The 273,372-nt window shown below is 41.7% G+C and overlaps 5 protein-coding genes, 1 long non-coding RNA gene and 1 other non-coding gene across 13 annotated transcripts; 3 read left to right on the forward strand and 4 right to left on the reverse strand.

The window, feature by feature from the left end:
* Nucleotides 1–17,160: 17,160 nt before the first annotated feature.
* On the reverse strand, nt 17,161–28,774 carry LOC118563097. Its single transcript, XR_004931012.1, has 3 exons — nt 28,565–28,774; nt 22,274–22,351; nt 17,161–17,591 (listed from the first exon to the last, which is right to left on the reverse strand). It is a non-coding gene; the product is annotated as an uncharacterized LOC118563097 (long non-coding RNA).
* Nucleotides 28,775–57,753: 28,979 nt separating this feature from the next.
* On the reverse strand, nt 57,754–89,333 carry cygb2 (cytoglobin 2). The gene is made up of 3 exons (XM_012854865.3): nt 88,674–89,333; nt 63,272–63,503; nt 57,754–59,725 (listed from the first exon to the last, which is right to left on the reverse strand). Exons 1-3 carry the CDS (start codon nt 88,859–88,861, stop codon nt 59,561–59,563), a joined length of 585 nt encoding a protein of 194 aa, XP_012710319.1. The 5' UTR covers nt 88,862–89,333; the 3' UTR covers nt 57,754–59,560.
* A 24,432-nt stretch (nt 89,334–113,765) lies between these two features.
* Nucleotides 113,766–180,787, forward strand: LOC105919530 (myosin-10). 5 transcript variants are annotated; one of them, XM_021311929.2, is made up of 45 exons: nt 113,766–113,955; nt 116,100–116,483; nt 128,680–128,836; nt 141,188–141,215; nt 142,586–142,688; nt 143,268–143,297; nt 143,527–143,541; nt 145,604–145,621; nt 149,742–149,834; nt 150,743–150,806; nt 150,979–151,077; nt 152,063–152,206; nt 152,361–152,456; nt 153,379–153,497; nt 153,592–153,744; nt 153,881–154,054; nt 155,297–155,470; nt 156,960–157,074; nt 160,817–161,010; nt 161,116–161,237; nt 161,324–161,393; nt 161,468–161,628; nt 163,867–163,975; nt 164,060–164,191; nt 164,333–164,539; nt 164,626–164,763; nt 165,245–165,368; nt 165,623–165,794; nt 169,677–169,889; nt 170,058–170,202; nt 170,270–170,476; nt 170,549–170,653; nt 170,986–171,138; nt 172,420–172,668; nt 172,751–172,963; nt 173,293–173,505; nt 173,592–173,753; nt 174,862–174,990; nt 175,077–175,165; nt 175,249–175,372; nt 175,460–175,549; nt 176,821–176,939; nt 177,025–177,133; nt 177,209–177,381; nt 178,013–180,787. In XM_021311929.2, exons 2-45 carry the CDS (start codon nt 116,139–116,141, stop codon nt 178,158–178,160), a joined length of 5,997 nt encoding a protein of 1,998 aa, XP_021167604.2. In that variant the 5' UTR covers nt 113,766–113,955; nt 116,100–116,138; the 3' UTR covers nt 178,161–180,787. The 5 variants fall into 5 exon arrangements, with proteins under 5 accessions (XP_021167604.2, XP_035992663.1, XP_021167606.2 ...); XM_036136770.1 differs by lacking the exon at nt 145,604–145,621; XM_021311931.2 differs by lacking the exon at nt 143,527–143,541.
* A 2,809-nt stretch (nt 180,788–183,596) lies between these two features.
* ubn2a (ubinuclein 2a) lies at nt 183,597–219,139 on the reverse strand. 3 transcript variants are annotated; one of them, XM_036136773.1, is made up of 17 exons: nt 218,547–219,139; nt 217,790–217,897; nt 216,907–217,008; nt 214,126–214,236; nt 211,407–211,507; nt 205,002–205,554; nt 204,053–204,123; nt 203,602–203,731; nt 202,580–202,686; nt 199,577–199,687; nt 198,914–199,057; nt 197,304–197,354; nt 197,167–197,209; nt 192,839–194,305; nt 192,532–192,739; nt 191,328–191,396; nt 183,597–188,208 (listed from the first exon to the last, which is right to left on the reverse strand). In XM_036136773.1, exons 1-17 carry the CDS (start codon nt 218,847–218,849, stop codon nt 188,162–188,164), a joined length of 3,726 nt encoding a protein of 1,241 aa, XP_035992666.1. In that variant the 5' UTR covers nt 218,850–219,139; the 3' UTR covers nt 183,597–188,161. The 3 variants fall into 3 exon arrangements, with proteins under 3 accessions (XP_035992666.1, XP_012710318.3, XP_035992667.1); XM_012854864.3 differs by having other exon boundaries at nt 211,407–211,510; XM_036136774.1 differs by lacking the exon at nt 216,907–217,008 and having other exon boundaries at nt 211,407–211,510.
* A 1,347-nt stretch (nt 219,140–220,486) lies between these two features.
* ttc26 (tetratricopeptide repeat domain 26) lies at nt 220,487–242,016 on the reverse strand. Its single transcript, XM_036136775.1, has 18 exons — nt 241,728–242,016; nt 241,473–241,616; nt 239,837–239,929; nt 239,555–239,669; nt 236,101–236,150; nt 235,803–235,948; nt 234,448–234,619; nt 233,778–233,852; nt 233,575–233,677; nt 229,963–230,018; nt 228,349–228,402; nt 228,188–228,251; nt 228,021–228,109; nt 227,762–227,845; nt 227,616–227,685; nt 224,056–224,162; nt 220,929–221,062; nt 220,487–220,770 (listed from the first exon to the last, which is right to left on the reverse strand). Exons 1-18 carry the CDS (start codon nt 241,728–241,730, stop codon nt 220,656–220,658), a joined length of 1,674 nt encoding a protein of 557 aa, XP_035992668.1. The 5' UTR covers nt 241,731–242,016; the 3' UTR covers nt 220,487–220,655.
* A 457-nt stretch (nt 242,017–242,473) lies between these two features.
* trnar-ccu lies at nt 242,474–242,546 on the forward strand. Its single transcript has one exon. It is a non-coding gene; the product is annotated as a tRNA-Arg (tRNA).
* Nucleotides 242,547–254,168: 11,622 nt separating this feature from the next.
* On the forward strand, nt 254,169–254,507 carry LOC118563025 (snaclec stejaggregin-B subunit beta-1-like). Its single transcript, XM_036136603.1, has one exon. The coding sequence runs from the start codon at nt 254,169–254,171 to the stop codon at nt 254,505–254,507; it is 339 nt and encodes a 112-aa protein (XP_035992496.1).
* The last annotated feature ends 18,865 nt before the right edge of the window (nt 254,508–273,372 follow it).

The following is a 273,372-nucleotide window of genomic DNA, read 5'->3' on the forward strand; positions in this document are numbered from 1 at the left end:
GCTCACATGTGAGTTATAAAAGGCTCCTTGTGGGGAATGGAAACCAGGCCAGGTCAGGTGACTGTCAGTCCATGAATATTGTTCTCATTTCGTCCCAACCCACCTCCATTTGTTTTTTAGAAACGTGTTTATTTAGAGCTTTATATTCTTGTAAATGTGTTGTAACAGAGATGTTGCTGTTCTAATCTATGTTACATCAAATACATTTGATTTGATGACTGCAGAAATCTATGTATACAAGCATATCTTAAACTTAAACCATCTTCATCATAGTTCTCAATAGTCCTTTTAATGACGAAAACTACAGCAATATTTCATGTACATTGTCACTTATTAGTCTTGCAGATTGAACACAATGAAAGCATTTACATATGCGATACAGGCCTAATAAGGGATAAAATATTAATATAGAAAGTGATTACTAATGGCCCATGCCATTTCAGCCCAAGTTAATTATTATTAAAGTGACATTGCCAAGTTATATGCTTATAAAAAAGAACAAAAACAATTAGATCATGATTAGATAAGGTTATATACACCAAGCGTCCATCCACATAGTGTTTTGATGGTCCTCTTTGAGCCTAACTAGAACCCAGCAACAGCAGATATAAAACAGACGTGGCGCCATCTACCGGCAGCACTGCAGAACTATCAGAAAGCCAGATGGCGACTAATAAATCACTACTAAATAATGCCGGACCGAGCCTGACCCTTCAGCAATGCCTCCGGCTAAAGAAGCAGCTCATCTGGATTGAGGACCAACATCCGTCCCTGATGACTACGATGAATAAATTCTACCCTTACACCCGCTTATCTGTGCAGGGTCGGGGGGGATTTCATGCCTAGTCCAGGCGCCGGTCATTGGGTGAGAGGCGGGGTTCCTCCTGACACGTTGCCAGTCCATCACAGGGCAACACACAGGACAAACAATCATGTACACGTCTCGTGTGTGCGTGCCAATTATCACCGATTAACGTTAACAGTGTGAGGATGGAGGACATGCAAACCCCATGCAGAAGGGTCCCAGGCCAGGGGTCTCAGTTATAAAGCTTGCGTACGCACAAAACGTGGTCTGAAACGTGCGGATGTAACTTTCCATGCAAAAATTGGGATATATATATATATATATTTTTTAAACTTGACAGGAAACTGTCCCTTCCTCACAGTAACTCTGACCCATGCATACACACATTTTGGAGACAGGGGAAACTGGCGACGTAGACAGTAACGTGTCGAATTGCAGCCAAACTGCATCATGATTCCTCTCAGATGTTCAATTTCACTCCATATCACTTTAATCATAGATTGACTTTATCACATATGATTTTTTTTTATGCTGCTCTAATTCATACAGCTTTATATTTAGCCTTCTACTAGCTTTTTATATTAATTAACCAACAAAGTTATTTCTCAGCTGTTGAACTGCTTGCATGAAAAGGTGACTTTTCCTACACAGAATAGAATTTAGGCCAGGTTGTTATAATTATAAAATATAGTGGACCATATTTTATAATTATGGACCAAAACTGTTTAATGACCAAAATCTCTTCATTAAAAAATGGTGTGAAATTAAGTCACAGCTTGTGTTACTAAACGTCTCTTCATAGTTTCCTCATTAAATTCAAAGAATGAATTTCTTGAACAGCTTTATTTTGATAATATTTCATTATGTTTGTGTGTCCGGTTGAACAAAACATTCCCATTTTCTGATCGTAAAGTCAAAGTTTTGCCTGTCTTGTCAAAGCAACCAGCAGATGGCAGTCTCACCTTAACAGAAAACACTTATTAGTTGATCACAATATTTCAAACAAGATGTCCATAAAATTACTTCAAATTACTTTACTTCATGCGTCTATTTCTCTTGTGGATCATTTAGTAAATTATTCTCTTAGTGGTTTCTTGCATATACGTTGAAAAAAAACTGTTTTTCTTTACTTCACTATGTTGGTCATTGCATTGTGCCACATGTTGTTTTCTTAATGTTGAACCAACAAAGCTTTATTTTTCACTGTAGAAATACACAGCTTTAACATCTTAATTAAATGATGTATGAGATCAGCCTGTCTTGCAGTATTTTGTCGATCAGAACTAGTATTCGAGTGACCCACAAGCAAGTTTTACATATCCTGGAAAGAACATTTGTCTGAGAAATCACCGGGAAGTTCTTTGACTTCTCTGTTGAAATGAAAGTCATCGCTGCTCACTAGTCTTGCTCAAGGCGATGCTTTGTGATCAACGGAGAGGAGCAGGGGAGGAGAAGAAGGGAGGAGGTGAGCTGATATGCAGATGGGAATTATTGGTCCCAGTAAACACCTGGAGCCAGAGGGGGAATAGCATCTTATTCACATGCAAGTCAGATGCTTCTGAAATTGCTTTTTTCACCCCCATCCTCTTCACACCAAAAGAGAGGTAGGCATCTTTCCTCAGCACATTCAGGGTTCATGCTGTCTTTTTTTTTTTTTTTTTTTTTTTGGCACATGAACATATTATGTAATTTGCTGCAACGGGCGGCGAGGCCTCTGAGATACGTGCATGTTTCTTCAGCTTGAGATCATCACTTCTTGACAAAGGAGTCCTTTCAGTCAAACTGCGGGGTGCACGCTGATTTCCTAAAAGCTATTGATTGGAAGTGGTGCAGCTGAGGAACGGCAGAGGAGCCATGAATGGAGACAGTGGAATCTCATTTTTATGTTCTCCAGCTGTGAGCTCTGCTTCTCAGAGCTGAAGGAGGGGGGCAGGCCGTCCCTCCATATGCTGGCTTTCATAATGTTTAAGGGACAGCAGTATAATAGAGCTCAGACATGCAATGCTGAGAATGATAAAAAAAAAACAACAACAACCAGGTTTTCTTTATGTTGGGCTATTTGTGTCATTTTTTTTTAAACGAGTATCCTGTTTTCTCCTCTGGCGCCGTATCTTGACATTATTGACTCATAATAACTAATAATCGGCCGTTATCCGTTATTAGGGAAATTCAGGTGTCAAATCCAGTGCACGCCAGTGGAGTCGACACATTAACCTCATTACTGCTTATATAACGCAGCTCAATAATCCTGTTTGTGCCCCATCAGCACCCCACACACTGCCAGAAAACCGAGTGGGAGGAAGAAATGTCATATACCTCAGCATTTTGTCCGCATTGGCATGGAACATGACAGATTCCCCGTCTGGGTCGCTTAGCACTGACGGCTTGCAGGGAGGTTTCGCCTGTCTGCTTGACTCTCCTTCAGTTGCCCCTTAATTCTGCTCTGTTTCTCCAGATGAAGCCAACCCCCCCCCCCCCCCCAACCCCGCGCCACCCACCCCCACACGCCCCCCACACCCCCACACACTGTTTGTCAAGTCGATGGCATAATTATATAAGACTTACATAAATCTTTCTTTAGCTTGGGCAAAAAAATGAGAGTGCTCTGAAACGATACTTTGCACAGTGACAGCAGTGAGAAATCTATGTTGTGACATTTATCATTTAAAACTAATAAAGTTCTCACGGATAGGGGGGGGTGGTTCTCTGAGGCTCATATGTTTCTGTATAATGCAGCAGCGACTTGAAGCTGAACTCGGGACTGAGCTGAATTTTAAATTCCACGTGCTAACACACTCATTGTACAGAGCTTGTTTTTATTCACACCCCCTGAAGTTTTGTTATGTCACAATCGCTACGGTGGTTACGTTTTTATGGATGTTGCGTGATAAGTCGTCACAAAGTGGTGCATAGGCCTAATTGTTAAGTGGAAAGCAAAAAAAAACCTATACAATTTTCAAAAGTTCTAACAAACAGAAATCTGAAACCTATTCCTTCCATTTGTGTACTTTGAAGAAAGAGTGGCAAGAAGAAAGTCAGTGTTGAAAAAGCGGTTACCCACAAGTCATGTCGGGTACACAGCAAACAAGTGGAAGAAAATGCTCTGGTCCAATGACATCAAACCTTTCCTGCCCACATTGCCACAGGTGTACACATTTTCTTTGAATGAGCCATCCCTGCGGTGGAAGATGGTGGTAGCGGCACAGCCTTGCACTGAGTATGCAAATCCTGGAATAAAATCTGTTAGTCCACAAAAGACACGATACCAAAGAGGAGGTTCTCCTTAACACAGGAAAACAACATCTACAACATGCAGCAAAATTATAATGAAATTAGGGCTGGGCAAGTTAACGCGTTAATTTCGCGTTAATTCATTACACTATTAACGGCGATATTTATTTTATCGCGCATTAACGCATGTTGCTCACATGCTTTCAGTCAGTGTCAGTCAGCAGGCACGCTGACTGCAGCGTTGTCTCACGGCAGCACTCTCCCGCTCCCCCTCCCCTCTCGTACATGGCTCAGCGGCGCCAGCCAATCAGCACGCAGGCTCAGCCTGGCCCGCCCACTCAGCTCTCACACAAACTTAATACACAAACAGCTGAGAGAGACCGCAGCAGCGAAAAAACATGAACAGAGGAAGTAGCACCGTTTGGCTTTATTTTAATACCGTAAATGAAATCAAGCTGTATGTTTTGTAAAAAGCCGGTTCATTTAAGTGGAAACACAACAAATTTATCTAAGCATGTGAAAAAACATGAAAACGTCGAGCCCCAGAAACGGAGAGAGGAGACGAAACTTCTGTCATTGCCCCGACAGACCCACAGACTGACGTCTCTGACTGAGGCGTTTCAGTCCTCCAGGGAACATCCAGGTAGATCAGTGGATGGATGGATGGATGGATGGATGGATGGATGGATGGATGGATGGATGGATGGATGGATGGATGGATGGATGTTACTGGAGCCCACACATAACATGTAATTAAGACCTTGAAAGAACCCAGTACATATATTAAAAAGTGTTATTTAAGATAAGATAACATTAGCTAATCCTTTTTTTATCCCACGACGGGGAAATTTATAGGATTAAAGCAACAGGCAGGTGCACACAACACAGACAAAATTACATAAGGATTGAAATATATAAGAGGTGGATTAGCGAAAAAACACTAAACATAACATTATTATTATTATTATTATTATTATTATTATTATTATTATTATTATTATTATTATTATTTAATTGTAATAATAAAATAAAAACCACAAAACCCAAAAGGTCAACAGTTTCATGATACATCAAGCTTAGGGACTGGCTAATATACAGCAGGTCAAAAAAGGCCATATTTTGGCTGCAGTGCTTGCTGTTCTCTTATGAAGAAAAGATCAACTATTGCACTAAATTCAATAGATGGGTTGAAAATATCCAGTATAAAATAAGTGCTACAAATGTTACAACAATTTTGTTAATATGGCAGCAGAACATTAAAATAAAAGTGCTCTTTACACTACTTTTGAATTCATTCTTGGAGTTTGTAAATACAATGCGATTAATCGCGATTAATCGCGATTAATCAGGGCGATTAATCGCGATTAATCAGGGCGATTAATCGCGATTAAATATTTTAATCGTTGCCCAGCCCTAAATGAAATACTTCAGATCAAATCACATTCATGTGTTAGAATAGCTCAGTTATAGTCCAGACCTGACAGTCTGTCGTAAAACGTGATGTTAGCTGACATTCTGCATCCAACCTGACTAGGTTTAAGCTGTTTAACAAACAAGATTTGGCAAAGGTTTTAGTTTCTAGTATGCAAAGCAGCTGTTATTACAGCACATGGTGACTACTACCCTACTCTAGTAGTTACTCATGTTGATTAAACCATTAATGTAGCTTAATAAAAAGCTGTGAGCCAATCAAACTCGTTAAAGTTCACGCTCAAATTGAAATAAACTTCTCTGACAAGTTTTGTTATACACACACACACACACACACACACACACACACACACACACACACATATATATATATATATATATATATATATATATATATATATATATATATATATATATATATATATATATATTATCTTAAATCTAAAACAAAGTGGTGGACTATTAAAGCTATCAATAGCTTACAACTATCTTAAACACTACAGGCAATGTTATGTCAGTAAATTTGATTTGTTCATCACTAGTTAGCATTTTGACCAGACAGTACTGACCAATATTCAGCCAACAGTATGAAAACCCAACTTTTTATTACACAATGACAATCAGCTTTTAATTAAATGTTGTCTCAAAGCTGAAATATTTGTACTATATATGACCAAATTATTATTGGAATTGTGAAGGATGTGTTAAACGTTTTTAATCTGTAACTCTGTGTGAGCTCCACGCGTCTTTCAGTGGGCACCTGTTTTCCCTCAGGTTCACTTGACCTGCAGCACAACACAGGAGCAATTTTAATCCAGTTCTGACGCAGCTGCAGCCCAGCAGCTTTGGGACATCCACAGGCCTGAGTCATCCGCTGAACTGAAGTCATGCCAAGACGAGGAGACGGGGAAAAGCCCAGGCCTCCCTCTCAGCCTCGGAGGAGGGCAGGGGAATCACTTCTTGTTACATGCACATGTGGGTTCTTTTTGGGTCACCTCCATTCTCACAGTCTGGTTGATGGAGCGTGGTGGTGCAGGACTCTGGCACAGACCGATGATGCTATGTACACTGAAACGTGTCATGAAGGGTATTTTGCACAGTCTTGCGAACTGACCTGCCTGGGCTCATCAGAAGGAGTCCAACCAACTCCTACATTGCAGTGATATCCCGGTCAGTAAGAATCACCGACGTTATGGAGTGAGAACAGGGCCAGTAATGGCAAGCAGATTGAAGCCAAGTCTCTCTAGTTTCGTTTTATCTCGTCCAAACGCCATATTTCAGGTCAGCCTCAAGCTAGTGATGGGAAAATACATTTTGTTCGTCATTATAGGTTCACATTGAGTTTCAGAGACTGAAGCCAACTTCATTTTGATTGCATCAGAGGAAAGAAAGATTGATAAAAAAAGAAGGTGTTTGAGTTCAAGCAGTATGAATACATTTACGTGGCACTCTGAGCATTTTTAAGCAACCCGGATTATGACATCATGTGATTGATATGCACTCAAGAATAAAAGTTCTTTAAGATCCATAGTGTTTGCATCTTTTTCACAAGTTTCTGTCATTTGTTTGAAACTGCCCACACAGTTTCATCTCTGTCTTCTCCCGTGACTCTCTCTGTTCCCCGTACATTTCACCGGGCTCCTCTTCCTTCGCCTCCTGTACTCTCCTTTTTTTCTCTGCAACACCAAAAGAAAAAAAAAAAAATCACAATCTAAAAAGCTATTTTCTCACTTCGTTCCTCTTTGCTCTGCTTGGTCGGAGTGTCTCTCCTCCTATGCTGCACACTCTCCCCGCATCCTGTCATGCAGGGAGACGGTGGAAAAAACGAAAGCTTTCTTTCCGAGCTGAACCTGGTGGCTTGTAAAAAGAAAAGAAATGACGAAATTGATTTTCATCCACTGAAATCCAATTATTTCCAAACGATGGCTTGACTTTATGCACAACAAAAAGGGATTGTTTCATCTTTAAAAGAGGTAATAACGCCTGTTTCTCTTCTTTTCTTTTCTTTTTGGAAACTGTGCAAATAGCTCCAAACCTTAGCAGGCAACACCATCATCCGAGCATAGTCTCCAACTTGCTTTCCTCATTGTGCCTTGTTATGGTGCAGCAGTTGAAGACTCCGTAAACTGCATCTGAACTGTCATGCGTCACTTTCCCGATGTTACAATACATCAGGCTGTTAATTTGCTGACTTGATCATGGCAGCCAACGCCAGAGAGTATGATGAATGTAAACAGGCAGCATTGTTAAGCATTGAAGATGACTACAAGCTGCACGACAACACAAGATGTTGGACAACACAAGATAAGAGAGCGTGTGTTTCAGTTACAAGAAGAAGCACTGCACATAAGTAACACACGACTGTTGAGACCTCTGAGATAAAAAAAAAATTATAAATTTTAAAGGGTTTTCAGAAAAACGATATCTGGAATTCATAATTTGCATACCCAGATTAAGAAGGGGAGCTCTGGGAAGCAAAGATAAGAGCAAAAAACTGACAAATATAGTCCTAACATGTAAAGTGATAAGACTGAAGCACTAAACTGCAGGCTAGGCAAAATTATCCTCCCACCCTTTTTAAACTTTTCAACATTTTGCCACATTTACTGTACTTTAGTGGGCTTTTATCAGATTAACCAACAGTGTGTAATAGTGAAGCATAAGAAAAATGATACATGGTCTTCAAAAGTTTTTATAAATAAAAAAAACAACTGAAAAGGGTTGCTTGCATTTGTATTTAGCACCGTTTACACTGGTAACCGGTGCTAAAAGGGAAACCATTTGCTTCCAGCCACCTACCTCATAGTGTCCATCTGTATATATATTTATTATTATTTTGATTCAGCTGTTCTCTAAAGGCCTCTGAGGTTTGTTAGAGAACAGTGGTGAACAAACAGCATCATGAAGACAAAGACCAAAGCATTATGCGGTCAAAAACAATATATCTAGCTTTGAACATCTGATAGAGCGTTCAACCCATCACTGAAAAAGGAAAAGAGCATGGCAAAACCTCAATACCTCCAAAAACATAGTTTTCCATAATCAAATGGCTATCAATGAGAGTATTGATCAGATCAGCCAAGAAATCCTTCATAACGTTGGAGCAGTTTGACACTGCTGTTAGAGTAGGAAGAATAAAGTCATTGTTGAAAGGGAGCCTTGTTTTGTGCGGAAAAATAACCCCAACTAAACTTAAAATGCAATAGAAAATGAAAAGTAAGACACATTTTATGAGAGCACAGATGTGAAAATTACAGATTGTTAGGAGCCTTTAACATCCCATCATCTGCCACAGTCATTGGCTAACAGTCAAGTAACCTTGCTTGCAAATTGAATTCTCGTGGTATTTCACAAACAGACGACAATCTATCTTGTGCTGCTCCCACTCCAACCGTTTATGTCCGAACCAAAAACAGCTCGGGCCAATCGTGTTGCAGTATTGTGGTTTAAGGCGGGACATACCGGTGCGACGAAAACAAGAGCTACCGAGCCCAGAGCTGAACCAACATGAATATGGCAGCGCAGGAGGATGCATGCCTATCTGTTGTGTAAGAATCCACGATTTCTTCTTTGATGTAGAACAGCAAGAACCTTGACCAGCTTACCTCCTTGTGGTTTCTCATACTGGCTGCTGTTTACATTTTAATCTGATACCGTGATTGGCTAAAACCATCCTTTGGTGGGCGGGCACTAGGTGTTGCTTCGTCCAGTCAGCTCAGAGAGTTCTGCTGAAATTCCCTCCTTTCCCCAAACGGACACAAAAGGAGCAGACCTAGATGCATAATGTGCAGAACTAAAGTGCCATACTTTATGATTCTGGCTGGCCAGGTTAACAGTCAAGCACATCCATTCATAGTTAAACACCCCGGGGCCACAGTCTGTAGCACAAATACCGGTCTACTTTTACTCATCATTACATGAAATAAAAACTGGAGTCCCAGACCAGGAATCCAAGTAAAAGTGTCAAATCTTGATGGACTAAGTTGAATCTGAATTCTTTTATTTTTGCCACTAATAAGACTTGAGTCAGAGAAACATTCAGCCACCGACGAACATGTTCCCAAATCCTCAGAAGTAAAAGTACAGTAAATACTTTACCCCTTCAACTATTACAACATGTTGTTTTACACACTAGATTGCATATTTACATATTAGATATTGGTCAAACGTGGTGAGAAACTTCAGATTTTCTTCAGAGTTAGGTGATATTTCTGACTTAAAAACTAAGATATTTTGACATCAGAATACAAAGGGCATGCACCAGTAATTTCATTTGTCACAGTATGTGAAGAACCTAGCTGGTTCGTTTGGCATTGCTTTCATTTTCTAATGTTTTTCTTTTCTTACTAATGTAGAAAAAGTGGTCAAACTGACAAATGGTAACCTTATTGAGACATTCAACATTTACACCACCTGCATGGCCACCAGAAACATGAAACTTCCAATGATTTTGGTGATAACTTAGGATATTCTCGTCTGGTCCTGTAATAGGGCTTCATAGCACTATTTTTGCTAAAAAACTGGAAAAAGGAGCCTCGCAGTGAATTACACCAAGCTTTAGAGCACCAAACAGAGAGATATTTCTGTGGTGTGTTTAACATTAGGAAGTAAACACTCTCTGAATCTCACCATTATCTCTGAAAGAGCTGGAACAGGTTCTGCTTATAAAATGGATTAAAATTTCTCTAGGTCATATTCATGACCTTTTATATAATAAGGCAGTTATTGCCACCTGAGGAGAACCAACTTCTCATGAAATGAATAAATTCATATTTCATATAGTTTTTTCCATTTTTTATCAACTGACTTTTAGTTTTAGTTGCTTCATTTGGATTTCTAAAAAGAAGTCAGTGAGCTTCACTATGAGAAGAGGCTGTTATAAAATGCTTGAATCACCCACCTTGCATAAGTCTGTAATACTAGGCAGCAATTTCTCAACGTTGATGAGAATGAAACAGAAATCAAATTGGCGGTGTATGGATTCAAACGAATTTGGTGAGGCCCAAATTGTGACTGGGTTTAAGCGTTCCAAAATTCAAGCTTGTGTGTGTGTGTGTGTGTGGTATTTTTGACCTGCAGTGGTCAGTATCTATCAAAAGAGGTCCAAGGAAGGAACAGTGGTGAACTGGCAACAGAGCCATTGTCCTTCAAATCAATGAAAAAGCTAATGCTGGTTATGATACAAAAGAGTCTGAAAGCACAAATGTTGTGTATGAGGGCACATAGGACAGAGCACTATGGGTGAATGGGTGTGTATGTACGCCAGCGGAGGCATTGTGATGTTCTATTGGCAAACGTTTGGTACTGCCAGCACATAGATATTACTTTGGCATGTACCACCTACCTAAGGTATGTCTCTAAGTTGATGTCCATGAGCACACTTTAAAAAGAACGGTATTCCTGGATGACTGAGTTATTTGAGGAACACAGCGAGTTTTAGATGTGGGCTTTGCCCCCAAATTCTCTTGACCAGTGGGATGTACTGGAGAAACAAGTCAGATATATGGAAGTCCCACCTTGCAGTTTACAGTACGTAAAGGATCTGCTTGGCACCAGACATCAGAGCACACGTTCGGAAATAATGGACTCCACGCCTCGATGGATCACGGCTGTTTTGATGGCAGAAGATGGATCCACACGGTTTTTGGCATGTGGTTATAATGTAAAACTCTGGCCCATTGATGTGGACTGACGATGACGCATATGATGGGTTGTAGCTGCTGTACACTTGCTTAGTGCTAGGAATACGTCTGTGATGAAGTATTTGAATACTTCACCGGGAAATCATCTTACTGAGGATAACAATTAAGATTTAAAGCATCTACAGCTGCTGGGTCCTGTCCCTGATCCAAGTCATTAACAGGCTGTAGGAGTTATTTTTGGATATGATTTCTCAGAGACAATCTACTATTATGGCTTCCCATCATCTAATTTCCTCCATTATGGAGTCAACTGCAGGGTCAGTTCTAACCACGCTTAGACAACGATGAGAAAGAGGTCCTCTGTGGATTGCTGCTCATTTTCTCATGAGGCATCTTGTTGGTAATGGAGGACACCTCAGGACTCTCATAAATCCTCTTTGACACACTGAAGCCCACTGACAAAACTAAAACCCATTAAGCCATGCTGGAATAGAGAGCTGGTGGGTGTTTGCATGTAGGTGGCTGGACTAGAGTTATGGAGACAGCTGTTTCTGAGTGACATCCTCTCAGAGTTTTGCTCTGTTAGCAGGGAGTCACAGCTTGCTGCTTTACAAACCTGCTGCTTTTTAAAAAGGTCCTTTCAATGCTGGGCAGATTCCTGCAGGAGAACCTTTATTGTAGGTGTTCCGGGTAACATAAAAGCTTAAGTGTTGCTTGGATAAAAATGATAAAATGCTAAAATATTTTTTTGCAAAGAAACTGAATTTGAGAATGCAACAACTTCACTCCAGAAAACAGCCACCATGATGAATCGCTCATGTGTATATCACCATTCCTTCTCACTTTTTATAACTCAGACTTCTCGTAAAGGACTCCTGAGATGGACTTGAAGCTGAGCACAAAGAGCTAGTTGACCGCTTTGTGGCATAGTGTGGAAACAATCGTCTAATCCTGAATGTAAATATAACAACCTTGAGCATCCTCTTCAGACTGTTGTACTACACAGTTTCTCTAGTAAGGGCTTCTACAGATCAGCTTTAAGACGGACTACAGGAGATCCTTCCTGCAGCCATCACCATCTACAACAACTCTTTCAGGTAACTTGCATAATATGAGTTACATTACATATAAACAAACAGTCTGACCTTAGTGTGTGTGCGGTAAACTTTGAACATGAACAATTTCATTTTAACCTCAATTAATTGAATTTAGAATTACTTTAAAGGTCAACTGGTACAACAATGACATGCAAGAGGCTGTAGTGGTGGCAGCAGCGTGCTCAAGGGTTACTTTTATACAGATGAACCGTTTTTTTCCCTCATGTGGATGAAACTATGAGCTATGAAACACTTTCGAGTCTGCCTCATATTTATCAGTATCACAACATATCCAAACACAAAAGTTTTAGAGACTTTTAGAAGTTTCAGAACTAAATCTGAAAGAAAATCAGTGGGGGTCACTTGAAGGGGGCAGTAGGAAAGCAATCTACTCAAGCTTATAGACTGAACCTTTGCAAAGTTGCATGGGCAAATTCTACCTTCCCCCAAAAAAGACTGAGTGCTGAAATTAAAATCCTGAAGCTGTTAAAGACTAAGAACTGGACCCGATAATTCAGGCAACAAAACATGTTTATGGATTTTATTAGGACAATTGGTGTGGCCGGTGCAGGAAACTACAGGAACTGGTTCTGGCAGCTCTGCAGAGAAGAGACATATTAGTGGCTGATAATTTACTCAGGAGGGAGTGTAGTGAGTACAGATAGCCACTAACCTTAGAGGATCGATAATGGACACTGAATCCAATGTGTGTGAGCTTGATGCAGATACAGAAGTTCACTCCAGAAGCAGTCAGTCAGTGGATTGGTAATCCTGCAGCAGTCCAAGGTCATACACCAAGGCACCAGTGGGGCAATCCAACAGGCTGAGTCCAGAATCCAGCCCACGCTCAGTAATCCAAAACAATCCGATGGGCAGTAAGCACAGAAGGGCTTGGCAGAGAGGCAGAGTCAGGCGACAGGCAAAGGTCTTGTCCAGATACCAAGAACCAACTGGAGAGTCCAACAAGAGCGAGGCCAACAGGCAGTAATCCCAAAACAGGAACAGGGTCACTCCCAGGTAAGCAGGCTAGGAACCCTGGATGGTCAACTCGTCAATTCAACAATCTGGCACCAGAGGTCAGGAGCAGGCAGGCTTAAATAGCACCACACACAGGTGAAACAGAATCAGTAATCAGGCAGAAACAGGTGCCAGCAATCAGGAGAACTTTCTGGAACAATCCAGAGTGCAGAGGGGGACGTCAGCAGCCAGCAGCAGGGACAGAATCAGCAACAGTTGTGAACATGACAGAAGCTTTTTTTATTTAACCATCCATTATGTTCTATACTTGTTTATCCTTGCATGGTAGATAAGGGGATGTGCCTGTCTCCAGCAAACTTTAGGCGAACGGCGTTGTACACCCTTAAGAGTCTTGTATTCGGACAGGAGGAACCGAGATTATCTGGAGAGATCAGCAAATGCACGGAGAGAACATGCTAACTACATGCAGTAACCAGGAGCTTCTTACTGAAAGAAAACAGTGTTGACGCCTGACACAATCTGTAGCCCTTTTTATTTATTTGTTTGTCAGTTTGATTGTAAAGGATATATGTCAATTAAACATTAACAAATTACAAATTATTAACTGATGCATAGACATCAGCATATTAGCATTTATTTGATTTCAGTTTTTTTGTGAAGATGTTCATGTATAAACTATAAACTTTTATTTCAATAAGAAATAACAAGAGTTATCACCAGCACATTTCCCCTTGAAATGTGCTTTAGGTAAAATCTTTAGAGTTCGTAAGCTTCTGATGGTAAATTCACAATATTTGAGTTAATGGAAGTTCACCTGTGGATGCATTAAAAAGGAAACACCTCAGTCACATTCCTCCCACGTGTGACATCATGGACAAACGTAAAGAAAATCAACCAAGATGTCAGGAAAAGAACCGTGGATCTACAAAAGGCTGGTTTATCCATGGGAATGTTTTCCTTTTTTTTTTTTTTTTTTTTTTTTTTTTTTTTTTTTTTTTTTGTTCTCCAGTGTCCTGTCTAGCAATGTGGCAATAAGAATTGATGTCTCAATGTCAAATAGAGCTCAACAGATTTTGCTTTCACAAGTGGAGCAAACAACTTTCGCCATAGTGCTCGGCTTGATTTGTGCATGTAAATAGTTTTATTGTGATTCCTGCAGGGAGAATTTCAAATGGGAAAGTGGGAGAGTAAAGGAAGAACAAGAAGAGAAAAAAAAGAAAGAGAAGAGGTGAAAGAAAGAAGAGATAAAAGGAAGAGAACGATAAAACGTCCTCTGTCTGCTCCATCACCTGGAAAGAGACACAAAAAGAACAGCACAACCAACAGACATAAAGCAACAGATACAATCGTGTAACACCTTGATGCCATTGCTAAATCATATGTATTATTATTTAAGCTGACATGTGTAGTGTGATACCTTAAAAAAGAAAGTGAAAGAAAATAAATAAATAAATTATAGGCTTTCTGTATATAAGTGAACATTTAATACCTGGGACCCAGCACCTGTGGGAGATTGTGAGAGTGCACTAGTTTAGGTGAAGATTATCCAGAAGGAAATAGCTCGATAGTGATTGTGGAGAACCAAAGACCCACCTTCCCCGAGCACAGAGGCAGGAGTCAGGGGACCCGTAACCCCGGACTCCCAAAGGGGCCCCCAAAGCAGTGCACCCGAGAGGGGCCTTCACAGGAAATCTGCAACCCCCCCACCCCCCAAGGAAAGAGGAGAGACGACCCCGAGGAAATCCCCCAGCCACCGCAATGCCGACGCCCCCAAGAGCCGCGGGGACGAGCCCGTGGGCTCCACCGGCAGCCAGCCGCGCTGAAGTGGTCCTGGCCATGGGCCCTGGGGGCCAGAGGCCCCAGGGGCGCCCCGCCCCCGCGGCAGGGGCCCCGGCCGCCCCCCGGGAATGTTTTCCAAAGGCTTGAAGGTGCAACATCCATCCATTAAAACTATTATACGCAAGTAAAAAAGACATTGTAGTGTTCATTCACGGTACAGTTCAGGAAGGATTCGGGTTTTGTGTTCCAGAGATGGGTTTGTTTGAGTGTCACATGTGAGAATTATCTCCAGAACAAGAGTAAAACAATTTGTGAAGATGCCGCCCTCTTAAGCCTAAGGGCCTATTTTCCAAAAGAAAAAAAATGCATACTGATACTTTATAAACCATTTCTCAACTTTTACACTGCCTAAACTGCTAATGTTGTTATCAACTAACATGGAGGTCATAGAGGATGATGTGGATGTGAAAATCTGAGAGTAAATTATTCTGGACCTGAGTAAATAAGATTTAAATGGCCAAAAAAATAATTTTGCCTAAAATCAAAACAGATGTTTACATACAAAACATCTGACTTCTTACTGTAAAGAAGGAAATAAACAATAAATTGTAACTACAACATTTTGGTTACATCTGTAGCAGGTTGAGCAATTGAGAAATTATACATGTTTAGATTGAAAAACAATCCAGGCAGACCCCTGTTGTCTTTGTGCCTTTTTGGCACAGTTTTTGGTACAATTTTAGAAATTTGTAAGTTATTCTTAAAAATGTGCGATGCTATTATATATTTGGTAGATACTTTTGTAGAGGAGTCTCAGATGAAGATCTGGACGTATGATAAGTGCGTGTCGGCCTCAGTTAGTCAGCTACAAGTGCGTTATTGCTGCTAAAGCGAGATGGTTAGCTGGTCAGAGAGCAGCCCCAGCAACAGTACCAACATGGGCAGAAAGTGCATTCATAGAGGAAGAAGCCGTTACAATGAAACTACAATCGAAGTGGTTTACAATAATAAACATCATCACCCAACACTAACAAAGTGGATGTAAACTTGTAGATTTGAAATAGTCAAATATTCGTTAATAAGTCGTCTCCCTGGTTTTATAAAATGTAGATAATCCTAACAGACGTAAAACGATGAAAAGTTTAGTTTGCTGTTTCTATTTGTCACCAGTTATTTCTCTCTTTCTACAGTCTGTAAATATCTAGTTTGAACTGTATTTTCAGTGCACTCTGAATAATAACACTCACAGTGAACACTGGAATGTGACTGAAACAATTTCCTCTCTGTCTCTTGTACAAAAACACACATCCTACATGCAACAAAGAAATGCCTGCAGGCGACCTTCGCGCAATGCACGATAGCCTAAAAACGGGGCAGATTATTGATGTCTAAATGCACAACGTCTTTCCACTGCAGCAAACAGACCAACTATCAGCAGCTTTTTCCGTGTCTGGTCTCTCGGTTTTTTCTGTTACCCCTTTTTTTTTTTTTTTTTTCCCCTGCCTTGATCTCAAAGTCTATCGCAGAGATGATCAAATGTGCAGCAGAGAGAAAAGAGGACTACGTATTAGAGTCACCATCAGTGCCCTCTCTTTCTGCATCTCTCTGTGCCCATTAGGAACCGTAGCTCTGTCCCCCGTCATTAGATTAACTCCCATGGTCTGCCAGAGTGTTATTACCCGGGCTGCTGCGCTTTGCCGAGCGCACAGAAACCCCGCTCTCACCTAGTAATTTGAGTCAGACAGGCTCATCGGGGCAGGAGACAACAGTGAGACGCCAGAGTGCTGCAGCTATCGGCAGATATTTGTGTCCTCCAACGCCTTGATTACACAAGCAGATAGAGTGCATGCCTGGCAGAGCCGATGGTCCTGGGAACACATCATGCTCATTGGTTCCCTTGCCTCCTGCAGGTGGAGAGGTTTTGATACGCGGTTGTGCCGAGGACAAAGAGAAAGATACGCGTTAACGGAGCCGCTGACAGGGAGGATGCACCACACCCGGCCGTGGTTTTGTCACAAGGAAAGTTCCGTCGCCTCCTCAGAACTGACCTTTGGGCCGCTCCCTGCAGATCATCAGCGATCAGGGTCGTCTCTGAGAACGCAAACAGATCAAAAGAAACCCCCGGCATAAACTTTGATTCAGTCATTTGTTCATTCGGGCAGGAAATAGACAGAAGAAAAGGACACGGCTCATAAAATAGATGGAAAACAGCTTTATTTGGCGTAGGAGCTCAGTTGTTACTGTACACAATTTAGTCGTTACCGGATGCGGATGAGAAACGACGTCAAGGGAGAAATCTTCAGTCACACGACATAACAATCCGAGGGTCGTGTTTTAGAGGCTGCGGGGAGCGGGGGAGTGGATTTCCCCCTCAAACGGGGACGCAGCGGGCCGTGAATGGGCATCTTGTTTATTTCTGCTCTGCTAGAAGCCGTCGTTTTGTCTTAGCAGAGTTAGGTAAGGATGTCTGCGGGACCGAGATGGCTTTCCCTCCCCTGGTTCTAAACGAAAGGTTTAGCGGAGGAGATTGATGGTCTCTCCAGATCAGCTCGTTGGCAGGGCGTGAAAGCTGCCGTGGCTCAGCTGGTTCCACTTTTAGAGCGCAGGGCATTTTTGGAGAGAAGCTTTCTGGAAACAGAGGAGGATAATTCAGACTGACACTTCCCCACCAACATTACCATATGAAATGCATTATTTAAAAACACTCCTGGCAAAGCGGATGTATCATTCAGATTTCCCATATCTCAAATACCCCATATATTATCAAGTCACCTATTTTATTCCTACAGACCTGAGGGCAGTCTGCATGTAAAACCCAGCTATATGTGTGTGTGTGTTTGGGGGGGAGGGGGGGGGTTGTGAGCTGAAAAAGACAAATTATGAATTTCATCATTTACAGAGAAATATTGCAGAGTGATTTTCTTTTTGGCTGCTGCTTTGATCACAGCACGGGCAATTCTGAGCGGACGGGAGTGCTTCTCATTTTGGTTGATAAAATATTGAAGAGAGCCCAGGAAGCGCTTGACCTCACAGTACCTAGAACACACAGGAGCGTTAGGCAAAGGCTAGACACCACGGGCAGCTCGGGAACGGTGACGAGGCCTTTTTTATGTCTCAGCTGCTGCATATGTCTGTGCACCATGTGGCACGCCTTCATACTCCTTGAACCTTTTCCCATTTTGCCATGCTATAGAAAAACAATGTATTTTCATGCGTCTTTATGTGATAGACATGCGAATAGCAGAGTATCATTGTGAAATGACTGTTGTTATCAGAAGTAAGTCGTGCCCATGCTGCCACCAACTAGCAGGTGTCCTGTCGTCAGATTCTGCCATCTGAGCTGTGGGTCTCTGCAACTTCTCCAGAGTTCCCAAGAGGCTTTTTCTGTGATTACTGATGTGCTTGCCTGGTGATTATAGGTGGACGGTCACGGCAGACTGAACAGAGCTCTATCAGACGATCAAAACGTAGGCGATTGTTTTCCAACCAAGCTCGACTTGAAACCTCTGCACGACTTTCTCCCTGACATATCTGCTGTAGTCATTGGTTTTCGGGATGCTATTTGTTCACTAATGCTCTCTAACAACCCACTGAAGTCTTATAGATATATTTAAAATTGGCCTGACTTCTAAACGGAATTAGCTGCAAGGCACTGCATAAAAAGAGTTGCGAATGCACGTGTAAAATCATGTAAATTACTGTCAGAGCAAAATGGATGTGATTCCAAAGTGCTATTTGTAAGAACAGTTTGGATAATTTACAATTTTCTAAAAGCTGACGACATAATTGGAGAAGCAGAAGAAGTTAACCCTCTCTCATGCTGCCTTCACTTGTCAAGGGCAGGAATAGACTAAACTTATATTTCTTCCTCTTGAGTGTCTGGTTTTACACTTAAACATTTACTGTTTTATTATATTTAGAACATAAACATGATGTGTATAAAGTTCTCCAACAGATATTATTTAGCATTCAGAAATTTTTGAGCATAACTCAAACTGTTTACATTAGAGTAGACTTCTTTTTCTGTTATTTTCACACTGTATCACAGCATATGTTTTATAGCTTATATGAAGTAAGTTAACTACCACCCTCTTTTACAACATGTGGCTTTGCTTTAAGATAAGAATAACCTTTATTGTCCCAAATTTGGGGGAGATAGTGGCAAAAAACACATAAACAGTTACACACTTAATCAGAATTGAAAAACAAGCTAATCTACAGTCAATTTCTAAGCAGCAGAGAATAAACTTATCAGGAAAAAAAATAACAAGGCACTGCACAATTATTGATAATATGGCATCTTCAGATAAAAATGAAATGAAGATCATCCACATCTCGTACTAGATCAGATGTCACTGATCTAGTACAGGTATGCACTAGATCAGTGACATCTGATCTAGTACGAAATGGCCAAATGGCTCCAAATTGCTAACACTTTCTACACTTGACTGGAATATTTGTCATGTCATCATAGTTTTTTGCTTGTTAAATCAAACAATGAGACAGAGTAGACAGAATATGACGTGCAGTGATTTCTCGGTATATATGAACCTTTGTTTTTACACAAAGCCTTCATACAGATTACAATTACCGTCAGGTTGCGGTTGGTTTTATTCTCCAATTCTTCCTTCCCTGCTGTGAACTCTGACATTAAATCATAATATTCAAGAAACATTTTTCAGTTTAAACAGATTGGTTGTTTGTCTCTTAGACAAAGAGGTTTTCATTTTTTTTTCCTACATCAATTAATTGTTCACACACAGCAAGAGGCAGGTCTTTGCCGAGGGGCTGAGTTCTTCATTAGCTGCAACCACAGCAGGCTGTGCATGGTCACTGTTGTCAGACAGTTTTATTAGATAATTATCAAAGCTAATTAACTTTAATAATTGGTGTTATCAAAGGCAATCAGAAAAGTCTATTTTGCTCCTAAAAGGGGGACCGTACAGTGGTGCAAAAAATATTTTGCAGCCATACAGGCTTCTCCTGATATTGCTCTGTCACACCCAAATGTTTCGGACAATTAAAGCAGAAATGAAATCAAATCTGCAAATATTCACATTGCTGGAATAGCATTTAGTGAGACACTTCCACAAAACATTCAAGGGACAGATTTCTCTATCCTCAGATTTGAATAACTTGTTTTTAGCATTTTTGTTAGTAACTGTGGGCGGAGCTGCCTGATGTATAATGAGCCACGATGAGCTACAACACAACACCAAAGAACCAAGGGCATCATTACTTTCTAGTTGTTTACTGTTTGGCCATGGAAGAAGAAGCCTTCTTTGAATATGAAAAAAACCTGAATATTTTGCGTGAATACGACTACATTCAGATTTTCTGCACTTTTAGAGACTAGAAGTACTCAACAAAATGTATTAAAGGGCTAAAGAAGAGGATTTTGCAGGATATGTACCATTTGAGAGTAACAAGAAGCAAGACCATAGCCAATTATTGGATGTAATATTCAAAGCAAATATTATTTTTTTGTGTTCTGAGCTCTAAAGTAGCTAATTCAGGTACTTTTCAGTAGATCCTAAGTTAAATCAATTTGTCAAACTCTACTTTACAAAAGATATTCACCAATAATTTATGTATAAGGAGGAATAATGATTCTCTTTTTTGTTCTTGGTGCAAAAGGTTTGCTGCTTAGTGACAGAAAGTGCAACTGTGATTGATCTTCTCCACAATTACCTATTCAGTACACAGATAACACAACAGACTGTCTAAATGAGTTTGTATTGACAGCACTGGGGGAAAAAAATGCAAAGCAACAGAATTTCCATCCTGTTAAATGCAGACCACAATGTGTTCCTGTTGTTGTTTTATAAAACCTCTTCATCTGTGGGTTTGGCATCATGGTTTTCCCCCTGCTTACATGCATGGCTCCAAACCAACCTAAAAATCACAACTCCAGACTTTACCAGGCCCAAATGTCCAGAGATCCCAGCCCTTCATAAGCCCATTAATGAAGCATTATTAAGGGCCAAAAGCTGGCCTTGTACATACCTGTACATGCACAGATCCACACTTATGACATTAGATTAAGCTAAAATTTTATTTTATTTCAAACTGTGTTCTCCTGAGAACTATAAAGAAGTTATAACTGTAAAGCTTTTATAATTAAATGTTTATTTAGATACATTTAAATTTATATTCTTGAAAGTTATGATCTTTTTCTACCAGGTTAAATCTCAGTAAACTGCAACTTAATCTTTTCACCAGTGAGACTGTAACGTCTGTATCAACCTGGTTCCTGTTTTTGACTTCTCTCCTTTAAAATGTTAAAGGAACAATAAGTAATAATGACACTTAGTGGTTAAAATCGGAACAACGCATGCACAATGCCTTTCACAGAGACCAGCCATTTACTCAGCGGTCTGTTGTTGCTGAGAAACTCCACTGAATTTTTACTCACACAGGACAGGTATATAATGTTGTATTCTGTGCTATTTCTGGTCCTCTTACTGGCTTCCATGTTTGCCAGGCTGCTGCTCTTTTGCCAAGATAAAATACCAAATGTTGCGCTCTGTTTAGGGAACCCTGGGAACTCTCATATGATTGGCTCAGGAACCAGGAAGTAAACACAGGCTACACTCTGAACCGAAGTAGTTCCAGACCGTACCTCTAGATCTGAAAGGAGAAAACCTTGACTAAGACATTGTTGATGGAGAGGACTGATTGTTTATAGGGAATGTTACTTCCATCCCAGATAACATATGAGAATGATTTAGGTTAATTTCGCAGAAAATATCTTACTTATTGCTCCTTTAATAAAAAAAAGTCTAAAAGAGCAGTATATCTTTTTTGGCCTTCAGTTTGAATAAAATGCCATATGAGGCCCCATCCACACAAAGACAAACAAGTACATTCTCATAAACAATTAAATTTGATAAAGTTCATAAAGATTTGTGACTTGATAGGAAATATATGTCTTCTCAAATGAAAAGGTTTGGCAATCACCAATCATCGTTCTTATTCATTACACAAATAAATGAAAATTAATGAATAGATGGATGGAAACAGACTTCAATAATGGGATGGTAAATAAAATGGGAAATGCAAATAGTTTTCTTTTCAATACCTCTCTAGTGAAATTATTTACCGTAAATCAAATTTCATATTCTTCCTGACATTTCCAGACAGCTTAGGAGCCATGCAGGGGCCAGTCTGCAGAGTTACAGTAATAACCCAGTTGTCTCTCCAGATGACCAACAACCTTATAAGTCAGTGTAGTTTAGACAAGCACCGAATACAGAGTGCGCTACTGAAATCATCACTGGATCATGAAGGAATCTGCAACACTATGTTACCTGGTGATGCCGTTTCATTTGTCAGGATCTTGGCTCTGCACTGCAGGTGTATCTTTTCCATCCAAGTTTGTCGGAAAGCTTAAAAACAGGAGATAAAGGGGCAAACTTGGTTAAAAAGACAATGTGAAATGCCCAGTAAGCCAACAGATGTATAATAAAAGTAAAACACTTGCAGTTTGCAGAATATAACATTGGTTTTCAGTAGATTGTTGACTTTATAATTTCCTTCCAGGTTGACATACAGAAAGATAACTATAAAGTATTGTGCGTTTATATCCTGAGAATCATTGTGTGAGGTAAGTAGAACTTTCAGTCTGAAATTTGGACTGTTATTGATGAACCACTTCCTTCTCACATATTCCAGATGTCCAACCCTTTGAATGAAAAGCATAAACTCTGTTCATACCTTGCTCTCTTTCACCTTTGCCTTCATTAAGGCAGCTCGTTTGGTTAGCAAGGGAAACCCAACAACGTTTCTGCTGGGTTCAAAGGCTTGGGTAAGGAGCATTGCTGCTGTCCAAGAAGCCATTGCAAGCTCTGGTTCCTTGAAAAGCTAAAAATAAATCTTATCAAGGTCTGCTTGACAGTCCGCTTTCACCAGCAACACAAGCCTGGATTACATTCACTAAAACAACTCCAGTTATGATTGAGCTTGGGAAACAGAGAGAAAATTAATGTAATCTTGATGTTAACGTGTACTCTTCAGGTACACATATGACCATGTTCCTTCTTCAAATAACATAAAGAAGCAAACCAAGGATGATCTCTGGACAAAGGAATGTTGTCTCATACTGTATTTTCCCTTTATTAGTTAAATGCACCAGAAGAGGAGTACATCCTCCAGACTAGTGAAAAAACTAAATGGGCATAGCATAACAAAAGCGTTAAGCACAATTGTGAGACTTAAACGCGCATTAAGCATCCTGATCCTCACATATTTTTGCCTTAATTTATTTCAAATGTTTGTGATCTGTACGGTAACTTTGTTGAGGGGTAAAAGACCCTGCTTGACATAGCGTGGTTACATTGGTCACATTCTGACATTTGTGACTAGCTCTCAAAAGAGATTATATTATTCCCTCTTCCAAAGATCCATCATCCTCTATTCCAGGGTGTTGCAACACCAGCTAGCACAGACCACATGATCTAACATGCAACATGAGGTGCAACCACTGAGCTATATAATACACTGGAGTGCTAATCACCATCTGTTTGAACGAGTCGCTTTGAAGCCACCAGCCGCCATATTGGTACTCCCTATTTCCCCCCAGTAACTAGGGAATATGTGCGCTACAGCATCGAATAACGACGATTTTCTCATGTTCAGGGGGGGCTTAAAACTTTTAAAATGTCAAATGCCATATAGTTTTATGTTATGTTCTAAAAATATCAAGTACTGAGAAAGTCATGTGCTGAAATATTTTGCATTTTATTCATTTAAATATATATGTTTAACATTTATAAATATATAAATAACAATATACAAAAACATATATTTACATATGTGTATACATATATACATATATACATATACACATACTTATATATACATATATATATATTTAATATGAATAACATGTAAAATATTTCAGCACCTAATTTCCTAGTAGTTGATAGTGTTAGTACATCCACTGACTGTAGAATGACCTGTGAAACGTTTTCACTTAGCCAGAAAACTGCTTGTTGTTGCAACCAAATCCTATGGGATTCTGTGAGAGTAGGGAGTAGCAAGATGGCGGCCAGTGACTTCAGTTTTTCGGCAAAATCAGCACTCCAGTGTATTATATAGCTCAGTGGGTGCAACACATCCACCATCTTGAAAAGTTCTTCTCTTTTGTAGCATTCAGACTGCATATGCTGAGAAGATCCTTTGCAACCTAACATCTCAATACACATGTCTATTCAGCACAGTGTAAAGCAGTAAAGCAACAATGGTTTTAATCATTGTTGCATTACTGTAACAACGGTAGTACTTTTAAAAAATGGGTTTTCATTATTTATGTATTTGTGCTGTATTTGTGTTATACCAGCTGGCTGAAAACCTTTTGAAATGAAACCTTCAGTTTAGTAAAATAAATCAGTAAATTAACTATTTATTCATTTACTGAATTCCCATAACTGACTAAAGTTTATTTTTCATAAACCGGAAGAGCCTGATAAAAGTCATTATGAAAACTGTTCTGCTCATATGTTGAATAGAGCAGAACAAAGCATCAACAAGGCAACTATCAAAGTGTTGTTCACTGCAGTGCCTAGCATTGAAAGCCATTAAACATGTGAACCTCACATTAGCAATCTGAGTCCATAATTCTCACTGCAGCTCCAGGCAGAAAGACTGTGACATTTGTATTTAATGTTTGCCACCTTTTAGTTGGCTAACAATAGCATTATGTTCTCCAAGACCCCTTCAGCGATCAAACTCTCAGTATGAGGCATCCAAAACATTTCACAGAAATCTAGGTTTGTTTCACAACACACAGTCATTTTGGATCCAATTCAAGTCCTAAACTGGGGTATTTTTCACACCTCATAATTGCTTTGTTGCTCCAAAGATGTAATGAGCTAAATGTCCAAGGTCAGACATTGCCTGGGGGGAGGGGGAGGGGGGGGGGGGTGTTGAATCAGGGTGTGTACTGAGTATGTGAGGTAAGACGAACTCTTAGAAAATGACTCATGCCGTTATCTCATCATGCTCTGAAATAAACACGGCTCTCCAGCTAAGGCGCCACACCTCATTACACACGCTGCCGATAAAGTATGTGACCACCTGAGGATGACCACATCTAAAGCCACAGATTCTAAAAAGCCAGAGCTCAACAGATTGTTAATGAAAGTTAAACCACTTTATTGTACTCATTAAAGAGCTAAAGCTTTTAGTTTCTCTCTGTTCAAACTGAATGGAAAGTATGTTATGTATACATTTGCTGCTGAACAGACATGTCAAAATGCTTTACAGCTGTAAAGCATGCCAGAAAAAATAAGGCTTTATCAGTGGTGGACAAAGTACTCAGCTTCACTACTTGAGTCAAAGTACAGATCCGACTGGTCAAATATTGCTCCAATAAATGAAAATATAGCTCTGTCAAATTATTAGTTAAGTTAAAATACTGCAATAAGTGCTTCCACAAATACTTAAAGGTAGAGTGGCCGTTTTTTCCAGAAATGTAGGTAAGTAACGCCCAAGTCCCTTTCTGAAACAACTGCACATGCGCTCTTCCGCTCCTCAGGGGGATAGCGTAAAAAAATATACGGTGAGAGCAGCAGAGCTACAATGAACGGCTGAAACCGAAGCTAACTGGATGCATAGACATTAGAAGGTGCGCTGCAAGGGGAAACAAGCAAGAAAAATGCATGCACATTGGCATTACAAGAGTGCTCTTGTATATGTAAGGTTTGTCCATAAGATTGGACAAGTTGATTGGATCCACTCTCCCAGCGTCACTACCGATGCAGGGGGTACAAATTTGCCATGACAGCAAAACCGCCCCCCAAAACATCCCCCTCCCTCCATGCACGCACTCCGAAAAATGAACATAATCTCACGCTGAACTGTCCATAGAAGTTGACAGGTCTGATCAAACATCAACAAGCAAATTCCTGTCTCTGTCTCTCTTCGAGGTCGGTCGTGTTTTTTCTCTCCTCTCCTGCTTCTGAGGCTATGTCTTGTCTTTCTGAGCACTGTCTTCATATCACCCGAACTCTGAAAACCATTGATCTGGTAAGCTGGTCTCTCAATACTATTGATCAAATTTAGGTAGGCAGCATAAAGGGGACCCGTCCGGTCCTGATTGACTTATTTTTTGGGATACACCCTACATTCTTGGATGGAAAACGGTGTGTCTTTTGACTTTGTCAGTCCTGGACGTTGAAACGTTTGCATGTTTAGATTCAGCATACTTGGATTTCTACTTATTGGATTTGGTGGATTTTTGATGTATCAGCAAATACAGCGGATGTCGGTAGCCATTTGGCCTTGATCAGGCTACCGGCTGTATATGACGCGCTCACTAAGGCGTTGAACAAACAGATCTGGAAGGTGGAGGAGCAGAGCCGTAAGCTGGCTGCGCTGGAATGCGGACTGGTTTCAGTGGTTGAACTCAAGGGGAGATGGGATAAAATCTTGATATGAAAGGCAGAAAAGCCCAACAATTTGGAATATTGGATTCACCATTTGGAGCCAGCAAAAGACTTAAAGCTGACAGGAAAGTCAGAGCACCTTGTCTCATAACAAACAACGTATTTGGATTATGCCTTCCCTATCTCTACTCCTAGATTGTTATGAGGAACGAGCTCAGAACTCTCCCCTGCTCCCTCCTCCCCCGCTGACATCTGCAGATGCTTTCTGAACTGTTGGCCGGCTGATAACATCAAGGACAATGGCCTCTGAAGAGCATTTCGTGGAAATATAAAAAACTTTCACCCAAACACACACTCATAGCTGACGCCCACAAAAAAAACATATGAACTTACACACGACTAGTCTCCAATGTTTACCATCTACTAGATGTGTCTCGTTGTATTTGTGCTTCTCGTGCATGAGTTTTTTTTTCCGGATATCTCACACTGTACCTTGAGAGGATAGGGTATGAGACATCTGTTTTTTTTTCCTCTCCTTAAACTATCGTGGCCACTATCTTTCCACATATTCAATGGCAGCGCCCTGTGAGCACCGTGTAAGGTGGTGTCCTTGGCAGCATGGCCTCAGTAAATCGTCTCCCCCTGAAATGTTTGTGATGTATGTGATGGCGGTTGTACTGAAACAGTAATTTCCCTCTGGGATTATTAAAGTATTTCTGATTCTGATTCTGATTTTGCAAGATCTACCCTTCTTTTGTCCTCTGGAGCAATCCCTGTCCTGCTTTCTCTTTTTGGCCTCCTCAGACATAGTTTTCCTCTTTATGCTTTCCTCTGCCTTGCCAAACTTTTACTCGAGGATGAGAAAAGTAGAAGCACTTAAGCTTAGCTCTGAGGGGAGCTCACACTGCTGTAAAACAATGCTCTAGGTCACATGACCTCTAGGTCACATGGCCTATTCAGCAACGGATCCGAACCTCTCAAGTTACATAGGCAAGTTATTGAGAAGGGCAGCCCACACGGGGCACAGATATGCGCCAAGATCTGTATAGACCTGAAACACAATTCAAGGTATCACTAATTTAGCTAATACTTGGGTCAAAACCTATATGGTGCTGCTTTAAAAATGAAAAACTATCCCTGTTGCTTTATTAGACAGAGAATTTTTTGTGACTTCCTCTCTTTATGATGGGAGTGCCTGATGAGCTGATTGTGGAATCATGCCCAAAGTGGGCTCAAGCCATTTTACACGATAAAGATAAGCCCCAATTACAGAGTTAATTTACTTTGCTGTTGTGTTCATTAACCTCTGGATGTGAGCCGCTATCTGTTGCAAAATTTTAAAACATGATGTTCTCACTCAGATTATACAATAGTAATATGAGAGTGTTATGCACTGTTTTGAAATTTCATACAGCAACATCAGGCAGAAGGAATAATTACTGGAAGGAAATGTGAATTACTGTGTTCGCTTTTAGTTCAATTATTTGTGATTAGGATATTTTATTTATCTTGCTTTTACTAAATGGACAGAGGAATGTTTCTTCAATTGCATGTGTTTTGTGAGTAAAATACCTTGCACTGTATTGATTTGTATGAATTGTGCTGTGAAAATAGATTCTTTTTGTCAAGAAAGTGCTCAGTTTGTTGATTTTCTTTTATGTTTCCTTTGTGTTGCTTTCAAATTTTAGTGTTTATTATCAACTTTCAGAACAGGGAAATATTTCACACCATGTATGGTAAATGGCCTGTACTTGTAGAGTGTTTTATCAAGTCCAGAGGACTCCAAAGCGCTTTACATTCTATTCACTCACATATTCCTACCCTGACAGTGGTGAGCTACATTTGTAGCGTCGCATGCCATTTAACCGCTGTTCATGTTGCAAGACTGTGCAAGGAAACATGTAATATCACATGAAAATATCATTGATCCCTTATTAAGATTTTAAAAAGTTGACATTTGTGGGAATGTTATTTTAGTTATTGTAGAAAACAAATGTAATGTTAACAACTTTAAACAAGTGGCAAGTTTGGATTCCTGTTTAAGTGAAAGTGTCCATTGAAGAGGATGTAGCTCAACAGCATTTTAAGGTGAGATTTGATAAAATGGAAAACCAACTAATGTACTTATTGGATATAAGATAAGAGCATCAAATTTAGCATGGACTGCCTAAAAGATAAAGGTTAGAGGTAAAACAAAATACAAGAGTAACTTACGTTTTGCTTCCCCTGAAGAGATGTTGGCGCAGTAAAAATGCCAGAGTGGAGAGAACCATGATGGTGGTGCACATGGTTTTCAAACCTTCAACCCTTCAGCAATCAAAAAGACAGCAGGTTCAACGTCAACAATCCATGGTTCAAATAATCACAACTGCAGAGAGGACTTTTGTTCCTATCAGCAGGTGTTTGTCTTTCACGCTGTCCTGGTGCATGGATCAGGAACACTGGAGGATTAGCCTGTGGCAGATTATACAAGATGTAATGCAGCCTAAGACATGTTGTGGTGTGTGAGCATTCATCATTCACAGTTTACATGTTTATTGCCACGTCTCTAATCAACATCATCACCTATATTCTTGCAGCTGATTAATGAGCTGACTACAGCGCTGGTCCACATGCAGCCCAGTCAACCCACACGTTCACCTTCTTTGTTTCATTCCTCCTGATTCCCTGTTTTACAGCAGTTCTTCTGACAAGGATTTTTAGACCTTTTGGGAAGATGTAGTGCAGAAAGTGCTATTGATGGGAATGAATACTTAAACAAAGTAACAACGTGCAACTCAAAGCCCCAAACATTGCATAAATTCATATGATGGTCATACAATGTTTGATTTTGAATGGAAATTCAAAGTTTGGTGACATAATAGCAATTATCTGGTATTTTAAGTAAATGCCATGCCATGGACTCAGAGTACACACTGCCTGGCCAAAAAAAATAAGTCGTCACCAAAAGAATTGTCACACTCTACTATTTTCTTGGACTGCTTTAGCTTTGATTATGGGATGCATTCACTGTGGCATTGTTTTGATAAGCTTCTACAATGTCACAAGATTTATTTCCACCTAGTTTTGCATTCATTTTTCACCAATATCTTGCATTGATTATGGTAGTGTCTGCCTCCTGCACAAAGCCTTCTCCAGCACATCCCAAAGACTCTCAACGGGGCTCTGGACTCTGTGTTGGCAAAATCCATGTGTGAAAATGTCTCATGCTCCCAGAACTACTCTGTCACAATTTAAGCCTGATGAATCCTGGCACTGTCATCTTGGAATATGCCCGTAGTATCAGAGAATAAAAAATCCATTGATGGAGTAACCTGGTCATTCAGTGTATTCAGGTAGTCAGCTGACCTACGACCCATGTAACAGATTAGACTCCGACCTTTGCCGCATGTCTCTCCCCTCTCTCGTACCCCTTTCCTGTTAGCCCACTATATGAAAAATGAGCCACTACTGCCGTAAAAACTTCAAAAATAAAAAATCAATCCACAAACTATCGCCATTATTATTCCCCATTGTTAATGTTTATTTACTCTGAATTCACGTTTGATCTTGAGAGGATTCGCAAGATTTCCCGTCTTCCATCTGAATGATCTTAAGCGAAATCTGTTTGTGTGTGGTGTGTTGAGCTTGCCATCTGACCGGACATTTTCCACGACCACAGGATGTGTCGTTCGACATGGTTGTTTAAGAAATGAGAAGCAACTCATTGCACCAGTTGGGGTTAAACAACACTGAATCTGAAGTGTGTGATTTGAATTTGTATTCAGCCCCCTTTAGTCTGTTCTCCCTAAAACCGGCCGTACACTGTATGAGTTTTTGCCCTTTTCGGACCGATTCTTCAGTCGTGCGAGAATTATTTGGATCGGGGTGAGTTTCAGCTTGATACAGGCGGTAACAAGTGGCGAATAGCCTCTCATGACCACCTCCCAATCAGGAATCGGACGCTCGGATGAAAATCAAACATGTTTGAAATTCAGACGGCCCTTGTGAGTGATCATGAGCGATCGTGAGAACGTCCTGCTGTTGAAACGGAGTTATGACCGTCTACGAGCCGATTTCCCCCAACCTCGTGCACTGCACACGCGCAAACAAGGAAATTCTTCTTCGTCTTCTCAAACAAAAACATAGGAGCGGAGAGAAGCATGGCCGCAGTACGTGTGACATGGAGTCAAACTACGGCGGAGCAACTCGTAGAATTGCCAAGGCAGCGCATTTCGTTCTAGTGAGCCTCATATTTAACAGTGAGCATTGACACTTTTTCTTCTTCTACTGTTTACATTGGGCTTCCGGGTAGACGAGTCCAAGTAGCGCCATCTCTCTACGCTGAGTCCGACGTGTGGTTTTTGAACGCACAGTGTGAGCTGTCGGATCGCATCAGAGCGTCGGGCCACACAGTGTAAGAACAGATATCATGAGCGGTGAACTTTTAAACCCTGTGGTTTCGTCGTACAGTTTGAGCTGTATATGACTACCATGATTGAAAATATTGTGCAGTGTATGCCCGGCTTAAATAAAATTCAGTGTAATCAGTTGTCTTCAGAAATCACTAGTAAATAGATTTCTCTTGTTTGACATTTCATCTATGAACAAATCCAACTGTTCATAGATTAACAAGCCTCTGAGGTTTGTTAGAGAGGATTAGAGAACAAACAGCATTTTGAAGACCAGAGAACACAGCAGAGGCCACAAATAAAGTTGTAGAGATGTGAAAAGCAGGGTTTGGTAAATTAAAAGAATACCCCAAGCTTTGAATCTCCCATGTAGTTCTGTTTTATTTTTCAGCTAAAAATGGAAATAGTATGGCCAAATTGTAAACCTCCCAGCCTCCAACCTCTTGTCCACCGAAACAAACAGGCTATGCAAGGAAAGCATCATTCAAAGAAGCAGCCACGAATCACATGGTCACTCTGGAGGAGCTGCAGAGATCCACACCTCAGGTGGGATAATCAGGACAATCCTGAAAAAATTAATAACTTTTTAGAGTCTGCAAAATACTTGACACTAAACACAGCCTACAGCTCTAAATAGTCATGCTACAGTGCTCCAATCCAAGTTCAGATTTAAATCCGATCAAGAATCTTTGGTAAGACTTGAAACTTGCCCTCCATCCAATCCGACTGAGCTGCGAAAAATGGGTAAAAATGTCAAGATGTGCACATATGGTAGAGATACCGCCCTGAATTGGCGCACAGGTGTTTTAAGGTTGGCTACTTCCACATCATCACCATCAATCATTTTCTTTTTACTCCAACATCAGGTGCTACTTTGTGTTGGTCTGTCATATAAATCACTATAAGATACATTGGAGCTTGTTGCTGTGACACGAGCACTCAAAAGTTTGATGAACATGAATACTTTTGAAAGGAGCCATATGTCTACACACAGTGCAGATGTGCCTGTAAAAGGCGGTTATAATGCTTTATTGATTAAAGGAGTCAAGCACCTAAGCTGATCCCTTTTAATTTGTGAGCAGAGGACATATAACTTAAGCACAGAGGAGAAACAGAGGACTTCTGTAACTGACTTGGAAATGTACTCAGCTCCACTTCTATGTATTGTTTTAGGATCGACATAACACAGGCCATCAGTAGCATCTGTTAGTAAGACGCCAAACATCCCTTAGCAGACTCATTTCAATGTGTTTCCATGCAGAAACAGAACACATTCTGTTTTCCAGTGGTATGAAACTTTAGGTGTAGCAAAAGAAACAATCTCCAGAGCAGCTTATTGCTTTTGTTTCCCAAATTTGCTGTCAGTCTTTTCTCATTTTCATGATGTTACTCAGTAAAGTAGTTAGAATTTCGAGCATTTTGCTTCACTTCCATATCCTGTTTGATAATCGCTGTGAAAGGGAACAAACACCCTGACAGCATAATTAAGAAGGCTCCATGATACAGACGGGCTATAAATACCCCCATAAACCCAGACACATCAGATCTTTAGCCTCCCAATTACCCATTATGTTTGACTAGGGTTATATTTCTTTTGGGTAGTTAGACGTGGATTTTCTGGTATCCGTAACGGCGTGAGTCAGTGCCTCGGCTCTGGTGCGTGCACAGCACACAGATAGACACTCGCATGGAGGGCTTTAGGGAATGTCAAGTTGCAGCATGTGGCTGTGCATCTCATCTGCAGCTTAAGGTCAAACTCATGCCCACCTAATTGAGAAAATCTCCAATTAATCAAACTTTGTGTCAATGGAGAGGTGCAGGCACCAACCGATTCCAGAAAATTAGGGTTTAAGTTTCACCAAGCTGGTATTTGTGTTAACACCAATGATTTAAGGTACGTTTGTTTTGTTCAAAGCAATAAGTGAGTAATTCTAAGAGTTTTATCACAGAAAAAGATTACTGATTTCTTTGGTTTTTACAGAAAAGTGTCAAATAAAACAACTTTAAATTTCAGCACAGGTAACCTGAGCAAATACAAAGGGCAGTATTCGAATAATAGTTCAATTTATTATTTAAAAAAATCAACCTGCCCCCATGTCAAAAAGTAAACTGTGATTAAACTAATTATTTAGCAAATTTTCATTAAACATACCCAGGTCCTAGGTACTGCCAGAACTGTATAGCCAAGGAATATTTTGGTTATCCAAAGACATTTAAAAGCAGGTTACTAACAAAGTCATTGACATCTATAAATCTGGAACGTGTTTCTCCAATATATCACAGTGAGAGCCAACAGCCACAAATGGAGAGAACATGGAACAAAATCAGTCCGAGAACGCAAATGTATGAGGGAATATCCCAAACAACATCTTGTTATGATCCTGACCGGTCTACCGTCTGCATCCTGCCACACATCCTCTACCTGCTGTCATCAAGCCTGTTGTGAGTCTGTTGCTCAACTACTGCAATCAAGCTCATCTCACACCTGTTTCCTGCCCTACATAAGCCCACTGTGGACAGTCAGACAGTGCCAGATTAAGATGTAAGATAAGCTTTATTGATCTCACAGTGGAGAAATTCACTTGTCCCATCGGCTCAATAGTCAAAAGTCAGAAGAAGGTGTCAAAGTAGGTAAGTAGAATCAGTTAGATACAGTTATACAGCTATATACAATATACAATTCTGTACACTCCTATGTATAAATATGTTATTGCACATATGTTATTATACAGTTTATACAGGACTATTGCACAGGCTTATTGCACAGTTTATACAGTTTATACAGGATTATTGCACAGGCTTAATGCACGGATTGTAGCACCTTGTTTAAATAGCTTATTGCACATAAGTTATTACAGTTATTGTTGCAGCTATGGTGCGTGGTTGCAGTCGTTACTCTAATAGTTACACTTATAAAGCTATGATCAGGTAGCAGCAGGAATGAGTGACCTTTATAACATAAAAATATAACACCATAATATAACACCATAATAATAATAATAATAATAATAATAATAATAATAATAATAATAATAATAATAATAATAATAAACACAGCACATTATTGCACGTAGTTACTGCAAAACACTTGTTACAGTAATTGTAACTGTTATACAGTTATATGTATAGTCCAGAGATTAAATTTACATGAGTTGCATATTATTGTACATTAGTTATTGCATATTACTAATAACGGTTATGGTCACAGTTACAGTGCAGCATTGTATAATCTGGTTGCAGCAGGGATGAATGACCTACGGTAGCGCTCCTTTTTACAGACAGGGTGTTTTAGTCTGGCACTAAAGGAGCTGCTCAGCTCCTCTACAGTCTGGTGCAGGGGGTGGAAGGTGTTGTCCATGATGGATGTGAACTTGGACAACACCTTCCTCTCAGCTACTTCCTCCACAGAGTCCAGAGTGCAGCCCAGGACAGAAGTGGCCTTCCTCACCAGCTTGTTCAGTCTCTTTCTGTCCCGCTCTGCACTGCCAGGAGCCCAGCAGACGACAGCATAGAGGAGGGCTGAGGCCACCACAGAGTCATAAAAAGTTTTTAGCAGAGGCCTGCTCACTCCAAAGGACCTCAGCCTCCTCAGGAGGTGGAGGCGGCTATGGCCCTTCTTATACAGGGCGTCGGTGTTATGAGTCCAGTCCAGCTTATTGTTGACGTGAACACCCAGGTATTTGAAACTCTCCACAGTTTCTATGTCCTGCCCCTGGATGTTCACAGGTGAGTGAGGTGGGGGTCTTCTCCTGAAGTCGATCACCATCTCCTTGGTCTTGCTGGTGTTTAAACACAAATAGTTCTTCTCACACCAGTCCACAAAGTCCATGATGACCGACCGGTACTCCAGCTCGTTCCCCTCAGACACACAGCCCACAATGGCCGAGTCATCAGAGAACTTCTGAAGGTGGCAGCTGTCCGTGTTATAAGTAAAGTCCGAGGTGTAAAGGGTGAAAAGAAACGGAGACAGAACGGTGCCCTGGGGGGCCCCGGTGCTGCAGAGTGCCACCTCTGACTGACAGCCGTGCAGCCGCACGTACTGAGGGCGGTCAGTGAGGTAGTCCATGGTCCAGTCAGCTAGGTGTTTGTCCACCCCAGTGTCCTCCAGCTTCCCCCTCAGCAGCACCGGTCTGATGGTGTTGAAAGCGCTGGAGAAGTCAAAGAACATGACTCTCACAGCGCTCCCGGTGGTCTCCAGGTGGGTGAGCGCCCGCTGCAGCAGGTAGATGATGGCGTCCTCTACTCCGATGTTGGGCTGGTAGGCAAACTGCAGTGGGTCCAGGGTGGGGCTCACCACGGTGCGAAGGTGAGCTAGGATGAGGCGCTCCATGGTCTTCATCAGGTGGGAGGTCAGGGTGACTGGTCTGAAGTGGGCCGGTTCCCTGGCGTGCGGCGTTTTGGGAACCGGCACCACACAGGAGGTCTTCCACAGGGTGGGCACCACCCCCAGGCTGAGGCTCAGGTTGTAGATGTAGCTGAGGACCTCGCAGAGCTCATCTGCACAGGCCCTCAGCAGCCTGGGGGGGATGCCGTCCGGTCCTGAGGCTTTCCTTTGTTTCAGCCTCGTCAGCTGTCCTCTCACCTGCATTGGTGTGACTGTGAGGGGGGAGGAAGGTAGGGCTGAAGGTGTGGATGGCTCTGGTGTTGGTGATGGTGACAGCAGGGGGGAGGGTAGGTCTCTGGATGGCTGGTCGTTGGAGTCGTGTGGAGAGTTTAGGGCAGGGAGGGGTCCGGTGTTAGGGGACTCGAAACGGGTGAAGAACCTGTTAAGTTCATCTGCAGACTTGGTGTCACCGTCTGCAGCCCTGCTGGTCTTCTGCCCAAAGCCAGACATGTTCTTCAGACCTCTCCACACATCTCTGACGTTGTTCTGTGCCAGCTGCTCCTCCATCTTTTTCCCATAATCCTTTTTTGCCTCCCTGATCCTCCACTGGAGCTCCCGCTGGACTCTACGCTGCTCCTCTCTGTCCCCTGAGTGGAAAGCCCTCTTCTTCTGGTTCAGGAGGACTTTCAGCTCAGGGGTCACCCAGGGGTGGTTGTTGTCAAAGCACCGTAGCCGTCGTGTAGGCACAATGCTCTCCACACAGAAGTTCATGTAGTCGGTGATACATTCGGTCAGGCTGTTGATGTCATCACCATGAGAGCTCTGGAACATGCTCCAGTCTGTGGTTCTGAAACAATCTCTAAGTCTCTCAGTGGCCTCATCTGACCAGATTTTCACCGACTTCTTCTGTGCTAATGTCCTTCTCACCAGTGGAGTGTAATGGGGGAGCAGGGAGATAAGATTGTGATCCGAGCGACCGAGTGGGGGGAGGGGGGCGGAGGTGTAGGCGTCCTTAACGGAAGCTTTAGCAAGGAGATGTATAGTACAGCTTTCCTTTCATGCATGATCACCACATCTTGACCACGATCTTGTCTTCTGGATTTCCCAGCCTTGCCTTGCCCTTGTGGGATTATAAATGGCTTTTGATCTCTGGACCTCAGCCTTGATTCTGCATCATGACTAGGAGCCTTGCCTAGCCCGTGGATTTTTCTGCCCTGTTATGTCTGCTGTGTATGACCCAAGCCTGTCTTCCAAACTTTGACCAGGCCTAAGCCCTCCTGCTTAGGAAGTTTGTTCTGCAGTTGCTGGTTCGACCCCCCACTCCGACTGTCTCAGTCATAAGGCCCGTTTACACTACACCTAAAAACCGAGCCATGCCAAGACCGGTCCGAGCTTGGTCCAGTTAACTGAGATAAATGCAGCCGTTTACACACAAGAGTTATCCCGGTTTTTTGTTCCTTGGTTGCTCCTCGCCCCCTAGTGGCGATCTGCGGTACTACCGCTCTTTGGGATCGAAGGCGGGACCGAGCAAATCAAAATGGCGGCACCCGTAATATTCAGGATGTTATTGTTAGACATAGAGTCGGCTTTTGGGACGTGGATAAGACAAATGAACGTCTAATAAGGATTTACAGACGCAGGAAACAACAACAGACACTGAGGTTCATAAGCAGAGTCATCACTGGAAACCGTGTGGCACGGTAAGGAAGCTAGTATTATTATGAATGTCTGAAATTTGTCTGAATGGAGTGTGAATCGGGACGTGCAGCCAGACACGCCGGGAAACCCGCGGACAGTCAGCTGACTGTAAGGGGATGACGCGGTCTGCTCATGCGCCCCTCGTTATCAGGGAACCGGGCTAAAAAAACCAGTCCGAGACCTGGTGGGGAACTGGTCTGCAGTTAGCGCGGTCCGGTTATCGTTAGCGCGGTCTGGTTCAGTCTGCTGACCGTTTACACACAAGAGTTATCTCGGTTACCGAGCTCGGACTGGTCTCGGCTCGGTTAAAAAAGTGTAGTGTAAACGGGCCTATTGTGTCCTTGGGCGAGACACTTTACCCGCATTGCCTGCTGTTGGTGGTCAGAGGGTCCGGTGGCACCGTTGTAGGGCAGCCTTTTTTTTTTTCAACTGCTTTTTCCTACTTGCTTTTTTTAACTTGCAGTTATTCAGATGCAATCAATAATATGAAGAAGAGCGACGAGTGGGGGGATTCCATCTGGTATATAGCTGAACCAGTGACCGGTGACATACTGCTGCTATACTGGGAGCATTTGAGTCCATGTCGTATGCATCCAGGTCATGTGTGCACATTTCTACCAAGAGGGTGAAAACAGACTGCTTCAGTAATTAAGCATCAGTGTGGGTTTGTTCTGACATGTAGGTGTGGTGAGTTAGTGGGCGCTGACATAGCCTCAGAAGGACTGAAAAAAGGATTTCTAAGATTGACATCTACACTAAGATTTGCTTGTTTTTCCAGCCTTTCAGTCCATGTGTCTGAAACCGACTCTATCACTTATACAAAGAAATGGTTGTTGGAATAGCTGTAATAGCGGTAAGGAATTCAAATAATTACACGGTGATCTACACGGTCATCCATTTCTGGTCAGGACATGACACTCTCCTCTTCTGCCACCAGTCTTGGTATATGGTTTAGCATTCACTTCTCTTTTGACACCCACATAAAAAGATCTTTGCCAAACTTCATTTTTCTCATCTGACAAAGGCTGCTGCCCTTTGTCTATCCCTTGGTCACTCAGATACTAAAATCTCTTCCTTTATCTCTTCCAGACTGGACCACTGCATCTCCCTCCTGTTTGGTATTTCTAGTAAAAACCTGCAAAAGCTACAGTCTATCAAAAACACTGCTGCTACACTGCTCACACAAACAAAAAACATGACCATATCACTCCAAGTCTGTGCTCTCTTCACTGGCTTCCCGTCTCAAACATTTCTGGTTTCCATTTTTTTTCATTGATATTTTAACTTTAGCTTTTATCATTTATTATTGTCATCTTTGCTAATGTTTTTTGTGCCAATTTAAGATTTTATACGTAAAGTGCATTTCTTTCGCAATTGTAAATAACAAGGAATCCTCTTCCTTTTCCACTTCAAACATTTTGTTTGACTCCTCCTCTTCCTTCATCAGTTTGAAAACTTCCCTCTCAGTCATAGTGGCACTGTGTTCAATTTAAATATTTAAATACTTTTAATTTTTCCACAACCATCTTCCTAGCCTCTCTACTGTATTCCTTGCTCTTCGTGATGCTGTTTGATTTCTGATGTTCTCTAACAAGCCACCAAGGCCTTAATAGCACACCTTGATGTCATTAAATTAAATGACACCGTCAACCCCGTTGACTTCTGAAATAATTGCATTGGATTTGCACAGTAGTACACTGGAAGTTAATATAAATTTTTAATATCTGTTTTATCATCTTAAATAGCAATATCCAACAACTCGCATCGGAACAAAGACATTTTTTATGGAACCCTAATGAAAACAAGAGCTTTGGGAATCCTGCTTTTGATAATTTAAAAACATCCCAAAGGTAACAACCTAATATTAAAAAAACAACAACTTCAATCTATGCATTATAAATATGCAATGTATATTCTTTGATAAAACTATGTGTATTGAACATTGGTGTCTGGTAATCTCCTTGTTATGTTCCACTGGTGTTTGGGTTTTGGTTTTTATGTTTAGGCTGTGTTTTGATCGTTTCCTTGTTACGCTCTAAAGATCCTATCATATTTAGCAATTTTTGCCATTGGAGTTTGGTTGGGTTATTCCTTTCAGTTTAGTTTCTTGGTTTATTCTTATGTTCTGTTAGTTCTACACTTGGACTTTTTTCCCTTTAAAACCCCTTTTAGTACACTGGATCCATTTGGACCGTTCTGTTGGTGTATAGGCCACCCTGTCAGAAACGCATAGCATACTGGTAGTTGTTTTTTATATCTCCATCTGTCACTTTAGGTGGACAAGAGGTTGGAGGCTGGAAGGTTTACAATTTGGCCATACTCTTTCCATTTTAAGCTGAAGAATAAAACAGAACTACATGGGAGATTCAAAACTTGGGGTATTCTTTTAATTTACCAAACCCTGCTTTTAACATCTCTACAACTTTATTTGTGGCCTCTGCTGTGTTCTCTGGTCTTCGTAATGCTGTTTGTTCTCTAATCCTCTCTAACAAAACAGCATGCATTTGTGAAGCGGTATGTTGATGCTGCTTGCTAGAAAGTATAATTTATGAAGGGGTATGCTGTTTTGTCAGATTTTGATACGTTTGATCTCGATCAATTTGGGGGAAGGTGCTAAACGCTAATAACTTGATCCAACACCAGAGTGAATAAGGATGATACCATCAGGATGTCCAGTTATAGCTCGCTGCTTTTGTGAAATAACTTGCAAATCGACAAATTAAATTAATGGGTTTGTGGTTTTGAAATGGTCTGTATTACTTAAAAATAGAGTTCTTGGTGAGGTATCAGCTAATTTCTTTTCGATTTGAAGATAAAGATTATCTGAATATGCTTGAAAGCTTGTGAAACACTTGATGTGTAACATATTCAGTTCAGGGGATAAAACTGGTTGGCAATTTCAGACTGTGTTTTGTTTACTCCATTAGTTTTGCTTCTGCTTATTCAGTGTCTGACTGAGGTTTACATTGGTCACAGTAAACTGGCAGCATGGGGTGCTTTGGGAGTGAGATAGAAACCTGCGTGTTTGAACACCAAGCCTGTAAAGAGGAACAGAAAAACATTAGGAGATGGAATAAACAAAATGTTTACCAAAGAACTGCAGGAAAATAGAAATAATGTTTTCTCTGGATTTTACTTAATTTCGCACAGCTTTGAGAACCTCACTAATAACTATAAATATAGATTACATGTATGATTAGTCTTCAAGCTAGTTCAAGCTTCCGGACAAATTGGAATAAATGGGCTGAGATATGCAGATGTGATTTATAATCATTTGCGTCAGATTACATTTTGAGTGAGTCCCAAAAAATTCAACACCTGCTCTAAGGCCAGCTAGTGGGTGAAATTAATCATCATTGTTTAATGAAACATTCATGAACAATCAATCTTGCAAATATATTTTTTTGCATTTTTATGTGTGAGACCAGTACATAGCAGTTTATATTGTGACATGGAAATAAAAATGTGAAAAGTACAACATAAATTCACTTACTCTTTCTCTGCTGAAGTCTTTTCTGATCTGACCCATAAAATACTCAGTTATAAGTAAAAGAGTCTAAAGACCTATTCATTAATAAACAAATTATTTATAAAATCGATTCCCGGTGGCACTCTCCGAAAATCTAAAACTGTTAACTAGCAACAATATTATTTGTTTCACTTTTATTAGCCTATATGAGTGTCACAATGGTGATGACTAACACGACACACAAACAAGGATGGGAGAGGTGTAACAGTTCAAAAAGGTAGGATGGGGCAACACAGTGGAGGGGTTGGAAAACAATATTGACTGAGTTAAAAGTGCTGTGTTTTGTACCCTCCTGAACTGTGCAATCCAAGAACTACTAACCCCTCTATAATGAGCATTGCATTAATCAAGGTAGGGGTGACAAAGGCATGAGCAGGGAAAACATGGTTGGACTTGATCCCAGAACATTCTTGCTGCAAGGCAACAGCACCACCCACTGCGCCACTGTGCAGCCCTCAAGACTAATTCAATTCTATTTAAATATTCACGATACATGTCATCACAAGGCACTTTACAAAGTCAAATTCAATCAAATCATACACTTTGGTCAAAAGGTTTTCTATCTAAGGAAACCCAGCAGATTGCATCAAGTCTCTCCAAGCAGCATTCACTCCTCGTGAAAGAGCGTAGAGCCACAGTGGACAGTCGTCTGCATTGTTGATGGCTTTGCAGCAATCCTTTATACTGAGCATGCATGAAGCGACAGTGGAGACGAAAACTCCCCTTTAACAGGGATTCATCCCTGTTTGGATTCGTCAGGATTTGTAGATAAATATAGCTGAGTGTGATCAGCATATGAGTGGAAATCAATCCCATGCTGTCTGATGATTTTACCAATCAGAAGCATATATATATATATATAATAAAGAGTAGTGGTCCAAGGACTGAAACCTTTGGTACTCCACAAGTTACCGTAGTACGTTAAAAGAATACCGAACAGGAAGGACACGACCACCCAAATTAAAACAGGACACGTCAAATGGAAAACTCAGCAACTAAAGTTTACAATTCCTAATACATAAGAAAATTAATAACATAAAGAGAATACACACAAAGTCCACCATTTCCTGCCTAAAATATGTTCATGTATATCCATGTGTATCTCCGTCCCCTTTACAGTAATGCACTACTTAATGTTAATCTATTGTATCTACATTCACTTCCCTCCCTGAATGTACTGAAGTTTGTGAAACATTTCATGATGTATGAATACTTTAACACAAGGTAGTGCGCTTCCCTCTAGCCTCTGTTTGTATCTTCAGGACAGTGTAGCTGTTTGACCTTCTTCAGGTGTGTTTGTGCCTCGTGCCCACGGGATGTGCTGAGCCCAGGTTAGCACACCTCCCTGAAAACGACAATAAGTTGCAGCGAGAAAAAGTGTCTCCATGGTGACACGTCGTGTCAACCACATCGTGCATTATAGATGCACTCGTGGGAGCGCGTCTATTTTCTGAACATCATGATGTTGTTTACCTGTTTCACCTGGTTTCTAACATCACACCAGGAGCTGAAGAGGTTACGGTTATAGATTAATTTCATGGTTGCTTTCATTCGCAACAGGTGGAGGCATTTTTTAACCCAACTACAACAGATCACTTAAAACGTGTTTTCTTTTTTTTTTTTCTTTTTTGTCAGAACTCCAAACCTCGTCCCTACACTAACAAAACAGACTAAACCAAGTGTTTCTCCAGCGCTTGATATTAAACTGTTTGAATAAATTACTGTGTGTCTTCCTCCCTGCATGAACCTCCCACCGGAGCCCCAGAAAAAGTATCGCCTGAAGCGTCAAACGGCGAACAGGCAACCATTAATCATTGATTAAGAACATTTACATCTTGTTCCTTTTAATTATTTCTTCTGGAGTCAGTGGGGCTGCTAAACAGTGTCTCTCGGCAGAGCAGAAGCAGGCTGAAGACTTGCTGCGCTGGGTTATCTGGGTCAAGTTCCCGTTTGGCTGAGGAAATGAGCTTTAAAGAGCAGTTTGTGACTAGAAAGATAGAACAAATATGGCTTGTAGTCAGAGAGCAGAATCCTTTTAACATCAAGAGATGAGAAAAAAATAAAAGCCAGTGTGTTGTGTGTGTGTCATTAGAGCAAAGCAGAACACATAAGCCAACGTTTACAGGTCTGTGCTGCAGCTTCACAGGAGGCAAAGCATTGATTTTGAAACGCTTGTGGTTTATCAAAGGCTGGCTGGCTCAGGGTAAAATCCCATTTTTGATCTCCTGCGATGTTCTGAGCTGCTCAGCCGACCATGACAAAGCAGCCATGTATCTAAAAGTTCTTCTAAATCAAGATCTAAAACTTTCTTCTGTATTTTTACATTTCCACTTTTTCCTTTGGACCCTATTTACCCTCTTTTAGTGTATTCAGTGAAAAAGGCTGAAAAAGGATATTATTATTATTATTGTTGTTGTTGACAAAGACCGAGCACTGATCTTAAGCAGCTAAGGAATTAGAAATGTTATTTAGGAAGAACAGTTTGATTGTTGAAGCAAATGTTTTAAGTTTTACCTAATTACCACAACATTTTACAGTAATATGTCTGTTTTCAGCAATATAATTTATTATTGTTTTTACCTCAGCCTTTGTTACTAGGTTCAACATCATTCTATCATTTGCACTCGTGTTAATGGTAACTTACTGTGTGGGAAGTTAAGAATTAACACAAAAACTGGGTTTTTGGGGATAGCATTCATATTTGGATAACATCTTTGCAGAGATGAGCTGTGTACACACTGTGCGGAGGATAGAAAAGGATTGCCTCGCTCTGACAGGATTTCGTATCTTGTTTTCACCATCTCTGAAACTCAGTTGCAATCTGAAGTTTACATGCATTCATTATGGACATTCAGTTGAAGCCAGAGGTTTAAATACCCGACACAGAAAGATGTCTGACAATAAGTCACACAGAACTTTTCCCGTTTTATTCTCAAATTGACTTCTATTTGCTCAGAAACATGAGAGATATTTTTGGCCGTATATTTTTCGAATATCTTCAATTTCTATCCTAGAATTGCTTTTTAATCTGTAAAATATGGGTCAAAGGTTGCTGTCATTGTTCTACAGGCTTTTCATAATAGTTTGGAGTTTTGGCCCATTTCTCTGGACACAACTGGTGTAACAGAGTTAGGTTTGTACGCTGACTTTCTCACACACACCTTTTCAGCTCTGCATTATCTAGGAGACTGCGAACGGGACTTTGTGATAATCACTCCAAAACACTGACTTTAAGCAACAGTGTAACCATAGGATTAGGGTCACTGTCCAACTGGAAGACTCTTTTTGTGGCCATGCTTTCCTGGTTTGTCTTAAGATGTTGTTGCTTCAATATTTCCACAGAGTGTTCTTCCCTCGTGATGCCATCTGTTTTCAGAAGTGCACCAGTCCACGGCCGCAGAAAACCCACAAAACATGATGACCCTGCCCCCATACTTGACGGCTAGGAGGGTGTTCTTTGGCTTGCAAACTGTTTCATTCTTCCTCCAAATGTAACCAATGGCCATTATGTTGCTTTTGAAGTAATGGACTCCTGCTCTCTTACTGACCTTTAAGCCCAGAACCTCTTCAGCTGTGGGTAATGACTCTCATACCAGCTTTATATTGCCATCTTAACAAGGTCTTTAGCTTTTGTTCATCTCTGGGATATTGAATCTGCCTCTTTCCTGAAGGATGTGTTGCTTGGCCCTTCCCTTGCTTCGGTAACATGTCCAGATGCCCACATAGACAAGCCAATTGCCTTCTAGAGAAAGGTTTTATGGTTCGATCTAGACAAAGCTGGAGACATTTGGATACAATAACAAAATGTGTTAGGGATAGGTGGTAATTGCACGAAGTGGTGAAGAATTAGGGCTAAATCCAACAGCTTGGTGGCTCTGGAATGGATAGAGAAAGCAAACATTACCTTCTGGATCTAACCTGACCTAGAACCTATGCACAGTAAATGAGAGGAAAGGTCGGCATCTGCTGGTAAATCTTACAATCTAAAGCTTTTGCAATTCTGATTAAGAGAGTCATTAAAAATCCAGCCAGAATTATACCAGAAGTGTGATAATTATGAAGTATTTGGTCAGCACTGCATGAAAAGTTGTATGTTCTTCAGTTGTTGGCACATAAAATTGCCCTGGAACTTGAGCTGAACAACTGTAGTGTGAGTTTTCGGTTAGCGCTGAAAACTTTCGGGAATTGACGTTGGCTTTGTTAGTGTTGCCCCCATCGACCCCCAAGGAGTCAAGTAGTCACCCTTAGTCTCGTATGACTACCTTTCTGTAACCTCATGCTTACATTGTAGCAATGATTTGTTGATGCAAGTGACAACAAAAATTGTGACCAAAGTAACATATATTGAAGTAAGGTATTTTATATGACTACACATGAAATACGATACAGAGGAAACATTGGACCAAGATTAGATTTACGAGAAATTGTTCCTATTTATGTTGTATTATAACATTTTACAACTTACAAGTTTTTACCATGAGATACTTGCAGCGAGGTATACATCAGTGTGGGTTATTAAGGTAAATCATCCACACGTGTAATCAGTAGGTACACTGCCCCATACATTATCTAAATCTCCTAGATCTTGATCTATGTGCAGAGTGGCATAACAACAGACCTTTTCTACTGAAGCGTGGAATGCCCTGCTCCTGTCTCTCCATATGGCCGACTCTGTTGAATCCTTTAAAACGCAACTGAAGACACTTTTATTTAGACATTTAAGTGTTTACCTAAATGTGCGTATTTTTTATGTTATCCTTGTAAACTGTTCATGTGATATTTCTATTTAACTCTGTAAAGCGCTCGTGATTCTTATCTGTGAAAGGTGCTATATAAATAAAGTTTACTTACTTACTGTTTTACTTAAATGGATAGTGGATTCTTGCAGTGTATACAAATTTGTGTGCACTATATCCTGTCCCAATGCAAATATACTAACCCGCAAAGTGCACATGTAGATATCTGCCACATTGTTCTTCCTCTGCAAATAGTTGTATTATTCCTATATGTTCTATTATTATTACACTACTTGCATTTGTTTTTATTCCATATTATATATTTTGTTTGTTTGTCTCTGTGTAACACCTTATCACCAAAGCAAATGCATGTAAAATACTACTTGGCAATAAAGTTCTTTCTGATTTTGATTCTAAGGTGACTGATAATTGGCAATGTCTTTTATTTCATCCTATGACTGAGGGTTTATTTATACCAGGGAACGTCCTTTGGTGTGTTTGTTTGGACTGAAAGCAAACTTTTTTTCTCGTTTGTGGCTGTTTACTTTCACATTGTACTTCTTGCAAGTGAACTATAACTTGTAACAAAGCCACACAAGTCACAATAGTTACTCCCACTGGACAGAAATGACTACCATGGTAGGAAAACTACCATCAAAATCCTGCCTGCACCACGTCTGTTTCACATATTTGTGCTTTTATTACCGAAATATTTGTGAGTGACAGTAGCAGATCATTCAACACTGGTTTCAAGGCATTTTATTTCATATTTTAGAACAAGAATGCATCCTGCAAAGCCAAAGGAGTCCCACAGCCTGCTGGAAGCAGCGTTGCTAAGCAACAGGTCTCATTTCAGCACTACGTTCAGTCTGCTACGGTGGCTTGTGAAGTCCAAACAGATGTATATTTTCTGTAATTGGTTCAGATCAAGGCCATTTTGCATTCATACCTGAAGCAAACCGCACTAGAGTCAATTTGGAAGCAGACTGAGACCACCTCAAACAGTGGGTCTTGGTCCAGTTGATTGGGGTAGACAAGGGTTCGCTTGAGTGTTTTCACACCTGCACAAATGACATACAAGTTGGGAAATTTACTCTGGTGCATTTAAAGTGGACCAAATGTGGCTTGTATGAATACACTCCGTGAAACCATGTTGATCTGCTGCTGCTGCTTTTCATATGGTAAGTAGAGTCATTAACACCTCCCGCCAGCACCCCCGTTGTGTATGTCATATTCTTGCCCACATCGACTGCATGTACTTCTTGTCCGCACTGTAAATTATAGTCCTGGCCCACAGGCTCTCCAGTTGGGCCTTTTTAACTTGGCAAAAGTACATTTAGTACCTTTTAATTATTTTTAAAATGCATTATATACTTAATTTCCCCAAAGGCATCCCTGTTCATTTGCTTTTTCTGTTTCATTTTTAGATTCATTATGGAACTGGGGTAAACTGAACCCTCAGGAATGAAGCATCCTGAGACTGTCCCCTGAAGAATAACATGAGACAAAAACATTGTGCATTCTCAAAAATATACTCTCTGTTTCATGTTTTCGCATAATCCACAATCCCAATGCCTTCTATGTGAGATAAACAAGACATAACAGGTAGTCCATCTCATATATGCAGACTGAATTGTTATGATTCAACCTGTTCACATGAAAAGGTTTCCCTTTTATGTGTTTTTATTGCTGCAAATGATTACTGGAACCATGAGGTTGAAGAAAAAAAAAAAAGCTTTTCAGTTTAAGTTCATGCAAATCTTAAACAGCTGGTTCAACATTTGGCTTTTTTTCCATAGGGAAAATAGTTAGACTTTTGGTATAGTTTAAATTGCCAAAACTTCTTACTATTGCCGCAAAACCTAATTAACTTTATCCAATGGAAATGCAGCTCCATATAGCCAGGATGAGCAGTTAAAATCCTTACAATGAGCAAATCTACAATTTACAGACATGCAATGCTGTTTTTGCCCCAGTGGGTGTTATGTGAGGGCAATAATCATGTGTGCTTTTTAAACTGGTGGTTCAGGTTAAGAGATGAACTCCTGGGCTGAGCCTGATTGGAGCAGCTTTTCTTGTTTTTCCAATCAAGAACTGTACTTCAATTAACACTTGCACACACTGTATTGTTCGAGTCCAATCTACAACAGCACATGCAGCTATGCGCTGGAAAAAGTAGCGAGTAAAAAGGAATGTTGAACAACCTGACTTGCACAGAAACACTTACTATTTCAGTCCAATCTGGTCATTCTTAGTATAAAAGCTGAAAGAAGACCTTTTCACACCCCTTAAAAGTGTTAATTTTATTACAGCCACAAACAATGCATTTTATTTATTTACTTAATCACAAAGTGAAAAAGAGAAATTTTTAGAATTGATGAAAAGATATTTAAAAAGAGGGGGAGTGTGTGTGTGTGTGTGTGTGTGTGGGGGGGGGGGGGGGGGGTTGTATAAACAACCAGCAAGAGCAACTAATCTTCAACATTTCAAAAACGTCAGAAAGTCAGTGCTGATGGTGTTTTTCACAGTAATTATGAAGCCAGTACAACAACAGAAGGATAATTAAGATAACTCAATATCTTTAAAATAAAACAATTTCTATTTGACTCTTGCTACTTTGAACATAGGTCGTATGCAGCTGCGGGATTCATGTCTAAAATATAGTCTGACTTTATGGAGGAATCTCAGGAGACATGACAGCTTTATCAATCTGTTACTATGCAGATATTATTTCTGAGGCGAATTATTTTTAGACAGATAATAGTTGGGGTCAAGTGTTATTTAGGATTAAGGCATCAGAACGAAGGGCTTGTTTTAACCTTATTCATGTTTTAATAGCTTATATGGTTGTTTTATTTGAGGTTTGGACTATTGGACAAAATGTTTTCAAACCAGCTAGTACATTGAGAAAATAGTGAGCCAGCTGATTCTTTATTAAATGAATATTAACAGATTTCGACACAAAAAACAACAGATGGTTATAAAATTCAATTCAATTCAATTTTATTTATATAGCGCCAATTCATGATACATATCGTCTCAAGGCACTTTCCAAAGTCAAATTCAGTCAGATTATACAGATTGGTCAAAAAAAATGCCTAAATGTCTATATGTCTAGATGTTAATTTCCAATCAACCTGATTTAGTTTGACGTGATTCTGTTGCTACTATCTGCCAGTTGTCACTGACTATTTCCTAAAAACTAATGTCAGCTTGTTGTTTTGTCAGGTCAAAAGTCCCGTAATAGAGTTGGGCACGGTAATGATATGCGGCTACAACCATATTTGGAAAACCGGTTCAACACAGTCCCACACCCCTTCCCCCCCTCCATCCACATCTCTCTTCCTCTCCCCACAACACTCAGTCTCAAATCTATACTATGGTATTATGGCTGGGGAAGTATTTGTGTTGCAGGATGTTGGACAGATGAGGCCGAGCTGACCAAAGGTTTTAATCTGGCGACGCAGTCAGGGGTGCCGTTATTAATTTTGGGCCCCATGAAAAAATATCTAAATCATCCCAAAAGCTCATATGTATGTATAAAAGTTCTCTGTTTTAGGGCCCCTGTCAGTCAGGGACCCTTGTTCCAACTTTTCTCCCCTATACGGCGCCCCTGGGCACAATTCACCTCATTGGGACCGAAATACAAAACCAATAGACCGTGGTGCAGCGGGGAGCTCACTGCCTTCACGGCAGTGAGCCTTCACGGCTGTACTTACACTCAGCTCTGGCCCCCTGCAGTGGGGGACTGGCTGCCGGCTTCGGTGCACCCTGGAGGCTGGCTCTCCGGGGCTGCGGCGAACTGAGCCCCTTAAACAAGTTCTTTGGTACACACTTTTGAAATTCACACGGCCTCATCAGTGCACAACAGACCATATTATACCCCCCAAAACCACAGAAAAATGAAATGTATTATGGCCCCTTTAATTGTTAAAAAGGAAGTTCTCTGTTGTTGCTTCACTCTGCCTACTTTTCAGCCAACATGTTTTACATATAGAAACTTGTTTCTTTTTCATCTCCTTGTAAATTGTGCTAACGCATGAAATGACGTAGTCTACAGCTATTCTCTATTTGGTGCTCAGTAGCATCTCTTGTTTTTCTGAAGCCCCCACTACAAAACACTTCAGGAAGGGATTAAGGCACATATTCCCATCTCCATGTGTTTTGTGAAAGCTGTGCCTCCCAATGCACTAATAATATTAATAATCACTACAATAATCACTACAATAATTTGTCACTACAAAATACATTACAATGAAAGGCATTTAACCCATACCTTGTAGGGATTTGAACTGAGAGCTTGCGGCCTTTCCAGGGTGCATGGGCCCTCCTCTGACCCCTTAGACCACCTCTCCCCTAGCCGGTGTACAAGTCAGCCCACAGTAGTCACAGTGCATCGGCTGACTTCTATAAGGGCAAAGCGGCTTTGGGCTTTCAGGGAGAGATGTACAGGGGTTGGACAATGAAACTGAAACACCTGGTTTTAGACCACCATAATTTATTAGTATGGTGTAGGGCCTCCTTTTGCAGCCAATACAGCGTCAATTCATCTTGGGAATGACATGTACAAGTCCTGCACAGTGGTCAGAGGGATTTTAAGCCATTCTTCTTGCAGGATAGTGGCCAGGTCACGACGTGATGCTGGTGGACGAAAATGTTTCCTGACTCGCTCCTCCAAAACACCCCTAAGTGGCTCAATAATATTTAGATCTGGTGACTGTGCAGGCCATGGGAGATGTTCAACTTCACTTTCATGTTCATCAAACCAATCTTTCACCAGTCTTGCTGTGTGTATTGGTGCATTGTCATCCTGATACACGGCACTTCCTTCAGGATACAATGTTTGAACCATTGGATGCTCATGGTCCTCCAGAATGGTTCGGTAGTCCTTGGTAGTGACGCACCCATCTAGCACAAGTATGGGGCCAAGGGAATGCCATGATATGGCAGCCCAAACCATCACTGATCCACCCCCATGCTTCACTCTGGGCATGCAACAGTCTGGGTGGTACGCTTCTTTGGGGCTTTGCCACACCGTAACTCTCCTGGATGTGGGGAAAACAGTAAAGGTGGACTCATCAGAGAACAATACATGTTTCAAATTGTCCACAGCCCAAGATTTGCGCTCCTTGCACCATTGAAACCGACGTTTGGCATTGGCACGAGTGACCAAAGGTTTGGCAATAGCAGCTCGGCCGTGTATATTGACCCTGTGGAGCTCCCGACGGACAGTTTTGGTGGAAACAGGAGAGTTGAGGTGCACATTTAATTCTGCCATGATTTGTGGAGCCGTGGTTTTATGTTTTTTGGATACAATCTGGGTTAGCACCCGAACATCCCTTTCAGACAGCTTCCTCTTGCGTCCACAGGTAATCCTGTTGGATGTGGTTCGTCCTTCTTGGTGGTATGCTGACATTACCCTGGATATCGTGGCTCTTGATACATCAAAAAGACTTGCTGTCTTGGTCACAGATGCGCCAGCAAGACGTGCACCAACAATTTGTCCTCTTTTGAACTCTGGTATGTCACCCATAATGTTGTGTGCATTGCAATATTTTGAGCAAATCTGTGCTCTTACCCTGCTAATTGGACCTTCACACTCTGCTCTTATTGGTTCAATGTGCAATTATTGAAGATTGGCCACCAGGCTGGTCCAATTTAGCCATGAAACCTCCCACACTAAAATGAGAGGTGTTTCAGTTTCATTGTCCAACCCCTGTAGTGATGGTGTATGCTCTGTGTGACCAGTCAGCTGCAGGATTTAAATGCATCAACAAGACTCAAAAGTCATTTTTGCTAATCAGTTTTTATGACGTCGACGTTGATGCTGCACATGTTCTCCTGTAAAGAAGATCGCCACATCCACTTGTGAATTATGAATGGCCAATTGAGATGCAGAATAGGTTACATATTTCACTGTATGTGATTAAGGTATGCACATACTGTGTAAATGTAAAGGTCACCGTTTAAACTAATGGCTACTGCACAATTAATGCAACAGTGCATAACGATTTCAGACTAAACCGAGGAATGGGTGAAGAGGTGGGTTTGTGCGTTTTGAGAGAAACCCAGAGCAAGTAACGGGCCTAAGGGTAGAGTATATTCAGTGTCAGGCTGCCTATAAAGGATGTGTGCTTAACAGTGTGTCATAGAAAGCTCATCACTTCATTGTAATCACTCAGTTTCTTTCTAACATGTGTACATTTCTTCTAGAGGCTGATGGCCCTGGTATCTGATGAACATCATCATAAAAGTGTTAATGTGGCTAAGGCAGGCCATATCATAAGATGGTGTGCTGGGACATAGACCTTGTGTTGACTAAGACATTTCTTGATTAGCTAGCACTGAGCTGCAGAACTGTTCAGGCATGTTGCAGTATGGGAGAATGTCAGGTTTCCAAATAAACAGATGGTGGAAAATACGTAGTTCAAGGCCAATGTCCAGGTTACCATCTTGCACTTCCCTACATACTCTCCATTCTTCAGCCCAACTGATTCATTTCTTTAATTGTTAAAAGAGAAGTGCAAAGCTTCGGACATAATTCAACCATGCTTTAAACCTCTCCAGATGTTCTCTACACAGCACTTTGAATCGTCTTTATACAGAAAAGTGCTATATCAATAAACTTTCCAAGCCTTTAAACCTTTGAGGCCTTCACCGAAATATTTATTCTGAGATTGCACTGAAAAGAGTTCACTTTATTTAATAATTAGGTGGCTTCTGAAGTAAATCAATTACACTAGATGTTATCTATGGGCATCTACAAATTCATGCCCAACTTAACATATTTTAGTAGTATAAAAGGACTGCAAACCATAAATTATTTTCCATCCAGTTTATAATTGTATGCTATTTGTGTTAAAATCCCAATGAAAAATATTTAAGCTTTTAGTTGCAACGTGTTAGAATACTTTTGCACTTCATATGTGCATTTTGAATAAGAAAATATCAACAATCAAACCTACTGTTGTCGTTGAAAGAGAGAACAAGACAAGTTTTACAACCAGGTTTATTGATGGAACATGGGTCACGTGTGTGAAGGTACAAGTCTGTGCAAACATGCTCAAACACTACAAAGCCGCCGCAGTCGCGTCCACTGACAGCGCAGAATACATTAACATAAACAATATTTAAATACATAGAACCCTTCAAAGAGATATATCTATAAAAAATAGAAAGTTCTGACTTTTCAACTGATGAACATTGCACAACAAAAACACAGTTCTACACATGCGGCGATGCCTCCAAGTAGCTGAAAAATAAAATACATTGTGAAAGGAATTCATCAGCAAATGAAACACATTTTCAACTTAAAAATGTCTGACTGCATGTGTGTGAGCTGGCTCCGAGGTACTGTGGTAAAGTTGGCTTGACGACTGCACTCCCCCTCCCCCCCCTCCAAGGTCGGAGGTCCCCAGCAACCCCCACCCTCCCCGAAGAACCCTCTCATCAGTGGCATCTTTGCTGCTTCTGGACGTATTGAAGCTGAAGCTGGAGTAGTTGATTCTGAGCTTGGTCGTGTGTATTTCTATTCACCTGCCTGACTCGTCGCTGTATGCCTTCGGCTTGCAAGTCCCGAATTAAGTAGAATGTCTTGTTTAATGTGAGGATTCAATTAACATCTGCAAGCAAACACTGTGGTTTTTATTATTGTTCTAATCTTATCTCCTCAGCTGTTGGTAAAAATCTGTTTTCAGTGGTTCCCAGGACAAGAGATATTAGTTCCTAATAGAATAGATATCAAAAAGCGGAATTTTGTTCCTTTTCCTGACTATTATTTGGCTGTTTAGCAATGCTTAAAATGGTAAAACGGGTTAAAACGGGCCATGATGAAGAGCAGAATTTAGATACTGCTCCTTCCTTCTGCTTTCAGTGTGCTCTTCCAATCTAGAGAGCAACATATTTTAATACAGTGAAGATATCAAAAGACAAGGTCTAGGAGAGAAGGAAGTTTGAAGACATCAAAACATTGAGATGTCACTTCTGAGGTTAGATCATCCCTAAAGATCAGGCTGTGCTGAGTTTGGTGAGACAGAACAGTTGGGGGCCCAGAATGGTAGTTAGGTACTTAGTAGATGGTACAATGCATCTTGCATCATTACTACACACAGAGATTTACCCAGCAGTTAAACTGTGGATTATATATATTATGAACAGCATGTTGTAAAACTGATTGACAACGTCTGTTTATCAGGATCTGACTGAAAATAGAGCCTTTAAGAATAATCAACCACCAAGGGTTATCCATGGTTACCAGGGAGATTGCTGCCTTTCAGAAGAACATTAATATTGGTCCTGGAAATCCCTTTTACACACCTACTAGAGTTGGTATTCTTGGGTTAAGGTTGACTTAATTTGGGTGCTGGTTGTTTTCCCTTATCGCTATTTTAAACCTTTGTACATCAGTCATTTCATGTGGACCATTCGTCAAATCCTACCCATCTAAGAGCTGTGTAGACACTTTAAAAGATGTTTATTTGGTTACTTTTCAAACATTTTTGTCTCTAGTGGCCTTTACTCACAGTAATCTGATCATAAAAAGGGAAGAGAGAGAGAGAGAAGGGTGAAGACATGCTACAAGTTGTCCATGGATCAGGAGAACCACATGTGTGTAAGCTACCACTGAGCCACATGGTGTCCACGATTTAAATTCCATAAAATCTAAAGATTGGTCATTGAAGCACGTCTAGTGAAGTGGCACCAAGGAATAACATCCACCAGCAGGAGAATTATTATTTTGAATAATATATTAAATAAATATAATTATTTTCATTATTAGTTTGATCTGGTCAGGGATGTGTCAAATTTCATAACGGGCTAAACCTTCAGACAGGGATCAGAACTAAAATTACACAAAGAAGGGTGTAATAAAGCAACTACAAAAACTTAGAAACTACAAGACTAAGATATCAGATTTGAGTATATTCGGTGCATGGATTTTAAATTGTTTACTTATGATTATGAAATGGAGGTAGAAAATAAAGAAATAAGCAAAACAGCAAAGCGTTGGGTAGAAATTAAGGAACAAATGCGTTCACAGGCAAATGACAGGGAGCCATCTGCACTTGATATATTATTTTTCTGGGTTTGCAATATCAGTGGGAAAGCTGACAAGATGAAATCAGGCAGGAATTCCCATGTTTGCAGGTGACTTTGTGATCTGTAATGAGAATAGGGAGTAGATAGAAGACAGCCTATCAAGGTAGAGGTATCATCCAGAGTAAAGACGAAAGACAGTGAGTAGACAGAAAGCATAGTACGTGTGTTTGAAGGAGAGAGCGATAGATTATACAGTGAAGCTGCAAGGAGAAGAGGTACCGGAAGTGGACAACTCTGAGTACCTGTGGTCAACAATCCAAGAAGATGGGCTGTGAAAAAGTGAGGTGAAGAACGTGGAGCAGGGTGGGCTGGATGGAGGAGAGAGACAGGGGGTCTTTGACAGAAGAATAGCCCAAAGAGAGGAAAGGATTACCAGAGGATAGTGAGACCTCCTGGGGTAACGTAACAAAAAGAGTAGGAAGAGCTGCAGGTGTTTGGATTTCCATTGCAGGTTAGCTAAACTCATAGAATTAGAAATGAGTATATCACAGTGACAACTAAGGCTGGAAACAAAGTTAGTAAGCATGAGGTGGTTTGCATTGAGAAGAGAAGTGACCAAAAAATATTGGACAAATTATGTTAAACACGCAGCTCTTATGTAGGAAGAAAAGAGGATATGGTGAGAGGGTTGGTAAGAAGGAGTAGAAAAATGTGAATGGGGGTGAGATGGAGAAATGATCCACGATGGTAACCTGTGAATTAAGCTGCCAGAAGGGTAAAAAAAGAGGGATTACATGATGGCTTATTTTCTTTTAGGTCTCTAGTTTTGCTATTATTATTATTATTATTATTATTATTATTATTATTATTAATAATAATAATTTATTGAACTATTGAAAAACTAATATTTGAGTCAACGTGTTTGCCGTTTATTCTGGGTTTATGTTTAGTTATGTCAAATTCCCAACAATACCCGTTTTTTGTTGATTTTGGCTTTAACAGTGATCTGACCTTAATACTATAATCAGTGCTGCAGACCAGTATAGTTCCACATTTAGATGAGAAGAGTATCTGGTTATGTCTTGGGATGCAGCTCTACTCAGAGGTCATCAACAGGAGAAACAACACATTGCCTGCTTTATTTTAAATTGAATATTTCTCTATGCGCCAGCTATGCAGATATAAATGGGTATTTACAACTGTTAATGTTTCACCAGATAGTAATGGAGGAAGTGCTCTGAGACTGGGGGAAGTCATTTCCATGTCCCATTTTCAAGTCATTCTAACGCATGACCAGGAAAAAAAAAAAGACACAAACCATTTGGCCAATCTACTCTGTCGTTTCATGGGATTTGAACTGCATTACATTTACTGCTGGAGTGGAGCAATTGCTGATGTTATTGGTTGCAATTGTGCTCTTTTCCCCTTGCAATTTAAATGTCCCACTCGGCCGTGAAAATGCTGCTTGAATTTGATTTGATTTCTTCTATTAAGTTATATGAAGATTTATTCAGACCATGATGTGCATAAAGAAGGCAGAGATTTAAAGGAAAGAAATAGAAATAACCAGGAAAAACTATGAAACATATCAGACGTTTTCTAAGGTCTGGAAAATTATTTGTAGTTTTAAAGGTTATGTCCTGATCCACTGGCTACATGTTGAATCCATCCACCCATCTGATTTTTTGTCTGCCAATCCATCTATTTTTAGACAGTCACTTTGGATGTCAACAGGATTCTTTTGTTTAGTTGAGTTTGTTTGTTTTCAGTAACTATTTTTAAAGAAAATTATTAGAAGTTTTTGATAAACCAAGTGGTACTGAAGTCATTTTCAGCTTAATAAACACCTTTTCTACAGATTCCACGTGAATGGCTGACATTGTGTGGCGGGTCTAAAACCATCTGTCCAGCCATAATTGTTTTTACCCTCAGCCACGCAGTCCCAGCAGAGACAGTAGGAAGTTACAGGAGATAAATGACCCACCGAGGAAGAGAGGAGGCTCATTAGCTCCTCATTAATGCCAGATGCTGATGCTGACAGGGGTCAGATGGGAGATGTGGGACGTCACCAGAGCAGATGCAAACGGGAGATTGGATCAAATGTCCATCCTAAGCAGATTTGCTCGCTATGTTCAGGAATTGAGTTGGGCATGATTCACGGATGGTTACTGACACAGAGCAGGTTAAGGTAAACTAAGGTAAAGGAGGTTAGGAAAGACAACTTGCACATTTTCATGTATTTGTATATCACTTTATGAGATAAACTAGCCAGATATCTCAAGTTACACGTTGATGTTAAGCTTGTTTTACATGGACCTCTTAAGTGGACTTCTAAAACTTAATATAGACTTTAAAGCCAAATGTGCTATCCAGGCGGTAAACTATCTGACTGCAACATAAATATTAACACTGGAGAAAGCCTACAGAGAACACGTATCTGAATATGCGTGATTTCTTCCTATCTGTTCTTTCCCACTATCACAATCTAGGCAATCGTATTATAAAGTGTTAAGTGAGACAAAAAAGGTCTGTTTCTGATGAAAATGCTCGTTGAAGCTAAGCACAGCCTTCTCCAACACGACAGTATGTCTGCATGTCAGGGAGCTGTAAACAAAGCCAGGAGAGTACCCGCATGTGCCCACTGTATACATTTACAAAGAACACTTCAGCAAAGTTAAACAAGACATTTAATAGAGAAAGAGAAAGAGTGTAAGTCCCCTTAACACGAGGATAGACTGCAGTTGGAGACAATTAACAGTCAGCAAGTCCATGGTCCCGTAGCTGGGGCTTCAACCACTAACAGCCCACTAGTGTAGCTTAAAAGTCTAAAGATGTCTTCTGTTTCTGTGAGACTTATTGATATATGTCACCTCAAAGATGCTTATCACAGGTTTCCCCAGAAATAAGCTCAGCACTTAGCAAGGTTGGGCAACACTTATACAGAAACATCTATTTCTAGTCTAGTTAGCGTAGTTCAACACAACATTAGCGCAGCAACTATAACCACAGGCCATTTAAAGTGGTAGTCTGGATTTTTGGTGATGTTCTAAGCCAGTGGTCTCAAACCGATGGACTGACTGAAACATGAGCTCATGAGCAGAGCTCTGTAGATTCTGACTGCATGCTAGTGAGGCAGTTTTGTCAATCGATTCAGGTGTAGGCATAGATGCACATCTACAAGGTGCACAATCCCCGCCCTTTGAGACCACTGTTCTAAGATCAGTGACAGTCACCTTGCCTGTAGTAGACAGATTTCATGTTGCAGTAAGTTTGTAGGAAAGTTAGTAAAACCTAGAAGCAGTAGAGGGTTAACCGTAAGCCTGCTTTAGCCATTTTTAGCAATTTAAAAAACCTCTGTCACTGTTCACATTAACTTGGTGTTAATGTTTGTGTGTTTTGTTTTCTGCTCCGTTTGCATATCCTGATGACAAAACCTTTTACTCAAGCTTTTTCAAAGACTCTGTTTGCGGCGCAAACATGTGGACTAAATATCCAAATATTCTTAAGAACAACATCGGACTCTGCATGGACAGCGATGGAGAAGGTGCTTAAAGGCTTTTAATAACCGGCGGTAAATATAGGCCAAATAAAGTAAAGGTAAAAATGACATACTCATTCAGTTTGCACATATATAGTGTGTCTTTCTGTGCTAGAAACCACAATAGTGAAGCTGGTTTTTTTTGGGGTTTTTTACCCGTTATTACGCCTTTGTTCTGACTTCATTCATATTTAAATGTGAGCTGAATAGGTTATAGGTATTAACAGAAAGAGCGGAGTAAACAACGTATTACAGCTTTTTTTTTATTAGGATCCAAGCGGCTATGTTGACATTTTTTAAATGAGAGGAGGAAAGTATATGTTTAAAAACAGATTAGGTGTAACAGGGACCTCAGACTCTGAGGGTGACAGCACCATCGCCAGGGGTGTTTGATAACTTTGATAGCTTTCTTAGCCAAATAAAATTGTTGATTGATTGAGGGAGTCGATTGCATCGGTCCGTAATCAACTCCATCTCGTCAATCCGCTCTAAGCCTGCAAGATAAGGAATAAACGTTTGGATATTTCCGACAGGCCGTCAATTGTACAGCGGCATTAGAGAGATTTCCAGATGTTTGGAAATGATGTCGGCTGACTGAAAGGGTAAAGCTGATCAGGCAGGTTGAGACAGTCTCAACAAACATAACATTACATAGCAACACGGATATTGTTCCGCTGGAAAAACGGCGAAAAACTTAACAACTGTCGTCTGTGAAAGTGTAGATATTTATATTTCCACTAATATAGTACTGCACGCCATGGATAAAAAACATTTTCAGTTTGAGTTGTTTTCTGGTGCTAACATCACCTAAAATGAGGTCCATCTGATTGATTGTTAGTCTTCCCTTCCTCTGAAGATCTCTTTCTTCTTCTACAAACTCACTTCGTTATGTCATGTTTCTACTACAGGCAAGGGAGCAATTACCAATAAAAAAAAACTTCACACAGCCTATCTTTGATTCCAGCTTTCTTCACAAGAGATTTTTCTATTTCTTTTGTTAAAAAGGTCCTCATAAACATTGCATTGATTCAGGAAATGTTTCCATCCACATCAAAATTTCTCTTCCTCTCCTCCAAATAGTATCAAGCAGGAGTCCAATAGTCGCCTAGCCTAGTATACAAAACGTGTGAGTTTACCTCGATGTGTGGATTAACAGACCACTTCACCCCTCGGATTGCTACCAAGAATAAAGAACAAGACATCGAGATTTGCCAAAGGTTACTGTCACGAAAAAAACAGGATTGAATTGAAAGATTTTTCATCTTGAAGTTTTACTTGAACAAATGAAATTGATATACCACAATGCCAAAATGTCATTATAAACTCTGACCATTTAGTTTTAACCTTATTTGAGACGATAAGTCTGCCAAAAGTGAAAGCCCTGCCTCAGCTCATAAAGATCAAATATATTTCTTAAGTTGTACCTCTGTTTTTACGTTTAACCACGTGTGTTCTCAGCTAAAGCTTAACAGACCTTGAGCTACAGCTACGACTGACCACCACAGAAATAAATGAAATTGGAAAGCTCTCAGAGTTGCTTGCCTAAACATGTGGCAGTTCTTTAATGAGAAAGCACTCATGCTACACATGGAGTGATGGTTTATGTGATTCTGAAGCCACGGGAATTACCTGTAGAAGAACAGGCTTGTAAGTACTAAAAACAACAGCCTTTTTTTTTTCTTTTTTTTGTTGTTGCTAGAACGCATGTACCAAAACACCACTGACATAAGCTAAGAAGATTTAGGTGATGTCTAGTTACATCGCTTGGTGTCCAACTGACCTCTGCAGCACAGCAACAAAAGCTCAGCACCAAAATGCAACCAAAGTGTGGAAGAATGTTGCACGGATTACTGTGTTAATCTGATCCATGTCTGTGAAACCAAACTTCCATTCGTTCACACATGCAGCTATTTATTTCTCCAACAAAAACTGCTACCATCTTCTTTGCTGATTTTTCACACTGCGGAGCTGGAGACCTGGAGCCAGCCCACCTCAGTGTAGGCCCCCGTCACGTGCCAGTACAGCGCCCCCATCAGTTTGGTCCACACCAACTGCACGTCCGCTGTGAAGAAATCTGGGAAGTCTTCAGACAGCACCTCCAGGATCACTCCGCTCAGGATCTGGGTAAAAAGAGAATGAGCTCACCTTTATAGAGTGTTTACAGAAAAAGCAGCCTACGGGATGTTGCGATTCTCCAAATCTTTGATAAAGATAAAATACGTCCACTGCAATTCAGTTTTATTTATATAGCGCCAATTCCCAACACATGTTATCTCAAGGCACTTTACAAAGTCAAATTCAATCAAATCGCCCAAACAGATCGGTCAAAAAGTTTCCTATCTACGTTCACGGTGCTGGGAATTGCGACACAAATCCAATCTTTTTGCCCATATGCAACCCATATCTGTTTTTTGAGCCTCAAGACCTGCAGTGTGAACATAGCCTAAGGAAACCCAGCAGATTGCATCTAGTCTTCACAAGCAGCATTCACTCCTCCTGAAAGAGCATAGAGCCACAGGGAGAGTCGTCTGCATTATCCATGGCTTTGCAGCAATCCCTCATACTGAGCATGCATGAAGCGACAGTGGAGAGGAAAACTCCCTATTAACGGGAAGGAAAAACCTCCAGCAGAACCAGGCTCAGTGTGATCGGTCATCTGCTGTGACTGACTGAGAGTTTGAGAAGAAAGAGCAGAGACACAAAAGAGCACAGATCCAGAATCTGCTTAATTCTAACATTTTATAAATATCGACTTTCTTAATTAGCTTTAAAACTGGGCAAAAACCAGAAGTCTAATGATATTAAAACACTATGACAAAGTCCATGTCGGTTCCAAATAGGAATGCCCAGGTGCTGTCAGGTTGTTACTTTGTCGTCACAATTTTGTGCAATGAAATTACAATAAAATATCCTCTGCATTTAATGTATACCTTAGGGAGCAGTGGGCTGCCACTGTTTGGCCCCCAGGGAGCATTGTGGGGCTAAGGGTCTTGCTCAAGGACCCGGAGTGGCAATCTGTGGGATTCGAGCCAGGGAACTTGCAGCCTTTCCAGGATGCAACACTCTGCCCAACCTCCATCAATGGCTGGGCTTCAGCGGAGTATGTCTAGGTATAAACTCTCCTTTGGTAAAGCATGTTTGGCATAATTCCAGCAGCCTATACTATCTCAGCAGTGAGAAAGGAAGTGGCTTGAGAGTTACCCTGCTGTATCTTACAACCCTCGGTTTCATCATTATTGTAGAACCCGTTCCCATTTTTAAATCACTTATGTAGTGGTGTTTTAAGCAGTAGTAAAACAAACAGGATGCAAACTCTGTGAGATCACTGCAGCTGAGTAACACTTGGCCACTCATGACACTTCATAGCTTCCTAAACTAAGACTAATATTAAATAAAGTGGCTATAGAACAATTTGGTTGAACAGCTAAAATAGACTGTGCAAATCTGATCATTGTTTTAAAAATAAAAAAGTTTGGGATTCATGAAACATGTGCTTTGGCATTAGGACCTCTAGCATTGATCCTCCAAAATATGGACTGTTCAGAGCTGGACTGGGATATTCTGCAATGATTACCAATTCATTAAAACAGTTAATAATTCCTGAAAACTTTAAGGGCAATCCAGAAAAGTTGAATCTGGCACACTGGTGATCCTTCACGATGGGGTGCCCAGCAACACTAACCAAATCTATTCTAGTTGCAAGGCCCAACTCTTCCGATAAAACTCTTCCCAGATGAAATCCAGTAATCTTTACCTTCTCGACACACTTCAGCATACGTGTTCAGGGTGGCCACTGATGCGCTGCGCTGCTACTCATGTCTGTTACCCTTTTACACCATTTATTTAAACCAAAAAAGGGACTGTCCCATTGTTTTCCCCAACATTTTGCCAAAATCGTCTCCTCACATGAACCTGACATCGGTTGTCATCTTGTCTTGTGAGCTGAATGTGTCGTTCTGCTCCTAGTAAATACTATATCAAATGTACAAGGACACCTAAACTTCTCAACTCTGTGATTGTATACTTGACAGAAACTGTATGGCAGAGCACAAAAGCACTGAATACACATTTTTAGTAACTACTTTTTGTGTTCAATGTCAGATTTCCTATGGTTTCATTATGGTGTGGACTCAAGCACGGTGAAGTCCTAAAGAAAAATATAACAATCCAAAATATAACACTGGCAAACCTTCTGTAACATGCATCTCTCTGTAGAGGGGGAGGGTTATGCATTGCTTAAAACATTCAATGGTGATTTGGCTTCTGTCCATGTTTTTCTGATTCTTCCACAGTCCCAAAACCTCCCGTTTGGCTAATCTGAGATTCTGCCCTGACCTTTGGAGTGATCGTTAGCATGCAGGTTGTGTGCCACTGTGATGGACTGCATTGGCCCGTCGAAGATGTTCTCAGTCTGTTCCCCTGTGGCAGCAGACGTACACACACGCCCCCATCCTGATAATTTATTACGTCTACTTCAATAATAAAAACCTCAGATTTCTGATGTGCAGTGTATTCAACTATGTCCACATTTTAGCCCGCCAGTATCTCACCACGATAACGGAATAGACTGAAATCATCATTTTGAAGGAGTGATTTTTGTATGCAGCATGGTGGACAATAACAGAAATTCATGAACACTTTGGACCATTGTTATGTTTCTGATCATTATTTCTAACTCTCTGTGGTCATGCTAATGCCTCGACACGGTTTTCTAACCTTTGTACAGAACACAAAAGCCCTGATAATCTTCGTGAGTTATGTGGCATCCCAGATATTGCAAACAGAATTTGTACTAGAATTTATTCATGAGTCGGACAATGCAACTTTAACAAATTTTAAAAAGCAGTCAGAAGTCAAAAAAAACAAAAAAAACGAATGCTCTAATTGCAGCTGTATTCATATCTGCAGACAAAATCATCTCCAGCTCTTAGTGTACCTCTTTCATCAGGAGAAGAAAGCATAATAGATTTCATTTTGACAACGATAAAACCACACGATCTAGATGAAATATTAGGTCTTACATATTTTAATCCAATCCACTTTATTTATAAAGCATATGATAAAAAACATGAGCTTTAGAAAGTATTTGCTGATTAACTCTTTAAATCTCCATAATCAACATTTCATTCCTGATAAAAGCATCATTTTAAAATTCTCTTGTACTTTACTAAACAACTCCGTGTCTAGAAGGTGTACATTATATTACTGCACTCAGTCCCAGCCACTTTATCATAATTGTCCAATCTCTGTTCAACTGGAGGCTCTTACATGACTGCATAATAACACCGTAGCCTGTAAGAAAAACTCTTCAAAGAACATTTAATTTTGCAACAAACTTCTGGGAAGCGGCCGTGATCCTCGTTTCCGCTGACCTCCAGAATCATTTACTGTGCTGCCGTAATGCAGCACTGTAATACAGAATACAGAAGAGGGAAAAAGAGTCTGATTTAAGCCATTTTTTTCCCATTACACCTCTACAAATTCTTTCAATTCTTTATGTATTTCTCATAACTGAGTCTAGCAGGCTAAAAATTAGACTAGTGGCCAATGAAGCTACCTACCAATCTATAATTGGTGAACTCAATGGAGAAAAAGGGTTAAAACATAAATGTTTGACCATTGTAAATTAGTAAAAAGAAAGGCTCTTTATTTATTTATTTATTCACCTTAAAGTATATGGGTTCCACTTTGTGTTTCATGGCATGGGCCTTTCCCACCAGGGCCAGCACTGAGGACACCTTCTCCGGGTCATTGAGGTTCTCCACCACGGTGTTAATGGCGTTCATCACCCTGCAAGCGTGCTGCCTCAGTTGGCTGCTTTGCTCCATCTCCTCAGGGTCCTCCATGTCCTGGAACTGGCTGAAATACTGCTTTGCAGATGGGAAGTTGACAAAAAACCTGTAGGAACACAGATGTTTTCTAAAATAAGAAAATGCCAAATTAATAGATTTTGAACTTTTATAATAAAGGGGACACATCATGCTTTTCAGTTTTTCTTTTTGACATTGAAATCATTCATTTGTGGTCTGTATAAAGTGGAACTGCAATGCTGTGGTCTGTATTCCTCCTTAATTCACCCCACATTCCCCCTTTCCCCTCCTGTTCTGAGACACGTCTGAGCAACTCGTTTTAGTGTTGTCTCTTTAAATCTGAAATGGAGGCACCGCACTTTACACCCCGCTCTTCCCCCAGTCACAGAGCGTTCCACTCCATCACCTTCAGCCATTTTTGTAGTATGCTGAGGCACGGCGTAATGAACAACCGATGACCTATCCACTTGTAGCTTCAAAATCATTCAGCTTGGACTACAAGATCATGCAGAGAAATAAAAGTGACGGATTTGCAAAATTGGTACGCTAGAAGTCCATGACCTTGTTTAGCAGCTCTGTAGTAAATTGTCATGATTTGGAGGTGTCTTGGTATGGGTTTGATTCAGATTCATGATACCTTGCCATATTCAGTTATTAGTTTTGCCTTCAGGGTTTTGCCATAAGGTTCACTTCTTCATGTTTTAGATTTGTTAGATGTTTTTCCTTGCTACTGCATTTCTTTACTTTTTGTCATCTAGTTAATTCTTACATTCATTTTTACTTGGATTCTTGTGTTAGAGCCTGGGTCAGATCATTTCCTTGTGTTTCTATTCAGCTCCATTCATGTTTATTTCAGTCTGCACCCTCTACCATAGCCCCAGCCAGTTTATCTCATTCAATCCACCTGCGCTGTGCTCATTCTCCAGCATCTGTCTCACCTGGGACTCTGCCTTTATATACCTGTCACTGCAGTCATTCTCTGCCAGATCACCAGAAAGCCATGGAAGTAACCTTCCAGCATTCCTTGTCTGCCTGTTTTTGATCTTGATTAAGTTTTAGGATTTTCCTTGTTTGCCTTACCTTCCTGGACACCTCATCATGCTCTCTGATTCTGGACATGACCTTGGACTGTTTTGACCATAATTCCAGACTCGTCCTTTGTTCTTCTTTGCCTAATACCTTTCTTTAAAGTAAACCTTTTTAGAGCGCAACTCCATGTCTGGCTTGAATATCGGACTCTCTGCTCTGCTGCACATAACAGTAAATAATGTGACGTAATTGTTCAATAAATGTAATATTGAAACAGAGAAAACTACCACCGTCACAGTGCCACATCATGGCCTAGAATAAGGAATATAATGTTTTGGCGATAAGAGAAATTTTGATGTGGATGGAAACATTTCCTGAACCAATGCAATGTTTATGAGGACCTTTTTAACAAAAGAAATAGAAAAATCCCTTGTGAAGAAAGCTGGAATCAAAGATAGGCTGTGTGAAGTTTTTTTTTTTTTTATTGGTAATTGCTCCCTTGCCTGTAGTAGAAACATGACATAACGAAGTGAGTTTGTAGAACAGCTTGAATAATGTGACCCAAAGCCAATATAAAGACTTATCTACGCAGCACCTGGACAGACTACTTTGAACTTTTCTGCATTCCTAGAGGCTACTACTACAACACAAAATTTATTTAAGCTGTAAAAAAAAAATGGATTTTACACAATATGTCCCCTGGGGAGTCAGCAAACTTCTTAATTTAAAATCATTTACAAGTCAAGCAAAGTGCAGAAGTTTTACTTCTGCAGAAAACCTTTTGAACAACCACTGAAGCCACATCCTTTTAAAAACTCAGAACCTTTTTGGAACAGGTAGAGCACTATCCACATGGGTGCCCCAGTCCAGTCCTCCCGAGCTAAAGTGCCTCGAGATGACATGTTTCATGAATTGGCGCTTTATAAATAAAATTGAATTGAATTGAATACTGGTTAGTAGTTAGTGAGGATGGGACCTGGGCACCGCCGTCTGAGAGCATCAGGGGAGGAAATGTCCTCTAAAGCAGTAAAGACGTTGTGAAAAGGTGTGAAAGACCTCGTAAAGTTTGAGCAGCTGACTCGTCCCTGCTGAGGAAAAGCTTTCCTGCAACATGATGACTGGACCATCATGTTTCACGGTAGGGGCATCATGTTCAGGGTTGATGTACAGTGTTAGTTTTCCCCCCATATTGATTTGCATCTAGACCAACTAGTTAAACTTTGTTCTCAGCTGGCCAGTGACTTGTTTACAGGGTCTGTATTTTTTATCTTTTTGTCAGGTTGCCAAGTTCTGCTTTTAAACAACACTATTTAGCAAGGAAAGCTATGCTCTCATTTTTTCCTTTCTCCTTTAACATTTTAATGGTCTGTGCGCTTCCACCAGGCCGGCAACTTCAGTTTCTTCAGATGTGCACTGAATTTACTGCTACATTGCAAATCATCCCAAATCTCAAATCTGGTAAAAAAAAAAAAAAAAATGTTAGAAGACGAATACAATTATCATACTGAATAGAAAAAAACTCAACCCAAACGTTTGTGCTATATATGAACAGCTACTGAGTCTATGCAGCGACGTTCTAGGTCAGATCCTAGAGGCAGTTTTAACAAACAAATACAGCCTGTGAGAACAATAAAGGCCCTGATAATGGCAGGATGTGCTCCAGATGATTAATACAAACCTTTTAAACTCTGGACTCTAATAGGTAAAGAGTGATTTTCCCTCGAGTTTCTAAAACCCTAGGCTTGAAAGATAACACAAATGTTTGAATTATAAATTAAAAGAACAACACATTAAGGTATTGACTGAAGGAACAAATTGCAGGAAGCTAAAACCTTTGATTATAATTAAATGCTACACAGTCCACAAAAGATAATTCTGAAGCGTTTAACCGCTCTGTATGCCATAAATGAAAATCAACGTTTCCTCCCCCTTATCTCAGAGTGCAGCTCAGTAACTTACAAGAGTTTCTTTTCTCTCGTTCTCTTTCCCTCTCTCTCTCTCTCTGTGAGTGTGTAATTTGGCTTTGCCCCATCAGTTCGGCAGGAAGTTCCCAGCAGAGACATTTAAAGTGCAGAAGTGCTGATGAGACGGCGTAGTTAAGATTGATAAGACGCTCGCGGAGTAATTGGATGCAGGTGTGCAGAAAGTGGCGTCTAATTTTCGTGGAGTTCCAGTGTAAGGGTGTGCGAGTGCGCCAAACAGAATGGCACCTATCCAAGATATACTAGGTGAGACAATAAGGCATGGAGGATGTGTGTTTTTACCGTTGCTGGAAGGATGAATGGATGAGTTGGGGAAGGAAATGAATTGAAAGGTAAAGAACAACTGCTGGTCATTTTTCTATGATTGTTGTGTCAGGACTTAAACTATTAAGACCTGTAAATCAGAGCAAATGTCTCAATGAGACCACCTATATAAATAAAGGTATGATAAATAAACACCCAGTGCAATTACTTGCATCCATTGTAAAGATGTGTAAAAAGCTTTAAAATAAATTCATCTTTTATAGCAATTGCATAATCTTGTAATGTTTTTTAGGTCATTTGATCTCAGCCCTTGTTTTTAGAAGATTGAAGTTATTTTTTTTTTACCAATGAATGCCAATACTTTTGGATAACCTGACTAAAATAACTGTAACATCTCCAAATCTTATTTTGGGAGAGAGTTGCAGCAAAGAGGGGCTTCTTAGCCCTCCAGTTAGCCCTCCATAGTAACCATTTGATGGTATCCACATGGCAACTGGCTGTTTGGGCGCCATGCCAGAGGAAAAAGCCTTCTCTGTCCTAAATGTGTGAAGTTTGGTAAACACAATCGCCACTTCAACTGGAGCCTGCTGCTTTGGGTGCGGTCAGGTAAGGCTGTGCTCACACTGCAGGTCTCCATGTCCCAACTTTCTTTGCTGAGATCCGATTGTTCTGCATGGTTGTTTGCATTATAGCTTAAACGCGACCACCATCAGACTCCGCTGGCAGCAGTCTGTGCCCCTGAAGTGACCCACATGTGCAGAGGAAGACGTGAGCATACACACTGCACGCCGTTACGGTGGAAGTAAACTAGAACGCTCCCCATGTCAGTGTTGCTGCATCCTGAAATTTCAAAGCCGCTAAATTATGAATGATTCCATCAACAGTGTCTGCCATGCCTGTTTGTCTGTTGAAATTGATTTTTATCTTACTGCTTCCTGTCGCCTGTTGCATTTTAGTGGAGTAAAAGTTGGATAAAATGCAATACAACCAGGCTGAGGTTGCTCAAAGAACATCAGATCTGATTTAGACCCATATATGAATATTTTCCATCTTTGAGCTAGGGGAAAAGAATATAATAAAATTGTTTGAGCTGTTCAGACCATTAAAAAATTCAGATAAAGGTCATGTATGTGAGAATCTTGTCATATCCACTGTTAAGCGCTGTGGAGTATGTGTGATGCTGCAGGCCTGTTTTGACTACACAAACTCTGGAAACCTTGTTACAGTGAACAACATCATGAGCTCTGAAATACCGGGAGTTGTTCAAATAGAACCAAGAGGGGATGGTCACTGGTCTTCCAGCAGGATAAAAGTACAAAATATTTAACCAAATCAATACAGAAGCGATTCACCAGACAAAGTCAACGTTCCTACACGGTCAACTTAGTCCCCAGACTTACATCCCATAGGAAGCTATGGGGCGAAATGAAGAGAGCAAATTCTAAGCGAAGACCCAGAACTTAATCTAGAGAGATATTAAAGCAGGAAAGTTTCCTGTATGCTTCAAAAAGCATGAGTTTAACATTTCAGCATGATGTGCACGGGGGTTTTCCTGAGGATGAGAAGATTGTAACCTTACTCTCGCCAAATGGATTTCATTCAGCCGAGCTCCACTCGTGTGGAGCTCGGCGGAACTACATCCATCTGGCAAGAGTCAGGTTAAGAAGATTGAGGATTTAAAAAAAAGTTTTTATAATGCATCCAAGCCCTGCACTGATAACCTAACACCGTCAGAACCTCACAACAACACAACATGTACAGTCACACTACGAAACAGCGTTTATTGCATCTATTATGGAACCAGCAGAAGAAAAAGGTAGCTGAACATTCCACAGCCTGGGAAATTAAGCTGATGAAATCGCAAATATTTAGTGTCTTCCTCCTTCAAGCCATCAAACTCACATGCTTCAAAATATTAACAATCAAACAAAATAAATGTTGTGTCCTGCCTGAAACAACTACTATCCTGCAGCACTTACTACCATAATGATGAAATGTTTGGAGTGATTTGTTAAACCACACATTGCCACCAGTTTGGGTTTCTCTGCTAGATCCATAACAAGCTGTTCCATGTAGGAGGGGAGATCCACCATATTGTGAAAAGTAGTTTTCCAGCGAGACAGAAATTATAAAATGTAAGCTCAGGGTTTGAAGCCATAATTCCTCAAAGACTAATAGAAAAGCCTGCTCTATAGGCAGGTTGAACATTGCAACTTTTTCAGCTTCTCCATTATGAATCCACAGTCAGACCAAACTGGGAAAAGCCTCTCCAGCTCCATCATGTTGAGCACCGGTAGCCCTCAAGGTTGTGAGCTCAGTCCACTTCTGTTTACACTGTCCACGCTGTTTTATACACAAAGGTGCATTTACATTTAAGGAAAAACTGATCAATGAATTTGTGAATGATCCCACGGAAGAGGGACTCATTCATGCACATTGATTGAACCAATGTGCAGAAAGAAGGTCAGAGAGTGGCCCGGTGTAGAGGAGACAACCAGGTGCTCAGCACTGACCAAGGGAATGAGACAATTGTAAATTTTAGGATAGCATAACACAAGCATGCACCTCTCAGCTCCAGAAACTGTTCCATAGAGAGACTGGATAGCATTAAATTCCTTATAGTAACAATCTGTGATGATCTTGCCAGACTGAAGAACACCTCAGAAACTGTGATATGGGCACAGAGGAGACTGTGCTTTCTGAGGCAACTGAAATGATAATCAATCCTTACCAGCATCCCAGCATCATTCTACGCTATACTCCATCTCAGCGTACAGTGTAGTGCATGAACACATTAATAACAGTTTGGACTGAAAACTCTCATTTGCACTGACAGGATGGTAATAAGAGTGTAACAACTGACCACAGTTACAAACCAAGTCTAAATGGACAGTTAAAATCTAATTTTGTTTTATTTAAAAAGATGAAAGATAAAAGCATACAAAAAAACATTAATGCCAGATGCTGTGTTGGGAATTTGGCCATTATCCTGTATAGTTTATGTGAGCAAAGACAAAAGGACAACATTAAGCAGATTTAAGATAGCGACAGAATCAGTGTGCCAATTGGTGAAGTAGGACTGTGCATAAAAATCAATACAAAGATTAATATTTTTTTAAAAAAAACAACGATTTAATACTGTTATTCTGGCTTTGAATATCGATATACCTCCCAACCCCTAGGGGGCACTATTACAGCGCGTCATTACTGTTCACAGCGAGGAAGTGCAAGTGAGACGAATTTACGGAATGGCCAACAGGATTTTAGAAGCGCCTTCTTCCCTAAAATCGTGTTTGGGCAAGTTTTTGGTTTTTGTGATACGTCAAATGCATTGAAACAAATACACTTTGTTTTCCTGTTAATGTATCAGTGTTCAATAAATTGAACATTAATATAATATTTGGCTGGTTTTGTTGATTGAATTACTTTGAGCATTAATTTGAAAGTATTAAATATCGATATTGGAGTCAAATCAAATCAAGCTGAGCTATATCGAGAATCGTATTGTATCGTGAGCTATGTATCGAAAATCGTATTGAATCAGCTCATCCTAGATGATACCCAGCCCTATGGTGAAGAATGTCATGACCAACATATCTATTGTTAAACCTTATTTCAGAAAAATCCTACAAATGAATGAGAACTAGTTCATGTTCATTAAAGTGGTGAACTGTAAACAAGAATACATCAAGTTTAATCAGCCTGAACTGAATTTAGAACCAGTTCTTTTTAAATTTAAATTGCCAAATTAGCGTCAGCGGGTTATTCCAGCAGCAGTTCAGAGAAGAAGAAGAACCCAAGTGCAGAATGTGATGATGCTTAAATTGAAAAATAAACTTGTCACAGACCAGAAACTGAATGAAGCAGGCATGGTGAAAGAAGGTGACAGGGGGCATGAATCCAGAAGGAAAAACAGACAAACCAGCATGGAGTAGAAAGAACCAGGGCGTATTTATATAGAGGGAGAGTGGAGAGATGAGGCAGAAGACAGGTGGAAGTAATTTATACAATGGAACCACCAGAGTGATGTGCAGCTTTCAGTTGTAAAATGTTAAAATGTCCCAAACTATTCAAACTTGCCTCAGACTTAAAATGATGTAAAGAAGAGTAAAAAGAAAGAAAGCCAAGCAGCTTTTAATATGTTGGCTCTTTTTTATGGGTTTTTTATGTTTGCTTTGTGGACGACGTCTGACAACAAGGTTTAATGTGTGGTGAAAGCCCAGGGAACTGATGAAGTGGCTGGCTCGCCAAATGTGGGGAACAATGATAACTGATTCCCCAGTTGCTTATTGAATAAAAGGAAACGGTGATTCTATGAAGTTCCAGCACTTTATTAAGACCCAGAGCAGAGACAAAGTAATCACACCCCTGGCTAGGCCACAGCCTACATTTGGTAGGAACATTTGTGCAAACTCATTGGCCCAACCTTTTAAAGCAACCAAACACCTTATGTAGCCTTGGGCACTGTCACTCACCCTCCTTGGTATTAACATATCTGGACTCTGTTTGAAGTCTAGCTGGCTCTTATAAAATACTTAATGTGCACATGTAGTGAATTCCACTCTTGAACCACCCGGGTGGATGGAAGTGGAGATATAAACAAGGTTTAGATGGTCATGTTTGGTTGGACTTCAAATATTTGATTTGATCTGGGCTTTTAAAGTGTTCGCTGCAGATGTCCCTGCATACACAGCAGCGTAGTATGCAGCAATGGTTAACGTTAAAGAGTCAAGGGAATTTCCACAAGCCGTCTGGCAACACTCAGTGGGAAGCCCAGCTGATAAACTACCTCAGAATTACACCGACAATTTAAAGTCAAGTTGTTATTCAGCTCAGCTTAAGAATTTTGTGAGTTGTCCAGGAAAGCAGAACTGGTAGTACAGATATTTTCCTGTTGGAATGTGGCCCACAGCAGGCCTGCTTCACTACATCTGCATCCCTGGATCCTAGGTCACTCCAGGCTTCTAAATGTTGGCTTGCCTGCGGTGCTTTTAACTCTGCTCTTTCAGCTGTCACATCACAAGCCTACTGTATTCCTCTGTGACAAAAATAAATTGAGATAATGGAGTACTTCTTGTCCTGTTAAGGCTAACATGAACATTACCGTCGAGCACTTAACAAAGAGGGCTTCCTTGAGGTTTAGAGTGAAGAAAGTCTTGTTTCTTGTGTGAAGAGTGCTTCATTTCATGTGGCCAGGACATTGTTCAGAATACATTAAGGGGAAAAAATACCAGATTGTGACATTGAAAAGTATTGAGCAGAGAAAAATGACTGCATCAGTGTTAGGATATTGTGTATCTTAAAGTTGAAATGCTTCATCAGAACTAAATGAAGGAAAAATGCTGCTGCTGTGCTTGGAATTGGACTGGGATGTCTCAGACTAATGCAATACACTGGTTTAAAGCTGAAGTCTTACTTTAAAGTCTCTCAAAAGCAGAACTGCACAGCAGGCTTTATCTTTTCTATCAACAATCTGAGTTCTAAATTAATTACTGAGATGTGTCAAACACCCCTTGGATTTCTGTTGTATTACAACAAAAAACTTCAGTGTATTCTACATATTTAGTTGTTGCTTGGTTGTTGTGTGGATTTGTTTTTGTTTTTTTATTTGCCTTTGTGTGTGTGTGACTGATCAGCATAAAGTGTTAGTTGATTATGAAGTAGAGAGGAAAAAAACATGCATGGTTTTCAGATTCCTTCACAACTACTCTCTGAAGAGCGTGTCATGCGTTAGTACTCAGACCCTCTGAGTTAATACTAGATGTGGAACCACATTTGCTGCATTTACAGCTGCAAGGCATTTGGGTATGTCCAGTTTTTCCAGCTTGGCTGAGTTTCCATACAATTGGGCTTCTTTTGAACACGTTAGGCTAGGAAAAATAAAATAGCTTTCTGCGGGTTGTTAAAATTTTGGCTCCTTCTCTAAGTTTCTTGTAAGTTTTTAGGACGTATCCATCCATCCATCCATTTTCTACACCTGCTTATCCATGCAGGTTCGCGGGCAGGGGGGCTGGTGCCTAACTCCAGGGGTCAATGGGCAACATGCGGGGTACACTCTGGACAGGTCGGCAGTCCACCACAGAGAAACACAGAGACATACAGAACAACCAACAACAGATACTTGCACCTAAGGGCAATTTAGAGAGACCGATTAACCTAACAGTCCTGTTGGACTGTGGATGGAAGCTGGAGTACCTGGGGAGAGGCTACGCAGGCACAGGGAGAACATGCAAACTGCATAATACAGAAAGACCCCAGGGTTCAAACCCAGTACCTTCCTGCTGCATGATGGTCCATAAATGCTTTTTTACAGGAAGTATATATGATGTCATGTTAAATGATTAGCATGTATTGGTTAATCAAGTGTCACTATGATATAGTATTGGTCAATGTCAATAGCAAACATCCCTTATTATGTGTGTAATGTAATAAATCTATACTATTAACATGAGTACAAGAAGGGTTAAGATTTGGGTGTGTTTTTTTTGTTGTTGTTGTTTTTTAGTTTGGTGGTTTTAAGTTGGTTTTGGGCAGGAAACTGTCAGATCTGGCAACTCTGGTGATGACTCTACCAGCTTGCTGAGACAGAAACTTTTATCTAGAACTCAGGCTCAGATTTACTTAAAAGTGCCACAGCCGGGCGTACACTGTACGAGTTTTTCCCCTTTTCGGGCCGATTCTTCAGTCGTGCGAGCATTTTTTGAATCGGGCCGAATTTCAGCTTGATCGTAGAGGGGGGGAGGAGGGGGGACTGGCTTCTCACGACTACCTCCCGATCAGGAATCGGACGATCGTGAAAATCAAACATGTTTGAAATTCAGTCGGCTGTCGTGAGGTTTTCGTGAGCGCATCCTGCTGTTCAAGCAGAGCTACGAGGGGGCGCCCTTCCCTCCTCTCCATCCCCGCCAGTGGAGGGAGGGAAGCGGCCGTCCCTGAAGCAACCTTCGGCCGGTGTTGGGGAGGGCGAGCCGTCCGGTCCGCGCAACGCGCTGGCCGCCTGTTTCGGCACTCCTCCGCTTGCTGGGGGGGGGGGGGGGGGGGGGGGTTGAGGGCCAGGCGACCTGCCGCGCGGCCGCCGATGCCGATGCGTCTCGTCCCTCCTCTCTCCCCTCCGTTCCCCCGATGCCCGGTGCCTCCTGCGGGCCTCGCCAGAGCTGGGCTCGAACCCCTGCTCTGGGTCCCTGTCACCTACCGTCGCTCCCCTGCCTCTGCCACCACAGTGAGCGGTCCCAGAGGGGACACGACGTACAGTGTGAGCAGTCCGGTCTCGTCCGAGCGTCGCGCCGCACAGATCGTGAGCGGTGAACTTTTTAAACCCCGCGGTTCCGTCGCACAGTTTGAGATGTATATAAGTTCCACGACTGAAAAACTCGTACAGTGTACGCCCGGCTTAAGGAAACCCAGCAGATTGTGTCACGTCTTGACAAGCAGCATTCACTACTCCTGAAAGGGCGTAGAGCCACAGGGAGAGTCGTCTGCATTGTTCATGGTTCTGCAGCAATCCGTCATACTGAGCAAGCATGAAGCGACAGTGGAGAGGAAAACTCCCCTTTAACGGGAAGGAAAAATCTCCAGCAGAACCAGAACCGGGCTCAGTATGAACGGTCATCTGCCTCAACTGACTGGGGGTTACAGAAGACAGAGCAGAGACACAACAAGACAGACAAAAAAGCACAGAAGCACACATTGATCCAGGAATCCTTTCTATGTTATATGGTAATAGCAGATGATCTGCCTCCCCTGGATGATGTCACAGCTAACAGAACGCCAGACCAGATGTACCTACTATGAATATAAAATTGACAGAGAACAAAATGTTAAAAGTTGAAATAACAACAAACAATACAAATTAGAGAGCAGTAGAACTCGCCCAAGGACTGCTGGCTATAGCCACCGGGTCCCTGCTGTCCAGCAAGGATAACAGACAATGGATGAACAAATGGACAAAGGGATGAATGGATGAATGGACGAACGGATATAAAAGTATTTCTGAATGACAACTTTTTGTGTGTTTGCAGAGCTGTATTGCATAAACAAAGGTATCGCTGACACTGATGATGCTGATATGAAAGATTACCTAATGAGCATGAGCATTGCTTAGCTTTTATAAAGTGCTATTTTGTTTCTGGCTCATCATCAATCTTACATCCATTGCTTATTATAAAATCTCATGGTTTGGACAAAGCCCCTTTTATTTCTGACCTTGGCACCCTCACCCACAACAAGTTGGACACAGTCGTATTCACAAAATGAGACACACAAAACCATTATATGCTACATGCACATGTGTGCTCCTGTTTTTTATTGTTTAGTGCATCAAGTCTTACACATTTTCAGTTAGTGATGGTACTCTATTACATAATCACTTTCTTCTTCCTTGTATCATTAAACAAAGGTACACACATGCAAATGATCAACTTACGTTTTAGTTGTTTGACGCTTTACTAAACTCCTTCTGTAAGGTTGCTGAGATCCATTTTTTTGTGCTTCAACATCTGAATTTATATATCTGTTTACGCTGATATTTCTCTAAACCAGAATGCTTTTACTGACAGATTCAGTGTTGCTTTAGGTCCAGGGAGGGAGCACCACCAACCTCAGAATGTGTTCTATCATAGCTGATGCTGTGTTATGTCAGCATCGGGTCACACACACATTAAAAGCTCTCTCCCAGCCGCAAGTTCTTCTTTAACAGCGCCCTGAGAATATCAAAGCTTTAAACGGTTCTTACATAGATAAGTTAATTAATACACAAAGTGGGGTAATCAACCCTTCATTTCATGTTGGGCCTTGGGACATTAAAAGCTTTTGGTGCGTCGACCTCACCAGGGTTCCAGATGAAGTATGAAGACCATTTAGAACGTGAAGAAAAAAATCTTAGAAACAAAATCTGCTGCTGAGAAGAAATCTGTTGATTTACATTTAAAAAAAAATTGAGCGATATGATCATTTTTGTTCCTGTGAAAAGATGAGCAGTTAGATTCTGTGTCAACACAGAGTTATGTTATCTATGTCATGAATTGAATCAACCTGTGCATGTTGAAAGGAAAACATAAAGAACTGTTCTCAAATGGAAACAAATAGGACATGGCTGAAATGGGGCAAATTAAAGTGTCTGTCCAAATATTGAATTCATAAATTAAAAAAACTATACTATTGTGTCTGAGCTCCAAAATGCTGATGCACTGTTGGAGTCTGAGGAAAAAGTGATTCAAATGCTCAGTTTACAGAATTCATGATAGACAACCAATCTGTGTAAGTTCTTCCAGTTGTTGTCGACAGGTTGCATTCTTTGCATACCACAACCAATTACTTTAAGATGCTAACCATATCTAAACATGACCATAAAAGTACTACAATTTGACATTGGCTAGGTTGTCTGATTTTGGCCTTGATGTTTCAGAGAGGAGAGTAAAATTAATTTTAGTATTTTTACTGCATTCGCCAAAATATAGAGAATTTTACAAACAAAAATATGCAGTGGCTTGCAAAGGAAAACTTAACACAAGATTTTAGTAACAGTAAATTGCCCACCTAAATTAAACTTTTGGGCCTACATGCAAAACATAACCTGCGTTGGAAACTAGCGTCAAAGTTAACACGTCACACCTACAGTGAAATACGGGAGTGGCAGCATCATGCTGAGATGATGTTTTTCTCAGTAGAGACAGGCAACCTTGCAGCACCTAATCAGAAAATGAATGGATCTAAACAAAGAAAAGTGCTGGAGGGAAATCTGCAGAAAGCCTTAAAAGTCTTGGGGCTAGGGTGGAAATTTACCTCGTAGCAGGGGAAGAATCGTAAACATACAAAGTTACAATAGAAGATTCGGATTAAAGCATGTGTTAGAATGAACCAGTCCAGATCCAAACCGAAATTCTGTCGAGGATATCGCAGGGCATGAAAACTGGTCTTCACATATGCTCTCTATCCAATCAGACTGAGCCTAGGCAAGGCAAGTTTATTATATAGAAAACTTTTTGACCAATCTGTCATGAGGATTTGGTTGAATTTGACTTTGTAAAGTGCCTGGAGATGACGTGTTGTGAATTGGCGCTATATATCGTAAATTTAATCAAATTTAATTACTCCCAATTATACTAGTTTAATATGAAGCTATATGAATTGTAGATGCAGTATTTCAATTAAACCTTCTTTTTAAAAGGATTTTTCCTACAGTCAAGTTATAAAACAATTTTATTTTACCAAGGTAAAAAAAAAAAAGAGGAGAACAGATAATGAACCAATAGACTAAATTAAAATAATAGATCAAATTCAAAGGATTAAAAGTGAGAGAAAATCAATCGGTTATGGAGGATGAGGAACTGTGGAAAACACAATCATGTAAGTTAGGAAGGAAACACTGGAGATCTATGTATAGTTTGAAATGAGAAAAATGAAATGAATGATTACAATCAATAAAAGCACTAAAGATAATGTCACACAAAGTATGAATACAAAACATAAATAGTACAGGTTGTAAATATCAGTATGAACACCTCATCAATTCAGAAATGGACTTGTAACCAATGCAGATGTAAAAATGTGTGCGATATGAGCAGCTCAGTCATGAAGCAGCTCTATGAATACTTGGACTAAAAGAGGAAGATGCTCTGGAGAGAAGAAATTTAAGAGGCATAGCTAATGGTATTCAAATATTTGCATCTTTTAATAAATAATGCAACTGAGATAATTGAGTTTTCCAATGCAACCTGTCTGCCAGTCTTTTACCACATTATGTGCACAGTTGTTGTTTTTTCTTTTCTTTTTCTATACCAGTATGCAAACCAGTTTCAAGTCCTGTATTGGGTACAGTCCTTCGTTTATTTGATATAATTGATTGAGTGATAATGGTGTCTAAACGAGATTTTAATTAACAATGATGTCACATTTTCATTAAGGTATAAATAGCCGGGGGAAAAGAAAAAAAATACTTTGAATGGAGAAACACAGGAGCCAACGGATAAAGACGCATGAAAGAAGGCGCTGAAGTAGCAACGCCTGTTGCTGTCATACACAGATAAGAGCGCAACACTCACACACACACACACACACACACACACACACACACACACACACACACACACACACACACACACACACACACACACAGACGCAAACGATGCTCTCTGCCCGATCTATTCACTCACTCAGGGATTCTCATCAACTCAGACTGAAAATCAGTTTGCCTCAGTACAATTGGTCTCCTTGGCGACGACTCGTTGTCCATTTTAACAGGTCCTTTGGGCCTTGATTATTGTGACACTGCAATAGTTCAGCTGAGGACAGTCAAACTGTTTAATTTGTATTATTATTATTATATATAAAGCCAAAAGGAAACACACTGTATAAAGCGACACAAACTGTACTGTGAAATGTATTCACTTACACACAGCACTGACATCAACAAAAATTAACAATTAATGAGTGAGTGAGTGAGTGAGTGAGTGAGTGAGTGAGTGAGTGAGTGAGTGAGTGAGTGAGTGAGTGAGTGAGTGAGTGAGTGAGTGATGCTACAAAATGTGAATTACACTTTGAAATGAAACCTGTCTTTTTTTTTGTGTTTGTCTGTTGGGACTTCTCACAACTTTAACTGAAACTTAGAAGTGTTAAGTAAATAATATTACATTTCTTATTGATTTTGTACATTTTCAGAAGTTCCAGAAACAGCTAATAGTAATTAGGTTACACAGCATCCAAGCAAGATTTTAGAAAAAAATAAGACATTTCAGTGTGTAACCTTTTAGTGGAGAAAGACACATTTAAATATCTTAAGACAAAAAAAGCAAACTTTACTGCAAAAACAGAGATGGTTACAACTGTTGCTGCAAAATTATACAAGTTAATTTTACCTTTTTTTTTTACTTCGTACTGAAAACTTAATTTAAATCTTATGGGTCTTACATCTTATAAGATTACTGTACAGCACTGTAGAGCTGCACATGTGCAAAGAGCTCTTGTGATGGTTTGTGTTCCAGCTTTTCACAAAATCAGACTGGTCTGAATGTGGAGCTCAACCAATGTCGGAATATATATATAAAAAAATAACATTAAACATTTTAATTATGGTATAACAACTCAATTTTAAAGGGATAGCATACCTAAAACATAATAATGATAATTATAAAAAGTTATTTGAAATTAATATTTAACTTAATAACAATTTATGTAATTAATTTCTGCAACGGGTTAATTTTAATTTCAAATATAAATATTGCTCAACACAGTCATTAATTAACTTAATTAATTAATGATTGTGAGAAATCCTTATATTTTTATGACCTTAGACAAATCTCGCACTATCATGAAAGGGAAGTTAACATAAGTCAGTAAAGCGGTAAACTTGTACAATAACTGTGAGTTTGAAAATGGAGAAGTTTTTCATTCAGCCAGCGACTCCTGTCCGTCATGTAGCAACTGCTAATTTACCGCAATGAAAAAGGTTCTGGCGCAGTCAATGTGTAAATGGTAACAGATCAGTGTGAAAGTGCGTCGTGGACATTATATGTCAACACTTTTACTTATCTTGATCTTTTTAATATTCTGTATATGGTGTTACATATTAAAATAAATAAATAATTGGAAAGCATGAATAGGTGGAGAGATGCTTGGATCCAGATTTCTTGGGTTCTTTTTGGGTCCTCGTATCTGAATTTGCCTATACAGAAAGGTATAGGCAAACGCTTACTATGCTATACCTATGTCAAATAATATAAACATAATGAATACATAATAAATGTAATGATGGCTGATTATCCCTGTGACACTAAAAGGTAGATACTAAGGGAAAGTTAAAATAATCTGGCAAACCTGACAAGCACTTGTATTAATACACACAAAACATATTTGCCTGTGGAACGATCGGTGCCTCAGACCTATACCCTATCCAATATTTACATCAGCATCCTGTCCAATATCAATATTGGCTCAAATCAGTCACAAGTCAGAAGAAAGCCTTTACAGAAAGCATAGAGAGAGAAAAAACAAAGACCACGTCTTTAATCTATTTTAACAAATATTGAAGGGTTATGTTTTTTTTCTGGGGGATGGGTGGTTGGGGGGGGGGCGCGACAACAGGATTTCCTGATTTACTTGAGCCACTGACATACTGACATCTCTTACCTATAATGTGCACCAGGCTCAGTTATCTGAGGAATTGTACGACGTAGGTAAAAAGGAATCAAAAATAAGGGTTGATTCTGGGGAGAATGGAGGACATTCAAGCTGCTACTGATAACATTTATCAGCCAGCACCTCATTTTGTGGGGTAGCAAGTGGCAAAAAGGAATTTAGAGGGGATTTCAAGGATTAGTGGAAGCAAGATTTCTTGTGGCTGTCCGTTTTTCATGCCATCTTATCCATGCATGGGAGCTGGTGCCTATCTCCAGCAGCCAGTAGGTGCGGGGCGAGATACACCCTGGACAGGTCGACAGCCTCTCTTAGGAAAACACAAAGACATATGAGCAAACAACTGCATGCACAGGCACCCACTTCTAAAGGTTATTTAGAGAGCAGGCCAGGCTACCCAGAGAGAATCCAAACATGCAAACTCCAGACAACATCAGAAATAACACGATGCAACTTGGAAAGAGGTATATAGAAACGATGGAGCGCCAACAATACAGCCACCCTAAAAAGATGAGACGATATGGAGATCAAGATAATGAGGAGAAACCAGAAAACTATGAATCCTCTTTATTGCTTTGTTTTGTTTTTTCTTTAACAAATGGAGTAAAATGTTTTAAAGGTATACAGTACTATGCAACTGGGGTTGATTTTCCAGCGAGGCTCCCCCCAGAGGGCGAAAGTAAAAGTGCACTGTCGTAAAGATGCTCAGCTGTTCTGGTTTCTCCGTCAAGCCAGGTGCGGTTGTTTTGAGCTTAGCAGACAGGCGAACGCAACGAAAAGTCGAAAAAACGGCAGTACAAACAATGACTAACACAGTGAAGGTATGAACATCAGGGTTCCTGCAGCGCTATCTTGGAGAGGCGGCCGCCTCACCAAACTCACGCTACTGCCTCGCCAACATTAAAATATATATATATATATATATATATATATATATATATATATATTTATATATATATATATATATTAATAAAAAAATAAAAAACTCGATATGCTTGCATGTTTATTTGACGTTAACACGCGGTTCTTTGTTGTTGCTTTCGCGCGTGCATATAGTGAATGGCAGGGCAAAAACACATGGAGTTCTCGCCGTAAAGTGAGACTTCTGTGGGTGCGGGCCGTGAGCTCTTGCAATTGCAAGTGCGGTATTTCCCCCACAGACCACCAGGGCGGCCGAGAAAACCTTTGTTCGACCTGAAATGACTCATTTAATCATCAAAAACAGTATGGAACACATTAATTAACTGAAAAATGTTGCATAGTATGCCTTTAAAAATCACAAGCTTATTTATTGAATCTTCATCCACGGTAGAATATTACTGTCCATATTTCACAAGTCTTTTTCCACCTTATTCCTGGAGGTGATCCCGGTCAGGAATAGTTGATTATGTCAGCAACTTTCAGGAGAATAGCGGCGGCTACAGCAAAGTGGTTTGCTTGGTACCTATGTTTGAAGTAGGGCATTTGCACTTTGGTTAATTTTTTAAAAATTCTTACGTTTTTGCCAGTTGTGATCACACACAGCTATGGGCTTGTCCTTCATTTGGACGATGTTGAACCTGTGGATGCATGATAAACATGGACTCAACGGAAACCCGGACTGTTCCTGCAATCAGTAGAACATTTTCTGTTCATTTCAAATAAGGATCCGGCACAAATAAAAGATCAGGTATGACTTAGATTTCAGAAACAACAAGTAACGTAGTTAGGTCCTTCTAGGACTGGTAACAATTAAATAGTGCCCAGGCTTTCCTGTTCTGCCCACATTCACAGGATGTTGTCTCTTAATGATAATCAAATACACAACTATGTGCTCCCAGTGATTTTAAAGCTTAAATCATGAATTTATTCATTCAAAACCTGACTGTACTGAGTTTAGAACTAGTTTCTTATTTCTTATTAAATAATTAACTAACTTGTGTTGCTTTTTACTATTTTACTTTTCACTATTACCATTTATGAACTCTGTGGGTGTGATTAATGGTTAAAAGGAACATCTTAGGCAATTCATCAATCCTTTATTGTCTTTGTTTTCATGTACTACATTTTCCTTCATAGCTGCTCAATTAATATGAGCCGTTACATTTTTTTCTTCTTTTTTTTTCAACAGCTGTTTTTGCATTGCATTGCTGTCCAGTTTTTATTCCCCTTTTTTCATTCCTCGTTTTTCTTTTTTTTATCCCTTACTATGAAATGCATAAATATTCTGGTTAAATTCCATAACCTTTTATTCAATAGTTTACAGAGCAACCTGGTTCTGCAACGATGATAACTTCTTTTCATTCAGCACCATCTCTGTAACAGACCTTGCTCTTTGAGAAGGTTTGACACTGCTGTACACAGATGTTTCACAAATCATCCAGATTTACAAAAATCCCAGGAGGGTTGTAACATTGCCGTACGGGGCATTGTGCTGGAATGATTGAAACTCACTTGATTTGCTCCATAGGCTTGCCCTAAGCGGACCAATGGCTCTGTTCCTCTGTGGTTCGGTCAGCCGTGTCATTGTGCAGGCAGGCTGCAGAATTAATTTAATTCTGTGGACCAGCTATTTCTATTGTAGCGGTCAACTGGTTTACAGACTCAAGAAGAGATTAAACAACAACTTTAGTTTTGGACAGTAGGGGAACGAGTGAGAGTGGATGTTATGGGTAGGGTGTGTGTGTGTGTGTGGGGGGGGGGGCTATGTTAAATAGCTGTTTGTAACAAAGTCTACTTGAGTAATTTTTGTAATTAATACTTTCCTATTTTAAGTGTTGAGAAGCTCATGATTACCATCTATGACTTTTTATTTCCCATGGTGTAAGACTTGGCACAGAGGTCCATTTCTTTAAGACGCTGTTCAAAATGGGAAAGACAAAATAATGGCTCATTCAAGTAAGGCAGATGTTTGGTGATGGTAATATCTCAGAATAGACAGAAAATTGCTACCTGGTTAAACTTGTCAATGTCAACTGTTAGAGCAATAATCTGCGAGGAGCATAGCGAGGAATGTGAGGAAAAAAAAGCTCCCCTTTTAGAGAAATTCATAAAAGAGTCGCATCTGGTGGTTACAAAGTCTCCATAACAACCATTTATTTAAGACTTGAGAGAGTCTGCAGGTTCAGGGTGCTCTGTGTACCATTCAATTATTCATCACAGAACTTACTTTGAAAATACCATACTTACATTTAAATTATTTAATAAGGTCTACCTTTGGTTGGTATTTGTGCAGATATTAGGACTTTTTACAACAGTTTACAAATCTATTGTTCCCAAATTTGAATTAAAAGGCAAAGGTGAAATGCTTTTCTACTTAAAGGATTATTGTGCAAGTTCCTGAGCTTTTGCAGAAGTTTGCCCCCTCTGGCAACAAGTTTAAATGAAACCAGTGTTGTGTAAACGCATGGGAGAAGCAGAAAACTGCTACTGTGACTGTGCAGGTCTGTTATTTAGAGGCATAATATCTTCTGAGGTAATAATGTAATAAATATTGAAGTTAGACCAATTACGCCGGAGACTTAAAGTAGCGCGAGTAATGCAAGCGCAATACGTCACACCCACATGCACGGCGAGCGAACACAACTTAAAGGTATACTATGCAACCGGGGTTGATTTTCCAGCGAGGCTCCCCCCAGAGGGCGAAAGTAAAAGTGCACTGTCGTAAAGATGCTCAGCTGTTCTGGTTTCTCCGACAAGCCAGGCGCGGTTGTTTTGAGCTTAGCAGACAGGCGAACGCAACGAAAAGTGGAAAAAAACGGCAGTACAAACAATGACTAACACAGTGAAGGTATTAACATCAAGCTTCCCGCAGCGCTATCTTGGCGAGGCGGCCGCCGCCGCCTCGCCAGTTTTATTATTATTATTATTAGTTTTATTTATTATTTTATTATTAGTTTTATTTATTATTTTTTATGTTGGCGAGACGGTAGCGTCTCGCCAACATAAAAAAATAAAAAAAAATAAAATAATAATAATAATAATAATAAAAAAACTCGATATGCTTGCATGTTTATTTGACGTTAACACGTGGTTCTTTGTGGTTGCTTTCGCGCGTGCATATAGTGAATGGCAGGGCAAAAACACATGGAGTTCTTGCCGTAAAGAGAGACTTCTGTGTGTGCGGGCCGTGAGCTCTTGCAATTGCAAGTGCGGTATTTCCCCCACAGACCCCAGGGCGGCCGAGAAAACCTTTGTTCGACCTGAAATGACTCATTTAATCATCCAAAACGGTATGGAACACATTAATTAACTGAAAAATGTTGCATAGTATGCCTTTAAATCACTCTTTCCTAAACTGACTATTGATGCAAATGGAGGCAACCGTGGTAAATAGAGGAAAACTCTTTTTACACATCTGGAAATTGTAAGGGCACGTATGGGAAAGAAAGAAAATACTTTTAAACTTGCACAATGCTCCTTTAAGTATACACAACAACAATTAAACCATTTTCACAGCAATGATCAGATCGTTTTGTTCTCATTTTTCTGTAAAAGAGGTCTCCTCTTTTACAGGACATTTTTGACCAATCTGTATAATCTGACCCTATCTGTATAATATCATTGAACTTGACTTTGTAAAGTCCCTTGAGATGACATGTTTCATGATTTGGCGCTATATAAATAAAATTGAATTGAATTGAATTGAATCCTCTGGCTGAATGAAGCCTAAATTACAGTAGCTATGCTCCTCCCCATAGAAGAAGGCTACAGCTTTTTTCTCATGCTTAGAGAAAATAACAAGTCACCTGTATAGAAAGATTCTGAAACTTAAAGAGTGCTATCCATCAATACTGTTAGGTTACTTGAACAGTACAGGTTGGAAGTTATTCAAGTCATCATTTTCCAATCATTCTCTTCCAACATCAGGTGGTGGGAGCAACAGGTCCAGTAGTGAGACCCAGCCATCCCTCTCCACAGGGATGGAGACTCTCCAGCTCATTCTGGGACACCCCAAGGCTGTAATGTCAGGTTTCTGAGCTCACCACAGTACTGAGACCACCCTTTTCAAGGTGTTTAATGACATCCATATAAATGCAGACTGTGGAAGAACCACAGTACTAGAATTATAGGACCTTAGTGCAACATTTTATACTGTTGATCACTCCATTCTGTTAGAGTGTTTGGAAAGCTGGGTCAGCTTTTGTGGTACAGCACTCAGCTAGTTCACATCCTACTTAAAGGACAGGGACTTTTTTGTATCAGTAGGTAACTTTACATCCCAGATGGCAAAAATCACATGTGGGGTTCCCCAAGGATCCATCCTGGGTCCCCTCCTGTTCAATATCTACATGGTCCCTCTAGCTCAGATCATAAAACAACAACATCAGCTACCATAACTATGCAGACGACACACAGCTCTACATCAACATGTCACCAGGTGACTATGAACTCATTCAAGCACTGAGTAAATGCCTAGAAGAAATCAATGCATGGATGTGCCAAAATTGTCTTCAATTGATTAAAAACAAAACTGAAGTAATACTTTTTGGACCAATAGAGGAGAAATCAAAAGTTAGGAACCACTGATCAGGCCCGAATCCTGGGAGTAGTGATGGACTCAGACCTGAACCTTCAAAAGCATCTAAAGACAATTACAAGGTCGGCTTTCTATCCCCTGAGGAACATTTCCAGGATTAAAGGACAAATGTCTCTGCAGGATCCTGAAAAACCAATCCATGTGTTTATTTTTAGTTGAATTGATTACAGTGTTTTCACAGCTCTGTCAAAAAAAAACAATCCATGTGTTTATTTTTAGTTGAATTGATTACAGTGTTTTCACAGCTCTGTCAAAAAAAAAGAGGATCAGACAACTGCAGCTGATCCAGAACGCTGCTGCCCGCGTCCTCACTAAGACTAAGAAAGAAGAGCACATAACCCCTTGTTCTAAAGTCCTTACACTGGCTCCCTGTATCTCAGAGAATAGACTTTAAAATACTTCTGTTAGTCTTGCCTAACAGTCCAGAAGGGAAATGTGGTCCTACCTGCAGGTTTAGTGTCTGCCTTGATGACTAGAGGGATGAGCCAGGAAACATCTCCAAAGGGACACACCCCACAAGGCACTCTGATCAGATGACCAAACCACCTAAACTGACTAATCAATACAGAGGAGCAGCACCTCTACTCTCAACCCCACCAGAGGGTCGTACTCCTCCTCCTAACTCTAAGGCTGGGCCAAGCCAACCATCCAGAGGATTCTTATCTGGGCTGCTTTCTTCCAGTCATGTTGGTTATCAGCCATCAGTAGATCTGTCAGTATGACATCACAGGTTTTTATAGGATGTCTATAAAAGCCTGTGTGTTTCTCTAAAGTACTAGGACAACCAGATACCTAATTTCAAATTATCACTACACAAATATTTTATTTGTACAAACAAAATCAAAAAGAGAATATGTTTTGGAGGTTTCTTTAAAAGGTAATGATAAAATATTTATTTTCCAGAATAAATTAGGGCAACTGAAATCCCACTCAGACCTAATATTCAGGTGCAGAATATTTCAACATTACTCAGCACTGTGAAGGACGTTTGTGCTGTTTAAACCTCACCACTCGCTGGGTGTGCTCCTGACTGTTGAAGTGAGAGTGAACACCATGGTGAGATCCAAAGAGCTGCCTAACCCGTCGTTCACACATACTCCTTCATCCATGCGTTCTTCACAACACAAATAAATGCCATTCCAGTCAATGGGGCATTTCCCAGCAGCACAGTGGTGCTACGGCATGACAAGGAACCCTCCTCCGCTGTCCCTCCAAAATACGGATGGAGTCTATTTGTGACGGATGACAGAGCAAAATGAGTCAATTTCTGAAAACCAGATGAGCCAGACAGGAAGTCAGAGGAAGAAAGTGCAAATCGGATCCGGTAGTATTTCAAAATAAAGGAGGGAGGGGGCGGGGCTGTATGGATGCATGAACGGATCCAGTTTGGATTCATGCATGGCACATTTTGCAATGAACGGATGGAGCACACGAGGAACGTAGTAAGTGTGAAGGCGGCATGAGGCTTTCAGAAAGACATTTGTAGCAGTTTATGAGTTTGCTAAGGGTTTAGAACAGACGTCAAAATAATTTCAAATCAGCTATTTCACTGTAGCCAGAGAAAATAGTAAATTCAAGCAAGTTCACCCTTAGAGCAGACAACAAGATGCTAAAAAGAGTCTTTGAAATTCCTAAAATGTCATGATTTGTGTTTTGTTTTTGGACTATTCATTCATTCCCCACTCTGTTCAGTCACCTCCCAGCCACCACTCAACACCATTATCAGATCCACCTGCTGCCACTAGTTTACCCTCAAGTCATTCTTCTGCCTACGTATACCTGCCTCACTCAGCCACTCCCTAACAGAACCAGTCGTCTCGTCCTGCTGCCTGCTTGCGTTTGGTCCCCAGTGTCTTCTCGGCACTCTGCCTGATTATTCCTTGACCTGCTCACGCCCTGCCCTCTCTTGTTTGTGTAACTAGTGCTTGTTTGCACTACCTGGAAATGGTCTTTCCTGGATCCTTCATGCTTAGCTCTGCATCACCGGAAACTCATCTGAATTCTGCTTTAGTCTGCTACAGCTGGTGAAGTTTGGTTCTGTCTGCAACGCGTTGTCTGCATCTGGTCACCTGCCTGTCTCCTCTACCGTCTTCACCATCATCACCTGTCATCTCCTGCCTGTCATCTACTCCATTCAACTCAATAAACCTTTAAACGTACTCTGTACTATCGGCTTGAATATCAGGTTCCCAGATCCTATCATCACATAAAACGTCGTCACAGGACCTAAAGCAGGCTCTTGCTCCTGTTCAGATGAAAGTGGATGCCTGTACAGTCAGGAGACCACACAAGTTTAATTTTCATGTGAGGTGCCTCAACAGGAAATCTGCGTTTAGTATGAAAAACATAAATACAGATGTATTTATGTATTTAATGTAATCTATTCAGAAATGTAACAATTCAGAACAGGGGGCGACGTTTGGCATAAATCAAACACAGCATACCGAGGACAAAGCTAATTGCAACTGCAAAGCATGGAGGTGGGGATGCCATGGTTTGGATGTTTTGCTGCAGAAAGACCAAACCTGCTTCCTATTCCAGAAGCCCACATAAATCCTCCTGGGATTTTTACACCAGAGGACGCTTAAGGAAAAAGTGAGATTATTATTGACTCCCACAATGATTGGCGATTGAGAGTGAAGATACAGAAAGTTCTGGGGCGAGTTAAAGCCCAGATGTTGATCTCACTGAGATGCTGAGATGTAACTTGAAACTGTCTGCACGTGCAGGAAACCTCTCACACATCTCAAGGCTGACAAATAGATGAACAAAACTTCCTTCAGTCAATGACATGTCAGTGGCTGGCAGATAGGAAAAAAGAAGGAAGGGGGTTAACGCTAGATGGCAGTGAGGAGAAGGACTTTACTTTTTCCATAGTTTTTTTCTTGATGTGTTTTATGGATTGAGTAAAATAAGGCCAATCTCTGGGATTTATCGTCAATTAATCATCTTTTCTAGAGAAGCAAAATTGGCTTCAACATATGTAAATCTCTTAGTAAAGACGTGAATATTAATCGGGTTGTCCTAATTTTTTCACATAACTATCACTTCATTTTTCTAAACATAGAGGAATTATCAGCTTGTTAATATCTGAATTTGACTGCAGATTACTGTAAGTCCGGCCATCCTATTCCTGTTGGAGGCTAAATAGGAAGGGCTCATATGCAGCTTATACTCACAAGCTCAATCAGCACAACGCCTAAAGTACTCCACTAAAGTCGTAAATGAGTTTAAAACTACAGCATCTCTATCCTCAAAAAGTGGTCCACACATGTTTTTATCTTTATTTCCATTAAAACACATTTAGAATTTCCTTACAAAGCCATCAGCCACTCACCGGATGAGCACAGACACCCCCACATCTTCACAGTTCTTGTAGACATGCCCCCACGTGTCCTGGATGATCTCCCTTTCAGAGTCGGAAAGGGGCTCCGTTCGCTCCGGACGGTCCTCGCAGTCCCCCCCTTGGCCCCCCAGCAGCTGTGGAGGTGGCGGAGGCGGCGGCGGAGACTCCCTCCGAGACATCCTCCTGCGGCGCAGCAGCCCGGAGTCTCCAAGCAGCGCCCGGGGGAGGTAGGGAGCCAGGGAGGGGGGGAGGGAGATGGAGAGCTGAGACCCCACGGCGGGAGCTGGGAGGAGAGTCGGGGTGAGAAGAAGGAGCAGAGGAGATGAAGAGAAGGAGGAGGAGGAGAAAAAGGAGGAGAAAGGAGCCAGAGAGAGCTCACAGCCAAGAACTGAAAGGAGAAAAAGAAGCTCCTGATCTCCCAGCTGCCACCCAAGCAGCTCTGACTCCCAACTCTCCTTCACTGCTCGTCTCTCCAACTAACTTAATTCTTCCACTTATCTCAGAAGCCCTCTTCTCCCCACCTCTCTTTCCTGTCTCCCTGCATCCCTCAGTGAGGGAGATGCTTGTCAGTGGTGCTGATGTTGCTCTCCCGTCACTTCTCCTCTGCCCCCCTCTCTCCGGCTGAAGGAGGCTGTGGTGTGTTTGTTGGAAGGACCTGATGGAATGAGATCAGGGTCGGGAGGAAAACGGAGAGAGACAGAGGGGTGGAGAGAACTGGTGATGAAAAAAAAAAAGAAGGCGAGGGAGAGCATTGAGGGTCCCTGGCAACACTCTGCTCTGCTCCCCCAGAGCACACAGTCATGGAACATGCACACATATTGACATATCAACCACTGAGGATCCAGCTCTTTGTACGCGTCTAGCTCTTTCAAAGACGTGAAATCGGATGCAAATAAATGTTTGAGTCACATTCGCGTTAGGATGTGCTAGCTTTATAATTTGTGCAAACAAGAGAAAATTAGAAGCGTATGTTTTATCGACTCACTGGGAGAATGTGAGAAATTACGGCTACCAATGCTCTGCAAAATACAAACAATTTTGCATTATGTCATTATGTTAAAATTTCAAAATTCAATAGGTTTTTTTGGCCTTTTAGGTCATGTAATTTTGTCTATACTTGCGCAGTGTAATTTAATCAATACATGATTTTCTTTTTTTGTCTTTTTTTTTTTTTACATGCAAACGTCTGAAAGTTTGCCACCCACTTGCATTTAACCTTCCTGACTTTATTCTTAGCAGAACTATCGTTTAATACAATTACAGCTCCTATCTATGTCTCTGCCGGTTTTGCACACCATGAGACTGAAATGCTGGCCCATTGTTCTTTGCACAACAGCTCGTGGTCAGATATGATGGAAAGTGACCGTGAACATCAATTTCCAAGTCTTAGCACCGAATCCCAAATCCCAATCTAGATGTAGATTTTGATCAGGCGTTTTTGACACATGAACATGCTTTCATCTAAACCAGTGATGTCCAGTATCACTAAGCTGAAACAACTCAAGGGCCAGAATTTGTTTTCCAATTAAAAACACAGAAAAATGCAAGATACTTTTCTTTTCACCCGCTTGTCAAAAAATTTAAAGTGGAAAAAGGACATATAAATGTAGGTCTGAAAAGGGCCTCAGATGCTTCCTTTTATAAAAGAGTTTTCTAACTTTTTGGATCAATTTTGTTTCTAAATTGTTGGCCAAGAAAACGTTTTTAGTTCATCCTCAGCAACATAAATGGGACCTTTCTTCTAAAACATTCGCCAAGTTTAAGGATTGAATGTGCCCAAGTCTATTTTTGAGTAAAACGTTGCTAGATGTTTGTGCCTCTACCTGCTAATGTTGACGTAAAAGAAAACATGGCTAATTAAAGACAAATATCATTTAAAAGGATATGCATTTTTAATATAATTAAAAATCTTATCCTAAAAGTGCAAAAAAAAGTCCCTTTATGCATCACCTCCATTTGCTGGAGAGCCTAACTTGTACTTCTTGATTGATTCATTACATTTCTACTTGCCCAGCCTGTAGGTTCACATCAACAACCATGTCCCGGCTTCAAGTTTGTCTATCACATCAGGTCATAGGTAAATACATTCAAGTTTTTGAGTGTTTATGACAAAGTGAAAAAAATAAAGGTAAAACATTTGCAAAGCAATGCATTTTACCATCTCTTGCTAAGAAGTGTTATCATTATTACGCTCTTTTCATGAGGAGTGAATGTTGCTTGTCAAGACTTGATGCAATCTGCTGGGTTTCCTTAGATAGGACACTTTTTGACCAATCTGGATGATTTGACTGAATTTGACTTTGTAAAGTACCTTGAGAGGACCTGTGTTATGAAATGATGCTATATAAATAAAACTGATCAGTTATTTTGGCTACTTGACACACAGGGAACCCGATGTGCAGGCACCAGTATTCAGATTCTGGGTTAACTGTGCAGCTACATACTCACAGTCCAGTCCAGTAGATGACAATAAAGCCTGAGTGCTGACTTAGTGCTGACTCCTACTCCAATAACAGCATTGTAAATATGTCTTGAGCCCCCCTTTGGTACCATAACGCTGACGATTGGTTGTCAGGCTGATGGTCCTCTTTTGCACGTGATCAACCAGTTTTGATCGTCACCGTTAGCCGTGTTGAGCCTCTATGCAAAGGTGCTGCCTGTAAGGCTGAGTTTAACTACTTCTCCACAGACTTTGCCAGTCTGTGGAGAAGAGACAAAACGTTTCAACAGAGAAGAACCCGTCCAGAGGACCTATTCAACTATTTTTCTTTCTTTCTACCTGGATTACTGAGATGCATCAGCACAAAAAAGGTATGGAAATGTCATGTCTGTTGTCTTATGCTATCTGTGTACACCCTGTCTGTCTGAAAAACTTTCACCACGGTAAAACATCGTGACAATAAAGATTCTTGATTCTTGACACAACGCTGGAGATAGGCACCAGCAACCACGGCGACACCATGAGGGAATTAGCGGGTCAAAAAATAGATGGATGGATGGATGGATTCTTGACACTGACTATCGAATTTGTCCACTGTTCTTTCATAGGAAAATAAGTTTAACTTATTACTCGACAGGAATTGTGCTACATTCCTGAAACCTGGATCTTAGAATCATGTTCCTGGTCAGGATCAGCAAATTGTTTTGCCTAACTATGCCAACCATTATTAGCAATACACACAACAGACAATATACATAAATCACTCCAGAATCTAAATTTAAACAGCACAACGTTTGCATCTGATTTAATTAGATATGAATTTAAACAAAGTTCAGGCAACCTGCAGAGATACATGCGGCAGAACATGTAGGATTTTCACTTTTGGGCTGTTTAGGTTAGAATTTACTATCTAACCATGTTCTGGCTCCATTTTAGAAAAAAGGGAACTAGTATTTTCAATCTACTGGCTAACAGTGTATTTTTCACTATTTTGTGCATATAAAACAGGTTTTATTGTAACCAAAACTGGAGAACCTGTAATTTTCAAATAGTGTCATGATTCTTCCCTGTTTTCTCCATGAATCTGAATCAGGTACCTTTGGCAGCTTGTTACCCTCATCCCTTCCACTGACGCTGCTGCCTTCATATTCAGGGCTCCCATGTTGGCGGATCATTTAAAAGCCTTAGCTGTGAGTAGTTTGTCCAGAGTTCTTTGTCTGCTCTGCCTGTTTTCCCTGTCTCGCCTTGCCCTCGCTCAGACACCTCGTTTGCATCTGTTCTTTGGACACGACCTGGACTGCTTTTTGACCACAATCCTTGGCCAGCCCATTGGACCTATCAGCCATCTCCTGTCTGTCTTCTCAGTGTATGACCCAAGCCCAGCTCTCAGACCTTGTCTCCAGACTCAACACTCTCTGTCTTGCCAGACTTCTGCGGAGGACTGTCTGCTATTCAGACCAGTCCCCGGCCTGCCTTAATCATGTCATCTACTGCTGTGCGCAATCTGCTGTCGCCATTGTCTGGCTCCTGCCTTTTCCTGGACTTTTGCCTGCCAGCACCAAGGTTGGTTTTTTTTTTCATGGCAACAAACCCAACATTATCCACCGAATCGGCATAAAGAGGCAAGACTTGATTGCCAGTTAAAGCATGGCAGCATGCTTTAACTGGGTTGTATTGATATGGATGATTTAAGGCATGGAGGCACGGGACATTTTATGACAGGATTTATTGTACAGGTGGTGTCCAGAACATGGTACCACAATGAAATTCACTGAGCTCAAAGAACATATCTTTGATACATGTTCGTGGCAGTCTGCATGCCCAGGTGCTGGATTTTCTGCACGTGGCCTCTGAGGTTGTTGAAAAAGCTGAATTCAGTGATTTAAAGGGTTGACCCGATACATCTGGGAATATGGTGAATCTGACTGTTGATGACAGAATTCCTATTTCATGAAGCCTTTCTGTTTGTTTCTTTTGAAAATGTTAAATTCTGACAAATGCGACACAAAATTAGATTTTTCACAGTGGAGTAATTAAAAATAGAATAGTCCATTTTCTATTTGAAGCGATGAAGGAACAAACTGCAAACCACGTCATAAAGCTGGATGTTTGAGTGTTTAGATACGTTAGAGTGTAGGGGGAGGAAAAACAAACTCACCAGAGCACATTGGAAAATCTTACCCTGGCCAGTTCCTAGAAACCTCTGTGAAAAACAACTAGAATAGTGTGGCTCTGCAAAGGAGAAACAGGCTGCGTAGATCTGTGCAGTAATACATTAAATCACATTTTAAACCTTTGGAATTAAAGCTACTTCGCCTTTAGGTTTTATTGTCTTACGCTTCTTTAAAGCCATAGATGTGACAACCAAACATGCATTACATGTGCCACACAAACTAAGCATAATCACCTTTAGAATACAAACGAGTATCACGTTTTAAAATAAAGTCTTTAAAGGGGAAGTCCAGGGAAGGAAAAAATCAGGCGATCATTAGCTATACCTAAAACTAATACGTTTGTGGTTATTTAATGAATTTAGGGTTAATCAATAAGAAAATAAAAGCACAAATTGTCGTCTGGATCACTGTGTATGTGGTGGCCATTATTGCCCAAATATGGGCAATAATGGCCGCCTAACATCACATCCTGTGACGTAGAATCGCGGAGATCCAACAGCATTTCTCCGCGCTTTACAAGCAAACTCAATAGGAGCTGTTGTACACAGCTGCGAACAGAAACAATTATTTTGGATTTCGAGAGGACTTCCCCATTGAAATTCACGAGAGCTATTGTTGAAGCAACAATGCTCACGTGCATGGCAGTTTGATGTTCCAATACATCGGGTAAAAGTGGAAAAAACATTAGTTTTTTCACCTTTCCGATCATCCACCATGGGCTGTTTTGCTGGATTACCACCGTGAAGAGGGAGGATTTGCCATCAAACTTCTGGCCAGAGAGAAAACACGTCGTCTGTAGCCAACATTTGGATAAAGGATGTCTTCAAGATGACATGAGAGCGAGGATTTTTGGTAGGTTTTTCTTTTTTTTATGATGTAGAATTTGCCGTAGCATTTGTTAACCTGATCAGAGCGGCGGAGGGATATGACGAACTTGGAAAGAGTGCTCACTTTTGCGAAACCCACTTATTTTTATACCACTTTGGTTTTATTTTTTCTAAAGTCGCTTGTAAATTTCATGAGTTGTGGGTGTCAGTTTTTTTGGGCTTGTTTCTGAAAGTGAAGTTGATTGTTTGGGGTCTAAACTAAGTGATGCCGAAATATCCTATCATGAATAGTCTAAATAGTCTATCGTGACAGCTGGAGCAGAGTAAACTCGGAATGAGCCGATCTATTTTCTGGAGTTTACGGTTGCAATAACTGATGATAACTGCTGAAAGTAGACGAGGTAGTACAGATCACCATTTTGAGCAGAGATTGGTTCTAAAGATAAGTTTTATACTCATCTTACAACATTGCAGAACCCAACCCATAAACCGTACTTTAATGCTTATTTGTTGTCTTTTTATGTCTCTAGAATGTTAAATTAGTATTAATTTAAATTGAAATGCTTCATGCCATGTCTATATTTGTTTAAGTGGTTAAAAAAAATATTTCGGCATGAAAACGGATATTTATTTACAAGGGGGCAGATAGGGCATTGGGACTTGCTTTACAGTCGATACCGCGACCTGAAGTCACAAACTGGGAGGGGGCAGTACTGTTATTCACCAAGATGGCTGCCCCCAGAAAAGGACCTTCAAATGAAAATTACTCTTAATTAAAAAAGCTTATCATTTATTGAACAGTATGTAATAATTTTATATTTAAAGTACTTCCAGCAGTTTGAATTCTGATTTTGACCGGACTTCTCCTTTAAACCAGGTTCTGGTAATTTTTCGGTCTATCCTACATTGCTGTAGGGTGGCAATTCCGGTGTAATAGAAGCTGGTTGACTCTTCTTGTCATAAAAATGTAATATTCCTGCTAATCCAGTTTGGCTTCAAAACAGCCACCTCACATCTCTTCTTTGGTGCTCTGAGATCCAGCAAAATCTCTGAGCCGTTCCACAGACTGATTTGAGGCATTAGATCCTCTGAACCAGAACTGATCCAAAGATGTCTGACTTACAGGATGTACATCTGATGAAAAAATGGCAGCTAAAAGTGTGTGTGTGTGTGTGTGTGTGTGTGCGTGTGTGTGTGTGTGTGTGTGTGTGTGTGTGTGTGTGTGTGTGTGTGTGTGTGTGTGTGTGTGTTTTTCTCCCCAAATTTCATGTTCATGTTCTGTGTTTTACGGTTTCTTTCGTAAAATATGTTAGACTCATCACGGTCACAAAGGAAGTTTGTAATGGAAAAGTAAAAATCCTCTCACCTTTTGAGCTTTTATGTGGTTTTATTCTCTTGCAATGTATCCTTCTGTGATTTTTGATGTGCTCCCTGTTCTTCGCCCTACAATGGGTACAATGGGTAAATCAAGGCCTATTTAATAACCCCCCCCCCCCCACACCACAAAAAATAATAAAAATAAATAAATAAAATTATTTAAATTCAAACTAAATAAGGGGTGCCTCAGTGTGTCTTCATCCATTTCCAGGACTAGGTCCAAACTGTGCTGAACAATCAGGTCTGCAAAGAGGATCCTTGGGACTGACATTCCCTCCATCCTGGACTTGCACAGGATGGCAACAAACCCATCAGTCCAACCATGTCTTTCCCTTTCCCTACATACTTACAAAAAATACTTCTGTTGTATAATGTACTTAAAATGTCCTCATGTACCCTACCAGGCAAAAGTTTAGATTCACCTTTTCATTCAATAGTTTGTCTGTCTTTTTATTCCCACCTCTGGGAACTCCTTAAAGACAGCTGGAAAACCATTTCAGGGGACTAACCCCATGAAGCTCACCAAGAAAAGACCAAGAGTCACCAAAGCAGTAAAGTGAGGGGGGGGGGGGGGGGGGGGGGGGGGACATTTGGAAAAATCAAAAATATAGAAGATGGTTTGAGTTATTTCACAATTTTGTGGTTGATACATAACTCTATATACATTTGAGTCATAGTTTTGACCTCTTCGCCATGTATCTGCAATATAGAAAGTCATAATAATAACGAAAAGCCATTGAATGACAAGGGTGAGTTTAAACTTTTGACTGGAAGTGTAGAGCAAAATGGAACTGAAATCATATTCCTTGTTTTTATGCACAAAGCCGGCTCGCCTCGTCGGCTTTAAACTGGCTCCCTATGCCGAGAGAATAACGCCTCTCTCTCAGCACATTGCCTTCAGACTCCCGCTGGCTTCCAGCTGACCGGACGGTCGAGGCTCAACGTGCCAGGAGAGAACGCCGTTCTCCTGGCACATTGCTTTTCAACTCCGGCTGACTTTCTGTAAAAAAAATAAAATATTCAGATATCTAATGTCACAGTGTGGTTAGTTTATTGTTATTATTATTATTATTATTATTATTATTATTATATTCTTATTATTATTATTCTCTACAAATAAACTGATTTCAGCTTTGCTCATAAAGTTATAGTGTTAGTGTTAAAGTTGGAAAATTTTTTACTAATGAATTTTGATTGGTGGTATATTTCAACATAAAATTAAAGATTTGGCTGATTAATTAATGAAAATACAATATAAGATGATAAAGCAACATTTTAAATAAAAGATTGTGAACCATAATGAATATGTAAAGGTGAAAATAAAAGCCCTACACTCTTATTCACAGTGGAGATAACGGGATTAACCTTTGGGATCCATTTGTTTGGCTTCACAGCAGCTTCACGCTGCCTCGGTTGCTAAGCAACAGGAGTAACACTAAGGTAAGGGCGTGGACAGCCGGGGACGGCTAGATCGTCCCAATCTCAAGCCGATCTCTTCTGGTCTTCTCTTTTTCACGGTCCACGAAGGACCTGGCCCACGTAGATCGGGTCCTTCCAAGGGTGCAGCCCCTGAATTGGGACAGACCCTTAGTTTACAGAATGATTTGATGCCATAATTCTTAATTAGCAATGTTATGAAGAAGAGGAGAATTCTATTAAAGGAGTCAAGGAGGACTGTCCAGAGCTAAATTAAACACTGAATGTTTTTTTTCATGTTGCAGAGACGTTGCCAACTCAGGTGAAGTTCTGTGGACTTAAAAATCGGTAGAACTGATGCTTTAATGAGTCTGTCTTTCTCCCATTGTGTTGGTTGAACCAAGGTCCGCCTTGTGAGTCAGAGAGGACATAGGTGAGTGGTGTTCTAAACCAGGAAGTTGACAGAATATTGAAAGGTTACACAAGTGGAGGCGGGAGAAAGGTATTTCAAGAGCATAAGGACGCAGAGTAAGAATTACCCAAACACTGAAATCATAACTTGTCATGTTTACATTTTCCATTGTTGACCCAGAAGCAACAAACATGGAAATGTCAGTCAGTGAAATACATTTTATTGTAAGAAGTGTTAGGCTCAGAACCGGTGGACCCAGAATTCAAGGCAGACAAACCGTTCAAGTTTAACAGTTTATTTAGATCAGGTGCGGAGCGGGAGGCGTCAGCGTCTACAGCGGGATCCTCTGCAGAAGGAGACGGCAGGTTAGTGACCACACTTGTCTGAAAGTGTTTGCGCACCAACGTGTCGGTCACTAACCTGGTCTTAATGTTCAGTTCAGTCCCAGTGGGTCCCAGCAGGCGGGTCGTCAATTCGCTGCGGCGGTTGCCGCTCATGAAGTCCCAGCAGCGGGTGTTTCGGTGGTCAGAGGACAGGCAGGAGATCAGAACCGTGAGAGCAAACGTCAGCAGGATGAGCCGTAGAGCGAAGCCGAAGTCGGGGACGTGGTCGAAGGTCGGAGCCAGGAGATCAGAGAGCCAGTGAGGTACCGAAGGATAATCCAGGACGGAGTCAGGTCACGGTTCCAGGTTCGGTACACGGGGCAGAGATCCAGCGGGTAGTCAGGACAGGCAGAGGTCAGATCGGGCAAACAGAATCAGACAGGAGTAAGCAGGCTCGGAGGTCGAAAGGCAAAACAGGTCAGGATCAGGAGTCAGAATAATAAACGCTGGAATAAGTCTCACACTAGGATTGAAATAAACTGGCACTGTTGCCTGGCCTTAGAGCTGGTTATATACTAGTGCGAGCAGGTGGAACAGATCTGAAGTGATGAGGAACGGGCGGAGCTAGAACAGGTGTGTGACATGAGAGATCAGACCAGGCAACAGTGCCGAAATCATGACAGAACCCCCCCCCCCCCCCCCTAAGGGCGGATACCAGACGCCCTTTTGGGCTGCTCGGGATGGGCCTTATGAAAGGCTGTAATAAGAGTCTTGTCCAAAATGAACCTGGCAGGGATCCAAGATCTCTCCTCTGGACCATACCCTTCCCAATCAACCAAGTATTGCAGCCCCCTGCCTCTTCTTCTGGACCTCAGAATCCGGTTGACGGTGTACACAGGACCACCGTCGATGAGTCGGGTGGGAGGCGGGGGTCTGGAGGCGGGCACAAATCTAGAAGTGTTAACAGGTTTGACCCGGGACACATGAAAAGTGGGATGCATCTTCATGGAGCGAGGAAGCTGGAGGCGGACAGCCACCGGGTTCACCATCTTAGAAATAGGGAACGGCCCGATAAACCGAGGTGCCAGCTTCTTACTCTCTACCAGTTGCAAAAATTTGATCAATAGCGTTGAGAGACCAGCGGACGAGATCCATAATTTCCTTAGCTTCACTTCCAAGCTTTCTGTTGCTATAAAGCAATTGCACAAAGACACAAAACGAAGCAAATAGCAGGAGAGAGGGGGGGGGCAGGGCAAAGCTGATAACGAGCTCTGGAGAGAGCTGAAAAACACGACCGACCTCGAAGAGAGACAGAACAGAATTATTATTATTATCGATTGTTACAAAAGAAGATGTTTTTATTGTCCTAAACTGCATATTAAAACTATAATTGGGAAACTGCATATTAAAACTATAATTGGGATGTCAGAAATGCATTTATGCGAACTGTATTTGAAAATTTCAGATTTTTTTTAAACATAAAAAAGCTATTTAGCGAATACTGCAAGCTTGGAACAAGAAAAATGCTTCACATATTAAAACTGCATTATTCAAAATTCAGGTTATAAAAGGCATCTTTAACACTTTGCATTTTTGTAGCTTTGTACATAATTATTCTATTGAGTTGCTGAGTAAGTCTTTGCTCTTTATGATCACTTCTAACAGACTGCAAAAACACAGGTAAAAGTTATTTAAAAATCATGAAATAACACTTATAGACCCCCTTTTTTTTTTTTAAAACAAACAATGCCAACTCAATGATGAGTTTCATGACAGAAATAAATATACCATTTGGATGTCGACTGACACAGTGAGATGGTTGCAAAAGAGCATCCAAAAATATATATACATATTGCCAGGAAACCGGATAGAAGACACAGAATGGATCTGTGTAAATTCAGTCTGGCACTGGAGTTTTGAAAATCTAAATAAAGAGCAAAAAAGATTGAGACATTTGAGAAATTGCTGTCTTGCCAAAAGTACAAGAGACGAGTGGAGGATGCTGCTGCTGCTGCTGCTGACAGGTCTATTATGCCCCAGAGGCAACAGGAAAAGCCAACAACTGAGAGAGGGGGCTGTCACAGCATTTACAAAATGGCAGATTTCTACACAACACCAAAGGGTGTCACTCTGTCACTCCTCAAGACAACTTGAAAAAAGTAAATTTCATATCTCCCATCTGTCACAAGCAATGCTAGTCTTACACATGTACAATCGAATGAAGTTTTGAAATGTATACCTATAACTGTGTCATGTTTTATGACAGCCAAGTCTGCAGAAAGTCCCCGACTGATTTAATTGAAACCCAGCAGGCAAAATATGACAGAGTGGCACCACAGAAACTCTGAAAGACTCTCAGGCACACCAAGGATGGCATGGGGGGGGGGGGGGGGGGGGGGGGGGGAGAGTTACTGTACCTGCACTGTACTGGGGAACAGAACAATAACACATGTACCATGTTTCGTGTGTTGTTGTTATTGTTATGGGGTTTTCCATCTTCTCTAAGCTGTTGCCATATTAGTTCTTTCCTTTGTATTTAATTTCGTAGTGTATTGTCTTATGTTTTTTGTACATTTGGAATTATTTCAGTTAGATCTTCTTTAGATAGTTTGAGAGTTTCTTTGTGATTTATCTCAGCTCCATTCATGTTAATTAGTCTCCCTCCCTCATTCTCCTTGCTTACCATATAACCAGAAAGAGTTCTTGCGCTCTGAGAAGGATGCAAGTACCCGGTTTGATCCCCACTGCCTGCACTCTGGGTCCCTCAGCAAGACCCTTAACCCCTCATTGTTCCCCAAGCACCGCACAGCGGCAGCCCACTGCTCCCCAAGGGGATGGGTTAAGATGCAGAAGTGAATTTCTCCATTGTGAGATCAGTGATGTTATTTGTTATTTTATGTACCGTTGAGATGCTATGATGTCTAAAAATGTAATTTAAACTTTTTTTATTATCAAATGTTGGTACAGTCCTCTTAAAAAATGTCAAATGTCAACAGTGACCATTTCAAGTGTTTATATAATATTGTTATAGAGTCTATCTATACGGGTATTGGCTTTGGTACTTTATTAACTGAAAAAAAAACAACCACATCTTCAGTCAGTTCTATATTTTCCACTTTTTACGACATAATAAAATCAAAATAATTTCAGCAATGGAAAAAATTGTTTTTCCTCTAATCAAAGTAAAAACTAAAATTATGTATTCTAAATAGGGTTTCACGATACTAAATTTTCTCACTCAATATTGATACTAAGAAAGAAAAATACTCAATACCATTTTGATGCTGCTGCAAAAAAAAATTGCAAACTTTTTTTGTACAAATGACAAACTTAACTTTAATTTTCTTGATTAGGGCAAGATCAGTAACTAGGAGAACAATTCCCTGGAGGACTGAAAGTGATAGAAATAAAATGAAAGCAGAAATATGTAAATGCCCAATAAATGTATCACTACAAGGTTATTCTTAGTGATTACAACTGCTTAGATAAATATGCAAGAAATAAATAGAGAAAGAAAATCAGAATCAAAAACACTTTAATGATCCCAGAGGGAAATTATTGAATTTCATGTGAAGAGAGAGACATGTGAAGATTATAAAACCTGTGGTAAAATAAATAAATGGGATAATTTTTAACATCTAAAATTACATAAAGTTATTGCCATTTTTAAATTAATTAGTATTGGTTTATTTATTGGTCGATTTACATATTTTTGGTTTTATCTTCAATTCTGTTTGGTGCTTCATACTATTCAGCCCCCCATTAGAAACACTATAATAAGGACTAATAATTTAAGTGCCTCTTCCCTGTTTGGTAAAACAGTAGACCAGATAACTCTAATAGTACAAGTGTTCATATCTTATATAGATGTTATGTGTCTGTGATTTAGTCATACAATTGTCTATTTTTATTATAATTGTTGATCTTTGATCAAGAAGCTTTATTGCCATTATGTGTTAGCATAGTCAAATATTGATGAGGCAGACACTGGTTCAGAATGCACTTAAATACAAATAACTCGCAGACACAACAAGACATAACGTTTATTTTTTCTTCTTCTTTTTAACTGCTGACTGTGCTGGCCAACAAAAACACTCCCTGAAGGCATAAGCGTGCTTTTATAGTCCTAACAACTAATGGGCTTATTTTCAAGTCACAGTCTACAATACCGTGTAATGAATTTTACAGTGGCAGGAGTTAGGGAGTTTATCCTGCAGTTGGTGGGTTGCTGGTTCGATCCTCTGCTTTGACTGTCTCAGTTGTTGTGTGCTTGGGAAAGACACTTCAACCGAACCACCTACTGGTGTTGGTCAGAGGGTCCGGTGGTGCCGTTGTATGGCCTCTGGGCAGCTGTGGCTACTAACATAGCTGCTAGATTGTACCATCAGCAAATTGACAGGCACATTTAAGCACAGAGTGGCACATTTCCACCTGCCACCTGGTAAAGATGGGGCCCATCTTATTGGCCATGCACAGCACAGTTTTTTTTTTTTTTTTTTTTTTTTTTTTTTTTTTTTTTTTTTTTTTTTTTTTTTTTTTTTTTTTTCCCCCGTGTCCTGTCTAGCAATATGGCAATAGGAATTGATATCTCAATGCCAGGTAGAGCTCGGCAGATTTTGCTTTTACAAGTGGGGCAAACAGCTTTCGCCATAGTGCTCCACTTGATTTATGCTTGTAAATAGCTTTTTTATGATTCCTGCAAGGAGAATTTCAAATTATATGGACATGACAATGGGAGAGTAAAGGAAGAACAAAAAGTGAAAGAAAAGAAAAAAAAGAGTAGAGGTGAAAGAAAGAGGAGATAAAAGGAAGAGAATGATAAAATGTCCTCTGTCTGCTCCATCACCTGGAAAGAGACACAAAAAGAACAGCACAACCAACAGACATAAAGCAACAGATACACTCGAATAACACCTAGATGCCATTGCTAAATCATATATATTATTATGTAAGCTGACATGTGTAATGTGATATTTGAAAAAAGAAAGTGAAAAAACATAAATAAATAAATAAATTATAAGATTACTGTATATAAGTGAACACTTAATACCTGGGACCCAGCACCTGTGGGAGATGTGAGAGTGCACTAGTTTAGGTGAAGATTATCCAGAAATAGCTTGATAGTGATTGTGGAGAACCGAAGACCCACCTTCCCCGAGCACAGAGGCAGGCGTCAGGGGACCCGTAACCCCGGACTCCCAAAGGGGTCCCTAAAGCAGGTCGCCCAGGAGGGGCCGACACAGGATATCTGCAACCCCCCCCCCCAAGGAAGGAGCAGAGACGACCCCGAGGAAATCCCCCAGCCACCGCAATGCCGACGCCCTCAAGAGCCGCGGAGACGAGCCCGTGGGCTCCGCCGGCAGCTAGCCCCGCTGAAGTGGTCCCGGCCATGGGCCCTGAGGGCCAGAGGCTCCAGGGGCGCCCCGCCCCCGCGACGAGGGCCCCGGCCGCCCCCCGGGGGGCCAGGCCCCGCGAAGAGGCCGCCGGGAGTGGGCCGGCGCACGCCCGGGAAAGCGCCCCAAACCCGAAGCCAACCAATGCGCCAGGGGGCCAAGGCGCCCGCCAACGAAGTGAAGGAGGGCAGGACGTGGGGGGATGGACTCCGCACCTAGCGGAGACCTGAGATGTTCTTGGGAGAGGGAGCGGACCACACCCATACCTGGAAAAAAAAAAAAAAAAAAACTCATTCACCCCATCCCTCCCTTGTGCCCCACTCACCACACACAGAAAAAAAAAAAAAAAAAAAAAAAAAAAAAAAAGACGCTGTACACACATTCCCACATAACACTCACATCCAACACTGACCAAAGGGGGGGGGGGGTCACCCCAAATCGACTATACGACTGCCTGTGCCCGACCCCGGGCCCCGGCCCCAGACCAGACGCCCCCCGGACCGGGCCCCCCCCAAGAGGGCGGGCCAACACGACCCGCACGAGCCACCCGGCCAGAGCCCCCCCTCCCCCTAAATACCTAATAAACCCACTCCCTCCCCCCACCTTACCCTTGCCATCCCTGCCCCCCTGGGGGGAGCAGAGGCATCAGCCCCAGACCTGGCAAGCCGCTGACTGCACACCGCAGCCCCCCGCCAAGACCCCGGACACAGTGGCCCGCACCTCCTCCAGGCCCCAGACTCCTTGCCTCCATCGGAGAACGGGGGTGTGCAGAAGACCCCGACCCTCCCTACGCCTGCTCAAATGTTGTGTTGTTGCATGTTGTTCTCAAGTGCGTTTAAAAACTGGGAGCGCCGAAGGGGATGCACGGCACAGCCCACCCCCCTTCCGGAAGGTAGCTGTTGCCAGCGCACAGCACAGTTAAACACCGTCAGGGTGTGAATGGGTGAATGACTGTAGTGTAAAGCGCTTTGGGGTCATCAGACTTGAAAAAGCGCTGTACAAGTACAAGAAGCTGTTTTTAAGTCTAGCTTTTGATTTAATGTTTCTAAATCGTTTCCCTAATGGAAGCGGGACAAACAGTACATTGCCCGGGTGGGTGGGATCTATGGCAGGATCTGGCCTTTTTTCTGGACTCGTGCGGCATAGATCATGTATTCAGCTTTTGAGATGTTAATCAGCTGCTTGGCGCTTTATGGACAGTGGTGTTCATTCTTTAAAATTTAAAGCATTATATTTGATCTTTTGCCTCAGTCATGGCGGGGAGAACACTTTAACAGCTTAAAAGATTTTTAACTGCAGTGATATTATTTTTTTTCTGTTTCATTTTGTGCTCACTACCAGGCTGTGGGTTGCTCTGTCAGCCGAGTGTGTCATGCTTTGGCTGAGCTGCACCCCCCGGGTTCTCTGAGTCTTGTTACAGAAAGACGGACTGGTGGAAACCCGCTGCCTTGTACCACCTGAGGTGGATGGATGGAGATCTCAGAGATAAAACTTAACAGCTTTCAGTGTAAAATGAGAGAAAGCCTTGATAAATCCACAGATCTGATAAAGCACATCTGAGTATAGAAAGCTGAAGTGTCCCTTTTCTTTTTTTTTTCCCCCTTCAGGCATGGTTCGTGGTTTGTAAATAATACATTTGTAGTAAACCCACTCTGTTCATAATGGTCCCTAATATTAATGTGTCGCTCTTCAGTTTTTCTGGACTTCCTCTGAGAAAACCTTCTCATTTCTCCTCTCCTGTCGGCCAATCATTGGAAAGAGGTGTGTTTACTCAAAACTCATCTCGAGTCAGCTCGTTTTGGCCTTACTGCTCAGCAGACCCAGAGGAACCCGGGCTGGCCCTGAAAAAACTGCTCCTGAAACACTCAACAGTGTTTCACGCACCACACAGGAGCTGTGTGGTGCGTGGCCACTAAGAGCCGGTGGAACTGGGCCTCATCTTTTACCAGGTGGGAATGAAAATGTGCCACTCTGTGCTTTAATTCACCTGTCGGTTTGCTGATGGTACAAACATATTTCACTAAATAATCATACCATACCAAAAACAATCTGGCACATATCAAATATATATATTTTAAAGTGTAACTAAGGATCTGGTTATTTAGCAGCAACCCTGTATAAGTTTTGCCTTTCTGGTCATTTTCCATTATAATTTCTTTGGTGATTAACTATAGCAGTTCATTGTTACGGGGTCCTACTTTTTGCTGCTGTAATTGTTAGTCTTAGTCTGGCTTCACCGTAACCTGTATAATCACAGGTGTGATTACACCTGTGTAATCACACGTTACCGTGGAGCCATATTCACCTCCTGTGCCTTTACAACAAAACAGAGGATCAATACAGGGAGGTGCACTGGTTTGTTTTGTTACTTGACTGTTTATTAGCTGACTGAGCTGGTTGATATTTTCCTGCATTGAGTTGTGCAAAGGAGCATTGTGTGGTGCAGCACTGCACAGCTCTGAGGGGGAGCTCAGACCGACAGAACCATTTACATTGTATACATAGACGCCTTATTACATGCTGGAGCGCTCTGAGGGTCACCAACGTTTTGGATGGGTCTCTCCTACTCTAAGCTAGCATAAGAGCCGACAAGAGTAAACACAGAGGGAGCAACTATGCCCGTATTTTATGCAGCTTATGGTTGCAATGACCGGCACACTACTGAAAGTAGATCACATGGTACAGATCACTATTTAATTTATGCTTCGATGGGTTCAGAAGATGTGTTTTTACTCGGTGAGCACATTGCAGAAACCCAATTCGGAATTAAGAACCATAATTTCATGTGTACGTCATTTATTATCTATTTATTTTTCAAGGGCTCTAAACTCTAACCCCAGTTGCAAGAAGGTTAGCATAAGACATTGGAATGATCTGGAAATTTTAAAGATCACTTTTCCAGGCCTTTAAAAAGAATGTGTGCATGTGCATGCACTTCAAACAAAAATATGAAGAAATTATTGTTTCTTTATTTGAATGAAAAGATGTATTCATTCAAACTTCATTAAAATCTCTTTGTACAACAATTCAGGAAAATAAATCAAAACTTACTAGACTTGGAAAAAAAGCTTACATCCCAAAGCTGTGAAGGCTATCGTCCCCTGCTGAACATTAAATAAACCACCAGCCCAGTTCATAGTCAGTAGATATTTAAAGGGATCCACGATTAGCTGTAACAATAGAGTTTATTCAAGAGATATCTATTTTAGATAAACAATACAGTGAAAATACTGTAAACTGTTTTGTAAATGTTATTTATTTATTTATTGTGTGATCCTGGCAAGTAGTGCTCCGTGTCAGGTTCAGTAACACTTGCTTAAGATGTGATTGGTCCAGTCTTCGGTCTGTTAACACCTGTTTAGGGTCTGGTCTTCAGACCGGTGTCGGGTCAGTGATTTCATATATGTTATCGTGGCAGTGGCAGTAGCAGTAGCTCCGTTATTTAAAAGAGCTTCTGGTGTTAACTGTCTCTGATGTTTCACACAGCGCCTTTTGCCCGCGTTCTTCCAACAACTTTTTCCCATTGCACGTTTCTTCATTTTTCATGTGGAAAGCAATGAAGACTCACCTCTCTTTTTCCATTGTTTTGAAATTACCCGCAACAGGGACACAGTGTGGCATTGTCTAAATTTATACCAGTCAAACGCAATACGATGAAACAACTCGGGTAATGAGCCTTACATTAACTCTGTAGGTTTCAATCCAGTAGGACCTAACAACTTCATTAACCCAGCATGCATTGTGCAGGTAAAAAAACGGCAACCACGATGGGTGAACAATATAACAAAGAATGTATGTAATTGTGAGTTTTTACGTATCACAAACAGCGATTTTTAAGTTAACTGGAAAATTACAACATATTGAGGCCAACAAGTTGAAGTGATCGTGGATCCCTTTAAAAACATGCTGCTGGCTCCACAGGTTCTTGAGTCAATCCAGAATTATTTATACTGTTTCTCACATGCTAATGTCTATTTCCACACTTTTAGCTTCCCATCGAGTGCTTGTTTGGACATCCCTGCAAATTACACATTTTTTAAACTTGAACATTTCAATTTTTGTTGATGACTATTTGCACTCTTTTTAACTTATGGAGGACAATTTGTCTGATACATCCAGGCAATTGTACAGTATTCTGCATCATCCTGTATTTTCTCTTGAACAGCAATTAACTTGAACATTTCTAGTTTGCTAATGTCTGTTTGCACACTTTATCCAAGACTGTTCGCCTGATACATTCATGCAATTTCACAGTCTGTTACATCCACATATAAAGTGACTGCTAGATGTCTTTTTGAATTGAACGTTTAAATCTTATCAGATGCTAAAGACTATTTCCACGCTCTTTAGCTTCTCAGGAGGTGTTGCAGGTGCATTCAACATGAACAATATGTCTTGACTTTTGTCTCTGTGTTGCATGTGAATTCTGAGCAAGATTTCATTATGATTACATAATGACAATAAAGACTCTTGATTATTGATGCCATACCATGTGCCTGTCTTTGTTAAAGGGCATAAAACAAAGTATCCCAGCGTAAAAGCACATAATTTTAATATGTCACAGCATCCTGTATCATAACTACATCTGTGCGGTTTGCAATAAAGCAAACAGTGTAAAAAACAGGTACTTTCCTCTATAATGTTTTATTTTCTTGTATTCTGTTCATGTAATTGTCTTGTTACTGAAATGTGTCACATAAATAAATGTATCTAAAAATTCAGGGAGTTATGATTATTTTAGTGGAGCATGCAGGGATTGAACCGGGTATTTGCAGCCTTCTCAGAAAAACAAGCGTGCTGCCCTAAAAACTAGACCACCAGTTCCCAACATAGCAAAGCAAACGGAGTGACATGTGGTGCAGGACTGCTCAGCTCGAAGGGGAGCTCAAACAAACCTCCCATTGGGCTTCTTGTCTCCTTCAGGCTAATAACAGCTAGCATTAGCTTATGTTGTCTGAAAGGTTCACTACTTTAGTGCCGCAGATACAGGAACTTTACCGACCATTTTATTTTGCTCTCGAACATCCGTGTCGTACTGTTGGCTTAGCACCATTCAGCATTTTTTTTTTGTCTGTCTGTCTGGGAAAGTTCTTATGAAAATCATATATTTTCTTTTGGCTGTGCGCCACATGTCAGCAGACTTTAAGACTCCCAGCAGCAGCTCATGATTTGGGTCAGGTGTGCGGCTGCACGGAGGAGACGAGAGTGTCTGGTTGGTGCTGCCAGAAAAAGTGCAACAGTTTGGGCAGATGTGAACGGCTCCTTTTATATTGATTTTTCACACAAACCTAGATCTTTTCAAATGAATTTTGTTTTGCATGGATTATATCGAGGCATTGAGTACTATATCAAATCTAGAACCAAATCTACTATATAACATCTTTGGCATCACTGTGTGTAAAAAATTTATACATATAAACAAACAATGCTTTGCCTGCCAGGCAACCAGGCCTATAACACAGTGGGGAGAATCCTGCTATGTTCTTTTTTTTCCCCTTGATTGAGGCATGCAGAAAATGTACCAGATCATTATTTTTTCCGTACCTTTACACCCCAAGTAGTTATAAATACTAATGGCAAAAGACTGTGTGGGTTAATGGAGAACAAAACCAAATGAGCAACAGCTTATGTTCAAAAGTCTCCTTTATTCTTGTAATGTTTGAATTAAAGATAGGGTTCACAAGAGAATCCCAAGAAAATATCCGCTTTCGCCTAAAACATTTTGTCAGGGAACGTGTTGAAATCTGATGAGTGCTGCATATCAGCAATACAACACCACATTTCACCCACCATGAGATGTTATAGGTGGCAGTGTGATCATCTTGGGTTTCTTTTCTTTCTTGTCATGGTGGATGAAATTATAATGAGTTCCAAACACCAGTAAGGTGAATATGAAGGAGGATTTCAAGTTGCATGACAGGCATTCCAAGCATACATCCAAATCAGCAATAGTGTAATGACTACACTAGAAGAAAGGGAAAGTTTTGGCTTGTGTTACCCAGAGTCCAGAACTGGACCTAACAGGTTGTCTGTGGGGTCTCCAGAAGAAGCTTGAAGAAACAAACAAACCTCATCTAAACTGTTTAACGGGAACATTGGATCATTTAATCAGGTAATTTTACAGTAAAGACCAGATCATATAACATATTTTCAATCACCATGACAACTGATCTGAGAATGTTTGGACTTGATTAAGAATGATTCTCTTGCTCCATCTTGTGGCCAACTACAGAGAATGCCACACAAGGAATTATGCTTCAGGGCTTTATTTTTCTATTCTAGTTCCAGGTTTCATCAGATATAGATAATCTGATGTTTAATTAGTGGGTGCTACTTCCAGACAATAACACCTATATGTTATTTGTGGAGTTTATTTTTCATGAATAAATTCCACTGTATGAGATGTTAAAAAGACAGAAAACAAAAACCTGAGAATATTAAAAAGAACAATTTGGTAATGACATAATAACATTATTCTGCAATTATTCATGTATATTTATTTATTTTTGTTCACACCACACTAAACGGACACTGCATTAGGGTATTACTGCAAACCTCCCTTTTTCCTTTGATGTTATTGGGATTTTATGGATACACCAAGACTGTCCATTATCAAGCACCGAAAAGAGGCTTAAAGTGATATATGAGCACGGTATTTGACTTTGGTTATCATTCAAATGCCTTGTCAGCTTAGTTAATAAAGCTAATTGTCAATTCAGGTTCTGATTGTGACGTGGAAAGACATTTAAACATGCTTTCATTATATATTTATTTATTTTACAAAGACATGTAAATTCTGCCATGCATTTCTTTTCTACCCCATTACTCTGATACTCCTAATTTAATCTTAGCAAGAATCCAACTGTCCTGTGAGGGCCTCTGAGGTTTGTCAGAGTACATTACATAGAAGGTTTTTTTTTTTTTATTCACAGAATTTAAACGTCTCACAGAGCTCTGGTAAATCTGTCTCTCAAAAAAGGGAAGAGTATGGCATAGCTGCAATCCCACCCAGATATGGCCATCCATGTAAAAGCATGAAAAACTGCGGCCCGAGGTATTTTTGGAAGAGCTGCAGAGATGCACAGCTAAGTATGGAACGGTGGAAGGCTGCCATTGATGAGTGAAAGTCCCTTTTAAAGCTCGCCACTAGCCATGTGGGGGACAGCAAGAAGCTTTGGTGATCATATTAGACCAAAATGGAGCTTTTTCACCTACATGGAACTGCATCTGGAGGAAGGCTAACACCCTGAACACACAATCCCCACTGTGGAAACATGGCTGTGGCAGCATGATAATACGGAATTTGCTTTTCTTCAGCAGGAACAGGGAGGCTTGTCAGAGTTGATGAGAAGATGGATTAAGCAAATATAGTACAATCCATGAAGAAAACCTGTTACAGGCTGGTAGAGATTTGAATTTAGGGTGCAGGTTCAGGCCCGTTCAGACTGTGTTGGGAAAAAGTTTTGTACAGAAACCATCATTTACATTCCATTTCTTTCTCTTGCTCTATTATAGCGAATATACCAATAACACACAATGGAGTTTGTGGCTGCAACATGCCAAAATGCAGAAATGTTAAAGGGGTATGAATACTTCTTTAAGATACAGTGGCTGTCTTCTTTTGGGCTAGTGATAGATACATTTGTTTGCTTAATGGTGTGCTCTGATTGGAGAATCTAAATGAAGCAGAAAGACCTGACCCTGACCGTTTTGGAGCAAAGCAACAAAGCTGACTGCACCTGAGCGGGTCCTTTGGTTGTCACTTTAGACATTCACACGGCCTCAGCGGTGTCCAGCAGCTCATATTATACCCCCAATAACTCAGAAAAAATTTAATTTGTTGTCATGGCCCCTTTCACAAGCTACTGGCACAATTTTGGCTTGATATTTGACCCCTTTTCAAAGTTAGCAGAGTTTGTTTAAACTGGCGGGCGTCTTGGAATGACCATTGCTGCATTTTCAGTAGTATTGACGTGAGAGCAATTATAATGATCATCATTGCATTAAAACATCCAGCTGTGTCCAAGTTTCAAGCATCTGACTCAAACTATGAACCTTAGATTAATAACAGTTGGTCAGGGCATTTAAGAATGATGCAGAGACCACCATGTTTAAATCAAATATTAAACAGATGCTGGACCACCAGTTTCATGGTCTACGACGAAGCCAGTTTATCAACGTTGTGTGCTGAGAGAGGGCCAACTGAGAAAAAACAGCCAGCTCCAAAATGCACACATTGAAGGACTTAGGCAACCCTCACAGGCAGACAGCATCTAATCAGATACTGCTTAGGTAGAAGGTATAGAGGTTTCCTCTGTAAACACAACCATAAAAACACATTTGTTCATCCCATTAGTTACGCTCATTAATAAGCACTCAGTACAAGAGGGACAGACAGCGAGAAAACCTGCAAAATCAGGTATGATACATTCTTTATTAACCAGCTTGGTTCTGCGATCGTGCATGCAAGCGTGTAAGAGGAACGTGGGTTGTTTTAGTTCTCTTTGAAACAGGAGGATGCTATTTTTGGCTCTGTATTTTTACTGTTCTGAATTCACCTTTTTGAAATGCTAAATTTTGTTAGTGTTTTTTGTTTTTGTTTTCTGCATTTTCTCAAGGAATGGTTTCATCTATTTATTCATCTATGTGAAGGAGGGCAATGCAGTAAAACTCTCTGTCAAAAGCAAATTTTGCCCAAGGGAGACAAATAAAGCTACTTTTATTTAAAAGCTTAACTAAATTTGCAGCTGCCCAAACGGACAAGTCAAAGAGAAAGATTGAACTAATATGAGTGAGTGGATGGGTCAGAATTTCCTTTCCAGCATAATGCAGAAAGGACAGAAGTTATTGTTCTCGCTCTCAAAAATGCAAGAATAGATGAGTGCATAACTACACTCAATGGGGCTAAAGAGCAAACATCATGCAATCTGTTACTAGCTTCCTGTCAAAGCAACGCCTACATGCATGAAACTTGGACACGACTTGATGTTCCAGAACACATAATCCCAAAGCAACATCAAAGCTAGTTTTAGATGGAATGAAACAGGCAAACATTTCCATAAAACTATTACGCTGTATAAGAAAGTTTAAAATTGGTAGCTTAACACTAGTGTTATTATATACAATTACACTAGTGTTTTTTAAAAAGTAGCTCAACCAACTTCAACTTTCAGACTTTGCAATAGTGGTCAAATATGCAAACAGAATTACCTCAGAAGCTTGTTGATGGCTACTAAAAGTGTGTGGTTTCTCTGCAACTTTGCTATACAATAACCGGTGTTTGATACAAATGTACCTATGCTTTCCACGTCTCTGAGCCTGTATGTATAATTTGGAGACTGTGTGGATTAGAGACAATCTTCAATTAATCTACACTTAGCCACCAAATTTAATCGTAACAAAAACAAAGTTGTGTAATTAATAACTAGAGGCACAGCACAAAATTCTTGGCCTTAAGTATAAATAGTCTAAATGGGCCCACAAGCTTTAATATCCTACAAATCATTTACATGTTCTATGACAATATGATACATACACATGACTTTAATTACACCTTTATATTGAGAAAGTCCCTCATCACCATCCTTGCTCAGCCTCTGACTCTTTTCAGCATCCTCCTCTCTACCTTCAGAACAACCTTCACCTTCCTTCTTCACCTTACCTACATTGTTCGTTCTCACCCTCTCACTCTATGCAACGCGGATGGCAGACCCTATACAGACAAAAAGGATGCAGCATTATTGTAACCTTCTTATAGCCTGACTTTTAATAAAAAGCTGCTACCAATAATTGTTGCTAAAATGCTTTCAGTTCAGTAAGCTGTAGATAGTTTCTTATGAAGAAACGCCATCTCAATCAAGAATCATTCTTGAATTTCAGTTGGAGGCTTCACAAAATGAGTCCAGGGTCCAGGGGCCCCCGGGCCACACACTGGACTCCCGGGTCCTAGGCCTTTTGAGGGGCGCCTCCATGCAGGCAGGGTAAAACACACCAAGCAAACAAAGATTTTTATGTCCACGATGTATAAATAAACTTTTTGCTGGTGCGGTACTTTGACGGACGAGGTTTTGTCCACACAAACTTGATGTAGGACTTATAAATCAACTCCAGGTTCTTTTGTTTTTGTTTTTTAACATGTCTTCAGTCAACCCAGAAGATTGTAGGCCCATGACTGAAGCTCTGCATCTATACTTAGCACAAAGTAGTATACTTTAAATTAAATTTATCTTAACTCTTAATATTAATGTACTTAGTCTTAGACTTCTGTTTATATTTTTCAGTATAAGTCAGGTATACTTCACATTACTATACAATGTATATCAAATATAGCTTATATAAAGTAAACTTCAAGTATAATGCCTCATTTTAAGTAAGTAAGTAAGTAAGTTTTGCCAAGGGTAGTCTACAAGTTCAAATTGAGCAGTAGTGGCATCGTTACGCAACGGACAGGGGGCACTGTTAGAAAAAAATAATCCAGTTAAAATATAAAGCAAAAGCAGATGAAATAGAATATAAACGTTTTTGCTATAACTGCCCATTTTAAGGAAACATCTGCCTGCAGTCGGGCAGCAGGTGTCGTCATCGCGGTCAGCGACTGCTAAGTTTTAAGACGCGACTCCAGTATTTCCGTGGGTCCAATCCCGACAAAGCATCAGACTTTGACAGCCAATCAACACGTAGATCGGCGTCGGGGGCGTTTCCTTGTCAAAGGAATGCAGTGCGGCGCTGCGGCGCATCCTCCCGGGCCGGTTAGAGTTCGGTTGAGAAGGTGCTGGATGGTGTGGGAGTACCACTGATGAGAGAGCGGCCGAAGGAGGGGAACGCTTCAGGACGCGCCAAAGGAACAGCAGGTTTATTCACTGGAAACTGAGCAGCGACGCCAGGGCAGAGTAAATCCATCTTCTGCGTGTGGTGAGTGGAGGAGGGAAGCCCGGGGCCGGCGGCGGCTGTTTTCTGGGATGTAGCAGCTAGCAACAGCCTCCGTTGCCGTTAGCTAGCGGATTATTGTGCCATGACTTTTTAATGATGGAGGACCTTCGGCTTTGCTAATGTTAGCTGGCAACGCGACGCCAGCGGGCTGTTTCTAGCTGTCTGAGCGGGGTCAAAGCTATGGCGTGGGTTTAAACAAGAAGGTTGTTCTCCAGGAGGCGGCGTGGAAACGACGCGGTCATTGTCCTGCTTTTATCCCGAGCCAGACGTCTTTGGGCCACCCACACCCATGATGGGATTGGCCAGAGGAGGCTCAACAATCCATCCTAGAACTCATATTTTTTTCCCCTACCATATTGAACCTCATGGTCTTTTTTTATTTATTGGAAGCAGAATTAAAGCGACAGCCACCACAGCGGGACCGCGCGGCTGCGTTTAGCGGGCGGGCGGCGGAGTTGTGGCCGGCATCCTTCGGAGCGGCTGGGATCCGAGGCGCAGCCAACTTTGAGCTAACGCTAGCGAGCTAAATTAGCCGCTGCAGCTGTCTGGCCTGTCCGGAGGGCAGATCGGGCCGGCGGGGGATTTCTTCATAGCCAGAAGCTCTCATATTGCTAGACGAGCTCCCGTTTAAACCTTTTATTTTTCCCTTTGGCGGCTGATAAACGGTGCACGTCGGAAGCAGAAGAGATGAGATGATGCTGGGAGGAAATAACCAAGAGCCAAACTGATCCTCCATCCTGTGACCTGACCCAGATTAATGTCTGCCCACCGCCTCGTTTAAACCTGGGATCAGACAGCAGGGGGGGGAAATATCTCTGCTGACAGCCCCCTGTGTGCAGCTGGCGTTGTGGAGGCATATCGTTGCAATCAGTGCTGTATGTGGATCCTTTTTTTCCATGGATGAATGGAAAAAATGAAAGTAGCCAGCCATCGGTGCGTCCGGTTCTAGTCACTGCTGATGAATGTGTTTGATAGATGCACCAATCACAGATTTTTTGTGGCCGTTTAAAACCGATTGGTGATTTTGGAAAGCTCTGGCCTGCCAGTTCCGTTTCTCTCCAAGAACTATAGAGAACAACAAAACACAGCACTTTGAATCACTGCACACTGAAAACTGCTATATAGATAAAGTTGCCTCGCCTTGCTAGAATAAAACACTATGTTCTCAAAAACAGCTCAAAGTTACAGGGCTGCTGTCGTTCTCTGCATCACAAAAGAAATCTACGAATGCAGTCAGAACCTCCAGGTTATGGGGCAGAGTTGAAACACTCTGGGTTTGTGTTTAGCCAATTTTTAAAGCATTAGTATAAAACCTGCCATGAACTTATGGGATGTATTCACTGCAAAAACGGAACTAAAAATAAGTAAAATGTTCTTAAAATTTGTGTATTTTTCCTTGATTTGAGCAGGTAAATAAGATGATCTGCCAATAGAATTGAGATTTTTGCACTTAAAATAGGAACAATTCATCTCCATCATCTTATTTCAAGTGCAGTATATCTAATTATCTTATTTTAGGGGTCAAAATACCCATTCCGTTGGCAGATAATCTTATTTACCTGCTCAAACCAAGGACAAAAACACTAATTTTAAGAACATTTTACTTATGTTTAGATCCGTTTTTGCAGTGTTCCTGCTGTTGATGGGCTTTAAATGTAAAACCTGCAACAACAAAAAAACAGAGACTCTAGCGAAGTAGATAGATGAATGGATTATTTACAGGTAACTGGGGGGATGGTGGACAAACAGATTGATAGATGAATGGATACTAATGGATACTAATAAGAGAATAAATGAATTATAGACAACCGAACAGATGGGTGGATGAATAGATGGATAATAAATAAATGGTTGGATAGATCAACTGCTGAGTACAGCTTGTAGATGCAATGAAAATTCAAATAATTAAACTTTTCCCTATGTAGTCAGAGCTGAAATGAAATGTAAAGGAGTTTCCGACTTTCCCAGACTACATAGGAGCCCCGTTTTGTTCTCTGAGAAGCCAATATTCAGCTTTTAAAGATGACCTCTTAAACTGATCTTTGGCACATTTGCCCTAAATCAAAGTTGCGTCCTCTTTAGCCTGAATGGTTAACCGGAGAGGGTTCTTTTCTTCTTCCCCGCAGGCGCCCCAGATTGCCGTGCTTCTGGTTTTCCCAGCAGCCATGCCACAGAGGAGCGGGCAGGATGACCCGGAGCGGTACCTCTTCGTGGACCGTGCCGTTGTGTACAACCCGGCGGCGCAGGCCGACTGGACCGCCAAGAGGCTGGTGTGGATCCCCTCGGAGCGCCACGGCTTCGAGGCGGCGAGCATCCGCGAGGAGCGCGGGGACGAGGTGGTGGTGGAGCTCGCCGAGAACGGAAAGAAGGCGGTGGTCAACAAGGACGACATCCAGAAAATGAACCCGCCCAAGTTTACCAAGGTGGAGGACATGGCTGAGCTCACCTGCTTGAACGAGGCGTCGGTGCTTCACAATCTCAAGGACCGATACTACTCGGGGCTCATCTATGTAAGTAGAACGCGTGCAAAATAAATAAAGACCTAAATGGAGTCTTCAGTGGAGCGTTTCATGTATTCAGTGCAAGCCATGGTGCCACACTTAGATAATTTCAGTTAGTCTCTGAGCTAGTATTGCTTCCAGCTATCGCTGCAGATAAAGTAGATATACATTAAAAATGGATGGATTGTTTTTCTAAAGGCTTATGTAACAAGCTGTCAGCTTCCTTATAGGGAGGCTTCCTGGACGCCTCTCTTTAGAAGTTTACAAAGACTGCTCTGGTAGACTGAGGCCTGGGGGGGGGGGGGGGGGGGGGGGGTTGCATCTCCCATCATTCCTTGGGACTGCAGCAAAGGGGGAAATGGTCTAAAAGTAGATAGAGGGTCAGGACTGAGGCTGGGCAATATATCGACATTTTAGAAATATCACGATTTTGATAAAAAGAGCTACAAGATGAGACGATACTGTTTATATCAAAATGGTCTATGTTGCGTTATAATTATATTTTTATGTATTCCAGTAGGTTATTTTTCAGCCGTTTCTCATATTTATCTACAGTGGTTTATTAAAAATGTGCCTGTGAGACATTTTGGATAAAGCTTTGATTCAGAGATGCCTTTTTCTAATTACTTTATGAAAAGAAAAACACATCAAGATGAATATCGTATATCGGCATTTAGCCTGAAAATATCGAGATTTTATTTTTGGTCAATATCATCCAGCCCTAGTCCAGGATATGTTTGCGTCCACTAGGACTGGGCCTTTATCATATAGTTTTTATCGTTGTCATGAAAAATTTCTTGTAATAAGAATTTGGGTTTATCCTGACGATGTGAAATTCCAATTAGTGATGTCTGAAAACCCCAAAAACTGCCAGTATTGTCAGGATTGTTGTTTTGGCTATTTTCTCCACTGTTGGTTTCTTCGGAGCATCAATAAATGTCAATAAATTAAAACTATAATTACATGTCGTTACTGTGTGCCGTTTAGTGATTAAAAAATGCAGTTTCTTTATTAAATGTGTTTTTTTAAGGACAGTATTTGTATTTATGGGGCTATAATTGACATGAAGTCACAGCCAGTTACCTAAAAAAACTTCATGAAGCCGGTAATAGTCTTATAACTTTTATCGTTATCACAATAATATCATAATATATCGTGGTAGAACTGAATGTCCATATCGCCCACCTCTAGCTTCCACATCGTACGACATGCGTCTCTGCTCCTGTTTGCTGCTCCACAACCAAATTGCATTAAATATTTGGATTAAGAGCAGATGGATTTGCTTGGGGAAGAGTTTGACAAATGTAGTTCTGTACCCCACAACAACAGCACATTTGTGATTTTTGGAGATGCATTAACTTGTTTGTCTACTGAAGCTTTTTTTGGAGGTTACCTCTTTTAGCTGACTTCACAGGGGATTTATACTACACTCATCAGGGCTCAGTAAGAGAGTGAAATAATGCGCGGTTTTCCAAAAGTATTTTTTGCTAATTTGATCTCTTTGGAATGGTTTTTCCGGTCAACAGTTTGTCTGAGAACAAAGTAAATAAGAATGTGACAATCAGCTAAATCAAGGCAGAGCCACTGGAATGTGGACTCAGAGGGAAATGTGATGTTTTCTTGTGTTTTATAACATCACTCGAACAAAATGAACTGAACCAGTGAAATGTTTATCTGAGTTCTTTATTTTGCTACTGAGTTGGGTGATGGAGTCAGTACCTGATTTGCTGTATTCAGTAAAAACGTTTTTTTTTAGGAGTTTTCTGATATTCAGCTGAGGTAGAAAAAAGAGGAGCACCTCCAGTTAGAAGTAGAACTTTCTTTCTTTTTATACTTTTATTACATAAGTTAAAAGGATCCACCCCCACCCCCCCATCCTTAGGACATGACAGTATCAGGAAAGTATGCGATGGTGATGCCACGGCTGAAAATTGCAATTTTGATTATGATTGAGCCACATTTTAAGGCTGAAGTATCTCAGCTACCAAAAAATACATCAGATGTATTAATAAAGGGCAGCTAGTGTTTATCCAGCTGGCCCAGTGCATAGGCATGGCACGTGAAATATAGTATACCACCAAATGTTGCATCCAAGTGTTTCCTTACAGTTGTGATTAAGTAATGTTGCTACGATGATGTCTCAAGCCACTTTAAAACAGTTCAGATGTATTTTCAGTTCTACAGTCGCTCATGTCCATCCACATGGACTGACTTAAAGTCAGCTGTGTACATCCCAGTTCGACTCTGCTTGTAAAACACGGAAGTGAAGTTTATTATTTATTTATTACAGGTAAAAGGTTTTCTGTCTTAGCAAATCCCACTGATTGCACCGAGTCACTGTCTGTACAGCAATCCCTCCTGATCGAGCATGTGGCGACAGTGGGCGATAGTTGCTTAACGATCTTGGTTAATCACGGTCAGCTCCTGCAGAACGCATAACTCTGTCTGCTTAGCTATTGATATGAAGCTGTCACGTCCCACATAATCTGCTGATTTCCCCTGTGATCAGGACCAACAAAATGCTTTCCTGCAATTGCCAACGGCCTGGACAGCAAGCTTGTGTGTAAATTTTCAGGTTGGACTCTAAATGCTTTTTGCTGTACTTGTAAAACAACTTTATATTCTAAAGAGGTTATTGCTTAAGGGTTTTTGTTTGCAGCCTAAGGCCACTTCTGTCATGACACTTACCCCACATTACATGAATACTGACAAATAAAACCTTTTCCAGTTCCAGACCATTTAATGTTTAATGATCAACTCTCGGCCTGTTAGGTATTGTCTGGTGAACATCAGCCCAAACACCTGATAATAGGACAATAGTTGAAAGGGTGATTCGAGCACTGCCGTTCTTTTAACAGTAAACTCTGCACACACATAGAATAAAGGAGTGACAACTTCTCATCAAGTTCAATAATTTATTAACAGAAATAAAATTAACATCCAGAGAACATCACTATAGAATGCTGTTTATCTGAATTAACACTAGGGCTGGGCAATATAGAAAAAAAAAAACAAATCGATAAAATAGAAATCATACTGATCGATATTGATAATTATCAACAAATTCAAAACATATATTTTAAGTGCAGCCCTGGCCATCTTATACTGTTGCTTAGCAACTTACTTTTAGATAAAGAACACACAAACACTGAATTCAAACTCAGCCCTTTATACAACTAACGTTTTACCAAAACTGCGAGTTGTTAAAGAAGAATAAAGTACGCATGCTCTCTGAACTCTTTGAAGGGGTGGAGCTTGGTTCCCCGGTCTATTTGGGATGTAATGACTGTAATATATGTAACAAAGCTAGAATGTAACATTACTGTTATTCTATTGAACTTTTTATTGACCTTTTTTTTTTCTATCGTCGATATATGTCTGTCGATCGATATATATTGTTATTGAATTATCGTCCAGCCCTAATTAACACTATATTTCAATCAACAAGTCCTCTCTACGAGGCTAGTGAAACTTAACGAAAACTACTTAACGAAAGCAAAATGAAGATAAAAAGAAGCTAAGGAACAATGTGCACACAAAATAACAAAAGGACAAATAAAGATAGTTGAAAATCATCATCAGAATGATTCAGCGAATCGTGCTTCACTGTAGATCCAAGTCAGAGAACCAAAGTTAATCTTAAAGAACGTGGAGTGAGATCAAATTAGCTTGACTAATTTAGAACATTTGGTGTTTCAACCAATTCACAAAGCAAATCCTGAGTTAAACAATATTATTTGATAAAATAACATTTTAAAGAAAGATTTGCTAAGTAGTAATCAATAACCTTTAGGACACTTGATTTCTATTAATGTAATTATTTCTCCAGGAAATAATTAAAACTTGAATTGGTAACTTAGGAAGCTAGAGGGCGCTGTAAGCGGACAATCGACTGTAAATGACGTGTGTCAGAGCGTATCCAGGTTGTGTTTACATTACCTTGAGTTAATCCTAAAGTTACACAAACACCGTTAAATCAACATTAATGTTCCCTATTAGTGCTGTACTAACGCTCATAGCACTATTGGACGATGGTGGAGCGAAATGAGAACAAGCATTATGTTTAAAACGTCGTAGTTATGTTTAACTAGGGTAGTAGCAGTAAGTTATTAAGAAGCTAATAGCCCTAATGCTAGTAGGAGCTCGCCGCTCACTTAGAAAGACTTTTAAGCTATATTTTGTCATAATGAGCGGACCAGAACACACAAACAAAAATATTCCATCGGTCTAGAAAAACTCTTATGGAAATAAAGTTTGTTATAACCGTAAAACACACCCAAACATATCTGCAAAGCTTTGTGTCAAGAATGCTAGCGGGCGGTTAAGCCTGTTAGCTGTTAGCAACGTGTTGTGGGCACCGTCCAGCCACGGGGGGCGAATCTGCCTCGTGTAGTCTTGGCTTAGTTTCCGGCAAAAACTGAGAGAACAAAATCACAAAAGCTGGTTTCTGTAGAGGTTGCTTATCGTCTGAATACGCTGAACACAGACTTAGCTTTTATCCAGGCTGTATATGTGCCGGGTCTCTGAACTCCATTCGGTTCCCCCGCAGAGGAAGATGAGATGCCTCCCCTATCCTGCTAAAGCAGCGGGTGAGAGAAGGCCATTTGTAGAGTGGCCAGGGGCTTTATACAGCGTCCCCCTGCTGTGAGAACAGTCACTTGGGGGGGGGGGGGGGGGGGGGGGGGGGGGGCTGCAGCAGTCCCTTACATTTATTGTGGCCTTAGATCAGCCTTAGAGTCTGATCTTATGTCATTTTCCTGTTGGCTGATTTCACAACAGTTAATAGCTGTAGCTAATAACTGATCGAGTTATTCGTTTGGCAGGGAAATTACAGATATTTCAATGTTTCTGCTGATGTGTTGTGAGCAGAGATCATAATTAAAACATTGGCATATGGATGCATTACCAGAAACGGAAAAGCGTTTCTTCTTTTAATGGCTCGTTGCACACAACTACTAAGGTTTTCACAAACTAGTGTCTTGCTTCTCCCGGTCACGTTAGCCAGTGTTGGGGTAGTAACAGGTTCCAGTTTGCTCTCTTCTCTCTGTTTTATAGATCACGTGTGTCTTTGATCTGATTCCTCAGGCTGCCGTGTGTCCTTGCAGCGTCGGTCCGTTGCGTGCTGGCGAAACGTACAGGAAGGTTGTTCTGGTAATACACAGAAACGGTTGGGATCTCGTGCTCCAGGCGTAGCATTTTTTCTGTGTGACCTCTACGCCGCGGCTGCTCCTGTGGGGGAGAAGTGAGCCCTGCCTAGAATGATCACATCACACAGGCAGGGAACCGCAGCGGGGGGAAACACGACGGAGAGTTTTCGCTCGTCAACGTCATGAACTCTTTTTTTCGATTATTTTCCACACTTCACAGAGCGTAAAGTCTGTATTCTCTCCCTCCGTGCACCTATCAACAAATTACCAAAAAGTTTTTTTTGTAATTCTACAGGCGATAACGTTCCTGTGACGCCGAGTAACGCAAGACGAAACGAGTGGATCAAGAGATTTAAGTAGACTGTAGCGTGAACCTTGTCTGGTCACAAAGCCTGCTCATCAACACGTTTGTTTTCAGAGCACAACTGTAGCAGGCAGTAAGAGCCGACCCCGGCCACATGTCTTGGCGCGGGGAGGCCACTGCTGAGTCACATGGTAAACTGAAGCGCCATAACAGAGCTCTTTGTGTTCACTGATAAGCAACATCTGTCTCCTCAAGTAACTGAATTTTCCTCCAGTCCTGGTGTCAAAAAAAAAACTACAGAAAAAAAACTCCAAAAAACATGATTAACAAGTTGATTGGTTTCAGCTTCTAAGTGTTTTTTATCGTTCTGTACCGGCACAAACGTGCCTTTCTTCTGACACAAGGCGTTCGTTGCTACTTTGGTCCATTTCAGTAGATTCATCATTTTCTCCTGGTCCCTAAGCCCACTGTCCCCTAGGGTTTAGTTTTAATTAGAGGCATGCAGACATGCGTTGGTCAGCTGATGAAGTATTCCTGCATGTTGTCATGTGACATCTGAGCATTAAAATTGGACAAATATTACATAACTCTGACCTGACTTTACAGTTGACCCTGGAGCGCTTATCTTTCCAGCATTTTGGCATCAGAAAAAAAAAGGAGCGAATGAATAGAAAATGTGAAGGTAATGCTTTGGTTGATAGAATAACATCCCTCTCACTGATTTACAAAAAAGGCAGCCATTATAGTCATAGCATCTCTTTGATCTGTTGTTTTATGCTCAGTCTGAGGAATCAGACGGGCTCAGATTGCAGGGAGCTGAGATGGCAGCTCCACCTGACTGTAGCTGTTTCTGCTAATGTCTGGTTTTTCTAAGGCTGCAGCTGTCAGCTTTTTTACTGAGACATGTTAGACACACCTAAGTAATTAATGAGTCAAATAGTTTTATTTTACTAAAGAGAGCTCGTCGTAATGAACTGTTCTATATGCTGACTGTTCTTTTTCTCCCTGATCCCTGATTGGCATTTAGGAATGGGCATTGGCTATATCTGCATCCAATACTTTATTACATCTCAGAAAATCCTTACCGTCCATGTTGGTGCTGTCACCAACCGTTTTTCTCCAAATTAATTTATTGGCAAGTGTTTTGATTAAAGGTATTGTTAAAATATTAACTTTTGGGTCTTTACTGCTTCCAGAAATAGTCCAAGCCCTAAAAACAAACATCCAGCTGTTTTTTTTTGTTTTTTGGCAATAACTAAATGTTTTGTTGGTGTCCATAAACGAGCCGTTTCAAAATCCTCCCGATTATTGCGTTGCAATCAGCAAGGGCACTGCACCTCAGCTAGCAACCAAAGCGCAGCTCCTCCCATTTCACTTTTAGAAGAGGAGCACGTCTACCGGTGTACGTGTTGCACAGTGGAAGGGACAGATGTTGTTGTTGGCTGCAATGAACATGTGTCCGTGCGTGCACATCCTCCCAGTCACAGAGAACAGAAATGCATGGCTTCATTTTCTTTTTGATGGCCTTGTCCCAGCCAGGGGACAGCTCAGGTATGAGGACAGCTGAGCACACTGCAGATCAGGCCCTGCAACAGCCACTGCTGTCCCTGTTTCACTGTGAACAGCATCGTAAAAGCGGGAAAACACGTCGATTCTTATGGAAAACCAAGATTTATTCACCAACAACACAATTTGCACCTCCTAATATACCATTTAATAAGCTGTGCACGCTACAACAGGCAGTCATTGCTAAACATAGGCCGTCCGAACCAGACAGCATGGCTGGCTGGGGGTGCAGTCAGACAGTTGAGTTTCATCAGGGACTCTGATACCAAACAATCAAAAGTAGCTTGATCAGGATCCTGATCCAGTCCCAAGTATCAGCTGGACATCCATGGCTGAACTTCAGGCCACTTTTATTACCTTCCTGAAAGATATCCGTACGCTTGTTCCAGCAGATCCTGCCGCCTCCTACCGCTGCTGTTCTTCTGAAAGCAAAATGACGACGCGACAGAATGAATGGGAGCGTAAGAAGGTTGTTGGAGTGTACATGCGGCGAGATAATTGTAAAAGCAGCAGCCGTGTCATTCATACCTGCGCTTGTTACACTGACTTCTGAGAAAATGCCAGCTTAACAGCAGCAACGGCACCAGAAGGCATTGTGGGGGAAATTTTAGATTTTAGAAATTTAGTTTTAGAGCAAACTTAACGGCCCAGTTTCAGCGTCTCAGCTTTACTTTTACACATGTTTTAGGTAATGCGTCATACCTAGTTGTTTTACACACTTTAGAGTTTCTTCAGCCGTACACACACCTGTTTGCAGGTCATCTCCTCCTGCTGGTCTCTCTGCTCTACAAGATCATTTTATTTATTTTTTCATTATACTTATACGGATATTGTTACTATTTCCATATGCTTGAGATGAATCATCGCAGTAAATCTCTTACTGTGCTTCTTTTGGTTTGCACATCTATTTGCTTTATTTCTTAAATATTTCTTAAATCTGTTTTTTATTTTTTGTCCTGCTTCCGTTCGAGTGGATTATTTGATGAGTGTGTGATTGTCTTTAATTTTTCCTTTGTGTGTCCTTCCGGAACCTTTTATTCTAAATAAATTGAATGCAACAGACATGGGATTTTGTAGAACTGAACAGTGAACAATTTAGCTTTAAACTAATTCAGTTTTACAGCAGAAAATATTTCTCTTTGTTCAAAGTTTTCCAAAATGTTTTCCTTTTCTTTTTTCGTATCATTAAAGTATCTTTTGGTGTCGTGTAAATGATAATAACTGTAGTAGTTACACGTTCAAGTAATGAGACAAACTCAACAGTAAATCATTTTAGCCAAAGCAGTTTTTTAAGTCCATAACAGAAATCTAAACAGAAGTACATGGGTTCTCTCTACTGAAGGTCTGCATGTCAGAAAGTAAATAACAGGATTGTCTTTGTTTCCATATTGGTAGGTAGTGCAAAGCCTGCTAAGCTGGAGCTACTAATCTTCACCTGCTTTGTTTACCGGTCCCTAAAGGCACAGCAACACCAGTGGAAGACATCGTGTTATTTAAATCGCTATCGGGCTGCTTGATTTTAAAACCAAAATTGTTAATATTATCATTATGGTCAATATTTCAATCAGAATCGTCTTTGTTGAGCTTGGAGACGCACTCCACTAGAGTATATTTGGAAAGCAGAAGGAGTCCAAACCATTTTATTGGTGATAATTTCTTGTTGATAACTGTCTTTTTTGACTATTTGGGATCAGAATTCAAATTGAAATGCACATTTGAATCATTGCACATCTCAGGTTCATTTCATCTATAGTTTTTTTTCCTGTATTCTTTTATGTGTTTTTATAATCATCAATATTCCTATTCGTTGATATTCCTTTGGATTTAGCGTGGGAATGTCCAACGCTTTTTGTCCCAGACACGGGTCGCAGTCATTTAATAAGAGCAGATACTTGTAGACATTTGTGGCCCGTTTCTGGATGTTTGGTTCTTATGCAGAAAACATTATACAGATTTTGGCTGATTCAGATTTGTGTTTGAGAAATGAAAACAGTGTTCCAACTGTGCTGAGAAATAGGGTCTTTACCCTTTCATGTTCAACCCCCTTCATAGGAAGTCTTGCTGCTATCATCTGAATTTGGTCAAATGACCAAAATGATAAAAGCACAAAATGGCAAATGATTTAAATGATTATTAACTACCTTCTCTGACCTCATTTTTAAACACCTCACTAATACTGAACAGGACTGCCACTGTAGTTCAGTGGGTAGAATAGTCATCTTGCAATCCAAAAGTTGTGGGTTTGATTCCAGCTTCCTCCTATCACCTGTGGGTGTGCCCCTAGGCAAGGCATTCAACGCCGTTGAATGCTAGTGAGTGCGATTGGCTCTAGTGTAAAGCTGTTTGAGAGGTCCATATGACCAGACAAGTGCGATGAAGTCTATTCGATATTTACCTAGCGGAGTCTTCTTCTCTCAGTGACAACTTTCACTCTGAAGAGCGTTGCACTGAAAATGAATAGTAGAGCCTCAACATTGGCTTACATTCCCCACAAAAAGCTTCTCCTTGGTTGTTTTTTTTACTCCTTAGGCTAACTCAGAAAGCGTCCACCCGTATTAGCGGTCAGACTTGCTCAAATTATAATTGCTTCCTTTTTCAAAAGCCTTTATTAAGCTGAAAAAAACCACAGCAATCCAAACAGTGGTAACATGTTTGTCAATTTAATCACGTCCAAAGTAAGAGCTCCCTTAAGATTTTGGGCCGGAATTATTCTACGTCTGGGCATGAAAACAATCTTTAAATATGTTGCTACATACGTCAGCTGGTAATTTCCTTTAAAACCAGGTTGATCTTGTTAAATCAGAATAAAATGCACTCAGTCATAGCAGAATCACTTGGAAACATTGCTTGTTTTCCCACTGAGGGTGGATCCCCCTGGCTCGACTTCACAGATTTTTAATCAGATTTGTCTAGAGAAACATGAATCAGTGCTAAAAATGTGGGCTGCTGATATTATTAAACCTGCTGGTAGAGGAGAGATGGCCTCTTTGAATCCTGCAAACTACAAGCAGGGAGATTGTTTTAATGGCTGCTGACTGGTGCCTTGTTTTTCCTGGTGTAGACGGCCACCCCCCCCTTTACCTTCACAGACCAGCTAATCCTTCCAAATACGCCCCGGGGTCCAAAGTTAAGGACAGCCAGCTGAGTCATCCCCCTCCCCTCCTCCTGTGGTTCACACCAGTTCAGTAGCACAGATCCGTCTGCTTGGCATTGCGCCCGCCGTGGGGAGCGCTCAGGAGGGGTTAGAATGGGACCATAAATCCCACCCTGAAATCTCTAATGGATGCATTCAGTCAGTCATAGTCAGCAGGATGGACGGGTCTGCAGCAGGAAGACCAGAAAGCAGCGGAGGGGTGAAGTTTACTTGGCAGATTCTGTGGGAGGTTTCAGAATAACAAACCTGTATGAGCGGACAGCTGTACACAGCTAAGCATCCATGCCCACAGAAGAAGGGGGGGGGGGGGGGGTCGATGGCCATCTGGGAACCTCACCCCACCCTTTAAAAATATGAGCTTTAGCCCAGCGAGAACATTCTTATTGATGTCCTTTTATTTACATCTATTTAGTTTCTTTTCATTAGTTTCATTTAGATATCTAATGTTCCATCAGATTGTTATGTTTTAACCTCATCAATGTTTTTGTTTCACTGCTCGGTAATATTTCATTGTGAGGCCTGGTGACAGCTGAAATTTGTAAAACATCTTTTTTTTTTGTTTTTACAATTTTCCTGGGTCATGCTTTATTTGAGTCAGAAATGTCCAGATGGGTTTATAGGCCCCTGGGCTTCCCAAGCTGTCTGACTGCCACGGACAAGATTAGTCAGGGAATGCGTCTTTGTAGCCAAGCCAAGCACACACATCAGAAACGTAGAAAAACGGGCGACCGTCTTGTGGAAAGAAAGAGTCTCAAGGTCAGAGACGAAAAAGCGTGCGCATCAGAACCACTTTTCTTTGGAGTTGCTTACTTTTAAAACGGAGAGAGCCCACAGAGAAAAGGACAAAGCAGATGTGTGGTCGCCTTACGGTCTTCAAGTTGCCTCGATTATGCGTCAAAAGCAATGTGTGAGCATCTGGGGCAGTGTGGGTTGGACTGTGAACCCCGTGAGCTGTCTCAAATTAACGTTTAAACACCAGCAGGGTGTTTAAACGGGATTAACCCCATCCTGTTCTTTTGGCTGCTACTTTGTTTGCACTACACAGCTGAAGGACACATTTACCCCACTGTATAAAAAAAAAATCTCAATCCGCTGCGTTCTGTTTTCATTGTCAAAGGTCAAACTGGCTTCAGTTTAATACAGTTAAACATTAGTACCTTAAATAAGCCAGACTAGTTGGAGGAGTTCAGATTAAATTGCTGCATACAAACAGCAGCACATCAGAATTTCTTTGAGGTCCTACAGGAATATTTAACCTAATAATCAACAGTCGTGTACATGCTCTGTGAAAGCTAAGAAATGTGGACATTTCCATGCTGGAACGTCACGTACCAGGAAAAAAAACAGGATTCAGTAGGTTCATCTGTTTTATGGGACTCTGAAGTCTCTTCTGCTTCTTTTAAAAACAAGATTTATGTAAACCTGTAAAACACTCCCCAAGTTCTCAGTGGTACTAGTAGCAGAGGTGGTGTTTGGACTTCATTCAGTAGTTCTCAGAAGAAATTAGGTTTTTAATATTTTTGCAAGGCAAATAGCAGAGTTGTTTGCACTTAGCTTTTTTTTTTTGGGGTCTGTAAGGGCCAAGTCCTAGTCAAGTTCCAGGTTTTTTTTAGGGTTTAGTTCCAGTCAAATCCCAAGTCTTTAAGGGTAAATGGTAAATGGCTTGTACTTGTAGAGCACCCCTTCAGTTCATGGGGGTTCATTATATTCAGTCATTCGCCCACTTATAACTGACAGTGGTGAGCTACAGTGTAGCCACCGACAGCAGACAAAGCAGGTCTTGCCAAAGTGTTATTCTGTAATTGTCCGTTGTTTTCCGCAATCCACGCCGTGTCCTTGAAAGCTCTTATGGGACATTGTTCCTATGGACATATAAATAAATGATCCTGGGGTCTCTTTATGCTTAGTCTCTCTGGCCAGTTGCTCTTTAATGGAATCGATTCACATGAATATTAACCCAATGAGAACTATTAACTGTGACGATAAACCTACTCTGTGATCAATTAACAGTCTATCCTCTTACCTTTTCCCTAGACCTACTCTGGCCTCTTCTGTGTGGTCATCAATCCCTACAAAAACCTGCCCATCTACTCGGAGAACATCATAGAGATGTATCGCGGCAAAAAGAGGCACGAAATGCCCCCTCACATATACGCCATCTCGGAGTCCGCATACAGGTGCATGCTTCAAGGTAAGTCTGACTTCACCTATCTCAGTCCACCAGGCGCACAGGGGTCTCCATTTTAATGCGAGGTAAATGTCGTTGAATGTCAGGCGTTTTCAAAGGTTTGCAAAGTTAAAGATAAGTTTTCAGAACCATGTTTTCATCTCAGGTTTGGGCTTATGTGGATCATCGGGATTTTTTTTTTTGACATTCAAAATGTAAAAAAAAAGCATCCAATTTGCCCATCTGATATTAACGCCACGGTGTAGTTTTTCAACTGCTTGATTGATGTTTTGTTAGTAATGTCAGGAATGTGTGTTGCTGGGCCCCAGTTGTAGGGAGCTTAATTTACAGGATCCTTGGGATGAAGAACTACAAATATTTTTTTCAGCATCTCTTTGAACTTAAAAAGTGATTGCGTTGTCCAAATGATGAAGCCTTTGTTTAAATTGCCAGTGAAAGAAAGTCTAACGCGAGGGCAATCCAGGCTGAAGGATGTTTTCTAAGATCTTGGGCTGGCAGCTGGCAGCTGGCAGGGTTCCAGGCTCTATAAGCAGCGACTGACTAGGATCAGACCAGCAGGAACAGAGAGGGTGACCCCATTGTGCTCCACAATAGATCTTTTGTATGATTGTGAGGGCTTACCAGTGGGGGTGGAGACAAACTGGACAGTCCTGTCAGTCCTTTAAGGCTGTCTTTGCTTCATGTTGGTGTGCAGTAAAAGATTTTGGAAGTCTTGCTGTTGTAGTTTGATTGCATGTTTGCCAGCTGTAGCCACCTGAGATTATTTATCTATGACTTGTGGTGCAGTGATTTCTTTTATTTATTTTTTGGCTGACTGTAGATCTCTGGTTTTTGTGCAACTTTAATCTGCCAAAGCAGATATTGAGTTGACTTTTTAAACTGTCTTTTGCGTTTTACGTTAGCGATTAGCAGGATTAGCGTAGTTAGCATCATTAAATGTAAACAGCAGTTCCCAGGGAATCTAGACCCGTACCTTATCTTTACACTAGGCGGCCAACCTTCACCAGAACGACAAAATCTTCTCATGGCAGATTTGAATTTGATGTCCTGTGACTTCATTTTTTAACTTCTCACTGATACTGAGAGTAGCTGAATTCAGTCCTGTTAACACAGCAGCCATTTTAGTGAAAACAGAAAATATTTGTTGCATTTTTACTGTTCATCTGCATCACAATTGCGTATATCTTCTCTAATAATGGCTGAATTTGAAAGCTGTTACCATTATCGTAACGTTAATATACAATTATAACGTATCCGGTTCTCTGTTTTTTTTGAGTACACAGGAAAAAACTGGATCTGCCTGTAAGGAAAAGCCCTGGCACATGGACACTATGCAGGGTTTCCCCCAGAAAACTTCGTTTTTTTAAACTAAGTTTCAAAGAGTTTACCACCTACTAGTGTGGCAGGGAAGAATTATGACCACCTTTTTTTTGGTGGCACTAGTAGCCTTTATTTCATATTATGCTGACAGGAAATAGGGTTGAGAGAGGAGGAAAATGTGCGGGAAAGGTCCACGGGCCAGGACCCGGGCCCAGATCTGGGATGGCCACGTCAAGGACTGAAGCCTTGGTGCGTGGGTTACGTACACATGGGCCACCACCCGGTCTCCAAGATTACACTGTTCTAACGTTTCTACTAGTGTCATGTTCACGGACATAGTAATTAAATCGCCGTTTAATGGATCGATGCCGTGTGAAAAGGGCCTTTGAGACTTCCTTTTTCAATACCAACATCCACATTGATGAGTATTGATGCATACCTGCTTGCACTTTGATGTTTTTGTCTTTTACTGATTGGAAAAAGGCTTTCCAACTTGTCTGGGCCAGTTAAGCAGAAAATAGTCTGAATTGGCTTGGGCTAACCAATGAAACAATAACAATATATATCACCATACACATGTGATCAATAGCGATAGAAAATACGTCTTATAGAATGGTCCATAATTTCACCGAACAAACCAGAACCTCACGGCATTCTGGGGGATGTAGGCCCAGCTAATCACAGTTGGTGGCATCAAGGAACTCATTCACTCTGCAAAGCTAGCAACAACTTGAGTCGGATGCGCAGTAACAGTTTCATGTTTAACCACCGTACCTCATAACTGCTTAGAAATCAAAAAGAACGATGGAGAAATGAGTGCAACAGCTCAAGAGCAAACTGTGGATAAAAGAGAAAATGTCACGTCACCACTTTGGCGTTATTTTGGATATTTTAAATGGATATAGTCATGTTATATGCTTAAGAAAGACCAAAAACCATTTGATCATGATAAAATAAGGTTATGTACACCAAGCATCCATCCTGTTGGTGTTTTTATTGTCCTTTTTGAGCCTAAATATAGCCCCACAATGGGCGCGATGAACAGATATAAACAGAAGTGGCGACATCTACTGGCAGTATCGCAGAACTATCATAATGCCGCTTTCCTTAATTAATACATCACTTGTAAATAATACTGGACCCAGCCAGACCCTCTGGAATGCCTCACAGTAAAGCAGCAGCTCAGCGTGATCGAAGACCAACTTTTTTTAATTTAAGACACCGATCTACAGAAACTTTAAGAGCCTCATATCAGAACATTTACTCACGTCAATCAACTCTGCGGTCACATCTGAGCAATCAGCAGGTTTAGCTTCATCGTCAGTGAACACCAACGTTTATACTGTATTTCCAGTGACATTCCAGTCTTTTCCCTCTTTTTTTTTTTTCACTGGATCTTGGACCATTCTTTATTGTTTCGCTGGGAGATACTAATAGTCGTTAGCTGCTTCCTTGTTTTAACCCCTGCTGCACATGCTCAGTGTGCTCAGTGTACACAATAGGCTTTATTCACTAACAATTTTGCAAAAATAAAGCGTAAAACACCAAAAGATCAACTAATATGCCAGCAGGATGTGATAATCTTTCATAAAAACTTTGTTTGCCACCAGGGTGAGCTACTGACGTATAAACTATGTAAGGTTGTTGTACCTACCAACTCTGGCAATACAACAAATTTATTTGTCAAACAGCCGTTGACATCTGGCAGTGAAACAATACACAAGCGACAACAAACAACTATGGAGAGGTACTCTGCAGCAGAGCCGTACGACAACACATCCAAACCTTATTAAGAAATGAAAGACGCAGTGGCATCTCATTTATGGTAAATGGCTTGTACTTGTATAGCGCTTTAACTAGTCTTGATGACGTCCAAAGCGCTTCACACTACAGTTCAGTCATTCACACATTCACACCCTGACGGTGGTGAGCTATGTTAGTAGCTACAGCTGCCCTGGGGCAGACTGACAGAGGCGAGGCTGCCATACGCCGACGCCACCAGGACCTCTGACCACCACCAGCAGGCAATGTGGGTGAAGTATCTTGCCCAAGGACACGACGGAGACAGTCAGAGGGGGGTGGGGGTCAAACTGGCAACCTGCCAATTGCAGGAAAAACTCCCTAACCTCTACGCCACTGTCGCCCCGCTCAGCACAGCTGAGAAGTCCGAATACCAGAATCATATTCACGTGCTTCACTGTCAAAAGCACTTTTCCTAGACGGCTGTTCCTAAGCTTTAACCAGTGGGCAGCAAATCTTTTTGAAGGTTGAAGGTCATGTCTAAAATTAAAGCATAGAGTTTTTTAAATTAAGTATTTAAATTCAGCCTAATCAATAATGATGGATATCAACTCATTTATTGAGCCGTATTGCCCAGCCTTAGCGTCCGCTCACCAGCCAGTTCTGTGTGCATTTCTACTTTTGGCCTTTTATGTAGACCTCTGTAGCTTTTCTGAGACTTCACTGAACTTTAATTTAATTGTTATTTAACATTTTTTTAGAGGCCCGCTTTAATCTGCGTGCTGCGTCTATTAGTGCATGACACAACATATTTTTGTCGGTTATTTCAGTACACAGTCTAAGTGCATTAAGTGAACGTCTCTGAGTAAACCCCACGACTTGACTTGTCATTTTTAATACTTTTTCATCCTCTTTCTGCCTGTGGCAGAATTAACAGATGTGGTTTAAAAGGAGGTTTTTAGGTTAGAGATTAATGGAGGCCAGCTGCGTTCAGCTGCGGCCCTGAGCCTTTCATCAGCCTGGTTAATAAAGGAGGATCTCCCGCTGTATGGATGAGCGTTGAGGGATTTTTGTTTTACCCGTTTTCCATACTGACAATCAAGTCATTGAAAAGTTTCCTTTGACAGTTTCTGGGTTCCTGCTAGGAGTTGGAGATATCACTGTTGGTCATTTTTTTACCTCAGTATAGGCCGAATGCTGTACACTAGATTATATAGAAACTAGTAAGGCAGCAGGATATTAGAAAACTCTGCTGCTAAATGTTACGATGGCAATATCAGCTGTAATGTACGGATGTTATCCTCTTTCCTCTCTTTCTCGTCTGGGCTTCATTCTGACCTTTAGCATTTTGGGCAGTGTCCTTTGTATCCGCTGTGAACATCCGCTGCCGCCAGACTCTGTCCGACTGGCTGAATATTACATTAGCATGGAAAATGCAAGCTTTAATTTACCGCACCCTAAGCAGTCCTTTGCAATATGAATGTTGCACACGCTGATATTGCATTAACAATACAGTAAATATAGCTTTGTCATTCATATTTTTAAAGTAAATATATCAAACATACCGTGGTCTTTCTGTTATCACAGGCAGCTTAAACTATCAGACAAAGCCACTGCTGGTTAACCCTTTTTCACCTTATTGCATGGCTGATACGTTCATTACATTGCACACCTCATGAGAAAGCTTTAACAGAGTCAGTTTGTTGCTGAACCTTTATTTACTGAGTTGCGGGGCTAAAATCAGAGTAACAGAAGGGTGACTAAAGCTTGCAGGGATCTTATAATTACTGCAGCATTACAGAGACGCCTTCACTGCTCTGAGAGTTAAACAAGGTGTTGCCTAACAGAGATGTGGTGTTCAAGGAGACCTCTAGAGCTCACAAGACGTCTGTTATTGATTTTAGTTCCTGATACGGTTACATAATTACCCTCAGTTTAGGGCTGATTTAATTGATTCATTTGAATTTACTATTTTTTAAGATTTGATTTTTGGGAAGTCGGGATTTGATTTTGCCAATGGACTCATTGGGCTTCCATGAAGAGAACAGCATGCAATGCTGAATATATGTTTAGGAAAAAATATTGTTAAAATATTGTATAGAGGAAACTTTTTACCATAAAGACGAGGCACTTCAGTCTATTAATTTACTTCTTTTTTTAAAGTTAGCTTAAGTTACCTAGTGAAGTGAAGCCTGTTGTTTTCTCATTGCATAACACAACTAGCTGCAAACATTTATATTTTCATTGTTTACACCGGCAGGGCCGCCATCTTGTTCTAAAGCTCGTTTCACTGCTTGAATTTAGTTGCACTTTGAATTCAGGTCAACTCCCAGATGAACTGTTTAACATGAAAGAAAGTTTTTATAATTATTTTATTTTTGTGAAAAGAAAAGGAAGAAAAAAAATCGATTAATCAGATTTGGTAAAATAAAATCAGAGATTTTATTTTAATTTTTTCGGCACTAGTGGCTCATTTTTTGTACAGTGGGCTGACAGGAAAGAGGGTAGAAGACAGGGGGAGAGACATGCGGCAAATGAGCACAGGTTGGATTCAAACCTGAGTCGGCCACGTCGAGGACTAAGGACTAAGCATTTTATTTTTAAGCCATATCGCCAAGTCCTACCTCAGAGTGCCAACACTTTTCCTCTTTGGTGTATGGAAAGCGGACATTATAATTATTAAAATTGTAAGCAAATAGTTGCTGTAGGTTTGCATCAAAAGGAGGGTCGTAGGAGTTTTCTATCCGAAGGGTGGAAATGCTCCAGCACCGCTTAATTGTCCCAGGTGGACTTTCTTTGTCTGGGTGAATGTGGAGTTGGCCTCCTTCTTCACAAGTTCCCCTGATGATCAGTCGGGGCATGAGGTCAAGGCCGCATGGATTCATCTTGGTTCCGTAAGATCTTCTCCAAAGGAGAGATTTTTTTAATGAAGAAATGAACAGAGAAAGTTGGCATTAACTACACAACGTCTTTCATATGTTTGCAATTTCTGAGTGTTTCCAGCACACTAACAAATCTGGGCATAAACAGCCTCTGTGATGTTTAAATCGTGCAGGTTACACAACCTCACCTAACACATGGCAATCATTTACATCTGTTTGTAGGCAATTCAACTAAAGTTTAATAAAGCTCCCCTTTCAGCTCAAATCACCTGCGTGATCAATACAGGAATTACAAAAGTTATTAGCTGCTGGTCTCCTTAAGAAGTGATGCTGAACATTTAAGGTAATGGTCTACTGCAACACCTGCAAGTCACTATTGTTTTCCTGATGTTTATTAGCAAACCTGGGGATCTTTCCACCTGGCTGAGGAACCGATCTGAAATAGTAAATGTAGGGCGCACAGATAGAAAGTGGGGTTCTCCGCAGAAAATCGATCATGTTAGTGGAGAGCAGAATCGCTGCCACGTCCAGCCAGCTCTGCTTCTGTTCTTCAGAAGTCCATCTAACAGCTAAACTAACGTTTGAAGAACTTTGAAAGGTTGTCAAAGCTGTCTTATTTTCCCTTTTGCTTTCAACAATTTACGGTTTTGTTCCTTCCACCATTTCTATTGTTGGCTGTGGTTCTGCTGATGTATTTGGCACCTAACAAGATTTTCTGTCCAAACTGCCTGAATAAAATCAGAACTTCATGTTCAATGATTTTGCCATCAGAATAAATTACAGTCCTTCTCAAACCGACTGTATATTGGAGCTTTGAGAGTTGGGCTTCAAGTTTTCTTTTCTAAATTATTGGATTAGAAGTCAGACATGGTAATCATAGCTTGCACTATGTTAGTCCTTTTTTTTTATATAAAAGATATCAAAGGAGCCACTTATATCTGTAGTTTAATGGAAAGTCAAATGTATTCAGCCATTTCTAAATGCCTTTTTTTTTATTCTAGGGTACAGACAGGCAGCGGACATATAGTGTGGTCTGTGCCACTGAAAGCAAACTAATAATCCTTTAACAGGCTGTAAAATCCTTCTGGTACTTTATCATAAGTATACCCGCTCTCAGGGGTTAAACTAATGAGCAGTCACAAGCCCCATTTCTGGCTCACAGGATCCCTTTTAAAGCCAGAAAATACCTTCCTTGCCCAAAGTTCCTTAACGTCAGCAATACTTCATGTAACTAGGCCGGGGATTTCATAGTTCACTTGTTGTGGCAATTCCTGCTTCTTTCCAAATGACTTTTTTTTTAAATTGGAAAATTAAATATTTGTGGCTATCTGTGCATGGCAACACATCATGATGATTGCAGATTATTAGTCAAAGATGTGAGGTGGCCTTGGTAAAGAAACCAGCGTTGTAATAAAATGAAACTTTACGGAAGTGAATAGTTCCATGAACTTTATTTAGTTTGTAATAGAAAAAAACAGACTGGTAATAGTGGCTCAGATTCCCGTTCACACCTTTGGTCATGGCATTAAATTGTATAGACATGGTACAGGTATTACCCCGGGCTCACATTGAATGCGGTGCAGTTATGGTTGCAGCGCCTCAGGGAACCCAGATGATTAAAAATGAATGTGTCCTCTCACATTAGTTTCATACAGTTGCGGGTTCGGTTACCGAGGCGGTGCGGCGCTGCGAAAAATTCTGACAGAAGGAAGTTTGACCGGACGGCACAGTGGTTACCGGATAAAGCTCCTGGATTTCACAAACTAAACGGGAAACGTCGGGCGCTAGACAGGATAAGGTTCCTGTGCATTTCAGGATAAAATCATTGGGCGACAGTGGCGTAGAGGTTAGGGAGTTCGTCCTGCAATTGGCGGGTTGCCGGTTCAGTCCCCCATCTCAGTCGTTGTGTCCTTGGGCAAGACACTATCATGGTTTCACCCGCATTGCCTGCTGGCGGTGGTCAGAGGGTCTGGTGGTGCTGATGTAGGGCAGCCTCGCCTCTGTCAGTCTGCCCCAGGGCAGCTGTAGCTACTAACATAGCTCACCACCGTCACGGTGTGAATGACTGACTGTAGTGTGAAGCCCTAGTGAGAATAATTGTTAATAATAATAATAATAATAATAATAATTGTTACTTTGTTGTCTTAAATCAATCAAAGCAATCAGTTCAAGTTTTTGTATGCATTTAATTTTGAAACCTTGGTGTTAAGACTGCGAAACTGGACACTGAGGAAGCTTTGTTTGGTACATTCAACTTGGACATTTTATTCTTTCTCTGAATATGCCTTATTATCTATCAACAATTGCACAGTTTTTTTCCCCTTCTGATAAGTCTTTCTCTTCTGCTGTACAGCTTAATGAAAAGAACACGCTATATTTAAAGTTGTGTGTTTTGTACTTTTGAGGGTCTTCTCTGTGAATGCTCATCCTTGTCTGTGGGTTATTTGTGAATTCTGAGCCGGTGTCTCACGAAAATGTCATTATGCAAGCATAATGACAATAAAGACTCTTGATTCTTGATTTTTGAACTGTGTGATTTTTACTTAAACCTATCATATTCTGAAAATCTGATCTGGGCCCATGCCTTCTGCACAATAAGCTTTTAAATCTTGTGTACAACAAGGAGTTAGTGAGTTAGATTACATTGGAGATGTTAAATGTAAACTCTACAAAGATTTTAAATTGTTGACCAAATTGAGCTGAACGATATGGCCAAAACTTATATGACGATATATTTCTTAATTTTGGTCGGTACGATATATATACAATATCGATATAAACAACATAAAGCCTCAGAAAGACTGCCAAAAATGCCCACACCAGATGCCTGTACAAACCTATGTCAATTATTTTGCCATGTTTATAAAACTCCTCTAATATAACATTTTAGAAATATTTGCTTTAGAAAATAAAACACACAAAGGTACATAAAAGCTGGAACGTCAGTCCTTGACAAATGCTGTAAGCGTAGACTGTAATGTACATTGAAATATTGGAAATGTCATACAGCCGTTATTGAATAAAGTTATACTGCGATATCTATATTGATATTGAATTATTGTCCACCCCTAAGACCAGAACATGTTTCTACTCCCATTGGAGAAACAATTTTCTCTGATTTGTATGGTTCATTATCGTGGTTTCCTGTTTTTCTTATCTAACATTCGTAGACCTATGGATTTAAAGATCTTTTTAAACCTTTTCTTATTTTTGCAATGTTTTTTCTTCCTCTCAGTATTAAATAGTCATAACTTGTTCAGTCCCCCGCTTTAACTTTGGCTAATAATAGTATAAGCAGAGCGAAATGTTCCCTGCCTTCCTACTCCATAGTCATGTGAAGCTGGCAACAGCAATACCAATAAGAAGAAACCCACAAAACTCTTCTTATGACCTCTGACTAATGCCACTGAAATACCAGCTTTGGTTGCACAGACCATCAGTCTTTCAGTAGTCAGCCGCAGCGCCTGGATCATACCTTTCCACCATGTCTGGTAAAGAAGACAGCAGCTGTCTAAGGTTGGGAGGCCTAATGCTTGTATCAAACTTAAACAGGGAGGTCATTGTAGGAGGAGACTTGATGCAAAACTTCGGGTGAAATGTAACTAAGCGTGTGCTAGGCCCTTTCAAATATTGTATATGGTTGAAGATCCCATAATCAAGCTTCCAAACAGCCAGGATGACGCAGTATCTGAAATGATACAATGCAGCACTGTTCACAGTAATATTGCCTGCAGGTAGTACAGTCTGCTGGCTCACCTCTGTCATAGTTTCACCGGAAACCTCTGGTCATGAGAGCAGGAAGCCTGTGTGATTCCTAATGAGTCATCCAGCTGTGTCCACTGTCCAACATCTGTCCATCGGTTCGCCCCAAAGGAACACAGTCAGCGATTTAGAGGACATCGTCCCTGGCAGAACAGTGCAGCCTTGGACAGGACAAAAACGACTGAACATATTTACAGCGCAGGTTGTTCAGCTGATCTGCCACAATGCCTAAAGGACCTGTGAGCGCTACGGTTAAACTTTGTTTTTCCTTCCCTTTCTTTGTTGCATTGACAAAAATGTCTAAAAGGCTTTCCGTGCCGTTTGGTTTACACAGCCAGCATCCGTCAACACTTTGCAGAAGCATCGTCGCTATTATTTGTTATAAACAGTTTGTGGTGTGTGTACAGTACGTAGAGCTAGCTTCCACTGCAGTGACAGATGAGATTTTTGGGAACTGCAACCTTCAAGTCTCACCGTGAAGTCTCAATGGGATCTAGGCCTGGCCTGTTGAGGGTCATTTCTCCAGCAGATCTTACCTAGTTTCTGGAAGAAGCATCTAACAGCTTGTCTTCCACAGTTGCACCGTTTTAGCTTCATCTACAGGGTCCTCACCAGGATTGTTCAGCTTGAAGGAGGCTGTTCGTCAGCTAATGTGGTTCAGTCTGCGTTGATGCACGTTCACGAGCTTTATTGACTCGGCTCATTATGAGCGTAACGGTCTCATTTCAGCGTAACGGTCCATTATGCTAAAATGCGCTGGAGAGAACCCTGATCTATGTTTTCATCAGCGCTGACCAGCTTCCCTGCCAGTGACAGAGTAAAGCGTTCCCACAGCATGATGCTGCCACTGCCAAATTTGCCTGTGGAAACAATGTGTTCAGGGTGCAGTGACTGATTTCTGTCAAACGCCATTTGCAAGTAGGTTAAAAAGTTCAACTTTGGACCTGTCGTCTATGCCAGTGGTGCTCAACCCCCGGGCTGCAGACCTGTGTCGGTCCATAGGTCATCTGTTAGCACCAAAGAGGCGTTGAACCACCGCTCCACATGACACGTGGCAAACTGCAAACCATGAGTTCGTAACAACGGCTTTAAGTCTTCACCTAACCCTGTTTTAAAGGTCTCTGTGATTGTATCTCTGAGCTGTCTGCTGTGTTCCTGTCATCATGCTGACGTTCTCCAACAACCCCTCTGAGACCTGCACAGAACAGAACACCTCCATTTGTTCTGAGATTCAGATGCACACAGGCTGACTCTCATTTACCAAAGAAATGATGTCTGCAGGCAGCTGGATTTTATTCAGGAGTGTCAGAGTAAAGGGGCTAAATACAAGTGCATGTAACACTTTTTCTGGTTTTAATTTGTAAAAACTGTTCAAAGCCATGCATAATTTTCTTTTGCCTTCATGGTTATACACTAAATCCCAATAGTTTACATTGATGGTCGTAGCTCTAGAGTGACCAAATGTGACAAAGTTCAAGCTCACTGTAGCTTTTTTGGAAACCAACGGCAACACACTCATCTGTAATATTCTTTTAGTAAATGCATTTTAAAGTGTCTGATCTCTGCCGTGGTTGCTACAGAGGGAAAGGGAAAAGAAAAACATTTGAAATGTTCTTAGAGACTCCTTCAGACTGCTGTGAACATGTATGCTCTTTAATCCTATTGTGACCATGGCTGAATTCAGGGGGATGCCTACATTTCTCCTAATGCTGCCTAAATAAGCCACATATGTGGCAGCCTCCACTGGGCCAGTTTGTGCTGCCGTTTGCAGCCATCAGTGAGGAACTCCCCCTGCTGACAAAGTACAGACTTCAGTTTAATCAGGAGATTCCCGGGTTAAGCCCACTGGAACAGGGCAACCTTGGATAGTGAAAAAAGTCTGGAGTAAATTGCAGTGACAAGCCGTCGCTCATAATCTGGCAAATCAGCGTGTCAGTACAGACTTTCAGAAAATCCTTCTATTTATAGTAAATAGTTGGTGATTAAATAGTGGTGATTTCCACTGGGAAAGTGTAAACTTGATAGCCTTGGTCCCAGTTTTATATTAAATCTTGTGCAACCACTGTTAGTGATTATCTCTGATGGGGGAAAAGGAAAACAAATGAGTTAATTGAAGAAACTCGTCTTTTTTCCCCCCCGGCCTTTGACTTCCTGCTAAGCCGACCATGTGACGGGACAGCAGCCGCCTGTCCCTGTAGGAGCATTGATAATAAGCCAACACACAGTTTTCCCATGATAAAATCACCGTTCATTTTCCCGTTCAGTTCACTGCAGACATGAATCTGACTCATGCGCTGGGGCCCAATGTAAACCTGTGCTGTCATCTTCTTCACTAATGGTTGGAAAAGAAGAGCTGGATGATGTTTTCAGATCTAAGCACAAACACCCAGTTCCAGTCTGACGCTCCTGTTCTTTGACCTGGGAAGCTGTTCTTTGTTCGTACTTTGTGGGTTTTTTGTCTCATTAATATTGTCGTCTGTTTGGGCCAGGAGATGGTTAGAAAACAGAACTTTACTTCACTGCTTGCTTAGATAGTTCAAATTTAGCTAGTTTAGCATTTATGCATGACTTATAAATGTGTCATATATAAAATGGAGTTGGTAAATAGCTTTTCTGTTATTCATTTCTCTTCCTTTTTTGTCACACACAGATCGAGAGGACCAGTCCATTCTTTGCACGTGAGTAAACAGTCAGCATAAACTTCTTATCATCATTAATAATAGTTTTAAATGAATGCATTTATTGACTAATAGTTACGTCCCCAGGGCTTATGTGATACATTTTTGTGAATTTGAGTTGATTTTATTCGGTTTCACAGTCTATACCCTGTGAAATGATCCCAGGTTTATGGCTTGAACACCTGGTTTTGGTCCCGTCCACAGCTGTGTCTCCTCATCCCTCTCCTCACAGGTGGCTGAGCACAGATCAGAACACCGCTTTGGTGAAATCCCTTTAAACTTCGTGAAGTTTGTATTGACTTTATACAAGTCATAACTGCAGTCAAATACTCAGTTCTATGTTAAAAACAGCTCAAATATTTTTAGTTATTCCCCTTTTAGTGTTTGACATGTAATTTATACTTTTGAGCCATAGTTTTGACGTCTTCACAATGAATCTGCAATGTAGAAAGTCATAAAAATAAGGAAAAGTCACTGAAGGACGAAGGTGAGTCCTAACTTTTAACAGGTAGTGCAGACACTTGTGGTTTTTCTCCACAGTTTTATAGACTAATATCAATCCCCCAATTCCTTACAGATCCAAAGTCTAATAACTTTTTAAAAATAAATTAGAGATTTGCGTACACACTTTACAGGGTATAAGACATTATCATGTACATCATGTACACAGCAGAGTTAAATTTAAAACAAAAGCACAGAGATGAAGACTTCCCCGCCAACATATAGAACCTGATACCAAGCATTAGCCTCAGAGACTGAGAGCCGTTCAGCACTACTGCTTTTGGAGGCAACAAAGACTTTAGAAATGTAACAGTGAATATAGCACGGATGAGATCCTCCTATGATTACCCTCTCCTCTCACTGGCTAGCGGGACTCGCACCTCTCACACTCCCGCTTTGGCCACCTCACGCGTGCCAAGTGAGTCCAGCTCATATTTGCCGTATGCAGATGTGCACTGTCTGTAAAACCTCAGATATGCTGTAAGTCTAAGCTGTGGTGCCAAAGATCTGGGATTTGAAGACCTCGGGAAAAAAAAAAAAAGTCTGTAGCCTTTTTCCTAAGCCAGTGGCAAAGCAGTAAGAAGCATGCGAGGAACCACAGCTGCATCCCTGGAAAATGCAGCAAACATATTGGCGTTAAAGACAGATGATCGCTGAGATCACTTCCCTGCTCCTGCTCTTTAAGGGAGGACAACGTGATGAACCATGAAGCCAGAGCTGTACACCTGAAACTGGAAAGAGCTGCAGTGATTTACCGCTGTGGTGTGTGATTGTTCACATCTGTCCATGTGAAGAGTTCGGTGTGCTGGAGATGCCTGAGTTTCCTTTTGTTTTCTTTGTTTTATCTCTTCTCCTCATGTGCCTTGCAGAGGCGAGTCAGGAGCTGGTAAGACCGAAAACACAAAGAAGGTCATCCAGTACCTGGCGCACGTTGCTTCCTCCCACAAAGGAAGACGAGACCACAACATTCCTGTGAGTAGTCCAACGAAGCTGCTAAGCCTCCGCCACTTTGAGTTTTACTGCAACCAGTTTAATCCTAAAGCTGAGACTGCATGAAAAATGAGACGTTATCGTCACATTACGTCAGTGTTGAACGGAGGAGCAGTGTTCTGACTGAAGATAACTCTGTAAATGATGTTTGAGGCTCTCATGATATAACATTACACTGCAAAAAGGGAACTAAAAGTAAGCAAAATTTGCTTACAATTTTTATATTTCTACTTGATTTGAGCAGCTAAATAAGACTATTTGCCAATTGAATGAGAATTTCTACCCCTAAAACAAGATAATTAGACATCCAGCCCTTAAAATAAGATGATGGAGATGAATTGTTCTTATTTTAAGTGCAAAAATCTTATTCCATTGGCAAATAGTCTGATTTACAAGCCCAAAGCAATGAAAAATGCACTAATTTCAAGAGGATTTATCCACTTTTAGTTCCCTTTTTGCAGTGTAGAGATGGATAAAGGGGTACGCTCATCTGCTTTGTGTTCTGGATGTCTGTGCGCTTCATTTAACTATTTATATTCTTTGTTTATTTGCAAAAAACAGCCTGAATCCCCCAAACCAGTGAAACTACAGGCAAGTTTCTGTTTTCTTTCTTACAAACCCTGTTCATGTGCATGCTGGCCCGACGCTGTCCTTCCAAATAATACGAATTGCTCCCTAACCTGGACTCCTTGAAAATCTCTTTGTATTTTGTTCACTAGTGAACTTCACGAATTAAGACTGATTCCATTTTCCTGATGGTTTTAAATACTTGGAGTAAAATCTGAAGTTTCTTAGAATCTCTTCTGTGTGTCTTTGTCAGGCCCAAAATGCAGTTGTAAGTAAACGTTTAAAGTGGCATGATCGCTCTTGCTATTAGGCTGTGTCCTCCTGTGCTGTGCTAATGTGTCGCTTGCCATCTGTGTCGTGTGCTGCAAAATGATGTGCATGCCTTAGTTTGGGTCGATAGGCACGTGGAAAGCCTCGGCTCTCGTCTTGTGCTTTGGTGTTGCGGTTAAACCTGTATTCATGTATTTGTTTGTATCCGTTGGACACGCCAAGCTAGATTTAAGCACTGCTTGAAGTTGCCACTTATGTCTGTGCCCCTGGTAAACTAGTAAAAAGTCTGTAAGTAATTACAGTTTCTTTTATTGCTGCAGCATGATCTCACACTGAAAAACTTTCATTTGAGTGAAGCAATTCTGTGTCTAGTGTTTTTTGGCCACATTTGGGTCGTCATCCGGTTGAGAGACTCAAAAACTTCCCGTTTTCAGCTAAACAGAAGAGTCTACCTGATTTTATTATCAATCTCCTGGTGTTTCCAAGAGTTCATGATGACATGCGCTTTAAAAAACTGAATATTAACTCCGCCGTACTGCGCAATGGGTAACAATAGATATGATTACATGCTCACAATTTCAACATTAAACTGAAATGTATTCAGATTAAAGAACAATAAATTATCGGATTGTACCGTTTAAATGGAAACACAATCAGTTAATCCCATCATGATGTGTGTTTATATGCACCTGGCTTTGGTCAGACTAGAACCACTCTGACATGCGCACACAAAAAAACACAGAAGATGTTCTGTCTTTGCAAAAAGGGCAAACAATATATCACATAATAATTTTGAGCTCTTTTAATGTTTCAAACGGTTGTATCGGGAGCAGAGAAGGTTTTGCTCCCCAACGTAAACGTCACGTATTTGCCACAATCAGAATAACTTGATCCTGACAAGCGTTTACACACACGCTGATCGGATTATCAATCATCATACCCCCCCCCCCCCCCCCCCCCCCATTCTGATTACAATTTAGTTCCGATTGAGCTTAATACAACCACAATATTACGATTGGCTTGTTTACATGATGCATTTTTATTCTGATCGGCCCGATTATCTTTGTCCACGTAAAGGTAGCTAGTTTTTCAGTATCTCCATCCTTCGTTTCACACCAAACTTCACCAAGAGTGTTTTTCTTGCTACAAAAAAGCTCAACCTTAGTGTCGTCTGGCCTAAGCCCGCAGTTCCTGCCAATCATCACAGACCAGATTTGTTTCCCGCCATCGCTCTGGGGTAACATGTTGACCTGTGGATTTTGTCTGATTGTTGTGGAAACTGACCCCAGGATGGCACCCTGTGCTGCAGCTCTCTGACGGAGCTGTGGGGTTTTACCTTTACCATCCTGCTCCCTGTGCACAGTGGCTAGATAAGTACAGGTCCTCCTCCCGCCCAGCCTCTAGTTGCTGAAAGAAATCAACATTTGTATCAGAGTTTTACACCAGAGTTTTAAAGATGTCGTGCATTTCTCATTGAAAACCTTGAAACCCTCATCAACCTAAAAAAGGAAAAGTGTGTCTGTGCATATATTTAAAAAGATTTTTAGGAAGACCACTCTTCAGCGATATTATTGAAAACATACGTTCTTAATGTTGGCAACGTTTATTTTACTTACTGAATAAATGGATTTTTCTTACATTTTCAGTGTGAGATTAAGCTTCTGTTATGAATGTTGAAATGACTTAAGGCTTTAACACATCTTTGCCAGAGGCACTCTAGCTGTAGTCTTTAATAATGAGCGTCTCAGCAGAGACTGACTTACAGTGAATGTGAGAGCCAGGGTACCATGCCCTAGCTTCTGAGCCAGAACATGGTACCAGCTTCTAACTCCTGCACCAGGCAGCCTTCAGGTGTCACGGACCAGAATAACACGGCGCTTAGGTGTTCTCACTAAACCTGCTGCTAATGCCATTCCTAGACGGCTGTAGGTTGTGCATAGATGTTAATCTGTCATCAGAAACGTGCTGCTCTCTGACCACGGATTCACCGACGCCCACAGCATAAATACATTTCTCCATTTTTTGTTGTTTTAACAACTGAATCTTCTCATACCCTACAGAGTGGACCCCTGTTTTATGTGAGTAATACTTAGTTTTTCAGCTCTGTTAGAACATATCAAAGGGGTGCTTTCCTCACCCTGCTCCTGCCTGCTTGATTAAAAGATTCTTTATCAATTGTTAGAAAATACTTTAAGGCTGGATGACACTTTCTAGCCACTCTACCTTCATCCACCTGCTGTGCATGCATTGCTTAAATCTTCCTTTTCCCATCACTGGGGTGTCTTCCCTTCTAGAAACAAGCACAGAAGGGATTTTCTTTTGCTATTTTCTTCTAGGTTTTCTTTGACCTTTTCATTTACTATTGATCGTTTGGTCAAAGTAAGGATCACCATCTCATCCAGCATGATCACAAACTCTTTTGCTTCTTCCTGAATACAATCTTACAGTTTTCTTCAGTAGTATTGTAGCATTTCTCACCCATTCGTTTACTAAACCTCCTTAACCCGGTTAGGGTCACTGGATCCCAGCTGTCCTGTACTAACACAGACCCAGGTCTAAACAGCCACAGAGACACTTACAGCAGCTCAGTCATCAATTCAGCAACACACTTGTCTTTGGGCTGCTGAGGAAAGCCGGGAAATACAGACACAGATTTGGACCAGCAACTTTCTTACTGTGAAGAAACAGCACCAAGATCTGCCCGAAGGCAATTTAACAAACATCTTTTTGGCTATTTTGACAAATTACAAAGTAAATGATCAAGTTAAGTGGTGAAATTATCTGCCGCTTGGTCAATTGTTTATTTAGGGCAGGCTCAACAATGAAACCATAAACCATATTGGCTTTACCAGGAGACAAAATATTGGTGGTATTTTGGGGAATTTATGAATACCAATATTCCTTTTTTTTTTTTTTTTTTTTTTACACATTGACTAATGGGACAACTCTACTCTGTAATAAGTGTAGAGTAATTTGATCTAGGATTAAAAATTGCCTTTTTTGTTTTCACAAATAAATTAAAGGTTTGAAAAATCTCAAACAGTTGTTAAAAAATCTCTGTTCAGCTTCAATCTGTTTTAGTTTTTTAGAAATTAAACTAGGAAAAGTCAATGCCGCTCATTCAGACTCTCTGAATGAGCGGCAATGAAAAAGTAAAAAGCATCTTTAGCGGCTAACAGTTAGCCAATGGGGGTAGTCTCACATTGCTTATGAGTAATTTGCTTGTTGTCTGTCACTCTATTACTGTTTATTTTTGTTTTATACCAAGTGCCAAAAATTACAAAGTGATGAAGGCTTTTTTTTTTTTTAAACCAAGCTTTATCGCTCAGCCCAACTAGATGTTTCTATCCGTTAGCTTGGTCAGCGCAGCTTACAGCACACACCATCTTATCCAGGTCTAATTTTAATAGTTAGCTCTTTGCAGGACAGACTTCCTGCTATACATGGATATGTGCTTTTTTAAAACGTACCTTTTGAAAAAAGTGGTTTTCTTTTTCATTTCTTCATAAATGTTTTGTAGCATGCACTGATGTTAAGGTAAGAGGTTCACTGGTTCTCACTTCAGCCCATTTTAATCACTCAACCAGCTAGCCCAAGCAGAACCTCTTTGGACTTCTCCTCCGCCTAAGAAGCTGCCCTAAATGAGTTTTCCACATGGCCAAGTTTCTGTCCGCTGTTCTTATTTTCCTTGCCTATGGAAAAAAAGGAAAACTTGGAATATTTGTCGGGCCTGCGACTTTTGAAGCAGATGTTGAGCAGGGCAAAAGCAAACCCAACTGGGCCCTTGCTCAGAAGATTTACTGCGACAGTAAATTGTGACTGATCCTCTTGGAGTCTCCTAAATCTGTCCCAAAGTCCTTCCGCGCAGGCTGCCAAACAGCCGGCTTTTTAAAAAGAGCTCCACTTGTAGCAGTCCGGGGGAAAAAAAATGCATAAACTAGAAAGAAATGACAAGGCGTCTTATTTAGAGTGAATGTTTTTGTCATATTGACAGTTAAATGCGATTTCCTCGTGAAATTCGGCCCAACTCACGATGCTACCTGTGGAGACCCACTAGTGTTTTAAATGTGCCCTTTGTTTGGTCCAAACAGACGCACAGAGGTTTCCAGGGAAGGCTTTTAACCACCAGGCTGAACCACAGGCCTGTGTTTATGTAAAAACCGAGTCCTTTGGCTTGAATTATCTGTCCCCTGTGGGCTGCACAGCTGCTCCAGTGGAGCGCTGCTACATTCCAGCTGCGCAAGATTTCACCCAAAAGCAGCCCGTCACACTCATCGGCCAAAAATGGCATTAAATATCGCACATCCCAAGTGAGATGCTGAGTCCTGATTCCCCCCCCTTCATGGAAAACGGCTTACTCAACCCTTAAATGCGTGGAGGTATTTCAGTCGGAATGGGAAAATGCTTCTTTTGCCACAAGAAGAGAAATAATCTCACAGATGAAACTTTTTTTTTTTTTTTTTTTTTTTTCTCAGCCGTTTTGGATTCTCAGGCCATGATTAAGTCCGCAGCGAGGCTTGGATGGAAACGCAGAGGAAACACCTATCAAAACATCGCCTTTAAAACATTATTTATCTTCTCAGCTTTTTTTTTAAGTGGACCACTTCAATAAAAAACTGAACTGTGTCTGCTGCCATCTGTTTAATGTGGACTTAATCTGCTTTTATCACAGCAGATGGACTTTACATTTAGAGGTTATTTTCTTTGATTAACCACAAAACGTTGTACCGCAAGAAGGGGGAAAAATAATTTAGCCTTTTTTGATAAAATATAGTAAACATTTGTTCCCACAGTTGAGTGTATTGGTCTTAGGTAAGGATATATTTTAATTATCTTTTTTTTTTTTGTATACATGTGTTTTCCCCCAGTTTTTCTCTACAACAGATGCTGTTTTATTTGATTCAGGGACATATTTTGTCTTAAATAGATTAGTTTGCCGACATCAGGGGCATTATGTCGTTTTTTTCTTGGGAGTTCCCCAGAACATTGATAAAAAGACGGCTCACATAAAAAAATATAAGGCGTTTCATAAATTGCTATTGTTTGAAAATATTTTCTGAAAAAGAAGTGAAGCTTAGACCAGCTTTGCCTTTGTTTCTGCTAAATGTGTCTACCACTTTAAAACCTGCGTGATCCAAAGGCATGTTGATATTTTGAAAACATTTGTGGAAAATTAGGAAGAAGTATCCTTTGAACTATTAATGTCATTCTGATGAAGAAATTCTGTACAAATGTAAAACAAAAAGGAATCGAGGCCCTGCTAAAGCAAACGTTTCCTTTAGTGTTTTTTTTTTTTAAGGCTTTGCTCATTTTTACGTCATTACTGGTCAAATTCATTAAAAGCCAGGTGAAGCTTTGAAGCCTCAGACTTAGACAGATCTATAAAAACTCAGAACCGGTATGAATTCATCCTGTAGCAGCAAGGGGAGGCTGCAAGTAAGGCTTGTAAAAGTTACTTTAGACAGTTGATTTTAACCTAATCATCTATTTAATAAGTCATCCATCCTAGCAGCAAAATACATTTAGAATTTTATTTTTTATTTTAGCATATTTTGTTTCTCTTTAGTAGATCCTAACATGTCTTTTTCACGCGGTTTCTGGTTTTTGAGGGGAAAAGAGTTATTTGTGATGGAATCTGAACCTAGCTAATCTTGTTAATTCGGCTTTACGACCCACTGAACTGCAGTTTATTTAGAGAGACAGACAAACGTCTTTCCAACCTAGACAACGCAAGAAAATGCATTAAAAACAGTTTTATTATGTTTGCAGCTGTAGTTTAGTTCACATTTGTCATTCTATCTTACTAAGTTAGAAGGTTCTTTTTTTTTGTTTTAAATTTAGTTTTAAGAAATGTGCTTTTTTTTTTTAGTATATCTGTCTGCACTTTTTGTGGGAAACTGTGGGGAGGTTTTTGTCCTTCTCTGTGTAAGTTCTGGTCAGAACTGATGCTTAAAGGGTTAGAGGTATATTTCTTTGGACCTCTGTTGGTTTTTACTGAGTGTTTTTCTGCAGAAGTCTACCTGCGATGCTTGCCTCGTCGTTTTCTCCCAGGCTTTGTTCACTTCACCTACATCACCGCTGTCTCTGCATGTTTTGTTCCTGTGTGTCTTTGGAGCTCAGTTTGTCCTCCCTCTCTGTGTACGTCACGCGGCCCCTGGTGACGCCGTGTCGCTTGTGTGTGCTTTGTGTGCCTGTCAGGGTGAACTGGAACGGCAGCTTCTTCAGGCCAACCCCATCCTCGAGTCCTTTGGAAATGCAAAGACTGTGAAAAACGACAACTCGTCCCGTTTTGTGAGTTGAGCCGAGCAGAAACCGTAAAGTTTTTAATGTGATTGTCACAAGATCCACTGGTGCATGAGCGAAAGCCTCGTCTGTTGGGTTTCAGATTTATGCAGCCTGCATGTCAGTGAGGAGGCCTGCCTTTGATTTAGTGAAATAATAGTAATGCACTCACAGAAAAACCATGTTAAGCACTCAGACAGAGTGGCAGGAATGAAAGGAAAGGGCTCATGGTGCAAGGTTATTGCATAGATGACTAAATGGGATCAAATAATGGCCTTAGCACAACACTGACGGTAGCTAAAAGAAGTTTACTGGGATGCAGATACCAGCAGTTTAATGAGGAGTCGAGTCAGGCAGCTACATCTGCAACTGACCCTCATGAGATCAAAACCGAGTCTGAATTGTTTTTCCAATCATCATCAATGATGACTTAAACTTTCCATCCCTTAACAACTTCAGCAGGGTTGGACCTCTTTATTAGGCTTGTGTGGTTAAACAGACCCTGTAGTATCATGTTTATTCCTGCACTGCCCACGCCTGCTGAGAGCATGGCCAGAGCAAACAGGACATGATTGGTCCCTGTCAATCAAATCAAGTCGCTTGTTTTGCTTCGTTCCCAAAATATCTCCAAACTGGAACAATTCTTTTGAGGACATTTTTGCATAAGCTTTTCGTCTGTAAATATATGTATGTGTTTTAATACATTTTTGTGGCTGAAATCTTGAACAAAAGCAAATGTATTCATTTGGTATTCTACTGGATAGGATTTTCTTATAGGCCTATAGATGACCTGTACCAGTAATCGTGTTCACAAAAGGTTAATGTTCAGACTCAGGATGTCGGTCACACAGGGCACATGTTTCCTGTTATTGGTGTCGTGTTCTGTTTTAACATGACTCCTGTGTTAATCTCCGCAGGGCAAATTCATTCGGATCAACTTTGACGTTGCCGGTTACATCGTGGGGGCCAACATTGAAACCTGTATCCTGTGTTGGAACCAACCACGTCTTATTTAGCGTTCTTTGTCTTGGAGTTTATATGTTTATGTCTTAATAAACAAATTAGCATAGCATGTCTGCTGGCACCTTCCAGCTGGACGTAGAGCTACTAAAGCTATTCATAAGATTCAGTTTCCCTGACTCCTTTGCGTCAGACTTGCTGGAGAAATCCAGAGCGATCCGTCAAGCCAAAGATGAGCGCACCTTCCACGTCTTTTACCAGCTGCTGGTGGGAGCTGGCGAGCACCTCAGATGTGAGTAAGAATAGATTTAAATGATTACTAAAAAATTTCAGCTACTTGGTCCTATAATGGCTCAAAGCCCTAAGCTCTTGGGATGTCTGGTCTCATAAATAATTAGTGAACACTGCAGAGTGAATCCCAGAATTCACACAAGCTGTTACATCAATTTTCATTTACATCAATCAACATTTTTTCCTTTTGAAAAAACAATATAGCTTCTGAATTCAATTTATGCGAGGTTTATTATATATTTTCTTGGCTAAACTAGTATATTTGGAAGAAAAGAGGGAAAAAGCTTTGGAGGGGCAGTCAAAGCGTGCATGCAGCTTAAATAGATATTTAAAGAGAAATTGCTAAATCCTGTTATTTTTCATACAAATAAATGGGTAAGTAATATAACAGATAGGTAACTCTATTTTAAATACTTCAAATAGGAAACAAAAAGCTCATAATATTGATAAACAAAATTAACTTAAGTAATTAAGCCCAAAGTATTGTGGGTTAGAACGTTGTTACGCATTTGTTGTACAGTCCTATTCAATAAATTAAAATATAGGCTTGTTTTTCAGATTAAAAAGGTAAAAATGTAACAGAAATAGAAGAGAGGCTTTAAAACATCATCAGTCTGTTTTAATCTATATAATGTATATCCCATAGTAAATTGAGTTAGAGAATTTTAATCAGTGCTCATCGTTGGGCGGAGGAGGCGGGGCTTAGAGGAGGTGACACTTTCAAATCTTCCTAGCTCTCCAACATTACCAACTATAGCTTAAAGTTTCCCAGAAGTCTCATTTATTTTGCCCAGATGTAAAGCTGCACAGCGCGGGACTCAGGCCAATTCTAACATTTCTAAACACAGATGTTCGCACTGGGATTTCAAGCCTAATTAATAATCATCTTTACATACTCAGGTGGTGAAAGTTAGAGAAGTCTGAAAGCCGGAGCAGAGATGGGGGTTAGGTTTAGATAGTGAACATTTCCATGTTTCTGTCCACAGCTGATCTGTTGTTGGAGGGCTTCAATAACTACAGATTCCTGTCGAATGGTAACATCCCAATTCCAGGCCAACAGGACAAGGACAACTTCCATGAAACCATGGAGGCCATGCACATCATGAGCTTCGCACATGAAGAGATTCTGGGTAATACCTCTCTCAGTTCTCTCTGACCTGTCTTTGTTCTTTTTACGCCCTGATTCCTGTTCAGGGCTAAATAATAGAACACCAGACGTTTGCCTTTTTATGGAGTTCTTATCAAATTATTTAAAGTTGTTCACCACCATTCTGATATTTGCAGCCATGTTGAGGGTGGTGTCTTCGGTGCTGCAGTTTGGCAACATCATCTTCAAGAAGGAGAGGAACACAGACCAGGCCTCCATGCCTGATAATACTGGTAGGTACTCTAAAATCACCTTCTGCTCTGTAGTTTTTATATAGGTGCAGACACTTCTCATCCGCTGGTTCAGTTTATTTCTATAAAGAAACAACAACAAATTTCTTCTTGAGGCACTTTAGTAGACCAACATGTCTACTAATTATCCAGTTATATAGAACGTAGTTCTAAGCCAAGCTGATCACATCGAGCCATTGACTTTGCAGCAATCCCTCCTGAGCAAGCATGTGGCGAGAGTGGAAAGGAATGATTTGCTTTTAACCAGATGAAAAAACCCAGTTTGAATCAGGCTCATCTGCTGCTGTTCCACTCCTTGGACAACCAACCAGCGCTTCTTCACCGTTTCAACCCTGTCAGGGTTCCCTAAATGGCTGGAAAAGCCTGGGAGAAAGATGGAGGTTGATTTTGGTACCTGACCCGATGAGAAAAAGGAAAAAGAAGAGGATGGAAAATATTTGCTTTTCCAGACTTTATTCCATATTCCATCCATCCAAACAGAGTGAAGCAGGAAGATAAAGATCTGCTGCTGATGATGCAGCAAAGCCTCATGTCAGAAGGCAGCTGGGTTTTCTTTTCAGCAGTGAAACCTCTTTGAGATCAGCTCCTGTTTTTTATACAAAACTCCACAAGCTTCAGCCATGTAAAATGCTTTTATTAATGATGTTTTATATTTGAGAAACCTTATTATAAATCAGGTAAAGCCAAGCTGTATTGCTGATCATTAATCTAAGACAAGGGAATCTGAGTTCTGCACATAAGCTCAAATATCAGTTGTTCGTTTTTCTTGCACATGTTCCTCCTGTCTGGTATGGCAAACAATCAAACAGATGTGAGCTGCTTTTTGTAGAAATCTCTGTCTTTTTATGGTATTATTTAGTAAAAACCTGCTTTATTTGTGTTTTTTCCTCTTGTTGTTTCCTAGCTGCTCAGAAGCTGTGCCATCTGCTGGGCATGAATGTGATGGAGTTTACCAGAGCCATCCTGACGCCTAGAATCAAAGTGGGCAGAGACTATGTGCAGAAAGCCCAGACCAAGGAGCAGGTCACCACAGTTCTGTCTCTTATACGTAGATTGCCCTGATCCTCCCTCGTTGCGTGGTCACGCTGCTCGCTTTTATTCCCGTGCCTCCCTTCAGGCTGACTTTGCTGTGGAGGCCCTGGCCAAGGCCACGTATGAGCGTCTGTTCCGCTGGTTGGTTCATCGTATTAATAAAGCTCTGGACAGAACCAAACGACAGGGCGCCTCCTTCATTGGCATTTTGGACATAGCTGGGTTTGAAATTTTCCAGGTTTGAATTTAATCCTTCTTTAAAATGTTTGATTGTTTATAACCCCTATACATGCTATATATGAGGATTCACATGCTTTTCTAGTGGGGATTTTTGATTGACGGTCTCTCTTTTTTTGTTTTTGTCCGTCCTGCAGCTGAACTCCTTCGAGCAGCTCTGCATCAACTACACCAACGAGAAGCTGCAGCAGCTCTTCAACCACACCATGTTCATCCTGGAGCAGGAGGAGTACCAGAGGGAGGGCATCGAGTGGAGCTTCATCGACTTCGGCTTGGACCTGCAGCCCTGCATTGACCTCATCGAGAGGCCGGTTAGTGACAAACAAAGCCTGTTATTAATAACGACAGCAGGAGCTTTAAAAGATTAAAAACAGTGTAAAATCTCTTTAAACACAGCCCCTTGCAGAAGTCTTCATACTTACCTTTAAGCTTTAGTATCTTTGATTCTGATTTTATGTGATAGACCAATACAATAGTGTATAATTATGAAGTGGAAAGAAAACTCTTGTACATTTAAATGGTGCATTTTTCGTCAGCCTGTCTGAGCCACTATTTCGTAGATCCGCTTTCATCTTGAATTGAGCAGCAAATCGTGACATCCATGCCTCTTACCTAATCTTTGATCATTCTTGTCTACAAACGTGCCCTAGCTCAGTCAGATTGGGCGGAGAGCAACTTTCGACTAGAAATTTCGATCCTTGCCCCAGATTGGTAAGTGAATTGAGGTCTGTGCTGTGACCTGGCCATGACACAGGAAGCTGGTAGGGTCTGAAGTCAGCTTGGACTTTAGATGTTTCTTGGTTCAGCACAGCTGAGTCAGATTAACGGTTCATCGGCAGGTTCCTGCATGCTGAGCGGGTAGACCAGCTGTTAAATCATCCGTGTTGGAACATCTAAAACACGCAGGACACTGGACATTGAGGACAGGAGCAGGACAACCATCGTCCACATGTTTTTGTTTTCTTTTCATGACCTGTGACAACCATCGAATGGGGCTTCTGTCGAAAATGTCTTTCTTCCTGCCCCTCTTCCCTAAAGGTCAGATCTGTGGACGACTGACAGATTCCCCCACCTGACCATGAGCCTCTTCATGGACCTCTGGGCTGGTTGTCTGATTAATGCTCCTTTTGCCATCAGTTTAGGTGGATGGCCACGTCTTGGTAGCGCTGTCGTTTTTAACCTTCTGTTTCTCTTTTCACATGATGGACTGAGCAGTGCTCTGTGTGCTTTAAATGTCTCCAAAAGCATCTCACTGACCTCTAAAATACTTGCATACTTTATTAAATTATGTTTTCCAACAAACCTCTGAGCCAATGTGTCAGATTCCTTTCACGTAACAATTACTTTCTGATTTGTGTTGGTCCATCGCATAAAATCTCAATAAAATACCCTGAAGTTTGTGGTTGTATTGTGAAAAAAAGGAGGAAAACGTGTGAATAATTTTGCAAGGCACCACACGGAAGACATACAGGAAAATAGAAATAAGGGTGAATGAAGTGCGGTGCTGAGACGGCTCCCTGTTCTGGGGTTGATGTGTTTTCTTATTGGTCCAGGCGAACCCTCCAGGAGTGTTGGCTCTGTTGGACGAGGAGTGCTGGTTCCCTAAGGCCACGGACAAGACCTTTGTAGACAAACTGATCCAGGAGCAGGGAACTCACAGCAAGTTTCAGAGACCCCGTCAGCTGAAGGACAAGGCGGACTTCTGCATCATCCACTACGCTGGCAGGGTAAGGCCTCTTTGCTGCTTGTTTCTTTTAAAGCGCCACGTATCAGAAGAATGTTTTTAGAAGCAACTTTGCTAGAAAATGAAGTTTCTATTACAGCACAGCTAAGGTTGCTAAGGTTACCGAACATCCAAACATCTGATTCTGTGTTGGACCAGCTTCCTGATCTTTTTCTGCGGACACACCTTCCTAAATGTCTCGGTTCTCCATGTTACTGAGCTGCTTTGAAGCATTGATGCAGCCTCTCTTCCTGTGGGATCTCAGGATGATACTAAGGCCCGTCTGGACAGCGGTGTTTTGCTGTAAAACCCAGCGTTGGTCCGACCCACGGACCTGCTGAGGTCCACATCTGTTCCTGTTTATGAGGCTGTGGGATTTTAACAGCATGTTTCACAACAAAGCCAAATGTTGTAAATGTTATCGGTAAAGCAATAGCAAAAAAAAAAAAGTGCAGCAGAGTTAGATTTCTGCTAAAGTCAAACTTCAGATACATATGAGGTAATGCTAAACACTTTAAGTGATGTTTTATTGAGAATATAGAGAAGATGTTGGTCAGTTCACCCCTTGGGTCCTGCTGGTGTTTGGATCATGTCTGGTGCAGAAGCCGTCTGCTTCGAGGCGTTCTGAGGAAACCACGCATCAGCTGTACGCCGCCTTTAGGAGATATTTACCTGAGAAAGATATTTTCATCAGATTATTACTAGAACTGAACAGCTTGGTTACGTGAGTCCAGTAAGTATTCTCCACCTGTGGAGATGGCTCAGAGTTGGGTCATTATCTCTGACGTTACAGCGGTAGTCCGGCCCAAATGGGGATCAGAACCACTTCCAGCTGCAATAAGGTAAATGATAGCTTCTTTCTACCAAATGGGGCGGCAAATTGGCACAGGGGTGACTTGACCCAGAGACATGTAGGAAGACATGTGGATGCCCACAATTTGGGCATCAGAGCACACCTCCAACTCATACACATACTGTGTGATTACTTTTTGCTTCTTTAAACAACAATACACTAAAACAGCTTCATTATCCTTCATCTGCCTATCTCTTTGGGAATCAGCTTATTGGTTTTCATGGTCTATCCCCGTCTGCGTTGGTTCTTTAGGAGTGCTCAGTGGGGTTAACCCGCTTCAACGGGTTAACCCCACTGAGCAGTTAACCTCTTTGAAACCACGTCCTTCACATATTTTTGCCATTTTATAGCATCCTTTACTGTCAATGTCAACATCATTTATAGAGCACTTTTAAAACAGTTGCAGCTGCACCAAAGTGCTATACAATAATCAGCAAATCTCCTTAAAGAAAAGAAATCATATGACAACTTTTAACAATTACAATGAATCACGAGGACTTAAAAGCCGTTACTCTTGAGTCTGGATCGAGGAACATCTATTAAATTCTGAGTATCACTGTATGTACTGTATATCATAATGAAATGTATAATAACTTAATTTCTTTGTGTTTTACTAAATGAAAGCCTGATTATTTTTTAGGTTGACTACAAGGCTGACGAGTGGCTAATGAAGAACATGGACCCTCTTAATGACAACGTAGCAACACTTCTTCATCAGTCAACAGACAAATTTGTGGCTGAACTGTGGAAAGATGGTAATTTGCTTCCTATATGCTCTGTAGTACTTAAATCTTAATGTAGATTAGAAAGAATCCATTTAAATACCGTGCCCTGTTGGATTCATGCGCATGTAACTTTCTGCTTACTTGCAGAACTGAGCAAAAGACCTTAAAGACTGCTCCTGTTTTTGCCTTTTGTCTCGTTCAGATGTTTGAGATTATTTATTAAATATGTTTTAATAATTGACACAAATAACCTGAGTAAATAAAAAATTTTTTTTTCAAATGATAAAAACACTATCCAAAACAACCCCTATGGAAAACATAATGGCCCTTTAAATTTAGCAACTGGCTGTACAATCTTGGGAGCTAAACTGAAATCCAGTGTTTAGTGATAAGTGGTAATGACTGACCTTCAAGAGACGTTGCTTTATCAAAAACAACAGCTAAGCCCTGTAGGTTTGGCTTGACGGCCATGTTTAAATGTCCATCAGACAACAGATTGCTCTCCGGGTCGTGGATCAGACGCTCTGTCTTCTCTGTGTTCAGGTACAGGGAGTTTTTACCCAGCGTTAAGATCTCTGAACTGTACAGCAACATATCATCTGCAGAAAAATCATGGGAGATTCTCTAAAATCATGTAACGATCTGTTCTAGGTTGCGTTTATGAGATGTTTTAGCCTAATTGTCAACAGACATGTTCTGGTTAAAGGATTTTATTTTACATTTTATTCTACACCTCGGAGCTTAATCAGTAATTCCTAATGTAACTGGGGGGGGGGGGGGGTTGCATACGAGGGCCAAGATGCCTGTGATTACCTTTTTCCCTTAGCAAATGAAATGATTATTTAAAAACCTTTTTATTTGCTTGGGTTATGTTTGCCTGGTATTAAAAATGTGTTTGATGTGAAACATTTCAGCGGGACAGAGCAGCAGAAGCAGAAAAACCTGTAAGAGGGAATTGCTATTTTCACAACTGTAGCGTCCAGACGCGTTCTTGTCTTTAACGTCTACTGAAAGACTCTGTTGTTGTTGACCTGTTGCACATTTCTGACGTCTTAAAAAGCACCTGACACTCAACACCCCCCTCCTCGTCTTCTTCTCTGTGTTGTAGAGATTCAGACCATTCAAAGGGCCTCATTCTATGACAATGTCACATGTCTGGATGAGCCGGAAGGTGAATGACTGGGTTGCACCGTAGCAGACCTGGGCCAAAATACGAAATGCTCAGCAGAACCATTGCTACATCATAATCCAGGGGCTGAACATGTGCGCTCATCAGGCCGGATCATTCGGAGCATGTTGGTGTATTTTTGCCCAGATCTGCCTGTAGCCGGTGCTGTGTTTCATTTGGTATCTGAAGCGGCTCCCATTTGCTTCCAGGCTGCATGGCTCCTTCGACCCAGCCAGAAGCAGCAGTGCCTAGTTGGGAGATAGCTCTACGCTAGTATGGTGTGCTTCCCTTAGTGAATTAGTCCATTTAATTCGTAGTTCTGTGGGCTTAAATGAAAGTCGTCCCAGATTGTTTAGAATCCTGATGAGTAAAACTGTCAGAACAAACGAAGAATATTTAATAGCATGAGCTCTCACCACAGTGGGGTCACAGAAAATGAAAACCACATGCAGCTTTTGGTTTTTCTCTTTGGCTCTGAGCACATTATTAAAGGTCAGGTGCAGAACTTCCAGCAACCTGTGACTTTTATTGTGGAGTCACCTGCTAAGGCATTCATATGTGACAACATTTCTGCTCAGCTAGCTGTGAACTGGACCGGCTCACTTTGTTGACCGTTAGTCATATATGTTCAGACAGTTTAAATGTGTTTGTTCAGATAAGTTTGACTCTCATGTCTAAAGCCTTCCATGTTACACAAGAGTATAAGGATCTCCTTCAAGAAATGTATTCCTGTTTTATTTATAGATTTTAAAAACCAGCTATGGTCAAACAGTGGATCCACCATGGGGTCCTTAGAGAAGCATAGACCCAGGAAGGTTTACCAAACTAAAACATCCTCCTTGTGTGTGCTCTTTACAACCTCCCTGGTTTTTGTGCACGAAAGGCAACTTTGTCCAAAGTTCTTGATTAAATTTTTTTTTTTAATTGGATGAAAGATAGCAATCTACAAACGTTAAATAGTTTAAACATACATGCTTTGCTTAGATCCGGCTTGTAAGCGTTTCGTCAGTCTGATATGATCAGAATCATCTTTTTTACACAGTGCCTAGAAAAAGTCTTCCTATCCCTTGAACATTTTCATATTTTACAACCACAAACTTAAAATTCTGGAAAGTGTGGCATACATTTGTATTTAGCTAGCCTGACATGGTCATACTCAATTCTAGTCAGAATTTGAGTCTGATACTGTGATTATGGGGCGTGTTTCGAACGAACCAGGAAAAAAAATTCCTCTGCACTCAATTGGATAGACCTACAACCAATAAGAGCAACGGAGTGTGTGACGTTTGTTAAGCGACGCATAGTTGTTGTCAACGGAACTCAACTGTTAGCCTAGCATAAGAAGATGAGCGTTAACGATTTTTGCCGGTGTTACAAAAAGAATGTAAGGATCCAAGGAGTCCTTCAACACACGAACCTGTCGATGTCTTCTAGAACAGACCTAATAGCAGAATATACACACCTCGACTCTCCAGCGGCAGCCATCGTTGTTGTAAACGAATTCAACCCAAGCGCGCTTTGGTGACGTGGTTGATTACGTTACTGTTGATCATCTGTCCATCATCGTATAAAGCCCGCCCTGACAATTTGATTGGCCCGCCAGATATTGGGCGAGCATACTCGCGCTACTATTGAGCAATGCCAGACCGAACTTCCCGACCTAAAACGTTGTGGGCGGGACTAAGTTCGGAATGGCACCCAGGCTAGTATTTAGGAGTACAGTTGCAAGTTATTTGTGGTACGTTTCAACTAGCTTTGATATGTAGAGATGCACAAAATTGCAAAAATATCAAAATGGCTCCAGCTCTGCCAAATCTGATTTTTGAACGGCAAATTTCATGTCCTGCCAACGACTCTGTTGGACTTTAGTCCTTGACTTTGACTGGGCCATTCTAACATGAATATAGGTTGACCTAAACCTTTCCGTTGTGGCTCTGGCTGTATGTTTAGGGCCACATCCTGCAGCAAAGTGAACCTCTGCACATCCCCAGAATTACCTTTAATTAGATCCATCCATATTCCTATCACCTTTGACCAGATTCCCTTTGCACGATTTTTGGGCACAGTTTGTAGATTTTCATACATTGTTAATTTTTCTTCCACATCGTTATTATTCCCTATCTTGCATGGGTTTATTACACACATTTTTCTAACAAAAGACTTTAAAGTTTGTGGTTATAATGTGACAAAATGTGGAAATGTTCAAGTTTTTTTGCATAGCTCTGAAATTAGCTCTCCTGCTCTTGGAAAAAGCTACGAACCAGTTTGAACAGTCGTCGTTAATAAAGCTCAGTTCCAAGCTTCGCCACTCTGAAACGTTTCCTGAACAGATGAAAACGCTGAGAGCCTTAGCCGTTAGCGGGAGCTTACTGCCAGCAGCGTTTGGGTCTGAGCGCTTGTCTCCATGCAGCAGAATCCTGAGAGGGATTCCCAGTAGATCCGGCAAACGCTTCGCCTCCATCTGCAGAAGCTCTAGCTCTAGTCTTGAATGCTGGTGTTTTTTACCTATGTGCGCCTGGCCATTTAGCCGCCTCCTGTTCCCCCAGGAAGCCCCTGTTGCATGTTGGACGCTGACCAGGCTGTCTGTCTGTGTGTCTCCACCAGTGGACCGAATCGTGGGCCTGGACCAGGTCGCAGGGATGAACGAAACGGCGTTCGGTGCCACCTACAAGACCAAGAAGGGCATGTTTCGTACAGTGGGGCAGCTCTACAAAGAGTCGCTCACCAAGCTCATGGCCACACTGAGGAACACCAACCCCAACTTCGTCCGCTGCATCATCCCCAACCATGAGAAACGAGTGAATTCACACTTTTACTCTGACAAAATGGGACATGTGTCCGTGGCTGCATTTTTCAGTTTAGTCCTTTGTTGTCTGGGAGGCTAAAAGCGTTTGCTCCCACAGGCCGGCAAACTGGAGCCACACTTGGTTCTGGACCAGCTGAGGTGTAACGGCGTCTTGGAGGGAATTCGCATCTGCAGACAGGGCTTCCCCAACCGCATCGTCTTCCAGGAGTTCAGACAGCGGTAAGGAGCTCTGGAGCTTTTTAAACTCTTTGTTTTCCACATGGAAGATTTTACTCAGGCAGACATTTGTCTCCCTTTATTTGCAGATATGAGATTCTTACGCCCAACGCCATCCCAAAGGGGTTCATGGATGGGAAACAAGCCTGTGAGAGAATGGTAACACCATCTCTGTTCTTAGTTTTGTATTTGTCTTTGAAAAGGTGTCGCTCTCATGTACTTATTTCTCTCAGATTCAAGCTCTAGAGCTGGACCCCAACCTCTTCCGTATCGGTCAGAGTAAGATCTTCTTCAGGACGGGTGTTCTGGCCCATCTGGAGGAAGAGAGGGACCTGAAGATCACCGACATCATCATCTACTTCCAGTCCGTGTGCCGGGGATACTTGGCTCGCAAGTAAGGGTTGGACTTCTGGATTTACTTTTTTTTTCCCAGGACCATATGTTGTTAGTACACGTATGTGCTGCACTCGTTACATGCTGTAATATCACACGGTCTCTTTATTTATTTTCTACGGCGTTCAGAACTTTGCCTGTGGACATCCTAGATGCAAATGATTTTAATGTCCCTGCCATTCAAACCAGCTTCAGAAGGATTTAGTGATTTTTTTTTAAAACCTAGTTTTTGACATTTTTCATGCTTAATTTGAGCAGAAAGATCCACAACTCAAAAATAATTTCCTTTTGGGTTTCTGCCCTACAATCACCATGACGATAGTGATAGTTATTTAAGACGAATGGTTGAAATCGCTGTTCATCTCCTGTGCTGAGTCAGATAGCAGGTAGGCACATTCAGTATTTCACAGTTAAATAGACCTTGTAGCATTATTCTAAAATATATACATAACCTTACCAGTGTTGTAGTACTCGAGTCTGAGACTCGAACTCGAGTCCGAGTCATTAGCTAAATTTAGAGACTCGTGACTTGACTTGGACTTGAGCACTGATGACTCGAACTTGGACTCGGACTCATACATTCAGATCATTCTGACTCAGAAATCATTAGGCTATAATTTTAATATGTCATTAGAATATTATTTGGTGTATGATTTTAATATCTAAATTATTAGTGCAATGTGTTGGAGTGTGGATTTTCTTTTAGTTTAAAAACATGTAGGCTATGCTTACTTTAGTGCGGAACTTGGACTCGACTTGGATCAATAGTGACTCAATTCGGACTTGACTCAGATTTTTTTTTAATGACTTGGACTTGACTCGGACTTGAACACTGGAGACTCGAACCTGGACTCGGACTCGAGGCATAGTGACTTGACTACAACACTGAACCATAGCTATTGGTTTGGTAATACCTTCCGTCTGTGGGATTACATCATTTTCAGAAATGAAAGTAAATGTTTTGAGAAGCCGGTTCCTTTATGTAGCTTTTTTAGATGACTGTTTTACCAGAGTAGTAATATCCTGCAGCTCCTACTGTAGTGCAACGTTTGGCTGCTCTACTCTCCTCTGCTCACTATGAAAACAGCCCAGTGTTGTGTTCAAGGCAGCCTGGTAAAGTTTATACATGGTGCATTTACTGCTTTACTCAAAGCTTCATGTGAGATTTTGCTGTCGGCTGACTCTGTAGGAGTTCTCCTGGATATTAATTCAGATTTTTACATTGTCGATCAAAGAATTTTCATTAACAGGCTATGCTGACAATATCCAGCTGTACTGTTCTGTTAAACCTACTGAATATTTGAAGTTGTCCTCCTTGATAAACTGTTTTAGTAGGATCAAACAGTGGCTAAACTATTTAAAGATAAACCCTGGTAGGACTGAAATAATAATCATTTCCCATAAGAACTGAATATATTGGTGAATGGACCTCCTTTGTCAAACCAACCATCAGAAATGTTGGTATTATTTTTCATTCTGCTAATCGTCGGAGGGCAATTCTTATGGATGAATCAGAAACCATTTTTGTCAGCTAAGAAATATTTCTAAGCTTCAAACGTTGGTGTCAAAAGCGATAATAGAGATGCTTATTTATGCTTTCATCTCATCTCCGCTTGATTATTGTAATTTTATGTGTTTGAATTCTAAAGTGATTGACCGTCTCCTGCCAGTTCAAAATGATGCTGCAATCCTCTTAACCAACACAAGAAAGATAAAGAGCATCTCTTGACATTGGCCACTCATACATTAAAGAAGTCTTTACTTTCAGGGAGCCGTGGGATCAAGCTCCAGCCTGTATCTCTGCCCGTCTAGAAGCGCTACAGCTCTTCTAGCAGCCTGAGATGTTCCTGTCAAAGGCTGATGGTGCTTCCTCCAACACTTTTTAAGACCTTTGGAGCTGTGGCCCCATGATTGCGCAATGTTTCCTGCATGTTTGCCCTGTCTTGATTCTGTAGATTCTTTTGAGAAGCAGCTGAAGACTCATTTGTTCAGACTGGCCATTAACTAGTTTTATGCTGTATGATGTTACATGTGTACTGTTTCCATCTTCTGTATTTTTATGCTTGCTCTTATCGTAAAGCGATTTCTGATCTATGAAATGTGCCATATGAATAAAATTGACTTACATATCTTGGGGGGAAAAAAAGAGGAGATTTGAAGTTTCCATCAGGTTACTGGAGGGTTTATTGGCGGATCTCCTGAAAACGTCGTCATTTGCCCTTGTGTGTTTGGTTCTTAGAGCGTTCGCTAAGAAGCAGCAGCAGCTGAGCGCGCTGAAGGTCCTCCAGAGAAACTGTGCTGCTTATCTCAAGCTGCGACACTGGCAGTGGTGGCGGCTCTTCACCAAGGTGGGACCCTAAACACCAAGGTGTGCACTTATACTGAAGAGGGTGAATGAAGCCGACTGAGCTGGATTTTTGGTGCGGCTGTAGGTGAAGCCGCTGCTTCAGGTCACCAGGCAGGAGGAGGAGCTCCAAGCCAAAGACGAGGAGCTGGTGAAGGTGAAGGAGCGACAGGTGAAGGTGGAAAATGAGCTGGTGGAGATGGAACGGAAACACCAGCAGGTAAGAGCGTCCGCTTACTGGACGGAAACAAAATGAAACAACTAAATGAAACATTTAGTTCTGTTTGAGTGAGATAATGTCGAGATCCTAAATCTACAGAAAGATCCAGCGTTTCCCAAACCGTTTGTTGTTTTCATTCAGCTCGTTGAGGAGAAGAATATTCTAGCAGAGCAGCTCCACGCAGAGACAGAACTGTTTGCCGAGGCGGAGGAGATGAGAGTTCGCCTCCTCTCCCGGAAGCAAGAACTGGAGGAGATCCTTCATGACCTGGAGTCCAGGGTGGAAGAGGAGGAGGAGAGGAACCAGAGCCTGCAGAACGAGAAGAAGAAGATGCAGTCTCACATCCAGGTTTGTGCTGTCTCTTCATGGTTTCTGGTAGACACCAGCTTGGCCCCGTCGCTTCAAGTCAGCCTGTGAGTTTTGCTCCTCCACAGGACCTGGAGGAGCAGCTGGATGAGGAGGAAGCTGCCAGACAGAAGCTGCAGCTGGATAAAGTGACGGCCGAGGCGAAGATCAAGAAGATGGAGGAGGACATTCTGCTGCTGGAAGACCAAAATTCAAAGTTTCTCAAGGTGAGGAGGAGGCTGTTCACTCAGGAAACAGGAAGTTCATCACATTACCTCATTCAGTCTGAGAGGGGGCTTAGGAAAGATTGGCAGTGTGAGCCTCTAACTAATATAGAAATATTTGTTATAGCGTCTCTGTGAGCTTTAGATGAACTAATTCACAGTCTGTAATTCTGTTTTATATGTAGTGACCCAATGTAGTCAGCAGTATCCTTTCTTTGTCCTCTTTTTCAAAGTGTGAGCAGAAATGGCAGCTTTATTAGCTTTATTTATTTGTTGCTGGGTCATTTTAACCTAAGATGAAGCTTATCCTGCTCTCTAAGTGCTTCTCTCTGTTGATTTATCGTTTCCTGTTAACTCCAACATTACAAACTGTGCCAGAAGGCCTCCCGGCTAGCTGCTATCTGCCAGGTTGTGTTGGACTTCATGATGTTTTCCAGGAACAAAATGGTAAAAGTTGTTTGTGTTCCTGGTCTGTGCGTCACAGGAGAAGAAGCTGGTGGAGGACAGGATTGCTGAGATGACCTCCCAGCTGGCGGAGGAAGAGGAGAAGGCAAAGAATCTTGGGAAAGTCAAAAACAAGCAGGAGATGATGATGGTGGATCTTGAGGGTAAATGTCCAATCACAAGGCGATTACTGTCTGCTTTTGCCGTCTAGGAGTCGGTGAAAACACAAACCAGGTTTCCAAGCACATCCGTTTGTGACAAGACAATAAACGTCGTACAGAGACAACTTTTTACAGTTTTTAAATCTGACAGGCGAGCCTCATCAGAAATGATATTCTGATTTACTCAGTATGACTATTAACATCAGTGGCGTTCGCATTTTAGTTGATTTGATGCGTAGGATTGTGACTGTCCTCAGAGCGCTTAAAAAAGGAAGAGAAAACGCGGCAGGAGCTGGAAAAGGCCAAACGCAAACTGGATGCTGAGACCACCGACCTGCAGGATCAGATCGCAGAGCTTCAGGCGCAGATCGAGGAGCTGAAGATGCAGCTGAGTAAAAAGGAAGAGGAGCTGCAGGCTCTGCTGGCCAGGTGGGTCAGCGGATCTAAAACCACAACGCGTGCCACGGCCGGAATGGAAAAGACGAAGTACGGTGGCCGGCATGTGCGAATGCACAGCTAACGACTGAACAGGCAGCAAACAGCCAAACGCAGCGCACACATTAATGATCATCATCCTGTTTTCTCTGATTGCATCGTTTTCTCTTGCATTTATGTTGTGTTGCCATCGTTCTCGTGTCTGCAGCACGTTCAGCCGGTTGCTGTGCGTTTGCTCTGTCAGCCACCGTACAGAAGGGATTATAAAAACTATATTATTATATTACTAAATTATAAAAACAATGGAGCCTCACATTGCTGATGTACAACCAGCTTTATAGACTTCAAGATTCAGTGAGTCACATTCAGTAAAGTAGGTGAGATATTTCTGTTTTATTTAATATCTCTGAAATCCCTAATCTGTATCATACATATGGGAGGGAAGTGGAGAAAAAAAGTCTCATCTTTATTTGGTTTTGTTCACACTGACATTGGACTTTTGAAAGCAGACCAAAGTGTCTGGAAAGCCTCAGCAGATGCGTTATTTTTATAACTCTAATAACTTACACACTTATTAAGTGCCACTTTGTTATAAACATTAAGTTAAACTTTACGTCTTAAACAGTTTGATTCCTAAAGGGGGAAACACAGCCAGTGCACGCAGATTTAAAACAGTTAAACAGAATCACATGCTGCTATAAACAAAGCTTACTGCTGAGTCAAAGGTAATGAGTTCATTAACCCAACGCATGGTTTGATGAATCATCCGCTTTTTGCAGTAAGTCGGTGCGTGTTTGTGTGTCAGCCACAGCAGGAGCCCAACACCTACCTGCCTGGTGGCTAAATATGAGACCGCTCAGGTGTGCTGGCTAATCCACACAGACTTGGGGATCATGTGATCACACCACAGTCTGGACAGCGCTGTAGCTGTGGGCTGTGGTCAGAAACCACACGGTTTTGGTCAAATACAGAGGTCTGTCTGCCACAACACATTAACCATTAAAGTTTATCACAATTTTCTTTACAAAAACTGAAAGCTAAACATCCCTAAGCCAGAAATCTCCCGTTCTGAACCAACCTCAACAGCAGTGTCAGTGAACCCTGAAGTGGGTCACCCAGAATTAGGAGGAGCTCTAAGTATGGTCACAGGGAGGAAGAGGAGGAGGAGGAGGAGGAGGATAACAGGAGTGGCAAGCACCTGATTGGTTGGACTCTGACAGACTCGGTGGTCGTGGAGCTTTGATTAATAATCACGCCAGAAGGTGCTTCTCACAGGGAGATAGGGAGCTGGATTTGAAAGAAAAGAGCAAAGATGAATAAATCTGTACATTCTTTGCTCCTCTGTAGTCATAAAGTCGTGTTGTAATGTGGGCTGAACAGCCAGCTTCTCAACACACCGATGAAAGAAGAGAAACTGATTTTCAAAAGATGACATGAAGGTGTTTTTTTCCAGCCCACATGCTGTTAAAAAAGACGACTGAGGGAGGCTGAGCTGCTTTTCCCAGCCTGCACTCCCCTGACCTTGCCTCGCTGACTCTAAAGTCGTGCTGCATCAGCCGCATTAGTCCCACCGTTGCTCATTTCAGCATGAAGAGCACATCCTCGCACACAGTCCACCTTCAGAGCAGGCTCACACGCTGTCTCCGTGGCAACGGCACTCCTGAGATGCAACAGTCATCCCAGAAATAGACGTCTGAAGAGTCGTAACTCTCCCTCTGACTTACTCCACAGCAATTTCCTCCAATCAGACACGCTCAGAGCTTTTATATTTAATTACAGCAAACAAATGTTGGTTGATGCTCATATTTTTGTTTTTGTTTTTTTTTTTCCACATGAAGGAACTAAGAGCTGGCTGACTAATTCGCCTAAACTTGGAGCTGCAGGGGTGGTTAGGGAAAAAAAATCAGACTTTGTTGTTTTCCACACATTTTTTCTAATTTCCATCCTGATTTTCCAAACTGTAGCAAAGAGGTTCCACATTTTCTGTCGTTTCACTTTAACATAAATGACAGATGAGATGACAGTAAGCTGTCAGGTTTTACACACCTCTACGGCTTCATCAAACTCCGTGTGCCTCCTCACCAACTTAGCGGCGTCTGTGAGAGCGATCGGCTGTCTTTGTGTGGAGAGTGGGGCGCCTCATTTCTATGGAGGTCATTATTGGCTTTAATCACATCAGCGGCATTCATGTGATCACAAAACCGGATCGTTCTGACAGTCAGTGTGTGCACCAGGGGATATTTATAAGTCAGGAATCTGACCAAAGTGCTGCAGCCTCACATCCAGCTGCAGACAGATGCACGGTCTCCGTAGGGTCAGTCCCCCTCCAGAGAGGCAGCCATTAACAGATCCCAGCACTGCCACCATGTGGTAACGTCGGCACAAAGAGAAAAAACAACATCCCTCCATATAACTTTAGCTACGGTGCCTTGGAAAAGCATTGGCTTTGCTTGAACTTTGATCCATTTCATCACAGCCCAGCCTTTCAGTCTGGGCTGTGATGGTTTAGAAAGGCCCTGAAGCCTGGAGTGGGTTTGTTTTCAGCCCCTCTGGGTCAGTTAATTTTACAGCCATCTTCACCTCAGATGGCTGCTCGTTTTTACCAGTGTTAGACGCTGAAATCTTTGTCCTTTCTTTGCAGCGTAGTGCAGGTTTGGCCTGACTGGATGCAGAGCAGCATTTAGGCGTAGACTTTGTCGTTCTGAGAAATGAATATTTATTAGAGCTCTGGCTATTGCAGCTTCTAATGCCGCGTTCACACTGAACATGAATGCAGCGACCTGAGCAGGTGATTGACATGTCCTCCCTATGCAAAAGGCGGATGTAGCGGCCCGCGCTGCGTCAGCCAATCAGGGGCTGGGAGTTAGTGTGACAGGGTGAAGGAGCACAGCGGAGACAAAGTTGTTTTTCAATCAAAATGGAAGATAGAAACATTCATGTTGACATAGACTAAAGTAAGGACCGCTCTTTAGGGGTTTGTGGGTGGCTTTGAAAAAAGCTGTTTTAGTTTAGCCCTTAAATCATTCATCATTCGTCCTCTTGCAGCTCCACAACTGGTCCTGCATGTGAGCTGACTTAGTCTGCTCTCTAACCAAAACTACCAGCATTCAAAACATTTCTGTCCTGGCATCCTGCCTTGAAACTCAGATTATTTAAATTAGCCGAGGCAACATAAATCTTTCATAAATTTTATTTAAAACTAAACTACAAATAAGTAGAATTTTTAAAATTAGTGTATCTGTCCTTGATTTGAGCACATAAATAAGATTATCTGCCAATGGAATAAGATTTTTGCACTCAAAATAGGAACAATTCATCTCCATCATCTTATATAAAGTGCAGTATGTCTAATCATCTTATTTTAGGGGTCAGAATACTCGTTCCATTGGCAGATCATCTCATTTACCTGCTCAAATCAAGGACAAATACACTCATTTTCATAAAATGTGACTTATTTTTGTTCCGTTTTTGCAGTGTAGCATCTTATTTTAGCCCGTGATGGACTGGCAGCCTGTCCAGGGTGACCCTGTGTCTCGCCCAACGACCAATAATTTAGTTTGAAGACATTTAGCCGTCCCGTTATCTTCTGAAGTCAGATTGAGATGCATTCACCCCAGGAATGACTAAATGTCCTGTTACAGATAACTTCTTTTCATTTTGAGTCTTCTCCCTTCAGTAACAACTTTTAAACCAAAGAGTTATTATAGAGATCCGGTAGCTTAGGAATGCTGCATTCACTGCTTAGAAAAATAACCTGATCGTTGCGCTTCTTACCCGCTGGTTGCCAGTGGAACTGAAAATATCTTCATGCGTAGACGTTGACGTGACAGAGGATATACGGGTAAAAACCGTGTGCGCGTGTGTTTGTAAACCCAGGAGTGACGAGGAAGCAGCCCAGAAGAACAACGCCTTAAAGCAGGTCCGTGAGCTGCAGGCACAGCTGGCCGAGCTCCAGGAGGACCTGGAATCGGAGAGAATGTGTCGGAGCAAAGCCGAGAAACTGAAGCGGGATCTGAGCGAGGAGCTGGAGGCGCTGAAGACGGAGCTGGAGGACACGCTGGACACCACGGCCGCCCAGCAGGAACTCAGGTGCAGGAGTAGGAGAGGGATGCTGGTTTATGGTTTTCTTGCCCCAAACCAAGCTAACATTCATTCCCATGCTCTCTCCTAGCCCAGTGCTTAGTATGTGACGTTAAGGTCTGCGTGGATTTCACAGACGCTGCTCCGCTCTAGTCTGTCCTCCTTCATTCCCTCCAGGTCGAAGCGAGAGCAGGAGGTGGCGGAGCTGAAGAAAGCCATCGAAGAAGAGTCCAAAAACCATGAGGCCCAGATCCAGGACATGAGACAGAGGCACGGCCAGGTGCTGGAGGAGCTGTCCGACCAGCTGGAGCAGGCCAAGAGGGTGAGTGGGTCGCCCCGGGCGGCTCCCGTGGGCCAGAGCCGTGTCTGAGAGGTGCCGTTCTGTGCAGTTCAAGGCCAACCTGGAGAAGAACAAGCAGTGTTTGGAGACGGACAACAAGGAGCTGGCCTGCGAGGTGAAGAGCCTGCAGCAGACCAAGACCGAGTCAGAGTACAAGAGGAAGAAAGTGGAGGCCCAGCTGCAGGAGTTCATGGCTAGAGCCACGGAGATGGAGCGGGCCAAAGGGGAGCTGACCGAGCGCTCCCTCAGACTGCAGGTAGGGATAGCTGCGCTGTCGGCAGGCCGCTGCAGTTAAAGCCGGCTCTCACCACATCTGCTTGTCTGACAGACGGAGCTGGACAACACCTCTGCCTTACTGGAGGAGGCCGAGAAAAAGGGCGTCAAACTGGCCAAAGAGGTGGACAACCTGAGCAGCAGACTGCAGGACTCTGAGGTTGGCTTTTTCCCCTAGATTACACACAAATAGACTCTTTTTACTCATTTGTTTACTTCTGATGGCAACTGGTTGCACAGGATTGAATTCAAGGGTAGAAGGAAAGAGAGACGACCACACAGCTCAGATTTATTATTTGTTAAAAAAGGAACAATCCTTTTTCCTCCCTCTTCACAATCATTATGAAATACGTTCAGCTTCTACATCGTTTATCATGTTAAACTATGAAGAAAATGTCACATTCATCTATCTGGTCCAAGCAATAAAGAGCTCTTAATATATTAGACACATTTTCCCTGAACCCTTCTTTCTGGTGCTGTTCCCGTGGCTAGGAGTTGCTCCAGGAGGAGACGCGTCAGAAGCTCAATCTGAGCGGCCAGATCCGCCAGCTGGAGGCGGAGAGGAGCAACCTGCTGGAGCAGCAGGAGGAGGACGAGGAGGCGCGCCGCGGTCTGGAGAAGCAGCTGCAGACGGTGCAGGCTCAGGTACAGAGACCTTTCAGCCGCCTGATTGGACGGCCAGCCTGACGCTGCCAGCTGTGAGCATCTGTTGTTGAAGGGAGACACCCGGAAGCCAGACAGGATTTGCAGCCATTCAAACGGCGACTGTAGAGAGTCTGAGGGAATCGTTAATCTGGCAGCGCTGAGATCAGAGAGCTGTGAAGAAGACAGCGGCGGCGGGGAGGAAGACACGACTTAGTGCACAGGTTTCAAACCAGCATGTTTGGTTTCATTCCTGTAGAAGACAAGTCACTAACAAACCTGGTGAATGAGCTGCTGTCGGCCTACTGACTATTTCATTTTTTTCTTTTCTACATGCGTAGAAGCTACAAAACATTTAGAAATCCACCAGATCAGCAGAAACACCACATTTGTTTCTGGGGAGGTGACTCACAAAGAGTCCTTACATTCAAGCATACGAGTCATGATAACACTAGAGGATAAAATGTTGGTTTTACTGTTGCTTTATAAAAATCATGTATTTTTTTGGTTCCCCGTAACCAATCAGAATAATTTGAGAGTGGGCATCTGATGCATTAAAGTCAACGGCATTTATTAGTTTTTAAAGCTTGCGTTTTGAACAGTAAAATAACACTTCATGTCATCAGGATGGTCCAGGTTAGAGGTGTGGTTGTGTCCACTGAACCCAGCTCTATAGCAGCTATTCTGTCCCCACAGGAGACTCTGCAGGTCATGCAGGTTAAAATAGTGGAGTTTTCTCATTTGTTTAAACCATATTTCTGTAATAGTGCATACAGCAAGTCTTCAATGAACTCCCCCGCTTACTTCTGACGTTTTTAGATTTAAAAAAAAGAAAAGTCGATCTCTGGCTTCAGAACTCCATTGATTTCTCTGGAGGTCATCACGCTTATTGACCAGCGTCTCGGCTGCTCTCTGTGAGCTTCTTCCTACATCTGAGCAAAGAGCAGGTCACCAGACAGATTGGAAGCAGACAGAAAAAATGCTATTTCACTGTTTGCTTCATTGTAAAGGGTAAGAAAAATCTGTAATCGTTATAGAAAACCTTTTTTTCCTCAGACAAACAAAATAAATAGCACAACTCGTAGTACAGCTTTGACAGCGGCACATGAAAACAGGAGGCGGAGGACCTGCTGGGGCTGCCACGGACATTGAGACATTGAGTTTTTATCAAGGCTGATCATTTATAACAGGGCGTCAGTCAGGAAGCCTGATCTGGATCTTATCAGGACATCCCTAGTTGTTGTCTGTAAGCTTTCCTAACCTGAAAATGTTCTCTCCCTGCAGCTGTTTGACACCAAGAAGAAGCTGGACGAGGATGTGGGCGTTATTGAGGGTCTGGAGGAGGCCAGGAGGAAACTCCTGAAGGACGTGGAGCTCAGCAACCAGCGCCTGGAGGAGAAGACCATGGCCTTGGACAAGATGGAGAAGACCAAGAACAGACTGCAGCAAGAGCTGGACGACCAGATAGTGGACCTGGACCACCAGAGGCAGATCGTCTCTAACCTGGAAAAGAAGCAGAAGAAGTTTGACCAGGTACAGCCCAGGAGGACGCTTGAAGCAAAGCGCTCAGGCTGCATGTGTGTCATTGACTTTTTCATTGTAACGTCTGCGTTAGTTGCTGGCTGAGGAGAAGACCATCTCGGCTCGCTATGCTGAGGAGAGGGACCGGGCCGAGGCGGAGGCCCGGGAGAAGGAGACCAAGGCTCTGTCTCTGGCCAAAGCTCTGGAGGAGGCCTTGGAGAGCAAAGAGGAGCTGGAGAGGTTTAACAAGCAGCTCCGGGCTGAGATGGAGGACCTGATGAGCTCCAAAGATGACGTGGGAAAGAACGTGAGCCACTTTTACCTGGTTCCCTCTGAGCAGGCAGCTCTTTCTCCTAGACGTCTTCAGATCTGTTAATGCCAGGGAAAGGCTGAAGTATCGCTTCCCTACAACGTTTTGACATTTTCTCTCTAATTTAAGATCTTATTTCCCTCATTTTTAAATCATGTTTAGTCAAAACCACCTGTATGTCCCCACTGACCTATATTTTCTCACAGTACTGAGGAAAAAACAGCTGAATGTGATTTTATTAGGTGTCAAAGTCAAATGAAAGCATTGATTTAGTCATCCAGCGCAGGCTTTTAGTCCCACGCTGATTGTTGCGTCTCTGCACACAGGTCCACGAGCTGGAGAAGTCCAAGCGGACCCTGGAGCAACAAGTGGCGGAGATGAGGACTCAGCTGGAGGAGCTGGAGGACGAGCTGCAGGCCACAGAGGACGCCAAGCTGCGTCTGGAGGTCAACATGCAGGCCATGAAGGCTCAGTTTGACCGGGACCTGCAGTCAAAGGACGAGCAGGGAGAGGAGATGAAGAGAGCGCTGGTCAAACAGGTAGAAAACCCCCGCATGAGATGGTTTTGAGCTGAAAACATCGGCTTGGACTCGGACATTTAGAGACGGGTGTTTTCCTCCTCCAGGTTCGGGAGATGGAGGCTGAGCTGGAGGATGAGAGGAAGCAGAGGTCTCTGGCTGTTGCTGCCAAGAAGAAGCTGGAGGTGGACCTGAATGAGCTGGAGGGTCAGATTGAAGCCGCCAACAAAGGCCGGGATGAAGCCATCAAGCAGCTCAAAAAGCTCCAGGTGATTTCTTATCTCTGTATTTCACAAACTAAGGCTGAACCACGTTTCCAAATTAACTTACAGAGTGCAGCACATGCAAGGAGCTCTGCTAAACCGTTCTTTTTCAGGGCTCTTAAGCTGCAGCCATAGTTCTAAGCAGGGTAGTGTTAGACACTGGAATGACCTGGAAACTTTAAAGAACACTTTCCCTGGCCTTTAAAACAAACACTGTTCGTGCACAGCACACAGAAATATGAAGAAATGATTGTGTGTAGAAACGAAGGATAGTACATGTGAGAGAGAGTGAAACAAATTTAAATGAACAATCCAGCCTGTTTCTTTATCAAAATATGAAATGTATTAATTTATACATTTATTGATACATTTCTCTTTGTTTAAGAGCATAAAACAAGCAGGAAAGCACATATTTATTTACATATTTAATCATATGCCATACCATGTCTGTCTTTGTTAAATAACAAACCAAACCGTGTGAAAATCAGGAAGAAACTTGGTAAGTTAAGATTTATTATAGTTGGGCAAACATCTTCATACAAATTAATGCACTGAGGGCACAAAGAGACCCAACCAAGATGGCCGCCGTGCTGCGACATCACCTCTAATATGCAGGCCAGTCCATGGGGCGTCTGCCTTTATGATGTCTGTGCTCCTAAAAGACCAACGCCAAGGAGTGGAAGAAAAAGATAAATAGTTTAAAGAAATGTAAAACTTAAGTCTGGTTTAGCTCTGGGCTTTGAGTAATTCTAACAGAAGAATATGCTTTGACCCAAAGCCATTTAATGGAGCTCTGGCTGTATGTTTAGCACTGGTGGGGACGCTGTTTGGGGGTGAAGTGAGGTGTTAAAGCACTTCATGTCATCTGATCCACATCTTTACTTTGTAAAGAAGAGTATTGAACCTGACACCTTCTTTTGGTTTTCATTGGGAAACATTAACAAATCACGGTACATTTTCTTCCACTTTACAATTATACAGCGCTTTACGTTGGCGTTGGCATAAAACGTGAGGAAACCACAGCCAGGTCTGAGGAGGATTGTTCTGAGGCACGTTGTGTGAATAAAGCTGTCGCTGAGGTAGCAACGCTTTAACTAAGCTCTGGGTCCTGCAGGCTCAGATGAAAGACTACCAGAGAGAGCTGGAGGAGGCGAGAGCCGCTAGAGACGAGATCTTCACCCAGTCCAAGGAGAACGAGAAGAAATTCAAGAACTTAGAGGCTGAGATCCTGCAGCTTCACGAGGTACGAGGCGTGTTTTCTGTTGAACAAGTGTGTGGAGGGAGGCGTAGCTGGAGAGAACTGAGCGCCCTGTGGCCGTGTGCCTGCAGGACTATGCAGCGGCAGAGAGAGCCCGGCGACACGCGGAGCAGGAGAGGGACGAGCTGGCTGATGAGATCTCCAACAGTGCTGCTGGAAAGTCAGTATCTCCACATGCTGGAAGCCCCAGGAGAAGATTTTATTCCGCTTCCAGCCTTCAGCTGCTCTGCTTGTGTGCGTCAGGTCGTCGCTGCTGGAGGAGAAGAGGCGGCTGGAGGCCCGCATTGCCCAGCTGGAGGAGGAGCTGGAGGAGGAGCAAGGCAACATGGAGCTGCTCAACGACCGCTTCAGGAAGAGCAGCACGCAGGTGAGCCATCGCAGTCACCGCCAGACGGGAGCGTCCGTCTGAAGGCGACGTGAAACGCTGCTTTACCTCCTCCTTTGTCTCCGTCAGGTGGACAGCCTGAACGCCGAGCTGGCTGCTGAACGCAGCACGGCGCAGAAGAGTGAGAACGCCCGGCAGCAGATGGAGCGGCAAAACAAGGTCCGGCTCATAATGCACTCAGACAAACACAGCCATTTAAATTCATAGAGAGCTCCTCATGGTTTTACTAAGAGCTAAAACGAGTCAAACACAACCTATGACGGGTTAGACTGTCTAGTCCAGGGGTGTCCAAACTTTTCGGTACAGGGGCCTAAATTGTCCAGTTAAAGGAACTCAAGCGCCAAAAACCCCCCACGAATATTTTTTTTAAAACCCCAAGAAATTATGTACATTTTTTTTACCTGCTCTACAAAATACCTTTTAAAAAGGTAAAAAAGGGCTTTGCTCATTTGTCATATTAAAATATGGTCGTCCAGCTTGCAAACTATTTTGAATAATTTTATTTGACTCTTATTGGTTTAGCCATAAAAGAACAATTTCTGGCTCAGTTGTTCTTTGAAAACACTTGCTGTAATTAGCCAATTTTAATAATTGAATTCAAAGTAGATTTAAGGCACCAAAGTTTGCAATTGAGTAATTAAATGTCACTGAATAGATGTTAGTATGAAATTAAAGAGAATGTCAAAAGTGTGTTTATTGAAAGATGAATACTGAACTTAACATTTTCAATTGTAGGCTTTTTACTTTTCTGTCATAATTTAGCCCTAATTAAAAACTAAAAACTTCCATCTGCATCAGCCACCTGGACCAAATCTTTCTTAAAATGCTGTTGGGGGCCACCCAGAATGAGTCCAGGGGCCACAAATGGCCCCCGGGCCGCACTTTGGACATGCCTGGTCTAGTCTGAGCGAGCTAAATGCAGAAAACACATCATGAGGACAACATGGTCCCTCTTCCTGCTTCCTGTGACTCTTCAGTCTCTAGATGAGACTATATCATTTATATTGAGATGATCTATGTTAGGTTCTAATTATATTTTAATGTATTGCAGTAGATTATTTTTCAGCCGTTTCTCATATTTATCTACAGCTGTTTGTTAAAAATGTGCCTGTGAGACATTTGGGATAAAACTTTGATTCAGAGATGCCTGTTTATAATTACTTCATGAAAATAAATGCATCGTAGATGATATAGTGTATCGGCATTTAGCCTAAAAATATTAAGATACAGGCTGCCGTCTCTGGAAAATCCAACTCTGTGACGTTGAAGCGTCTTTTGGTGGCATCAGGGACCCTAATGATCGTCCTAACAGAGATTTATACGCCTCATAAGTGTAAATGTGAAAAGAGGAACCTGCCTTCTGTCCAACAGATTGATTATTGCCGTGTTTCCTAAAATCCTTCGGCGTAAACGTCTGTTCATAAATGCAGGAGCTTAAAGCCAAGCTGGCCGAACTAGAGGGAGCGGTGAAGTCGAAGTTTAAGGCATCCATCGCTGCGCTGGAGGCCAAGATCGTGCAGCTGGAGGAGCAGCTGGAGCAGGAAGCCAAGTAAGACTCCACCTCCATCGGGGCGCAGGCTGTAGCTGTAGACCCACACGAGGTTTGTCTCACTGTCGCTGTGCTGAACGCCCAGGGAGCGAGCGGCAGCCAACAAAATCGTCAGACGCACCGAGAAGAAGCTGAAGGAGGTGATGATGCAGGTGGAGGACGAGCGTCGCCACGCCGACCAGTTCAAGGAACAGGTAAAGACGAACAAGAGGTGGAGCGGATTCAATTAGGCCGCTGGCGCACGCTGTAACGTTATTTGGTCTCGTCAGATGGAGAAGGCCAACTCTCGAATGAAGCAGCTGAAGCGTCAGCTGGAGGAGGCAGAGGAAGAGGCGACGAGAGCCAACGCCTCCCGCAGGAAGCTGCAGAGGGAGCTGGACGACGCCACCGAGGCCAGCGAGGGCCTCACCAGAGAGGTCAACTCCCTGAAGAACCGGCTCAGGTACGACGGCATGGTCAACTCCTCTGTTACAGACCGCCTCACATGTCTTTCTGCTGAATAAGGGGTCCGAGCCGGCTGAAGACCAGAACCCAGCAGAACCTGGGGACGCTGCTTTTATATTTTTAGACTCCGGCCAAAAAGAAAAAAAATTGGGAGACTTGATTTGTAACCTAGGCGAAATGCATGCAATGCTAATCGATTAGAAGATTCACCGCCACTTACCAGTAGGTGGTGCTATGGCAGAGATCGCTGAGTTACATTTTTAATGTCAGAATCGTCTGCCACATCATCAAAGTACTTTGCATCTAGTCTGGACGAGCAGCATTCCCTCCTCCTGAAAGAGCGTAGAGCCACAGTGGACAGTCGTCTGCATTGTCGATGGCTTTGCAGCAATCCCTCATACTGAGCAAGCATGAGGCGACAGTGGAGAGAAAAACTCCCCTTCAACAGGGAGGAAAACCTCCATCAGAACCAGGCTCAGTGTGAACGGTCTGAGGCTGGTCCTGGTGAGGACGGCTTGGACACATTTCATGACTGTTCTGCTAGTCTCAGCATTAATGAAGACGGTTATTTTTATAATTTTAGTTTTTTAAAGAGGGGCTTATTTGCCTTGTGTGTTTGTTCTGAGCAGGCGTGGCGGCCCGGTCAGCAGCTTCTCCTCCAACCGCTCAGGCCGCCGCAATCTCAACCTGGACGGCGCGTCCGGGGACATGTCTGACGACGACGCCGACAGCCGCTCCAACGACTTCAACGACACGCAAACTTTCAACGCCGAGTAAACACTTTTTATCCAGCCCCCCCCCCCCCACCCAGTTCTCTTCTCCAACATCCTCACCGTTCCCACAGCCCTAGTTTAAGTCTTTGAACCGTTGACCGCCCCCTGGAGCCGTTCTGGTCCACTCTGCCGTCTGATCCGCTAACACTGCAGGAGGAATCCTCTGGTCCCAGAGTCACAGGAGCAAACGGACACCTCTGCCTTACTCTGCCCCCCCGCTGGGTTGGGTCTATCAGTCACGTCATATTGTAAACCCGCCTCATCCCCTCCCATCAGGCCTGAAGTTATCGGCTCAGCTTAATGACAACGTACACATGAAGGTACAAAGTGCTTTTTTTAACAAGTTGAGCTGAGTGAGCGTTCACATCAGCTGTGGAAAACCAGGACTATAAGGATCAGATTTTCATTTCTGGTACCGGACACACCCCCCCCTCCCCCCCCAGTGCTCAGTGCTCGCCTCTCTGAGGACGCTGCTTCATGTCGGGCCGGTCCACCGTCTCGCACCGCAGGAACTTCTCGGGACTCGCAATAGAAAAACATGGAACCTGAAGTGGCGCGTATGTTACTGTGAAAAAATAAGTAGGTATTTTATTTACCTGTCGCTTCATCTCAGCGTTAGAGAAGGAAGGTGTTGCTTGGGCTTAAAGCTCGTAGCCACTGTGCAGTGTCCGCCTCCAGGGATGCCGGCCTCACGCTGGAAAAAGATGCTGGAAAAATGCACAGGACTGCACAGAACATGTGAAAGCTGCAGAAAGAAAGGCCTAACTGGAAACGCACTGCGGTGCCGCTAAATGGCTCATTAACGCTTTCTATGACGATACACATGCATTTCACTGCTTGTGCTCGGCTTCACTTCGGTTTATCATTAAATCTGAGACAAGCATGGTCTTTTCTTTGGACGCCCCACTTTACTGCTGTTCTGCAGGATGTCAGAAAAATCATCACACACTCAGTTGCAAGCTGGATTATCCGTTCCTGGTATTTTCGTTTTTAAATTAGCCTCGTTTGGATAGAAAGTCTGATCTGGATGTTTCTATTGCAACTTGTGAGGCATCTCCGCAGGCCGGAACGGGAGACGTTTGCTTTAATCCTTTCCAGACTTTATTCCTTGGTGAGTTTTCTAAACAGTAAAAAACTTCAGTGACATAGTACCCGGTCTGAATAAACGGGCATTTTATTCATTTTTTGGCCTCCTAATCGCTTCAAGTCTGGGTTTTAAGCTGGACCTGTGGTTCTGATGCTTTTGTACATTTTAACTAATAGAATAAGAGGCGCCACAGATCAGTAATTGTGCTTTAAAAAAATCTGTTAATGTTCGATAATCCAGTTCTATTTCCAAACCTGTTCAAGGTGCCGTTATTTGATGAATTCTGAAACATACAAATAATCAAACCCAACTTCTCTACAAGTTAACGTAAATGAAAATTCGGTAAAGAAAAAGGTGTCAGCGCCGTGTGCTCAGGTTTTATTTTAAATGCCCAGGTAATAAAGGACATCTTCAGTGCCTGGGTTGGTGGTCCTGCAGAAAGGTGAGGTTATTCCACCAGTAGGTGGAGCCGTAGAGTCAGGATGAAGTGGCACTGAGGGACCTCTGCAGTCTGCTCATGTAGGATTTCACCCAGAAAGAAAAGAAAGGCTGCAAAGTTAAGCAGAGTCATGGACTAAGCCTTAGGATGGCTCCAACGCAATAAACCTAAAGAACAAACTCAGATTTCTCTTCTGCTCCAGCTTGTTTCTAGAGTCTCTGCTGATTTAAGAGATGCCCTGAGAACAGCATGAATGTCTCCCTGGCTCGTTTAAACCTCAGCTTCTGTAAATTTCTAGCTCTGTGACTGGAATGTACTTGGTGCCATTATTTAGTGAGATAAATCCCCGCTCTTCAGACCTCCCACAGATCTTATCGGCCACTTAGTATTGTAGGCGTAGAGTTGTTAGTCGTCCATCCTCCAACAGACCTTTGTTTTAGCGCAGCTTTAAATACAGCATCCGCCTCCGCAGCTGAACCACTCCAGTGTAGAAAAAGCCCCCCCCCCCCCCTCCCCGGCCCCCCTGCTGGGGTCCTCCGCTCTGCTCCGTTTCCTCCGGACGCGTGGAGCAGCCGCAGAGAGTTCAGCTCCTCCTCCGCTCATTGAACAGATCACCGTATGTTTCTTTAAAAGTGCCTTAGACACTAGATAAGAACATAAACAGGCAGCGAGTTCTTTCCACACAAAAAGGATGAAAGCGTTGAGAAAATGCTAAACACAGCTCTCTTGTGTTTTTTGCTGTGCTTTGAATCATATCACGGTACCATTGTTCATTATAACCTAGTGTTGTGTCGACGCCAGTATCAACCAACACGAGAAGCGAACTCTGCCTGTTCTCGGATGTTCTCCCCCGTCGGCCCTCAGACGGAGGTTTGTTACTTCTGTCGGTCGGAGAAGCGGGACGCTGCGCAGGATTTCCTTTGGTTGGAAGCTTTAACATCCACCTGTAGTTGACTTCTTATTTCTCTTTCTATTATTATTCAGTTCATTCAACTGCAAATACTCCCATCATGTTTCTTCTTGTTCTTATCCCTATTTCTAGATGGTAATTTTGCCCCCTTTCTGTTTGGTTTTGTAAAAGGAAAATAAAGCATATTCATTGTAACTGAGTCTGTTCTGGCTTTTCTCCTACTAGCAAAGTTGGGCTTTCCCATCAGACCAGAGGATTTAGTCAACCACATAAGGGCCTGATAAATACTTATTCATCTCAAACCTTTTTTTTTTTTTTGTTGTTGTTTTATTCATCTGGGTCATTAAATAACCCTTTTATACAGAAAATAACACATTGTTGTGATTTCTTCATGGTGCTGAAAACAGAAGCGATACACTGCAAAAACGGAACTAAAAATAACTAAAATGTTCTTCAAATTAGTGTATTTGTCCTTGATTTGAGCAGGTCAATAAGATGATTTGCCAATGGAATAAGATTTTTGCACTTAAAACAGGAGCAACTCATCTCCATCGTCTTATTTCAAGTGCATTATATCTAATTATCTTATTTTAGGGGTAGAAATACTCATTCTATTGGCAGATAATTTTATTTACCTGCTCAAATTAAGGATAAACACTCTAATTTCAATAAATTTTTACTTATTTTTAGTTCTGATTTTGCAGTGTACAGGGACATAGGAATGATATCTGGGGGAAAAAAACTCCAAAGATTCAAACTTCACCAACTCCAGTTAGGCCGTAATGGCTAGTAGCAGCTAACGCCTGCTAGCATTGCTGAACACTGTAGCATCCACTGAGGGACCAATGGTAGGCCACTGCTTCATCTAACAGAGAAGCTCTTCATAGCACGTCTCCTTAGTTCAGGATTTCTGAGGTACGCTCTAAGAGCAGTGTGCGTCTTATTTGGACCAGGAAACTCTTGGCATCTGTATCAAAAGAAATCCACATTAACTGGGCCTGGAAGCTGACAGCTAGTCACTACTCTCTAAAATATGAGTGCTTTATGAGAAGACTTATGAAACTCAACACCAAATAAACCGAAATATTAACACAGAAAATGGAGGTAGGAGGTGGTACACCGCCTGTGATCTTCCTCTGAGAACAGAAAAGGGTGAACGTTCCTATTTAGAGTAACTGCCTGATGTAAGAGGCAATGTAAAAATCTCTTAACTAGCGTTCACTGAAACCTCTTTACCTTCATTTCACTAAAAGGTTCTGTCCTCAGTATGGTTCTCCAGCTAATTTCAATTTGTCCACCAACATCCACCCATTGTCCACACATGGGTATCCATGCAGGGTCACAGGTGGGCTGGTACCCATCTCCAGCAGTCATTGGGAGAAGGAAAGGTTAAAATCTAGTGGTCGCCAGGCTGATACTATTTGGAGAACAATTAACCAGTCAGGTTTCTGGACTGTGGGAGGAAACGAGTATCCAGAGAACCCACAAATGGACAGGGAGAACATGCAGAAAGAACCCAGGAGCAGTCTGCTCATGTAGACATGAAAATATCGAAAAAGTATTTAGGGGGAAACAAGTAAAAAAAAAAATAATTAATGCAAAAACGTAAAACAAAAATTGGGCATAAAAATCCCCAACTTGTTTGATTCAGTGTACCCATCTAAAAAAACAAATGGGAGAAATATATGGTGTCATCTAATGCGTGGTTGGTTTTACTGCTGCAATGCCTCTTAATAGTTTATATACTGTGATTTCCTGATAAATTTGGAGTCCTGGAAGTTTTTACTGACATCACCAATATCAACACTACTTGAACCGTTGCCTTTTTATTTAATACTTTGGCAAATAAAAGTTCGTTTTATACAGATTTGAGTTTGTTTTTAGATTTTTTTTTTCCTTTCTGCCAGTCATCTTTTCATCTCGTAAGGCAAACTGTGACCAGTGCAGAAAATATTTAGATTGTGCAACGTGTCAATGGTCGTCTTTTGGACAACTGTCAAGTCAGCAGTCTTCTCCATGATTGTGTCGCCTACAGAACTAGACTGAGACCATTTAAAGAACTTTGTGGGTGTTTTGAGTTAATTAGCTGATTAGAGTCTGGCACCAGGTGTCTTCAATATTGGACCTTTTTACAATGTTTTAATTTTCTGAGATACTGAATTTGGGGTTTTCATTAGTTGTTAGTTATAATCGTCAAAATTAAAATAAATAAACACTTGAAATATAGCAGTATGTGTGATGAATGAATATAATATAGTTAAGTTTTTGAATGAAATTACATTTACTTTTTCATGATATTCTAATTAAATGACCAGCACCTGTAAATATCAAACAAGTTCCGGATCAATGAATTTTCGGTGCAGACGTCATTACTGTGGGAAAAACCATTTCTAAAACCGTGTTTTTAAAATGGTGTATTCAAACGAAGCAATACGATTAATAAGAAAATATTTACAAGGAAGTGTATATTCCATAATATGTCTACAGTTCATTCAAGCTGTGAGAACAGACTTTGGTAGAAAACAGGAAGGCTGAAAGGAGTCCAGCAAAGGATCCATTTTATCCTGCTGAACATGCCGGGTTTAGACATTTTAGCAGCTTTTAAAAATCTCAGTTAAAGTAGGAATCTAATATTTCTAGAATAAAGTTACAAAGATGTGTTGAATGTTGTACTAGCTGCCCTAATTGCTAATAGAAGATGCTGAAAGCTGTTTAACATGTCAGCTCTACTCATTTTGTCTCTTTGTAAATGTTAGTAAAACCTCATTTTACAGAATTTTTGAAAATGAAAACATGAATTTAGGGTTAATGTGCACTAAATGCATGTTTGGTAACCACCTGAACATCCAGCGGTGCCTTTCATCCAGGGTTACTTTACGTTATCAGCTCACAATGGATGTCATGGCCTTGGATTCATCGTACGGTGTTTATCGTTTCAGATAAACACCGTAATGAAGCACTGTGGTGTGAAGACAGCTGAAAGCTTTTAATAAGAGCCCCACCGTTTCATGAAAACCATCTGTTTTAATTTCATCATAGACACACAAAAATAAGCTACAAAAGACCAAATTAAGTTACCAGATAGCCACAAAATGCTGTTCTTTTCCTCCCACTCCTCCGAAGAAAGCACAACTTAGAAGAACGTCCCCCACTGCTCCAGTCACATGACTTCACAAAGACATACTGATGGGCCGCGCTGACACTCGGGGGTTAACGTGTTGGTGCAAATGAGGGAACAGTGGCAGAAATACACTCGGACCAGCAGCACCCCATCACAAGGAGATACAACAACAATCTTTGGCGTCTTTCTTGGCGCAGCCGGTCAGACACACACACACACACACACACACACACACACAATGGCCAGGGTGGGAAAGTAGAGTTTCTGTAAACGGAGATATTGAGCTGAGGGAAGGTTTTGCTACCAGTGTTCAGAGAAAGCAAAGTGAAGTTTAACCTGTTGAGCGTCTGATGGCGGCCAGCCATCTCTGCTCGATTCAAATCAATGGACAGAAAAATGCTAATTAGACAATAAAACAAATCCATATTTTAGCTTTCAGGGTTGGCCGCTAAAGATGTGCAAGACGTTTAAAAAATTATCTTATTGCAACAGCACTGAAAATATTTGAGACCTAACCCAACATGTGCAATCAAATCAGATGGCAGAGAAAAACTCGTTTTAAGTAAATCTGTAGTGGGCGAACAATTTCTATGAAATGTAACTGGAGCCATTTTCTCCTTCCTTTAACTTCCTTTTAACTTCCTGGAAACTTGTGGAGTTTCCAGGAACTTCTCCCCGCAACTGCAAAAAGGGAACTAAAACTGAGTAAACTTTTGTTGAAATTAGTGTATTTTTCTTTGATTTCAGCAGGTAACTAAGACTATTTGCCAATGGAATAAGATCTCTGCGCTTAAAATAAGAACAAATCTTGTCCATCTGATTTCAAGTGCAGGATGTCTAATTGTCTTATTTCTAGGGGTAAAATACTCAGTCCACTAGCAAATAGTCTTATTTAGCTGCTCAAATCAAGCAAAAATATACTAATACCAAGAAAATCGTAGTGACTTTCAGTTCCCTATTTGCAGTGCGGGGTATAAACATGACGCAACACAGAGGCTCACTGTATTTCAACCACTGGTCATGAGGCTGGAGGCACAGCGACCAGGAAGATAAAGGATAAAACATCTAGAAACCTCCCTGTTGGAGAACTGCAGGAAGGAGTGGCATCTAGCAGTCATCAGGTGTCCAGAATAACCAGTAGATGCTACCTATCTACGCCAGGCTGATTGGGAGGAAGGCTTTTCAGTCAGGAAACCTCCACAGAGTGCTTGGCCTCACTTAATATTTGAAATACTAGAACCTTGTAAACAAAAATCTGGCGGACCATATAGATTCAATGGTGTCACTTGACGGGATATGCATGCAAACCAGTTGACATCCCAAAATCCACTTTGTTCCATGTGAAACTCAGTGCCCTGACCTAAATCATACAGAAACCTGTAGGGGGAGCTAGAGACACCATCAGAGAGGACTCAGGAAGATCTGGAGTGATTGTGCAAAGATGAGAGCTCCAACATCTCTCTGTAAGCTCCAACCAGGTAAGAGGTTAAACTAAATAACTCCATGGACACGACTTTTCTCACTGATTAAATGTGCTTAAATCAAAGGTTGGATTCTTCTACACTGGTCAATGTGAGATCACACTACTGTACTAAAAGATGGAGTCTTTATAAGGCTTCATGACCAGGGCTGACACTTATTGAGACTCCACTGTATTGTAAGTAGTGTTAGCCTCATGCTTGTTTCAGCCCCAACAAATAACAGTAAGTGTGTGTTGTGACAGAGTTTAGATGCTCAGTGATAACCAGCAGCGTACAGCACCCTTAGGGCTCGCTAGAGCAGCTGGACCTGCCTAATGTGGAGTTTAGCATGAAGGTCAGTGCCACTCTGGTGAGGAGGGCAGATCAGGTCTGCTTTATCCACAGTCACTGATGGTGCTTCCATCAAAAGGAACCAGAGATGAGCAGCACAGCCTGTTTTATGGAGAACTACACGCTGAGCTGCTGAAGGAAGCCAATGTTCAGTTGGGCCGTTCTCCAGCTACAATGATGGGACAATTCATTGTTCCCTTACTGAACAATGTTTCTCTGTTGTTGCCACATTTAAATGTTTCAGATCAGATACATTTCCATACCGGACAAAGTTAACATGAGTAAACACATAATCCTGTTTTCAAATTAATTTATCAGGGGAAATGGTTATCAGACCAACCTGGCTCTATAGGACAATCTGTCACACTTATCATGAAACGCTACTTTTGTTTCATAAGTTTCATTAGCCTGAGCCAGGTCTGATTACTGCCAGACCTATAATACAAAGAAACAACATAAATAAAACCGGTCTGACTACACGAAGTAGGCTACAAGACTTCAAAAAGCAACACAATGATTCAACCTACAGAACTTGAAAACCAAATGGGAAAAAGTCACTGACCTCTGGAAACAGTGGTGAACCTTTCCAGGAGTAGCCAGGCTACTATAAGTCAACCATCATCAACTCATTCAGGACGCCACTAAACACCCAGAACAACATCCAACGCTCTGCAAGCCTCACTTGTCTCAGCTAAGGTCAGCGGTCATGTTTCAACACGACACCAGGTAAAAAAGACCAAAACCACAGCTGAGCTTGGAGAACTGAAGGGCCCATCTTGATGATCCCAAAGACTTCTATGACATTCCTTTGTGGACCAACGAGACCAAATCAGAACGTCCTGAGCATTAAAAACAATAAAATCTAAAATAGTGAAACCGGTTGGTTGTAGTTTGCTGGTTTGACCTTTGCAGCTTCAGGACCTGGACAACCTTTTAATCTGTTTGGTTCTCAACCAGAGAATCCTGAAGCAGGACATCTGCTTTAAAAGACCTGCGCTTATTCAGTAGGCCAATGACCCAAAAGCCACCTGGCCCCTTCTGAGTGGCTGAAAAATAAAACGGCCGTTTGTTCTGGCGATAGTCTGGACGTCAGTCTTCTTGAGATGTTAAAGGGTGACCGTGAACTGTTGTGGTCTAATTCAGCCACAACAGTGTAAAAAGACTCATTAGGCGGTATCGCTGGTGCTGGACGGCGGGCGTCATCACTGAGGGTGGGACAAGCAGTTAGCAGGTTTAGCTTCGCACAGGGACCGCTGGGCTTGGATAGCTTTTTCCCCTAATAAATGACAACCTGCATTTTAGATTTACTCAGAGAATCTCGTCTGACATAGTGTAGTGATCTGAAACATGTATCTGTGACAAAAAGGCCTTTGCACGCTGCTAGTGTCATTACACGTATCAGCAGTGTGCATTCCAGCGAGGCTAGGAGCGCTGAGAAGTTACGTATAAAAACTTCACTTTGCTTTCCATCTGAACTCACCATGAAAAAACAAAACAAAAAAAACAAGGAGTGTGGTCGTGTTAAACAATCCCACCGCCAGAGAAGAACCAACAGGCTCAGAAGAGGTGGAAAAACAACTTGCACTTTGCGTAGAGCTTTTTTTCAGTCCTGCATAGATCTTTTTTCATACTTATTCGATACAAACTAAGGCGTTTTGTTAATATTAAGTCGGTTTGAGTAAGTAAGCAGTGAAACGTTAAAAAGAAAATATTCAAGTAGGCTACAATCCTGTCGCTTCTTCCCCCGCTCGCACAGGAGAAAGGTTTCCTCCGCTCACGAGAGGATCGCTAAACTTTTTCAATTCAAGTCTCTTTTTTTCTTCTCTTCTTTAAATATCCAGGAAAAAAAAAAGGTCCAGTGTGATTAAACAGCACCAAAAACAAGCTGAGCAAGACACGGCCGTCCAACTTATGCTTGCTCGTTATTGTGAGAGGGGGACGAGTCCTTAGAGAGTCATCTGGAAAGAACTTAACAGTATAATATGCTCTGCTATGTACATACACACATTCAAGTCAACCGCAGCACTCACTCCTGGTTTGTCCCTGTGTAAAAAATAATTTATCAGTATTAATTTAAGCTACTATTTAACAGTCATCAGTGGGAGCAGAGGTGACCCACAATAAACGTCTACAGACACGACGATTCCCACGTTTGAGACGAATAAGAGACAGAAAAACTAAACTTATATAACCATATTCTGTTTTGCCTTTTTTCCCCTCTGTTTCTATGTACTGCAATAAGAAGCAACCTTTTATACCACAGACTCTTAAATACATCTTTTATAATGGAGCGTACCGCCGCTCTCCACCGTACCGCCACCTCGCTCGCACCCATTCCACAGTGATCGAGGTCAGCCATATGTAAACATGTCGACGAAAAGAAAACCAAGCCGGACAGAAGGAAGCACTCTGCTCTTTCACGCCGTCCTGTTCTCGTACCCGGGTCGTTGTACGAAACAGGATTCAGGTAAGTCACTGCCACTTGTAGGGGGGAGAAAAGTCGAGCTCCTTCAGCTCCGTCGGAGCCCCGCCCCATTCCCTGTGACGTCACGGCAGCAGGCCAGAGCGGGGGCTTCCTATTGGTGAGCGGGTCCAGGAGGGTATGACGTCTCTCAGGGTCTCCTGCGCTCTTATTGGTCAGTGGGGCTTCCTCTTCATGTCTCCACCCTGGCTTTGGTTGGCATCTGAGAGGAAGGGACAGTGGTTTAGCCAGCCAGAAGACCCAAACATGTCCTCAGCATCAAAGAAGCAGCAACTCTTAGTGGATGTCTGGATGCAGGAAGCTAAAACCTCCAGCCTCCATAAACTCATTCACACGCTTTATGTTCAAGACCAACACACAGTAGTGGCATAAATGTGAAGTGGAAAGAAGAAGACGGACCTTATTAAACATGTTTTATAGATTAAATCACATTTTGCTGAGTCCATCTTTAACTGCAGTTACAGCTGACAGTCTTCTGGGTTGTTTCTGCACACGTACAGACTAAATGCTTTTTCAATAAGAAACCTTATACTTGGGCTACGTTCACACTGCAGGGGAATGCAACACAATTCCGATCTATTCACCGCCCCCCCAATAAGATAAAAAAAAATAAAAAATCACATTTGTGCCACTTTCAAATGTGGTACTAATTCAGATACGTATGGGATATTTATCAAAGCGTCCGCAGTCTGAACGGTCATGCCTCATTTTATCATGTGATCCACACATGGCAGCAGTTCTGCTGGACCTCCATGCCTTGGTAGATTGGTTTGCAGTGGTACCATTCTCTGTCCAAGTCCAGACGATGGGTTCAACAGAGCTCTAAAAGATGTTGTTGTATAAACTTTAAACTTCTGCACAACTTTCTCCCCGACCTGTCTGCTGTGTTCCTTGGTTTCCGTGATGCTCTTTATTACCAGGCTACATTCACACAGCAGCAAATGCAACCCAAAGCCATCGTTTTGCCCATATCCGTCTTTTTCATGGCAGTGTGAACGGCCCAGGGTTTCTTTTTTCATTCCCTGAAGGAATGCCCAGAAATGTCAACATTGAATACAAGCTTGTAACTGAGAGGACTTTACTGTGGAAACTCTGACCAAAGACACCTTTGTGACTCTACATTGTGTTGGTGGTAAGGAGCCAACACTGGATGTCCAGACCTGAAACCAGCGACTGCAGCATCTCTGCAGGTACGTTTGTTTGGCTTTTTCTCAGCAGAATGAAAACATCATACAATCCATGACATCCCTCATCAACGTGATCATAAACACACTACACACTAGGTCTGACATGGTCTATGAAATGGGGTGGTGGTCTCTGATTGTCAGCAGGGGCCCCCCACCACCACCACCACGGACATATGCAGATCTCCCTCTAATAGTTCAAAAAGCCAAATAGGGTGTTTTCAGCTGACGTCACGCTCACGTGACTACTCAGCGCGTCCGCCATATTGGGTGGCAGTCGTTTCGCACCGTTGACCTGCGTTGTATGACGCCTTAGGCAGTATTGGAAGTGAACAATGGGGAAAACGTGTTTAATGGTTGGTTGCACGGCCCGTGGAGGTAGAGATCAACGCTCTTTCTATCGCCTACCAGCCGTAATAGTGAATCAGTGTGAAAAAAAAAAAAAACAGCTGTCTGAACAACGCCGTCACCTATGGCTGACACGGATATCCAGGTCCGATTTGGACGGTGTTAAGCTGGAATACGCCAGAGTCTGCGGTGCTCACTTTGTCACAGGTAATTAACTGTTAAGTATTTAAAACATGTAAGAAGAATATATTAATAATAGGGCTTGGGCGTTATGACTTATTACTTTCCGCGGCTGTCATGTTGACTGCCTCCGCCGCCTCTACTGCCTATGACTACCGCGTACTGTACTCCCTCTCTCAGCCGTGTTTTAATTTGATTAATTTCACCTTAACTTGATTTCAACCATGGTAAACCGTTGCTGTATTGTGGGCTGTAACAGCGCAACACATGATCGCCATGGGAAAAACATAGAAACAGATTCATTTTCCACCGCTTTCCTGCCTGGAGGCGCAACCACGGAGAACAACTGTTAGCGATAACAAAGAGTCGGCTCACTTGGATCGCGGCTGTAAGTCGACCGAACATAACTTTCCACAGTATCCCGATGTCAATGAGAGTGTGTTCTAAACGTTTGAAACACATAGCAGCTAGTTAAAAGTACATTACATGCGCGAGTGGTTGTTAGCGCTAACGGTTAGCATGTGCTAACCCGTCTGAGCACAGCTTACCTTTGAACGAGTTACAGAGATAACAAAGAGATCGTCGGCTTGCTTGGATCGCGGCTGCAAGTCGACCGAACATAACTTTCCACAGTATCCCGATGTCAATGAGAGTGTGTTCTAAACGTTTGAAACACATAGCAGCAAGTTAAAAGTACATTACATGCGCGAGTGGTTGTTAGCACTGATGGTTAGCAGCTACTAAACTAGCATGTGCCAGAGCTCGTCTGAGCACAGCTTACCTTTGAACGAGTTACTGTGTTCCCACTGTTTGCTGGCTTTATGATCTGCAGCTCCTACCGGCGCCAATACGGTAAATACAAATTAATTTTGCACTGGTCATTGTTCTGCTTAAATAATTAAAGCCGCGAGCGGCGTCGATCGGCCCTGCAGCCAAGCGCCTTCGCGCACCGCCCGCCAGCCACCGCAGAAGCATGCGACACATTTGCGTCGGATTGTTTACATTTTTACCATCTTATTAAAACTCACCCGTCCACGTATGATGGCGATTTCCTTGATGTACATAACCAGATGTGAACTGGTTGTGAGCCTCTAGATCCTTGTAAGCTCTCATTTCCTCAAGAGTGTGCAGAGGGTTTTCACCGAACACCAGGTAATGCACTATGTCGCCGTGCTCTACATTTGGCCAATCATCTGGATTACGGCTAAACAAGGCACCGTGGAGGGCATACGGGTCCATATGGTCGATCACGGAACATTTCCTCAGATATACGTGCTTATCTGGTCGCTCTAGCGTGCTGGCGTACTTATCCATTCGCGATACGATAATACGTGTAAGACAACTAGAGATAAGGAAGTGTGCCACCCAATATGGCGGACCGGAAGTTGGCCAGTGACGTCAGTGAAAACCCCCTATTGTTCAAAGTGGCAAAAACAGTTTTTTTTTTCTTCAAATAGGAACATGCTGCTGTGTTCAGGCACTGAATTAAAAGTTTTGACTATCATTACTCAATTTGTGCCTTTATTGAGATATATTCAATTGTAAAACGAATGTCCAACATATGGGGACCAAAAGCAGGAGGATAAGAGGGAGGAGGCATGCAGATTACCTGAAAAAGCAAGCTGCAAGTGAGGAGGTAGGGCAGCCTGCGACCCTGACTGGAGGCTCTTATACAGATCTGAGGAGGGAAGTGAGGACAAATGAGAGGAAAGACCGCAACAAGAGCCACAACGAGTGAAAGATGAAACACATTAAACCTGAGAAGAGCAGCAACATAAAACAGTGGCTCAGAGCCAGATGCTGCTCAGGGGAGCACCTTCAAAGGGTTGACATGATCAGACAGGTAGAGAAGATAGACGCTGCAAGGGAGAGAAATGGAGCTGGCCCTTTTCTACAAAATACATCATCGCATATTCTCTAGTTCTTATAAAACAGGAACCTTCATCCCATTTATTACCAATCCTCAGTTCATTTTAGGTCATCATTAACAGCCTTTGTGCTCGTCTGAAGGTTATCTGGTTAGGAATAAAGCCTCACAGTGGGCAAAACAATGAATACAACCTAATAAAAAATAGTTTGATGCTATACTTTTAAACACGACTGAATGTGTGAACAAAGGCCGAAGCTGCATGTTGCCAACAATGGTTCTGATCTTAAACCGGTCCTTCAACCAAAACGCACGTCTCTGTTTATCTGCCTACTCAGCAGCAGCAGACCCCATCAGGAGACGGTTGTGTCTGCAGGAAGTCCAGCATCCAACATCTGGGCTGCTTGTTCAGCAACGCTAATCAGTCCCAATTATACGCCACCTTTAAATGAGAGTTATTCGCCCTCCTATCTAAAAGCAGGATGTACATATTTAGTTTCACAGCTCCATTATCAGACTAGTGTTTTTCTGACTAGATCTGCAGACCGTTTTATTCCTAAAGGATTTTTCTTGCCAATTTACCCTAAAGGCCAGACTCATGTTGTGTTTAACCAAAAACCGTCTAGTAGACAGATTGTCCCACAGGAAGTGCTCCAGGATAACCACGGGCCTCCATGATCAATGCTCTCCTTGCTCAGCTTGTTTGCTAAGGTGGAATATGTCTTGATACGTTTTAGAAGATGAACTGAACAGTAGTCTGAAAGATTTTAAAGAACCACTGATCCTACCATCCTCCCACTCTGCAGTCATGAGCCACATTGTGTTGGCCTAACACATAACATCCCAGTAAAATACAGTGAAGTTTGTGGTTGAAAGGAGGAACGTAAAAAGTTGATGGGTTGTCAGACCCGTCAGGAGAACATACTTTAGCTGAGCGTTCACTCACCCATTAGGTCGCTCTGTGCTAGCGGGTATCCTGAGTTGGAGCTGGGGCTTGAGCCCACGCTGGCTGCCCCTGCAGCTCCGCGGGCGCTGAAACTGAGTAACGGAGGAAACTGGAAGGGGAGTGAGACGGGAACCAGACCTCCTAACATCCCAAAGCCCAGAGGAAGAGCAGAGTGGTTGCTCAGCAGAGCAGAGCCTGCAGCTGATACCTGACAGGCACAGAAAGAAGGACAAGGTTTCAGCTCTAAAACTATAATGAATGCATTTTTATTTTTCATGTTAATCTTTTTACCGGTATGAAATCTGACCTGTGAGAGGTGCGACGTTGTAGCAGATGTAGCCTGAGTACCTGAAGGTGCCCAGCCATTTCCCGCCTTTGAGCCCTGAATGGCCCCGCCCACTACCCTCTGCCGCTGATTGGCTGAGACTGAAGTTGTGGAAGAGGGCGGAGTTTTCTCTAGTGAAACTCCTCCCTTATTGTTGGGGTTGCTGCTGCTGCTGCTGGGTGTGGGCTGAGCCTTCTGGACGCCTGCAAAGCTGCAGCTGCCCTGCGGCGGCTTCACTTGCCCGCTGCCCGATACGCTGAAGGGCGCCCGAAACGTTTTGGGGGTTTTGGAAGAAAACTGGTGTTGCTGTTGTTGGCCAGAGATCATCTGATGGGAGAGCTGGTGTGACGGTGAGGAGGACGGGGATGGGGAGGAGGACGGGGGCGGGGTGGGGGCAGGGGGCCGAGGGGTGAGTTTAATGATGGGGGAGGAGTTGCTGCTGTGGGAGGACTTGGTAAGGGTGGCCTGCATGGGGGTGATGAAGTTGGCCTGGTGGTGATGGTGTGTTTGGGATTTATTTTGAGAGGGGTGTGCTGTGTGCGAGGTAGGGGACGGCGAGGAGGTTGCTGGGGAAGGGGGGCAGAAGGTCTGCGGGCCGCTGTGGGAGGTAGAGTTGGAGCGGGACTGCGATGAAGGGGAAGAGGAAGGTGGGATGGGGCTGTTCAGGGCGCTGCCGTTGCTGCTGATGACGCTGGCTTTAACGACGCTCTTGGACACGACTTGAGTGGCTGCCATCGTTCCCAGCATCCCCCCCGGGCAGGTGAAACCTTTCTGATGGGGGGGCAGCAGGGGGGAAGCAGTGGGTGGAGGTCGCTGCTTGGGAGGGGAAGGGGAGGGGTGTGGACGCATCTTCCCAATCACCGAAGTTGGCCTGTGACTGGGAGTAGCCATTGTAACATGTCTCTGAGTCAGGGTTTGGCCAACAGTACTCGAGGCTTTAATCTGTCCATAGTGACCATCTGCAGTCCTAGAAGGTAAGGACAGGCCGGAGGTGTGCAGGCGAGCCATGGAGGTGACAACAGGAGAGGAAGAGGAGGTAGTGGAAAGAGTTGCTAGAGTTGTTCCTGATAGGTTCACAGCAGAGGCAGCGGCAGGAGGAGCCGCCTCCGCCTTAGACAGGGAATGTTGCTGTAATGTGGATGAAACCGAGGTCGACAGCTGAGAGGCAGCGGGGTAGTGGGGGGCGACGGGCGGAGGAGAGGAAGTGGGCATCTGAAGAGGGGGAGGTGACATGGGGCTGTCTGCGGGGCCCAGGCCCTTAGAAGCATTGCTGAGGAGGGCCAGAGCATGGGAGATGGAGTCCAGAGAGGGAGCGGTCAAATCCTCATCCAGAGAGTCCGACAGGCAGATGGGCTCCGGGGGAGAGGCCAGGGGGAGGGGCTGGCGGCTGGAGGTCAGAGTAGGTGTGGAGGTCATGGTGAGAGGCAGTTTGTTGATCCACAAACCCTCCTAAAAAGGACAGAAAACACCCCGATCAGTACATCCTGCAGCATCCAGTGAGGCGAGCAGCCATCCAGTCTTTGAACGCTTTCTTTAGTGAAAGAACAGTTCAGGATCTTTGAAGCGAAGGTAAAACCTTAGCAGCAGAAAATAACTCTCTTGGCGTTTTCAATCAGCTGGTTCTGGAGGTTCAACGTGACTGCTTATATACTGCTGAGTCTTTAGGTTTCTGTACTGAATAGGGTAGGCAAATACAAGCCTTGGCTATAGCCTATTCCTTTTTTGGTAAATGATTGGTTTATAGAATTGCGTTTCATCTGGGTTTCTTTTTGTAATGTTAAAATTTACCAAAATAATTAAATAAATCAAAAATCTAATCAAACTGCAGGAACTTCTAATCTGGACTTATTCTAAATGAAGACATCAGGACCATCGTCCCCTACAAGGTAGATATTTACTGCTTAATAATGTTTAACACAAACTCATGTTGTGCCAGTTCAGACGTGACAGAAAACGGCATCAATTCGGGACATAACGGACTGCGTTACCCATGATGCAATGTGGTCAAAATGGCCACCAACTCATGTGGTCAAAATGGCCACCAACTCCCATCACGCAACACGGCAAAATGGCCGCCGATCAAGATAAGGTTGCTATGGTGATGGCTATAAAAGCCGATCACACACGACAATCTTCCTTCTTCCCTGGCTTTTAGCCAACCCGAGAAGACACACACACACAGCTGTTTCCGTTGGGGTGATTCCACGCCACGTGTTCGAGTTCCTCGCTGGACCGAGAGTTTTCGACGCAACGGTTATTCCCTGCTTTGCATAACAGGAGGTCGACTAAAATAAGTACTTTTAAATTCCCTCTGATCAAAAGACTGAGAGACGCCGTATCTCCCAGTGATCGAAGAGGACCCCGCTTTGTCTGGCCAACAAAGCGACCGAACCCGGAGGAAGAAACGAAGGAGTTTTTTTTTCTTCCCCGTCCCGCTGCAGCCTGCGGACAACCGCGCTCGTCAAGACGCGTCCAGAAAGCCACACTCGGAGCGCTCCGGACCAGCCCCGAGGCACCTCAAAGTAACGGGGTCTCCCCTTTTATTTCTGTCTCACCAACAGGGTGTTTAGAAGTGCCTGGGCAGGCGTAGAACTTTGTAGGTGTTGGTTAATGCTTTTATTCCACGACGAAGTTGGAATTATTTTGCTGAACATTTTCTTTGTATGTGCATGCATTTTACAATTGATTTGCTGTGTTGATTTGTGATCCATCAAGAACCCCGCCGTGGGTTACTGCTTCATTTCTTTCCATCTCCTTCCCTGCTTCCCCCCTCTCTCTTTTCGCTTCTTCTTATCAATTTAATCTCTTTGTCCGAGCTCAAGTCGCGGGCTTTGCTTTAAACTCCCAGTTAGCTGCCCCCCTCTCGAAGCGAGGCATTACCCCATCAGCGTAAGCGTGGTTACGTCATTAGGACCTCCCCTCATACGTCATCGTAGCAGCCATCTTGGGAGGGTGACGTATATCTGAACTGTAGGGAGCTTAGCTGAACTAGCTTTTGTGTAAGACATCAAAGCGTCCAGTGAGATTCCCGAAGCTGTTCTGTCTGTCAATGCTGATACGTCAAATGCCGATGTTTCGAGGGCGGTGTTAAACAACTGCGAGTTAAGTTAAGATCTGCTAACCGCTCATTTTAATCCATTGTTTATTTTTGTTTTGTTCTTTTATTTCCACATATATATTTTGCATGTTTTAGTTTAGTAATGAGTAAGAATTCCAAAGTTGTTTGAATCAGAGAATTACTGTAACAGGGAATTGCTTTTGGTTCAATAAAACCAACGACTGCGGAATAGACATTGTTTTGTGTTCAATCCAATTCACAGTTGCCTGGGTATTCAGAATTCAGAGCTAACCTCCTTTGGAGTTAACATCTGATATTAATACAGAGACAATATCATTGGATGGTGATAAGGAATAAGGATTTAAACTCTAATTGCAGTTACATTGGGGTTCTCACAGCCTGCTGGATAAACCTGGTCGGTTAACAGTCCGACCTGATCATTTATTCCAGCATAAATGAGTTCATAACAGCAAGTTAACTAATGCATTAGTGGTATAAATACTTACAAGCTTATAGCCAACATCACCACCATTTGAACTATATTTGTTATAGCGGAATTTTGAGTTGAATGATTTATTATTTAAATTATAATACCAAATTATAATTAATAATAATAATAATAAGCATATTCAACCAGCTTATGGCATAACACTCACTTCAAAAAAGCTTGAACTATCACTTTATTGACCGTGTTCGTTTAAACAAATTTAGTATTAAGATCTCCAATTCGATCCGCGCAGTATAATCAGAGTATCTGGGGTTATGCCACGCCACAAATGAAGATTGTGACTTTTATACCCTTGCTTTAGGCGTTCAGGATTCACTGTTGTTCCTACCTTAAACTAAGGTTGTCTGCAGATCAGAGCTGCCTGCATTCAACAACAGAGCAGCAGGTAGCAGAGGAGGAATCTACGTAGGCAGTGCTGTCCTAGCTAACATCTATAAATAGCAACTTTGACATTACAAGTGTTACTTTTAGGCCTTTTTTAGAATTGCATGTAATATATATATTATTAATAGGAGTATGCTTGTGCGCTCCGTTAGAACAAAGACTGCCAGTACGGACTAGGTGTTACTCTTCCCTTGAGCTTTGTAACTTATACAAAAACTCTTCAGTGTACAACAGCCTTTTTTATTCTCCGAATTAGCAGGTATGGCAGGGCTTTACACCACTGAGCCATTAAAGTCCAGCATTTCTAAAATTCCTCAGGAGCGTTTCTGATACGAGGCAAACAGCAGAGTCATCGCTCACCTTGGCTTTGGCTTTGGGTCCAGGCACCACCCTCCTTCGGACTCTAAATGGGACAGAACCACCACAGAACATCTGAGAAGCCGTCACATTGTGGCTCACACCCAGTCTGAGGTAAGAGTGACTCAGTGAATACTTACAGGTTTCCTGTGAGGTGACCATGAACAGCAAGACTTTCTTTGAACAAAATTCTGGGGAGAAAAAAAACAAAATAGGAAAAATAAAGTGCAAAAGAAAATTAGTTTGACAATTAATTCATTCAAGTAAAGAACTTGATACAGGAGTTAATTTTATTAGTTAAAGGGAACTTCAATTTGCAACTAAAACAACATCAAAATAAATAACAATCAAAATAAACGACTGAAGTGAACATTTGAGGAGGGATGTTAAAATTTAAACACTTGGATTTCAGCTGTTCGTTTCGGCTGTGATTCCAACATCTAGTAATTTCATCTGGTATTCCCCACCCTTTACATTTAATTAATGTGGTGCACTGAAGCACATCAACATTAGCATTGGAATTAGAGAACTAATGTTTACAAGCTCATTTCTTTCTGCGACACATCTCTGAACTGTCGGCTAAGTGGGTGTTAGCACCCATTGTTGTCTTTTCATGCGTTATCTTAGCATACTGTTAACTTGGCAACAACCGCTATCCAAAATAGTCCTAATTATGCCTTCCAATCTTCACTCATGCAAGCATAAGGTTCATTGTGCTTTGAATGGAGAAGAACAATAACAAAGCAACTATAAGGACCAAACACTTTCTTTATAACTCATGTTTATAGTTATGTTAGAGCCCAAATAAGAGACTTCAAATTCAGAAACAAGCCCAAAAAACTGCAACCCACGATTTAAGGAATTTGCTAGTAGCTTTAGATTTAAAAAAAAAAAAAGCATAAAGTCCCTTATAATAACCGGACTAGGAACAGTGTCAAAAACCATTTCACACGATGACCGTAGCTACTAGCAGTAGCTTGGTACCAAATACACAGAGAACATACTTGTTGACATTGTCACATTTCTGATACTCTACGGCATAAGTAGTAGTTATTAAGCATTTAATGGTGAGGTCATTTGTAATTGATTTAGCGCACCAGTTAAGGAGTTTAAAGACATATCCATGGCAAAAAATTTAACTTTAATTAGTTGGACAATTCGCTAAGGGCAAATGTCTAGGCTTTATTGCTTCAGATCAATAGAGACAAATAAATGGACTACTCTTCCCACTGAGCTACATGGTGTGACTGCAACTCAATGGGAAGAGAAGTTATCTTTAAAGTTGTTGGTTCGATTCCATCTTTCTCCTATCACATGTCAATGTGCCCCTGGACAAGTGTTTTGAGTGGTTAGTATGTGTAGAAACAAATCTGTCTATTCAGCTGAAACTGGTTGAGATATCCTTCCTATGCCCTGTGACAGACTGGTGACCTGTCCAGGGTGAACCCCGCCTCTCGCCCACAGCTGGAGATAGGCACCAGCACCCCTCGCGACCCAATGAGGGAAAAGCGTGATGAAAAATGGATGGATAGATGTCCTTACTACAACTCAACATCAGTATTATTCAGCTCAGATTTAGCTAAAATAGAATAAACTATGCGGCACTAAAATCACCAGCGTTATAATTTGCGTACTTTTTAAATAATTCCTAAAAGAATCAGTAAATCAGTAGAACATTTACCTCCTTAAGGAGTTTTCTGAGTTAAAGACGCAATAAAACATTCATATTAACCAACACGGACTGACAGACCTGGTCTGCATCCAGCCCTTGGGCCACAGTGGTTTGACCTCGTTCTCCAAGAAGGCCTTGAGGTAGTCCTCCACAGACAGAGCGCACTGGTTCTCCATCTCATAGCAGCTCAGCTTCACACGCACCAGGTTACACAGCAACGTCCTGCACAAACAAAATGGTCAGATCCAGATCCAAAGTTTTAGTTTTGATGTGATTGCAGGTACAGAGCACACAGTGGCAATAAGGCCAAGGTGTCTGTGTACAAAATCAAATATAATATTAAAAGACATAAAAATGGGTCAAATTCCATCTCTTTTCCAACTTCTCTTTCTCTCACACATCCCATAATCAAAGAGTTCGGGTTTATATTGACTACGACTTTAGATCCTTAAAGTTCATTATAAGAGTTCACTAGTTGAACTTAGAATTTTAAAAAGATAAACAAGGATCAAGTGTGATCGACTGTCTTCAGAGAAGTGTTTATCATTGAATTTTTGTCTAATAAAAAAAATTATAATGTTCTTAGATTGGTTCATCAGTTCTACTTTTTTTTTTCCATCGGAGACCTGAACGATATTCACTACATGCCATCTGGATGGGAAAGAGATGCTGGATGAGAAAATGAAGAACACACAAAGCCTAAGCAGGAATATGAACCAGCAGCTGGTGTCCAGTCCCTACCTGAGCTTGTCGTCCCAGATAAACTTCTTTCTCGGTCCCATCACTCTTTTTCCAGGTTTGTCATCATCCTCCTCCTCTGAGCCGTTCTTATCTCCCTCTTCTGACTGCTGCCTATAAAACAGAGACAGGACCGATTCTTAGCACGTTGGTTTCTAAAAGGTCCACCCGGTGGTGCTGATGATGTGTTCGGTTTCCGTCTGATCGTTTGTTCTCCCGTTGTGCTACCCTGAAAGTTTATCCCCCGCACGTTAACCTGAAGCCTCCTCTCCCCTGTGCTGTCAGTCGTTTCTGCAACTAAAGTCTGCAGTCACTCCTCTTTCTGCCTGCATCTATTTTGATGCCTCATACAAAAAAATAACCAAGAGGTGCTGATGACCTCCAGGAGTAAAGGATAAATAGCTGTTAATGATGGAAAATAATTTTTAAAATCAGCCTTTAGTGCAGCAGAAGTGAGCTGAGCAGCTGAACCAATGGGACCGGTCCAGAAACAGGACAAACCGCTTCATTATGGAGGCAGAAAACAATGAAATCAGATAAATAAAGTATTGATTTCAGATAGCGTCATAATGGAAACAGTCTGAAACCCTACTAATAATGACATTTTGTTGAATTCTGTAAGTGTGATGAATTTTAAATGGATGCACACGTACTGCTCAGAAAATAAACTTCCTTTCGCAATCATAAAATGCAAGGAATTTCAGCAAAACACAACAAAAAATAAAGTTAACCCATTATTCTTAAACTCTTTACAAAAGTGATACAGTTAAAGATTTTATACTTGCACAGACGATGTACCTTCAGTGCATTTGTTCTGTTTTGTTTGCTCTGAAAGGTAAGCTGTTCAGTGTTTCTTAAGAAAAACATTTCCTTCTGTTTCTTTTACAGCTGTTTAAACTCTAAGAAGTAAATTAAAAGGAGTCTATGTTTTATTACTTCGATGATGGACGACAGTAATATCTCATCAGCAGGAAGAACAAAGTTCAGTAAAAAGCCTTCTGCTGATGCAAGACCAGAGTTCTGGTGAGATTTAAGAGAAATCATATTTTACAAGTTTTAGCTTCTCTTTGTTTATTCCTGTTAAACTAAAAATATAATTCAATAATGTCGACCTAACATAAATCATAATATATCAATGATCTGACAGTCTTGATGATCAGAACCTCTCTCTCTCCTTAAAGCACGTGTACTAATAGGTCCTAAAGTTTCTACAAGCAGAACGGATGGCAGAGTCACACGGTTCTCCTGAGGAACCAGCTTCCAGTTCTCATCAGGGAGGAACCCCCTGTCTGTCCTACAGAATCAAACCTGCTGCCACTAACCATATGTGCTCCGTTTTCCACCCCACAGATGTGGATACTGGCTCAGAGCCTCTGTTTAGCTGTGTTTCCCTCCTAGATGAAGCCGCTAGCTCTACTCTAACACAGAAGGTCACGCCTGGTGCTTCTGCGTGTTTTTGTGCATCTGCTCTGCTCTTTCAAACCCCCCAAGTTGTTTCTACGAACGACACACACTGCTAGGTTCGGTTGGAGGTTTCTTTCTGTTAAAAGGGAGTCCTTCCTTTCCACTGTCGCCATATGCATGCTCAGTATGCGGGACAGTTGGAACATTATCAACTCAACTAGGAAACCTTTTACCAACCAGCATGATAAACTGAATGTGACGGCATTTTATTGTAACCAGAATCCAATTTGAATGTAAGTAACTGAAACTGAATCTGCCAACAAGACTGGACTGATTACCTACATCCAATGGGTTCGTCTTAATTAATGTCTTGAAAGACCATTTGTTGTGAACTAAAGTATGTAAATAAATCAAACTGATTTGAATTACAATCCCTTCAAACTAAGAGAAAAAGTATATCACCAGAGACTGAACAAATAGAACCCCCTTGGTTCACAAAGAGTGGCTGCAGGCGCCTCGTTTTCTATGCTTAAAATCTGTTAATGATCCTCTCATCAGTGGCTTGTAGTTGTTTTTTTGTGTTATTCTATAAAATTTTTAAACTCAAATTTTACTTTGAGTAGAAATTGTGCCTTTTCTGTGGATAAACACCATATTTTAAAATCTATTAATGTTCAATCTGGTTGAAAATGAGATGTGAAGGAGTTTTAACTAAGATTAACAAAACATATTATTTTATGAATTATAAATGTTTGGAAACTTCCCCAGACAAAGCTCAAAACTCAAAGGTTTAAGTTCAACTTAAAAAACTACCTTCCTACATCTGGGGTAAATTTCTACTGAAGCAGATCGGTAATAAGGAATTACCGATCTGCATTAGGAAACTATATTCTAAATATTGCAAAGAAACTTTTTTTTACCATAAGACGAGATACTTTAATTCATTAATTTACTTTTTTAAGTCAGTTTGAAGCTATACAAGTGAAGCCTGTTCTTAGCTCATTGTGTAATACCACTAGCAGCAAACCTTTAGTTCAATCCAATCCAATCCACTTTATTTATATAGCACATTTAACAACAGAAAAAGTTTCAAATGTGCTGTGCATAATAAAATAAATAAATAAATAAAAAAACTAAAAAAGAACTCAGAGGACCACACAACTACGTGGTGTTAAAAGCCAAAGAATAAAAGTGGGTCTTCGTTATATTTTCCTTGTTTACAGCGGCATCGTTTTACAAGCCTGTTGCACAGCTTGTATTTAGTTGTACTTGAATTCAGGTCAACTCCCAGATGAAATGCTTGACATAAAAAAGCAAGTTTTTAAAATAATTTCTTTAATTAATTTTTATGAAACCAAAAAAGGTCGACTAATCGGATTTGGTAAAATAAAATCGGAGCCATCTCGCACAGCCCTACCTGGTAGATACAGTGAAAATGAAGCAGTATAAAGATTTCCCCTAGAAAACTATCCTGGTTGGAGAAAAAGGTTCCTTTAGTGACAACAACCCAATGACTGGGATTTCCTATGACTGCAGAGTGAATAAAATATGACTCATGAAATTGGGACGGCTCATCATCTGAAATCAGAGAGATTTACTTACTTTGCAACCTTGGCCATGCAATCCATGTTATATCTTGCGATCTGTTCAGGCATCACGCTGCAAACGGCCAACTTCAGCTTCAGCAGAGGCGCCCGCAGCCGGTCATCCTGACAGAGAGGCAGAGAAACATGGACGGCAGAGGAAGACAAAGAAGGATGTAGATGGAGGGAGGAGAAGGAAAGAGAAGGAGAAGATAAGTAAAAGGGGCCGATAGAGGAGGAGTTTTTGCATTTATATTGTCAACACTACTAATGATGCGTGAGGAAAGCCATTAGGGAGCCTGGTTTCAGCAGCAGCTCCTGCTGCCCACACTGAACCTTACACACATACAACTGAAGCGAGGAACGTGGCTGAGAAGCAGCAAGATGCACAAAACAGAAAAAATTATGTGGAGAACCAAGAAGATGGGAATTAGTAAATACTGAAATATAACTGTGATCATAAGGAAGTAATTCCCTGATCTGTCACTGAGGGAAAAACCTACAAGTAGTGAACATTTTGTGGATTGCAGATCAAGATTTTGATCTTGAATCCACAACGAACCTGGATCTAGCTACTGTGAGATGCTTCAGTTAAACACGTTAAAACCTGACCAGCATCGACCAATACCAGCCGAGACTTCAGGTTTAAGACTTTGGAAAAACACTCCGTTTAAGTAGTTGCACCACCACTTTTAACTATACTTGGTTTTTTACTTTGTAATGACAGAGCTGGTTTCTTTAAAAATCAGACAAGAACATGTAATCAGTTCATATGCATATTTGTTTTAAAATACTTTAAGTCTGTTACTTTTAAGGCTTTTGGTAAGCACGTTGGGATTTTCACTGAGCCGCATCAGATCTAATGGTTTCTAAGTAACATTTATTAAATTCTCATGCAAGTAGTTGCACACCTTTCTCACTCCAGTTTTTAGACAAAGCAGTCAAAGGCTGCAGCACGAACAGCAGATTCCTCTTCACACTCTGGATCAGTAAATGTCCGGGGATTTTCCACATCCTCCTCCAATCTGCCTTTCTGCTTACCTGGATGTTAAGGCTGAGCTTCTTCAGACGCTTGAGGAGGGCCTCTTTGTTGCACGGCACAAACGCTTCCATGTGCGAATAGATGTCTGAGCGCATCTCAGAGGGCTGCTCCTGGACCTGCAGCTCAATACTGACAGAAAGTCAAGATAGTTAGGAACAGAGGAAAACCAGAGGAGCAGAATAAAACAGCCAGATGGCAGAGTGAAGAGGTGGATGGGGGAAGAGCAGCTGGAGGTGGTAGAGGAGGGAGGGAGGGAGGCCAGGATGGATGGGAAGAAGTTATGTGTCATTACCACAGACAATAGGAGAAAGAGAGAAAACAAAACACTTGAAGAGAGCAGCAGAGGTGACTGGGGAAATCTGCTGAAAATAACTGAGGGAGGCTGATAACAGGAGAAGACCAGAGAGCTGCAATTGGACTTGACGGTGATTTAAAAGCTGTCCTACTCACTCCAGTAGAATGTTATTCATGTCCAGGGTGAAAAATTTCTTTCTGCCCTCCTGATCAAACTGCCGCGAGGCCTGTGGTAGAAAAGCTTGAGTCAGCACACAGCACTGTTGTTTAAACTGCAAACAGACCTGCAAACATATTCACGTGAATCACTTTAAATAATGAACCGTAGACCCTAAAACCGAAACCCCCCACCATCAGATCAATGAATGCTCAGGTGAAATAAAGAAGCTCCCTTTAGCTACTGTTGGAAAAATGATTCATGGAAATTAGCAGAGTTCTGACAGCAGACCAAGTTTAAGAAAAGAAAAATAACAGAAAGAAAGCACCACTGAGTTGGAAGATCTGCAATTACCTGGTCTGATTTTAAATATAGTTTTTTATTTTGGATATTACTCAATGACTAATTTTTATCAGGACAGAAGAAGACTAAAAGGCTTCTACAATCATCCCATCTATATGAGAAATGTATTGCAAGCTTAAGCAGAAAATACTTGTATAAGCAAAACAACGCAGCGTATTAAATAAATCAAATAAACTAAATTAAGGATCATTAAATTCTATTGATTGGCTTTTTTTCTCCACTGCGGTATGAAAAGAATACAAGCATTGGCCGTTTTTTATCCGTCTTCCTCTCACCATTTCCTTTTTTCACTTCTGTCCCGTTTCTCTGTAATTCCTTTACCTACATCTAAAGAAATGATCTGAGACTCTGTAAGAGCTTTGAGAACGTGACTCCTCCATGAAGCAGAAAGAGTCCTAATTTAGTAGCATAAAACCCCCAAAGGACTTCAGCTCTAAGCCCCATTTTCCTCATTCTTCCCTCTAGAATAAACAGCAGCAAACATTGGGAGCCTCTCAGTGAGCTGAGTGGTATTTGTGTTTAACTTCAGAGAAGAAGCTTGGCTGGTAATTGCAGCCACCCACTGGAAGACGGTAGCTGACTCACCGCCCGCAGGTCCTCGATGCGTTTAATTAGAGGAGCAGGCAGCCCATCGGGCAGCGGCGGTGGCGAAAACAGTCCGCCGGAAGACCCCAGGCTCCGGCCTTGGCCGCTTCCTCCCACCGCTTTTTGGGACGGAACACCAATACCCAGAATGCCATTCTCCCTGGCCGTCACCACCGCGTGCTGCTGGTCCGTGTCCAACAAGTTAAAGTCTAGGTCTCCCAGGAGGTCCTGCAGCTCCTTCTCGTTGGCGGAGCCCAGCAGGGACATGACGGCGGGGTCTGAAGAGAGGTCTGCGAGCGACAGGTCGCCGGCAGACGTGCCGCCCTGAAGCTGGGGGCAATTAGAGGCTAACGGGAGGGTTTTGGCGTTTCCGGGGTGGGGTTTGCCGGCAGTACCAGCTGCCAGACGAAGGTGATCCACGTTGGGATTTATTTTCTTCATCTCTTCTTTTTCCCGGGTGAAGCGGCGGAGCATGGCCGCCAGGTACAACGAGTCCTTCATCAGCTTCTTTCTCTTCTTCTTCTCTGGTCGGTGGAGGTTGAGAGCCGTCACTCTGTTGAAAAGAAAAAGGATTGAAAAGTTGCTTTTAGCACTACAATAGACACCTTACTTACAAATACAAACAGGGATTTTTTTTCCTTTATTCATTATGACAAGAAGTGTGCCTTATAGTCATTGTTTTATAAATAAAAGTATGCTTTAAAGAAATCCTCTCCTCAACATCTCCACCAATCATTGGAGGCCAATCATTCCTAAACAGTCAAAAAGGCAGAAAACTGAGCGCTGGGAAGTGGAATTTACTGCAGATTTGAGAGCTTGTGTTGGAAAATATGTTGTTATAATCTCCTGTTGTCTTTATTTTATTAATAAATTATTAAACATTAATGTCTGTTTAGGAGCTGCTGATTGTAATTATTTATAAAGCGCATTTTAAAAAACAGCTGCTGACCAAAGGTCTGTGCATAAGAACAGGAAAACACAAAGATCACAAAATTAAACAAGATAGTTAAGTAAAGTAAGAAAAACAAGATTAAAATCATGAAAAGAACATTAAAATGTACACACGAAAAGTGAACTTAAAGCCAGTGAATACAGAAACAGAGTTGGATCCTGCCTAATGTAGCAAAGTATTTGGTTCTGTAATTTAGAGGCCACAACAGTGGAGGCAGTCTGGGATACAATCAGTGTTTATACAAAAAAATATGGCTGTGCTTCAGTGCAAATAGCACATCACCAGTGTAGCTATAAGAAATGATTTTATGTTTTATTAAACTAATACTGAGCCCAGAGAAAGCAAATAAATGGAGAATACAACTGGCTCAAGAATGGAACCTTGGGGACCTCCACAAGAGACGAGGCGTGATGGAGAAACAGAGTCATGAAGGGTAACAGAAGCAATAATCAGAAATGGAAGATCTAAACCACTCCAGTAAAGTGCCTCTGATGTCATAGCGCACCAGGAAACTGTGCTCAACCTTTTCAAAGGCAGCCGTGACGTCAAAATTCAGCATAAAACTTTAAATAATGAAGACTGGAGCGGTTGTTGTTACAATCCAACTCATTGTGTTTCTACATGGTTTTCTTTCCAATAAGAACAAAATGGAGCGTTCTAGAAAGTGTGTTCAGTATAGTTCCAGTGAAATTAATAAATAATAAATTAAATATGTCAAAAGCTGAAATAACAACCCTTAAATACTTGGTTATAGCTCCTTTTGGTTCAGTTGCATCATTCAGTTTTCTAGGCTTCATATCTGGCATCAATTATATCTGATTAACCAGAAAGGAACATCACTTATAAGCATTTCTATGAAATGTGCATCCTTTAGGAAGCTGTAGTTTTCACCGCACCATGGCACAATGAAAGCAGGCACTAATAGCTAGTGAAAGTCTGGGACAACGCGGTTCTTAAAAACTGGACATTTCTCCAAAACGGATGGAAAGACGAGACTGAAACTGTTCAGGGAAGTGGAAAAGAGCCCACAAGTTACACTAAGGGAGCTACAGAAATTTCCACCAGGTTCAGGTTGTGCGACAATCTCCTGGACTAAGGAGTAGGGAACAAAGAGTGATGCAGCAAGACAGAAAACATCCAGAGCTGCCTAAGTTATTGTGGGAGAATATGTTGGACATCTGCAATGAACACCATATCCTCAGTGGAAAGATGGTCATGGCAGCATCAAGCTCTGGGGTTACATTTTGCCAGCTGAAGGAAGCTCGAGTTACCAAATGACGACACTGAAGCATTTTCCTGCCCAGCTTAGGAACATTCTGATGTTCACAGGTTGATGACAAGGACCATCTCTGCCATCATGAGGTCAGAAAGCAAAGCTCGCTCAGAGACAGCAAAAGCCATAGAGCGCCATCTGTCCACAGCCCTTAGATAATACGTTAACGACTGGTAACGTAGTTATTATAGCTTTTGAATGGTAGGTAAAAGCACAAACGGTGAATAAATCATAAGACTTTTGGAACAACATCCGTTGGACAGACGAGAGCAAAGTAAGGAGGTCAGGCCATTGTGCAGGTTTAGTGAAAACCAGCCAAACAATATTGACACAAACAACTTCCAACTATCAGCACAATGGTGGATGGACATCAATACGGGCTTCTTCTGCACCTGATAAACCATTAGATGACAAATCTGACAAATAGATTAGACAAATTGTCCTGTTTGGCTGCAAAATACAAGAAAGCTAGGCAATCGCAAAAGCCTTTCTGAAAACTGTAATTAATTAACCTAGAACTTCCAGACCACTGTAAGACCCAAAATGTTCCCTCCTAAATTTAATTTCCTGAAACTGTGCTATGCCCCGTCAGCTTATATGAGCCTTTCCACCGCTGAGTTTACCCGACAGCGTCATGCATGTAAGTGATATCTCCAGATGCTGAGCAGTAAGCCCTCCCACTGCAGCAGTGCTGACCGAGGTCTCCCTCAGACAGCTGAGGGGAGCCATGCTCCCGCTTCCAGAGGAGAAACCACGATTTTCAGGAAGAAAACTGTCACTGATTGTTCTGACATGCGACCTTCGCTTTAAAACACAAAGTCACTACAAACTCCATGGAGAGGCGTGACCGACAAAGCAATTTCACCGCCGTGGACTTTCATGTTCCACCGCTTCTGATGCGAGAGAGGAGCACCGCGGGTGGCAGGCAGGATTAAAGAAACCCGAGATCATCTTGCTAAATTATAGTCACTGCAAAGTCAGAGGAAGTTTAGAGACGATCCTAATAAATAAATAAATGAAGGCTGGGACACTTGTCTCTAAGGAACATAACACACAGTGCCACTTCTCTTACAAAGTCAACTTGTGCCTCCAAGCATTACATGCTTTAATCCCACTGTAAACAAATACTGATGATTTAAGATCTTTTAGAGTCTTTTAAAGTTACCAGAAGGCATGATCTTCATAATCCAGTCAGTTTAAAATGGTGTAATGGAGAAAACGGTGAACACAGGGGGCTCAAAATGGCCCCCAGAAAAGTACACTGGATCCCAGAAAAGGTTCCCGCCTAATCTCTCCACCAGTCCTCATGACCTTTAGCATCTCAGCCGCTATAAATAATCATCGGGTGTGAGCGTTAAAGGCGGTAAGAGTTCCTTCAACCCGCTAAATATATGTAGAGCATGAAGGCCTGGCAGTTGAAATATAATGTCAAATACCTCGTCCAGACTTTGGACCCAGTGATATTGAGAGGACGATTGTAGCTTGATGGCAAGTATACTGTGCAGCTCTACTGTCCAGTACTAAAAGGCTTGACCCAAACAGAAACGGATCCCCATTAAAAACAAAAAGAAAACAGCCGAGTTGTTCTCTGGGTGATGCTAACATGAGGATATCAAGCTGCATGTAGCGCGAACCCAAGAGCTGTAAACAAAAGTGGAAAAGATCCAGAACCGTTGGGCTAAAGGAAGTTCTGGGAGCTGGTGAAACATGGAGTTCATTTAGCTTATTTGCATCTTAAGTTAGTTTAACACAAACAAAAAACATAAATGCTGAATTTTGTTCTTCTGTGTTTACATTTAGCAAATCGATGTTAAACCAAGCAACAGCTGATTCATTCATTTGCTCTCATGTGTTAATGGTCATGTATGAAAGGCAGAAAGCTGGCAGAGCTGTTTTTTAATCCGGCCGTCTCAACTTAGTCTACTGCTGAAAACACCCGTAGATGAGCAACGCTACAACCTTTTTCTATCCTCAAACCTGGGTGGCCATTGTGAGGTCTGACAACAGAGCCACTGCAGTTTTCCTCAACAAATTTAACACATCCGTCCGCTGACCTTAGACGTCTTGATAAGAAATGACTCGTGTTTGTACCGAGACATCATCACATGCCGACAAAGGCTGCTTGAGAAGCCTGGAGAAAGTGAGGAGCCACTGGGAATAGTGGTGGTGGTGGTGGGGTGGGGGGGGGATTACCGTGCAGCTTGCTTTCAAAGATTAGTCTCTCCGACATGCACATATATAATATCATCCGCTTCATAATGGTGCAATCACAGTGGCTGCTGCTATTTTTAGCAGATGATTTCAGAGTGTTGGCGTCTCCGAGTATTCAGCATATTAGAGCATGGATAATGGAGCATTTTCTTGAAGGTGGCTGGCTTGTCACAGCAGCTCAGAGCAAGCCTCAGTCAGCATCCCTGCCTCAGCAGAGATTTATGAGAGGCTCCATACAGGAGCAGAGGAGCGAGTCAGAGAGTGTTGGCTTATTAGAACCAAGGAGCTGCGCATAGCTGCAGTGGCCCACATGACACCCAGTGGGATGACAGGGACAAATTGTTGTTCTTAATATACAACATCACCGTCTGTGACATAATGTCAAAAAGCCTCAGTTTTATAGTAATGAACTTTATTTAGACAAGCTGCTGCACCACAACTAGGAACAGGTTTTAGGTTTTAGCTAAACTACTAATGCTTTCTGCACATTAGGCCTGGGCTTCATAATGCTCCTACTGATTTTCTCTGATTGTATGTAGCATGAAAGCAGCTTTATGTCTCTCTTAAGGTTGCTTTATGCTTGACACATCAGTGGGGTCCACGCAGCCAATGACGTAATTTTGCCTTCCACACCCTCCACGCGGCCGAAGGTTTCCACACCGCCCACCTGGGGAAAATTCTAACTATGCAGACAGTAGCGTGAGGAAAACACGGTAGACGACCAAGCAGGGGCCAGTGCCCCTGTAGAAATGGTCCTGGCCCCTGTACTAAAGGCATAACATTAAATACACTTCTTACGATTATATGCACTAGTGAAGAAACCATAACCGATTGGTCACTTTGACCAATTTAATATTTTTACCTATACAGTTTAACTCTAACCAGGATTTAAGAATTAAGTCGTTTCACGTTTAGCGTCAGCCGTATTGAGCTGAATTCACAGTTTTCATCTTTTCTTAGATCAGGGCTCTGAAACCTGTAGCTCTTTAAATGTTGGAAACTGTGTTTTCTACTTCGCACTGTTGTAAGGTGTAGTACGCTTGGCGTAGCAGCGCCACACTGCCCCCTAGAGTCCAGGAGAAGAGTGCTACTTCAGAGGAAGAGCTGCACGGAGCATAAATGCTGCAGAAGTTATGTCCGCACGTCTCATTTCTGCGCGGAACCCACGCGCGTCAAGCAGAAAGCAGAAAGCAACCCTTAGCCATTGCTGAACATGGCCAGTTAGCTGGATGAAGGACAGATACTATACTTTTAGCGCCCTTACAAGAAAGAGCAGTGCAGCAGTCTGAAAATTATTCCAGTGTGAAAAATTCTGCATTTCTGGTGAAGAAATTAAATCATCCATCACTCTTATTAAGTTCCTGATGTTTGTAACCCAAGGTTAGTGAGCTACTAGCAGCATTAGCTATGGCCTGACAGACATGTCAGCTTGTTACACTTTGGTACTCTTAAAGCAGATGACTGGGCACATTTATTTTTTCCCCTACTTCGCGCCTCCATAGTCAGGTACCCACGTACATACTTCATTTCTAGCAGCACATTGTCTAAAAAAAAAAAAATACATCTGCGTTCTTCTGTTTAACTTAGCGGCTGTTTACTAAATGGCTGCTGCATTACATACCAATTATTGGTTTTACACTAATGATAGCAATAACAATACTATCATATTGCTATTTGTAACATTTATTTAGATGAATTAGAAAGAACTCCATGCCTTAAAATATTTCCATAGTTTTGAAAATAATATAAAATATCAGTAGCTTGAGTTTTAAAATTTGACAAGCAGATATAGGAAAAAGTCTTACTTTTATTTTACATAAAAGCAATTACACATTTTGCTTTATTTCTTGGGGTAAATCGCTTGTAGATCTTTGGAAGAACACACGTCAGGAAGTAAAACTTTGTCTTTTATAAGCATTGCGGTTAAAGTGATGTGTGATGGATGCATTAAGGCAGCCACAGCTCTTACCCCTGTTTAGGTACTCTATTCTTCTTCTGGTTCTTCTCTTCCAGACAGTTCACATCATTCTTCTTGCTCTTCTTAATCGCCTGCTCTTTATCATTGTTCTGCTTCTGGAAAAAGAACAAACACAGAATCAATGTATGTATTTTGAACACAAGGAAGCCTCCAGTAAAGTCTCCACCATGGTTTTCTTTGACCCAGTAACAACGCTTAAAGTCCAGATTTAAAAACATCGGAACGACAGCTGAGAACGAGAGAAGGGAGAAAACTGATCATCAAAATATTGACCACAAAAGATGGCAAAGTGAATTATTTCTTAATATTGTGCAGCTCTGTCGTAACCAGGTTAAAATGATTTAAATGTAACTTCAGGTGCAGAGAAGAGCACAACAGATTCCCCACGGTCATCATTTATTAAACAAAGATGAAACAGTGACGAACAGGAGCTGTTTGTTAAAGCACTGGATGAACTGAAGGTCTCTTTGCTGCAGTGGAGCATAAACGTGTGTTAAAAAACACCAAAAGCAAAGATACCAGCCTGGACCCATCAAAAGGAACGTGGCAACGGCTTTGGACCCGGGACTTCTTCTAGAACAATGTCTGGACAGCTTGCCGTCACTGACTCAACTCCACATACAAACAGCTCCTACAGTCAGATTTGAGGCCATCTGTGCAACAGCCAAGACAGAATCATCAATAGGACAATAAAAAAAAAACCTTTTGGTCTCATATTTTTATTAAACATTAAATCGGGATGGATTCTGTTGTAGGTTTTTGTGCACTTCAAGGTAAATGCAGAACCCTTCGTAAGACTAGAGGGTTTTATAATGTTCTGATAAGTGAAATCATCCATCCATCAGAGGTCGGGTCACGGGGTCAACAGGTCCAGGAGTGGAATCCAGACATCCCTGTTCCCAGAAACATCCTCCAGCTCATTCTGGGAGAGCCCAAGGCGACATGTAGTCCCTCCAGTGAGCTCTGGGCCTTCCACAGGATCTCTTCCCCGTGGAAACACCCAGAGAACCTCAGAAGGGAGGCTCCCAGGTGGTTTGGACATCTCCCGATGAGATGCCCAAACCACCTAAACTGACTCCTTTCCATGCGGAGAAGCAGCAGCTCTACTTTCAGCTCCCCTCAGATAACAGAGCTTCTCATCCCATCTCTAAGGCTAAGGCATGATCCATACCTCATGACCACAGGTGAGGGTCGGAACGTAGACGGACCACTAAATCAAGAGCTATGCTTTTTTGGCTCAGCTCTTTGTTTCCCACAACAGCCCGCCTGCATTTCTGCAGAAGAAGCCCTGATCCATCTTTCTCCCGTTCCATCCCGCCTTAACTCGTGAACAAATCACAGATACTCCTCCGCTTGAGGCAGAATCCACCTTTTTCTGATCGAGCACCATACACTCAGACTTAGAGGATCAGACCCTCATACCGACAGCTTCATGCTCAGCAGTGGACCGGCCTGAAGAAGCCCACAAAGCCAGATCCTAGCTTCCCCAACCAGACAGCCTCCTCTCATCTCCATGATCCGGTCCATGAACACAACAAGACTGGTGACAAGAGGCAGACCTGACAGAGTCCAAAATGCACTGGGAGCACGCCTTACTTTGGAGGCGATCTTTAAAGGCGATCCAACAAGGAATGGATCGCCTTTAAAAGCTACCCAGATCCCCCATACTCCTGAAGCACCGACAAAATACCCCCGGGGACACGGCCATAAGCCTTCTCCAAATCCACAAAACACATGCAAACTGGAGGAGCATACCGGGTTTCCTCCTAATCCCCCAGGACCCTGAAAGAGATGATTAAAATGTATATAGGACTATTTTTGTACCTCCTTTTAGGGATAGTTAAATACTAATTATTCTAATAATATTATTATTATGCAGCACAAAGTGTTGGGTTTCATCATGACTACCATTTTCTGTTTTACATTATGTTTGCTTTTTGTGAACATTTTCAACCTTAAATTTATACCGTGTTATATACCGTTACGGTGAATGGATTTGATTTGTACCGTGATATGAATTTTAGATAAAACCGCCCAGCCCTAGTGCTTATGTATAGTTATGTGTCATCAGTGCAAGCATGAATAACAGCGGTTTTGAATGCTTATAATGAAGTCGATCTATGATTAAAGTCTGATGTGGAGGGAAGCTGAACGTCTGAGAGGAATCATGATGCAGTATGGCTGAAATTCACCACCTCACCATCTGCGTCGCCAACTTCCCCCGTCTCCAAAATGATTGTATGCATGGGTCAGAGTTGCCGTGAGGACCTCACATTTTCCCGTTTCAGTCCCAACCTTTGTGTGAAACAGACGTACGCAGGTTTCAGGCCCCATTTCGTGTGCATGTAAGCTTTATAAATGAGACCCCTGGTCCAGTGTTCTACAGGAAGCAACATTGCTCCTTCTGGATCCAAGGTTTGATTGTCGGTCGGAGCCTCCTCTCCATCAGCCCAGAGTAAGTTTCCCAGGGAGGCTGAGAAGTCTGATCCCTTCTCCCAATGTCCGAGTTTCCTGCTAGCTTTTTAACAACATCTGCCACAGTGACGCAATCGCATTCTCCAATAAACCCTACAAATAAAATAGGATGTACTTTCTTTTTACCATGATTTTATCTTCATTTTTCCATGCTTATCACATAAACAAACAGGGTTTTCTAAACCGTTCTTTGAATTCTTTATGCACAGCACAGCAAGTGTTTTAACCGTCTCACCTTGTCCTCCTCTCCCTCTGAGTCAGAGGCCGCTCTGAACTGCAACGTGCCCGTGTTGATGTAAAATCCCCCGAGCTTTGTGGTCAGAGACGCAGGCACCAGCTCATCATACTGGGGAGAATAACAATGGAAGACAGTTTGTGGTGTTAAGTTCACAGGCCTGTAGAAAACAATAACTCCACTTACACGACAAAACCAGGAACAGGAACGCTGCTCGCAGATTTTAACAACACCTGAGTAACTGATGATGTGTTTTGTTAACATTTCACAAAAGCTGCTCCGCTGCTGGTCAGCGAAAACGAATGGCTTATGGAGCACCAGAGTAAATAAATATCTGGGATGGATTTGAACTTCCCCAGGCTACAGATAAAAGCATTTCCCCCCCCATCGCGTATCAAAACAAAGAAAATCAGAGGCAAAAACGCTGCTGCCGATTTGTGACAGCTGAGGAGACAGCCATCAACACCAAAGCAAACCTCATAGAGAAAGGCACAGACTCGACGCACGCAACGTAACGCGAGCTAATGCGGCCCAACACTGAGTAATCACAGCCCAATTCTGAGCAACATCCTCTTGTGAAATACCATAAAGCACTTAGATCTACACCAGCCATGAGGACTGCTTTCAACTTCAGTCTCAGGTTGGTTGGAACAGGGACACCCGTCCATCTTTAGGACCGGCCGTCAGTGAAGGCAACGTTGTTAAACTTCAGGGCAGCAGATGCATATTTCATAGGAAACAGGAGGTGGTATAACTCAACACAGCAACACATGAACGCAGCAGAATATCATAAATACTAAGAAATGGCTAACTCAGCCATGTTTTTGTAGATCCAAATGCATAAATAAATGAAAAAAAAAAACTGACTTTGTTTTCTCATTGACTTTTCTACGAAGGCCTTACTGAAGATCATTAATAAAGTTGAGCAGAGCCGGCCCAAGATTGTACATTATACCTCACCCAAAGTCATGACTATTGTGAGTTATAATGGGAAATACTGGATTGTGGACCGAGGGTGATGCAGTGATGACAGCAGCACGAGTCCACGGGGGGAAACAGAGCAAATAGACACTCCAGTGTCCGTCCAGTCTGGGAAATATGTTGATAGTTTATAAATTGAACAAACAGGGGCCCCAGTAATGCGTGAGAAAACCGTACACAACAACCAGCGACAGCCTGGTAAGCCCTTCCTCATGCCGTTACCCAGCTGGGTCACACGCTGCTGAGAGATGGTATCCCATTCTTCCAGCAGCATTTGTTGTGGTTCTGTTGGTCACTCTGGAAAACAGCATGCTGAGCCCACATGTGTTACTTGGGTTGCGATCAGCACTGCAGGAAGGCCATTCCACCATCTCCACTCCCAAACTTTGGCGGTAGCCTCTGAGAACCTGCTCTGAATGATAGTCTGGTCACCAGGAGTTGATCCATGGGGTTACCGCTGGTTACTGAATCTCGTCTTGGTATGCCTCTGCACTGAGATTACCTCCAGTGATGATAACATCCTGTTGGTGCAGGCATGAGGGTGTGGGGTTGCATTTCCCTCACTGGACAAACGGCTGCTTAGGTTGGTCAAGGACATAACTTACATACTCTGTACTGCTCAACCTATAAATGCTTTTTCCGTATAAATGTGGCATCAGTAAAGGAAAAACAAGTAATTTAAGGATCTACAGGGTTTCCCCCAGAAGATTAGTCCTGGCTATAGCTGTCTTGGCCCCAGTAGCGAGCTTGATGCTAATAACAGCTAGCGTGTTAGCTTACGGAGGTTTGCACCCAGACGGGAACTTTACTGAACATTTTATGTCGTTGTCAAACATCGAGTATTTAAAGTAAACCAACGATGTTCATTTTAAATTACTGCACATTGGAAAGCTAACAACTGGACATCGCTTACAGCCGGAAAAGAACAACGGATTTTTTTTGGCTGTACAGCCGTACATGTGTTGATTGAATCCCAGTAGTCAATGTGATCGCACTTGAAAAACGTGTTATTTTGTCAGTATATTAAAAAAAATGTTGTTGCTATTAGGCTTCTAGCCCTTATATACATATATATAAAAGCAGTGGATGAACGCAATCAAACGCAATATTGCTTCTCCATAAATGATAATATGTTCCACATGCATTTATAGATGTAACTTGATAATCAGAGTGCTTCTGGGTGTCCTTTGTTGGCACGCATACCCTAAGTAGTTGTTTAAAGCTGCAGAAGGTAACTTTTATATGAGTGTATTTTTTACGTTTGTCACTATGTCCTCATAGCAAAATATGGGACAGATAATATGTGGGGAAAAAACATAAATAAATCAAGCTCCTCTGGCTCCTCCCAGTGGTCCTACTGTTATTTGCGGAAATACACCGCTCCCAGTCAGAAACAGCCAATGAGAGCCAGGAAGAATGGCTGGCTCTGATTGGCTGTTAGCAGTGTCACTCACTCTTGTGTATGGGCTGCTAGCACCACATTCACAGCGCTACCATCCTTCAAGCTCAAGATTGCCAATGGGCTGCAGCTGTGTGGAGAAAATGTGCTTTACAGGAAAACAGCCAATTTCTGGAGCGCCACCTGCTCAGAAAACAAAGACAGGTAAACACTGGAGCAGCATGGCGGGCTTCCTTTGGTAGAGGCGCTGTGGAGGGAGGGCTGCAGCGCAGCAGAGAGCAAAGGGGAGGGACCTGTAACGTGTGCTTGTTTAAATTTTAGGTCCACGGTTTTCTCAAAACGCCCTACTGCAGCTTTAATTTACTTAGCCTTGGCCCGGTTCTGAAGTTTAGGGTACTTACAGCTTCAGAGTTGTCTATAAATGGGTCCGTCTCATCATACCCAAACCCAATATCAATCAGATCTTGCATCCGGTCCTTTTTCTTTTTCATACCCGTGTTACCCTAAAAATGCAATATGAAAAATAAAGATTAATCAGGCATTACGCTGCTTTGTATTTAAAGAGAGCAATAAGCTCATTTTTTAGATAGAAAGAACTAAAAAGTTGTTTAGTGAAGATCTAAATGTATTATATATATATATATATATATATATATATATATATATATATATATATATATATATATATATATATATATATATATATATATACACAAGCAGTAGTTGCAGTAAAAAGCATTAAGCCTGAACCATTCAATGATTATTCAACTAAAGCTGTTGCTTTCCTTATGAGCATCTGTTGCTAAGCAACAACCTAAGTGCTAAAAGAATATTCACAACACTGGAAATGTTTGAAAAGTTAGACATCAAAACATTTCTAACTTTGAAAACAAACGGTTTATGCTGGTTAAAAACACGTGGTTTCTAGCTCACTTTGTGTTTTAGGAGTCTGGCCACAACAAACATAATCGGCGAGATTGTAGTTTTGAATCCATCAGAAAATAAAGGAATTTAAATATTAACTCCATTTATTAATCAAGTATATAAGCCAGACTGTTACAAGTTTAATCAAGAGTAAAAAGTGCATGAAAGTACACGCAGATTGGTGCATTTAAAGGAAGATAATGGTGGCAGTTCTTAGTTTTGATGCATTTAATGAGTACGTTTTTTTTCCTTCTGTATTTCATCTGCCAACCAGCAATCAGAGCCAATCTGCAAAAATAAAAACTGATTCTGGTGGAATAATTGGTGCATCTCTGAATAATAAATAAAAAAAAAACTCACATATTTATTTTCAAACTTCTTTGCCAGGGCTTCGACCTCAAGCCGCTCACGCTCCTCGTCATTGAAGGGATTGAGGGAAGGAGTCAAACTTGGAGGGTTGCTTTTCGTCTGAAATAAAGATTGAAAAACGAACGAATGAAGACTTAAGACAGGAAAGATTAAAAAGGAACACTGAACAATGTCCGAACACAAGTCCATCGAAGCAGTTTGCAAAGAGTTGGGGTGAGTTTTCTATTTAAACTCTCATATAAACTAAACTTTATGGTCCAGATGCGCCAGTGGTTAAAACATGTTCTGCTTCCCCTGCTCTCTTGTGCCCCATCCCGGGTCCTCCATCAACAACGCTGCCTCATCTCTGCCAAAGGGCCGAGCTGCATGTGGCATTTCCAAGTGCCATAATGGCCGAGTGACTGGGCTGTTGCTGGGCAAGCCTGACTGAAAGGGACACAGGTAGCAACCTGACACATCGCTGTGTGCGGACAGGGGGGGAGAGAACAGGGAGGCTGCGCCGCGGTAAACCAACAGCGGAATAATCTGCAGAGCGCTGCTAAAGTTGAAAAGCTGCACAGAGGGGACAGCTGCTGCCTTTGTGCTGGGCTGCACTAATGGTCACTCTCGGCCACGGAAGGACAAGATGCACTTCCCCCACATTTAACTTACTCTGACACGTCCGTATAAGCACTTCCAAGAGGCGCAAAATAACTCCGGCGGTAGTTTTTCCCACGGTCCGCTAAAGAGTCGAGGCGGAGGCACGTACCTGGAGGCTCTGAATGAGTTCGCCATAATTAAACTCGGCGGAGGTGCGCTCGTCGGGCTCGGACAGGGACAGGTTCAGCCGCACGGTCGCCCTCTTGTCGGCGGCAGCCTTGTCCCTGTCGCCGTTCCTGCCGAGGCGACCGTCGCTGCCGCCTGCCCCGCCGCCGCCTGCCTCAGCCTCCCCGGCTCTCTCCGAGTTCGCGGCCACCTCGTCCTCCTCCAGCCGGCGTTTCCTAGACTCCGGGGCCGTCCCTCCCGCGAAGGCCGACAGGGTGACAAACTGCACTTTTCTCGGTTCGGCCATTTGGATGAGCTGCCCGACCGCCTGCCTGAACCTCGCTCCGGACAGACGGCGACACCGAGAAGAGCTACTTCGCGAAACTACTCCAAATCGGTGGGTGGAGGAAGGCTCCGCGGAGCTCCGACGGCTGCTCGGGGCCTAGGCGGATGTTAGAGCCTCCTCCGCAGCATGCGGGCTGAACTCCAGGGGATGCGACGGTCGAGGGAAAGTTGTTTTTTCAGCAGCTACTCTCATCCTCGCTTCGCTATGGGGCTGAGACATTCACAGGAGCCATCTTGGGTTTCGGGAGTAAATAAAATATCAGCGGAGAGGGGTCGCTGCGCATGCGCGTACGCACAAAACGGAACCATGTGCCACAGGGGAGTGCATCACGTCCAATCAGCGCTCGCCGGATCGTAAGCCCGCCCCCTTCACAACAGGCGATAATAACAACACTCTGAGCACTAATCTGACCTTTATAAAGTGTCTGCAGGAAGGCCAGGCTGTGGTTGTTAATGCCTGGATCAGCTGCCTTCATTTGATGCTTTTTCGTTTCGTCTGTCCTTAAAAAATGCTGACTGGGTTATTTCTGTATAACCTTTAAACTCATATTCTAATGGAAAGAACTAGTAAAGTGTATGATAGTAACCTGCTGATAAACACCCCTAATGATGCAATACAACCGAATTTACATTTGGAAATAAACATGTTTTTTTTTTTAGGTAGGGACAAGGACATGAGGAATCTGTTGTAAATTCCTTAAATGAAGGTATGCTCTTAGTTTCTAGTTTAATGTCCATTTAATCCACCTTGTAAGGTGGCAAGTCCTCCCAGACTCAATTCTTAGTTTCAGATTTGGACGTATCTGCAGGCACATCAGAAAACTAATGTTATCAATGTCTGTATTGATAAATTTATAAAAAAAAACAAAACAAAAAAAACAATGCTTTAAATAAACCTTGCACTAAATGTAAAATAAAGCTATGTTACAGGGCTCAGATATGCTCCTGGCACATTCAGATAATGTTTTAAGTGATTGGTCACACTCAGAAGTAGAGTTCCTTATGTGCCCTGGAAGTTAGAACATCCTATCTGGCTACTGCAGAAACTCAGTGGTTGCATGAGGGTTTCACCATCTTAACTTGAGCTGAAAGGTATCTGACATTTAAATTTTTAGTTCCCACTGATGTTTTAAAGTTTCTTTAAACTCGCTCAGTTGTTAAAACGCCACAACTGCCAAAATAAATCATGTAAGAGTTGTCATCTTCTTTTGTTTGAACCCAAGACATCAGACTTTAGGTATTTACTCTTCAACTTCATCATATACAGCCGTTTGAAAGATTTTGGGTATCACTTTGAATATTCTTTATTAAGAAATGAGCACGTTATTGTCAGTCTATTTTTTTTGTTTATATATGGGAAAAAACTGACTTGATTGCACGTAAACAACAGAAATTAGCTTGTTTTACTTATAAAAAAAGATAAACAAAAATGTGCATTCTAGGTGAGGCAAAGGTTCAGACACTCTAGCCATCTACATGTCCCTGACATCCGTCTGAGGAAGGTTTGCCTCTCTCCTCAGTTTCACTTGTGAGATATTTTAGTTTTCTTGTATGTTTTTCTAAAATTAAATTAGAACAAAAATATTACAGACAAAAAAATACATTAAAATAGTCATATTTTATTACAAATTATATTACACAGAGAAAAAAAAAACAATTAAAATGTGCATGTGTTTGATACAAATCACTACATTATAGCAAATAAAAGACCATTTTTCTTTTCGTGGTGTAGATCCATTCAGGTGACACACTTAGCCTTCTGTCTGTGTCATGAGAGGAGGACTCTGTTGTCTTTGGCCCACTTTCTCAGAATCCGGATAATGTATTCAACCTGAGGGTTTCCTGAATTTCGCAGGAGGGCCAAAACCTCTTTCAGCGTCTCCCTGGAGAACAAACAGGATATGTAAGGAACCAAGATATGATCAAAAATGCATCATTTGTCATGTTTATTTTAAATGACGAAACCCCCATTCCAGCAAGAGAATGGCAGATGATAAAATCACGTTCCAAATCACTGCGCAGAAGGAAGAGAAAAACATACTTGGGCTCCTTGTTTGCCAGTATGAGCTGAAAGATGCCGACACATGCCCCTCTTTTTCCCTCCCAGTAATTGGAGCCTGGGTCCAGCTTCTCCAGAGCATCGAATGCTTTGGCAGCATAGTAGAACTGGCCCATCTGAAACAACACATGGTCACCATCAGTTGGTCTACAAACTCTTTGATTATAAGCATGTGAACTTAAATACACAACAGAATGCAAACTTTGGAGTCATCCATCAGTTCATCCTAATTATCCTAAACAAGAAATGCTTTCTTGAAGTCTTTTTTTTTTTAAGTCTTCTAGGGTGAACACAATACTGATCAAGGGTTAGGGGAGGTTTTCAAGGTTTCCTCTTGGGTTTTGACTTCTTTTTCTCTAGTTTTAAATCCAGTACCACTGTGAGCAAGTACCTCTCCCATTCCTTCTGTTTAAGCTCCTTTGTCACACCTAAACCTCCCTTTTTTCCTTGCTCTACATAGAAAAAAACTAAAAAAACAGTTTAAATATGTACACCAAATGTATGTACGTTGTGAGTGCTGTAACCAAAGTCTAATTCCTTCATTGTAAATACAATCATGGCCAAATCAAAGATGATTCTGATTAAATGTTTCAGCAGATAAAACAGATTTTACTATCAAAGAAAGATAATCTGCATAAATACAAAATTCAGCTTTCAACTCAACCTGGCCCTGAGTGAAATTGATCTCTCTTGTTGAATCAAGAATTGTCTGTGATGAGGCAGTTTTTGGAAATCTAAATTTAATTTCACGAGCCACGCCCAGACCTGGTTACAGCCAGACCCGGAGGAGGAAGCAATGACTTACACAATTTCTACAGGTAAGAATCACTGACATGCAAAGCCATTTCTAAGGCTTTCAGTGAACCACAGAGGGAGAAAACATGACACAGCGGTAAACCTTCCCAGGAAGGGCGGACCTATCATGATTGGAGCCTGGGTCCTTTGGTCACAAAAGAATCCAGAAGAATATTTCAAACACAGCAGGACTCACTTGCCTCAGTATTCATGATTCAAGGCAAAACCCACAGCTGACCAAGAACAACAAAAAAGTCCAAATGCGAGCTGTAGCGCGTGCACACACACCATAAAAACTACCCCCAACACTTTTGGGAAAATATTCTGTGGTACGGAGAGATAAAAGTGTAACTATTTGAAAGGTCTGCGCAGTGAGAAATGGAACCACAAATTCTGCGCCCCACCAGAACATCCTAAAGAAGAATGTCCAGTGACAAGTTCATGGCCATAACTTATAGACACTTGGCTATGAAGCAGAACATTGATCTGAAGTACATTATAAAGGCCACCTCTGTATGACTAAAATAACAAAATTAAGCTTTTGGAGTGGCCTAGTTAAAGTCTGATTGCTGTGGCAGGACCTTAAAAAAGGCCATTCATACTCCAGACCAGATGTGGCTGAAACAATTGTTCAAAGATCCATCAGTGCTGGTAACTTTAATCACTAATCAATGTCAGAAATCAGGGTAAATATACCTGATATATTTTATTTATAGGAAAATTTTGTTTATCTCATCTCTATTTATGTTCAAATGATTTAATTGAACTGGAACAGAAAATTTAATGTTTATCAATGACTTTTTTATGTAGTGCTTGGTTGAAGAATTTCCTAAATTGATTATTTTTTATTATTATGTGGTAATTTCTGAAATTGATTTATTTAATATTTGTTAAATGTGTGTTAAATTTGTTAAATTGTCTGAAATAAATTCATTCATTCAAAGAAGAGCTGGCCTAAGGTCCTCCACAGTGATGTTAAAGACTCATTGCAGTTGTTGCAAATTATTGATGGTAACTGTTCCTGCTAAGAGTGGAACAAGCAGTCATTAGGTTAGCCTGGATAGTTTTTTCCCTTAATGAATATAATAATCAGTTAAAAACAGCATTTTGTAGTTCTTTAGGTCATCATTGTTTGATATTAAAATAGGTTTGATGATCTGAAACATTTAAGTGTGACAAAGAAATGACTCAAAGGGGAACAAATTCCTTCTCACAACACTGTGCATTGGTTAAGAAGAATTGGTCAAGAACTATGTTTTTGTTGCCATGCCAAGGAAGTCAGTTTTCAGGAAAATAATGGACCGCTCCGCAAAGCAAAAGGCGTGTCATCAGGAAATCAAGCTCTTCATGATAATATGCTCCACAACCACTCTGGATTTTAATGTGATTAGAATTTTACAGTGGTGGAAAAAACCGAAGCGTAAGAAGGCTTTCTCCCCGGCAGAGCTGATCTGCCAACTTGTTTTATGAGAGTTTATATGAGAGTTTATGAGTACGTATCAAAAAAATTAGTCAATGTAAAATCCAGTGGAAATACAATAAAGTAATAATTGTAATTGATCAAATCATGAAACCATTTGTTTCCGTCTGTCTGAGCTGGAAAAAGAAAGGTGTGCCTTTAATTACAACAATATCTTTTTACATTTTTAGGTATTTTTTTATCGTTTTGTGTTCTATTTAAAAAAAAATTTCCGAACAAAGTAAAATGACTGAATGAGTGGTGATTCTGCTCGTCCATGGATTGTAAAAACACAACGCAGTCGTACACAGGTTAAAAGGAAAAGGACAGAAAATGAGCCTAAGCCTGTAGAAAAACTGCTAGTAATCAAAAAATCCTAGAAAGATTACAATCCAGCCTGGGACTTTGGAAGCACAACAGAGAAATGAGGTCTGGTGTAACGTTACTGAGATGAAAACAAGCCGCAGGGGGACTGATCCATGAATGCTTTCAAGAACACGCAACCATGCAACAAGAGCTAAAACACCGGTAGGAGTTTACCTGTCAGGTAGCGTTCTTCGATGCCATGTTCTTGGCCCTTCCTGTTTTCCGTTCTAGCACCTTGATCACATTAGTCTGAATATTTTTATAGTGGTCTTTCAATTTTACACCTTTTCTTTTAATACCTTGGTCTCGTTGGATGGACTTTCACTGTTTCCTGCCAACACCTGGAGCAAATACTAATGGCCAAGACGCTAAAGCTCAGCTAAAACAGCGGCTGACCTTGCAGTAAGGAGAACTTGAAGAGTATCTCTGACGAGGCTCTCATTAATTACAAGCGGCACAGAGAAGGTAGAGGACAGAGGAGGATGTTACCTTGTAGCAGTCGTTGGCAATCAGCTGCAGCAGACTGAAGGAATCCGAAGAGGTGCCCATCTTCAGATAAAGCTCCCAGGCAAGCTGGCCCTTCTGGTTCATTATGTCTGACGGGAACAAGATCAGCGAGTTCAACATTCCCATCGCTCACAGACATCCTCAAGCTTACAAAGACTCATATTTGGGAAACGTTGGAGGCCACGAGGAGCTTTTACTGCGGTAAATTAGACCAAAAGGGGAAGAAAAGTGCTTCAGCGAAGATTTCCCTTCCTGCTGCGGAGTGTAACATCAGCAGAGTGAGAGACAGCCTAAATTCGATGCAGGCCTGAGGCTAGAAACCTGGCAGCGGCGTTGGATTCAGATCCAAGCCACAGTGAACGAGCATAAAGGAGCTCTCAGTTGTGATTCCCCATTCAGTTAAAGGTATCTGAGTCAGGTCTCGCATACATGGGGTCATTTTACCGCGCTTGCAGGCAACGGGCCAAACCGCTTGACTCTTGGGTTATAAAGGGGAGTTTAAAAAGAAAAAAAAAAGACTTAACAAAAATGGTTATTATAAAGATACAGGTGCTGCACTAAAATATTAACACAGGCAAACATCTGACAGACAACTAAATAAGGCATGACAGGTCTTTCTGAAAAGACGTGTTAAACATTGATTTTCTATCAGTTTGCTGGCAGCCCAACTTTCATGTTACATCAATAAAATGCTTTTACGATCTGGTTCCACAGCCGCGTCGTGCTGGTAATTAAACTCGCAAAGTTGCTCGGTTATTACATTTCCAATCCAATCACAGCTTTTGAACAGTGTGACATTTCTGTACAGGATTTACTGTAGGCACACAGCAATGTTCTGCTCAGGGCGGGTTCTGGTCCCTGATAGTGGGAGGGTTAAAAGCCTCAGGGCGCTTCTTTATCAGCGCAGTTGTGCTGACGCTGATACTAAAGGATCACCGATCGTGTATTTCCTACCTTCAACTTCCTTCTTTTTCAATTAAATGTTTATTAGAAAAAAACGCAATTTAACCAAATCAAAAGTGAACTGATGTCCTATTGTTTTTTTTTACTAGACAAAATTAATACTTCTTTTCTGCCTTCACATTGGTTCATATCCATTAAACCTCTTCACATCTTTTCATATCTGCAAACTCTAGTGCATTTTACAGGGGTTTTATGTGACAAACACACTCAAAGTAGGATATGAAATTGTGAAGCAGGAGAAAAAGCATACAAGGTTTTCAGAATGGTCTGCAGTCAGCCCGTCTGAGTCCAAACTTTCTAGAACCAAATTTGCTAGAATTACAGCTCAGAGGCTTTTTGCGTGTGTCTCTGACAGCTTTGGCGACAGCTTTGAATTTGTGCTACTTTTCCTTCTTTGTAAAACATCCCAAGCTCAGTGAGCTTGGATGGGGAATGCCAGAGAACATCAATTTGCAAGTCTATCCACAGATTCTCAAATGTATTTACATCTGGACTTTGACTGGACCATTTTGACACATTCATAAGCTTTCATGTAGACCAGTGGTGTCCAGAAATGTCTTGATTCTCGCCTGAACTGTCAAATCAAAAGTATCTGTGGGCCAAACAAATGATGAAACTAAAATCACCAATCGGAAACAAATGAAACTAAAATCACAAACAAACGTATGTGCTTTTCATTTTCTGCTCAAAACTAAACTCTGCATGCGATGCTTTAATTAAACAAATAAAGTAGTGATATTTTTCTGTAGGAACGGGCACGTAAACCATTGTAGATCCAAAACTTCAAAGGGTTTTTGCACGTTTGCCTCATTAAAAGAAAGGCGTCCACTTTGCAAACGACTTTTGGCTAGACGTGGTTTTACTGACTGTGAAATCAAAGACAGCAGGGAAAGTGTAGTTATTAAAAGACGAGTACTTTGTGTCGCTTCTAATGTTTTCTATTATAAAAAAGGTTTAAGTTTGTCGGTAATATCTTTTGCTCTTATTAAAGATTGAAAATTTCCATCTATGTCAACCGGTGGTGCTGGCGGGCAAAATTTGCGTCATCGTCTTAATGCAGCTAGGGGATGCCCAAAATCTATCTATGTTGAGGGTCCCTGCTGTAGAAGAGCATCCCTACAGCATGATGCTGCCACTATCATGTTTCACCAGGGGGGCGGTGCGTTCAGGCTCCTGTGACATGTTAGTTTTCTGCCACACAGAGTTCTGTATAGTTAGAGTGGCTCATGTTACCCTGAGCTATCTCTATAGTTGTGCTGTGATAGGCCTAGGCTGCTGGAGGACATCAGGGTCTAATTTTCTCACTCTACTGATTTCTACTGTTCTCCAGTTTTGCATTGTATTACATTGAAATGACTGTTGTCAGCTTTTAACTTTTTGCTCTCTCTCTTTTTCTTCATAGTAGGTACACCTGGTCTGGCGTTCTGTTAGCTGTGACATCATCCAGAGAAGACGGCTCACCTGCTACTACCATCTAATGTAGAACAGATTCCTGGATCAATGTGTGCTTCTGTGCTTTTTTGTCTCTCTTGTTGTGTCTCTGTTCTGTCTTCTGTAACCTCCAGTCGGTCGAGGCAGATGACCGTTCATACTGAGCCCGGTTCTGCCGGAGGTTTTTCTTCCCATTAAAGGGGAGTTTTTCTTCCCACTGTCGCTTCATGCTTGCTCAGTATGAGGGATTGCAGCAAAGCCATGTACAATGCAGACAACTCTTCCTGTGGCTCTATGGTTCCCCAGGAGTGAATGCTGCTTGTCGGGACTTTGATGCAATCAACTGGTTTCCTTATATAGGACATTTTTGACCAATCTGTATAATATGATTGAACTTGATTTTGTAAAGTGCCTTGAGATGACATGTTTCATGATTTGGCGCTATATAAATAAAATTGAATTGAATTGAATTGCATGCAAGCCTAAATAATGATTTTTTTTTTTTTGTCTCATTTGACCAGAGCTCCTTTGACCAGTGTTTTTTCACAGGGGCACAGAACAAAAGATTGGGGGGGGGGGGGGGGGGGGGGTAGGGGGGGAACTTAACAGGTCAACATTTCATTGTTTAAAATATTAAGTAAGCCAAAGAGCCAAATGTGGCTCTGGAACTGCAGGTTGCAGACCCCTGATGTTTTCTCAATACAGCGGGAGCTTAACGTGAAACAGCTAAATTTTAATTATTGTTATTTTTTTATATTTATTTTTTAATTATTTTGTTATTTTATTATTGGGTAAAACATAAACGGAAAAAATACAACTGATCCAAATGACCAGTCAGTCATGTTATCTTTGTCAGCATTTATCATCCTGAGAAATTTAACATCATGTTTTTAGAACAGAAGCCATAACAGGGGCCAGGAACAGTTCAACAGGGGCACAGGCCCCTGGTGGCCCCTGTCCAGAACCACCCCTGTCCTTCTTACCAACCTTTGCTGTTTTCCCTACATAGTCTAAAATGTGCTTACAGAAGAGCTTTAATTTAAGTTCATGTTTTTTATGTGAAAAAGTTCAAGGGGCTTGAATGCTTTTGCAAAGCTCTGCATTTTTCAGATCAAGTGTGCCATCATCAACATTTCTTCTATACGTACAGCATCGAGCCAGCCAGCTGAGGTAAACATAGTCGTTCTTGATCTTTTCATTCTGGATGAGCAGAAAAACCTGAAAGGAAACACCAAATGAGTACGGAACGTGCAGCGACGCCAATCAGCCGGGGCAAAAGGCAGAATCACAGTACCTCCTCGGCTTCTTTGTAGTTTCCCAGCTCTGCTTTAGCCTGAGCGTAGTTGAAGTTGAACGTATCATCATTGTAGAAGTAGCCCTGAAAAACAGGACCGCTTACACAACTGTCTAAACACGCAGAACAAAGAGTCGCACGTAAAACGGTGTTAAAAAAGGAAACCAGACATGAATAAATGTGCTTCTCAAGGCGATACTTCATCATCCGTAATTCTTTCTCCCGCTTCTCGCCACAGCTACACAGACACTGTACCAACCTTGACAGAGTTGAGATATATGAGAACGTCTTCAAACTGTCTCAGGAGAAAAAAGCAGGAGGCCATGCACTGTCTGCCAGGGATAGTATCTGCAAAGGAGGGCAAAAAATCTGCTCGCACATTCCGCCTTTCAAAAATAATACTGGAGACAATTTCATCTGGCTTACCGCACTCGCTGGCTGAGCCGCCGACCAACTGGAAAAACTGCTGGGCAATCTTCAGGTGATCCCTCTGCAAGATGCAAGAGCGGGAACTCACAGTCGGTTCACACGCAAAGCGGTCACATGTACTGACAGGTAACTCTCTGGGAATGATCAGAAGTACTGACCGATCCGATTTCTTGTCCGAGAGCCGCGTTTACCACTCCTTTTAAGATGTATTCCTGCAACACGGAGCTACAATCAGTGAGAATTATATGATCTATCATTTAAAAGAGGCTTCAGAGCTATGAGAAAGAAAAACTATCCCTTTGGGCTTTTACTGATGCATTGGAACTATTTTATGAGTGGAAAGATATTAAAATTCACTCAAGTTTTATTAACAAGAATTAAATGCACGTTTTGACTCGGCTGCTAAATTGTCCTTCAATCCCCACAGGGTTGATATTACACATACAGGCTCAAATATATACATACATCCCGACAAATGTTTGCAGAAAAGGGCCTGGTATTATTCTAACAACGCAATGGACATCGCTTGCTGGCAACATTGTTAAGAGCTCATATCAACTGTTAGCTGGCAGGAAAGCGATGTCCACGCATTTTCAATAAGGTTGAGGTTGGAAGCTTGACGTTACTCTGCTTTATCTTTTCCCAAACCAGTTTAGGATGTATGCCTGGTTGGAACGCCCGACAGCCTTTCAACTATCTCACCCAAACTTGCCCCTCAGACAAAAGACAATTGCATTCCAGAGGAAAGCTTTATGGTCATAACACTTGCTTGGAAGAGTCACACCAAAGAATACCGCTCCAGCTGTCTGGCATGGTGGTGGAAGCCAGACGGTGGAAACTTGGGAATACAATCACGATGTTCCAACAGGTCAGTTATCAAAAAGACCTTTCAGCACAGGCTTTGAAATGGATATAGCAGGATAACGTTGAGCTTCTTTACCGGCAACGGTCTCAAACACATGGAATATTTGTGGATTTGGGTTAAAATTCATGTCTAGAAGTTCAAAAGAGTCCTGTCGTTTCGGTTCAGAAGAGGGGTCGAATATCCAGCTAAGAATGATGCCAGAAGCATGAAGTTCAGGTGCAACTTGCCAAGAAACATGTAGCAAAATGTTATTTATGGATCATATTCATATTTCAGCCTGTATGTATAGTTTTCCCCTGTGTGCATTGGACGAGGTCCATAATAAATGAATCATTGCAGCTGAATGTTGCATAACAGTAGCATCCCAAAGAAGAAAAAATGGTTCAAATACAAAAGTAAAGCTCAAAACAAGACATCCTGATGATGTCAACTTCCGGCCGTCACTCAGATACATTCAGACCTAACTGACAAGACAGTTTTTGACAATTAAGTAACATTTTCTTGAAATTAGTGTATCTGTCCTTGATTTGAGCAGGTAAATAATTGTATCTGCCAATGGAACATTTTGACCCCCAAAATAAGATAATTGCTACACTTGAAATAAGATGATGGAGATGAGTTGTCCCCATTTTAAATGCAAAAATTTTATTCCATTGGTAGATGATTTAAACTTGCTGTTCAAATCAAGGACAAATGCACTCATTTCAAGAAAATGTGACTTCATTTTGGTTCCGTTGTTGCAGTGAAGTAAATTATTTCAGAAACTCTTAGGGATGATGTTCATCCACCGACTGTATTAACTGTGTTTATCATTTGTTCAGTGGGTTTAATTGATGCATTCCTGACTATAAGAGAGGAGCAAACAATTAGAAAGGAACGCTGTTATCATTTCTAAGAGATTTGTCACCTGAGGAGTGATGGGAACCAGGTCTTGGATGAGGTTGTAAGCTTCCTGGACATCATCTGCAAATATAAAACAGATGAATGTCGATGCCCACGTTTTCTCTTCTGTTCCAACAACTTCATGTCTAATCAATACACGTGATGGCTGACGATAGTTATAGATGATAGGATATACCCTTCAGCTAGCACAGATTAGGGGATGTTTAGGTGTACACACCCCATGTAATGCTTTTTGCAGCATAAAAAGAAACAAGAGAAAAGGATAACGTTTGAAGAGCAGTTTGGCAGAGATGGTTTATAATGAAAACAAATATTCCAAATGTCTCATAATTCCAGTGGAGATGCACCAATAGTTTGGCTGTCTTGAAACAACAATCCACTCTGCGTGTTGATTTTAAGGTGAACTACTGAGAAATCTGGGGAAAACGGTGACAAATCAAACTCAGATTTACCACCAAATTCAGTCCTGAATCAAGCAAAAGCATGTATTTTTACGCCATTTTGTATTTCATAAGGGTTAGACAAAAAAGTTTAAAATGATTGCATTGATGCATAAACAGGGGTTTATCTCGTAATTAATTTATTGAGGCCCAAGCAGAAAAAAACGCTGCGAAGACCTGGTGCGATCGCAGGACTTATTATTCTCCTCTCAAATGAATTGGCTTTAGGCAGCCTGCATATGCTTAAAAAATATCATCAAACTTTGCAGAAAATTCAGCCCTTTGTGAAACTTTGCATTTGTCACCATGGGTCAACTCGCTCTACGTTTGTACTAGTGAAAAAATACATATGTAGCATCTCAAGACCTACAAGAAAGTCTCTTGGAGTTCTGATCTAAATCCCACAGGAAGTCAGCCATTTTGGATTAAAGCCACCATTTTGTGTCTTTCACACTTTATATGTGGGGCAACTTCTCTTACAGCTTTTGACTTACACGCTTCTAAATGACTACAAGATGAGTACAGTTTTAAGCCACTGAAGGTCAAAAGTTCTTAATAGATTTTTGCTGCGTTAAAGCATGTGGGCGTGGCCAAGCTTTAAAACCTTTAACTTCCACACACACTCTGAGTTGCACCAGTCTTTCTGGGTGTCATCACAGACCAGGGGTCCGTTCTTCGTACGTTGCTTAAAACATCCAAGATCAAATGAGACATCCAAGATGATTTCATCCGGCTAATCCTGATCCGGCTAATTGGGTTCTTCCAACACACCTGTTGTTTACTATTAGTATGGCTGGATTGAGTTATCTGAGACAACTGCGCGTTCATGCGTTTGTTTAAAAGGGGAAATGTATGGATAGTAGAAACATTGATCAGCAACGCTGCTATTGGCTGTTCAGCATGGCCAAAGAACGCCCACAGTTTTTTCTCCCAAGCAGAACATGAGCTTTTAATGGAAGGTTATGCCGAATTTGAGTCATTAATTAAAACACCAAAAAATGTGTTAAAGCGAAGAGAGAGGGCTGGCAAAAAGCAGCAGACAAATTAATGCGTAAATACTGTCCATGGTAGATGTTTCTATCACTTTCTACAGTATGAATTTTTGCATTTTAATAATTTCATATTTACTTTGTTCTTTTATATCAGAGCCTCCACAGGACCCACTAGATCATGGGGAAAAGTAAAAGTGAAATACAAGAATATTCTACAAAATGGTAGCCTTTAATTATTATACTTTATTTTAAAAAGACACTTGTTATGTCAAGAGATCCAAATTTCAGTGTCATTCCTTAGACACGGGAAGTAAGTGACACGTGCAAACTGGGAATTTTAACAAAAAAAATCTTTATCCATAAAAAATTTAAATTTTCCTTTTCCAAGTCATCCACAGTTTACACAGTAAAACTGTATTGCTCCGTGGCTTGATAATCCATCCATAGTTTTTTCTAATACAATATACGGCTCGACAGGAAGCAAGCCTTTCAAAGTAAACTAAACTTCACAATAAAATGGCCCGAACAAATCTTCTTACTATAGGATAAAAATAAAAAGCAAACCATCATACAAATAACTTAAATATTTTAGATTTATGGCTCCAACACCACTTTTTCCTCTTTAAAAGCCACTGTTAAATGATGTGCTTGTCTGTTTTGTAACAGCCACAAAGAAAAATATCTCTACAATTACACTGTTGCGCTGCACTAAAGGATCCTGTCTATTGCGCAATACGCGATCAATTCGAAAAACTCTGCAAATTATTCTTGCACCTTCCGCAACAGGTTGCAGTCGTAAAAATGGACATGGCTGCGACAGACTTCTCTATCTCCTCCAAAATACAGCCGTGATCTAATCTTGTTTACATGAAATAAGCCTGCTCTGGAGCAGGCTCAAGCTGGCGCACTTGTTGCTATGACAACAAGTGCAGGAAGTCTTTCGAAGAACCAAACGATCCAAGATCATGCCAAATCGTCAACAATGAAATCCTGCTAACTGAGTTAGCGACGTACGAAGAACGGACCCCAGTGCTCAACACAACCACATGGTCGTTTGTTGACATTGCTTAGCTCCGCCCACTTAGACCAAGGCGTGGCTTGTTTCACTGGTGAATGTCCTCCTTTTAGGATCTGACTCATAAAAGCTTCAAAATGTTTATGATGATACAGAACAAGGTGATGTTGAATCCTACTCTGAACAGTAACTGTTGGCTGAAGCATTTGCAGTGGCAGAGTGGCACATTTTTTAATCTCACCGTTTTCATACGGTTGGCTCTGAATCACACATATATGATCCGATTGGCTCCAAAATTAATATGAAAGGTCTTTGTCAACCAACAAACAGGTAAAATGTTTGTTGGTTGCATCATCACCCTGATGCACCATCAGATCCAGCCAGAATGTTTTGTGCCTTCTTGTGAACAAATGTTCAACATATTGGTATGGTACATCCAAGACATCGCTATAGCCCCGCTCACTGAGAACAAAGTCACAGGTTTCTGTGCTAAATGACCCTCCATGAGTCTGTAGAAGTTTTCAAACTTCGTCTAATAACTGATCATTTCAAATGACATTTTCAAAATACCACAGGAAATCTTCATTAACCCTTCGCCACCAAACAAAGAGTGACCACAACTTCCATCAGGAAGGTTGGATTTTAGGCAAATCTTTCTTTTCGCCAGAGCTGAACTGACCAAACTGAACCTAAAATCAAGGCTGGTTTACGGTACCGCCGAGTGCCGATGTGCGGGACTGAGTGGCGCTGAGGAGCGAAGCCCGCCCAATGCTGCTTACAGCTTTAATTTACTGCTGGATTCAAAACAACTACTGCTATCGAATGACCTGCAGCACATTTTTTCTTCTGTGTGTTACTGTGCTCAGAAATAAAACCTTAAATCAGTCAAACTCTGAATTGGCAGGTTGAAACTGAAAGAAAACTAGGAATGATAAGTCAGCATTGAAGACAGCTGCTTTGCTACAAAGACAGCCGCATCCTGGGTTAAAATGGATGTGGAGCCAGATGCCAGCACCTTTTTGACATTTTATCTCCTGTACCGTTTGTTTCACGTTCTTTTTATTTTTTAATAGCTATATCACATTTATTCTTCTCCAGCCAACATACCCAAACAACCAAATCCACTATTCGGCATCTTCTTTCAACATGGCAATGAGGTGTGTGCACACCTTGTCTCAGATAGTAGATGACCAGGTTGAGTCTAGCCTCCGGAATCACATCGATCAAAGGAGGCAGCACCTGCAACGCACCCTCCCCGCCACGAAACACCACCTGCAGCACACGGGGGGATTCAGAGGGAGGAAGTGCAGGCCCTGCTGCACGCATCCGCACAGTCCTCCACGCTCACAGCCGGAGATAATGGGAGGCTTACCAGGTTGTGTCGGATAAGCTCCTTAGCAAACTCAAAGGAGCAGGAGGAGATATCGATTAGGTTCTTCAGCTCAGCCTAGGAGAGAAAACGTGACAGAAAATAAAACCGGCCATGACCATTTCAAAGGAACAGCTACTGATTTAGCTGTGGCTAGGACTGATTACTTTATCTTACTTACAATAACCATTCATTTTAATAAAAGATATATAAAGCATTGATAAGGGTTTGTGTTTAAATATTGTTAGATTAAGAGACAACAGCTAATAAATCTAGAAAAAAAAGGTATGGACATTTTTGTTTGGTCGATTTATTTCTTTGCAGTAACAATTCTTCTTGGCCATAAATCTTGTTTAGCTGGAAAGCCTGTTGAGTTCCCTTTAAAGTGGTGCCACGTTTACTAAGAAAAGGAATAAGTAGCAAAGCTGAGCGTGTGGGTTACATCCAGAAAAACCTGACAGCACCGATCTGTCAATGCTAAACAGCTTTTGGTGGAGACAGTGTCATGGTGTGGGGTTAAATCTCCCTAACTGCTAAAAGCCAGGCTTGCCTTCTCTGATACAGCAAAGAAATAATCCCCCCAACACACTTATTTTTTACTTCTTTTGCCAGGTTTAGCTGCACCTCAAAGCGTCTTCAAAAGTTAAGAGATAAAAGATCGTCCCATTCGCACCTCAGCTGCCTTGCCATTGTAAAGCCTGAAGTGGTTGCAGGCCTTGAGGTTGAGAGCTATGGTTGAATCCGGGATGTTCTGCAGGTACACGGCCAGCACCTCCTGAGACACGTCATAGTAGTCCAGCTTGTAGTAACACAGAGCCACGTACACCTTCAGCGCCAGGAAGTCTCTGTAATCACAACATGCAGTCAGGGGGAAGGAACCCGGTGTTTAGGGAAAACAAGAGATTAAATGTTGATTAAACTGATTTATGTCAGGTTTAGAGATTCTAACATGAATTAACACAACTGACATGTTTAAGGTAGTTTTTTTAATAACATTAAGAAGATTTAAAAAAAATAAAAAATCCTTCCATAATCCTGCGATCGTTGGGCGAGAGGCTGAGTCCGCCGTGGACAGGTCTCCAGTCCATCACAGAGCAGCACAGGTCGAACAACCATGAACACACACACAGACTCCTGATGGCCATTTGGAGAAGCCACCTAACCTAAAATGCATATTTTTGGAACATGCAAGGAAGCTGGGGTCTCTGGAGAGAACCCAGGACCTTATTACTTGAAGGTAGCATTGCAAAGAACTGCACCACCATCTAGCCCTAAAAGCATGGACTCCTTTCTAAAAAAATTTACAAGAAAAATCTGAAAAGTCTGGCCCATATATGTCTGTTTGCACTGCAAAAAGGGAACTACGGGTAAGTAAAATGTTCTTGAAATTACTGTATTTGTCCTTGATTTGATCAGGCAAGTTTAAAAGTTCTGCCAATGGAATAAGATTAAAATAGACAACTTAACACCTCATCTCCATCACTATTTCATGTGCAGTATGTCTAATTATTTCAGTTTAGGGATCAAAATACTCATTCCATGGGCAGATAATCGTATTTATCTACTCTAATCAAGGACAAATACACTATTTTCAAGACAATTTTACTTACTTTTAGTTCCCTTTTTGCAGTCTCGTTCCAATTTCATTCAATGCCCCTAAAAACAATCCAGTGCGACCGACTGCCTACAGAAGTCAGTTTCCTGATGCTTCAAAGTTTGCCACTAGTCGGGCGTTGGTCTGGTGCGTTGAGGTTTGTGGCTGTGCGGTGACAAAGACAGAAAAGGTCTAAGTGGTGTGAATACCAAGCCACTGTGGACACAAACCCCTGACGGGGCAGGTACAGCGTCTGCCTGTTAGACGGAGTCTATTCAACAGCTCCCATGTATTACTGTTTTTGCCCAAGATGTGCAACAGTACATGACGTCTAACACTAGAGCATTAAAAACTCTCACCCGCCATGATGATTTTTGGAGCCCCGCAGGACTGCGAAGCTAATCTCAGAGCGACAGGAGAGCAAAAGTACAGACCTGTTCTGCAGCAGAAGGCGTTTATAGATGTCTATGGCCTCCTGGTAGTGTGAGCGCATGTAGTGGATGGAGGCCAGGCTCAGCTGGTCCTCTGTCACATCCTCCAGGTTCTGGTGGAAGCCCATCAGTCTCTTTTCGTCGTTAAACTGAGACGCGGTGTAACAGAACGGGTCACACAAATGCTTGGGTAAGGGAAAAAACTAGTCTAATCATACTGGATCTAGAACTGAATAAATGACAAGAGTTATAAAACCGATCAGGCACAAGTAAGGAAAATTTGTTGTGGGAGTTGTCAGACCTTGTGGGCCAGGTGAAACAGCAGCCGGTTTTGGAGCGGGGACATCGGTGCTACGGAGAACGAGAGGGGACATTTTAAGCAACACGGCGGTCTTCACGGGGATGAAGGCAGGACTCATCAACAGGCATCCCTCCCTTGTTTCCAGTAGTCACATTAGTGACTGAGAAGCATTTTCAAATAGGTCTTAAATAGAAATTACATCACCACTGGCAGGTCTTTTACCAGCTGCTTATTTATATCCCCGAGGAAACAAATTCAGCAACTTAACACGACATGATTATCATAACTAAACATATCAAACAGTAACTGGTGGAGAACAGGGGATATGGACTGAAACTGCGTTTAGTCAGGCGAGTAGGTTTAGATGAACTGGTGCAGACGAAAGGAACAGCTTGCTGACATCTAGTGATCAACCCGGAGATAGCGGCTGTCCGACCATCAACAAGATGGCAGATTTGTTTTGGTTTTGCTTCTCTGTCACACATAATTGTTTCAGATCATCGAACAGATTTTCATATCAAAGGCAAAAAAAAAAATACTAAATGCGGTTTTCAATGAAAGCTGTAGCTATTAAAACCAAAATAATTGTACAATGTCATCCAATCCCCCCATAGATGTGGTAGAGGAGAGTACCAGGATGAGATTATATATATATATATATATATATATATATATATATATATATATATATATATATATATATATATATATATATATAATATATATAAAACGATAAGTGGTGCAAAGATCAGGGCTTTCCTGGCTTAGAACAATACCAAGTTCTAGTTTTCATCGCGGTCGTAGCTGCTGAGTCTAATTTTGACAGATTCAGATTCCTTTTTTTTTTTTTAAAGGCTCTCTAACTAACAAACAAAAGTGACTGTTCTTAGACAGAGCTAACTATGGCTGCAATAGAAAATGAAGATCAAAACGTTTTCAACTAAAACAACTGCAGTCCTGTTCTTGTTTTTTCACCTTTTTTGGAATAGAAAATAAAAGGATTTTTTTTTAAAACTATTAAACCTCTATTTAATCAGACAACAGACCCATTGAGATCCAGACCTCTTTCACAAGGGTGACTTGGCCAAGAAAGGCAGCAGCACACATGAGAGAATTACAAGATAATCCCCTTTAACAGTGGCCGGAAAAAGTACTAACCTGACAGGCAGGTCTCGGCTAAACAAGAGGACAATGTGGGCGGCAAAGTAAAGAAAGAGGTGCTTAGCAGGAGTTTAGCAGATAAGTTTGGTTGTGGAAGAAGCACAATGGATGTGAAAAGTGAGCACGACACAGCTGAGCACCAAGGCCCCTTACCCTCAGAGTGGATGACGGGATGATTAGATCTACTCTATAGAAGCCTCAGCACTGGTCCTCTGTTAGAGGATTCCAGTTTGAACGGCAAAGTGGTTTAGAAAAGTTATGTATATCAAAGTAAAACTTCACGTTAGAAATTAAAGTGCACTCAGTTCCCCTCATGCAGATAAGATACTTTGATCTAACTCTTGAGCTCAGAATTGGTCATTCTTTGTTAAATTCCACCATATCTTTCTATATCTATCAAATCCTTTCAAGGGTTTGTTTTCCTTCTTTTTTTTTTCAAACCTTAGTGGCGTCTCTGGCATGATATGTTAAGTGGGGCACAAAAACTTAACAGCTATTAGCAGCAACTCATTTTTCTGCAATTAACACAACCTGACTTTGATCAATTTTAGTGAAACAGATAAATTAGCATAAACCAATGCCATTTTATATAAGCTATGTAACTTGATTTCTATGCCTAAAATTAGAAATAAAGGTTCACTCAGGTTGTTAATTTATTGAACAGAAAAGATTCACATCGATCCTTCAGCGATCTAGCAAGACCAACCAACACTAGATGGTCGCACACTATCCAGCAGAATGTAAATGTAACACGTGCATTTATGGTATTTTGATTGGACGATCTGAGCTTGGGGCCAGAGGATTTGTGCCCCACAGCAGTCTACTGACAGCGTGTTGGGCATGCACTGCGATTTCAGATGTTCATTATTTAAACAAACGTTGGTGGGCCTGCCCCACTATCAAGGCGCCTCTAGAGGGTCTGGCAGACTTAGATTTACAGACACAAATGTTTATAACACAATTTTATTGGTAAGGGAATTGGTCTTTTTTACAATATTACTCTATAAAGAACGATCATGTCCCACGGATCTCCATCCTGATATGGATAGTGTGTCAGCGACGAAAGGATGCCACATCATTTGATGAAAAGGAAATGTATCAACCCATCGAGGACTTAATCCAAAATCAGAGAAAGCAAGACTGAAAAACTGGTGCAGCAGGCTAGTCCTATTTGCTGAAATGTCATTAGACCATTCAAAGTGGTCCTCAGTAGTTTGTACGGCCCCCAGGTGCTTATATGCATGCCTGAAAACGTCAGGGCGTGCTCCGTATGAGATGACAGATGCCGTGTTGGGTATCTCCTCCCAGATCCTGTCCAGGGCATCCCTGAGCTCCTGGACAGTCTGAGCTTTCAACCCGGTGGAGTCGATGGACCTAAACATGACGTCCAAGTGATGTTTTATTGGATTTAGGTCAGGGTAGCATGGAGGTCGGTCAGTGGTATCAATGCTTTCATCCTCCAGGAACTGTCTTGCCACGCGGGGCCATGTATCGTCATCCACCAGGAGAACCCCAGGAACCACTAAGTAAGTACAATTTATTTCTAGAGCACCTTTCAAAGACGTATTTATTATATTTAAGTGCTTCACAAGGGTAAAGCAATTAAAACACTAAACACATTAAATAAAGGCCCGTCTGAATAAACATTTCTTTCGTTGTTCCCTAAAGCAATGAAAGACACCAGCAAAGGTTCTTTGTGGCTCTAAGGATTTCTAATGGCAGTCCCGGTGCCATTGTTTACCCGGTACAGGCCTGTGCGTCCCTCCATGGAGTCGCACGTCAGCGTCACCGCCATATTGAGGGTGGCATGGTGGCGTAATTAGAACGCCTCATTCATGTGCTGCGAGGAATTGAACCACCTGATTCACAGCACGAACCAGTTCTACTGGCGTTACCTTTCACAGGTCAGACAGAATATTCACTGATGATTGTATTTTTTCCTTATAACTTCGTATGCATGTCTGTGGGCTCCATTGCTTCTGCTTGTTTACTCTTTGCATGCATGGGCAATACTGTACTTCTGGTCACACGGTCTTATTGTAAACATGCACAAATGCGCTTTGTTTACTAACAATTAGAGCAAAAACAAAGTGTAAAACACGTGAAATAAAACATAAAAAGCCAACAGGGCATGATCATTTAATCAGAGAACCTTAGCATGTAACGAGAGAGAGCTACGAGCATAGAAATTCTTTAAGCCATAGTACGTGACTAGGCCCCTTTAAACTGATTTTAGGCTAACATTACCATAGTGCATTGTAATAAGCTAGCACAGTTCAGCTGAAGTCAATACCTTTTGATGCCGCCTCCTCAGCTTCTTTATAAAGGCCCAGAAAAAACAGGGCACAGCCCAGATAGACCCACACGTCTGCAGGACAGTCCGGCCTCATGGTCAGAGATTTGTACTCCTGTCAGAACACGGTACACATTTTTACACAAATGTACTCAGAGCCTAAAAAACTCAGTCAGTCAAATAATTTTAGTCACTGAAAACTTGACGTCATTGTAGCTTGTTCAAATACTTTATACCCAGATAACAAAAAGTTCCCTCTTATCCCGGGCGAAAAGGAGTTACCTCCATGGCTCTCTTGTAATCACCGAGGTGAAATGCGCAGTAACAAATCCACAGGTCCGCATTCTCCTCCTTCTCTCCGACACTTCTCTGAAACTAAACGTGACACAACACATCAACAGCTGCAGCAGCCTTCCAGATAAGAACGATAGTCAATTATCTAAAATAAAGTCAATACGGGGAATTAAACTAAATAATTTGAAGAAAGCAAAAACAATAACCAGCACAAAGACAGTCGAGCAAGACAACTAAATATATCTCTATCTGGTTGTGTTTTACTGAATACAACTATTGCATTGAGCCTGATTAAAATATATAGCAATAAATCCTTTACAGGCAAGAAAAACAAAATTATTTTGCTCATTCGAAGTTCTTTGCCAATCAAAAGTAAAATTTTTAGTAACTGTTGGGTCATTTTCAAAATACAGCTTTGTTTATTATTTGATGATGGGTTGGATTTTTTTTGGGGGGGGGGGGGGGGTCATATACAGTGCCATGTCAAAGTACAGACTCCTAGAAATGTTCCCATTCTGCCTCCACATCCATAAACTTTAGTCTGTTTTTTTTTTTCAGGGAACTGTATGTGATTGACCCACACAGGATCAAATATAAATGTGAAGTAGAAGGAAAATCATGCACGGTTTTCCAAATTCTGTTAAAATAAGAACCCCAAAAAATTAACTGCACAATTTTCTGCCAACCTGAGTCAGTACTTTCGACAATCAACTTTTTGGGGGACGCCTTTAACGGCTTTGAACATGAAGACTGACATTTTTACCCATTGTTCTTTGCAAAGCAACTTAGGCTCAGTCAGGCTGGATGGATCACACCTGGGAACAACAGTTTGTAAGTCCTGCCAAAGATTCTTAAAAGGATTCAGCGCTGGACTTTGACTGGACACTTCTAACACATGAATATGCCTTGATGTAGATCATTTCATTGTGTCTCTCTGACTGCCTGTTTAGGGTCTTTGTTTTGCAGGAAAGTGAACCTCCGCCCCAGTTTTCTTCTATGATTGTCCAATATTTAGCTCCCTCCATCCACTCATAAGCTCTGACTAGCTTTCCTGCTTTCCTAAAGCAAATCATCCTCCCAGCATGATGCTGCCATGACCATGTTGTATCACAGGGATGATGTGTTCAGGGTGATGTGTCGTCCTAGTCTTCCGCCATGCATATCATTTTACATGTAGTCCAAAACGCTCAACTATGCTCTTGTGGCAAACTAAACCGGGTTTCTTAGGCTTTTCTTCAACAGGGGTTTATATCACTCTAATGCACGACATATTTGTGGAGTGTACAACTAATATAGCTGTCCTGTCATTCTCCCACCTGAGCTGTGGATCTATGCAGCTCCTCCAGGGTTACTACAGGCCTCTGTGTTTCAAATAAGATCCTGAAGAAATACATTTCACTAACTGATTATTATGTGAGAAGGGTATTCAAAATTCTAGAGGTATGAATGTTTCTGCAAAACCGGCTGTAGTTTGATAGACACCTACTGGATCATCAGATCTTTTACATGGAGAAGCTGAGTTCAGTTTAACTATAACCATCATGTTAAACACATAATCCTGATCATTACTACCTCTTTGGGAGAAGGCTTAGGTTATTATTGTTAGAACTGTGAGGTGTGTTACCTCCAGCAATGTTAAGGCTCCTAGGTAGTCTCTCTGCTGAAGATACTCCTCCAAACTAGGAACCTTGGTTTTGTTTTTCTTCTTTTTCTCGCTGATGCTCCCCGTTGTCTGTGCTCCCACCGCCGGCTTCACTCGTGAGAGGATCTGACAAAGCGGATCATAATGAGACCGTAAGGTTTTCGCCAGATTAATACGTAACCTGCAGCGGATTGGTTTTCATAATGGCAATAAAGCTGTGGAAATATGTTTTCTCACCATTTCGAGGGTTCAATCTTGAAGAGTTTAGTGTAGCCTAAGGCTTGTTTATCACTAAGGTAACAGAAAACACACCTATGGTTCAACTCCGAGCCTCTCTAATATATGACTAATCTTGATTACGTTATATCTTATTTTTAAATATCAAATATAGCTTCCGAATATCTCTGAAAGGCCTACAATATCATAAGAAAAACTCGCTATCTTCTATGCAATCCGTTGCAACAGATTAGCTAATGCATCTCATAATGTTAGCTCGCTAGGAGCTGAACTTTAACGGCACGAGTTCGTGTTTCCGCTGACAGCTTTTCAACTTAAAGTCCCAGATACGCGACTTTAACATTTAATATGACTTTGCGGCTTCATAGCTGCACCGTGTGTGGTAAGCTATCCTCCCTTAACCAAGTGTGTAGTTTCCAACACAAGCACAGCTTAGCCAAATATAATCATGGGTTCGTGTTGACATGTATTTTGTAGGCCGGAAAAATTTAATTGGTCTCTATCATGTTGAGCTTCACTTTTCAGTGTTTCAGTTTATGTTGCTTAGCAACCACGTGCCTCGGGGCTTTTTTCCCCCTTTTTAGTTTTATCAAAGTTTTCTTGAAGAAATTTACGTTTTGCGGACGTAAACCAAGTATATTTCCAATCGATACATTTTAATGAAAATGTTCTGCATGTATCATACGTCTCTTCATATCCGTTTACAGTGTGTGAGATATAAAGGCGTGTGAAAGCGAGGAGGCGGAGCCCCAGTGGCCTAATGGATAAGGCACTGGCCTCCTAAGCCAGGGATTGTGGGTTCGAGTCCCATCTGGGGTGGTTATCAGTTTTTCCAATCATCCTTGAACTTATCATTTTAATTGATCATACAAGAGGACCATGTAGGTCCTTTTAGATATTGTCACACAGCATTACTGTTTAATTAAGCAAGAATACGCCTCTTAATTATCAATATAAGAGGACAAAAAATATTTTACACTGCAAATGCATTAAAACAAACCTTTACAAACTTTCAGTGCAATATTTTTTAATTAAAGGGTTTATTTTTCATATATATCTACAAGATTTGTGTAACTAAAATAATTATACAGAGAAAACACAAATTAGACAAAAACTTAAAGATAGCAGTGTAATTTGTGCGATGGCAGCAGATCAAAAACACAGAAGCTGTGTCGCAAAGACTAATCCAGCGAGGGTGGAAGTGACAGGAATGATAGTGAGGGCCATTGAAGCTGGAGTCCGACGCTGAGATGAGTGCTGGCCACGTTGGTTTGTTTTTATGTTGTATAATTTGCATGAAAGAGAAAATATACCAGCTGCAATCTCATTTTTTGGATGTTACTTGACATTTGCTGGCTGGACAGAAGAGGGCGCCTAAATACACTCGAAGGTAGCGTAGTGCAGTCCAATGGTTTTAGTACTGACTCTACCTATATTGCAGTGATGCGTTTTTTGTTTTTTTTTAGTTCAATCAATTCAATTTAATGTGGCGTCCCTGGATCAAACTCAGGAATATTGTGCAGTTTAAATGTAGTGTAAACGGGCCTATGGTTCCTCCAGCGTGTCCTGGGTCTCCCCCTGGGCCTCCTCCCGGTGGGACGTTCCCGGAACACCTCACCAGGGAGGCGTCCAGGAGGCATCCTTACCAGATGCCCGAGCCACCTCAACTGGCTCCTCTCGACGTGGAGGAGCAGCGGCTCTACTCTGAGTCCTCCCCGGATGACTGAGCTCCTCACCCTATCTCTAAGGGAGAGCCCAGACACACTAAGGAGAAAACTTATTTTAGCCGATTGTATCCGGGATCTTGTTCTTTCGGTCGCGACCCAAAGCTCGTGACCATAGATGAGGGTAGGAACGTAGATCGACCGGTAAATCGAGAGCTTCGCCTTTTGGCTCAGCTCTCTCTTCACCACAACGGATCAGTACAGCACCCGCTTCACAGCAGACACCGCACCAATCCGCCTGTCGATCTCCCGCTCCATCTTCCCCTCAATCATGAACAAGACCCCAAGATACTTAAACTCCTCCACTAGGGGCAGTACATCCTCCCCAACTCGGAGGAGGCACTCTACCCTTTTCCGGTTCAAGACCATGGTCTCGGATTTGGAGGCACTGATTTTCATCCATCATTTCATTCATCATTAATTAGTCACCGTTTCAAACAAAACTACAACAAACTGGAGCTTACCAAGAGCGTTAATTCCTTACCTGCCAATCCACACAAACGCACACAGAGTCGTGGAATGAGGAAGAGGAGGAGAGCAGCACAGTGGCGTTTTACCACTTAAATTTAGATTTTCTGACAAAGACCAGCTATAGTGCAGGGAGAGATGAAACCTATCACCAGAAAATAAAAGCAGCATGGTTTTTTTATATATTTTCTTAGAAAGATCAATACCATCTCTCACCAAAGATCTTAGAGCAGAGAGCGCAGATGCTTTGCCTATGAAGTTAGTACATGCACTTCAACACAAACAGCGATGCTAGCTAAGCTGGCATCGCTTTTTTCTCCAACTTAAACCGATATCTATCAATACGTGAAATACACACCTACCTAGATAAATTAAATAATAATTGAAAATTCTTCTGCACACTGTTCTTCTCCTGCATTGTTACATTCTGATCACTGCTGAGCTTTATATTGTAATGTCGCCTTATTCCACCTTATTCCAGTCTGTTGTCCAGGTTAACACTGCAGTATTGATTCTCCTCCACCACCTCCACATCTTCTCTCATGATGGAAATAGTTTTGAACCTATTGCTGTTTCTCACAAAATCTACAATTTTTGTTTTATTCACATTCAGGATGACTTGACTGCTTCAACACCATAGCACAAAGCAGTCCATCAGCTCCCTGTACTCTTCTTTCTGTCCATCTCTGATGCCTGATAGCTGCTGGTTTGCTTACTCAGATGGGCCAACAAGAGTCTCTAGGACCTTCATGATATTGGATATCAGGACAACAGGACTAAAGTTATTGAGGCTTGATGGCTGAGTTTTCTTTGGTATTAGAACATGACAGGAGGTCCTCCACAACATTGGAACCTTCTCCTGGGTCAGGCTAAGAGGAGCTGCAAAACTCCATGGCTGCGCACAGCCCTTCAGGATTCTAGAGCTGACACCATCGGGACCTGCTGCCTTATTCTAGTTCAGTCTCTCTGGGCAGCCTCTTCATCTGGCTGAGGCAGACATACGAGGGGAAAGGAAAGGGTGGCAAAGGGAGCATCAGCATCTTCGGATATGGTTGGAGATAAATGTGTAGAAGCAAACAGGTCCGTGGCCAAGGAGGAAAACAACATTTCAGGTGTGACAGGAAAGCTTTCGATCAAGAGAGGGGTGGTGTATGTTTGGCTATGGGCAGACGAGGAGTTGTTACAGGGTGGTAAAAAATGGTAGAATTGTATTTCCAAGGGGCACATAGGAATATTTTATTTTTGCACAACTACTATGTTGAGAATGAAAAAGTGTGGAGGTCTGAAAACTGATGTGCCTTCTCATAGATTTCTTCTGTCTTTGTTGCTTTGTCACACATACATGTTTCAGCTCATCACAAACGGATAGCAGGGGTAAAAATAAAAGGTAGATTTGAAGTGATGAATTAATTTATTAGGAAAAAAGTAGCTTGAACCAACCTGTGCCTACATGAAAAAGTGTATCTCCTTGTTAAATCACAATTCAGCAGGGATTATCTGCAAAAGCTGAGTACTGCCAGACGTGTAGAATCAAGATTTCATGTAAACAAAACTTGTTTGACGGCATGATCCCTAACATTATACCTCAAAATTAAAAGACTGTTGTGAAACAAAGTTGTTGAGGTCAAATTTATTTTTATAAACAAAATAAAGATGGTGGTATGTATTTTGTGTTCAACACCTTTTACACCATTATGCCAAACGGACTACCTTCAGAGGTAACCTGATTTTAACTGTCTATTTTAAACCAGCTGTTCGGTGAACACCAAAGAGAACCTTCTATTGCAAACAGCATCGTGAAGACCAAGAAACACAGCAGAGAGGTTAAATCCCATTTAGGTTAAAAAAAGAATGTCCCAAGCTTTGTTAAAGGAAGCAATCACACGTCGCCTTTCAGGGTTTCCACAATGATCATGTGAAGATAAGAAAAATCTTGACCCTGGTGAGAGAAATGTCCTTTATAATCATAAATGACATATAAACATGATGTTTCTAATGGAAACAAGCAACCAGGAAGCTTCTATTTGCATGCTGCTTTGTTATGGTGAATGGCTAACAAAATGAGATCACTGCTACAAACCATACAAAAGAGTTTAGAAATCAATCCCCAACTACTTGCAAACAAAACAGTGCTGGCAGTCTGTCTGAAAGATCTGATTTGTAAAGTAACGTAGAACTACTGAGTGAAGTATGAGTGATATATTTCAAAACATGATGTCTTTCAAGCAAGAAAGGCAGAAAAAAGTTGCAAGTGTGCGTTTACACTCTAATTTGGAAATGGGATCCTTATTGGTTGTAATTCTTATTCTTTCCTTAGATTTTTTTTCACCCATTGTCTCCTTTAGATGGTTCAGTATGATTATGAGACTCTTGGGCCTTTCTTGTATTCTGATTGTTGGTTTAGATTTGTAGACCCATTTTGACCTCTTTAGATTCCTGCATATTCATTTCTGTGTTGATTAATTATTTTGCCTCAGCTTCTCAAATCATGGCACAGCTACAGTCCACTCTGTTGATTTGACTCACCTCCCATGTCAGTGATCACCTCCCTAGCAGTTATGCACTGGTTTCTTTCCCTCCTTGTCAGATCCTTTCATTACCCATCGTGCCTGTTTACCTTTTCTCTTGTTGCCTTGCCTGTTCTTTTCACATGCTCTCCAATTCCTTTTCACAAGTAATTTTGATAAATATTAATACTAAATGTGAACCTGTTCTATTGTTTTATGATTATTCCAAATTCAATGGACACAGAAACGGAGGTAAAAGAGAAATTAATGAAGAGAAAGGGACGAGGCAAAATGTTAAAAGGGAGAAAAGGTGACAAAAATAGTGCAGAAGAAAAAGAGAGTGCAAGATAACATCCTCGGAGTCTGCTTCTGCACCTCCAGAAAGAGAGATAGAAAGAACAACAATAGTATCATGGGCACAACCAACGCCTTTGATTACATTACTGAAAAATAAGCAGCATTTAACACCAGACGTATTTAGTGACAGCCAAAGCTAACTATAGGATTTATCTGAAGTGAATCTGTGAGCACCTGGATCCAAGCCCCTGTGGGTCTTTAAGAGTGTGCTTGTATATTTAAGGTTTATCTGTAAGACAAATGCTCAATAGTGGTTGTCAGGAGCCAAAGACCTGCCCCCCAGAGTGCCTAGGCAAACACCGGGTAGACCAGAACCCAAGATGTCCAAAAGGCCCTCCAGAGAACAGAAGCCCAAGAAGGACCACTGCAGGGATTCCCCCAGATAAGAGCAGAGGAGAGCCCCAGGAAACCCCGCACCAGAAACAGAGCAAAAGCCCCCAGGGGCTGCAGAGACGACTCTAAGGGCTCCACCACCAGCCAGCTATGCCAGAGCAGATCCAGCCATGGGCCCAGAGACCCGAGGGCACACCGATCCCAGCTGGGCCCCAACAGAGCCAGGAAGCTCAGGCCCCGTGAAGCAGCCGCCAGGAGTGAGCCAACACACACCCCAGATCGCAAGGCGCCAACCACCGACAGGGAGCTGGATGTGGGGTGCTGTGCCATTATACACTGTTTTAAAGTCATTTAATGTTTAATGAATAACTCTGTCTGTTTGGTATTGTCTGGTGAATATCAGCCCAAAAGCTGATATCAGGACAATAGTTGAAAGGGATGATTTGAGCACTGGCGATCTTTTAACAGCAAACTCTGCACACATAGAATAAATTAGTGACAACTTCTCTTCAAGTTCAAGAATTTATTAACAGAAATAAAATGAACATTCAGAGAACAACACTATAGAATGTGGTTTATCTGGATTAACACTATATTTCAATCAACAAATCCTCTCTACGAGGCTAAGGAAATGTAACTAAAACTGCTAAGCAAAATGAAGATAAAACAAAGCTAAGTTGTTTTTTTGTGTACATAGCTTTGCTATGTACACAAAAAACAAAAGACAGAATAAAATGGTTGGTCATCATTGGCATCATCAGAATAATTCAGTGAATTCTGGTTCACTGCAGAGCTAAGTTAAAAATCAAAGTTTATCTTAAAGAATGTGAATTAGTATGTGATTTTATTAATGTGATTATACCTCCGGTAGGCTAGGGCTCGCTGTAGCAATCAGTCGCTAAAATCAGTTACTCCTAAAGTTATACAGAATACCTTTAAATCGACATTAATATTACTAATTGTAAACATTTTTGTAAAAATAAAGCCGGTCTATGGTTTATCTGTTTGTGTTATCCGGTCCGAGCGGACCGGATAACACAAATGGATGTGCCGAGGCTTCGAGGCGTGTGTCGAGTAATGGAGGGGGCGTTTCCGTAAAGCACGTATTGAGGCTTGCTTCATTTAGGGGAGGAGCCGAAAACGATGACGTCCGAAGCCTCGCTCCCCGGCTGTACCACGTGACTGCTTCGGGAAGTGGCTCAGAGTTTGCCAGATGACCGGTTCATTCAGAACCTGTCATGGCTGCACGCTGGATCATAAAACAGTTCTGCTAACCAGATGCAGTTTAAAACACCACCTGGTCTGTTTATAAGTTTTATTTTTATTAATTCTGCATTTTTTAACTACATGCACTGTATTTCTGTGCCTCAGCTCTTGCTCCTCTCCCCCCCCCCCTCCCCCTTTTCCCTTGGAGCAGGTGCTTTTATCACCGTTCATCATTCAAAACGTGAATCACTCCGTTTAATGTCCTCACATCGGTAGCAACGTGTGCCAGTTAAAGTCAATAGGAGAGTTACTAGCTGTGTTTCATGCTCTGATTCTCATAGAATCAGTGGCGCTTTGGTGGGCTGCTGCCTCGCGCTTTACTTCAGGTGCGCACTTTTAAGGGTAATTTTAAAGAACTTGTAACATCGGGGGCTTCATCTCAGACCCGTCAGTACCCCCGTTCCCTTTAGGAGCCCTTTACAGTATTTAGTTATGCATTTTCCCCGCAGCGCACCAACGGGGGTAAAATCCGCCCACCGCACCGCCGCACTGACAAGAGCAATAGAGATTTGTCTGGTCAGCACGGCGACTGACTGAGAAACCTGTCGCAGTGAAAGGTGATGATAATGGTTATAAACTGTAACAGTCTAGAAGTGCATTGAGCTGAAAAGAGGGAGACATCAGCAGCTGGATCGTGCGTAAAGACGCAGCGGGAACCTCTGTGTGCTTCAGTGTTGCTGCTGAGGGGAAATTGTTGACCATAACTCCCGCCCCCAAATTTAGCATAATCTCACTCTTAACTTTTGATCAAAGTTGATTATTACACACCATGCCATATCATATGACACTACTATTTTGGGAATAATTACACACACAGAATACATTCAAACAATATTTTATTATACACATATGTGTATACACAATTTATGTAGACAAATCATTTCGTCCTACACCTTTTGTGAAGTCATTCCCAAGAGCCATAATAGACAAAAAAAAAAAAATCAATGCATCACACGTGTTAAGATACAGCTGGCTGTGATTATACACCTGGCCAGTAGGTGGTTCCGTGTGCACATGAAGTTCCAAGAAAGGAACCCTTTCTCGAACCAGTTGGCTCAAGTGGTTCAATGCCTCATGAGGCTTCATCTCACCATCACCATATAAAACCCTTGTGTAGATAACATTTGTTATAACCGTAAAAACATACTTGAATTACATCAGCAATGGCATGGTTCGAAGAATGCTACCAGGAGCTACCCTGTAAGCTCCACGTGTTTCAAAAACAATGTTAAAACGCATAACCTTCAAAACAACTCATTTAATCTTCCCTGTTATTTCTCTGCCAAACCTGTCGGCGCTTCTGTGTGAGTTCAGTTCACTTTGGACATCTAAGCGAAAGCAGTACTCCAGGAAAAGCAGCGGGTATGTGGCTCTGCGGCTAGCCGAAACGCGGTCGGTGTAGGCCGCTCTGCAAGCGAGTCCCCGGCATGCGAAACTCAGTCCTGCAGCGGGTGAGTCCCGATTAGCCCCTCGTCTCAGCTTGGCCTGGTGAGGAAAGGAGACCGCTCCGTGCCGTCTCGGGTCAGCTTTCCTGCAACAGCTGACAAAAATAAACAAAGCTGGTTTTGGCATGGACGGATTCTTTACTCCGGCATCTGAAGCAGAAGTTAAGACTGCAGACTTAACTCTGATTTGGCCGGCAACGATGATAAAACGATGCCATTCAGGTCCTCCGCTCCGCAGAGGACAACGAGAAATCCCCCCTTTGTCACTCGATTGAATCGATGGGGAATGAGTTTCACAGAAAGCACATTTTACCCAGCTTGTGAGTCTTTGAGCCCCAATGAGGCTTGCATGGCTGGTTGGTCCCCAAGCGCGGACCCCCTCTGGAGATTCCCCAGGCAAGAATGAAAAAGATAGTGAGTTGAAGTCTGGCTTCATAGCAGGGCACCTCGCTGTGGGAGGAGGTGTCTCTGCATGGATGTGTCAAATTCCTTTGCCTACAACCCATTTTTATTTCTCCTCATGTTACACGTTGTTCCCAATTAAATCTGATTTTTGCCCATGGCACAACAGGGGGATGGGCTCCTCACTTAGTGAAGACCTGAAATGTCCCAGGAGAGGGGGCAGCCCATAACCCAACTGGAGAAAAAGACAAGCACATAAACACAGGCATGCAGTTCCCACATGCAAATGCTCACAACCACACAGGAGAAAAGACGTTTTACACACTATATTACCAGGTCCAGAAACCAATACCTCAGAGGGGTATCCAACCCCCAGACCAGGGAGGTGATCCCCATCACCAAGACAGGGAAGAGCAGACCACCCAAACCATAATCTGTGCCCAGGGCCGGCGGCAGATCCTCTTGGGTCTCCTCCGGGGACTTGAGCAGAGGCGGACGCTCCTGGACCCCTTCATGGTACTTGAGCAGAGGCGTCGGCCAGACCCTCGGGGACAGGTGCAGGTGCCGAGGCGGGTCGGCCAGACCCTCGGGGACAGGTGCAAGTGCCGAGGCGGGTCGGCCAGACCCTCGGGGACAGGTGCAGGTGCCGAGGCGGGTCGGCTGTAAAAAGCCCTAAGGGCTGTTCTATAATGGCCCTCTACCTCCTTTAATTTTGCCTCCAGCGCCTCTGAATGCTGGTAGAGTAGAGCCTCCCTGAGACGCTTGATTATGGGGGCAAAAGTCTTTATCCTGTTCTCCAGGGCCAGATCTCCCTCCACGTCACCCGCTGGCGGCGGCGGACCCTCAGGGACAGGGGCCGAGGCGTCAGCCAGACCAACCGCTCAACGGCGTTTGCGGCGGCGGGACGGCTGCGGCAGTGCGCTCCTCCCTTGGAGGTGGCGTCTTGGACCAAACCCGGGGGAGACAGAGCACCAACCAGGTCGTAATGTAATGATCAGAGGCAGGGGACCCAAAATTCAGCCAGACCAGCAGAGGTTCAGTTCAGGTTTTTGTTTTAACAAAAAGCAAAACAGGGAAATGTGTAGCAGCATGTGTAGAGCTCATAGAGCAAAACCCGTGTCGATGCGCACATCGACACGGGAAAGTCACGTGACTGATACAGGAACTGTTTCGAACTGACTGACGCGCCAAAGTGTTTCTGTTCCCTCTAAGCTGCACGCGTATGCATTTGCGTACAGCAAAGTTATGCTGCGCAGTAGATAAAACCCAAGCTGAACTGTAAACAAGATAACGGTTAATAATGGTTAATTTCTAACCATTTTGCAACTCTGGTGTGATGGTGTACCACAGTCTCACTCTGTGAGCGCCAGGTGCTGATCGGAGCGCACCACTGATGGGTGGGTTGGGCAGATGGGCAGACGTCTTTATGGTTGGGCGGGTTGCGCTGTGCGTCTTTGTTCTGAGCATCGTTTGAAAGGACATGGCAGCAAAAAATTTTGTAAAAAATAAATAAAAAAGCCAGTCCACAAGCATCCTCGTTCACATTTATTGACTGTATCTAAAAAACAAATATATGTTTAGTTCAAATGAAAATATAAAATACATTGCAACATACAATAATTTAAATTGTATTGTGTATACTTGGTCATCAAATCAGTGTCAGTGAACTCTGTCAACCAGGTTGCCTGTAGGGATTTTTAAGGTCCAGCAGGTGTCAGTATTCAGTGACACAGTATCAGCACAGTATCAATACAGTTTGGCAATGTGTCGAAACGCTTCATGACGCCTCATCGACCCATCACTAGCAGGAACGGAACAGACAGGACAGGACAGGACAGGACAGGACAGGACGGCTCAGGTTTCTGGAGACAAGGGGGTCAAAAATCCAAAAGCAACACATAACATAAACTTGCAGGAGGAGACTCACCCATTAACTCAACAAGACGACCTGGCACTGATGTCTGGTCTCGACAGTTTATATGGAGGTGGAATCAGGTGAAACCGGTGAGGTGATTGCAGCAGGGGTGGAGTTAGGCAGGTGTGCAGAGTAAGTAATTAGACCAGACATCAGTGTTGGCTCAAAACAAGAAATAAATCAGAAACCAAACCTAAAAAGCTGACAGGACAAGTGGACAGAAACTACACCAGACTTGCTAAGAAACAAAACCACCATGAAGTACAAACCTGAAACAGAAGATAAAGCTAAGACTAAAGCTGATGACAAAACAGAATAAACTAACAGTAAACAAGAACCTAGACAAGACAAAACTCAAAGCAACCAGAGAACCTAAGGCAGGAGAGCAAAATAACTTAAACATAAAACCAGAACAGAAACTAGAATATTACATTTTCTGTCCAATTTTCTAACATTGTGCTTCAAAGAACGCAGCTCTCAATTAAACCAGGGAGCCAGCTTCATGGGAATAATCACCTTCTTTTTCAAGGTGGCTACATTGTCTAATGCAAAACGGAACGAGGAAGTGATTCTATTCAAATGTAATTTCTTTACCTACATGCAAAAGCTGCTAGAGATACCCTAAACTTTCTTCCCCATGGTGATGGCAGCACCATGTTGTAGGAATGATTTCCTTCAGGGCAGGGATTAATGCCAAAGTCTATATGAAAATGGGTGAAGTTAAATTCAAGGAATACTGGTAGATACCCTGTTAGAGGCTGCAAAACCCTTACAAGTGGTATAGGTTTACTGGTATAGCACTGCACGCAGAGCTACAACTAAATGGTTCCAATCCATGCACTTTCCTATATTACAATGGTCCAGTAAAAGCCCAGACCTAAATCCATTTGAGAAGGCAAGATTGAAAATATACGTTTTGACTAACCATGAGCAAGTTTGCAAGAAAGAATAGATAAAAACTAATCTCTATACATGCAAAGCTGGTAGAGACACACCCTAAAATACTTGCACCTGTAATTCCAACCAAAGGTGGCTCAGGTGGATTGAGTCAGAGGGACTGGAACTAATGCACACATAACTTTTTAGATTTTCATTTGTAAAACTCTTAAAACCATGCATCCCTTTTCTTCCACTTCACTATTGTGCCATGTTTTGTTTTGGTCTATCACTTGGGATTATAAGTAGACCAATGTTGTTGATTACAAGAGCATACAAGCTCAATTGGTGTGGATATTTCTTGCAAACCACTGTGAACTCCCTGTGACAAAGAAAAAGTTGAATATTGCTTTTCATACACAATCTTTTCCAGGTGTAGCCTTACACTTGTAATAAAAAAGCAGCAGAGTTCTGAGAATCGCTCCATCCTGACTAAGTCAGCATGCAAAAGATCACTAGCTTTACATAATGATATGCTTCAAGTGTGATCTACAGTACACATGAAGGCAGCTTTTAAAAAAACTTTGAATGTTCACAAAGACAACATTTGTTTTGAAGGTGTATTTTTCCCACTTTGTTTAAAAAGCTCACACGTGATATTTTTGTGTATGAAAATGTTCTGTAGTCTTACCGGCTTCTTAAGAAGGGGATAAAATCAGTCTCCGTTCTTTTTGGACAAAGGTTCTGTCAGGATGGAGAAGATCATCTGCAGCGTTCTCATTCTCACAAGTGCCTGTTGTTGGTGTGAAAAATATGTCTTTGTCGAAGACCCAAAAAAATCTTGGGCTGAAGCTTGGACGCACTGCAAGGAACACTATATTGATTTTTTAAGCATCACCAGTGAGGAGGAGGACCAGGTGCTTAAAAAATATGTGAATGACGAAGGGAAGATGGGATGGATCGGTATCTACTGGGATAACCTGAGCAGGAAATGGACATGGACAGGAAGAGAATTGGCCATCTACCACAGCAATATATACTTACCAGACAATTTTGATCCTCAAAACATAGCTAACAACGTCTACTGGACAAAGGAAAAATGGGAATGGAAAAATGGAGAGAAAAAATGCAGTTTCTTCTGCCTGAACATGCGTGCTGTGCAGGAAAAGAAGACATGGGAAGACGCTCTGGAGTTCTGCAGAGAGCAGCATACCGACCTCACCAGCCTGCTCTCTGTGACAGAGAACCATCTGGCTGAGAAAGAGATCCAGTCGGCAGATTTCACCGATCAGGTGTGGGTCGGCATACGTTACCTTGGAGACACCTGGATGTGGGTGAACGGAGACCCTCTGCTGTACGAGGCCTGGCAGCAGGACGGGGACCTGGACCACCAGTGTCCGATGCTGAAACGCTGCGGGGCTTTAACCAAAAACGGAGTGTGGGAGGCCAGGGACTGCCAGGAGAAACTCAGCTTCATTTGCGTCTGAGTGATACAACAAGACTATAACTAGGAAGGCTTCAATGCACCTCACATATCCATCATATCCAACTACATCTTGGTTTTCACATCAACGTCCTATAATTTTATGTCTCATACTCTGATACTCTAATTTATTCCAACCTGCATTAATTATCTTTTGTGATATTTATTAATTTATGTAATTGTAAAACTGATGACAACATGTGGAAAATGCACCAAGATCACTGAGGAGGGGATGAAAACGAGAATGTAAACATTTACAGCATTCATTACGATGAATTAATGGTGTACTGCAAACAATACAGGCGTGGTGTTAAGATTTATTTTAGCTAGTCAACCATATGTTGTTGTTGTTGTTGTTCTTGATTCTATATTTATGGAACTGTAGCAGAGTGGTTGTGTTGACATGGGGGTTTGCTGTCGGGCAGACTGAATCAGCACCTCTATGGACAAATTAATCCACACTGATTTGATATACATTTAATCACTTTACGTAATCTTGAATTTATATTTCATGTCTGTGACAATATTACGTTGTAGTGATTAAAGATGAAAACAATGATACAGCGATTAGAGTTTTTCTGAAGGAAAACACCCATTTAACAGTTCCTAACTTGCTTGAAAATAGAAGTAGGAATGAGGAGGAAGTTAACATATTACCTTCATTTGTCATAGTCTTTTACCCATGCCAGGAGATAGTCTGAGGAATAACAACTCAATGACAGAATGAAGGCCTTTCTGACAGCAAGAATGGGATACATTCACAAAGTCATAACACTTTATAACACTACAAGTGTGTAAGGTTTATTCTAATAAATGGCTCCTAGTGGTAGTTCTGTCCACTGCCTTCTACCACTCACCTCTCAATACTGAGGCAGCTTTTTATTTAAAACGGATCTCACTGTTTTTCTCTGATCAGGTCCTACATAATCACCAGTGGTGGCTCTTGTGTAAAAGGTTTGGAATAATTACAGTCTCATTATCAGACCTTTTTTAGACATTGAATTTATAACACTAAACTTAACACTAAACTTATAACTTTTTATCATTTGAAATGATGTGTGTGATTCTTTTTTTTTCACTTTAAATTCACCAGGAAAAAAAAATTTAATCTGAAAAAAAAAATCACCTACTAAATTTTCACCTGGCAAAATGTATGTTTTTATATTCAAATGCAAAAAAATTCAGTAGCACAAATTCACCATAACAAATTTCACTTTGTTATGGTGACGGAAATAAACCACAGTGATTTGTAAAATTTGCAAGGAACCGGTAAAAACAAAGTCTGGTAACGCAACCAACTTGTTTCATCACGTAAGCCGCTCACTACCGCAGCAGCGCGAGCTGTGTCAGTCCCGCGCGACTCCGGGTCGTCTTCTTAGGAATCTTCTGGAAGTTCTTCCAAAACAAAGCAGGTATAGCAGCTAAACTGGGCTCCCTTCTTTGTGATAAAATGACAAAGCGTCCAGGCGGACATCAGGCATGCAGTAACATGCTTCATAGTGATGGATATGCTGCTGTTGTCTGCAGCTGAAAAACCTGGCTTCAGACAATTACTCACCACTCTTGATCCGCGATATAAAGTTCCGGGCTGCAAGTTTTTCTCTAACAGCGCTCCCTAACAGCGCTGGTCACTTCAGTTCATTCTTTGTCAGTATTTAATAACATCACCCAGGTCTCTTAAGTTGAGTTATTTTTCTTTTAAAAAAATCAGTTATGGTTAAAAAATGTTGGGTAAATAAGAATTTAATTGGGATTGAGTGTTTGTGTGTGATATATTAAAATTAAGTCATTTAGCAATATTATAACAACCAGGTTTTAAATCTTTTTGATAATTATCTATTCATCAATATGCATTTTTTTATCAATATGCTTTTTTCTATATTGTCCAGCGCTAATATAAAATCTATAAATAAATAAATAAATTCTATAAATGTTTTTCCTATCTAAGTGAGTTTCCTGTGAGTGAGGACACGAAGAATTGAGAGGAGAAATAGAGAAAGAAAACAATAGTAAAAATATATGAAAAAAAACAGATATTTATTTTAGACAAATGTTTTAACTTTGGAACAGAATGAAGGTGTAACATATTCAACAAATTAGCAGTTACTAACGTGGTTTAAAACAAAGAAATAACTTCTATTAACATCTTATACAAATAGACAGCAGCTCCCTGTCTTCAGCCGCTGGATGGCCGTCCTCCTCTGGGTCGACCTCCTCGTCCTCCACGTCTAGCTGGTCCCCTGCCTCTATACAAATATTGTGGAAGATGCAGCAGGCGGTGATTACTTTTGGGTAAAATGTCAGGCAGACCTCCAGCACCCTTAAGAAGATGGAACGCCACCGTGTCTTCAGACCACCAAAGGCACGCCCAATGATGTTTCTCACCTTGGCGTGGTGCCTGTTGTGGCATGCCTCCACTTGACCTATACCAAATATAAAATTAACTTGTAATTTAGGTAATATGCTGATATGTCTTAATCTTCTATCCAATTAATATGATATATGTATGAATTGTGTGTCATTGTTGGCTCTATTCAAGGACAAGAAGGTATGAGATCTTACTGGCAAGCTGTTTCCCTATAGGATGCACCACAGACCAGCCAGCAGAGGGTCACCTCTATCTCCTGTGGCCATCCATGGACCTTCTGGATGGGCAGCAGCTGAAGGAGGAGGACGATGGTGGCCCTGTTTAGCCTGAAGGCTGGTTTCAGGTCCCCTTCTTTAAAAAAATATTTAGAGAATTGGCACAGAAGTGTTTATCCTCACATTTTTTGTTTCTGTTTCTTCCTGTAAATAAAAAATGCCAAATGTTACCATAATTGTTTTTTTCAATTCTCACCTTTTCACACCATAAAACTGTATGTGGTTAACATGCAGATTATTATAGCTCTCAAGAAAGAAAAGGTCAAATGTATAGTAGTAAATGTAACAAATGGCTTTCCTTCTCTGGTATTTCTACCATACTACTGAAAGAATTAACTGAACTAACTGCACATAATTTATAGATTAATCACTGTAAAGGTGGGCAGACAGAAATAACTTTTCCTTAATGAACAATGCTGTGAAGGTTATTAGGTGCAACAAAGTAGCTTAACCCTACTCCCTTTACTGTTACTAATATATAAAACTTATGTTTTCATTTTAATTCTTTACAGATAAATAGTCACAATTTAAACGTGATCACATGTTTAATACCATCCTCAATGTTGTTTTTTTAAAGATAAAAGTAGAAAATAGGCTGTCAATCTTAAAAAACCTACCAGTTGGCACAGACGCTCAACGTCAGACTTTTTATTAAAATTACGCACTAACTCTGTAAACAGGCCACATAGGGAAGCTTAAAAGCATAATGTTCTCGCCTCAAACGATCCGAAAACGTACTTTTGAAGAACAACAGCAGCAGAAAAGGGAATGTGTAACTTACCACTGTGAGCTCTGTTTGCGCTGTCTGGACTCAAGCTGCGGCCGCGGTGCATTCAGAGACGGTCGGTCTGAAGAACACATGCGCGGCTCCTATCTTTGCACTCTGTGCTCCATTAACCACCCTTGGAAACCGTGACGTCAGACCACTGTTGTGAATTCGTATTCTCAAAGAAAAAATCTGTATTCTCAAGCAGCCGCTGCTGTTTGTGTTCATAAAGAGTAAAGCACAAATTTAAACTTGAAATTTGTATTTATTAGTTATTGAAGTTGTAACTATTTAAACTGTATGTTGTATCTTTTGAATGCGATTTAAATTATTATGAGTTTACAAATGTTTGTTATGCACAACTTCTGACTAATATGGACACAACTATCCTTTTATGTACAAGTCTATTTAGGAAGTGATCTTACCCCATAGCTGACTTTAACGGCACGAGTTTGTGTTTCCGCTGACAGTTTTTCAACTTAAAGTCACAGATACGCGAGTTTAACATTTAATATGACTTTCATAGCTACACCGTGTGTGCAGTATGTATCCTAGTATCCTCCCTTAACCATATTTATAGTTTCCAGCACAAGCACAGCTTAGCCAAATATCATCGTGGGTCCATGTTGACATGTATTTTGTAGCCCAGAAGAATGTAATTGGTCTTTATCATGGTGAGCTTCATGTTTCAGTTTATGTTGATTAGTTTTTATCAAGGTTTTCATTAAGAAAAATACATAATATGGGTGTAAACCAAATATATTTCCAATCGATAAATTTGTATGGACAAATGTAAACATTCCTGATTCGTCATGTCCGTGTACTGTTTGTGAGTTATAAAAGAGTGTAAAGCAAGGGAGGCCGGGCCCTAGTGGCCTAAGGGATAAGGCACTGGCCTCCTAAACCAGGGATTGTGGATCTGGAGTGAATACTGTTATTGGATAGTCAGAGTTATATTTCCAATTATCCCTCAACTTATTCAAAGTAAATAACTATAACATATTTTGATTCATCATCTTCCAAGAGGACCATGTACAGTGGGGAGAACAAGTATTTGATACACTATTGATTTTCCAGATTTTCTCACTTGCGTAGCTTGAAGAAGACTGTAATTTTTATCATAGGTACTCTTCAACTGTGAGTGATGGAATCTAAAACAAAAATCCAGAAAAATACAATGTATGATTTTTAAATAATTCATTTCCATTTTATTGTGTGAAATAAGTATTTGATACACCAGAAAAATGAAACTTAATATTTGGTACAGAAACCTTTGTTTGCAATTACAGAGATCAGACGTTTCCTGTAGTTCTTGACCAGGTTTGCACACACTGCAGCAGGGATTTTGGCCCACTCCTCCATACAGATCTCCTCCAGAGCCTTCAGGTTTCGGGGCTGTCGCTGGGCCAGACGGACTTTAAGCTCCCTCCAAAAATTTTCTATTGGATTCAGGTCTGGAGACTGGCTAGGCCACTCCAGGACCTTAAGATTTTTCCTACGGAGCCACTCTTTAGTTGCCCTGACTGTGTGTTTTGGGTCGTTATCATGCTGGAAGACCCAGCCACGACCCATCTTCAGTGCTCTTACTGAAGCACTGAAGATGTCTGAGGCAGACATACGAGGGGAAAGGAAAGGGTGGCAAAGGGAGCATCAGCATCTTCGGATATGTTTGGAGATAAATGTGTAGAAGCAAACAGGTCCGTGGCCAAGGAGGAAAACAACATTTGAGGTGTGACAGGAAAGCTTTCGATCAAGAGAGGGTGGGATGTATGTTTGGCTATGGGCAGACGAGGAGTTGTTACAGGGTGGTAAAAAATGGTAGAATTGTATTTCCAAGGGGCACATAGGAATCTTTTATTTTGGCACAACTCCTATGTTGAGAATGAAAAAGTGTGGAGGTCTGAAAACTGATGTGCCTTCTCATAGATTTCTTCTGTCTTTGTTGTTTTGTCACACTTACATGCTTCAGCTCATCACAAACGGATAGCAGGGGTAAAAATAAAAGGTAGGTTTGAAGTGATGAATTAATTTATTAGGAAAAAAAGTTGCTTGAACCAACCTGTGCCTACATGAAAAAGTGTATCTCCTTGATAAATCACAATTCAGCAGGGATTATCAGCAAAAGCTGAGTACTGCCAGATGTGTAGAATCAAGATTTCATGTAAACAAAACTTGTTTGATGGCATGATCCCTAACATTATACCTCAAAATTGAAAGACTGTTGTGAAACAAAGTTGTTGAGGTCAAATTTATTTTTATAAACAAAATCTAAAGATGGTGGTATGTATTTTGTGTTCAGCCCCATCCATCCTTCCCACAATATGGTGCAGTCGTCCTGTCCCCTTTGCAGAAAAGCATCCCAAAGAATGATGTTTCCACCGCCATGCTTCACGGTTAGGATGGTGTTCTTGGGGTTGTACTCATCATTCTTCTTCCTCCAAACATGACGAGTGGAGTTTAAACCAAAAAGTTATATTTTTGTCTCATCAGACCACATGACTTTCTCCCATTCCTTCTCTGGATCATTCAGATGGTGATTTGCAAACATCAGACGGGCTTTGACATGCGTTTGCTTGAGGAAGGGCACCTTGCGTGCACTGCAGTATTTTAATCCTTGACGGCGTAGAGTGTTACTGATTGTTTTCTTTGAGACTGTGGTCCCAGCTCTAGTCAGGTCATTGACCAGGTCCTGCCGTGTATTTCTGGGCTCATTCCTCACCTTCCTCAAGATCAATGATGCTCCACGAGGTGAGATCTTGCATGGCGCCCCAGACCGAGGGAGATTTTCCGTTATTTTGTATTTCTTCCATTTTCGAATAATTGCACCAACTGTTGTTGCCTTCTCACCAAGCTGCTTGCCTATTGTCCTGTAGCCCATCCCAGCCTTGTGCAGGTCTACAATTTTATCCCTGATGTCCTTACACAGCTCTCTGGTCTTGGGCATTGTGGAGATGCTGGAGTCTGATTAATTGAGTGTGTGGAGAGGTGTCTTTTATACAGGTAACGAGTTCAAACAGGTGCAGTTAATACAGGTAATAAGTGGAGAACAGGAGGACTTCATGTCTGTGAGAGCCAAAATTCTTACTGGTTGATAGATGATCAAATACTTATTTCACACAATAAAATGGAAATGAATTATTTAAAAATCATACATTGTATTTTTCTGGATTTTTGTTTTAGATTCCATCACTCACAGTTGAAGAGTACCTATGATAAAAATTACAGTCTTCTTCAAGATTTGCAAGTGGGAAAACCTGGAAAATCAACAGTGTATCAAATACTTGTTCTCCCCACTGTAGGTCCTTTTAGGTTTTATTGTCACACATCATTACTGTTAATTTTTTCAAGCTAGAATATGCCTATCTTAATTTTTTACATAAGACAACAAATCCATTTTACACTGCAAATGCGTTAAAAAAAACTATACAAACTTTCGGTGCAACATATTCTACTTAAATAAAAAATTTGAAAGGGATCATTTTCATATCTAACTACAACATTTGTGTAACTAAAATAATTATACAAAGAAAACATAAATTGGACAAAAACTTAAAGATAGCAGTGTAATTTGTGCGATGGCATCAGATGAAAAACACAGAAGCTGTTAGAAGTCTCTGCTATAAGACTAATCCAGTGAGGGTGGAAGTGACAGGAATGATAGTGAGGGCCATTGAAGCTGGAGTCTGACGCTGAGATGAGTGCTGGCCACGTTGGTTTGTTTTTATCTTGTATAATTTGCATGAAAGAGAAAATATACCAGCTGCAAGCTTATTTTTTGGATGTTACTTGACATTTGCTGGCTGGACAGAAGAGGGCGCCTAAATACTCTCGAAGGTAGAGTAGTGCAGTCCAATGGTTTTAGTACTGACTCTACTTATATTGCAGTGATGCGTTTTTTTTTTAGTTCAATCAATTTAATTTAAAAATACTTTATTAATCACAAAGGAAAATAAATGTTGTTGCAGGTTACTTTAAAGAGTCAATGTAGATCCTGATGGCTGCAGGCAGGAAGGATTCTACTGGACAGACTAAACAGACCTGGAGAAGACTCTGACTGGAGACACTCTGTTGTTGTACTCCAGTCTGATGAAGACGATGGTTAGGGTTGTCCATAATGTTCTACATTTTACGAGGAATTCATCTCCAGAGGTTCTAGAGGAGTAACTAGAACACAGACAACCTTCTTTATCAGCTTAAGGTTCATTGGGTAACTGGCTCTGATACTGCAATCACCAAAGATGAGGCAAAAGATATCACACTCTCCACAATAAATTTAAAAAATCAAGAATCTTTAATTGTCGCCACGGTGAAATTTTTTCCAGGACATATGTTGCACCCTTAAAACGAACTAAAAATAAACCAGAGGTTTTTGCCTTTGTGCAACTTTATTAAACAAAATCCACAGTTCGAGAATACAGCAGATATGTTTTCTCTTTTACATTTTCTTTTTTTTTTCTTCCTAACATGCATTCTGTTTTTCTTAAAGGGGTATTATCATGACAGAGAGCTATGAGATCACACTGAACAAAAATAAAGTAATTTGAGCACATATTCAGTCATAAACCAAATCGATTCTTCTAACTAAATACGAAATCAAATGCATGTTTGCCCAATAAAATAATTATACTTATCTATTTGACATTTTCACGTTCTTAACGTATTTCTAGGGCTCTACATATACACCGGCTTAAGGAACACACAATACACAACAAGCATAAATAATGGGTACAGGCAATTACAGCAATTATAACCAAGTAACTTCCTGAAAGTTACGGGTGTCGCCATTTTGATTTGCTTGAGTCCCTCATTGAATCCCAGAGAGCAGTAGTACCGTAGATTGTCACTAAGTGACGGAGGCGAGGAATCGTGCTAGGGTGAACGGTCGTCAGAACCAAGCTCGGCATGGTTAACTGATCCAAGCTTGGTCCGTGCTCAGCATGGATCAGTTTAACAAGGGTAGTGTAAATGGGGCTTAAGATTCACATCAAGTTCCAAAAGTCAGTCCTATTTAAATATGATTTATAGAAGATCTGCAGCAACTTGCTGTAAACACTGAAGAACCAAAGTGTCCTCAGGAAGTACAGTCTGCTCTGCCCCTTCTTGTAGTCAGCTTCACAGTTACATCTCCAGTCCAGTCTGTTGTCCAGGTTAACACTGCAGTATTTATTCTCCTCCACCATCTCCACTTCTTCTCTCATGATGGAAATGGTGTTGAACCTATTGCTGTTTCTCACAAAATCTACAATCTTTGTTTTATTCACATTCAGGGTGACTTGACTGCTTTGACACCATGGCACAAAGCAATCCACCAGCTCCTTGTACTCTTCTTCCTGTCCATCTCTGATGCCTGATAGCTGCTGGTCTGCTTACTCAGATGGGCCAACAAGAGTCTCTCTAGGACCTTCATGATATTGGATATCAGGAAAACAGGACTAAAGTTATTGAGGCTTGATGGCTGAGTTTTCTTTGGTATTAGAACATGACAGGAGGTCCTCCACAACATTGGAACCTTCTCCTGGGTCAGGCTAAGAGGAGCTGCAAAACTCCATGGCTGCGCACAGCCCTTCAGGACTCTAGAGCTGACACCATCGGGACCTGCTGCCTTATTCTGGTTCAGTCTCTCTGGGCAGCCTCTTCATCTGGCTGAGGCAGACATACGAGGGGAAAGGAAAGGGTGGCAAAGGAAGCATCAGCATCTTCGGATATGGTTGGAGATAAATGTGTAGAAGCAAACAGGTCCGTGGCCAAGGAGGAAAACAACATTTCAGGTGTGACAGGAAAGCTTTCGATCAAGAGAGGGGGGATGTATGTTTGGCTGTGGGCGGGAGAGGAATTGTTACAGGGTGGTAAAAAATGGTAGAATTGTATTTCCAAGGGGCACATAGGAATCTTTTATTTTGGCACAACTCCTATGTTGAGAATGAAAAAGTGTGGAGGTCTGAAAACTGATGTGCCTTCTCATAGATTTCTTCTGTCTTTGTTGTTTTGTCACACCTACATGTTTCAGCTCATCACAAACGGATAGCAGGGGTAAAAATAAAAGGTAGGTTTGAAGTGATGAATTAATTTATTAGGAAAAAAAGTTGCTTGAACCAACCTGTGCCTACATGAAAAAGTGTATCCCCTTGATAAATCACAATTCAGCAGGGATTATCAGCAAAAGCTGAGTACTGCCAGATGTGTAGAATCAAGATTTCATGTAAACAAAACTTGTTTGATGGCATGATCCCTAACATTATACCTCAAAATTGAAAGACTGTTGTGAAACAAAGTTGTTGAGGTCAAATTTATTTTTATAAACAAAATCTAAAGATGGTGGTATGTATTTTGTGTTCAACACCTTTTACACCATTATGCCAAACGGACTACCTTCAGAGGTAACCTGATTTTAACTGTCTATTTTAAACCAGCTGTTCGGTGAACACCAAAGAGAACCTTCTATTGCAAACAGCATCGTGAAGACCAAGAAACACAGCAGAGACGTTAAATCCCATTTAGGTTCAAAAAGAATGTCCCAAGCTTTGTTAAAGGAAGCAATCACACGTCACCTTTCAGGGTTTCCACAATGATCATGTAAAGATAAGAAAAGTCTTAACTCTGGTGAGAGAAATGTCCTTTATAATCATAAATGACATATAAACATGATGTTTCTAATGGAAACAAGCAACCAGGAAGCTTCTATTTGCATGCTGCTTTGTTATGGTGAATGGCTAACAAAATGAGATCACTGCTACAAACCATACAAAAGAGTTTAGAAATAAATCCCAACTACTTGCAAACAAAACAGTGCTGGCAGTCTGTCTGAAAGATCTGATTTGAAAAGCAAAGTAGGACTACTGAGTAAAGTATGAGTGATTTATTTCAAAACATGATGTCTTTCAAGCAAGAAAGACAGAAAAAAGTTGCAAGTGTGCGTTTACACTCTAATTTGGAAATGGGATCCTTATTGGTTGTAATTCTTATTCTTTCCTTAGATTTTTTTCACCCATTGTCTCCTTTAGATGGTTCAGTATGATTATGAGACTCTTGGGCCTTTCTTGTATTCTGATTGTTCCTCATGTTTTGGTTTAGATTTGTAGACCCATTTGTCCTCTTTAGATTCCTGCATATTAATTTGTGTGTTGATTAATTATTTTTCTTCAGCTTCTTAAATCATGGCACAGCTACAGTCCACCATTGATTTGACTCACCTCCCATGTCAGTGATCACCTTCCTAGCAGTTACGCACTGGTTTCTTTCCCTCCTTGTCAGATCATGTCATTACCCATTGTGCCTGTTTACCTTTTCTCTTGTTGCCTTGCTTATTGTTCTTTTCACATGCTCTTCAATTCCTTTTCACATCTTTTAAGCAATTTTTATTAATATTAATACAAAGTGTGAACCTGTTGTTTTATTGTTTTATGATTATTCCAAATTCAATGGACACAGAAACGGAGGTAAAAGAGAAATTAATGAAGAGCAAGGGACGAGGCAAAACCAAGACGAGGAAAAAGAGAGTGCAAGATAAAATCTTCGAAGTCTGCTTCTGCATCTCCAGAAAGAGAGATAGAAAGAACAACAATAGTATCATGGGCACAACAAATGCCTTTGATTACATCACGGAAAAATATGCAGCATTTAACACCAGACGTATTTAGTGACAGCCAAAGCTAACTATAGGATTTATCTGAAGTGACTCTGTAAGCACCTGGATACAAGCCCCTCAAGAGTTTGCTTGTATATGTAAGGTTTGTCTGTAAGACAAATGCTCAATAGTGGTTGTCAGGAGCCAAAGACTTGGCCCCCAGAGTGCCAAGGCAAACACCGGGTAGACCAGAACCCAAGATGTCCAAAAGGCCCTCCAGAGAACAGGAGCCCAAGAAGGACCACTGCAGGGATTCCCCCAGAGAAGAGCAGAGGAGAGCCCCAGGAAACCCCGCACCAGAAACAGAGCAAAAGCCCCCAGGGGTTGCAGAGACAACTCCAAGGGCTCCACCACCAGCCAGCTATGCCAGAGCAGATCCAGCCATGGGCCCAGAGACCCGAGGGCACACCGATCCCAGCTGGGCCCCAACAGAGCCAGGAAGCTCAGGCCCCGTGAAGCAGCTGCCAGGAGTGAGCCAACACACACCCCAGATCCCAAGGCGCCAACCACCGACAGGGAGCTGGATGTGGGGTGCTGTGCAATTATACACTGTTTTAAAGTCTTTTAATGTTTAATGAATAACTGTCTGTTAGGTATTGTCTGGTGAACATCAGCCTAAAAGCTGATATCAGGACAATAGTTGAAAGGGATGATTTGAACACTGGGGATCTTTTAACAGCAAACTCTGCACACATACAGAATAAATTAGTGACAACTTCAAGTTCAAGAATTTATTAACAGAAATAAAATGAACATTCAGAGAACATCACTATAGAATGTGGTTTATCTGAACTAACACTATATTTCAATGAACAAATCCTCTCTACGAGGCTAAGGAAACGTAACTAAAACTGCTAAGCAAAATGAAGATAAAACAAAGCTAAGGAACTATGTACACAAAGAAGAAACAAAAGACAAAATAAAGTGGTTGGTCATCATCGGCATCATCAGAATAATTCAGTGAATCCTGGTTCACTACAGATCTAAGTTAAAGAACCAAAGTTCATCTTAAAGAATGTGAATGAATTGGTATGTGATTCAACCCATTCACAATGCAAATCCTGAGTTAAACAAAACATTATTTGATGAAATGACATTTTGCAGAATGATTTTCTCAGTAAACATCAGTAAACCTCTAGAACGCTCGATTTTATTAATGCTAGGGCTTGCTGTAGCGATCAGTCACTAAAATAAGTTAATCTTAAAGTTATACAAAATACCTTTAAATCAACATTATTATTACTAATTTTAACAATTTTCGGCTTTATTTTAGTCGTAAAAATAAAGCCGGTCTGTGGTTTATCTGTTTGTGTTATCCGGTCCGAGCGGACCGAATAACACAAACATCAATATCCAATCAGTGTATAAAACCCTTGTGGAGATAACATTTGTTATAACTGTAAAAATACACTTGAATTACATCAGCAATGGCATGGTTCGAAGAATGCTACCAGGAGCTACCCTGTAAGCTCCACGTGTTTCAAAAACACTGTTAAAACGCATAACCTTCAAAACAACCCATTTAACTTTCCCTGTTATTTCTCTGCCAAACCTGTCGTCGCCTCTGTGTCAGTTCAGTTCACTTTGGGCATCCAAGGGAAAGCAGTACTCCAGGAAAGGCAGCGGACATGCGGCTCTGCGGCTAGCCAAAACGCGGTCGGTGTAGGCCGCTCTGAGGTCCTACATGCAATTGAGTCCCCGGCATGCGAAACTCAGTCCCCAGGAGATTCCCCAGGCAGGAGTAAAAAAGATAGTGAGGTGAAGTCTGGCTTCATAGCAGGGCACCTCGCTGTGTGAGGAGCTGTCTCTGCATGTATGTGTCAAATTCCTTTGCTTACAAACCCATTTTGATTTCTCCTCATGTTACACGTTGTTCCCAATTCAATCTGATTTTTGCCCCACAAAAGGGGGATAGGCTCATCACTTAGTGAAGACCTGACCAAGACCAAGCCTGCCTCTGAACCCCCCCCCCCCCCCCTCCCACCCCCACCTCCGCCCCCCTTCCCCATACGACCAACCCAGAATCATAACAGAGCTATTCTGGATCTAAAATAGAGTTTTGGTTGATTTTGGAATCTCTTACTAAAGTTAATTGTAAAACCGAAATGATGCCAACTCCCTTACAAAGACGTAAGTGTTAACGTACTTGATTAGCAACCAATTTCTCAAGCACTTGGATAGGAAAAAAAGATTAGATATAGCTCTGTAATTTCTGTCTGTAAAGTAATCTTCATCAAGAGATATTTTCTTAACTAAAGGTTTAATAACTGTCATGATTTTGGCACGTGGCCTGGTCTAATCTCTCATGTCACACACCTGCTTAGCTCCGCCCATTCCTCATCACTTTAGATCTGTTCCACCTGCTCTAACTAGTATATAACCAGCTCTTAGACCAGACAACAGTGCCAGTTTATTTCGAGACATTGGTGAGACTTATTCCAGCGTTATTTGTTCTGATTACCTGATCCCGACCTGTCTGCCTCTCGACTTCTGAGCCTGTCTGTTCCCGTCTGATTCTGATTGCCTGACCTGTCTTTCGACTTCTGCCTGACCTGACTGCCGAGCCTGCCTGCCCTCGTTCAGTCTGTCTGCTGATCATGTACCGAACCTGCAACTGTGTCCCAACCTCGTCCTGGATCTCCCTCTTGCACCTCATCTGACCACCTGGCTCTGACCTCGGATCTCGTCCTCGACATCGGCTTCTGGTTCATCCTCCTGATCATCCTGCTCATGTCTGTCTTCACGGTTCTGACCTCCTGCCTGTCCTCCGACCTCCGTTCCCCCTCCGCCTGGAACTCACTGAGCGGCAACCGCCATGCCGGGTTGGCGACCCGCCAGCTGGTGTCTACCTCAACTTCTGGACCAGAACTGAACATTGGGACCAGGTTAGTGACCAACACGTTTGTGCTCAAGCACCCCAAGCTAAACGAGGTCACTAACCTGTTGTTTACTCCTGCAGAAGTTTCCACTGTAGATGCCGACGCCACCCGATCCGTTTTTGAGTTCAATAAACTGTTTAAACCTCTGTTTGTCTGCCTTGAATTCTGGGTCCACCTGTTCTGAGCCTAACAATAACAGCTACTTTAAAAGCCTGTGGTACATATCCATTTATGAAAGATAGATTATTCATGTCTAAAACAGGGGCATTAATCAAAGGTAATAGCTCAGAAAGCTCTACTGCGTCTACACAGTCGAAACACCGATCAGATTCTAAAGATTCTTCCAACGCTGCCTCACTTACTGAGGACGATGTAGTCATGTTTGAGAGAATGCCAATGATTTTCCTTTTTAATAGAATCAATATTATTTATGAAAAATCCCATAAAGTCATTACATTACCGGCAAATTCTGTTGCAGTTACATCAATTCAACCATCTTAACAAAAGTTGTGGGAATAAAATTAGAACATAATTTGAATTAAACTGCAATAAAGTTGCAACATCCACAACAGAATCCTGAGGATTTTGCAGGTGCATCAGTAGCTCTGCCTGGAGCGAGAGAAAGAAAGAGACGCTCAGATCGGCCACACCTCCACCACCTGAAACGTCTCTGAAGCAAGGGATTAAACTGAGGATCTACCTGTGTGTTCTCACTTTGTTTTTTGTTTTTTTTGTGCACCAGCTTCTTAATCTGAAATCACAATTTACGTCGCAAAATACAAACACGAAGAACTTTGATTGTGTCCGATGACGAGAGAGAGAGAGAGAGAGAGAGAGAGAGAGAGAGAGAGAGAGAGAGAGAGCGCTTTGGTAGACCAGACCAGGGTAACAATAACAGAGGGCTCCATAAATATGTTAATAATCAGAGAAATATAAACTTTTACAGCAGCTACATTCAGCAGGTAAACACGCCCATGACGACACACCTCAGCTCCCCTCAGCCCCACCGCCGGTTCGTCCCTGTCTGAATATGCGCTGAAACCGCATCTGTAAAATTAACTGCGCCTGTCAGAATCTCAATGAAACGTATAGGGCTTGTGGGACGTGGCGGCCATGTTGATGGCTATGCGAACGTTAACATAACGCTGACATAACGTTGTTGAACGAAGAGACGTAGAAGTAGAATAGATTCAAAAAAGATGTTAAAATCCCGAAAAGGATCTGGAATTTACCTGGACACATTAAATAGAGAAGCCAGGGACTGGTATGTTGACAAAATCAGCATTATTAATAATTTAGATCCATATGAAGTTTCAAACAATGAGTGGAGCACCGACGACGACTTGTTGCCACTGTTTTGCATATCAGACGTCTTCGGCTACCTTGATTGTGGTGTGAGCGCCTAAACTTCAGAACAGTTCTGAAGCTACAAGTCCTTGGAGTCTCATGTGCAGTTCATAAATGATGGGTTCAGGAGCGGCAGATCATAAAGCCAGCAAGCAGTGGAAACACAGTAATTCGTACAAAGGTAAGCTGTGCTCAGACGTACTCTGGCACCTGCTAACCGTTAGTGCTAACAACCACTCACGCATGTAATGTACTTTTAACTAGCTGCTATGTGTTTCAAAGGTGTAGTTAGTAACGTTAACTGCCAACCCTCCCTAAACCCTCCAGGTTTCTCACGTATTTGAGCCTATATCAACCATTTCTGGGCGCGCATTCATGCATGTATGTGGTGTCGCGGTTGAAGGAAAGAACAATGTAGGCTATAAAATAAAACCGTGCATCTTTAACTTACCAGAATGAAAATGCAGGGAACACACTCTCATTGACATCGGGATACTGTGGAAAGTTATGTTCGGTCGTCTTACAGCCGCGATCCAAGCGAGCCGACGACTCTTCGTTATCTCTGACACTTGTTCTCCGTGGTTGCGCCTCCAGACAGGAAAGCAGTGGAAAGTTAACCCATTTTCTATGTTTTTCCCATGGGGGTCATGTGTTGCGCTTTTACAGCCCACAATACAGCAACGGTTTACCATGGTCGAAATCAAGTTAAGGTGAAATTAATGAAATTAAAACACGGCTGAGAGGGAGTACAGTATGCGGTAGTCATAGGCAGTAGTCTGAGTAGCGGTAAAGGAGGCCATCAACATGGCGGCCACGCAAAGTAATTCCGTTTTGACGGCCAAGCCCTATTGCAGCTCTGTGCGTCAAGAAATCGCGGAGGCTGCAGCGGCGGGTGGGCGAGTCATGCGTCAGTGCTGGTAGAGGTTCAGAGTCACCGCACCATGAGCAGCGCTGTTTGTACGTGCTGCTCGATCGAAAGGGAGAGTGTGTCGCTCAGTTTAAGCTTGTAAAAACTTTCGGCCCCGAATTCAATTGTCCCTCTACTGACGTACACGACTTGAAGCGAGGTAGGAGTTGGAGAGACATTTGTCAATGATATTGACATTTGTCATTGGTTTGCAATTCACTCGTCTTTTGCCTCCGATTCCCTGGGTTCAGCCAACTGAGCCTATTTGCGAGAATGAATGAAGTAGAGGGCACAAGCTGCTTCTTCTACGCATTGAAGCACAATGCGTAGAAGAAGATAAATTCATAATAAAATGAAGTGTAGAACAAGACTCTTGAAAATAAACAGATTTTCATGTCAATACATTTTTTTTTTATTAAATTTGCTGTTTTTGATTTTAGTTTCCACAAAGGAAATGTTTATTTACACGTCTTTATTGTTGGGAAAAAAACACTGTCAAACTGCCCTTTACAGATTTCAGCTCGCGCACCCCCAGGGTGCTAGAGATACCCTAAACTTTTTCTTCCCCATGGTGATGGCAGCACCATGTTGCGGGAATGATTTCCTTCAGGGCAGGGATTAATGCCAAAGTCTATAGGAAATGGGTGAAGTAAATCCAAGGAATACTGGAGGCTGCCAAAACCCTTACAAGTGGTATAGGTTTACTGGTATAGCACTGCACGCAGAGCTACAACTAAAGGTTAAAATCCATGCATTTTCCTAATATTACAATGGCCCAGTAAAAGCCCAGACCTTATCCATTTAAGAAGGCAAGATTGAAAGTACATGTTTTGGACTGACCTTGAAGCAAGTTTGCAAGTCAGATTGGATAAAAAAATAATCTCTACACATGCAAAGCTGGTAGACACATACCCTAAAATACTTGCACCTGTAATTTCCAACCAAAGGTGGCTCAGGTGGATTGAGTCTGGGAGACTGAAACCAATGCACACATCACTATATAGATTTTCATTTTGTAAAACTCTTAAGACCATGCACCTTTTTTCTTCCACTTCACTATTGTGCCATGTTTTGTTTGGTCTTTTCACTTGGGATTATAATAAGTAGGCCAATGTTTTTTGATTACAAGAGCATACAAGCTGAATCGGTGTGGATATTTCTTGCAAGCCACTCTTGAACTCCCCTGTGACAAAGAAAAGTTGAATATTGCTTTCATACACAATCTTTCTCCAGGTGTACCCTTACACTTGTAATAAAAAAGCAGAGTTCTGAGAATCGCTCCATCCTGACTAAGTCAGCATGCAAAAGATCACTAGCTTTACATAATGATATGCTTCATGTGTGATCTACAGCGCACATGAAGGCAGCTTTTAAAAAACTTTGAATGTTCACAAAGACAACATTTGTTTTGAAGGCGTATTTTTGCCACAGGTGATATTTTTGTGTATGAAAATGTTCTGTAGTCTTACCGGCTTCTTAAGAAGGGGATAAAATCAGTCTCTGTTGTTTTTTGGACAAAGGTTCTGGATGGAGGATGGAGAAGATCATCTGCAGCGTTCTCATTCTCACAAGTGCCTGTTGTTGGTGTGAAAAATATGTCTTTGTCGAAGACCCAAAAAAATCTTGGGCTGAAGCTAGGAAACACTGTGAGGAACACTATATTGACCTTTTAAGCATCACCAGTGAACAGGAGGAGCAGGTGCTCAAAAAATATGTGAATGAAGAAGGGAAGAAGGGATGGATCGGTATCTACTGGGATAAAGCAACCCTTAAATGGACATGGACAGGAGGAGAATTGGTCACCTACCACAGCAGTCTATACTTAACGGACAATGTTGTTGATGTAGTACACTACATGCCTTACAATGTCTACTGGACAAGGTGGGTATGGGATTGGAGAGATGGAGGCAATCCCCAAAATTTCATCTGCCTGAACATGCTTGCTGTGCAGGAAAAGAAGACATGGGAAAACGCTCTGGAGTTCTGCAGAGAGCAGCATACTGACCTCACCAGCCTGCTCTCTGTGACAGAGAACCGTCTAGCTAAGAAAGAGATCCAGTCAGCAGATTTCACTGAGCAGGTGTGGGTCGGCATGCGTTACCTTGGAGACACCTGGATGTGGGTGAACGGAGACCCTCTGCTGTACGAGGCCTGGCAGCAGGACGGGGACCTGGGCCACCAGTGTCCGATGCTGAAACGCTGCGGGGCTTTAACCAAAAACGGAGTGTGGGAGGCCAGGGACTGCCAGGAGAAACTCAGCTTCATTTGCGTCTGAGTGATACAACAAGACTATAACTGGGAAGGCTTCAATGCACCTCACATATCCATCATATCCAACTACATCTTGGTTTTCACATCAACGTCTTATCATTTTATGTCTCATACTTTTTTTGTTGTTACTCTAATTTATTCCAACCTGCATTAATTACCTTTTGTGATATTTATTAATTTATGTAATTGTAAAACTTGATGACAACATGTGGAAAATGCACCAAGATCACTGAGGAGGGGATGAAAAAGTAATCGTTTACAGCAGCATTCATTAGGATGAATTGATTATGGTGTACTGCAAACACTACAGGCCTGGTATAAAGATTTATTTTAGCTAGTCAATCATGTGTTGTTGTTGTTGACTCTATATTTATGGAACTGTAGCAGAGTGGTTGTGTTGACATGGGGGTTTGCTGTCTGACAGACTGGAAT

The sequence above is a fragment of the Fundulus heteroclitus genome, chromosome 5 (assembly GCF_011125445.2).
Source record: "Fundulus heteroclitus isolate FHET01 chromosome 5, MU-UCD_Fhet_4.1, whole genome shotgun sequence".
In the NCBI taxonomy this organism is placed as follows: domain Eukaryota; kingdom Metazoa; phylum Chordata; class Actinopteri; order Cyprinodontiformes; family Fundulidae; genus Fundulus; species Fundulus heteroclitus.

Coding starts and splice junctions, on each gene's coding strand:
- LOC118563025 (XM_036136603.1), top strand. CDS start 254,169: ATGCGTGCTGTGCAGGAAAAGAAGACATGGGAAGACGCTCTGGAGTTC.
- cygb2 (XM_012854865.3), bottom strand. CDS start 88,861: ATGTCTCGGAGGGAGTCTCCGCCGCCGCCTCCGCCACCTCCACAGCTG. Junction 63,504..88,673: donor GGGGTGTCTGTGCTCATCCG/GTGAGTGGCTGA, acceptor GTGTTCCTACAG/GTTTTTTGTCAACTTCCCAT. Junction 59,726..63,271: donor TGGAACCCATATACTTTAAG/GTGAATAAATAA, acceptor CTTTTTACCCAG/ATCCTGAGCGGAGTGATCCT.
- LOC105919530 (XM_021311929.2), top strand. CDS start 116,139: ATGCCACAGAGGAGCGGGCAGGATGACCCGGAGCGGTACCTCTTCGTG. Junction 157,075..160,816: donor GGCTGAACTGTGGAAAGATG/GTAATTTGCTTC, acceptor TGTCTCCACCAG/TGGACCGAATCGTGGGCCTG. Junction 174,991..175,076: donor AGATCCTGCAGCTTCACGAG/GTACGAGGCGTG, acceptor GTGTGCCTGCAG/GACTATGCAGCGGCAGAGAG.
- ttc26 (XM_036136775.1), bottom strand. Junction 236,151..239,554: donor TGAGGAGGCGGCATCAAAAG/GTATTGACTTCA, acceptor CGTTCTCCGTAG/CACCGATGTCCCCGCTCCAA. Junction 228,403..229,962: donor TGGTTCCCATCACTCCTCAG/GTGACAAATCTC, acceptor TCCGTGTTGCAG/GAATACATCTTAAAAGGAGT.
- ubn2a (XM_012854864.3), bottom strand. CDS start 218,849: ATGGCCGAACCGAGAAAAGTGCAGTTTGTCACCCTGTCGGCCTTCGCG. Junction 205,555..211,406: donor AATAGAGTACCTAAACAGGG/GTAAGAGCTGTG, acceptor TCTTTTCAACAG/AGTGACGGCTCTCAACCTCC. Junction 203,732..204,052: donor ATGAATAACATTCTACTGGA/GTGAGTAGGACA, acceptor ACTTTCTGTCAG/TATTGAGCTGCAGGTCCAGG.